This window comes from Oncorhynchus masou, chromosome 10 (assembly GCF_036934945.1).
Source record: "Oncorhynchus masou masou isolate Uvic2021 chromosome 10, UVic_Omas_1.1, whole genome shotgun sequence".
Taxonomy (NCBI): Eukaryota; Metazoa; Chordata; class Actinopteri; order Salmoniformes; family Salmonidae; genus Oncorhynchus; species Oncorhynchus masou.
Window position 1 is genome coordinate 9,126,087 of NC_088221.1, and position 288,358 is coordinate 9,414,444.

A 288,358-nucleotide genomic window follows, 5' to 3' on the forward strand; every position below is an offset into this window, starting at 1 on the left:
ACAACGCTAGACAGCTGTCCCTGAATGAGAACCATACCCGGCCAAAACATAGAAACACCAAATCATAGACAACGGAACATAGAAGCCCACCCCAAATCACACCCCAAATCACAAATAGAGACATTAAAAGGCTCTCTACGGTCAGGGCGTGACATATAGGCTACATTGAGGTTTTTCTTTAATTATTGTACGTTATCTGGTATTAGTGAGCAAGCCTAAACTCTAGGGCGTAACTGTATGCATGCCAAATAGCCTACAGCGCCTTCGGAAAGTATATATACCCCTTGACTTTTTTCACGTTTTGTTACATTACAGCCTTATTCTAAAATGTATTCAATAGTTTTTTCCCCTCATCAGTCTACACACAATACCCAATAATGACAAAGCAAAACAGGTTTGAAGACATTTTAGCTAACTTATTAATAATGAAAAACTGAAATAAGACATTTACATAAGCTTTCATACCCTTTATTCAGTACTTTGTTAAAGCACCATTGGCAGCGGTTACAGCCTCAATGACGCTACAAGCTTGGCACACCTGTATTAGGGGTGTTTCTCCCATTCTTCTCTGCAGATCCTCTTAAGCTCTGTCAGGATAGATGGGGAGCGTTGCTGCACAACTATTTTCAGGTCTCTCGAGAGATGTTCGATCGGGTTCAAGTCTGGGGTCTGGCTGGACCACTTGAACCCAAAGTCAATCCTACTTTGTCTTGGCTATGTGCTTAGGGTCGTTATCCTGTTGGAAGGTGAACCTTCCCCCCAGTCTGAGGTCTTGAGTGCTCTGGAGCAGGTTTTCATCAAGGATCTCTCTGTACTTTGCTCCGTTCATCTTTGCCTCGATCCTGACTAGTCTCCGAGTCCTTGCCGCTAAACAACATTCCCACAGCATGATGCTGCTGCTACTGTGCTTCACCGTAGGGATGGTGCCACGATTCCTCTAGACATAATGCTTGGCATTCAGGTCAAAGAGTTCAATCTTGGTTTCATCAGACCAGAAAGTCTTGTTACTCTTGGTCTGAGAGTCTTTAGGTGCCTTTTGGCAAACTCCACGCGGGCTGTCAAGTGCATTTTTCTGAGGAGTGGCTTCTGCCTGGCCACTCTACCAAAAGGCCTGATTGGTGGAGTGCTGCAAAGATGGTTGTCATTCTGGAAGGTAGGGATGCACGATATATCGGTGAACATTTTGGAAACAGACGATATTAGCTAAAAATGCCAACATCGGTATTGGCCAATGTCCGATGTGCAAAACCAATGTCAAAGCTGACGTGCATTCCTATATAACGTAGGTACATGATGTAATGACACGTTGGTAATAAAGTATAATTTGTTCGACCACAACTTCTGGTGTAGCTAGTTTTAGCTTGGTACCTAGCTAGCACCAATACAACCAGCCTGAAAACAATGACCAGTAGAAACTGCAGTCATTTTCATTATTCTTAGCAATGATTTAGGAATTCTTGTGATTAAATATTAGCTAGGTTGCCACTTGTTGTTCGCTTATTGAAATTGAACTTTAGTTCATGAAAATAAATAGCCAGCCAACTACTTAACCCTGTTCCCAAAGCTAATGTTATAAGCAGCCAGCTAGCTTCATTCGGCTAGTGAGGCTCGACCGGACTTGCTTATGTGTTGTGAAGCTAGTCACAATAAGGATTAGGCACAATAGTGGAATTTGCAATTTGCCTTCAAAATAATAGCATGTCGTTGAGTGATGCAAAATAATAAAAATAGTAGAATTATGCCATACTTTTATTTTGAAGGCTAACCGCAAAGTCCGCTATTGTGGCTAATCCTAGCTTCACATAGATGTGTCAGACCACCATTAATCAAATAAAACCTGTCTTATAAATTAGGGTTATTTTAGATGATGACACCTAGCTATATAGTTAGCTAGCTATTACCTATACCTACTGAAACAGTCTTTTGCTATGTGGTTTGGGGAAGAACATTGTTTGCATCCATGAGCTAGCTAGCTTTTTTTATGACCAGCACTGTAGGTCGCGAGACAACTTCACCAGCATCAAAGCATACATATCGATGAATCGTTGTGACATGAAATACAAGTGATAGTGTAATCAATGTGTAACAACTACGTAGTCATATTGAGGTCGTTATTTGTCAACAAATGTATTTGCCACGTCAAATAGTGTTATCTACTGGTCAATGTTTTTCTTTTTTGACACACAAAGACCCAACAAGCATTCCATAGCAAAGACCAAAACGGCATTCCATAGAAATCCTGGTTGAGAATGAAACGACTGAACAAATGAACAACGAAGTAGCACAGCAAGTAAGTGAAAGAAATAGGTTTTGATAATGTTTTACTGGTAATGGGGACATACGTAAATACCAACAAAATAACTTTTTGGTCAGTGTGTTGTGTTTGTATGTGGTTAACCTTTATTTAACTAGGCAAATCAGTTAAGAAGAAATTCTTATTTACAATGACGGCCTACCCCGGCCAAACCCGGACAACGCTGGGCCAATTGTGCGCCGCCCTATGCGACTTCCAATCACGGCCGGATGTGATACAGCCTGGATTCGAACCAGGGACTGTAGTGCCGCCTCTTGCACTGAGATGCCATACCTTAGACCGCTGCGTCCATGTGTTGCATCCAACTATTTAACTGTACTAGAATGCTTAAAAGGCCACAAAAATGTTAAATATCGGTATTAGTTGTTTTTTTTGTCAAGGAAAATATTGGATACCGATATCAGCCAAAAATGTCATATCGGTGCATCACTACTGGAAGTTTCTCCCATCTTCACAGAGGAACTATAGAGCTCTTTGAGAGTGACCATCCAGATCTGGGTCACCTCCCTGACCAAGGCCCTTCTCCCCTGATTGCTCAGTTTGGCTGGGCGACCAACTCTAAGAAGAGTCTTGGTGGTTCCAAACTTCTTACGTTTAAGAATGATGGAGGCAACTGTGTCCTTAGGGATCTTCAATGCTGCAGAAATGTTTTGTTACCCTTCCCCAGGTCTGTGCCTCGTCACAATCCTGTCTCAACGCTCTAAGGACAATTGCTTCGACCTCCTGACTTGGTTTTTGCTCTGACATGCACTGTCAACTGTGGGACCATATATAGACTGGTGTGTGCCTTTCAAGAATCATGTCCAATCAACTGAATTTACCACAGGTGGACTCCAGTCAAGTTGTAGAAATATCTCAATAATGATCAATGGAAAAAAAATGCCCCTGAGCTCAATTTCGAGTCTCATAGCAAAGGGTCTAAATACTCATGTAAATAACGTATTTCAGTTTTTTAACCTCTTACACCTATGGTGGCGCTATTTCATTTTTGGAAGAAAAACGTTCCCGTTTTAAACAAGATATTTTGTCACAAAAAGATGCTCGACTATGCATATAATTGCTACTGTTCGAAAGAAAACACTCTGACGTGTCCAGAAATACAAATATCTTCTCTGTGCGTGCCCTTTAACGTGAGCTTCAGGCAAAACCAAGATGACTTGGCATCCAGGAAATGACAAGGATTTTTGAGGCTCTGTCTTTCATGATCTCCTTATATGGCTGTGAACGCAAGAGGAATGAGTCTGCCCTTTCTGTCGTTTCCCCAAGGTGTCTGCAGCATTGTGACGTATTTGTAGGCAGATCATTGGAAGATTGACCATAAGAGACCACATTTACCACGTGTCCGCCCGGTGTCCTGCGCCGAAATTGGTGCGCAAAAGTCACCTGCCAGTATTTTTCCATGGGGCACAGAGAGAGAAGCAAGCTTCCACGAACTGCATGTCAATGAAGAGATATGTGAAAAAACACCTTGAGGATTGATTCCAAACAACGTTTGCCATGTTTCGGTCGATATTATGTAGTTAATCCGAAAAAGTTTCACGTTGTAGGTGACTGCATTTTCGGTTCGTTTCGGTAGCCAGGCGCAATGTAGAAAACGGAACGATTTCTCCTACACACAGACGCTTTCAGGAAACACTGCGCATCTGGTATGTGGCTGGGAGTCTCCTCATTGAAAACATCAGAAGCTCTTCAAAGGTAAATTATTTTATTTATTTGGTTATCTGGCTTTTGTGAAAATGTTGCGTGCTACATGCTACACAAAATGCTATGCTAGCTTAGCATACTCTTACACAAATTAGTCAATTTCTATGGTTCAAAAGCATATTTTGAAAATCTGAGATGACAGTGTTGTTAAGAAAAGGCTAAGCTTGAGAGCAAACGCATTATTTTAATTTTATTTGCGATTTTCAGAAATCGTTAACGTTGCGTTATGCTAATGAGCCTGAGGCTTAGTCACAATCCCGGATCCGGGATGGGGAGTTTCAAGAGGTTAATAACCCTGTAAAACAGTCTAAATCCTGTTTTCGCTTTGTCATTATAGGGTATTGTATGTAGATTGCTGTGGAAAATGATTTATTTAATCAATTTTAGAATAAGGCTGTTACGTAACAAAATGTGGAAACAGTCAAGGGGTCTGAGTACTTTCCCGAATGCACTGTACATGCCAATACCAAATGCTTTTGGGAATGGGTAGAAAAGTTTCCAACCATGGATGCAAAAAGGACAATGTAGGAATTGAAATCAACAAGAGCACAGCTGCGAAATAGAGAGTTTAAAATAGAAAAGGGAAGGCCAGATAAGTGGTGTTTGGGAAAGATTTGGTGGTGGTAAAAGAGGATGATAGCAGTGCCAGCTATTTTGGGCTATGTGTGATGATTATTAGGCGCTATACAAATTCGACAGTCACAAGATGGAGACTTCAAATAGGCCTATGGCCATAGCCGTGGGGAGTAGGAGTGCTGAGCAATGTGCAGAAGAAATATCAGTTTGTGCAGAGAAGCACAGATTGATCTTTCTACAGTTTTATCCCTTAGTTAACACAGTCGATGTTTCCCTTTACTTTGGGAACTGTGATCGAATCAACACAATAAAAGCCACTTTCAATGCAACATACCATAACAAAACGAACAATGCAAGAGATTTTATTGTAGGCAGAACACATCTGAGTAGGATTCTATTGCATTGACAAGCAGGACTATGCCCCTACTCTACACAGACCGGTGTGGCAAAACAAATCAGAGCTGCAGTAGGCCTAAATGCAGGCCTATATACCATTGCCACATATGTAGGCCTATATACCATTGCCACATATGGATCTGTGTCTTTCACCTTGAACTGGAGTGTGTTTACAGCATGAGCGGTAAGTGAGTACTGTAGATGCACTTGTTTTAAGATCAAAGTTGCAATGTGTCACAAGTGCACAATTGTTCATATCCTTTGCTAGTTAGTGAGTTATTAGTGTGTACACTAATATGTACAATTCTGTACAATTCTAGACACCTTTAAAAAGTGAGTAGGGTAAAGTGCATGTTTTGTCTTAAAGGGGCAGTGTTGTATTTTGAGACAGGCTTGAATGAACTAAGTAGCTAATTGGAAGAGGTTAGCATTATTTGTCTAATTTTCTGTAATAATGGTATGGGAATAATAATGCATTTTATTTTGTAAAGTGGCTTCTTTACAGTGGATAAACCGGTTAACTTCAAGCCCTGCATGTATTTCTTTCAAAAGTCTCATGTTATGTAGGCCTACATGGAACACCACACCACCGCTATTGTAGGCTGAATGATAGAACAGCTATTTCCATTTTAAAATGTAATGGGATATATTTTCTACATTGTTTTTGTTGGTAGGCCATTTGTCTGTCTACATTATGATCAAATAGCCACAGTTAGGGATGGGTACCGAAACCCACTATTAAACGGGCCCCAGGGATAAGTATCGATTAGCTCCGACATTACCGGTTCTGCTTTCTGTAATGGAGAACTTAAGAAAATATATTTCCTATTTATTATTGCTACATAAACGTTATCTTGCACATTTTATCCCACCAACCATTTCTAATTTGCAATAAGATTAAGACATTCGTCTGTGATGCATTTTCGCTATTCACAATCCAGAAGAGAGCTCTCTCTCGCGCGGAGTCTGTGTCTCTCACACACTACAGCACACACACACACACACACACACACACACACACACAAGAAAGACCCTGCTCTTAATATGTGACGATGGTGGAGAGTACTAAACATTCAAAAGTGTGGTTACACTTCACCAGTCGATGCTGACAATGCTCGTAGCCACAAGTGCAACAAGTATTTTGCTTGTAAGGGCAGAAACAAGAGCAATCTGTTCAAACATCTATCGACAGTGCATTCTGTACAGGCAGAGAAATGCACAGTATCGACTGCCTAGCTCGTAGTTCATCTCTCGTTGCCCAATCTACGTTAGGTATGTATGCTAGCAGCCTGGAGCCCACACGCGGAGTTAACTCAATTATGCAAACATGGGTTCATGATCAAAAGGAACCATTAGCCAGCTGATTGTTTAGTCATGTGTGCATTCATAAACTCAATCACCCATTTAAAGATTTTGCTACTTTTTTGTTAAAGTTGCAGCTACAATGAACCAACCCACTCCTCCCTCCAATGCTGCTGGTCGAAACCAAAGACAAGCCCAAAGCCCCTTCACGCTGGCAGCTAGTGGGAGGATGACTGAGGAGAGGGTGAATGAGTGCCACCTAACCGTGACCAAGTTCATAGTGAAAGGCCTACACCCCTATGCAACAGTGGCTTTAGGTAAGGGCTTTCGGTAACAGTCTGTCAGTATAAATTGAGTTGTATTAATTTTTAGGATATAGTAGTATTAAAGGGTTGTATGTTAGTCCCATCACTCCACAATACAATACAATACACAACAACACAATAATTCAATAATGATAATTCAACAGATGAAAACAATTTTAAAAAATTACTGTAGGGAGATGAGCAAGACACTCAACCCCAAATATACCCCTCCCTCCAGGAGTTACCTCTGTGACAGATTAATTCCTACCTGGTATGGTGTAGAAAAGGCCAGTGTGATCACCGAGCTGAAGGACGTGCCAAAGCTGGCAATCACATCAGACGGGTGGACCAGCCTCTATCAGGATCCCTATCTCTCTGTTACAGTGCACTACACACGACAGGGCAGGGGAAACAGAAGGTCCTCCACACCAGGGCAGTGTACAAATCGCAAACTGGCAAAGTAGTGACAGAGGAGATCTCAAACATTCTGGAAGAGTTTCAAATAGGGACGAGCAAGATTGTAGCTGTGACTTGATAATGCTGGCAATATGGATGTTGCCATCAAGAGCCTACACATCCTAAAAGTAGGAAGCTTTGCACACACAGCGCAGAAAATCAAAAAAATGACTTACACTGATAAATGGGCAGCACAAATCAGAGCAGTGGTCGTGTGGAGATCCTCGATGTCCAAAACAGTCTTGAAGGAAAAGCAGCAGCTCCTTGGTAAGAAGCCAGTTCAATCTATTAAAGTATTATTCAATATTCAAGTGTGCAGTAAATAAATGTACGTCGTTTTTTGTTGTTTGTTCAGGCCTATCGCAACAATCACTCATCATTGATGTCAAGACCAGATGGATCTCGCTCTATCTAACGATAGAGAGATTCATGGAGCAGTATCCAGTGATCCAAGCAGAAGCCTTGGACCCACAACTGCGAAAAGCAATGACCAAGGACAACCTGGATCATCTGAAGGACGAAGACTTCCATAAGGCTGAGGAGTTTGTCCAGCTCATGAGAATCCTCTTTACATCCACACTGTGTGTGTCAGGTGAAAAGAATGCCACCTGTGGACAGATCATACCTATTCTCCAAAAACTCTGGAAGAGCTCTTCACTGTGAAGCATGAAGATATGATGTTTGTGAAGCTACCTTTGTGCTCAAGCTTCCTCCACCCCTAGCGAGAGGGTATTTTCGACTGCAGGGAACACAATAAGACAGGAAAGGTCCCGACTTCTGCCAGAGAAGGCAAATATGTTGATCTTTCTCCAGAAGAACTGCTAAGAACTGTTAGTCCTTTTGCAGCCTACCTGCATGCTCTCCCATGTTGCTCTATACTACTGTATTTTCTTTTGCTGGAAAATATTGTTTACATCACAACATTAAAGTCTAAAAGTCCATAATAGTGATTTGTTCAAAACATTGCTGTTTCTTTTGCTGTAAATAGTTGTTTCTTTGATTTATTTTACATTTGTAAAGATTTTCCTCCTCTTCTGAGGAGGTGTAGCAAGGATCGGACCAAGATGCGGCGTGGTAAGTGTCCATGTTTCTAATATGAAAAAACTCAACATGAACACTAATACAAAAACAATAAACGTGAACAAAACCGAAACAGTACCGTGTGGTGAACAAACACAGACACGGAAACAAACACCCACAAATAAACAGTGAAACCCACACTACCTAAGTATGATTCTCAATCAGAGACAACTAACGACACCTGCCTCTGATTGAGAACCATACTAGGCAGAAACATAGAAATCCCAAAATCATTAATATTCCAAACACATCAAATATGATGAACTGTAATCTATCAGAAACTTGTTTGGTCGTTTTCACAGCTTTCTATAGTTCCTTACAACCGGTAAAACTGATGTCATTTGGAAAATTTGCAAAGAAAATCTTTCCCCTTTGTTTAGTTATTGTTTTTTCTCCTTGGTCCTAAGCGTCTTTGCTCCACGAAAACTTTAGCGATGTCAACTAGATTGAGTCATTAATTCTATCGATTTTAATATGACCTCGTTCTGGTGAACAAGAGTTTATTTAGCCTTCTACGGCAACATATAATGACAGAAGAGAAGTTGCATGTATCTAATTATAGACAAGTTGACTAACAAATAGCATAACATGTCGGAAATGAGGTAAAAAAATTATCCTGCACCCCCTGTCAAAAAATTGTTCCACTGTCTCTGACTGTAGCCTACATTTTCTATAGGCCTATTAGCAGGATAGGGTCGGAGGATGCCTCAGATGCTGATGTAGAGAAGCAGGTACAGGGAGTCGAACATTTAATAGGAACAGACAGGGAACAAGATAGAAACAGCATCAGCACACAGGTATACAAGGACATATTAACATTAGTGCTGAAGTGGGGAACAAAGCGAGGGAACATACAGTAGAGAAGGTAATGACAGCGGTGATTGAGTCCAGGTGAGTCCAAAAATCACTGATGCGTGTGACGGGGGAAGGCAGGTGTGCGTAATGATGGTGGCAGGAGTGCGTAATGCGGGGGAGCCTGGCGCCCTCGAGTGCCAGGGGGTAAGAGCGGGAGCAGGCATGACAATCACATATAGTCGGGCAGTTGAGGATAGGTTTTTAGCAAACAGCTGACCCGCGCAACACTAGTGTGGGTAGCATGAAATGGCTTATTGATTGGCTGGGTGCCAAGTGATTTAAAATGCAACAGAAGAGAAAGATTAACAACATCGGACGCTGTGACAAAATGGTCGCGCCCCCACCTTTCTGAAAGTATATAAACTGTACATTTACTGCAGATCTATCGGCAGCGACAGGCTAACTGGTGAAATAATTGTTGCTTGGACTTAGTGAGATGTTTGGGAGTATATGGGGCTTTGTATGTTACAATATGTAAGTGTATGCATTGGGCTTCTCAGTGCATGGAGAGATCATGAAGTGAGCAGCCATTGGATCGCATGCCTTGATAAGGTCTTCATGCCTCAGCAACCATGATCCATTTGTGATTCTATCTGGCACAGGGCAGTGGACTATGAATACTGCATGTACAATATGTACTGCATGGTACTATCCAGATTGTCTTTAGATCTGGGAGATAGAACATTTGACTGATGGATATTAACCCCATATTCTTTAACTTGGGAATGAGTTCAAATTGAATGTTTTTACCTTTTAAAATCACTTTGTGCTATCCACATGAATTTTAGCAGAATATTGGTGGGCCTCATGCCTGAAGACACCTCACCTAGCTAGAAACGTTCACATTACCAACATTTTGCAACAAACTTCCTAAGGATATCGGGATGTACAAACATGACATGTGTGGGGAATATCGTGTTGTGTAAGAGCAGCTCTACCCCCCCCCCCCCAGGGCCCCAAAGGTGAAGGTCAAACAGAGGTTCCACATGTGGACCTTTGACAATTTGATTGTCATACATGACTCAGATTGCATCAGAGCTGCAGTGAGGGCATTGTAACATACAACATACAAATATTACAACCAAATGGACCTAAAAATGTATATTGATCTTCTTGTTTGGCCATGAGTGAACTCTTTTTTTTATTTTTGTAAGCCAGCTAAAATATATGTACAAATGTATTTGTTGAAGGTGAATTGAGCCATTGTAAGCCAGACTTGGGTTAGTATGGCACTCTCCATCCCTTAGGTTCTTTCCCAGCCTTGCTTAGTGCAATTTCTTGTCAGTTGTAAGGAAAATGATTTAATGGGTATGTGTACAGTGGGTATGTACAGAATGCTTTGATGTAACGTCAGGAAAAAAAGTCCAAGGTAACTGGGGACTAAAATATGCTTCTAGGGCTTATTCCTCAATGTTGCAGAGCAAGCAAAACATTTTGTCCAAGCATCATGTTAGATATATCCAGCTCATGAACCTTGGTGCACACGTACATTAAGAATGTACACACACCCATACCAACACAATCATAGGTCATAGGCACATAGAATAGAATTTCAAGATAGAATTTTACATAGTTACACAGATTCATACACACACACACAGTGACTGCTTTGCTAGTGTCTGTGCATGTTTTATTGTGTCTCTTGCGTTGAGCTTAAAATATTTTCTCATGTATGAAGCAGAGCTCAATGCAAGATGATTCAGGCATTCATTTTTTTAACAAAGGAAAGTTCTTCAGTACATGGTGAAAGCAAACCAATGTCACTATGCTTCATGCATTAAAACATCTTCTGAGATACTGTAGGAGTGGGTGGCAGACTGTGGGAGTGACGGTCCGTTAAGGACTTTACTTTTCTCCTTGCTCAGCCCACATGGGAATGTTGGTGTTCATGGACTCTGTAACCATTGGGTAAGACCTTTCTTTCATAGTCTTCATCTCCAGCACCACCACAACATCAAAATGTGAGAAGATGCTGCCTTTCTGGGTTTTGTCATAAAAAAAGATAGAGGAAGATAAGTGTTTCCAATGACATCATAGGTGTGCATCGTGTGATTTTGACCAATTGTGAGGAGGCATTGCCTACTAATTGCCTACTAATTAGTTGATGATGTTATTGGAAAGACTTACCTTTCTCTCTATTTTTTTTTACAAAACATTTTCACATACAATGTATGTTAAAATGTTGAGGGGGTGCTAGAGATGATGAATATACAGTTGAACAGATCTTCAAAGTATGCTCAGGTGTGCACTCATAGATGATTAGATAGTGTTTGCCATTAAAGTTTGATAGAGCGAACTTGTGCACCACTCGGCTCAAATGCATTGGTTTGCTGTATAAACTGTGTCTTCAGAAATCAGGTGTCTCGATAATGGACAATTCAATGTCCCTAGAAAACCAGCTGTATGGGACGCTTTCGGTCCCGCTTTAAATTATGTTTAGCTTATAAAGGTTTCTTAAAGCCTTCATAATGCTTCATAAGAACTAAATAAATGTGATACAAAAGGGTTCATAAATCATAAATTTGTGGCATAATAACCAAAGTCAAATGTGGCATAATCCACTATGTCAAATATGATATAAACATGTGCGTTATAAAGGATTCTGAAGGATGGCACACGCTCTAAAGTGAAGTCAGGTTAGTCACATTACAACTAATCTTGTTCTCAGACACTTCTGCCCAAATGCACGGACACATCGCCAGGGCAATGAATTGCAATGTCCGTACTGTGAGACGCATAAGACAGCGCTACAGGGAGACAGGACGAACAACAGATCGTCCTCGCAGTGGCAGACCATGTGTAACAACAATTGCACAGGATCAGTACATCTGAACATCACACCTGCGGGACAGGTACAGGATGGCAACAACATCTGCCCAAGTTACACCAGGAAGGCACAATCCCTCCTTCAGTGCTCAGACTTTCCGCAATAGGCTGAGAGAGGCTGGACTGAGGGCTCGTAGGCCTGTAGCAAGGCAGGTGCTCACCAGACCACTGGCAACAACTTTGCCTATGTGCACAAACCCACCGTCGCTGGAACAGACAGGACTTGAAAAAGTGCTCTTCACTGACAAGTCGGGGTTTTGTCTCACAAAGGGTGATGGTCAGATTTGCGTTTATCGTCGAAGGAATGACCCTTACACCGATGCCTGTACTATGGAGCGGAGGTGGAGGGTTCGTCATGGTCTGGGGCGGTGTGTCACAGCATCATCGGACTGAGCTTGTTGTCATTGCAGGCAATCTCATCGCTGTGCGTTACAGGTACGACATCCTCCTCCCTCATGTGGTACTCTACCTGCAGGCTCATCCTGACAAGACCCTTCAGCATGACGATGCCACCAGCCTTACTGCTCGTTTTGTGCATGATTTCCTGCATGACAGGAATGTCAGTGTTCTGCCATGTCCAGCGAAGAGCCCGGATCTCAATGCCATTGACCACGTATTGGATCGGAGGGTGAGAGCTAGGGCCATTCCCACCAGAAATGTCCAGGAACTCGCAGGTGCCTTGGTGGAAGAGTGGGGTAATATCTCAGACATTCTTCTGGAAGCATGTTAAATGTTGCTCAGTACACAAACACACACACACAACAATGTAATGAGCCATATCTTGCAGTGCTGAGGTTAGTCAGGTCTTTGACACGTTCAACCACTCCCCCACTGAAAGATCAGCCACAAAATGTTGGGAAAGGGAAAGGGGAATACCAAGTCAGTTGTACAACTGAATGCATTCAACTGAAATGTGTCATCCGCATTCAAGCCAACACCTCTGAATCAGAGAGGTGCGGGGGGCTGCCTTAATGGCACCATTGTCACAGGTTGTAATCAAGCCCTGGTCTCCAACATGGGAACATAAGAGGAATACCAATACTTTGTTTGAAGTGAGACAACTTTTATCATGCATTAACACATCCATAAAGATTCTGGTCATTCATAACACATCCATAAAGAGACTATATCGCATGATGCTGTACTTACTTTAAAGTCAGACTCTTTTGGTAATTTATAACACATACTAAAGGTTTAAACACAAATGTATTAACTGTTCAGGAATTATCACTAACTAAATCAAATAATCATTACAGATCTTTATACCATACATTTCCTTTTTTTTTAACAATGCACATACTGTACATTAAGTTTAAAATTGCCCAACAATGCAATTACATTGAAAGTTTCACAGAGCTGTGAACAGTGTAGCTTGCTCCTGAGCTGGTGGACGAATGGTTCTTGCCTCTCTGCCTGCTGGAGGTACTGCATGTTGGTGCCACCTTAAAGTAATGACAAAGAAAGTTAGCAGGTCTGTTAGGAAATGCCATTGCCATGTCATTGGATAAGGGCCTTTCTGTGCTTTGGGGAGATGGGAAACTATTCAATTCATATTATTATATTCCTCTTTCATTTACAAATCTCATGACATGACTACGTGAAGTGGCTGTATCTAGGGGGATTTTTATTTGTTGTGAAGTCACACATTATTTGAAATAACAATTGAGGTAGCTATGTAATCTAAATCAACACTACTACAAACATATATTTAAATTACAATAAATAAAGGTTAACTTATTTACTTTTCACTGTCCAGTGGCACCACAAGTGGGCATTTGATTCGCAAACTCATCACTTGTGCACTTACTGCGCTATAGAAACACAGCTAACCAAACAACAGTGCAGGGCATGCACACTGAATTAAATGGCAAATACACCAAAAAATCAAAGTTTCTTAGATTTGTCCCTGACTTCAAAAGTTGACCCCTGATGGTTTAAGCATTGTTGTGAACACAGACAATCCAATTTGATTGTTTTTCAATTAGAAAAGTGTGGAAAAACTGTGGGAAAACCAGACATTTTGGGAGGGAAATCCAAAAGCTGGTGGAGAATTCAGAAGTTTTTTGGGGAAGTCCGAATCCTGGAAAAACAAAACCGAGAAAACCGAATTAGTTAGACAAAAAATATTAACGGATTTTAAAAGGCCCGACCATGATTGCACTTCAGCGTGTGTGTCATTCTGCAGCGTAGCATTTCGGGGAAAGTTTAGTACCGGTTCGATATTAGCTAAGAACCCAAGAGTGAAAGAGTTTGATCCATCCTAGAAATGTTTTACTGTAATATAATATTATGTATACAATTTATACATTTTACCAGACGCTTTTATCCAAAGTGACTTAGTCGTTCATACATTTTAATGTATGGGTGGTCCTGGGAATAGAACCTACCATCCTGGTGTAGCAATTCTCTGTCAAGATGCATGACAAGGTTATAAATGCTTTGTGAAGCCTTTATTAAGCGGTGCTTATGCCAGCCTTTATAAAACACAGGTTTATGTCATATTTGACATAGTGGGTTATGTGACATTTGACATTGGTGGTTATGGCACACAGTTATCCCATATTTATGAAAACTTTATAGTAGGGGTGCACAATATATCGGTAAATGTATCAGAATCGGCCGATATTAGCTAAAAATGCCAACATCGGTATTGGCCTAATGTCTAGTTTAACGCCGATGTTAAAAACTGATGTCAAAGCTACCGTGCATACCCATATTTTTATTTATTTATTATTATTTCACTTTATTTAACCAGGTTGTCACGTCTAATCAAGGTGGGTGGAATCAGGCGCAGAGAGCAGATAGCGATATGAAAGTTTTATTCTCCGGTGAACAAGAAACACGGTCAACCCAATACACACAGGGTGAATAATCCAACACAGGATAAAAGACGAACCGGAGAATAAGAACACAAGATACACCGACAGACATAGATGACAAATAAACAATCCCGCACAAAACAAAGGCGGGACAACCTATATTATATACAGACACTAATTAACTAAACAACACACAGGTGAAACCGATCAGACAAAACCAACAGATACACGAAAAGGGATCGGTAGTGGCTAGTAGGACGGTGACGACGACCGCCGAGCACCGCCTGAACGGGCAGGAGAGCCAACCTCGGCGGAAGTCGTGACAGTACCCCCCCCTGACGCGCGGCTCCCGCAGCGCGCCGCCACCGTCCTCGAGGACGACCCGGAGGACGAGGTGCTGGGCGATCCGGGTGGAGGCGGTGGAATTCTATAAGGAGAGAAGGGTCCAAAATGTCCCTCACCGGAATCCAGCATCTCTCCTCCGGGCCGTACCCCTCCCAGTCCACGAGGTACTGTAGGCCCCCCACCCGGCGTCTCGAATCCAGAATGCCTCGAACTGTATACGCCGGGGACCCCTCAATGTCCAGAGGGGGCGGAGGGACCTCAGGCACCTCACCTTTTTGCAGGGGACCAGCCACCACCGGCCTGAGGAGAGACACATGAAACGAGGGGTTAATACGGTAATACCTAGGAAGTTGTAACCTATAACACACCTCGTTTATTCTCCTCAGGACTTTGAACGGCCCCACACACTGCGGCCCCAGCTTCCGACAGGGCAGGCGGAGGGACAGGTTTCGGGTCGAGAGCCAGACCCTGTCCCCCGGTGCAAACATGGGGGTCTCACTGCGGTGCTGGTCAGCGCTCCTCTTCTGCCATTCTCCCGCTAACCATAATGAGTCCTGAACGGCTTTCCAGGTGTCCTTGGAGCGCTGTACCCATTCCTCCACCGCAGGAGCCTCGGTCTGACTCTGATGCCATGGAGCCAGGACCGGCTGGTAACCTAACACACACTCAAAAGGAGACAAGTTAGTAGAGGAGTGGCGTAAGGAGTTCTTGGCTAGATCGGCCCATGGAACATACCTTGCCCACTCAACAGGCCGGTCCCGACAATAGGACCGCAGAAACCTGCCCACATCCTGGTTTACGCGCTCCACCTGCCCATTACTCTCGGGGTGAAGTGAATTGGGGACCCCGATCAGAGACGATGTCCTCAGGCACCCCATAGTGCCGGAAGACATGGGTAAACAAAGCCACAGCCGTCTGCAGGGCCGTAGGGAGACCGGGCAACGGAATGAGACGACAGGACTTAGAAAACCGATCCACAACGACCAGGATCGTAGTACTTCCCTGGGATGGGGGAAGGTCGGTAAGAAAGTCCGCCGATAAGTGTGTCCACGGCCGTTGTGGAACGGGGAGGGGTTGTAATTTCCCTCTAGGCAGGTGCCGAGGAGCCTTGCTCTGAGCACACACTGAGCAGGAGGAGACATAAAATCTCACGTCTTTAGCCAGTGTGGGCCACCAGTATCTCCCTCTCAGACTCTGCACTGTCCACTTGATACCAGGATGACCCGAGGAGGGAAGAGTATGAGCCCACCGAATCAGCTTGTCCCGGACCACCCTCGGCACGTACTTGGTCCCTACTGGACAGTTAGGAGGAGCCGGCTCTGACCGTGAGGCCCTCTATATCTCAGCGTCCACCTCCCATACCACCGGTGCCATGAGACATGACGGTGGAATGATGGGAGTTGGCTCAACTGACCGTTCCTCGGTATCATAGAGGCGATTCAGTGCATCAGCTTTGGTGTTTTGGGAGCCTGGCCGATATGTGAGGGTAAACTGGAACCTGGTAGAAAACATGGCCCATCTAGCCTGACGTGGATTTAGTCTCTTAGCTGCCCAGATGTACTCGAGATTACGATGGTCAGTCCAAATGAGAAAAGGGTATTTAGCCCCCTCAAGCCAATGTCTCCACACCTTCAGAGCCTTGACTACAGCTAACAACTCCCGGTCCCCCACATCATAGTTTCGCTCCGCTGGGCTGAGCTTGCTCGAAAAGAAAGCACACGGGCGGAGCTTGGATGGCACGCCCGAGCGTTGGGACAGCACGGCTCCAACCCCAGCCTCGGACGCATCCACCTCCACTATGAACGCTAAAGAGGGGTCCGGATGCGCCAACACGGGCGCATTGGTGAACAGCTCCTTCAGACGACTGAAAGCTCTGCCCGCCTCTGCTGACCAGCGCAAGCGCACCGGTCCTACCTTCAGCAGTGAGGTGATGGGAGCAGCCACCTGACCAAAATCCTGGATAAACCTCCGGTAGTAATTGGCAAACCCTAAAAATCGCTGCACTTCTTTCACCGTGTTCGGAGTCGGCCAATTACGCACGGCTGTAACGCGATCATCCTCCATCACCACCCCGGAGGTGGAAATACAATAGCCCAGGAAGGAAACGGACTGTTTGAAAAACTCACATTTCTCCGCCTTGCAATACAGGTCATGCTCCAGTAGTCGCCCAAGTACCTTACACACCAGAGACACATGCTCCGCGCGTGTGGCAGAATAGATCAAGATGTCATCAATGTACACTACCACTCCCTGACCGAGCAGGTCTCGGAGAATCTCATCTACGAAGGATTGGAAAACGGCTGGAGCATTCTTCAACCCGTATGTCATGACGCAGTACTCATAATGACCAGAAGTAGTACTAAATGCGGTTTTCCACTCATCTCCTCCCCGGATACGTACCAGATTACACGCGCTCCTCAGGTCCAGTTTTGTGAAGAAGCGCGCCCCGTGAAATGATTCCATTGCCGTAGCGATGAGAGGTAGTGGGTAACTAAACCCTACTGTGATGGAATTTAGACCTCTATAATCAATACATGGACGCAGACCTCCATCCTTCTTCTTCACAAAAAAGAAGCTTGAGGAGACGGGTGATATGGAGGGCTGAATGTACCCCTGTCCCAGCGATTCAGAAACATGTGTTTCCATCGCAACTGTCTCCTCCTGGGACAATGGATACACGTGACTCCTAGGAAGTGCAGCGTTTTCCAGAAGGTTTATCGCGCAGTCCTCTTGATGATGAGGTGGTAATTGGGTCGCCTTCCCATTACTGAAGGCGACCAAATCGGCATATTCAGAGGGAATGCGCACGGTGGAAACTTGGTCTGGACTCTCCACCGTAGTCGCACCAACGGCAACTCCTATACACCTACCTGAACACTCCTCTGACCACCCCTTAAGAGCCCCCTGTCGCCAGGAAATCACCGGGTTGTGTTGAGCTAACCAGAGAACCCCCAACACCACAGGTGAATCTATAAGGAACAGGCTAATCTGCTCCTTATGATCACCCTGCGTTACCATGTCCAGCAGCACCGTAGCCTCCCTAATTACTCCTGACCCTAATGGTCAGCTATCTAAGGAGTGCACGGGGAAAGGTTGATCTAACGACACCAGGGGAATCCCTAGCCTTAACGCAAGTCCACGATCCATAAAATTCCCAGCTGCGCCTGAATCGACTAGCGCCTTATGCTGTAGAGAGGGGGAAAACCCAGGGAAAGAAATCAATACAAACACATGACCTACAGGAAGCTCTGAATGAGTTTGGTGCTTACTCACCTGGGGTGATCGAGCAGTGTTCCGCCTGTCCTCCCGACTCCTAGACGAGAGCCTCCAGCACCGGTCGGACGTGTGCCCTCGTCGACCACAACTGGAGGACACTCCTCCTCCGGTTCCCCTCAAAGCCGTACCTCCTAATTCCATAGGGATAGGAACAGGGGGGCTGGGGATTGGAAACGACAGGACCTGATCCGAACGCCCGTGAGCAGTCTGCAGGTTGTCGAGACGGATAGCCAGATCGATAAGTCCATCCAGTGTGAATGTGGTGTCCCGACATGCCAGCTCCCTGCGGACGTCCTCCCTGAGACTACATCTAAAATGATCAATTAAGGCCCTGTCGTTCCATCCTGCTCCTGCTGCCAAAGTCCTAAACTCTAGGGCAAAATCCTGTACGCTCCTCATCTCCTGACGCAGGTGGAACAGCCGTTCACCCGCCGCCCGACCCTCAGAAACAGGAGGTGCTGGAGAAGCGGTTGCTAGAGATGAGGTGGGGAGGCCACTCCTCTCCCATCGATCCATTCTCTCCATCATTTGGTCCATAGCAGAACTAATCCGGTGAAGCACGCTGGTATGATGGAGGACCCTCTCTTCCATCGATGGAAGAGGAGACGCTGCTGCTCCTGCTGATTCCATGTCTGGTGCGGGATTCTGTCACGTCTAATCAAGGTGGGTGGAATCTGGCGCAGAGAGCAGATAGTGATATGAAAGTTTTATTCTCCGGTGAAACATGGTCAACCCAATACACACAGGGTGAATAATCCAACACAGGATAAAAGACGAACCGGAGAATAAGAACACAAGATACACCGACAGACATAGATGACAAGTAAACAATCCCGCACAAAACAAAGGCGGGACAACCTACATTATATACAGACACTAATAAACTAAACAACACACAGGTGAAATCAATCAGACAAAACCAACAGATACACGAAAAGGGATCGTTAGTGGCTAGTAGGACGGTGACGACGACCGCCGAGCACCGCCTGAACGGGCAGGAGAGCCAACCTCGGCGGAAGTCGTGACACAGGTAGGATAGTTGAGAACAAGTTCTCATTTACAACTGCGACCTGGCCAAGATAAAGCAAACCAGTGTGACAAAAACAACAACACAGAGTTACACATGGAATAAACAAACATACAGTCAAAGTCAATATGGGGCGGCAGGGTAGCCTAGTGGTTAGAGCGTTGGACTAGTAACCGGAAAGTTGTGAGTTCAAACCTCTGAGCTGACAAGGTACATATCTGTCGTTCTGCCCCTGAACAGGCAGTTAACCCACTGTTCCCAGGCCGTCATTGAAAATAAGAATGTGTTCTTAACTGACTTGCCTGGTTAAATAAAGGTAAAATTTAAAAAAAAAAATTAAATATACAGTGTGTGCAAATGAGGTAGGATAAGGGGGGTGAGGCAATAAATAAGCCAAAGTGGCGAAATTATTACAGTATGGCAAAATAAACACTGGGGTGATAGATGTGCTGAAGATGAGTGTGCAAGTAGCGGTACTGGGGTGCAAAGGAGCAAAATAAGGAGCAAAATAAATAACAATATGGTGATGAGGTAGTTTTATGGGCTATTTACAGATTGGCTATGTACAGGTGCAGTGATCTGTGAGCTGCTCTGACAGCTGGTGAGGGAGAAATGTGTCTCCAGCTTCAATGATTTTTACAGTTCCTTCCAGTCATTGGCAGCAGAGAAAACTGTAAGGAAAGGTGGGCGAAGGAGGAATTGGCTTTGGGGGGGACCTGTGAAATATAGCTGCTGGAGCGCGTGCTGCGGGTGGGTGCTGCTATGGTGACCAGTGAGCTGAGATAAGGTGGGGCTTTACCTAGTAGCGACTTATAGATGACCTGGAGCCAGTGGGTTTGGCGACAAGTATGAAGCGAGTGCCAGTCAACGAGAGCATAAAGGTCTCCATGGTGGGTATTATATGGGGCTTGGTGACAAAACAGATGGCACTGTGAAAGACTGCATCCAATTTGTTGAGTAGAGTGTTGGAGGCTATTTTGTAAATTACATCGCCGAAGTCAAGGATCAGTAGGATGGTCAGTTTTACGAGGGTATGTTTAGCATCGAGTGAAGGACACTTTGTTGCGAAATAGGAAGCCAATTCTAGATTTAATTTTGGATTGGAGATGCTTATAACATAAGTTGACACAATGACGCCATGTAAAATTTTGCGCTACACGTGCAACACAGCATTCCTAACCTAGCCCAATGTCTGCTGTGTGGATCAAGCAGTCAAGCAGTCAACAAGCCGAGCAGTCATTTAGGTAGTATCACATTTTCATTTCACTTCATTACAGTACAACGGTTTGATTTGCTTGATCGTAGCTAGCTAGCTACATAGCCGTCTTTGTATCTAAGACAATTGTGTAGTCTAGAGCGATTTTCTAGGTTAGCTAGCCAGCTATTGTCGTTCTTTTAACGTAACGTAACGTAATCAACACTGCTAGCTAGCCAGCTAGCCCCCGAATAGCAGCACTGTAGAAACTATTACACTCGACGGAACGACTTGATTAGTGTAGTGTCAACAACGCAGCCACTGCCAGCTAGCCTACTCCAGCAGTACTGTATCATTTCAATCATTTTAGTCAATAAGATTCTTGCTACGTAAGCTTAACTTTCTGAACATTCGAGACGTGTAGTCCACTTGTCATTCCAATCTCCTTTGCATTAGCGTAGCCTCTTCTGTAGCCTGTCAACTATGTGTCTATCTATCCCTGTTCTCTCCTCTCTGCACAGACCATACAAACGCTCCACACCGCGTGGCCGCGGCCACCCTAATCTGGTGGTCCCAGCGCGCACGACCCACGTGGAGTTCCAGGTCTCCGGTAGCCTCTGGAACTGCCGATCTGCGGCCAACAAGGCAGAGTTCATCTCAGCCTATGCCTCCCTCCAGTCCCTCGACTTCTTGGCACTGACGGAAACATGGATCACCACAGATAACACTGCTACTCCCACTGCTCTCTCTTCGTCCGCCCACGTGTTCTCGCACAACCCGAGAGCTTCTGGTCAGCGGGGTGGTGGCACCGGGATCCTCATCTCTCCCAAGTGGTCATTCTCTCTTTCTCCCCTTACCCATCTGTCTATCGCCTCCTTTGAATTCCATGCTGTCACAGTTACCAGCCCTTTCAAGCTTAACATCCTTATCATTTATCGCCCTCCAGGTTCCCTCGGAGAGTTCATCAATGAGCTTGATGCCTTGATAAGCTCCTTTCCTGAGGACGGCTCACCTCTCACAGGACTGGGCGACTTTAACCTCCCCACGTCTACCTTTGACTCATTCCTCTCTGCCTCCTTCTTTCCACTCCTCTCCTCTTTTGACCTCACCCTCTCACCTTCCCCCTACTCACAAGGCAGGCAATACGCTCGACCTCATCTTTACTAGATGCTGTTCTTCCACTAACCACATTGCAACTCCCCTCCAAGTCTCCGACCACTACCTTGTATCCTTTTCCCTCTCGCTCTCATCCAACACTTCCCACACTGCCCCTACTCGGATGGTATCGCGCCGTCCCAACCTTCGCTCTCTCTCCCCCGCTACTCTCTCCTTTTCCATCCTATCATCTCTTCCCTCTGCTCAAACCTTCTCCAACCTATCTCCTGATTCTGCCTCCTCAACCCTCCTCTCTTCCCTTTCTGCATCCTTTGACTCTCTATGTCCCCTATCCTTCAGGCCGGCTCGGTCCTCCCCTCCCGCTCCGTGGCTCGACGACTCATTGCGAGCTCACAGAACAGTGCTCCGGGCAGCCGAGCGGAAATGGAGGAAAACTCGCCTCCCTGCGGACCTGGCATCCTTTCACTCCCTCCTCTCTACATTTTCCTCCTCTGTCTCTGCTGCTAAAGCCACTTTCTACCACTCTAAATTCCAAGCATCTGCCTCTAACCCTAGGAAGCTCTTTGCCACCTTCTCCTCCCTCCTGAATCCTCCTCCCCCTCCCCCTCCTCCCTCTCTGCAGATGACTTCGTCAACCATTTTGAAAAGAAGGTCGACGACATCCGATCCTCGTTTGCTAAGTCAAACGACACCGCTGGTTCTGCTCACACTGCCCTACCCTGTGCTCTGACCTCTTTCTCCCCTCTCTCTCCAGATGAAATCTCGCTTCTTGTGACGGCCGGCCGCCCAACAACCTGCCCGCTTGACCCTATCCCCTCCTCTCTTCTCCAGACCATTTCCGGAGACCTTCTCCCTTACCTCACCTCGCTCATCAACTCATCCCTGACCGCTGGCTACGTCCCTTCCGTCTTCAAGAGAGCGAGAGTTGCACCCCTTCTGAAAAAACCTACACTCGATCCCTCCGATGTCAACAACTACAGACCAGTATCCCTTCTTTCTTTTCTCTCCAAAACTCTTGAACGTGCCGTCCTTGGCCAGCTCTCCCGCTATCTCTCTCAGAATGACCTTCTTGATCCAAATCAGTCAGGTTTCAAGACTAGTCATTCAACTGAGACTGCTCTTCTCTGTATCACGGAGGCGCTCCGCACTGCTAAAGCTAACTCTCTCTCCTCTGCTCTCATCCTTCTAGACCTATCGGCTGCCTTCGATACTGTGAACCATCAGATCCTCCTCTCCACCCTCTCCGAGTTGGGCATCTCCGGCGCGGCCCACGCTTGGATTGCGTCCTACCTGACAGGTCGCTCCTACCAGGTGGCGTGGCGAGAATCTGTCTCCTCGCCACGCGCTCTCACCACTGGTGTCCCCCAGGGCTCTGTTCTAGGCCCTCTCCTATTCTCGCTATACACCAAGTCACTTGGCTCTGTCATAACCTCACATGTTCTCTCCTATCATTGCTATGCAGACGACACACAATTAATCTTCTCCTTTCCCCCTTCTGATGACCAGGTGGCGAATCGCATCTCTGCATGTCTGGCAGACATATCAGTGTGGATGACGGATCACCACCTCAAGCTGAACCTCGGCAAGACGGAGCTGCTCTTCCTCCCGGGGAAGGACTGCCCGTTCCATGATCTCGCCATCACGGTTGACAACTCCATTGTGTCCTCCTCCCAGAGCGCTAAGAACCTTGGCGTGATCCTGGACAACACCCTGTTGTTCTCAACTAACATCATGGCGGTGGCCCGTTCCTGTAGGTTCATGCTCTACAACATCCGCAGAGTACGACCCTGCCTCACACAGGAAGCGGCGCAGGTCCTAATCCAGGCACTTGTCATCTCCCGTCTGGATTACTGCAACTCGCTGTTGGCTGGGCTCCCTGCCTGTGCCATTAAACCCCTACAACTCATCCAGAACGCCGCAGCCCGTCTGGTGTTCAACCTTCCCAAGTTCTCTCACGTCACCCCGCTCCTCCGCTCTCTCCACTGGCTTCCAGTTGAAGCTCGCATCCGCTACAAGACCATGGTGCTTGCCTACGGAGCTGTGAGGGGAACGGCACCGCAGTACCTCCAGGCTCTGATCAGGCCCTACACCCAAACAAGGGCACTGCGTTCATCCACCTCTGGCCTGCTCGCCTCCCTACCACTGAGGAAGTACAGTTCCCGCTCAGCCCAGTCAAAACTGTTCGCTGCTCTGGCCCCCCAATGGTGGAACAAACTCCCTCACGACGCCAGGACAGCGGAGTCAATCACCACCTTCCGGAGACACCTGAAACCCCACCTCTTCAAGGAATACCTAGGATAGGATAAAGTAATCCTTCTCACCCCCCTTAAATGATTTAGATGCACTATTGTAAAGTGGCTGTTCCACTGGATGTCAGAAGGTGAATTCACCAATTTGTAAGTCGCTCTGGATAAGAGCGTCTGCTAAATGACTTAAATGTAAATGTAAATGTAAATGAAAGAGTAAGAACATTTCAGCGAGACAACTGAAAGACGAAATCCATTAAAGCCAAGATAATGGAATTCATTGCCCTTGGCAACCAACTGTAGGGATGGCGCCAGGTTTCCTTCAGACGTGATGCTTGGCATTCAGGTCAAAGAGTTCAATCTTGATTTTATCAGACCAGAAAATTTTGTTACTCTTGGTCTGAGAGTCTTTAGGTGCCTTTTGGCAAACTCCAAGCGAGCTGTCAAGTGCCTTTTACTGAGGGAGTGGCTTCCACCTGGCCACTCTACCATAAAGGCCTGATTGGTGGAGTGCACGTAAAGTGGAGTGCACGTTTGACGGCACGTAAAATTTTGTGCTACACGTGCAACACAGCATTCATAACCTAGCCCACAATGTCTGCTGTGTGGATCGAGCAGTCATTTGAAAGAGTAAGAATGTTTCAGTGAGACAACTCAAAATGTGAAATACATTAAAGCCAAGATAATGGAATTCACTGCCCTTGAAAATCAACCATTCTCTGTCATGGGTGATATTGACTTTCACCGACTGGTCAAGCACCGGTACACACTACCAAGTGTTCTATTTTTCAGATGTTGCCCTCCCGGAGTTACTCAGTAATAGTGTCACATTAGCTTCAAGACATACATAGTATCAAACGCCATTGGGGTATTTGCGTGTCAAAAAAGATACAGTATCACTGTACAAAATTCTGCAAACTAGCAAACACCGGCCACGAACAATGTGTTTACAATACCGCATTGACTGCAACTTCTGGAGAAGCTCGCTTTAGCTTGGTACCTAGCTAACACCAATACAACCAGCCTGAAATCAATGACCAGTAGAAACTGCAGTCATTTTCATTATCCTTAGCAATGATTTAGGAATCCTCGTTTTTTTTTTTTTTTTTTACCTTTATTTTACTAGGCAAGTCAGTTAAGAACAAATTATTATTTTCAATGACAGCCTAGGAACAGTGGGTTAACTGCCTGTTCAGGGGCAGAACGACAGATTTTCTACCTTGTCAGCTTGGGGATTTGAACTTGCAACCTTGCGGTTACTAGTCCAATGCTCTAACCACTAGGCTACACTGCCGCTTGTTGTTCGCTTATTGAAATTGAACTTCAGTTCATGAAAATAAATAGCTAGCCAGCTACTTAACCCTGTTTCCCAAAGCTAATGTTATAAGCAGCCAGCTAGCTTCATCTGGCTAGTAAGGCTCGACCGGACCGGGTTATGTGTTGTGAAGCTAGCCACAATAAGGATTAGGCACACAATAGTGGAATTTGCAGTTTGCCTTCAAAATAAAAGTCTGTCATTGACGGTGAGGCAAATGAATACAAATAGCAGTATTATGCCATACTTTTATTTTGAAGGCTATCCACAAAGTCCACTATTGTGGCTAATCCTGGCTTCACATAGATGTGTCCGATCACCATTAATCAACTAAGAACTGTCTTATACATTTTTTTTAGATGACACATAGATTATGTCGTTTTGCTATGTTGTTTGGGGAAGAACATTGTTTGCATCCATGAGCCAGCTATCTTTTTTTATGACCAACTCTGTAGGTGCGCAGACAACTTTTAGCAAATAGCATATGTATTGTTGAATCGTTGCGACATATGAAATAGGAGTGATAGTGTAATCAATGTGTAATAACTACTTAATAAATTAAATTATAATGTGACGTGCAGTCATATTCAGGTCCTAATTGGTCAATAAGCTTATTTGACAAGTAAAATAGTATTATCTACTGGTCAATGTTTTATTTTTTGACGCGCAAAGACCCAAATGGCATTACATAGCAAAGCCCCAAACGGCGTTCCATAGAAATCCTGGTTGAGAATGAAACGACTGAACAAATGAACAACGAAACAGTACAGCAAGAAAGTGAAAGAAATAGGTTTTGATTAAGTTTTACTGGTAATTGGGACATAGGTAAATGCCAACAAATTAACGTTCAGTGTGTGTGTGTGTGTGTGTGTGTGTGTGTGTGTGTGTGTGTCTGTGTACCCTTTATTTAACTAGGCAAGTCCGTTAAGATCAAATTCTTATTTACAGTGATGGCCCAGACGACGCTGGGCCAATTGTGCGCTGCCCTATGGGACTCCAAATCACTGTCGGATGTGATACAGCCTAGATTCGAACCAGGGACTGTATTGACGCCTCTTGCACTAAGATGCAGTGCCTTAGTCCGCTGCGTCCATGTGCGTGTGTGTTAGCTATTAAACTGTACTAGAATGCTTAAAAGGCCGCAAAAATGTTTGTATCGGTTATCGGTATCTGTATCAGGGTTTTTTTGGCAAGGAAAATATCGAATATCAGTATTGGCCAAAAATGTCATATCGCTGCTTAACTACTTTATAGCACATGACATATGGTTATAGATAATTTGTGACATGGTTATGTAGTGTTTATGAAGGCTTTATTAAGCCTTTACAAGCTGCACATCATTTAAAGTGGGACCAGTCTTTATATGAACATGTACAGTGCCTTCGAATGTATTCAGACCCCTTGACTTTTTCCACATTTTGTTACGTTACAGCCTTATTCCAAAATTGATTAAATAAATGAATTTCCACAGCAATCTACAGACAATACCCCATAAATGACAAAGCAAAAACAGGTTAAGATTTTTTTGCTAATGTATTAAACCTAAAAAACAGAAATCCCTTTTTTACAAGTATTCAGACCCTTTGCAATGAGACTCGGAATTCAGCTCAGGTGCATCCTGTTTCCATTGAGTATCCTTGAGATGTTTCTACAACTGGATGGGAGTCCACCTGTGGTAATTCAATTGATTAGACATGTTTTGGAAAGGCTCACACCTGGCTATTTAAGGTCCTACGGTTTACAGTGCATGTCAGAGCAAAAACCAAACCATGAGGTCAAAGGAATTGTCCGTAGAACTCAGAGACAAAATTGTGTCGAGGCACAGATCTGGGGAATGGCACCAAAACATTTCTGCTGATGATCAAATGTCCAAATAAACCAAGGCTCACCAATCTTGGTCTGGGAGATAAGCAGGGTTCTCCAGCTTTTTAGAGCTTTATGAGTGCTGGGCAGAACTCAACAGACAGAACCATAAAACACCATGTGGGCCAAGGTACAAGCATCCACATGCAGTAGGACCCTCGGGACTAAATTCCTAGGCCCTAAGAGTAAGCAGTGAGCCTCCATTCTCCACAGCAGGCACATGGCGACGCCTACACACACAAAACCAAAGTGTGCCATTATCAACGTTCCCAGAACTGAGGCTGAGGCGGAGACATTTAGCAAGGTGTCAAAGTCACTGGAGTCCTCCATCAAACACAGACTATGAGGATAAAGGCTCTGTCAGAAACACTGACAGTTGTAATATTTCACGAGCCCCTGGAAGCTATTCCTTCTCCAAAACGCAGACATATAAAAAAAAATCTGTGCTGTATGAATATATATTTTGGGGGTTTTGCCTTAGCAGTTGTTGTCATTGTCGTGGGGTATTATTCTAAAGTTAAGACCGCAATCTTCTTTCATGCAGGCTTTGAGCTCTCCTCTTCTTGGAGAAGCCTTGATAGACATGAGAAGGCAAAAAATATACAAATACACCACAAATGTGTTATTCTCTGATTCATACAGTATAAAGGACTCAGGGGTTACATCAGGCAATGTTATTTCTTTGCTGCTTAAACATTTCTCAACAAATTATATCAGCCTTCTTTGTGCTTTGAGAAGATCCTAGATTGTTTCTATGGAGTTTGTGGATTAAATAAATCCAGAAGCCAATTGAAAGCAGTGTCTTGGAGGGGCGACAGTGTCACCTATAAGGTCATTGATCATTTTTAAACGATGTCACAGATGCCACATTTTCTGTTCCTGTCACTGTCCTCACTTTTGACCCATTGACCCTATGGGAGGTGGGTCAATGTTGTTTCTGGGCTCTGTGATTGGAGCAGCCAGGACATTCGTTCTTTAATAATTTAATTAACTCGACTCAAATCAAACTTCATTTGTCATATGCGCTGAATACAACACGTATAGACCTTACCGTGAAATGCTTACTTATATAAGCCCTTTACCAACAGTGTAGTTCAAGAAAGAGTTAAGAAATTATTTACCAAATAAACTGAAGTTAAAAACAATGAAAAGGTAACAATAAATAACAATAACGAGGCTACATACAGGGGGTACCGGTACTGAGTCAATGTGCAGGGGTACAGGTTAGTTGAGGTAATTTGTACATGTAGGTAGGGGTGTGGTGACTATGCATAGATAATAAACAGTGAGTAGCAGCAGTGCACAACACAAATGGAAGGGGGGTGTCAATGTAAATAGTCTGGTGGCCATTTAATTGTCCAGCCATCTTATGGCTTGCCGTGCGGTACCAGAGAAAACAGTCTATGACTTAGGTGACTGGAGTCTTTTACAATTTTTTTGGGATTTCCTCTGATACCGCCTAGTATATAGGTACTGGATGGCAGGAAGCTTGGCCCCAGTGATGTACTGGGCCACACACACTACCCTCTGTAGCGTCTGACGGTCAGATGCTGAGCTGTTGTCATACCAGGCGGTGATGCAACCATTAACATTAACAAAAAGACCTTGGTGTCCACATCACCAACAAACTATCATGGTCCTAACACACCAAGACAGTCATGAAGAGGGCACAACAACACCTTTTCCCCCTCAGAAAAGATTTGGCATGGGGTCCCAGATCCTCAAAAAGTTCTACAGCTGCACAATCGAGAGCATCCTGATGCTCTTTCTTTCATCAAAATGCAATATAAGGTATTTGTACCCCCAATCCGTAATTTAACCATTTCATGTTGATTACTGTGACCCGTTTCAGGAAACTAGGCGTATGTCGCGGGTCACTGCTTCACAGGAGAGACATTTAGGCGGGTTTTTTTGATAACAAACTTGTATGCAATGTGTAAATATGAATAAATTGTTAATTTACGAGCCTAGTTGGTTTAGCCAAAGAAGAAGTCAGCAACCTTGGCTGAGATAATGAGTGGGCTGGACATGGTGAGTGATGAGTTTGGATTTGTCTGCCATATAGCACGCTTTTGTCTATTTGAGCTGGTCAGTATGTCTAGGTAATCCTGTCTCACATGGCTTTTTTTATGTATCGTGTGTTAAAACTGCATAAGTGTTGCTTTCCCCTTTCTGGAGGACTGAGTTTTGAAATCAGTGGAATTCGAGTATGATAGCTTCCGGATTACATCTTCAAACTAAGGGAAACCATGGCATCCGACAGGAGACACGTCCAACCATGAATGATGCATATGGGTAAGATAGTCTGGCTATCTACATTATCAGATATTAAATGTTTCTAATTTCTAAACATGTTTCTAACCTGGTTGGTTAGCTACCTGCAGATCCATGCAGGGTAGTAACGTCATGAGTTGTGATTATGGTTCATTGTTTACCTAGCTAGCTAGCTACATGTCTTAACAAAATACTCCACTATGCAAGTAAACATTTTGGGTGCGTTCGTAAATTCAGTCTGGCCATCTACTCCGATTTCAGAGCACTCTCGTCTGAGTGTGCCAGTGAGTGTAGAATAGCTGATGAAATTACGAATGTTCCACACCCATTAAATATGGTTGGTGTCAGTAAACATCAGTAAACTCATTGACCAGAGCGTCCGCTGTGCGCTCTAATCTCGAAACGCTCTGAATTTAGAGCGGACAATCTGACAGCACAGTTGCAGTCACCAACGCTCTGGATAACATAACAGCCTTAGATATCTAGTGCTTGAATGCTGTTGTTAGTACATTCGGATCAACCCTTAAAGAGATGGGTGGGGCTAAATCTTAAAAGAGGGTGTGAACGATGCTTTCCCATTGTTCCTCAACTGTAGAGTATGATATACCATTTTGTAGCTCTGAGTCTCTACTTTCAACCAATGTAAATAACACAATTTCCAATTTTGCCACGAGACATGAGGTTTGAGCCAGTTGGACACATATTAAGTTTCACACATATTCAACTGGGCAGCTTGTTGTGAGATATGTAGGGCCATACCATGTTCCCAACAATGAGTCCTGGTTTGTATTCATTAGTGCACAGCATAGCAAAACTTTTTGCATCATAGCAAAATGTTTTGCAACTGACCCTGAAAACAAGCCTTTTTGTCAGACAAATTCAGGCAGCCCCTCCCATTTTCTGTCTGTTTACTTCTGTTTGGGTCCTAGTGAATACATCCCTGTTGATATGCCGTCCTTCAGGCTGTGTCCTTAATGATGTCACATATCCAAAGATATTGGCTATCCATTCCACAAGGGCTTTGAGTATAACCAACCTTGTGAGAAAGATAGATACATCAGTTATGTTGTGCGGTTGTACTCAGGGATACAAGGACATATAGTCTTTTCCACTCTCAGTTGATTGAGAGGTGGTGATTGACAATACTGGAGATACTTTAATTACGAGTGACATCACTGACTGGAATGCCCTGTCCACCTGAAATCTCATTTGAAATACACGCGCGCACACACACACACACACACACACACACACACACACACACACACACACACACACACACACACACACACACACGGTACAGCAGCAGCAAACAACTGTTGCCAGAGCTAGCTAGGGGCTCGCCTATACCCTTTATTACTGCTGCATTTCAAAGATACATGAATTAAAGAGAAACGCTTGTTGAACCCAGCCTATGTTAACCCTCCATTTTGTTGGGGGAGGTGTACATGACACACATAGCGTTTCCCTGACAGATGGTAAAGGGCAGGCGGCTGCCACACTGTCAGCCTCTTAACTTTTCATTTGGAAAGAGTGGCACGGTAATGAAGGCCATCCAGGACAAAGCCTGACCTTATTTATGACAACGCAGTCGACACCTCTGAAAGCCTGTTGATGTTGATAAGGTGCCTTTGGCTAGGAGTGGGGATTGATGTGTGTGTTTGTGTGTTTGGGGGGGGCAGTGTGCAGGTGGTGTGTGTGCAGACATGCATATGTGTAAGGACAGTGTTAGAACTACATACACTATGCCCATGATCCTCCTTCTTAGCTTAACGTATGAATTAGTAGATTACTAATAGGTGATTTAGTATTTTAGAAGGCAATTTCCATGGACTGACTCATAGACTAGCTCATACATTCTCCATGGCACATCTCTTTAAAATGCAGAGCAACAGAGGACATAAAGGACATTGTACACATCATGATATTATAAAAACACTCCCCATATAGCTTGCAAAGAGAATTACATTAATTCAATCCCATCTCCTCTGCTGTGTGTCCTAAAGATAAATATCTTGGGGAAAACAAATCATTGATCTTCCCAAGAGCAAAGAGGAGAGCTCGTTCTTTAAGCATTTGCTCTGAGCAATGGTGTGTGTTTTCCCTGTAGACGAAAAGCCCATCCACAAGTGTATGCTTCATTAAGTGTCTGAGAGCCTAGCTTGTATACACAGCGCCTCTGACAGATACACCCCGCCGCAATCATAGGAGTGTGCATGTGTGTGTGTGAGAGAGACAGACAGACAGACAGACAGATTAGAAATGTCAAGAGGTACACTCTTGTATGATAACAAGAGGAGTCGTACCACCAGAGCAAAGTCACCTTCATCAGGATTGCCTGTTCATTGTGCATGCAGAAAGCACATCTTTGCTATCATCTGTACTGTCTGAAGAATTAGAGCTGAGCAATTCCACTGTTACATAGTGATGCTGAGACTTAGATTTTTCTAATGATTGCAAAGTTACAATTGCACAAGGATTACTTTTAACAATTTCCACTGAAATTGTTTTACTTGAAGAACCTTGTAGATGCAAAGTTTGGTAAAAGAATGACAGCACAAACAACGCAAACCGTCATTCTGTTACCAAACTTTGCATGTGAACTGTGTTTCAAGTACTGTAAATGTGTTTGTGTCAAATCTTCCGTGGAAAATGTTAAAGTAGTCATTGTGCATAGAGTTGTAAGGTTTGTATAAATTTGCAATAATTGTTTTTTGTTTGACATGCATGTACATTTTAAAATGAATCTCAGCATCTGATTCTCAGCATCACTCTGTTATAATGGAATTTGTCAGCTACAAAGGGAAAGGAGTTGATTTGAGGAAAGCTCTTCTCATACGAGTGTTAGTTTGAAAACATGCATAATTCGTTTTCAGTTGCTTGTAGACAACTTCAGAAACTATCCCACCACTTTACAAAACACGAGGATATTGAATGACATTTTCTGCAGGTAGTGAATTGTTCTTTCCTCAATAAGGCGTCTTTGTGTTTTCGATAGGGCCTCAGACATTCAAATTTCAGGCCTCCGACTGAAATTGAACAACAATATGAAAAAAAAAATGTTTGTTTAGATGATTTTCTTTACTGAAAGAATTTGGAAGCATGCCCAAAGATATCTTCATGAATTATGTTTTGAAGTACACTTAGCAACAAATGTTGTGCTGTTGTTTTGTTTCTGAAAAAGATCATTGACCATGGAGTCAATGACAGAACTAGCCATCCCCTTATTTACAGTGAACTCAAAGTATTCAGATCCTTTGACTTTTTCCACGTTTTGTTACATTACAGCCTTATTCTAAAATGTATTAAATAAATTAAATCCTCATCAATCTACACACAATAACCCATAACGACAGTGAAAACAGTTTTTTTTTTAGCAAATGTATAAAATAACTAAAACAGAAAAACTTATTTACATACATTACCAGTCAAAAGTTTGAACACAATAACTCATTCCAGGGTTTTTCTTTATTTTTAACATTTTTATTTTTAAAAAATACATCAAAACTATGAAATAACACATATGGACTCATGTAGTAACCAAAAAAAGTGTTCAAAATATATTTTATATTTGAGATTCTTCAAAGAGCCACCCTTTGCCTTGATGACAGCTTTGGGCACTTGGCATTCTCTCATCCAGCTTCATGAGGTAGCCACCTGGAATGCATTTTAATTAACAGGTGTGCCTTGTTCATTTGTGGAATTCCATTCCTTAATGCGTTTTAGCCAATCAGTTGTGTTGTGACCAGTGGCGATTTTAAGCATGTAAATCTTGGTGGGATGCATGCCAGCAAAGCCACTACACAACACTAAACAATACATTAATTGCACTATAACGGTGACAAACAGTGCCCAAAAACGGTTAGGGCCTACATAAGTTCCAACAGCAGTCCCAACACCTTACCACTGCTACACCTGGCTATCAGGCAATGAAACAGTTCATTCAGCTTCATTTACGGTCTTTTAAAAAACATAGCTGATATGGCTGACTTGCTTGAACAAATGTGGATTCTACTGACAATTGAGATGTACAAACTATGGCACAAGGGGACGACAAGCGGATAAGAGGCAATTCGATTAAGATGTTAATGAGTGAGCTAGGACGGATGAGGTCAATAAAACTATTTGTTCAGCACTTCTGAAATGTACAGCGTCAGAATTCAGAACATGGGCCATTCTTACAGTGTTCTCCCTATACACCAAGTCAGAACCGTAGGATAAATAAAGGGGGCACATAAAGCAGACAATGAAAGCTCTTACAATATTCAATGATTACATTTCTCAAAAACAGGTTATAGACTACATGTGCACCACCAAGTCAGAGCAGTAGGTGGAATTAAGAGGTGTAGAAAGTACCCATGTGCCTCAACCTAATAATTTATTCTAACAGCTTACTGCACAAAATACACTTAGTATTGCTTTCATTGCTATAGTATACATATCTCCATGGCATATTACGTAATTTAAGCAGCAGCATACAATACATTTTTTGTTGTGCTGTGCTCACCTGAACAGGAATTTTGTTATGAAAGTCTGTCATTCTCTGGAAACAAGAGAGAGAGAGAGAGAGAGAGAGAGAGAGAGAGAGAGAGAAGGCTGGATAATGATGATGTCAGTGATTGTCACGGCTTTCGTTGTGGGAAGGAGGAGCGGACCAAAATGCAGCGTAGTTGTGATTCATTTTATTTAATAAGGAAACTATACACGATTAAACTAACAAAAAATCACAAACGTACGAAAACCAAAAACAGCACTATCTGGTGCAAAACACAGAGACAGGAACAATCACCCACAAATACACAGTGAAACCCAGGCTACCTAAATATGGTTCCCAATCAGAGACAATGACTAACACCTGCCTCTCATTGAGAACCATATCAGGCCAGACATAGAAATAGACAAACAAGACATCCAACATAGAATGCCCACTCAGATCACACCCTGACCAACCAAAACATAGAAACATACAAATAAACTATGGTCAGGGTGTGACAGTGATCTTCAGGTTGTAGCTCTAGAAAGAGGTCCTACTTCTGAATTTATAATTCCAAGTTGTATGAAAGTTCAAAACGTTTCTCCCGAGTTCCCAGTTGTCTTGAACTAACTAAAGTCAGATTTGCAGATCTGATTTAAAACTTGTTATGGCTGGGGGCAGTATTGAGTAGCTTGGATGAATAAGGTGCCCGAGTAAACTGTCTGCTACTCAGTAGATTTGGATAGAAAACACTCTGAATGATGTCTGTGAGTATTACAGAACTCATATGACAGGCAAAAACCTAAGAAAAAATCCAACCAGGGAGTGGGAAATCTGAGGTTTGTAATTTTTCAACTCATTCCCTAACGAATGCACAGTGTCTATGGGGTCAAATTGCACTTCCTAAGGCTTCCACTAGATGTCAGCAGTCTTTAGAACCTTGTTTGATGCTTCTACTGTGATTTGGGGGCGAATGAGAGGGGAATGAGTCAGAAGTCTGCCAGAGAACCACGAGCTGGCCACACGCGTTCACTTGAGAGTTAGTTTGAGTTCCATTTCTACAGACAAAGGAGTTCTCCGGTTGGAACATTATTGAAGATTTATGTTAAAAACATCCAAAAGATTGATTCTATACATCGTTTGACATGTTTCTATACGGACTGTAATGGAAATTTTTGACTTTTCATCTGCACATAGTGATCGCGCGTCATGAATTTGGATTACTGGGCTAAACGCGTGAATAAAAAGGAGGTATTTGTACATAAATGATTGACATTATCAAACAAATCAAACATTTATTGTGGAACTGGGATTCCTGGGACTGCATTCTGATGAAGATCGTGAAAGGTAAGTGAATATTTATAATGCTATTTCTGACTTCTGTTGACTCCACAACATGGCGGATATCTGTTTGGGTTGTTTTTGTCTCTGAGCGCTGTGCTAAGATTATAGCATGGTGTGCTTTATCGGTAAAGCTTTTTTGAAATCTGACACAGCGGTTGCATTAACCTCTAGCGAGTCGAGCAATCCCGTATCCGGGAGCGTAATCTTAGCCTCAAGCTCATTAGCATAACGCAATCCAAAAATTAAAAGAGCGCCCCCTATATCGAAGAAGTTAAGGAGAAGTGTATCTATAATTTTGTGCATAATTTTTGTATCTTTTATCAATGTTTATTCTGAGTATTTCTGTAAATTGATGTGGCTCTCTGCAAAATCACTGGATGTTTTGGAACTACTGAATGTAATGCGCCAATGTAAACTGAGATTTTTTTTTATCAAATAAAATATACATGTATTGTGTAACATGAAGTCCTATGAGTGTCATCTGACGAAGATCATCAAAGGTTAGTGATTCATTTATCTCTATTTCTGCTTTTTGTGAAGGCTCTCTTTGGCTGGAAAATGGCTGTATTTATCTGTGACTTGGCTCTGACCTAACATAATCGTTTGGTTTGCTTTCGTCGTAAAGCCTTTTTGAAATCGGACACTGTGGTGGGATTAACAAGAAGTGTATCTTTAAAATGGTATAAAATACTTCTATGTTTGAGGAATTGTAATTATGGAAATTCTGTTGTTTTGAATTTGGCGCCCTGTACTTTCACTGGCTGTTGTCATATCGATCCCGTTAGCAGGATCTCAACCCAAAGAGGTTTTAACCTGTTGAGTGTAGGGGGCAGTATTTTGATGTTTTATTTTTTATTTTGATCTATTTTAATGAACTCTGAAGCATTTATTTGTGCTGCAATTTCGGAGGCTGCTAACTCTAATGAACTTGTCCTCTGCAGCAGAGGTAACTCTGGGTCTTCCTGTCATGTGGCGGTCTTCATGAGAGCCAGTTTCGTCACAGCGCTGGATGGTTTTTGCAACTGGAAGAAACTTTGAAAGTTCTTGAAATTTTCCAGATTTACTGACCTTCATGTCTTAAAGTAATGATGGGCTGTCATTTCTCTTTGCTTATTTGAGGTATTGTTGCCAAAATCTGGATTTGGGCTTTTACCAAATAGGGCTATCATCTTCTGTATACCACCCTTACCTTGTCACAACCAATGGCGACCCGTCATTCAGGGCAGGGGTGGCAGGGCCCGACACTTTTTGGTATTTCCTGTTTTGCATGTTATTTTGTGAAATCTGCCATTTCCAGTTACAATAGTCATTTACAACATTAACAATGTCTACACTGTATTTCGGATCAATTTGATGTTATTTTAGTGTACAAAAAATGTATGTGCTTTTCTTTAAAAAATAAGGACATTTCTAAGTGACCCCAAACCTTTGAACGGTAGTGTACATCTGATGTCAAGAAACGTGATTGATATTCAAATGGACATGACACTGCAAAATCTAAGTTTGTAAGATATTTTCATACATCAAAAGTGGTCTACTGTTGAGATAAATCCACATCGCAGGTGATCTGTTTTGTAAATTGAGCTATGTACCACAATACAAAATACATGGAAAATATGAGTATAATATAATATTTCCAGATATGCAATGACCTTTTCCAATCATTTGAAATGAAAGCATATTGCTGGAAATGCACAACCAATGTTGTGGGACGTGGATTCTTATTTACATTTAAGATCATGCATCATCATGCATCAGCAGAACTATTGTCTTTGGTGGCATAGTTAAGCTGATTATTCAAAGTGATTTTCGAGGAAGAACGAATGCCAAGGAGAAACACATCAACTCTTCTGTTCAATGAATCATTCCGATTTTATAGGAAAACCTTCCATCTGCAAATGGCAACCCTCAAGACCGGGCAACACTGCAGCAGAAATAAAGAGAGCCCGAGACTCGCTTGAAACCAATCCAGACCTCTATTATAGATTCATTGGCTGAATTGAGTGTAAATGTAGAGGCCCTACGATAGGCTAAAAGAGAGGGTTGAGCAAAGCATTTTTAGTCTATGTACACCAGAATATCTGTATATAGAGTAGCCTACAAGTGAGAATGATTATATGTTACAGTATGCAATGTATTATAATATATGTAGTTGTCATATTTGGCTAAATCTTTTTTTCAGGATGGTTTCTCCTCTGTCGAAAGCTCTGATGAAGCCGATACTTTGCAAGTGCAGAGCTTCTTTCCTTTAAATTACATTGGAGCATTTCTGAAGCAACCCTCATACTGAATTGTATTGATCTGTTTCTCTGTCTTCAAATAAAAACCAAATGTATTTGTCACTTGCAGGTTTAGACCTTACTGTGAAATGCTTACTTACAAGCCCCTAACCAAAATATATATATATATATATATATATATATATATATATATATATATAATATGTAAATAAAAAAGTTACACAACAAAATAACAATATACAGGTGGTACCGGTACTGAGTCAATGTGTGGGGGTACAAGTTAGTCGAGGTAATTTGTACATGTAGGTAGGGGTAAAGTGACTATGCATAGATAATAAACAGCGAGTAGCAGCACCCAGACTATGCGAATTGTCTGGGTGGCCATTTGATTAATTGTTCATCAGTCTCACAATTTGGGGGTAGAAACTGTTAAGGAGCCTTTTGAACCTAGACTGGACGCTCTGGTACCACTTGCCATTCAGTAGCAGAAATAACAGTCTATGACCTGGGTGTCTTGAGTCTTTGAAAATGTCTTGGGCCTATATAGTATATAGGTCCTGGATGGCAGGAATCTTGGTGATGTACTGGGCTGTACGCACTACCCTCTGCGATACCAGGCGGTGATGCAACCGGTTAGGATGCTCTCGATGGGGCAGCTGTAGAACTTTTTGAGGATCTGGGGACACATACCAAATATTTTCAGTCTCCTGAGAGGGAAAAAGTGTTGTCTTGCGCTGTTCATGACTTTATTGGTGTATTTGGACCATGATACAGTGCCTTGCGAAAGTATTCGCCCCCCTTGAACTTTGCGACCTTTTGCCACATTTCAGGCTTCAAACATAAAGATATAAAACTGTATTTTTTTGTGAAGAATCAACAACAAATGGGACACAATCATGAAGTGGCACGACATTTATTGGATATTTCAAACTTTTTTAACAAATCAAAAACTGAAAAACTGGGTGTGCAAAATTATTCAGCCCCTTTACTTTCAGTGCAGCAAACTCAGTTTGCGTAACTGGGCAGCTCACGGCTGGGTATCCCTTTGTAGTCCGTAAAGGTTTGCAAGTTCTGACAGTTTTCAAGCCCTGCCACTTCCGACGAGCATCAGAGTCAGTGTAGTAGGATTTGATCTTAATCCTTTATTGAAACTTTGCCTGTTTGATGGTTCGTCTGAGGAGATAGCGGGATTTCTTTTAAGTGTCCGAATTATTGTCCCGCTCCTTGAAAGTGGCACTCCCTCAGCTCCCACTCCCCCGGCTCCCACTCCCCCACCCCTCGTCAATCAAATGACAACAATCTCAGTAGGAAGTCCCTCTCAGTCTGGCTTCCTGTGGTGTTACTGAGGTATACATATCTCTACCCCCAAGCTCTATCACATGAGTATCAGTCAGATATGGTTGCTGGGTTCACTCTTACCATTTCCTTTCCCCCTATAGGGCCACTTATTCACTCATCCTAACGCCACTCCCGCCAGTATTGCTCGTCCATCAGCCCTTCAACACAAATGAACGATGTGCTTCACCCCTCCAGCAGACATCGGTGGGCCTGTCTCTCCTCCCAAAGCTAGGTGTATTTATTAAATGTCAAGCACCCAAATCACTCTCCGTTTGCTGATCGAGAGCTCTTCAAGTGAGGTACAGGGAGCACCAGAGCTAGGCCGTGGATGGATGAGTGCCTCGTACACAGCCTGTAATTTAGATTTCATTATGATAGCGGCACAGGTACAGTAGAGGTCAGAGGGAGTGGATGGGAGGAAGGAGGACGGGGGAAGGAGGGGATAGAGCCATGATGGCTCACCCAGGAGAGTGTGTAGAGCATTGGGAATGAACAAGTGGAGGGTGGGTGGTAGTGGAAGTGTATTGCCAGGCTATGGAGATGGAGGCTTGGACAGTTAGTAAAGAATGTGGTTTGCATGTTAAGGAGGCCTTTCAGTACAAGGAAGAATTCTTGGAGGTGTTGATGTGTTGTTGGAAGGTGTTGATGGGTGGTTGGAAGGAGACCTGTCCCCACACTGTAATTGAAAACTGTAATGTATACAGTAATTTGGGGTATTATCAACAGTAAAATACTCTGAAACACTTTACTGCAGCATACTGTAAGTTATGGTGCATTGTGGTTATAGTGGCCCATCAACTTAAAATCTATAGGGGACAGATTGGAGTGGCAGCAAATCTTAAACCTTAATGATGCACTATGCAGAAATCGCTCCTCCATTTCCTGGTTGTAAAAATGGTAACAAAGTTTGTGTGACATAACAAGCAGGTATAGTGTAGAGCAAGGCTCTCCAACCCGGGTTCCTGGAGAGCTACTGTCCTGTAGGTTTTCGCTCAAACCCTAATATACAGCACCAGATTTTAATGATTAGCTGGTTGATAAGTTGAATAAGGTTAGTTACAATTGGGGTTGAGGAACAGGGTTGGAGAGCCCTGGTGTAGGGAATCAATTGCACCATCTAAACCGGTGCAATTTTTTTTTCCAAAACCAAAAATATTGTATTTTCAGCTGTTTGAAGCTGGTGTACAAAACTGAAAGTGGAAGACGTCAAAACAAAACGTCAGAATTTGGCTCCCAAATGGCTCTTTGTTCAAAATGCTTAAAAATCGACCTCGAACCATGAACAAAATGTCAACCCCAAAAGGTAGGCTACCACTATGTCAGATGATGAAATACACATTGAAATACATTTTTACATGGTCAAATTATTAGATGACCTGCAAAAAAAGTATACTTTTTTTTTGCACTACAAAAATATGTGTGGACCAGATTGACCTTCTCTCCCCACTATTTATTGTTTCTGCAGTAAGGATCCACTCTCTTTTTAAATAACTATTTTGTAATGTATCTGCAGAAAAACTTTGTTTTGAGGTTAAAGTAGTAGTAACAGTATGCAAATCAGAGAGCCAAATTAAGGGCTCTTTCACCAATGTGATTTGGTTCCTGACATTTACCTAAAATATTTGTTCAAAAAGATCCGTTCATTTGCAAATGACCCATCAAAAATATAAAACACCCAATATGAAAGTAATTCATTCATTCATTCTGATTACGGTAGCATTTTATTTTTTACAGAGTAATGCAGTACATTTTACGGTATTGTACTGTGTGTCATTACACAGGACTTGCTTTCATACTGTATATATTACAGTAGGTGTACTGTAATATGAAATACAGAATTTTACTTGCCACTGAGCAAGTCCCTGTCAAATTCACAGCTACCCCTTTACAATTTAGGAACGGGGTGGATGGATATTGATAGTTATTGATGTGAAACACAGAGGGGAATGGGTGATATGAACGATGTGCCATTGGAGGTGGGTGTTTTCAACCATTTAATTGAAAGTGGTATGAAAGGTTATCTTGGCTTGCTAACTTGAAAGATGATGAATGTTGAACAGTTAGTTCAAGCATTATAGGTTAGAGATAAGGAAACGTATTCTTCAATATAACAACAATTATGGAAGCAATACATGCTGTAGAACATATTGAACCATAATTATTGTTTTTTCTTTTCTACATTGAAAGCTGTTACTGTTCACTGTTGACAGTACATTTAAAAAGGAAACAGCCTTTATGTTATGGATGTATGAATGCTCTTACGTAGCTGCCACATTGTTTCTACCGCCTGTGTGGTCTAAAAGCTTATTTCATTTTCTTGAGTTGTAGATCGCTGTTCTCTGGTCCATATGCCAGGCTTATTCGCAGATGCAAATTTTAATCTGAAAAAGTCTAGATGTCAACTCCTTTAGCCATTCCTTGATTAGATGCTGTTTCACGACTGAACTGTTGCCTTATCAGCCAAAGTGTCTTATTATTAATAGGTTTCAACAAGCTAAATGACCAAAAATGATTGAAGACCCAGTGCAGTTAAAAAGTGTGAGTTCCTGTGTTTCATATACAGTACCAGTCAAAAGTTTGGACACACCTATTGATTCAAGTGTTTTTCTATATTTGTACTATTTCCTACATTGTATAAAAGTAGTGAAGACATCAAAACTATGGAATAACACATATGGAATAATGTAGTAACCAAAAAAGTGTTGAACAAATCAAAATATATTTTATATTTGAGATTCTTCACAGTAGCCACCGTTTAACTTGATGACAGCTTTGCACACTCTTGGCATTCTCTCAAACAGCTTCATGAGGTAGTCACCTGGAATGCATTTCAATTAAAAGGTATGTCTTGTTAAAAGCTAAATTGTTGAATTTATTTCCTTCTTAATGTTGCAGCCAATCAGTTGTGTTGTGACAAGGTATACATAAGATAGCCCTATTTGGTAAAAGACCAAGTCCATATTATGGCAAGAACAGCTCAAATAAGCAAAAAGAGTCCATCATTACTTCAAGACATGAAGGTCAGTCAAATTTCAAGAACTTTCCATGTTTCTTCACGTGTAGTCGCAAAAACCATCAAGCGCTGTGATGACGCTCATGAGTACCGCCACAGGAAAGGAAGACCCAGAGTTACCTCTGCTGCAGAGGATAAGTTCCTTAGAGTTAGCAGCCTCAGAAATTGCAGCCCAAAGAAATGTTTCACAAAGTTCAAGTAACAGACACATCTCAACATCAACTGTTCAGAGGAGACTGCGTGAATCAGGCCAACATGGTTGAATTGCTGGAAAGAAACCACTACTAAAGGACACCCATATACAGTAGTTAAATTTAAAAATATATATAATAATAAGAAGAGACTTGCTTGGGACAAGAAACATGAGCAATGGAAATTAGACCGTTGGAAATATTTGGCTGATGTTTGGTTCCAACCGCTGTGTCTTTGTGAGACGCAGAGTAGATGAACGGATGATGGGTAGTTCCCACTGTGAATCATTGAAGAGGAGGCGTGATGTTGTGGGGGTGCTTTGCTGGTGACACTGTCTGTGATTTATTTACAATTCAAGGCACTCTTAACCAACATGGCAACCACAGAATCCTGCAGTGATATGCCACTCCATCTGGTTTGCACTTAGTGGGACTATCATTTGTTTTTCAACAGTACGTTTGTTTATCCAATGTGTAATTCTTTGTTGTTTGTGTTGCACTGCTTTACTCTATCTTAGCCAGGTCGCAGATGTTTATTTATTTATTTCACCTTTATTTAACCAGGTAGGCAAGTTGAGAACAAATTCTCATTTACAATTGCGACCTGGCCAAGATAAAGCAAAGCAGTTCGACACATACAACGACACAGAGTTACACATGGAGTAAAACAATCATACAGTCAATAATACAGTATAAACAAGTCTATATACGATGTGAGCAAATGAGGTGAGATAAGGGAGGTAAAGGCAAAAAAAGGCCATGGTGGCAAAGTAAATACAATATGGCAAGTAAAACACTGGAATGGCAGATTTGCAATGGAAGAATGTGCAAAGTAGAAATAAAAATAATGGGGTGCAAAGGAGCAAAATAAATAAATAAATTAAATACAGTAGGGAAAGAGGAAGTTGTTTGGGCTAAATTATAGGTGGGCTATGTACAGGTGCAGTAATCTGTGAGCTGCTCTGACAGTTGGTGCTTAAAGCTAGTGAGGGAGATAAGTGTTTCCAGTTTTAGAGATTTTTGTAGTTCGTTCCAGTCATTGGCAGCAGAGAACTGGAAGGAGAGGCGGCCAAAGAAAGAATTGGTTTTGGGGGTGACCAGTGACATATAACTGCTGGAGCGTGTGCTACAGGTGGGAGATGCTATGGTGACCAGCGAGCTGAGATAAGGGGGGACTTTACCTCGCAGGGTCTTTTAGGTGACATGGAGCCAGTGGGTTTGGCGACGAGTATGAAGCGAAGGCCAGCCAACGAGAGCGTACAGGTCGCAATGGTGGGTAGTATATGGGGCTTTGGTGACAAAACGGATTGCACTGTGATAGACTGCATCCAATTTGTTGAGTAGGGTATTGGAGGCTATTTTGTAAATGACATCGTCAAAGTCGAGGATTGGTAGGATGGTCAGTTTAACAAGGGTATGTTTGGCAGCATGAGTGAAGGATGCTTTGTTGCGAAATAGGAAGCCAATTCAAGATTTAACTTTGGATTGGAGATGTTTGATATGGGTCTGGAAGGAGAGTTTACAGTCTAACCAGACACCTAAGTATTTGTAGTTGTCCACGTATTCTAAGTCAGAGCCGTCCAGAGTAGTGATGTTGGACAGGCGGGTAGGTGCAGGTAGCGATCGGTTGAAGAGCATGCATTTAGTTTTACTTGTATTTACGAGCAATTGGAGGCCCCGGAAGGAGAGTTGTATGGCATTGAAGCTTGCCTGGAGGGTTGTTAACACAGTGTCCAAAGAAGGGCCAGAAGTATACAGAATGGTGTGGTCTGCGTAGAGGTGGATCAGAGACTCGTCAGCAGCAAGAGCGACCTCATTGATGTATACAGAGAAGAGAGTCGGTCCAAGAATTGAACCCTTTGGCACCCCCATAGAGACTGCCAGAGGTCCGGACAGCAGACCTTCCGATTTGACACACTGAACTCTATCAGAGAAGTAGTTGGTGAACCAGGCGAGGCAATCATTTGAGAAACCAAGGCTGTCGAGTCTATCGATGAGGATGTGGTGATTGACAGAGTCGAAAGCCTTGGCCAGATCAATGAATACGGCTGCACAGTAATGCTTCTTATCGATGGCGGTTAAGATATCGTTTAGGACTTTGAGCGTGGCTGGGGTGCACCCATGACCAGCTCTGAAACCAGATTGCATAGCAGAGAAGGAATGGTGAAATTCGAAATGGTCGGTAATCTGTTTGTTGACTTGGCTTTCGAAGTTTGGGTCAAGAGTGTCCCCCCCTTTGAAGAGGGGGATGACCTAAGCTGCTTTCCAATCTTTGGGAATCTCAGACGACACAAAAGAGAGGTTGAACGGGCTAGTAATAGGGGTGGCAACAATTTTGGCAGATAATTTTAGAAAGAAAGGGTCCAGATTGTCTAGCCCGGCTGATTTGTAGGGTCCAACTTTTGCAGCTCTTTCAGAACATCAGCTGAACGGATTTGGGAGAAGGAGAAATGGGGAAGGCTTGGGCGAGTTGCTGTGGGAGGTGCAGTGCTGTTGACCGGGGTAGGAGTAGCCAGGTGGAAAGCATTGCCAGCCGTAGAAAAATGCTTATTGAAATTCTCAATTATGGTGGATTTATCAGTGGTGACAGTGTTTCCTATCTTCAGTGCAGTGGGCAGCTGGGAGGAGGTGTTCTTATTCTCCATGGACTTTACAGTGTCCCAGAACTTTTTTGAGTTAATGTTGCAGGAAGCAAATTTCTGCTTGAAAAAGCTAGCCTTGGCTTTTCTAACTGCCTGTGTATAATGGTTTCTAGCTTCCCTGAACAGCTGCATATCACGGGGGCTGTTCGATTCTAATGCAAAATGCCATAGGATGTTTTTGTGTTGGTTAAGGGCAGTCAGGTCTGGGGAGAACCAAGGGCTTTATCTGCCCCTGGTTCTAAATTTCTTGAACGGGGCATGTTTATTTAAGATGGTTAGGAAGGCATTTAAAAAAATATCCAGTTATCCTCTACTGATGGGATGAGATCAATATCCTTCCAGGATACCCCGGCCAGGTCGATTAGAAAGGCCTGCTCGCTGAAGTGTTTCAGGGAGCGTTTTACGGTGATGAGTGGAGGTCGTTTGACCGCTGAAACATTACGGATGCAGGCAATGAGGCAGTGATCGCTGAGATCTTGGTTGAAGACAGCAGAGGTGTATTTAGAGGGCAAGTTGGTTAGGATGATATCTATGAGGGTGCCCGTGTTTAAGGATTTGGGGAGGTACCTGGTAAGTTCATTGAGAATTTGTGTGAGATTGAGGGCATCAAGTTTAGATTGTAGGATGGCTGGGGTGTTAAGCATGTTCCAGTTTAGGTCGCCTAGCAGCACAAGCTCTGAAGATAGATGGGGGGCAATCAGTTCACATATGGTGTCCAGAGCACAGCTGGAGGCAGAGGGTGGTCTATAGCAGGCGGCAACGGTGAGATACTTGTTTTTAGAGAGGTGGATTTTTAAAAGTAGAAGTTCAAATTGTTTGGGTACAGACCTGGATTGTAGGACAGAACTCTGCAGGCTATATTTGCAGTAGATTGCAACACCGCCCCCTTTGGCAGTTCTATCTTGTCTGAAAATGTTGTAGTTTGGAATTAAAATTTCAGAATTTTTGGTGGTCTTCCTAAGCCAGGATTCAGACACAGCTAGATCATCCGGGATGGCAGAGTGTGCTAAAGCAGTGAATAGAACAAACTTAGGGAGGAGGCTTCTAATGTTAACATGCATGAAACCAAGGCTATTACGGTTACAGAAGTCGTCAAAAGAGAGCGCCTGGGGAATAGGAGTGGAGCTAGGCACTGCAGGGCCTGGATTCACCTCTACATCACCAGAGGAACAGAGGAGGAGTATAATAAGGGTGCGGCTAAAAGCAATAAGAATTGGTCGTCTAGAACGTCTGGAACAGAGAGTAAAAGGAGGATTCTGGGGGCGATAAAATAGCATCAAGATATAATGTACAGACAAAGGTATGGTAGGATGTGAATACAGTGGAGGTAAACCTAGGTATTGAGAGATGAAGAGAGAGATATTGTCTCTAGAAACATCATTGAAACCAGGAGATGTCATTGCATGTGTGGGTGGTGGAACTAATAGGTTGGATAAGGTATAGTGAGCAGGACTAGAGGCTCTACAGTGGAATAAGCCAATAAACACTAACCAGAACAGCAATGGACAAGGCATATTGACATTAAGGAGAGGCATGCTTAGTCGAGTGATCAAAAGGGTCCGGTGAGTGGAGAGGTTGGTTGGGGGTCACAGCGATTTAGACAGCTAGCCAGGCCATCGGTAGCAAGATAGCATAGGATGGAGGTCTGTTATTAGCCACCTCTTGCGTTCCTTAGCCACCTCTTGCATTCCATCAGTAGATTAGTGGGGTTCCGTGTGGTAGAGGGGATTAATCCAAATCACACAACAACAACAAAAATAAAAACAATAGATATAGTTATAGAGGCCCAAGAAGAAAAAAATTTAAAAATAATAATAATAAATAAATAAATTGTCCGATTGTCTATTCAGATAGCAGCCGATAAGACAGCTAACGGTTAGCAGGCGGCAGATGGGCGTTCAGGTAACGTCGCGACGGAGGAGCCAGACGGATAACTCCTTCGGGTAGATAACGTCAGTAGTCCAGTTGTGAAGGCCCGGTGGGGCTCCGCGTAGGCAGCAAAACGGGTCCGGATAGGTGACTGCAGCCCGGGAGTGATTGATGGAACTCTTCAGCTGGCTAGCTTCGGAATAATTGATGTTTGCTCCGGAATCGACGACAGCCGATAGTCACACGGATAGCAGCTAGCTAGCTGTGAGATACAGGTATGAATGTCCAGAGTTAGCGGTTGAAATCCAGGGACATGGAGAGAAAATTTGGTCCGGTATGTTCCGTTCTGAGCCGCGCTGCGCTGCGCCGTACAAAACTGCCGATAGATTTTCGAGCTAAAGGATAGCTGATGACCACAAATCGTGGTTAGCTGACTACTAACGATTTGCCAGTAAAGAAGCTAACTAGCTTCTGAACTAGCTTCTGAACTAGCTTCTGATTAGCTTCTGATTTGCTTCTGGATTAGCTTCTGGCTAGCTCCTGGCTAGCTCCTGGCTAGTTTCTGGCTAGCTTCTTGGAGTTTCTGGCTAGCTTCTTGGAGGATTACAGATTTGAGGTAAACAATACTTTTTTATAAATATAAATTGGTGAGGCGGGTTGCATGAGAGTGTTTTGAAGATGAGTTCATGGAAAATTACAAAAATGTATGTGAAAAAAGTTGTAAATATATATATATACGGGACACGACAAGACGAGGACAAAAGATATTTGAACTGCTATGCCATCTTGGATGAATGATGTAAATGAGAACTTGTTCTCAACTATCCTACCTGGTTAAATAAAGGTGAAATAAAATTATATAAAAACAGGACAATGATCCAACACACCTCCAGGCTGTGTAAGGGCTATTTGACCATGAAGGAGAGTGATGGAGTGCTGCATCAGATTACCTGGCCTCCACAATCACATGAGATTGAGATGATTTGGGATGAGTTGGACCGCAGAGTGAAGGAAAAGCAGCCACAGTTGCTCAGCATATTTGGGAACTACTTCAAGACTGTTGGAAAAATACTCCAGGTGAAGCTGGTTAAGAAAATACCAAGAGTGTAAAAATCTGTCATCAAGGCAAAGGGTGGCTACTTTGAAGAATCTAATATATAAAATGTGTCCAAACTTTTGACTGTCACTGTATATTTCCACAATATGAGGTTGGAATAATACGGTGAAATTGTGAAAATGATGATGCCTTTTTAGTGTAAGAGCTGTTTGAAAAGATTGCATGAAAGTGCAGCCTGTTTTGGTGGGATGCAGTTTTGGCCTGCCTGGTGACATCACCAGGTGGTAAATTAGTTAACCCTTTAGAATTCCAGAATGCTGCTGTAGAATTTTCAAGATGAAGCTCATTTTCTCACACATTTCAAACAGACATAGCTATAAAAAAAGAGAACAAATAACAAGTAAACTTACAGTGCATTCGGAAAGTAACATTTTGCTACATTACAGCCTTATTCTAAAATGGATTTAAAAAAAAACATTTTTCCTCATCAATCCACACACAATACCCTGTAATGACGAAGTGATAACAGATAACACGATGGGACAAGAACATCCATGCCGGCCAAACCCTCCCCTAACCCGGACGATCCTGGGCATATTGTGCGCCACCTCATGGGTCTCCCGGTCGCGGCCCTCTAGTGGCACAGCAATGCCTTAGACCATTGCACAACTCGGGAGGTCGCGTCCATCATTCTTAAATGGAAGAAGTTTGTAACCACCAAGACTCTTCCTAGAGCTAGCTGCCTGGCCAAACTTAGCAATCTGGGGAGAAGGGCCTTGGTCAGGGAGGTTACCAAGAACCCTATGGTCACTCTGACAGAGTTCCAGAGTTCCTCTTTGGAGATGTGAGAACCTTCTAGAAGAAGAACCATCTCTACAACACTCCATGGAAGAGTGGCCAGACTAAAGCCACTCCTCAGTAAAAGGCATGTGTCAGAAAGAACGGAACAAAGTACAGAGAGATCCTTGATGAAAACCTTCTCCAGAGCTCTAAGGACCCCAGACTTGGGTGTAGTTTCACCTTCCATCAGGACAATGGCCTTAAGCACACAGCCAAGACAACGCAGGAGTGGCTTCGGTGACGATTCTCTGAATGTCCTTGAGTGGCCCAGCCAGAGCCCGGAGTTGAAGCAGCGCTCCCCATTCAACCTGACAGAGCTTGAGAGGATCTTCACAGAAGAATGGGAGAAACTCCCCAAATACAGTTGCTGTAAACGCTGCAAAAAGTGCTTCAACAAAGTACTGAGTAAAGGTTCTGAATACTTATATAAATGCAATATTTCTGTTTTTTGGCATAATTTTTTTGCAAACATTTAAAAAAAAAATGTTTTTGCTTCGTCATTATGGGGTATTGTGTGTAGATTGATGGATTACCAAAGACAAAAATGTCAAAGGGTCTGAATACTTTCCGAATGCACTTTATGTTTTGTTTGATAGTGCTTGGTAGTTTAAATTTTTATTTGTCTATTGTAACTGTCGTGTCTTTGGCTATGCCGGATTAAGTGATATGGCATGCTATTCTATAAAATAATTTCTCCGTTATTAATATCACCTGATTGAGCTATTCATGTAAATGTAATTAACTAGAAAGTCTGGCACCACAAAATAATATTTATAGAGCTGTTATCTTCCGAATAAACTCTTAAACTCTTAAAGACCTAGTAACATTTTACATCGATAGCAGTCAATATCAATCGTCACCTTTATTCAGTCTCATCTGAAAGTTGTAAATTCTTAGTTATCTGCATGAACCCTGGCTAACAATTTGAATCAGCAATACAAAATTGGGTTTAATTATTTATTTACTAAATACCTAACTAATCACACAGAATTACATAGACATAATTAAATCATAACTTGATTACAAATTATGTCATAAAGGAAAACGTCCCTCGCGGGCGAAACAGATATGACAGCTTGTTACACAAAAGAAAAGGGGCTGGGTTGTGTGAAGGAGCGGGGAAGACTGAGGAACAAAGGGAAGAAGCTGGGCTATCGTAAATACAGTATCTTATGCATTCTAAAATACCGCTCATTTGGAAAATGAAAATGCAATAAATATTTACTCTGAGCTGCGCTTCGGTAGGTTGGTGGTAGATCGAAGGCCGTGTTGCCCAACAGAGTCCTTTGAAGAATGTCTCTGGTGGTCAATTGGATACGTTGTAGTAAAGTCGTTGTGTGGTAGGCGGGATACTCTGTCTGTTCCTTTCTAACCTGCGTTTGCAGCTGCGGTTGCTAACTCAATGGCTAGGAGGTATCACTTCTGTAGTGAATAAGAGTTCAAAGTTCATACCATTCGCAACCGAAGCTCACGCTGATGTTGGCTTCGTTCTGTAGTTATTATCTGAACCATTCTGACATAGGACCGTCGTCCTACATCCCCGGAACAGGAAGTTCTATTGTCGTCAAGGGCTTATATAGGACGGGAGAACAGGGCGTGTTTGAAAAGTTTTATAGCCCATGTCCCTTCACAGGGCGGGCCACTGATTTGAGCAGCCCTATCTTATGAAAACCCACATCTCACATTTTAGAAGCTAAAATCACATTTCATCCCATCACAAATAATTTCATATTCAAACATTTAAATTGAACAACAATTCCATGTGAATCTGATAACTCTGATGTGTAGACTTTCCACTGTAGAGTTTATGTCATTTTATCATTGATGAGAATGTCTCAGATCACAACCGAACTGACATCAATTGTTCGCATTACCAGAATATAGTTAATTTCCCCCAACCTACTGATGTTCCCAGAATCTCTATGTTAACCAAGGGTTTTGCAAATGTAACCTCATTAGGGTAGAGAGAAATGGAAAAAGGGGGGGAAAGAGGTATTTATGACTGTCATAAACCTACACCCCAGGTCAACGTCATGACATAACTGTAAAGCTGCATTCCCTGTCCTTAAACATGCCACTGTGAAACCTAGTAAAAATCCCCATGTTGTGAGGACACAACTTTTTTCTTTTCTATTCTAGGATGTGTAACTGTAAGGTACTGTATTTTACCTGTCCTTTCTTCACTGTTGCTTCTTCACTTTCAAGTATGGCTGTGACCTTTGTGATTGAACAATTAAGCATTTCTATGATTTATTTGATATTACTGGTTAACAATTAATGTTGAACTAATAGTAAGACAATTATGTTCTACTAATGCTATGTCTTTATGGTCTCCACTCCCTGCAGCTAATCTGGGTGTATGGGACACTAGGGATAGCTAGAGCTCAATTGATTTACAGCCGGCACTCCTTAGACAATATGTGATGTGTGTGACCCAAGATAGAGAGAGCCTGGAAGAGTTTAGAGCAATCTCTTATTGTTCTAATCATCCTGGCATCTAGGAAACTAAGCTGGGTTCAGGTTAAAAGGGCACTGCGTTTATATGACCACAGGATGAACCCAGGATGGCTTGTGGTGCCCCCCGATAAGCATGGGAGGGGTGGAACCAGCCCTGAATAATCATTTTTAGGTCTCCTATATAAGATCTCTGTTTTATCATTATCAGTTATGCTGCTCGGTCCAACAGTCAAGAGTGTTGGGTTGACTTGTCTCATTATTGCAATAATTAATCGATATTAAATAAAGATGATTGTTTGAAGAAATGACAAAGTCTCTCTCAGTATGAATTTCCACGACACCTTATAGCCTGGTTAAAGCAGATTGAATGCTGTACACACAATTTATTCACTTCACATTTCATGCCCAAACCTTAACTCTATATAACTAGTCCAGCGTTCAGTCTGGTTAACCAGGCTAATGACTTTAGGTCTCCCTGAAGCTGTAGCTGCTTTTGGCTGTGGTCGAACAGTAGCAGGATTCATTTTCTCCTCCTTCCTCTCCATGTTCATCCAGAGTATATTTGTAAACACAACTCTCATCTGAGTCCATTTGTATCTTTACTTATGCCTTTTGTATCCCCTTCAAGGTCCAACATAGTATTTTTCTGAAGAAAACTGACAGCCGAATAACCAACAAGGGCCCATAAGTTTTAAGACAATATGAGGAACAAATGGCTTGATACAGTATAATGCCTCTTTCGGTATATCTCCTCTACGTACCTCTACCTGCCCTGAAAGACATCTACAGGGAGGAGAGATAGCATCTAGTGTGTAGTTCAAAGGATTCATCCCTGCCCTGCAGTTGAGTTGACTGCTACACCAACTTGGGTTTCCTAAACACTCTAAGTAATGTGGCCAGTTAGAGCTTTCCTCTCCCCTCCTCCTTCTCTCCTCCCACGTTCTGTCCCCCACCACCCAAAGCCTCTTATCAGTCCCCTCAGACCTACTCTGATCCCCTCATCTTTTGCTCACTCTATCCAATATGCCTTCTCTCTGGAACTTTATTTCTCTGGTTCTCTATTAAATTAAATCAAATTGTATTTGTCACATACACATGGTTAGCAGATGTGGATGCGAGTGTAGCGAAATGCTTGTGCATAGTTTCCTAAGAATGCGAAGCGAGGTGGCCATCTCTGTCGGCGCCGGATGTAGTTAAATTTGTCATGTCTGTTTGTGCTCATTCACTCTCAAGTTGCATTACCAACCACTGTATAACGGTACTCTAGTATCTTATGGAGGTAAATGTGATCTCTTTAAAATACTAAGAGTACTCCAAAGGAGGATTGCAGAAAATAAGTTGCAGGAAGTAGTTAATTTGGAGCTACTCAACCTGATACAGGTGTCATTGTCTTGTCCTTGGATGATAGCCTACAGAATGTCACTGAACAGACTGGTAGACAACAAGGGTCATTTGATTGTGATTGATAGTCTGTTGTGGCATTGATCCTCTGGCAGGTAACGGGTTAATATTTGATTAGAAAAGCTAGCCTGGAGGCCCTGTCTCTGGTAACATTGATCTTTACTGATCCAATCTGCTATTTCCCATTCATTATCCGAGGTAGAAAGTGGACCAGTCTGAAATTGCTCCCTTTGCACTACTTTTGGACTCTGGACAAAAGTATTGAGTGCACTATGTAGTGAAGCCACTTTAAATGGCATTTTAGGGGTTATTTAATGATTTTGTTGTGTGTCCTTCTGTGGTTTGGTTAAGAATAACCTCATCCTCAACTCCAACACAGGCAATGGTCACCACATATCTCTGTTTTCTCCATATTCCGGGTTAAAGGTTTAAGACGGCTTTACACAGCGCACACTCCCTTGGCTATTGTGTGTTTTTCATAAAACATCACTTCAGTGTCAAAGAGTGCTCAAAGCCCCTCAAACCCATCCTTTCAACTTAAGCCAAACACCGCTGCTTCCCCTCTCTCCAGCCTCGTGGCTCTGACTGAAGAGTCAGGTTTTTAAAATGAGGAACATTGAGCATAGTTGTGCTAGCCCATGCAGTATGAATATGGAGATTCTGTAGAGTGGCTGCCTTGATCTGAGAAACATTGTTGAAACAGAGCTATGCACTTTTCAAATACCTAGGAGCCCTATTGATATAGAATTATGTTTCCTCTGTAAATATGCATACATCATGCATAATTTGTCTTCATTACACCAGATCTGCATATTTACATTGTATTCATAATGGTGTGTGGTTTAGGAGTCTAGAACTCCCAATTGAATTATGGATACTTAAAGGGAAGATGTTTTATATTTCATCACAGCCAAGTAGAAGCATTGTATGACACTCTCTAAACAGTCCTTCTGGTTGATGGCATAGCGTAGGATAATGATCCCTAAGTGGGTTTGACCCCAGTGTCACCTGCTGTCTCTACACTCTTATAAAACATCTTTCCAAAAGGGTTCTTCTGCTGTCCCCATAAGATAACCCTTTTTGTATCCAAGTAGAACCCTTTTTGTATTCAAGCAGAACCCCTTTTGTATCCAAGTGGAACCCCTTTTGTATCCAAGTAGAACCCTTTTTGGTTCCAAGTAGAACCCTTTTTAGTTCCATGTGGAACCGTATGTAGAAAGGGTTCTACATGGACCCAAAAAGGGTTCACCTGGACCTTAAAAAGGGATATTCAAAGGGTTCTCCTATGTGGACACCTGGAGAACAATTTAGATACCACCTTTTCTTCTGAGAGTGGAGCTAGGTTACTCATCAAGCAAAAATAGTTCACCAAACCACTAGTCTCCCAATGCCAGCCTTCCAAAAGGTTGTTCATCAAAGCTTGTTTAATCAACTATAAGAAGTCTGGCAAACTTTATGCTTGGATTGAGCTGAGAATGTCACCGGAGGAGATGGCCGCCATTTTACAGGCTCCTAACCAATTGTGCTATTGTATGTGTTTTTTCGCATTATTTGTAACTTATTTTGTACATAATGTTTCTGCCACTATCTCTTATGACCTAAAAGAGCTTCTGGATATCAGGAAAGTTATTATAGATTTTTTATTTAATGAGTTTACTTCAGACACCGGACAAGGTCCAAATCCCCGTCCTTTGCATGAAGAAGAGACAGAGATATCAGGGACGTAGGTCGGTGTGCTTTGTAAGAATCCGACGGCGAGTGGGTAATCCACCTCTACCATCAATCCTATTAGCCAACTTGCAATCATTGGATAATAAACTGGATGAGCTCCGATCAAGACTACCCTACCAACGGGACATTAAAAACTGTAATATCTTATGTTTCACTGAGTTGTGGCTGAGTGACGACATGGAAAACATACAGCTGGCTGGGTTTTCCGTGCATCGGCAAGATAGACCAGCCGCCGGCGGTAAAGACAAGGGGTGGCAGTCTGTGTCTATTTGTCAATAACAGCTGGTGCACAAAATCTAATATTAAAGAAGTCTTGAGGTTTTGCTTGCCTTATCTAATGATAAGCTGTAGACCACACTATTTACCAAGAGTGTTTTCATCAATATTTTTTTGTAGCTGTCTATTATGTAGCTGTCTATTATACCACCATAAACTGATGCTGGCAGTAAGACCGCACTCAACGAGCTGTATATTGCCATAAGCAAACAAGAAAATGCTCATCTAGAAGCAGCGCTCCTAGGGGCCGGGGACTTTAATGCAGGGAAACAAATCAGTTTCACCTCATTTCTACCAGCATGTTACATGTGCGACCAGAGGGGGAAAAAACTATATACCACCTTTGCTCCACACACAGAGACGCGTACAAAGCTATCCTTCACCTTCCATTTGGCAAATCTGACCATAACTCTATCCTCTTGATTCGTGCTTACAAGAAAAAACTAAAGCAGGAGTACCAGTGACTCGCGTCAATACAGAAGTGGTCAAACGACGCAGATGCTAAGCTACAGGACTGTTTTGCTAGCACAGAGTAGAATATGTTCTGGGATTTTTCCGATGGCATTGAGGAGTACACCACACAGTCACTGGCTTCTTCAATAAGTGCATCGATGAAGTCATCCCCACAGTAACCAGACATACACACCACAACCAGAAGCCATGGATTACAGGCAACACTGAGCTAAATGGTAGAGCTGCCATTTTCAAGGAGCGGGACTCTAACCTGGACACAAGTAAGAAATCCCGCTGTGTCCTCCAACGAACAATCAAACAGGCAAAGTGTCAATACAGGATGAAGATTGAATCCTACTACACAGGCTCCGGCGCTCAACTGATGTGGCAGGGCTTGCAAATTATTATGGACTACAAAGGGAAGCATAACCACGAGCTGCCCAGTGACACCAGCCTACCAGACAAACTAAATTACTTCTATGTGTGCTTCAAGGCAAGCAACGCTGAAGCATGCATGAGAGCACCAGCTGTTCCAGATGACTGTGTGATCACGCTCTCCGTAGCCGATTGAGTAAAACCTTTTAAACAGGTCAACATTCACAAGGCCGCAGGGCCAGACGGATTACCAGGATGTGTACTCCTAGCAATTCTGATCAAATGACATTTTCAACCTGTCCCTGACTGAGTCTGTAATAAGAACATGTTTCAAGCAGACCCCCATAGTCCCTGTGCCCATGAACACCAAGGTAACATGCCTAAATGACTACCAACTCATAGCACTCACGTCTGCAGCCATGAGGGACTTTGAAAGGCTGGTCATGGCTCACATCAACATCATTATCCCAGAAACCCTAGACCCACTCCAATTTGCATACTGCCCCAACAGATCCACAGATGATGCAATCTCTATTGCACTCGTCATTTCCCTTTCCCACCTGGACAAAAAGAACACCTACGTGAGAATTCTATTCATTGACTAAAACTCAGCAGTCAACATCATAGTGCCCTCAAAGCTCATCAATAGATGACCCTGGGACTAAACACCTCCCTCTGCAACTGGATCCTGGGCTTACTGACGGGCCGCACCCAGGTGGTAAGGGTTGTTAACAACACATCTGCCACGCTGATCCTCAACACAGGGACCCCTCAGGGGAGCATGCTCAGTCCCCTCCTGTACTCCCTGTTCACCCATGACTGCATGGCCAAGCACGACTACAACACCATCATTACATTGCCGACGACACAACAGTGATCACCGACAACAATGAGACAGCCTATAGGGAGGAGGTCAGAGACCAGGCAGTGTGGTGCAAGGATAACAACCTTTCCCTGAAATATTGTACTTTTTACTACATACCTTTTCTCTGACAACCTTGTTACATTTTGAAGGCTTAGCAGGACAGGAAAATTGTCAAATTCATGCCCTTATCAATTGAACACATGGTCATCCCTACTGCCTCTGGCGGACTCACTAAACGCTAATACATATTTTGTAAATCATGTCTGTGTTGGAATGTGGCCCTGGCTATACATACATTTTAAAAACAAGAAGGAGATGATTGTGGACAACAGGAAAAGGAAGGCCGAGCACACCCCCATTCTCATCGACGGGACTGTAGTGGAGCAGGTTGAGACCTTCAAGTTCATTGGTGTCCACATCACCAGCAAACTATCATGGTTCAAACACACCATGACAGTTGTGAAGAGGGCACGACAATCCAGGACCTCTATACCAGGCGGTGTCAGAGGAAGGCCCTAAAAAAGGCCAAAGACTCCGGTCACCCTAGTCATAGACTGTTCTCTCTGCTACTGCACGACAGCGGTACCGGAGCGCCAAGTCTAGGTCCAAAAGGTTTCTTAATGGCATCTACCCACAAGCCATAAGACTCCGTAACAGCTAATCAAATAGCTACCCGGACTATTTGCATTGACCCCCCCACCCCCATTTTTACGCTGCTGCTACTCTCTGTTTATTATCTATGCACAGTCACTTTAACACATGTACATATTACCTCAATTACCTCGACTAACCTTTGCCCCCTTACATTTACTCTGTACGGTTACGCCCTGTACATAGCCTTGTTACTGTTATTTTAATGTGAATTTAATTATTTGTTGTTTCCTTCATTATTTATTTACTTACTGATAACTTATTTATACTTTCTTGACTTTTTATTTATTTTTAAACTGCATTGTTGGTTAAGGGCTTGTAAGTAAGCATTTTACTGTCTTGTATTCGGCACATGTGACAAATACCATTTTATTTTATTTGATTTTGAGATTGAATGGGAACGGTGGCATTCAGCACTTGCATTTTAATTAGCTCTGAGTATAAAAATGTTTTCCTTGTAGTTCATTCCATCTAGACTCTACCAAACTCCACCTACATGAGACTACTTTCTGACAACCTCCCCGGGCTTTCAAACTGAGCATAAGAAGCCTGGGCCTTCGAGGCTACCTAACCACCTTTGTAATACCAAATACATTGTAAAGGTAGATTTAAATACATTGAGTCGATCGCGACTGCTCTGAATTTTCCCAACATGGGTCAACTAGCAATTTTGACTGGTACAATTAATGATCCAGATGGCGCACGCAAATGTAGATTGATTTCAAGACGGGCGGTCAAGGAATCCTGATTCAGCATTGGAATCGGTATAAATGGCATCTGACTTGCAGCCAGACCTCTTCAAACTTGAATTCACATATAAGCGATGGTAGATAATAGACCCGCGTCAGACCAATGTCAATGCACCCATAAGAGTCTAAGCCCTGTCTAATAAGCCAGGGGAGGGGGATGGGTTGTACTAAGCTATATGGAATTGATTTAATAAGGTCATACCAAGAATCATTTTGCTATTTGATTTTGAATTGTAAGACCCCATGAAGTATTACAAAAAAATATTTAACATTTTGGGGGGGAAAATATTTTTTTGGGCTCACTGCTATTAGTCCATAGAAACGCAATTAATAACAGATTCACTACATGGAACAACTAATAGTCCCCCCCCCAAAATAAAGTTTGTTCTGAAGTGTCTGTCTATAACTGAGAGATATAAGAAAGATCAGGATTATTATTATTATTACATGTATTTAGCTCCTTTGTTTGGCACTAAAAAGTCTCCATATACTCCCATTCATTTTTAAAAACTGGTACCTTCAGAGGAGTTTGAGGCCTGTGGGCATCCTAGAGCTAAACAGAGTCTCAACTTTCCACAGAGGAGTCATATTAGTGTGTAGCCCAAACTGTTAGGACGCTACAGACAGAAGTTGGCAGATCAGCTGTACAGGCTTGTGGGGTTCGTAGCTTTGTAAGCCAAACCGTTCGGACGCTACAGACGATTTTGTGAGAAGAATGATTTTTGGGATGTCTCATGGTCTGACTAGTTCTGTCACCTTTCACAGCAGATGCGGAAGTGCGACATAGGCGGATGTGGTGGATTGAGATGCAGCCAATGCAAAATAAACAAGATGCTAATTTGATTTCCGCGGGGGGCAGACATCAAACTTAAGGGGTATTAATACCACATAATACCAAACATATAGTAACAGCCTACAACATGTTGATATACCAAAGTTTCATGAATACATTTGTGGTTATTTTTGTAATGCATTTGTTATCTGGAATGACTCCTGATGGTTTCGTTCCTATCCTTGAAATTAAAAAATATTAATTTAGTTTGACAATTCTGAAGCAGCCACAATACAAGCCAGCACAGCCGGCCAAGAGAAGTAAATAAATTACCTAGATTATAAATAAATGACATAGCATTATCAGCAGTGGGGAGTTTCATCATAAAATAATAATAACTGTGGTACATCGAAACTGAATCAATAGATAGATAATAACAGAGAAATGCACACTGTATTTTGCAACACTTTAGGAGATTTGTTGGGACGAGGTAATTCAACTCAGTGTGGTGCAAGCTCTTAACTTGGTGATTTTGTAAATGATAAAATACTATCAAGACAGGACAACCTTGTGTGCAGAAAGGAAAAAATACTAATACATTTTGAGCCAACGGTGTCATATCGTTTGATGTGTGTGTGATTTGCCTCCAGGCGGTTAACAAAGGCATATATCAACATGGTAAATTAAAATTTCATCAGCTGCCTTCTTCCAGTCCCCAAACTACAGAGGTTAGTATTGTCTTTTCAATACACGGACAAATATACATTTTTTCATGAAGTGTCTCCAATTTAAAATGTTTGGAGAAATTATGCACACATTCACTCAGCAGTCCGATGAAAGAACTACTGCTGGTCATTTGATGCGTCTGATGTTTTTGTGCACAGAGCGAAACCTTTGAAAAACTAATTGCAGAGCAAAACGGCCATTTTGATGTCAAAATCCGTGATAGCAGGATGCTCAAATTGGTGTCGATTTTCAAATGTACCCTGCAACAGGAAATGATGTTGTTCCACGGTGTCTTTAGCTGAATGTCATGTCACTATGGCAAAATGTGCACAAAGAGCTGTGGACTGATGTAAATTAATGGAAATATATGCCGCAATTGTACATAAGGAATCATACTTGTCAAATGTCACTTTATTACAGTTTTTTTAAGTATTGAAATAAAAACGTAAAGTTATAAGTGAAAATGTGTTTGTTTCATTTATAGAGCTTGTGACTTCTTTGAATACCTAATGCTAGCTGTTCAAAAGTGAAATCAGGTAGTACAATGTGAAGTGTTGTTGCTTGAAAAACATCTCTCCTTTAATAAAGTCCAGATAAATCAGATATCATGGCCCGCTGTGTCTCTGTGAAGTCAGAACTCAGGCGCAAACCCTTCAATCAAATCCAATTGTATTTAACTACAAACTCACCAGTTCAAAGCCCTTGAGAATAAAGTAAACACAAAAAAATGAAGTGTAGGTAAGAACATCAGGTTGAGCCAATAACAGTACAGTACTTATTTAACAGAGATCATTACATGACTGTGTTAATAATATTGATAATACATGGTTGTGACTTTAACTACCTTCAGAAAATATTAATATCTCTTGATTTGTTCCATATTTTGTTGTGTTACAACCTGAATTCCAAATGGATTAAATAGATGTTTTTCTCACTCATCTACACACAATACCCCATAATGTCAACGTGAAAGCATATTTTTAGAAATGTTTGCAAATGTATTGAAAATTAAATACAGAAATATCAAATTTACATGCAGTACCAGTAGAATAATAGTGAAGACATCGGAACTGTGAAATAAAACAAATTGGATCATGTAGTAACCCAAAAAAGTGTTAAACAAATCAACATGTATTTTATATTTGAGATTCTTCAAAGTAGCCACCCTTTGCCTTGATGACAGCTTTGCACACTTAGCAGAATGACAGATTTTACATTGTCAGCTCGGGATTCAATCCAGCTTTTGGTTACTGGCCCAACGCTCTAACCACTGGGTACCTGCAGAGTAAGCCTGTGTGAAACACAGACCTTACTTTAAGTGTTTCTAAAAATCTAATCCCTATAGGAAAAATGAATGGTGGAAAAACAATTGGAACCATCTCCCTGTTTGACCTCTTGGTTTAATGGGTATTATGAAACCTCCATTGTGGGGCTCTATTGTGCGTAGATGGGTGAAAAAATATATATATTTAATACATTTTAAATGGAGGCTGTAACACAACAAAATGTGGAATAAGCCATGGGGTATGAATACTTAAGGCACTGAAGACTAAAAGCTATGACATCATCATACACCACTGGGCGATTTCCTGTTTACCTGCTTACATACAACAACAACATTTATGTCTGCCAAGACTGTCACTATTGTCTGTCCCCAATGTTGGCATGACTCATGGGAAGGCATACATTGGGGAGAGCCAACCGTGGCAATCTGGACAGATATGCATTTTGTTCTTGATATCTGTAAGCGGGAAGTAGCCCCACTGTGTATGATGAAATTGTATCACTCTGTCTACCTTAAAACACTGCACATGAGATGTCTGGCACAGCAGAGAAAATATGAATAAGCAATACATGTATATCACAAACCAAACTTCACTGTTTGTGAGTGTGAATTGGAAGGTCTTGAGGCCTACTACAAAAAACATCTAATGGTATTCGTTATTACTACAAATCCAAAGTGATGAGTACAACTGGGCTGGTCTTTCAAATCCAAAGTTCGCATAGTTTGGTCGTGAGAGTTGAATCAGCAGTCCAGAAACATGGAGTTCCTGAATGTGTGTACTAAATTGCCCCATTGTCAAAAAACAGCAGTCACCTCAGCAAAACCTGTCACGCCTTGGTCTTAGTATTTTGTGTCAGGATTTGGCCAGGGTTGTTCCGGGTTTTGGTCACTAGATGCCCCCATTGTGCTTTTTGACCTTGTGTTTTTTCCCTTGTTCCCCATTATTATTTGCACCTTTGCCTCGTTTCCCCTGATTGTATTTAAACCCTTAGTTTCCCTCAGTTCTGGGCTCTGTGTTTGTATGTTAGCACCCAGCCCTAGTGTTCTGTGTATTCTTGTCGATTCCGGTGGATGCTCTTGTGGAATTCTGTTTTTGTTTTCGAGTATCTCTTGAGGCTTTTTTGTGCTATTCCTACCACCTTTTGGATTTGCCATTTTTTGTATTGAAGGACTTCTCCTTTTTACTTTATTAAATACACCGTCTTAAGTACTGCTGTGTCTGCCTCATCTTCTGGGTTCTGCTGACTATTCGTGGCTCAGTTGGTTAAGTGACTGTTTCTCACTCCGGAGACCCAGGTTCGTAACCGGGTCCTGACAGAAACACAGAGCCAAAAATGAACCCAGAGGCAGCCAGTTCCCAGGACCCTTTTGCCATGCTGTCCCACCACCAGGAGACTGTCCAACGCCACGAAGCCGCCCTGGTTCAGCAAGAGGCCTTAATGGCTAGACATTGTCATCTTCTGTCGGAGATGCTGACTTCCATTAAGCAAATATCTGATCGTCTTACCCCGGCAACAGTTCCCGTCCCAGTACCTCAGATTCACGTACCCATGGCAGTTAACCCCCTGGCTGAACCTCGTCTTCCACCTCCCCAACGGTTCTCAGGTGATCCAAGTGCTTGTAAAGGGTTTCTCACCCAATGTTCTCTCTCCTTTGAGCTACAACCCTCGTCGTTTCCCACAGACCGGTCTAAGATCGCTTATATCATCACCCTGCTGTCGGAAAAAGCCCTGGCCTGGGCTACTGCTGTGTGGGATGCCCATAGTTCCTGCTGTGCCAGCTACTCTGCCTTTGCTGAGGAATTCAAACGAGTGTTTCAAGGCCCAAGCAGTGGTTCTGACTCAGCCAAACAGCTCCTGACTCTCCACCAAGGTTGGCGCAGCGTGACGGACTATGCCATCCAGTTCCGCACGGTGGCAGCAGCAAGTGGCTGGAACAACGAGGCGCTCACGGTGTGCTTTCTGAAAGGCCTTTCCGACACTATCCAAGATGAACTGGCCACTCGGGAACCACCGGACAATCTCGAGTCCCTGATCAAGTTGGCCTCACGCATTGACCAGCGTCTGAGAGAGAGAGAACTCAACCGTAGACCTCTAGCCCCTATCAGTCCCAGCTCCGAGTCCCCACCTTTATCCTCGCTGGCTCCATCGGAACCCATGCAGATTGGACGCATCTCCCAGGCTGAGAGAGACCGCCGGATGAGGGAGCGACGCTGTCTATATTGCGGCAAACCGGGCCATTTCCGTTCCACGTGTCCCGGGCTCCAGGGAAACGCTCTGTCCCGTACAGACCGGGGGAACTGTAACGGGAAACATAACCTCCTCCCATCCGTCCAACTCCCGTCTGCTCATTCCAGTCACCCTCTCCTGGGACAACCACAAGCTTCACCTTCAAGCCTTGGTAGACTCTGGAGCCGCAGGTAACTTCATGGATGGTGTCTGGGCGAAGGAGAATGGCGTTCCCTCTGAACCTCTAAGTGAACCCATGAGGGTCACTACATTGGATGGAAGCCCTTTGGGATCTGGACTTGTCACTCATGTCACTACCTCCTTGCGACTTTCAGTTTCACAACACCAGGAATTGATGAACTTTCATTTGATCTCCTGTTCCGAGTTCCCTCTCGTCCTTGGATACCCCTTTCTTCACAGCCATAACCCTCACATTGACTGGTCTGTGGGCACTATCAAGCAGTGGGGTCCTACGTGCCAAGCAACTTGTATTTTCCAGAATTCCCCGAGTTCTACTCCCGAGTCTTTAGAATCCATCGACCTGACCCGAGTTCCCGAGTGTTACCATGACCTCAAACTGGTGTTTAGCAAACAGAGGGCCACCATGCTACCACCCCATAGACCTTACGATTGCCCCATTGACCTGTTTCCGGGCACTTGCCCCCAGGGGTCGGATCTTTTCCCTATCTCCACCCGAACGAGCTGCTATGGATACCTACATCAAGGACGCTCTGGAAGCAGGCCTCATGCGTCCATCCACCTCCCCGGCGGGAGCAGGGTTTTTCTTTGTGGCCAAGAAAGACGGTGGATTATGTCCTTGCATCGACTACCGGGGACTCAATGCCATAACCGTCCGTAACCGTTACCCGCTACCCCTTATGGCCACAGCCTTCGAGCTGCTCCAGGAAGCAGTTGTTTTCACTAAGCTTGACCTGCGGAACGCATACCATCTTGTGCGGATCAGACCTGGTGACGAGTGGAAGACCGCTTTCAACACGCCTACTGGTCACTATGAATACTTGGTGATGTTCGGCCTGACCAACGCCCCAGCGGTGTTCCAAGCGCTCATAAACGATGTGCTTAGGGATATGCTTAACATATTTGTGTTCGTTTACTTGGATGACATCCTCATCTTTTCGAGCTCCCTTCAAGAACACACTAAGCATGTCAGACAAGTACTCAAACGCCTCCTGGACAGCCATCTGTACGTTAAGCCGGAAAAATGTGAATTCCATTCATCCCGAGTACAATTCCTGGGATTTGTAGTGGAACCCGGTCGAGTCCAAATGGACACCAGGAAGGTAGGGGCGGTAGCGGATTGGCCCACCCCCAAATCCGTTAAGGAAGTTCAGCGTTTCCTGGGCTTCACAAACTTTTACCGCAAGTTCATCAAGAACTTCAGCTTGGTGGCAGCCCCTCTCTCAGCTTTAACCAAGGGTGGCAATGCAAGGTTTTTGTGGGGAAGAGAAACTGAGACGGCCTTCCAAGGACTCAAGCAGCGCGTTCTCTCTGCTCCCATCCTGATACTACCGACTACGGATGAACCATTTGTGGTGGAGGTAGACGCATCAGAGGTTGGTGTTGGAGCTGTCCTGTCTCAGAGGGTTGAAGACAAGAAGCTTCATCCGTGCGCTTTCTTCTCACACCGGCTTACCCCGACTGAGAGGAACTACGATGTGGGGGATCGTGAACTCCTAGCGGTTAAGATGGCATTGAAGGAATGGAGACACTGGCTCGAGGGGGCTTCTCACCCGTTTCAAGTGCTTACGGACCACAAAAATCTGGAGTATATCCAGCAGGCGACGCGGTTGAACTCTAGACAAGCTAGATGGTCTCTTTTCTTCAATCGATTCCAGTTTATCCTCACCTATCGGCCCGGGTCAAAGAATCTCAAACCGGATGCCCTGTCCCGAGTCTACGCTCCTGCCATTCGAGATGACACGGACATGCCTGTCCTTCCTGCTGCTAATATTGTGGCTCCGATCTCGTGGCAAGTTGAGGATACCGTGAGACGTGCTCAAGCTAGCGAACCGGACCCGAAAGGAGGTCCTGCCAATCGGTTGTTTGTCCCCAAGGCAGTGAGGACTCAGGTCCTTCTGTGGGGGCACTCCTCTCGCCTCACCTGTCATCCGGGCGTAGGTCGCACCTTGGAGTTCATCCAGCGTAAGTTCTGGTGGCCTACCATAAGAGAAGACGTTGCCATTTTCGTCAATGCCTGTCCCATGTGCTGCCAGGGCAAATCTTCTCACCTCCGCCCTCAAGGACTCCTTCACCCTTTACCTGTTCCCCACAGACCCTGGTCCCATATCTCATTGGACATTATTACTGGACTTCCTCCATCCCATGGCAATACTACTATCCTAGTCATAATCGACAGGTTTTCAAAGGCGGCCAGGTTCGTCCCTCTGACTAAGTTACCTTCTGCCAAGGAAACGGCTGAGTTGGGAATTAATCATGTGTTCCGAGTCTTCGGCATTCCTCAAGATATGGTTTTTGACAGAGGTCCCCAGTTCGCCTCAAGGTTTTGGAAGGCCTTCTGCCAACTCATGGGGGCTTCTGCCAGTCTATCTTCAGGGTACCATCCGGAGTCCAACGGCCAAACAGAGAGGATGAATCAAGAGCTGGAAACCACCCTCCGATGTATGACTCGTGACAACCCGTCCACATGGTCATCCTTTATTGTTTGGGCCGAATACGCGCACAACACCTTGCGCTCCTCCTCCACTGGTATGTCCCCGCACGAGTGTCAGTTTGGTTATGCTCCTCCATTGTTCCCGGACCAGGAGGCAGAAGTCAGAGTGCCTTCAGCCTTGAAGTTCGTCAGACGCTGTCGGCTTATGTGGAGGAAGACCCGTCTTAATCTTATGCGTTCCTCACAGAGGTACCAACAACAAGCCAACAGACGTCGCCGTCCCGGGCCTACCCTGCGCCCCGGCCAGAGAGTCTGGCTCTCCACAAGAGACTTACCTCTACGGGTGGAGTCTCGCAACCTGTCCCAAAAATACATCGGTCCCTTCAAGGTTGCCAGGAGAGTTAACCCAGTTTCTTATTGCCTACACTTACCCAGATCCCTTAAGATTAATCCCACATTTCACATTTCATTGTTAAAACCTGTTGTTTTTTCTCCCCTTGTCCCGGCAGACAGACCTCCCCCTCCGCCTCGTGTCATTGGAGGCCAGCCGGCTTATACCGTCCATCGGATACTGGATTCCCGCCGGGTGCAGCGGTCCTGGCAGTATCTGGTGGACTGGGAAGGCTACGGTCCCGGGAGCGCTCCTGGGTTCCTGCCAAAGACATCCTGGACCCTGACCTCATTCGTCAGTTCAGGGCCCTCCACCCTGAGAGAGCTGGTAGGAACGTCAGGAGCCGTTCCTAGGGGGGATTCTGTCAGGATTTGGCCAGGGTTGTTCCGGGTTTTGGTCACTAGATGCCCCCATTGTGCTTTTTGACCTTATGTTTTTTCCCTTGTTCCCCATTATTATTTGCACCTGTGCCTCGTTTACCCTGATTGTATTTAAACCCTTAGTTTCCCTCAGTTCTGGGCTCTGTGTTTGTATGTTAGCACCCAGCCCTAGTGTTCTGTGTATTCTTGTCGATTCCGGTGGATGCTCTTGTGGAATTCTGTTTTTGTTTTCGAGTATCTCTTGAGGCTTTTTTGTGCTATTCCTACCACCTTTTGGATTTGCCATTTTTTGTATTGAAGGACTTCTCCTTTTTACTTTATTAAATACACCGTCTTAAGTACTGCTGTGTCTGCCTCATCTTCTGGGTTCTGCTGACTATTCGTGGCTCAGTTGGTTAAGTGACTGTTTCTCACTCCGGAGACCCAGGTTCGTAACCGGGTCCTGACAATTTTGTGTTTTAGTTTATTAGTTAGTCAGACCAGGGTGTGACATGGGTTTATGTTGTATTGTAGTTTCATATTGGGGTTTGTTGTAGTTGGGATTGTAGCTGATTAGGGGTGTGTGTGTTTAATAGGTTTGGCTGCCTGAGGCGGTTCTCAATCAGAGTCAGGTGATTCTCGTTGTCTCTGATTGGGAACCGTATTTAGGTAGCCTGGTTTTCGCTTTGCATTTCGTGGGTGATTGTTCCTGTCTCTGTGTAGTGTGCACCAGTCAGGCTGTAATAGGTTTCACGTTCTGTTTGTTGTTTTTGTATTTATTTAGTTATTTGTGTATAGTTCGTTCGTTTGTCTTTCTAATAAACATGAGTAACCTACACGCTGCATTTCGGTCCGACTCTCCTTCAACAAAAGAAGAACGCCGTTACAAAACCTCAGAAAAAAAAAACTTCCCCAGGGCTCTCTTTCTCCCCTCGTCTCCTCAAGCTCTTCTCAAGTCTAAAAGGGGAGTTCACAGTACAACCATATTTCCCACTTTTAAACACTTGTGTGCAGACGCACATACACACACGCTCAACCCCTCCTCAAAGTCAGCACAGTGATTTCACCACACAACCAACCCATTCCACACTAAACTAGCTGCTGAATTGAATCAAGAGGGGTCTCAAATACCTACCATAGGAAAACGTGAATTCAAAATACTTTCAACTTTAGAAATCCATATACTACTGTACTTTGGTATCACTTCAGTTCGAGGTTCTCTTATGGACAATTTCACGGTAACAGAATTACGCTTTGACTCAGTTTAAAGATATTTAAGAGTTTTCTTACAAAAAACTGCAGGAGATTTTACTATAATTCTCTTACCAAACTTTGCATCTGCACGGTTCTTCCAGTAAATGTGGTTTTGTGAAATGTTCTGTGTAAATTGTTCAAAGGAGTCCTTGTGCATAGAGTTTTATAGTTTGTTAAACTTTGAAATTAATGTTTTTGCTTGGCATACATTTCAAAATGTAATTCTGTTTTCGTGGAATTGCCCCACAGCAATTAATGGAATGGCATGTCTTGTTTGCGTGTCTCATTTGCATTATCTTCCATTACAGTATCTGTTATTGTAATGTTCAATTATTCCAGTCATTCATTGTGCAAATGTTATGGCTATGTAGATTTGTTGTTTTAGGAATTATGTCTCTGGTATAGTTAACTAGTGTATAGTACCTCTAATCGTACCTCAACCAGACCCCAACAAGAACCTGCAAATAGTATTCAAGTTTGAAAATAGGGCTTGACAATACACTTTCAAAAAACATGAATTGACCTATTAGGCTATATTTTAGCTGTGACCAGGTAAGAATATAAAATCCCTGATAGCTAAAAATGTAGTAAAATTTAACATTGTTCATATTTGCATGCAATTTCTAACACACATCTTCCATTTTAAGCTCTGACTGTTTTCCCATTCATATGTGACTTGTTTCAGGAAACTAGGTGTATGTCGCAGGTCACTACATCTCATGAGAGCCATTTTAACATGATCTTTTTTGTTTCATCAAAAAGTATTTTTTGGGCATAAATGCCCTCTGGAACATGTGAACTTTCATGTGCCTTAATAACAAACTGTTATGCCATCTGTAAATACAATTGTGAAGTTACGAGCCAAGTTGGTTTGATTGGCTGAGATAATGAGTGGGCTAGACATGCCAAGAGATGAGTTCGGATTGGACTGCCATATAGCATAACATGAGCTGGTTGGTATGTGTAGGTAATTTCTGTCTAACACTGCTTTAAAAAAATATGTATATTGCCTAGTTGAACTGCATACATGTTGCTCCCCACTTTATGGAGCACCGAGTTTTGAAATCAGTGGAATTAGAGTAAACAACTGTCTCTGGGTTACATCTTCAAACAAAGGGCAAACATGGCATCCGTGACCGGGAGAAACATCCAACCATGGTGTATAAAGGGTAAGATAGTCTAGCTAGCTACATTTTCAGATATTACACGTTTCTAATTTTGACAGACGTTTTCATTTAAAGTTAAAATGTACTGTTAGCTAGCAAGCTAATGTTATCTGGCTGGGTCGCTAGCTAACGTTACATGTATGATCTTATTATTCGTATCTCAGAACCATTTGCTTCACTAGTTATCGCCTAATGTTAGCTTGCTAACATTGCACCGGGTTTGGTTCACTACCTGCAGAATCATGCAGGGTAGTAACGTCATGAGTTGGGATTAAAACAAGAAGCTCCCGCGCTGAGGTCTGTTCAACGCTGGTCCGACCAATCTGATTCCACGCTCCAAGACTGCTTCCATCACGTGGACTGGGATATGTTTCGTATTGCGTCAAACAACAACATTGACGAGTAAGCTGATTCGGCGAGCGAGTTCATTAGAACGTGCGTTGAAGATGTCATTCCCATAGCAACGATTAAAACATTCCCAAACCAGAAACCGTGGATTGATGGCAGCATTCGCGTGAAACAGAAAGCGCGAACCACTGCTTTTAATCAGGGCAAGGTGACCGGAAACATGACCGAATACAAACAGTGTAGCTATTCCCTCCGCAAGGCAATCAAACAAGCTAAGCGTCAGTATAGAGACAAAGTAGAATCGCAATTCAACGGCTCAGACACAAGAGGTATGTGGCAGGGTCTACAGTCAATCACAGATTACAAAAAGAAAACCAGCCCAGTCACGGACCAGGATGTCTTGCTCCCAAGCAGACTAAATCACTTTTTTGCCTGCTTTGAGGACAATACAGTGCCACTGACACGGCCCGCAACCAAAACATGCGGACTCTCCTTCACTGCAGCCGAGGTGAGTAAAACATTTAAACGTGTTAACCCTCGCAAGGCTGCAGGCCCAGACGGCATCCCCAGCCGCGCCCTCAGAGCATGTGCAGACCATCTGGCTGGTGTGTTTACGGACATATTCAATCAATCCTTATCCCAGTCTGCTGTTCCCACATGCTTTAAGAGGGCCATCATTGTTCCTGTTCCCAAGAAAGCTAAGGTAACTGAGCTAAACGACTACCGCCCCGTAGCACTCACTTCCAAATTGGACCCACTCCAATTTGCTTACCGCACAAATAGGTCCACAGACGATGCAATCTCAACCACACTGCACACTGCCCTAACCCATCTGGACAAGAAGTATACCTATGTGAGAATGCTGTTCATCGACAACAGCTCAGCATTTAACACCATAGTACCCTCCAAACTCATCATCAAGCTCGAGACCCTGGGTCTCGACCCCGCCCTGTGCAACTGGGCACTGGACTTCCTGACGGGCCGCCCTCAGGTGGTGAGGGTAGGTAACAACATCTCCACCCCGCTGATCCTCAACACTGGGGCCCCACAAGGGTGCGTTTTGAGCCCTCTCCTGTACTCCCTTTTCACCCACGACTGCGTGGCCATGCACGCCTCCAACTCAATCATCAAGTTTGCAGACGACACAACAGTGGTAGGCTTGATTACCAACAAAGATGAGATGGCCTACAGGGAGGAGGTGAGGGCCCTCGGAGTGTGGTGTCAGGAAAATAACCTCACACTCAACGTCAACAAAACTAAGGAGATGATTGTGGACATCAGGAAACAGCAGAGGGAACACCCCCCTATCCACATCGATGGGACAGTAGTGGAGAGGGTAGTAAGTTTTAAGTTCCTCGGCGTACACATCACAGACAAACTGAATTGGTCCACCCACACAGACAGCATCGTGAAGAAGGCGCAACAGCATCTCTTCAACCTCAGGAGGCTGAAGAAATTTGGCTCGTCACCAAAAGCACTCACAAACTTCTACAGATGCACAATCGAGAGCATCCTGTCGGGCTGTATCACCGCCTGGTACGGCAACTGTTCCGCCCACAACCGTAAGGCTCTCCAGAGGGTAGTGAGGTCTGCACAACGCATCACCGGAGGCAAACTACCTGCTCTCCAGGACACCTACACCACCTGATGTCACAGGAAGGCCATAAATATCATCAAGGACAACAACCACCCGAGCCACTGCCTGTTCACCCCGCTATCATCCAGAAGGCGAGGTCAGTACAGGTGCATCAAAACTGGGACCGAGAGACTGAAAAACAGCTTCTATCTCAAGGCCATCAGACTGTTAAACAGCCACCACTAACATTGAGTGGCTGCTGCCAACACACTGACTCAACTCCAGCCACTTTAATAATGGGAATCGATGGGAATTGATGTCAAATATATCACTAGCCACTTTAAACAATGTAATAATTGGTTATTACTGCATTGTCGGAACTAGAAGCACAGGCATTTCGCTACACTTGCATTAACATCTGTAAGGGAATACCCCCTGAAATGGACAAAAATGAATGGGAAACCATTGGCATAGTACAAACCATGTACACGATGGACAATACCACCCAAATCGGCGTTGATTCATGCAAAATGTTTTGCAAATGCCATATGGCAATTGCCAGTTGTAACACTTCAAAAATCCAACAGGTGGCGTGTGCGCTCCACCGTGGTTTTTCATATAGGAAATGGACCCCAAGTCAACATCCAAAAGCCAAATTTTGAAAAAATGAATTTTTTGTCAAAAACTTATCACCCCTTAAAAAAGTGCTTTCTGGACCGTTTTTCGTAATTCTTCGCTTTTTTTGTCAATTACACATGTGTAAGAACTGTATGAATATACTTTTGTCCAATTTTATTTTCATTATTTTTTTTTTTTTTTACTTGCGCATTATTGCATATGTTTTCTCCATTTGCAATATGATTTCATAGGAAGTCAGAAGTCAAAAGTCAATAATTGCAAAATTTCATAAAAAACTTCACACACCCCTAAAAAAGTGCTTTCTGGACCGTTTTTCGAAATTCTTTAGAATTTTGTGTCAATTACACATGTATAAGAACTGTATCAACATACTTTAGTCATATTTTATTATCATATTTTTTTTTTTACTTGTGCATAAGGCATATGTTTTGTGGGGGCCAAATGTCATAAGAAATTTGACATGCTCAAAAATCCTGCAGAAATGCAAAATTGACTGGCCTGATGAACTCGGGATGGCCGGGCAGTGATTGTTGTTCCTTTCAATCACTCGTGGTGTTGATTTCATCATGTCCATTTGTTGATGTTTTCTCACTCTTGCAAGTCACTGTGCATTTGCAATATGGTTAACTGGGCATTCACTATCACGAATTTGTCATGCTATAAAAATCGTGCAGGAATGCCAAATTGACTGGCCCGATGAACTCGGGATGCCTGGGCAGTGATTCTGGTACCTCTCCATCTCTCGTTAGGGTTGATTTCAGAATGTCACTTTTGGTGATGGTACCTCACTGTTAAAACATATTGCAAATGTTTTCTCACTTTTGCAAAGTCACTGAAAATCGTGCAGGAATGCAAAATTGACTGTCCCGATGAACTCGGGATGGCTGGGCAGTGATTCTGGTACCTCTTCATCGCTCGTTAGGGTTGATTTCAGAATGTCCATTTGTTGATGTTTTCTCACTCTTGCAAAGTCACTGTGCATTTGCAATATGGTTAACTGGGCATTCACCATCACGAATTTGTCATGCTATAAAAATCGTGCAGGAATGCCAAATTGACTGGCCCGATGAACTCGGGATGGCTGGGCAGTGATTCTGGTACTTCTCCATCGCTCGTTAGGGTTGATTTCAGAATGTCACTTTTGGTGATGCTACCTCACTGTTGAAACATATTGCAAATGTTTTCTCACTTTTGCAAAGTCACTGTGCATTTGCAATATGGTTAACTGGGCATTCACCATCATGAATTTGTCATGCTATAAAAATCGTGCAGGAATACCAAATTGACTGGCCCGATGACCTCGGGATGGCTGGGCAGTGATTCTGGTACCTCCCCATCGCTCGTTAGGGTTGATTTCAGAATGTCACTTTTGGTGATGGTACCTCACCATTTAAACATATTGCAAATGGACAAGAGTCACCAGCAAGAGTCACCAGCAAGTCACCGTCCTTCAGTCAATTTGATATCATTCTGACACCAAACTGATACAAACTGACACCAAACCCACTTTTCCCAACTCGTTTAGGTGCCAAGTATCACATACTTCAGAGCTGGCCCAAAATTCACAACGCCTGGCGGACACCTGGTAAATGTGGTCTCTTATGGTCAATCTTCCAATGATCTGCCTACAAATACGTCACAATGCTGCAGACACCTTGGGGAAACGACAGAAAGGGCAGGCTCATTCCTCTCGCATTCACAGCCATATAGCCATATAAGGAGACAATGGAAAACAGAGCCTCAAAAATCCTTGTCATTTCCTGGATGCCATCTCATCTTGGTTTTGCCTGAAGCTCACGTTCTAGGGCACGCACAGAGAATATCTTGGTATTTCTGGACACGTCAGAGTTTTTTCTTTCGAATGGTATCAATTATATGCATAGTCGAGCATCTTTTTGTGACAAAATATCTTGTTTAAAACGGGAACGTTTTTCATCCAAAAATGAAATAGCGCCCCCATAGATGTAAGAGGTTAATCACATATATGAAGTTTTGGAAAGATCTGATTTTTTTAACCCCTCGAAACAGCCCATGAGACACCAATTATGGCACTTCCGGTTGGCACAGGAAGCTATAACTCAACACATATCCTCATTGGGGTATGCTTTTACAGAATCCTGAGTTTTAAGTCTTTACCATAAAAACTGACTGATTTACACAGGGTTGAATGCACTATGTCTATCAAACTGCAGGCAGGTTATGGGTATACACTTTTAGGGCGATTTTAAGCACTTCCGGTTGGTCCAGGAAGCTTAGAATCGACACAGGTAGACCTTATAGTGTCCTGATGGACTGGTACCAAAGACAGGTTCATAATCCATTCATAACCCATATAGGCTCCAGGTTGAGTTTAGGGGAGCAGGCAATGTATTCCTATGGGGAGAGAAGTCAATGCAAACTGTTTTTATGTAAACACCTTCTTTTATCTGTGAAGGGTTAATGCCACACGGTCAAGGTTAGGCTTGCACAGATTGGGAGGACTTTAGGAACAGTCCTGTGTTTGAATTGTCCTTCTAAACCTAACGGTTCCACCGCTGTCACCAAAATCAAATGACATTGTGGTGCAGGCTTCATTTTGGGCCTATTTTTCTCATGGTCGCTGCGCTCAGACCGAGCGAGCTACGGTCAAGTGGGGCGCCTCGTTGGACTCGGCACAGTCTGGACACTATGGTGATGCCATTTTTTGTGTTGATTTCAGAATGCCATTTTGGTGATGGTCCCTCTCCGCTTAAACATATTGCAAGTTAACAAAAGTCAACTAGCAAGTCAGTGTCCATCAGTCAATTAGATGTCATTCTGACACCAAACTGATACCAATTGACACCAAACCCACTTTTTCCAACTCATTTAAAAGCCAACTATCACATATGTCAGAGCAGGCCCATAATTCACAGCGCCTTTAGTTTAAAACATAATAAAAACGTAAAACACATAGTTACGTTCTAGCTGCGGGTCCAGTTCGGACATTATGTGTAGTCCTATGTGAGGCAACCCCGAATCCCGAGTTTCGGCTCGATAGGTCATTTGGTGTCCGAGTAAAACCCTAATTGGTGCTGAAAATCCACTTTTTTCCATGCCTTGCTATGGGGTCCTTGAATGAGCTATCGGACAGAAACATTGGGGTCCGTGTCTATGGGCCGAGCCGGTTTCAATGCACCTAGTCGTGTGTCTCTGAGACTTTTCTAAATGTCGCCATTTTAGTAATGGTCAAAATGAATTGAAGTCATTGCAAATGTACGAGGCTGTTTCTCGGTCCGAGAACCTTCTAGAGTCACCTAACTCACCGCGCACTATCGCCCTGAGGTCTAGAACAGGTTTCTAAAGTTTCGGAACTCTAGGTCTGACGGTTCTTTTTTACCTCGGACAAAGCTAACTATTGGAGGCAGTGTCAGTCTCTACGCACCCCAATACGTCCCTCCATCCAAGTTGTGTATCTGTGTGATTTAGTTTTCCTTTTAATTTTTATGGGGAAAATGACTGATTTACAGTTCATGGGGGTTGCCTAATCACACATATGAAGTTTTGGACAGATCTGATTTTTTAACCCTTCCAAACAGCCACTGAGACACCAATTATGGCATTTCCGGTTGGCACAGGAAGCTATAAGTCAACACATATCCTCATTGGGTTATTATTTTACAGAATCCTGAGTTTTAAGTCTTTACGTTAAGAATTGACTGATTTACACAGGGTTCAATGCACTATGTCCATCAAATTGCAGGCAGGGTATGGATATACACTTTTAGGATGATTTTAAGCACTTCCGGTTGGTCCAGGAAGCTTAGAATCGACACAGGTAGACCTTATAGTGTCCTGATGGACTGGTACCAAAGACAGGTTCATAATCCATTCATAACCCATATAGGCTCCAGGTTGAGTTTAGGGGAGCAGGCAATGTATTCCTATGGGGAGAGAAGTCAATGCAAACTGTTTTTATGTAAACACCTTCTTTTATCTGTGAAGGGTTAATGCCACACGGTCAAGGTTAGGCTTGCACAGATTGGGAGGACTTTAGGAACAGTCCTGTGTTTGAATTGTCCTTCTAAACCTAACGGTTCCACCGCTGTCACCAAAATCAAATGACATTGTGGTGCAGGCTTCATTTTGGGCCTATTTTTCTCATGGTCGCTGCGCTCAGACCGAGCGAGCTACGGTCAAGTGGGGCGCCTCGTTGGACTCGGCACAGTCTGGACACTATGGTGATGCCATTTTTTGTGTTGATTTCAGAATGCCATTTTGGTGATGGTCCCTCTCCGCTTAAACATATTGCAAGTTAACAAAAGTCAACTAGCAAGTCAGTGTCCATCAGTCAATTAGATGTCATTCTGACACCAAACTGATACCAATTGACACCAAACCCACTTTTTCCAACTCATTTAAAAGCCAACTATCACATATGTCAGAGCAGGCCCATAATTCACAGCGCCTTTAGTTTAAAACATAATAAAAACGTAAAACACATAGTTACGTTCTAGCTGCGGGTCCAGTTCGGACATTATGTGTAGTCCTATGTGAGGCAACCCCGAATCCCGAGTTTCGGCTCGATAGGTCATTTGGTGTCCGAGTAAAACCCTAATTGGTGCTGAAAATCCACTTTTTCCATGCCTTGCTATGGGGTCCTTGAATGAGCTATCGGACAGAAACATTGGGGTCCGTGTCTATGGGCCGAGCCGGTTTCAATGCACCTAGTCGTGTGTCTCTGAGACTTTTCTAAATGTCGCCATTTTAGTAATGGTCAAAATGAATTGAAGTCATTGCAAATGTACGAGGCTGTTTCTCGGTCCGAGAACCTTCTAGAGTCACCTAACTCACCGCGCACTATCGCCCTGAGGTCTAGAACAGGTTTCTAAAGTTTCGGAACTCTAGGTCTGACGGTTCTTTTTTACCTCGGACAAAGCTAACTATTGGAGGCAGTGTCAGTCTCTACGCACCCCAATACGTCCCTCCATCCAAGTTGTGTATCTGTGTGATTTAGTTTTCCTTTTAATTTTTATGGGGAAAATGACTGATTTACAGTTCATGGGGGTTGCCTAATCACACATATGAAGTTTTGGACAGATCTGATTTTTTTAACCCTTCCAAACAGCCACTGAGACACCAATTATGGCATTTCCGGTTGGCACAGGAAGCTATAAGTCAACACATATCCTCATTGGGTTATTATTTTACAGAATCCTGAGTTTTAAGTCTTTACGTTAAGAATTGACTGATTTACACAGGGTTCAATGCACTATGTCCATCAAATTGCAGGCAGGGTATGGATATACACTTTTAGGATGATTTTAAGCACTTCCGGTTGGTCCAGGAAGCCTAGAATCGACACAGGTAGACCTCATAGTGTCTTGATGGACTGTCATCAAAGACAGGTTCATAAGGCATTCATAACCCACATAGGCCTCAGGTTGAATTTAGAGGAGCAGGCAATGTATTCCTATGGGGAGAGAAGTCAATGCAAACTGTTTGATGTAAACACCTTCTTTTAACTGTGAAGGGTTAATGCCACATGGTCAAGGTTAGGCTTGCACAGATCGGGAGGACCTTAGGAACATTCCTGTGTTTGAATTGTCCATCTAAACCTAACGGTTCCGCCGCTGTCACCCAAAATCAAATGACGTTGTGGTGCAGGCTTACTTTTGGGCCTACTTTTCTAATGCTCGCTGCGCTTAGACCGAGCGAGCTACGGTCAAGCGGGATATCTCGTTGAACTCGGCACGGCCTTGGGATTATGTTTATGCCATTGCCTGCTCTCTGTGTCTTTAAACACCGCGCTTTGTCACTCCATCCTTGCTGTGTGTGTGTGTGAGAGCTTTTCTTTGACATCTGTTGGAAGAAATGACTGATTTTACAGTTCAGGAGGGTTGCTTAATCACACATATGAAGTTTTGAAAAGATCTGACCTTTTTAACCCTTGGATACAGCCACTATGACACCATTTAAGGCACTTCCTGTGGGCACAGGAAGATATAAATAAACTCATATCCTCATTGGGGTATGCCTTTACAGAATCCTGAGTTTTAAGTCTTTACGTTAAGAAGTTAGTTATTTACGGAGCGTTTAGTGAGTGTGTGTTATTTCAGAAAATCATAGAAAATCACAGAAATCTCGCAGAGCTCCGCAGCACACTTTAAAAATATTCGTATGAACACCCTGCAACTGGATCTGTAACTGTTGAAAAACACCTATATTTGAACATCACAAATCTGTCATTGTACGATTTCTCTTAAATGACGATAGATAAATGGCTGATTTTTTTGTTATTGACACCGGAGGCTCCTTGACTTTGACGTGAAGTGAAAAAATAATTTCTCTATTTTCATTTTGGACCTTAGATCCCAGAAAAATGGCCATAACTCAAAAACCGTTGAGGCCTAGACGCCATCTTGTTCGGGCCAACTGCCCATTATGCCAAACCTATGCTCACCAAGTTTCGGCTTCGAAATATTTTCAGTTTTCGAGATAAGGCCCGTCGTGATTCGTGATGTTTTGTCAAATTGCAATATGATTGCTTATGCCCTCTTGTGGGATTTTCCGGGATAGCGGAAAAATGACCAAAATTTGATTATTTTATAAAACGAAAACCGAATGTCCGACAAAGTTCATTTGATGACTTCCCATTAGGTCTGGCCCTGCCGCTCGGCCCGACGCCGTCCCCGAATTTAACAAATGTTTTCGGACGTCAAGTAAGGGACGGTACATTTGCAAAATGGACTTTCTCACTAACCATACAGAAAATGTCGAAATGTTCCCTTAAGGTATGTTAACCATGTGTATGTGACAAATAAATTTGATTTTATTTGATTTATGATTCATTGATTACCTTGCAAGCTAGCGAGCTAGCCACATGTCTTAACAAAAGGCTCCACTATGCATGGAACCATTTCGGTTGCATTTGTAAATTCAGTTTGGCCATCTACTCCGATTTCAGAGCACTCTCATTTAGTGTGCCAGAGCGCAGAATAACTGATGAGTTTACGAACGCTCATCCCCCGTTGAATATGGCCGGTGTCAGTAAACGTCAGCAAAAAAAGTGTAATTAAATTGTTGCCAGCAGCACAGTTACAGTCACCAACACTCTGGATAACATGAAAACAGCCTAACCAGCTCTGCAAGTGCGAGTAAAATGGTCAAAGTTTGGGTGGGGGCCCTCAGAATTTGTCATCCTGAGGGTCCCAGAGATAAAATGTAGTGTAGTTTTGTTTGATAAAATCAAGTTTTATATTCAAATGTATACTGCTGTCTCTGGCTCCACACCCACCCCGCCCGGCAATCTAGATATCTGAATGTTAGTGTCTTTTCTGTAGGGAAGCTAATGAACCATCATGTATGACATTCCTGGGAGTGTGTAAACACACATTGTTTTTCTACCATAGCATTTGTGTGTGTTCTCTATAGTTATGTACTTGAAAATGTATTAAGTTACCAATTTGGCACATTTAGGCAAACTCATGAAGGACACCTGGCAGACAAAGTATTGTGTAGTGATGTAATTCTTCAATGGATAAGTCTGAAACTTTGCACACACACTGCTGTCATCTTGTAGACAACATCTAAATTACACCTAGAATCCAACATCACTATCTGGCCTTTCTCTTGCATTACAAAGAGGATGTAACAAAACATTATTTTGTTATTTTACCATATCTAATGTGTTATATTCTCCTACATTCAATTCACATTTCCACAAACTTCAGTGTTTCCTTTCAAATAGCTTGCCAGCCCCGGTCTGCTAACTGCTAGCTTGTTTAGCCCCGGCCTACTAACTGTTAGCTTGTTAGCATCGGCCTGCTAACTGTCTGAATCACCGTGTCCCCAGTCAGCCCAACCACTCACTGAACCCATATGTTCACTACGCATGCCTCTCTCTAATATCAATATGCCTCGTTCATTACTGTCCTGATTAGTCATTACTGTCTTATTTCACTGTAGAGCTCTAGCCCTGCTCAATTTGCCTTAACCAATCATGTTGTTCCACCTCCTACATATGCGATGACATCACCTGGTTTAAACGTCTCTAGAGACTATTTCTCTCTCATAATTTCTCAATGCCTACATCCAATGTACTCACATCCTACCTTACCTTTGTCTGTACACTATGCCTTGAATCTATGCTATCGTGCCCAGAAACCTGCTCCTTTTACTCTCTGTTCCGAACGTGCTAGATGGCCAGTTTCATATAGCATTTAGCCATACCCTTATCCTACTTCTCCTCTGTTCCTCTGGTGATGTAGAGGTTAATTCAGGTCCTGCAGTGCCTAGCTCCACTCCCACTCCCCAGGTGCTCTCATTTGTTGACTTCTGTAACCGTAAAAGCCTTGGTTTCATGCATGTTAACATTAGAAGCTTACTCCCTAAGTTTGTTTTACTCACTGAGAGACATTACTGTGCAGCCGTATTCATCGACCTGGCCAAGGCTTTCGACTCTGTCAATCACCACATTCTTATTCGCAGACTCGACAGCCTTGGTTTCTCAAATGATTTCCTCGCCTGGTTTACCAACTACTTCTCTGATAGAGTTCAGTGTGTCATGGGGGTGCCACAGGGTTAAATCCTCGGGCCGACTCTCTTCTCTGTATATATCAACGATGTCGCTCTTTCTGCTGGTGATTCTCTGATACACCTCTACTCAGACGACACCATTCTGTATACTTCTAGCCCTTCTTTGGACACTGACATCTTTGGGATAGGGGGCAGCATTTTAACTTTTGGATGAATAGCGTGCCCAATTTCAACTTCCTGCTACTCATGCCAAGAATATAAGATATGCATATTATTAGTAGATTTTGATAGAAAACACTCTGAAGTTTCTAAAACAGTTTGAATCATATCTGTGAGTATAACAGAACTTATGTAGCAGGCAAAACCCTGAGGTTTAGCCATTCAGATTTATTTTTTCTAGGTCTCTGTTCAGTGATTTCTCGTTGGCAAACAATATTTCTTAGGAACTGGTTTTCAGTACCTACCGCTTCCACTGGATGTCACCAGTCGTTGGAATTTGGTTGAGGTTATTCATTTGTGCAATGAAGTACGGCCATCTAGGAACTGGGTAGCACTGTTGAGAGTGCGCAAGACATGAAAAGTAGCATGGTTGTTGTCTTCCTGTATTGAACACAGATAGACCCGTCTACAATTTGATCGATTATTAACGTTTAAAAATACCTAAAGTTGTATTACAAAAGTAGTTATATTTAGTAGTAATATTTTGGCAAAGTTTATAGGCAACTTTTGAAATATTTTTTAGTCACGTTGCTCATTTTGGAAGCTGTTTTTTTCTGGCTCAAACACGCTTTATAAATTGACATTTGGATATATATGGACGGAATTAATCGAACAAAAGGACCAACTGTGATGTTTATGGGACATATTGGAGTGCCAACAAAAGAAGCTCCTCAAAGGTAATGCATGTTTTATATTTTATTTCTGCGTTTTGTGTAGCGCCTGCAGGGTTGAAATATGCTACCCTCTTTGTTGACTGTTGTGCAATCATCAGATAAGAGCTTCTTATGCTTTCCCCCGAAAAGCCTTTTTAAAATCTGACATGTTGGCTGGATTCACAACGAGTGTAGCTTTAATTGTGTATCTTACATGTGTGATTTAATGAAGTTAGATTTTTATATCATTTTTTGAATATGCTGCGCTGCATTTTCCCTGTTTTTTTGCCCAAGTGGGACGCAACCGTCCCCAAAACCATAAGAAGTGAACTAACCTGCAGACGAGCTTCAATGTACAACTCTCCTTCCGTGGCCTCCAACTGCTCTTAAACGCAAGTAAAACTAAATGCATGCTATTCAACCGATCCCTGCACGCACCTGCCCGCCCGTCCAGCATCACTATTCTGGACAGCTCTGACTTAGAATACGTGGACAACTACAAATACCTAGGTGTCTGGTTAGATTGCAAACTCTCCTTCCAGACTCACATTAAGAATCTCCAATCCAAAATTAAATCTAGAGTCGGCTTTCTATTCCGCAACAAAGCCCCCTTCACACACGCCACCAAACTTACCCAAGTAAAACTGACTATCCTACCGATCCTCAACTTCGGCGATGTCATCTACAAAATAGCTTCCAATACTCTACTCAGCAAACTGTATGCAGTTTATCACAGTGCCATCCGTTTTGTTACTAAAGCACATTATTACCACCCACCACTGCGACCTGTATGTAAGTCGGCTGGCCCTCGCTTCATATTCATCGCCAGACCCACTGGCTCCAGGTCATCTACAAGTCCATGCTAGGTAAAGCTCCGCCTTATCTCAGTTCACTGGTCACGATGGCAACACCCACCCGTAGCACACGCTCCAGCAGGTGTATCTCACTGACCATCCCTAAAGCCAACACCTCATTTGGCCGCCTTTCCTTCCAGTTCTCTGCTGCCTGTGACTGGAACGAATTACAAAATCGCTGAAGTTGGAGACTTTTATCTCCCTCACCAACTTTAATTAAACATTTGCTATCTGAGCAGCTAACCGATCGCTGCAGCTGTACATAGTCCATTGGTAAATAGCCCACCCAATTTACCTACCTCATCCCCATACTGTTTTTATTTATTTACTTTTCTGCTCTTTTGCACACCAGTATCTCTACCTGCACATGACAATCTGATTATTTATCACTCCAGTGTTAATCTGCAAAATTGTAATCATTCGCCTCCGTCCTCATGCAGTTTGCACACAATGTATATAGACTCTTTTTTTTCTTTTTTTCTACTGTGTTATTAATATATCCCATTTAGCAGACGCTTTTGTCCAAAGCGACTTACAAGTCGGCTGGGGCCACTACTTTTACATATGGGTGGCCCCAGCGGGAATCGAACCCACGACGCTTGGCGTTGCAAGCGCCATGCTCTACCGACTGAGCCACACAGGACCCATTGACTTGTTTATTGCTTACTCCATGTGTAACTCTGTGTTGTTGGCTGTTCACACTGCTATGCTTTATCTTGGCCAGGTTGCAGTTGTAAATGAGAACTTGTTCTCAACTAGCCTACCTGGTTAAATAAAGGTGAAATAAAATAAAAATAAAAATCTCACTGGTCAACCCCAAAGCCAATTCCTCCTTTGGTCGTCTTTCCTTCCAGTTCTCTGCTGCCAATGACTGGAACAAATTACAAAAATCTCTGAAGCTGGAGACTCATATCTCCCTCACTAGCTTTAAGCACCAGCTGTCAGAGCAGCTCACAGATCACTGCACCTGTACATAGCCCATCTGTAAACAGCCCATCTATCTACCTACCCCATCCCCATACTGTATTTATTTATTTATTTTGCTCCTTTGCAATGTAGCTGAAATCCAAGTATCAACCCCTTAATGAGGGCACATTTTCAAGACAAGACATGTTCAGTTATATAAACAAACAATACCTTGTGGTGTCTCATGTAGTCATTGGGGCCCAGTGTTTTGTAAACCACACTGCTCTCTCCCTCTGAAATGAAACAACTGTTTCATACTGTAGGCCTGTATTACAGTGGCTTGAAAAAGTATTCACCCCCTTGGCATTTTTCTATTTTGTTGCCATTTGATTTGCACAACAAGCCTACCACTTTGAAGATGAAAAATATGTTTTATGGTGAAACATACAAGAAATAAGACAACAAACAGAAAAATGGAGTGTGCATAACTATTCACCCCCCACCAAAGTCAATACTTTGTAGAGCCACCTTTTGCAGCAGTTATAGCTGCAGGTCTCTTGAGGTATGACTCTATAAGCTTGGCACATCTAGCCACTGGATGTTTTGCCCATTCTTCAAGGCAAAACTGCTCAAGCTCCTTCAAGTTGGATGGGTTCTGTTGGTGTCCAGCAATCTTTAAGTCATACAACATATTCTCAATTGGATTGAGGTCTGGGCTTTGACTAGGCCATTCCAAGACATTTAAATGTTTCCCCTTAAACCACTCGGTGGTTGCTTTAGCAGTATGCTTAGGGTCATTGACCTGCTGGAAGGTGAACCTCCATCCCAGCCTCAAATCTCTGGAAAACTGACACAGGTTTCCTCAAGAATTTCCATGTATTTAGCGACATCCTTCAATTCTGACCAGTTTCCCAGTCCTTTCCGATGAAAAACATCCCCAAAGTATGATGCTGGCACCCCCATGCTTCACTGTGGGGATGAGATTCTCGGGGTGATGAGAGGTGTTGGGTTTGCGCCGGACATAGCATTTTCCTCGATGGCCAAAAAACTAATTTTAAGTTTCATCTGGCCAGAGTACCTTCCTCTACATGTTTGGGGAGTCTCGCACATGCCTTTTGGCGAACATCAAAAATGTTTGTGAACACCAAACGTGTTTCTTTAAAAGCAATGGCTTTGTTTCTGGCCACTTCCGTAAAGCCCTGCTCTGTGAAGTGTACGGCTTAAAGTGGTCCTATGGACAAATACTCCAATCTCCACTGTGGAGCTTTGCAGCTCCTTCGGGGTTATCTTTGGTCTCTTTGTTGCCTCTCTGATTAATGCCCTCCTTGCCTGGTCCATGAGTTTTGGTGGGCGGCCCTCTCTTGGCAGGTTTGTTGTGGTGCCATATTCTTTCCAGTTTTTAATAATGGATTAAATGGTGCTCCGTAGGATGTTCAAAGTTTCGGATATTTTTTTTATAACGCAACCCTGATCTGTACTTCTCCACAACTTTGTCCCTGACCTGTTTGGAGAGCTCCTTGGTTTTCATGATGCCGCTAGCTTGGCGGTGCCCCTTGCTTAGTGGTGTTGCAGACTCTGGGGCCTTTCAGAACAGGTGTATATATACTGAGATCATGTGACAGATCATGTGACACTTAGATTGCACACAGTTGGACTTTCTTTAACTAATTATGTGACTTCTGATGGTAATTGGTTGCACCAGATCATATTTAGGGGCTTCATAGTAAAGGGGGTGAATACATATGCACGCACCACTTTTCCTGTTATTTTTTCAGAATTTTTTGAAACAAATATTTTTTTTTTTTCACTTCACCAATTTGGACTATTTTGTGTATGTCCATTACATGAAATCCAAATAAAATCCATTCAAATTACAGGTTGCAATGCAACAAAATAGGAAAAATACCAAGGGGGATGAATACTTTTGCAGGGCACAGTATATTCTTCTATAGTCAATTAATTAATTATCCACCAGTCAATAAATCTGAATGGCAGTGTTGCCAGTGAACTCACTCTGTGGATGATGACTTGGGCAGTGTGAGAGATTAGCGATCCCCATTTAATGAGAATGAGCTGTCCAAATTGGTGGAGGAGGGGGATGAAGGGGTGTTAGCTGGGGGTTATAGGAGGAAGTGGGGAACGGACTAAACTGAGGGTTTCGGAAATTAGATAAGCTGACCTCAGCTAAATCCCTAACCGGAGTTATTGCAGTTATTAAATCAAATCACATGGTTTACCTGCTCAGTGTCTTCTCTCAGTTCAGAAGGAACCATGATTTAAGAGCGATACCGACTAAATAATAAACACTGTCTATAGTGGAAGTATCAAATAGCAAAATAACATTTTGGAGTGATTCTTTAAACCATAAAACTGCTTAATGACTGTAAAACTCTGCGTGCCTTTTAACACACACACACACACACACACGCACACACAAAGGTTCTACTCCACATACCTACTGTAACTGTTGTTAGTGAAATGTTAATTGCCAAATATCTTCCCATTCTTTGCAAATCCACACCTGTGTGATTTTAGTGAGCAACAGGGATAGTGAGCCAGAAAGAAAGGGGAGAAACTTCACAACTCACAAAGGGAAGTGTCTGTTGAATTAGGACATTTTTCCACATTTAAATAATAAAGCTTATGATTCTTCCATTCTCTTAAAGTTGGGGTATCATTTCACTTCCAGTATTTAAGTAACAGCTTCTTTAATATAAGTGAGGAAAATTATATTGTTCAACCCATTGGATATCTCATCATTCTCCCATAAACCATGTCTTGAAGTATTCAAATAGACGGGTTAAAATGATAGATTTTGATGGGGACATTTTTTATTATGTTTCAAAGTACATTTGTCTAGGACTACCAAGATTCGCATTGTGTGACCTTGCAGTAAAAGGTTATTAACTAGCACCTAGTGCAAAGTTAGTTAATGGTTAGCTGTCACGTTCTGACCTTAGTTCCTTTGTTATGTCTTTGTTTAGTATGGTCAGGGCGTGAGTTGGGTGCGATGTCTATGTTAGGTTTTCTATGATTTTCTATTTTTGTGTTTGGTCTGGTATGGTTCTCAATCAGAGGCAGCTTTCAATCGTTGTCCCTGATTGAGAACCATATTTAGGGAGCCTGTTTTCTATTGTGTTTTGTGGGTGGTTGTTTTCTGTCTTTGTGTGTCTGCACCAGATAGAACTGTTTCGGTTGTTTTCGTTGTTATTTTGTTATTCAGTGTTCAGTTTTCATTAAATAATATGAACATGTAACACGCTGCGCATTGGTCCTCACCTTCTTTCCAATACAGCCGTTACATTAGCATTCCACACTAACCTCATAAAATATATTGGGGAAAAATACATATTTTTGGCGTGTCTAATATATGCACATGAAAATACAAATAATGTGCAAACAACAAGCTAAAAAAAAATCTAATTTAAAATAAAATAATTTTGGCCAACATTTTGTCTCATACACTTACTTACAAAACTATCCAGCTTGCCTTCATAAACACAGCAATGCAAATGGGCATGCAGCACATCAGTTATACTGTGATGTTCTCCATGGGTATAATCTGTATTCGGGACCAATATGTAATAATATGAAATCACGTTGCTGCGACATGTTGAGGAGGTAGGAAGATGACCAAATGCGATGGTTATGATATTACCTTCAGATTACGTTGCCACAATGTTGTAGGAAGGTAATTATATGACATTACCAATAATTACCAATCCATTACGGTCGTGGTTATGTAACTTGTTTGCTAGGAAGAGCTGCTTCTCATCAAACATATTCCACCATATTACATCAGTCAGAAAAAATGTAATTGTATTTGTCACATGCTTCATAAACAACATGTGTAAACTAACAGTGAAATGCTTACTTACGGGCCCTTCCCAACAATGGCAAGGACCATACCAAGCGGTGATACAGCCAGTCAAGATGCTCTCAATGGTGCAGCTGTAGAACCTTTTGAAATTCTGAGGGCCCATGCCGATTGTTTTCAGCCAATGGTCATTGGTCAACTTTTTTGACAGGGTGGTATCAGTAAAAGCAGGATCTGGCTTGTTAATTTTGACAGCGCGGGGTTCAGGACTTCAGCACCATGGACAGAATGCGCTCAGTAGCTGAAGAGGGTTCATGATTCAAATGGATAAATATTAACCAACCAATAGCTAGCTATATGCCATAATGTAGCCTATGGTGCTTGACTTGGACTGGAGCTGTCCAGAGCCCCTTACTGGCACATCACATTTTGGGAGAAGTATGTACCTGCTCCTCTACAAAACAAAGTAGCTTATCTCTGGCCGAGATTCACACACCAAGCCAAAAAATGTTGATCAAAGCAGAATATAGGTGGTATCTGCATTGAATACTAATGGAGAGTGGCCATTCATTTCCTGATTCCACTTTGTTCAAGTTTATTTGCCTCGAGTCTGTGAATCTATACGTGACAGTAGGCTGGTCAATATTGTGCAGATCTAAAATGAGCCAACCTGAATGCACATGATGCACTTTTCCATGTTGTCAAATGAGGGTTTGTTTGTAAGGTCATGGAAATGAGTTTGATAATTTTTGTTAATGTAATTCATGAAGGCACACTTTTAAATATTATCAACCACTTAAAAATCTACATATCAGCCATTATCGGAATGACCCTTAAGTGTGTGTCTGTGTATGCTGTGTGTAAGAGTGAGAGTGGGCTGTTGCCTGAGGGGACAGCGCGACATTTCAGCAGCAGGAACACAATAATGACAGACAACAGACTAACTAGATAGCCAATTCAAAACATAACTTGTAGCAGTTATCCCGCTTGTAACAATAGCTAACTAAGCATTAATGTCGTTGTCGCCTTTCCACTGGCACTGTAGGAAACCTAAATAAATCTGCACCGCTGGAAAACTGGGATTCCCCTCTATTGAATAGAACCCATGTAATTACAACAATGTTTGAACATTTCTAATAATGGACTTACTGACAAATAACTATGCTCTATAGATCGCCCCTGAAACATGTTAGCCTTATATATAAACATGTCTAGTTAGATACCTTGCTTTGAAGTATCCTACCTTATGCATGTGATCCCTGGTTCATTGAATGAGTAAATCATTGCCAACCATCCTCCAAGACAGCTACTGGGTGTGCAGGCTTTTGTTCAAGCCCTGTCTAACCTCATTGTAGCCTAAACATCAGCTGCTCAGTGGGACCTTGATAGGCAGACTTGGGTGTTCCAGGGCTCGGATCAAAGGCCAAGCCTGCACACCCAGGAGTTCTCCAGATGGAGGATTGAACACATGTTGATGTGACTAACGGTGCAGTTCTACTTTGTGGGGGGTTAAATGTCTAAATAGGATCAGACACAGCAGCCTTCCAGTCTCAATAATGCTTACTTTTTCGTGAGGTTATAATAAGTCATGACAATTTGATTAAAAGTCATGGAGAAGTCATCAAACATGTGTATGAATCCTTAACAGAGAATAAGCAGAGGTTTATATAGCATGTCATTTGTGAATGTCGGCGAACATAATATAATAGACTATCGTGGAAAAAGACAGCTCCTGCACTTCTTTTATCCCATGTCAAGCACGGAGCATACCATCATCAACTGTACACACATCACGGGAAAACGAGAAGGATGTACAAGCTAATGCTTCGGCTATTAACGTTCTGAAATAGCAAAATATATGTAAATAATTTGCTCATTTGAGCTCTTTGGGTCGTCAGTCAATTTATATTATGTTAAACACGTAATCACCCCCACCCATTTTTACAGTGGGAACGCATCGGCATCAGATCACTCCGTTGCCCCATCCTCTCCCCCCTCCCAGTTCCTCACCACAGCCTCACCCTGGATCATACAGACTAGACGAGGACCGAGCAGTCAAGATCCCCTCGTTAGTCGCTTGCAGACTGATAGAGGTGTATAGGCAGCCAGTATATTTTCTGTGTTTAGGCTACTTAATTCTGACGACTAAATATTTTGCCCTCTCTTGAACATAATGTGGAGAGACAAGTGTTCTCGGCAGATATTCGAAGACCTAGCATAATTCATTCGTGACGGACCTCATTGCTGCATGCCTCCTGTTTAAGATTCTGCCGTTTTGACTAATCCACGGGACAGTGGGATCCAACTACAGAGCATCTTTAGGATTCACAGCGAGTTGAGTCCAAGTTCTATTACCAGCAGTTTACCATGACAGCCACTAAGGAGGCGGCGCAGCCGAATCAGAGACAGAAGCCACCGCCAAAGGATGATGAGGAGGTGGGCTTGCCAGTCTATCTATTTGCCAGGATCGGTGGTTAGGCTATTGAAGAGTTAATGAGCTATTTCTATTTTATTATCATGTGTTCTCCATCAGTGTTACACAACTATGTGTCAAACCTATTTACTTTGTCTATTCTACAAGGTCAGTTCGGCTATATAATTACATAGTGTCCAAAATGTGATGAAGCAAATTAATGCCAGTTCTTGTGTGTGGCAGAGTGTGAGAAATAGGGGTCATTTGACATCTGAATAGGCCTACTATCTATATTTTAGAACATGGTATATTCAGAAATATATTTCGTATTCTACAGGAGGGGAGTGAAGGGATGTCTTTCACTTAGATTGTGGTTTAACTGTTGTCTGTTAGATAGCCGGTGGCTTATTTACCCTCTAGCTTTCTGTCCATGCGTTTATTTACCCTCTAGCTTTCTGTCCATGCGCTCCCAATCGTGCGAGAATATTAAAAGACATTAAGCACTTGTGCTGAATATATCGCTATTGTATACATTAGTGGCTCTCTATGAAGAGTTTGTCAGCGGTAATGCCCGAGAGTAATGAGTGCTCTCGTGGGAATCGTGAAACTTGCACTGCCAGAGAAAGATAGAGAGGGAGACCGCGCCGCTTGCGTGCTCGGCTCCGGCAAGATTGTGATTCAGCGGTTGCCTCCTGTCAGCTCGGTCAGTGCTATCCGGGATCCGTGGGACGTCCCCACCCTAACCTAAACCTACAATTATCCTAACCCTTACCATAAGCATAACCTTTACCGAACCCTAACAATTTTCTGTATTTTGGGCATGTAAACCACTATTATCCAGGAACTAGGCCTGACGATGATTATTGTCAGTATGTTCATGCAGTACAGATATTTCTCAGAGCTCATGTTCTAGTCTGCAATGTTTTTGTTCGGCATCTGCAATGTTTCTAGTTAAACATTTAAACGGGTGACATCAGTGTCTGGAGGAATTGTTGGAGCGTTGCAACTTAACAACTAGCGGCTGGTCGGTGCATCAACTCTAATGACTGATATTGCTTCCCTAAATGTTTAAATAACCCCCATGTGCAGTGTGGCACCCGGGAAAAAGATCTTCCAGACCATTGCAATCCATCTGCTGTGATGTGGGTGGTCTCAAACTGTATATTTTATTGTCTGTGGCCACCAGAATGTCAATTGTAAATGTCAGTTTTTGGTGTCACTTGTGGGGTCTTAAGAGTTTATTAAGCACCATGGACAGCACCCACAAATACTGTACCACTTCAGGAATATATGGCAGCCCCTGTACCTCTCTGTTTCGGAGGGGTTGGGTTGAATGCGGAAGACACATTTCAGTTGAATTCATTCAGTTGTACAACTGGCTAGGTATCCCCTTTACCTTTCCCTTTCCCTTCAAATCTAAGTCTCCAAAGCAATGCTCTTGCTGAGCAATGCTCAATGCTGAGCAATGCTCAATGCTCTCTACTCTTGTGCTTATGATGTAGCTTGTATGTTCTTGTGATGAAGGACACACTGCAGTCTGAACAGAAACTCAACCACATTGTAATACTTACCAACATCCTTTATCATATCTCTGAAATGCTGTTTTGCTCTAACCTTGAAAACTTCTGCTTCGATTGAAGGATGTTGTGTCAGGGGTAGCATTTTATTTACAGAGTTCAAATAGCATTTAATATGAGATGAGATTTTGATTGGGCCTGCCTGGAGTGACAGTTGGACATGGAGAGTTTGAACTTTTGTGATGATTTAATTGGTTCCATTGCACCAGGCATGCTCAATCAAGAACCCCCTGCTTGAACCCAGGTCTGAGTAATTCATTCATGACAAACATGCAGTTAGCTATATGTCACAGGAATGTAGTGACACGCAATGCCACATAGGCTATTTATGTCAGAGACTTTATGAGGCTCTCACTGACTGCGCCTGACTCGCTGACAGCCCTAGCAGATCAACCATCCACAACATTTAATTAGTGCATTGAGAGATATACACATAGGGAAGATGCAAATATTTTTTTTTATAATCTAGTTCCAATTCATTGTCAACTTTCCCTTTTCCCTTTTTCGTGTAATCATAACTGTTGCATGGGGATGGAGAATCCTTTGATAAAGTGTAAAAAAATAAAAATAATAATGATATTTATAAGCCACAACAATCATATACATTTGTTTAGGCTCTGTAGTCCAGCATTTTGGATTTGAAATGATACAATGACAAAGAAGTTAAAGTGGAAACTGTCAGCTATAATTTAAGGACATTTTTGTGTGAACCGTTTCGAAATTACAGCACTTTTTGTACATAGTCCCCGCATTTTAGGAGACCAAAAGTAAGGTAACAAGGTCAGATTGCACCTCTAACAGTTGGGGCAATGGCATGCATACAGATTAATATAGCACGTTTTTACAACCACGGGACTAGAGAGGATAGGACAGGAGAGCGGAGTAGAGGAGGGTGGAGGATAAGGAGCGGAGAGTTGGACAGAGGAAAGGAGAGAGGGGAGGAGAAGAATGTGAAGTGGAGAGGAGCGGAGCGGGATACTGCCAAATGGTTTTCAACATAGCCATTGAGACAAGGCTGCCAACGGACCTGGGGAGATGCTACATTTCAAACAACATAATGTAGTTTACATGTAGTTAACACAGCCTCTCAAAGAAATCCACAATGATTGTGAAAGCAGGCCTCAGTTGTTCTTTATCCAATTATCAAAAAATGGAAGTACTAACGTAACAAGCCATTGACAAAGAAATCATTGTATGGTATGTTTACGCTGGGATCATTATCATTTGGTAACATGGATAAGCCCTATTTATAGATGAATCTTAACCATGCTCCCCGATTTAGATTTGGCAAATAAACACACTTTTGGCATATGTTCTTAATATTTTCCTGTGGGAATAAAAGGGAATATGAGGGAGTCCGTAGAGAGTTCGGTCTAACCTCTGATTAGAGGCGGAGAGCAGGCCGAAAAAGCCCTGTTTGTCTGTGTGTTTGTTTCGGTGTCAGTGTGTTGGGTCTGTGTTTTGTGTCTGTGTGCCTGGTGAATAAACAGAACGTCTCCATTACCCTAATCCACTCAAAGGCTGTTTTTCAAGATTAACCACATCACAAGATCACTGGCTTCAGATAGAGGAAGATGGGGTTGTCTTGTGTGTCTATGGCCCTATGTCCTCTCAGATATCCAAAGGTGCATAGGGTGCATGGATGGGTTTGGAATTGGGGCTTTGTTTTTCAGTAGTATTCAATGGGTCAATCAATACATGTACATGTTGTTGTTTAGATGGGTGTTGTTGTAGAGACATGGTTGTCTACTAATAATTAAATTACTTTTTTTGTGTTCAGATGGTTTTCTGTTGGTGTGCCTAAAGGTTAAACCTATTTTAAAACATGTTGTTGTGTACATACGGGTCAGGTTTGTGTCCTCTCTTGACATGAGTGCAAATGCCTAAAGATGTGCCTTGTATTACTGTAGCTTAGTATGGGGGGGATATGTACCTTTTTCTCCCAACAATCTACATGAATCTCAATGACAAATTTGACATTTTAGATAGATATGTACACCTCTAACTTATAAGGTCATACTTTACAACCTTAAAGTTAGTCATTGGCACAGTAATTTTTTGCCTACTTACCGAGCTACAGTGAATTTAAAATAATTGCTTAGAGAGAGGTTGAAAATAAGAACCAAACTCCTGGAGCAGCAGACCGGGCTGAGGAACAAAAAGAGTAAATCAGTTGCATGAGCAGCCCTCTCAATCCAACTCCCACTGGCTTTGTCCTTCACTCTTGCTCCTCCGTTCTCCTTTAATTCGCCCCTCGCCGGTAATTTTATAGCTCAGTGGCTGCTGGATGCCCCAATGTCACCTATGTCTCCAAAAAAAAAATACGTAAAGTGAGAGACTCTTTAAGTGCAGAGCCTGTGAGTTTGACTGTGCGTGTGACGACAATCTCCACTCAGACACATTCAGTTGTGTCTCAATGAGCTTACCCTGTGGATGGCTCCCCCATTACGATTTTCTTTTTCAATTTGATTTCCCTAGAATAGATGAAATACCTTTTTTTATTGGAAGGAAAGAGCTCAATTCTTATCCACGCTCTGAGCATAATTTGACTACGAATGTAGTCAGCTGTGTCTAATTGGCTTCAGTTAAATTTGATTGCAGGAGAGAAAAAGGCTTTAGCACATACCGTGTAATTTCAACCAAATCACATTTTAATTTGCGGTTGTGGATAATTCATTCAGATAGTAAAAGCTGATTAATATAATTACTCTATTGTCCTGCATACGCTTCTGCGGAGGTGGTCTGGGCTAATATTCAGACATTATATGGTCTAATACAGATGATTGCATCCTGTGAATGGCTATGTCCCAATTTGACTCGATGTCGCTAGAACACATTCTCTGTCCTATGCACGTCATTGACTCAGTCCGTCTTTTTACCAACACCAATATCGATATCAAAATACACAAAAAACTATACAAGGAGGAATTGTTTTGAAATGAAATCATTGAGGGCTCGTATCTATTTTATATATTGTTTGCTTTATAAACAATAAACAGCAATTGGCATAGGAGATAAGAGAGAGAAGGAGTAGACATTCATAACAGATAATATGAACGCCATTGAGTGCAAACGTGTCATAGATTTTATTCCGGACTAGACACTTGACTTCAGCGCTAGACAATGGCTATCACATGAAGCATCAAACATTGGTCATTAGAGCTCCGATAAACAAACAAGGAACCAAATAGGGCACCTATTAATTTGTGAATAGCACAGCTGGAACTCTCCATATCTACTGTGCTCAGCCACTCACATGAAAGAAAAACAGACTCGTAGATTGAGCTGTCTAAATATTGAGTATTTAGTTCCATCAGGGCCCACTCATGTTTCCCTGTGTGTGTCATGGGCATGCTGGGTAGTGTAGTTTATACATTAGAGCCCCACTGTGGAGTACAGACAAGAATTCCAAAGTGGGTGAATGGCCTGTGGAGGTGATCAATGTCCATTTTCAGAGTAGCTTCAACTTTAACCTCTGTCAAATCTTGCACTTCGTACAAAGCTGCTGTGGATCGAATGTCTTGGTCGCTTATTGGAACGTGTTGTCTGTTCTTTGGTCCAAAAAATTGTTCTGTTTATCCACTTCTCTTTGAGGATTTAACTGTTAATAGAATTTGTAAGGCATAGACTTGCATTGAGCAGGGTTATGTGATCTTGTGGCCAGTCATGTATGGACACCCAAGGTGTATATCACAGTAAATATGTGACAGAGTAATGTTGTGCTGTATGTTGTGTGGTGGTTTGCGCTGTGTTGTGATCATTGGTAAATGTTCAATTATCAGGGTACAGGTGGGTCTTGGGTACAGATGGATCAGATGCATGTCATTACAGAAATAACTAACACTTTCACAGCTTAAGGTGTTGTACTGTCTACTTTGAAGAATAAACACTCTACAAAGAATTACATATAGTTGAGCCATACTCTTCCAACTGTCATAGTTCTATAGACAAATCAGGAATCAGTAAACATTGAATTGGCTTTAGCAGATACTTTTGGTACATACAGTGACTTCAGAAAGTATTTACACCTCTTTACTTATTCCATATTTTGTTGTGTTTACAGCAGGGCTGCCAACTTTTGAAGAATGCTTAGAGTGAGATTTGCTATGTCAATTTCATTGCCCACTGGCACAACCCCTAGATGGGAAATGTTACTGTTTAAGGCTAATTTCCTACAATTCCATGCATTTTGACATGGCTTAGGCATATGACCAGGGTGGAAATAAAAAAAATTAAAACCACAGGTCACGTGTATTCAGAATGCTTTGAACATTAAATGAACATTAACAATTTGGCAATTTCGTGACATCGAGATTTTCTTTTAGATTGCAGTCTCCTTGTCCATAGACTGCTTTCAAGGTAAAAACACAAACATTTTGTAATTTGGTGGACTATCTCTTTAAAATAGGTCTGGAAGAAAATCCTGCTTGCTCTCCAAGAGTGTTGGCCTCCCTGAAGTGTTGGGTGTTTGAAAATGTTCTTGTTATAACAATTAATTTCTCAATATCAAAATTCAGTTGGTTTATGCCTACTAGTTGAAGATCCTTGTCATCATCTTGCTCTACATAGACAAAATGTGATGTTTTTATGAGTTGTGAGTTCCCCTATCATCTCTGCCTAGCATGTGTACAGTACTAACACTTATTTTGATTCCTGGAGTATTTAATATCCAATGTTTATTCAAGACTGTCCATGAATGGCTGCAAAATTACATAGCCTCATGTAACTCATTTTCAAAGACAAGTAGGTATATCCGATTTCAAATATGTGATTAACTGGCAAATTGGGAAGAAGTGGAAAAATAAAATAAGTGTAGTAACAATAGTGTTCTTGCTGACAAGCAAATATTTACCACATATTAAACAGGGTGGTTGGTAGCCAAGTGGTAAGAGCGTTGGACTCATAACCAAAGGTTGCAAGATCAAATCCCTGAGCTAACAAGGTAAAAATAACTGTCGTTCTGCTCCTGAAAAAGGCCCTCTTTGAAAATAAGAATTTTTCTTAACTGATTTGCCTAGGTAAATACAATTTTAGCCCATTGTTAAAGAATGAGAATTGTTCCACTGATCAGACTGAAACATACCGTAGGTCTATCTACTGCCTTTTCGCTGTCATAGCCTAAACGGCAATCACCAAACGAAGGAACTAATGCAAGTGTGGATTAAATCCACTTTAGTACATGCTGCCAAAAGGCATTCTGCAATAGGGACGGGAGTAACCTCTACCTCGTTTTGTTGACAACATTGTACATAAAACAGCGCTACCATGCTACTGTTTTTAGAGGTTTATAAACTCAGCAGAGAATGTTCTCTCTCTCCATTCAGCTCCACTCTAATTTTGAGGGGCGTTTCTTTAAAACATGCATCAAATCCCCTTGATCCCTTACATATGCTTCAATGTGCCACTGTTCACAGTGCTGTGGCAAGACAGGACAATGATAAAGGTTCAGCTCGTGAAGTTAAATTGCAGGTGCAGATGCTCCGATTTTAAAATGGTTTGGAGCAGTTGAAAAGTTAACGCGCTGACTATACAATAGACTAATTAGACAAATATAAGCAGTGCTTTTCAATGCGTGAGATATGAGGTGTGCAGTGAGAATGTGAGGTCAAATACATCTGTCTCATGACCAATACGTGAGAGTTGGCAGCTCTGTTACAGCCTGAATTTAAAATGGATTATGTTGATATTTTGTGTCAATGATCTACACACAATACCACATAATGTCAAAGTGGAATTTTGTTAGTAGAACATTTCTGAAATGAGTAAAAAGAAAATGTCATCAGTCAGTAAGTGTTCAACACCTTTGTTATGGCAAGCCTAAACAAGTTAAGGAGTAAAAATGTGCTGAACAAATCGCATAATAAGTTGCATGGACTCACTCCATATTCAATAATAATGGTTAACATGATTTTTGAATGACTACCCCATCTCTGTAACCCACATATACAATTATCTGTAAGGTCCCTCAACCAAGTAATACATTTCAAGCACAGATTCAACCACAAAGACCAGGTAGGTTTTTCAATGCCTTTCAAAGAAAGGCAGTGATAGGTTGATTGGTACAAAAAAAAACAGACAGTGAAAATCCCTTTGAGCAGGGAAAAGTTATTAATTATGCTTTGCATGGTGTATCAATACACCCAGTCGCTACAAAGATACAGGCGTTTTTCCCAACTCAGTTGCCGGAGAGGAAGAAACTGCTCAGGGATTTCACCATGAGGCCAATGGTGATTTTAAAACAGTTACAGAGTTTAATGGTTGTGATATGAGAAACTGAGGATGTATCAACAACATTGTAGTTACTCCACAATACTAACCTGAATGACATAGTGAGAAGAAGAAAGCTAGAATAAAAAATGCATCCTGTTTGCAACAAGGCACCTAAGTAATACTGCAAAATAATGTACCAAAGAAATTCACTTTTTGTCCTGAATACAAAGCGTTATTGTCACGCCTTGGTCTTAGTATTTTGTGTTTTAGTTTATTAGTTAGTCAGACCAGGGTGTGACATGGGGTTATTATGTATTGTATTTTCGTATTGGGGTTTGTAGTGTTTGGGATTGTAGTTGATTAGGGGTGTGTGTGTGTGTTAAATAGGTTGGCTGCCTGAGGCGGTTCTCAATCAGAGTCAGGTGATTCTCGTTGTCGCTGATTGGGAACCGTATTTAGGTAGCCTGGTTTTCGCCTTGTATTTCGTGGGTGATTGTTCCTGTCTCTGTGTAGTGTGCACCAGTCAGGCTGTAATAGGTTTCACGTTCCGTTTGTTGTTTTGTATTATTTAGTTGTTCATGTATAGTTCGTTCGTTTGTCTTCACTAATAAACATGAGTAACCTACACGCTGCATTTCGGTCCGACTCTCTTTCAACTAAAGAAGAACGCCGTTACAGTTATGTATTTTCACACATGGTGGTGGCTGCATGTTATGGTTACGCTTGTCATCGGCAAGAACAAGGGAGTTTTTAGGATAAAAATAAATGGAATACAGCTATAAGCACAGAAAAAAATCCTAGAGGATACCCTGGTTCAGTCTGCTTTCCAACAGACACTGGGAAAGTTTGTCACCTTTCAGCAGGACAATAACCTAAAACACAAGACCAAATCTACACTGGAGTTGCTTACCAAGACGAATGGCTTAGTTAGAGTTTTTATTTAAATCGGCTTGAAAATCTAGGGTAATAATTGAAAATGGCTGTTTAGCAATGATCAACAATCTACTTGACAGAGCTTGAGTAATTTGTAAAATAATAATCCAGGTGTGAAAGCTCTTAAAGACTAACACAAAAAGACTCACAGCTGTAATCACAGCAAAATGTGCTTCTACAAAGTATTGACTCAGGGGTATGAATACTTATGTAAATGAGGTATTTCTGTTAATAATTTGCCCAAAAAATGCTAAAATGTCTAAAAACTTGTTTTCACTTTTTCATGATGGAATATTGTGTATAGATGGGTGAGAGGTAAAAAAACAATTTAATCGGTTTTGAATTCAGGCTGTAACACAACAAAATGTGGAATAAATCAAGGAGTATGAATACTTTCTGAAGGCACTGTATAATGCAAAAATAAGCAAGTTGGCCATTGTTATCTTTCCGTGACATTTTGGGTTCTGTCTTAATGTCTTACGAAAGTTATTATCCCCTCCTTATGACTGTTTTATGAAGGCATCATGACTGGTTGCTTCAGGTAAAAGTGTGAACCAAATCCCAAGTCCCTTAGCCAAACAAACATTGACATTTCATATTTGATTGGTGTGATTAAAGCATGTAGAGCATGTAGAGTCTACAAAGCATATATAGTCTATAATGATAAAGGGTATAGGATATGTGTGATGATTTCTTCAGATATGTTCAGCATGCTCTTGGGTAGATTTGGTCCTTAGGCATGCTCAGACCAGCACAGATACAAAAACGCAAAACAGCTCGACATTGACTAGAATTTTAACGTACACTAATGCAACAGACTGTATACCAATGTAGCGGCCGATTATGAATCTGGAATAAGTAATTGAATGCGTTCCTACAAATCAGTTTGATACCCTCTTTGATTAGAGCGGTATGTAAATCATTTGAATTATGGATTTGAATGCACTATGGCTACATCCCAAATGGACCTTATTACCTATGTAGTACACTCCTTTTGACCAGGACCCATAGGGCTCTGGTCAAATGTAGTGTACTAGGGGAAATGGTGCCATTTGGGATACAGCTTAGGAAACCAGCATTATTACCACATTGGAGAGATGTATTGCCGTTGTATCGTGTGGTACAGATATGGAATTCAGAGTATTTTAAACAGTTGTTTACCACAGTTTTGATAGAACCATAACCAACCCCCTAAGGTCTAAGGGCCCGGGACTCGGTTTCTACTAAGCTAACATATGGAATTGTTTTAAGATTTCAAGGGCAATTTAGCTATTTAAAAAAAAAAATTAGGACCCCTGTAAGTATATAAAAGTGTTGTTTTCATTATTTGATGAAATGCATTGAATAACATATTCATACATGGCTAGAGAGTTTGGAAAAAATATATAAAGGAAGTTTGCTTTGAAGTGTCTGTCCTATATCTAAGAGATATAAGAAAGATCACAAAATAATATATTTATTTTTTTATCCATATTTAACCGCTTTTGTAGGCACTAAAGTACTTCCATATACACTGAGTGTCCAAAACATTAGGAGCACCTGCTTTTTCCATGACATAGACTCCAGGACATAGACTCTATGATCCTTTATTGATGTCATCTGTTAGAAGACAGGTTAAAGAAGGATTTTATGCCTTGAGACAATTGAGACATGGATTGTGTAAGTGTGCCAAGTGAACGGGCAAGACAAAAGGTTTAAGTGCCTTTGAATAGGGTATTGTAGTAGGTGCCAGGGGCACAGGTTTGAGTGTATCAAAAACTGCAACGCTGCTGGGTTTTTCACTCTCAACAGTTTCCTGTGTGTATCAAGAATAGTCTACTACCCAAAGGACATCCTGACAATTTGACAAAATGAGTCAACATGGGCCAGCATCCCTGTGGAATGCTTTTGACACTTTGTTGACTCCATTGCCCTGATGAATTGAGGCTGTTCTAAGGGGAAAAGGGGTTGCAACTCAATTTTAGGAAGATGTTCCTAATGTTTTGTACACTCATTGTATACTTCCATTCATTTTTTTAACTGATACCGGGCTACCTTCAGATTAGTCTTGTGAGGCTTGTGGGCGTCCAAGTGTAAAATGGAGAACACCATCGAATTCGTGAGTCTCAACATATTAATTTGTAGCCCAAATTAAAAAGACAGATTTTCGGGATATCCTGGTTTCACAAACACTGCTGTAGCTGTGGTGGATTGAGATGCAGCCCAAAAGCTTGTGACCTTTTTGGTACGTCAGAACAGTGGCATGTATTCATGGATGCCAAGGGAAACCAGGCTTCCTCAAACATTGGTCCAATAAAAACATACAAATTCTAGAACAATTTATCTTTAGTCAATCTGTGTTTTCATAATTTTCCTTAATTTGGTAAGTGTCTGAATCTATCTCATCAGATATGTCCTCAGAGCGAGCGAAACAGCACCCCTCTGTCCAGTATGTGGAGCCCATGCATCTGAGGCTGTTTGGACAAAAAGAGTATGACATGTTTCCACTGTAGCATTAATTAATGCCAGTGAGCATTTTGCCAATCAGCGTTGAGCTGAGCTCAACTGTGGTAAGTCCCGGCCAGTTTAGATTTGGCCTCACACAAATCAAATCACATCAAAAGCAAAAGACTTGCCTGTTCCTGGTCTGCTTGTGTTGTCCTGCAGTAGCTAGCTAGCTCGATCTGTAATTTCCTAAATTGTGGATTCAGATATGGATTTGGACTTGTGGGTAGCCGAGCGATTAGAGAGTTGGGCTTGCAACCAAAAGGTCGCTGGTTCAAAGAGCCGACAAGGTGAAACATTTGTCAATGTGCTCTCGAGCAAGGTATTTAAAGGAAAATTCCACACAAAACCATTAGTTCATTGTTGACATAGTTCCAAAATGTTTTGCTTGTCAGCACTCAAGTTTTCAAGATATGTAACTTTCAAAATACAGAAATCATACCAATCATACCGAAATCACACCAAATTAGTTTTGGAGTTTTCCTTTAATCCTAATGCACCTATCAGGTGTACAGAATGTGACAATAAAATATATATATTTTTAACTTAATTGTCCATGGAGGCCAATGATTATAACAACAATTCTGATGTAACCATAAATTCATACGTTTTGCCACTGGCCTGAGACGATTGAAGTAACCTAGATGTAGTAGGCTCACATTAACTAGCTAGCTAACTTAGCTGGTTCATTGTTGCTCTAAGCTAGCAAGCATTTTAGCCATGTAGCCTAGGCTAGGACAACAAAAACTAAAAGCTTGTACTATTGTGTGACGGAGTCATAGACCATTTTGCCAACATGAAAGAGAGGAGGATGACATTGCTGTTCAACTAGTCTACAGGTAAACACAAACAGAAATCAGTACCATGGAGAGCAATATTTAGCAACGTTTTCACTGTATTACACTAAGCATATATAGCCTAGTTGATTTGATGATGTTTAAGTTGAAATCATGCTCTAATAATAGAGGAAGTGCTCCTGTTTTCTTTGTGATGACTTGCGCTAACTCTTCAGGGTTCTAAAATCAGTAGTTGTTTAGTAAGCTATCAGCCTGGTCTCATAGACTAGAATCAACATACTAAAAGAAAATCCATATGTTACGTTTGGTATGGGTACAGAAGACAGAAGGTTACTTAAGGCAAAAACAAAAGAAGGGTGCTTGGTCAGGGTGGATGAATGGGCGTGAAGGTTGCATGTTTGAATCAACTTTACCATTTTAGCTAATTAGCAACTTTGAAACTACTTACTATGTTAGCTAACCCTAACATTAACCCTTTAACCGAACTCCTAACCATAATCCTAGCCTAGCTAACGTAAGCTAACTAGCTAACGTTAACGTTAGCCACCTTGCTATTGTTTGCCACAACAAATTGGAATTCGTAACATGTTACACTGTACGTATTGAAAATTCGTGCCGTTATATGAATTGTAATTCGTAACGTATCATACGAAATGGATGATGGAAATCCACAAATTAATACATACCATACCAAACTTTAACTTATTGACACTACCCATCCCTTAAGTGGGATAATTGTCATTAGCAACCGCTGAATAGCATAGCGTCACAGTCAAATAATATGACTAAAAATATTCATATTCATGAAATCACAAGTGCAATATTGCAAAACACAGCTTAGCCTTTTGTTAATCCACCTGTCGTCTCAGATTTAGAAATTATGCTTTACAGCGAAAGCAATCCAAGCGTTTGTGTAAGTTTATCGATCGCATGACCAGACATTAAGTACACTTAGTATCAGGCCCTGGCGGAGCGCCGAGAAGACGATCAAACTTGACTATCTAGAGGAAGTAAAAGTCGTAACAAGGTTTCCGTAGGTGAACCTGCGGAAGGATCATTTTTGGTCACGAAAATCAGAAAAGCAATCAAATTAATCTTTTACCTTTGATGATCTTCGGATGTTTTCACTCACGAGACTCCCAGTTACACAACAAATGTTCCTTTTGTTCCTTAAAGATTATTTTTGTATCCAAAATACCTCAGTTTGTTTGTCGCGTTATGTTTAGAAATCCACAGGAAAGAGCGATTACGACAATGCAGATGAAAATTCAAAATAATATCCATAATGTCCACAGAAACATGTCAAACGTTTTTTATAATCAATCCTCAGGTTGTTTTTAAAATATATATCCAATAATATATCAACCGGGAGTGTAGGTTAGGGGGAATAGGACAGGGGGAAACAATGGCCGCTTTACTCTGTTGCGCAAAACTCACTCTAAGAGCCCCCACCTATCCACTTACGCAATGTGATCTTTCTCGCTCAGTTTTCAAAATAAAAGCCTGAAACTATGTCTAAAGACTGGTGACACCTTAGGGAAGCCACAGAAAAAGGAATATGGTTGATATCCCTTTAAATGGTGGATAGGCATGCATAGGAACAGAATAAATAAATAAGAGGCACTTCCTGATTGGATTTTGCTCAGGTTTTCACCTGCAATATCAGTTCTGTTATTCTCACAGACAATATTTTGACAGTTTTGGAAACTTTAGAGTGTTTTCTATCCTAATCTGACAATTATATGCATATTCTAGTTTCTGGGGCTGAGAAATAGGAAGTTTCAAATGGGTACGTTTTATAGCCAAAAATGAAAATACTGCCCCCTACACGCAAAAGGTTAACAGATGGTCTATTTGATGTGTTCTGGATTTTAGTTTACTATGTTACGTCTACCCTTGAGTCCAGGTTGCAGATGTCAGAAACATGAGATTGCTTGACCATGCTGTAGGTCAGGGGTCTGCATCAGGCTGATCATACTGAGCCAAAACCGTCTCGTGAGTGATTTTCTTTTGTCCCACCAACGTTTCTTTATTTTGACAATTTTCTACATTGTAGAATAATAGTGAAGACATCAAAACTATGAAATAACACATATGGAATCATGTAGTAAAACAAAAAAGTGTTGAATCGCTGCAACAACAAACAAATGTGATTTTCTGGATTTTTTCCCTCATTTTGTCTGTCATAGTTGAAGTGTACCTATGATGAAAATTACTGGCCTCTCTCATATTTTTAAGTGGGAGAACTTGCACAATTGGTGGCTAACTAAATACTTTTTTGCCCCACTGTATGTCTTCACTCTTCTACAATTAATATGGATGCTACCATGATTACAGACATTCCTGAATGATTCATGAATAATGATGAGTGAGAAAGTTACAGATGCTTAAATATCATAACCTCCCCCCAAATAAAATGCTAACTTACCCTTTTATTGTGATGGTGAGAAGTTGGCATGTCTTGGAGGTATCATGCAGTATTTGTGCATCTGTAACTTTCTCACTCATCATATTCACGATTAATTCAGGACTATCCGTTATCATGGTAGCTTCCACAGTAATGCAGAAGTGTTTAGAAACACATTATATTCTTATTTACAACAGAAGTGACTCCAAAATGACAAAATACATTATTTACCATTTATTTTGATTGGACAAAATTTTTTCTGAAACAACCAAAACAAACAGCAAATATACCCAACATGTTTGTGGAGTCACAAGCTTGATAATAATTGCATGCTAGGAATATGGGACCAAATACTAAACTTTTGACTACTTTAAATCACATAAGTGAATTTATCCCAACACTTTTGGTCCCCTAAAATGGTGGACTACGTACAAAAAGTGCTGTAATTTCTAAACAGTTCACACAATAAGGATGAAAATACCCTAAAATTGAAGCGGAGAGTCTGCACTTTAACCTCATAGTCATTGTATACAGAACCAACTCTACCAAAAATGTGTCACTCTCCCAATACCTGTAACTAAAAGGGATATTTTATGTGTACCTACAAAACATCTCAACCCTAACTCCCCATAGACATGTGCTTCTTCTCCCTTGAGTTTCTTCTCTGAGACATAGATAAATGAAGGCCCTGGATGCATTCCAAATGGCACCCTATGCCTACACATTGCACTACTTTTGACCTATAGGCCGTGGTGAAAAGTAGTGCACTATAAAGAGAATAGGGTGCCTTTTGGAACACAGCCTTTGTCTGATTGCTTATTGCCAGAGCTGTCAGATATTTATTTATGGTTTTCAGTGTCTCCCTGCAACACAGACTTCACACTCCGATGTGGAGTAACATAGCACATTTGGAAGATGAATGACATTCTATGACAGAAAATCAAAGGGCAAAAAAATTGGCTTCTGAAAAATGGTGCCATATTAGTTTTATGACTCTGTTGTTTTATTTGGACTGTAAATCGAAACGGAAACTCTGTCTAGACTGGTGAAAGTAAAGAAAGTTAGACTTTCTAGATGGCAACATGCTTGTTTGGTTGGGCTCTACTGTTTAGCAGTCCTTTGCCTATAGGCCGTTGCCTGTGGATATGTCTGTGTATTTTATTTTACCTTTATTTAACTAGGCAAGTTATTTACCATGACGGCCTATCCCGGCCAAACCCTAACACGGATGGTGCCGCCCTATGGCACTCCCAATCACGGCCGGTTGTGATACAGCCTGGAATCGAAACAGGGTCTGTCGTGACACCTCTAGCACTGAGATGCAATGCCTTAGACCGCTGCGCCACTCGGGAGCAATGTGTACAGTAGGTGTGATAACAATTTACTTGAAGTGTTATTTATGACACATCCATAATAGGGTCATAAGCATATTGTAAAGTGGCATAACTCTTTAAGTAAAGGCATGTGTCACTGAATGTGTGTTTGGGAAACTGTGATTCCAATGACTTCAGCTATGAAGCTCTGAATGTCTTCAGCTGTGAAGCTCTGAATACGGTATATGAGCTGCAGTAGAACGGTCATGGGGGATGTCTCCCCACTCTGTGTGTGTGTGTGTGTGGGGATGTGTGAAACACACCCAGGCATTTTTTTTAATTTTCCTGGAGGCTAGAAATTTGTCAGGGCCCTGCCACGGTTTCCTAATCCCCATAATGGTAATGGAGAGACACGTCGGGCCAGAACTCTCATGACTCTATCTTTGCTCATAATTGAGTTAATAAATTAAGGATGATGATTCCAAAACTGCTAAGTAGGAAATTGTAGAAAGAGAAAGAGAAAAGCTCATGCATGGAGGGCTTTGACAATTTAGAGCTGCTGTCAACATTCAAGGACAAGGCATCCTTTTTTGTGGAATTAATGAAATGAGCGTCAGCCTAACCTCTGATAATAGATCAGCCTCCTGGGCCCTTTGGGGGTCGTAATTGATACAACACTTTGGTCCCAGAACGAAGGGGTGCCCCCTGGCATGCAAATATGGACAGCCAAAAACTGCACTCTCCATAGCTGTTGGAGAGATGCTTGAGCATTTGAAAATTTTCCAGAGCAGGAGAAATATGATGGTTTAGTTTACAATTACCCCGTGAAACCTCCAAGATACACATTTAATAAATAGACACTGAACACCTCCTCTGGAAGATGGAGCAGAAATGTCTAAAAATCATTTTGATACAGCGACCTGGGTCTAACTGGCCATTTTTCTACTTCACCCCATCTAGCCAATCACATCTTAGAAGTTGGTCGGCGGCCAGTAATCCCCTCCCTGTACCTGCAGGGTTTTGTGGGCAATTGAAGCCAGGAAAGCTAGTGGTTTTGGATGATGTGGAGAGAGGGTCTTAATGTTGCTACCTTATCAGAACTAGCAGATGTGGATGGAGGAGAGCCTTTTTAAGACCACTGAGGCAGAACTCTGACAGTGCCACAGCCTCTTACCCCACCAGTGCATGGCTATTAACTTAGGCGGCCATCTTGACCCGATGACCAGTGTCCTTTCTCCATGTTAACCTGTGAAATTGTTAAATGCAAACAGTGTTTGTGTTTCTGTCTTGTCGAATAGAGGTAATGACACACACTGATACTGTACAGCTGGTAAAAGGCTGCTTTTTGTGCCAGGGAGTTGCTACAGTAGTCGGGGGTCATGAAGTTGGAGTGTGAGAGAGAGACTCCGAGAAAGGATTTAATGCAGTGGAGAACAACTACCCCCTCTCATTGAAGGAAATTCAAGGCAGACCGTGGTACTGCAGGCATTGTTAACTGAAAACAGGATCCCTCATTATTGTGAATGGAAAAAATGGCAATCCTCATGGTTAATTTTTTGATCAAATAAAAACATGTTTTGAAGAAATTCATGGTACCAATTATTTTATTCTTATACAACAGATGTATGTCCTTGAACCAATTATTAAAAAATTTCACACAGAACGATAATAACGATAATTTAGCCTGCAGTACCCGGGTCGGCATTCAACTAGAGTTAATCAATGAGAGGGGGCAGCACTGAGCTAGCCAGCAACATCACTTCCTGGTGTCGTTCAAACTGCGCATGTTATGGGGTTTTCTTGCGTGGGCAAAAGTCTGTCCTCCATCCTTTCTCCTCCGTGACCCGTAAACCACTAAGTGGTTGAGTGGTTGAGGAGTGTGTCAGTTTGTTAGTAGGCAAACGGAAGAGTGTCCTTCCCTCCTAAAAAAATGTAGTCCAATTTTATTTATCACATGCTTCATAGAGACAACAGGTGTAGACAGAGTGAAATGTTTACTTACGGGTACATTTCCCACAATGCAGAGTAAAGATAAGATACAAATTAGGAATAAATACACAGTGAATAACATAAAAAGAATGAGCAAAAATAACATGGCTTTATATAGGGATTACCAGTACTGAGTTGATGTGCAGGGGTACGAGGTAATTAAGGTAGGTAAACAGGATAGATAATAGACAGTAGCAGCAGCATATGTGGTGAGTGTGAAAGCGTGTATGGTGTCAGTATGCATGTGTGTGCATATCATGTGTGTGTGGGTGTGTGTGTGAGTTAAATAAAGTTTCAAACATTTTTTTAAAGTATTTGTGCGTTGAAGTGTCAGTGTATGTATGTGTGAGTGTGTGGGTAGAGTCCAGTGGGTGTGCAAAGTATGTGCAAGAGAGTTAGTGCAAAGAAGGGTCAATGCAGGTAGTTCAGGTAGCCATTTGATTACATTTTAGCTGTCTTGTTTAGAAGTCTTATGGCTTAGGGGTTGAAGATGTTCAGGGTACTGTTGGTGCATTGGTACCACTTGCCGTGAAGTAGCAGAGAGAACAGTCTGTGGATTGAGTGGATGGAGTCTTTGACAATTTTTTGGGCCTTCTTCTGACACCGCCTGGTATAGAGGTCCTGGATGGCAGGGAGCTCGGCCCCAGTGATGTGCTGGGCCGTTCACATTAACCTCTGTAGCGCCTTGAGGTCGGATTCCAAACACTTGTTTAAACCAAGCGATGATGAAGCCAGTTATGCCGCTCTTGATGGTGCAGCTGTATAATTTTGAGGATCTGAGGGCCCATGTCAAATCTTTTCATCCTCCTGGGAGGCAGGAGGTGAGAGGAGGCAGGAAGTGAGAAATCTAATTGATTAAAGGCCAGCGTCTCCATTAGACGCCATCTTAGCCGACATAATTTTGCTTCAATGCGCTATTGAGTCATCACATAGGAATGAATGGTGTCACGTGATCGATGACTAAAACCATTATTGTTATTTTATTGTGTTACTTTTTATTATTTTTTACTTTAGTTTATTTGGAATATTTTCTTAACTCTTTCTTGAACTGCACTCTGTTGGTTAAGGGCTTGTAAGTAAGCATTCACGGTAAGGTCTACACATGTTGTATTCAGCGTATGTGACAAATCAAGTTTGATTTATTTGATATATTTGATATATACAGTCATTGGTTTCATGAAAACAATTCAACCATGCAAATTCCCCTCTTGAAATGCAAATTATGAAGTATTAACTTGCATTTTTCATAAAGTCTCTTCATGCCATTTACTCTGAGGTCCTCCATGCGACTTATAAACCCCTCCCTACCTCAGAGTTGAATTTAAACACAAAATGCCATAATGTTGCTCGTGTTATTCATTGAGCCCCACCACACAGCTTAGATTAAGCCCTATCATGCAGCTCATTTTGAGCCTCGCAATGGAGCTGGTTATCAATGCAGCTCAAGGTGACATGCTGAAACATCGTGGCTAGCACATTGACTATTCATTCAGCTGAATGAGTAACTTTTGTGACTGTATTATTTACTACTTTATGTTATTCTAATATTACAGATTTATAATCTAAATTTGATCATCCTGTTGTTGCAGGAAATGCAAACTTGTGGTGTGTACAAGGTTTAAAAAGTCTTCTAAAGTTGGTTATTTCCACTTCAGAATTTCTAATTTGATTTGCCCTAACTTAAAATGTATCAACCCATGCAAAAATGGCAATTCATTATTTCCACACAATAATTCACAATTTCTGTTGCGGCAAGCTTATTTTCCTGCTTTGAGAAACTGGTCAAATTGAGATCCTTCACCTGTACCTAGTGCATGAGTAAACATTTACTCTGCTGTCATTGACATGGTCATATTGTGACACAAGGACCAGCACCTAATCCTAACACACTGTGCTGTTTTAGTATTGTGTTTTTCTTCTTAGGCTGTTTACATCGTATCGTAGGGATCAACCCATGCTAACTCATGCTGATTCCTATTGTGTCCCTGCTTCAAAATGGATGTGTATGGCATGCAAGATGTCTGTGATCTGGGAATTGGATTTGGCTTTCAATTTGACATTCCAGCAATTTTACGTTATGGGTATGTTTATTGTAAGCTCCTACATAACACTTTGACTCAACATAGAAGAACTCATGTATTGACAATCTGTGGTCTTGAAAATAGTTTGTGTGGATGGAAGCAAGAAAATAGAGCTAGGAAGAAAATGTGCTCAAATCTATAACATTTATGTGGGGTTGTTATCCTTTTGTGTGTTTATCCCTGTGTTTTGTGGTTCTGTGTGTCTAGGTATGTCTACTTTTAGCTGAACATTGGTATTTTCCAAAGATGTTGAAAGGTATTTTCCAGAATGCTCTTTTGACAACTGTTGCTCTCTCTCTCTTTCTCCCCATTCTCCCTCTCTCCCTAACTCTCTGTTTCTCTACAGGACCTTGGTGCGGGAGCTCCACCTGACAGGAACTGGAAAGGAATTGCTATTGCTCTGCTGGTTATTTTGGGGGTCTGCTCTCTTATCACCATGTCTGTCATCCTCCTCACCCCAGGTACGGTATTGGGCATAGATCATAAGTACACTACACCTTGTATATTGACTCAGTTTCAGTACTCAGCTGTTCATCAACATCCTCAATTTGCTGCAATTAAGAACAGTTTATGCTGAGTGACGTATTCAGAAATCTTTGGAATGACTCACAGATGAACAGAGACCACATTGTCCCCTGGTGCTCCAGACAATTTAAAACCCCTTGAGTATCTGATGGGCTAGCTATCTATTGCATTTGGCTGCCACATAATTTACAAACCGAAGTGCTTTGTAGTTATCCAGCCCGGGCCAACATGGCTGACATTCAAAATCATTTGGCCCTACTCTCTCTGCACAATTAGCATCTGTCCTTGTCAACAGTAGTTTACAAATGGCTTAACAACATCCTCTGATTAATGGCTTAACATTTTACAGTTAAAACAGGTTTACGAAAGCTATTTATTAGACATTGTTAATGTTGTAAATTATTATTGTAGCTGGAATATCTACATAGGCCCGTTATCAGCAACCATCACTCCTGTGTTCCAATGGTTGTGTTAGCTAATCCAAGTGAATCATTTTAAAAGGCGAATTGATCATTGGAAAACCCTTTTGCAATTATGTTAGCACAGCTGAAAACTGTTGTGCTCATTAATGAAGCAATAAAACTGGACTTCTTTAGACAAGTTGAGTATCTGGAGCATCAGCATTTGTGGGTTCGATTACAGGCTCAAAATGGCCCGAAGCAAATAACTTTCTTCTGAAACTTGTCAGTCTATTCTTGTTCTGAGAAATTAAGGCTATTCCATGCGAGAAATTGCCATGAAACTGAAGATCTCGTACAACACTGTGTACTACTCCCTTCACAGAACAGCGCAAACTGGCTCTAACTAGAATAGAAAAAGGAGTGGGAGGCCCCGGTGCATAACTGAGCAAGAGGGCAAGTACATTAGTACAAGTACATGTCTAGTTTGACAGGTGCCTCACAAGTCCTCAACTGGCAGCTTCATTAAATAGTACCCGCAAAAAACAGTAGTCTCAACGTCAACAGTGAAGAGGCGACTGTGATGCTGGTCTTCTAGGCAGAGTTCCTCTGTCCAGTGTGTGTTCTTTTGCCCATCTTAATCTTTTCTTTTTATTAGCCAAATTAATATTAGCAAAATGATTTATTAGCTAAATGAATATACTATAAGGGAAACACTGATCATTTCACTGATTTCTCTCTTTCTCTCCCTCACCCCTCCAACCTTCCCTCTCTCTCTGTTAAATGTTTGGCTCCCTCTTCATCTGAATTTTAAAGGTTTCTCAAAGTGTCTGCCTCTAGAGCAGGTGAAGCCGTCCAAGTGCATCCAATCTTCTGATAAGATTTTATCCTGACTTATTTTATTCATAAAGGCTAAAGTAAGCATCACACTCAAGAGTCCCAACAGCTTTAAAAACTGCCCTAGATTAAAGTCCCTGTTTCCAGACCACTCCACATCTCTATATTAATCTGACTGTCATTTTTCTGACTAAAGCACAGACCTAAGACATTATTAACAGCTGGATGCACCATGTATAGTTACTCTTATACAGCTATATGCTGTATACATAACACACTATAAACATAGATCTAGAATCAGATTAACTTACCCACCAATGCTGACCTTGACCAGGAGCAACAACATAATGCTGACCTTAGATCAGTGTCTAAAAGCAACCTCTTCACAGAATATGTCTGGGATAGCTTCTAGGTCAAGAGCAAGGAGTCTTGACTTTGATTGGAGACTGACTTGATGACCCTAAATTCTGGGTCACCCCAAGTTCTCGAAAATGTCTTTCAGTTCCTCAGAAAGACTGATGCAGCAAGCTTCACAAATTCAAAAAAGAAGCAATACTTACACCCCTTTTCCTTTAGTATCATATGCCTGATTGCTATTATTTGCTCCTTCTGTGAGAGAATAAACAATGCTGGAAACTTCAAAATTGATAATGATAAAATAATGATTTGATCATTATTGTCACGGCCGTCTTCCTGGAAATGACTGGACCAAAGCGTGATGAGCGCACATTTCTCTTTATTTGAAATTAATGTCCCCAACAAACCAAGGACCCCACCGTGAAGTTTAATTTGGGCAATCATGCCACTAACAAAGTCTACCCACAAATGCGAAAAGCAACAAGGCTGCCTAAGTATGATTCCCAATCAGAGACAACGATAGACAGCTGCCTCTGATTGAGAACCCCACCCGGCCAAACACAAAGAAATAGAAAACATAGAAATAAAGAAACTAGAATGCCCACCCTTGTCACACCCTGGCCTAACCAAAATAGAGAATAAAAGCCTCTCTATGGCCAGGGCGTGACAATTATTGAGTTCCCAGTGATGATAGTTTGTAATTAATAAAAACATTTTGTGATTTTTTTTAAAAAGCGGACAGCCAAGCTGGCAGTGATACCAAACTCACAGTGGAAGATCTGTTCAAGCCTGAGTTTGTTGCCCACGACCCAGAGGCCAAATGGATCAACGGTAAGTGCCAACATGTACACCACAATTCTGCCATAGCTGTTGGATGATGGACAATATTGATGGAACATGGTTGCAATGTTTTGGTGAGCAGAATGTTGTGTGACATGTTGCATGTCCTTACTTCTTTAAACAAGGTGGCGTAGATTGGCAATGAAGTCTCACTGTTGGGAGTTTATTGTTGTTGGTCATGTGAATATTTAGTTATTTAAGCTTTTTGTAACTGAACACAAATAGCTGTGGCAGGGTCTAGGGAAAGTATGTGGAGATTATGCCTGCGTCTTTATTTAAAAAATTAGGCTTCATTGATAGTTTCTCACTTTGGTTTCATTGTTCCCAAAATAACGTAAACAATTATATGTATATAGTATATACTGTATATGTGGTATGAGTAAGAATGCTTAAAAACACCTAGAAATAAATAGCACACTTACACAAAAATAAACACTACCTCAAAATTATGTTAGACATTAACACGATCTTGATGTACTGAAAGTCTGCAGTTGGTTGTGCAAAGCGAAAACAAAGGGCTGAGTTGGTTCGACAACAAAAGGATGAATGATCCCTCACCTGCCTTCAACCTTTTTTAAAGTAACTGCCTAGTGTTTCCAGATTTCTATGAAATATGACCTATAGTTACTTGCAATTTGAGTGAAATAGTTTCCCCCCCCCAAAAAAAAGTTTGTTAAAAATCAGCTTTTCTGTTGGAATGGTGTGGGTGTACCCCAACAACAGAATGGTGTGGGTGTATACCAGTCATTAAAAATATTCACGCAAGTAGACCGCTGATTGTCCAGCTCAGCCTCCTTTAGACCGCTGATTGGCCAGCTACTTTAAATGTGGCACATTTATATAATTCATTGTCAAACAAAACCAGGCTTGCATGTCTCATATCCCAGCCTTTGTGTATACCAGCAACTGATTATGCAAATTCAGATACTGAATTTGTACTGTCTTTTCTATCCCTCTGGTACATATTTACATTGTATTGATTCTTTATCTGCTGGATGGGGCTTGTATGTTAAAGTAAGAGCCTGGAAGAGCAGATCTCTGAATAAAGCGTGTTAACAAGTGAAGCAAAAGTGAATCTGATTATGGTTGTGTTGTACAGACAAGATAACGATCACATTGAGATAATGGGACGCCGACTCCTTAAGATGCTCCGGAGAACCAACTTACAATCTGTTTTTCTTTCCTGCTTTCCCGATGCCATTTGGGCTGTTTGTTTCCGATTCCTCTCTGCCCTTAAGTGCTTGACTTCGATCACATGCGGGGCGGCAGAGTAGCCTAGTGGTTAGAGCATTGGACTAATAACTGAAAGGTTGCAAGTTCAAATCCCTGAGCTGACAAGGTACAAATCTGTCATTCTGCCCCAGCAGTTAACCCACTGTTCCTAGGCCGTCATTGATAATAAGAAATTGTTCTTAACTGACTTGCCAAGTAAAATAAAGGTAAAATAAAAAACATGCACCCAATTGGCCACAGGGAAGAAGCAAGGCCTTTCTGTCCATCAATATTTTATCACCTCAGTGAAATTTCTCCACTATCTCCGCACCACCATCTCATTCACAGAGCTGACCTCAGGCTAGAGATAGAGAGAGATAACATTGTGTCAAACCAGTCAGAAAACCAGGTTTATGAGTACGGCTTTGAGAATAAATGGGACAAAATGGACCCCAGACAAATAGGATGAGATAACAAATAGACAGTGAGTGTAACATGGGAGACCTGAAATTGATTATGGTGTGGCTTTGTAGGTTTTAAGATGATCCAGATGAGAGAGAAGCTTTAGATCACTGATGGGCAGCTCCAGTCCTCAGGGGCCTGATTTGTGTTACACTTTTCCCCCCAGCCCTAAAGCTAACACAGCTGATTAATAAACTAATTGCATTCTAAACTGAAGACCATAATTAGTTGAATATTGGAGTCAGGTGTGTGAGGTGGGGCTGGGTCAAAAGTGTGACACCAACGACTGGAGTTGCCCACCTCTGCTTTAAATAGTTTAGATTGGAATCTATACTGTATGTGGTATTGCAAATGTAGATGTGCAAGGTTATATTAAAACTAGGGCTGATGAAGGTAATATGTTAATACAGTTAATGTTAGATATCTTAAACAGCGTACATTTTTTACACATTTAATTGCATCTCCATTCCATCACTCAAAAGTCTGTGTTTCCGCACTGACCCTTTTAAGAATAACACACAATGCGCTCTGTCTGTGGGTTGTCACTTGTTACCCCAGCCACAAAATTGTCTATATCGTAAGAATTCATGAATACTAAAATTGTCTTTTTGGTCTTAATTTAAGGTTAGGGTTAGGTATAAGGTTAGTAGTGTGGTTAGGGTTAAGGTTAAGTTTAAAATCAGATTTCAAGAAGATCATTTGTAGAGATAGGCAGGGTTTAGCCTTAATTTTGCTGGGGGAGGAGAGAGAGAAATGGGAGATGGGAGAATTAGAGGGAGCATACTTAAGATCACACAGGACACCAGATAAGACAGGAGAATTACACCAGATATGACTGAGTGACTCTAGCCCCCTAACACATAGACTATTGCAACATAGATACTGGAGACTGAGACGGGGGGGGGGGGTTGGGGGACACTGTGGTCCAGTCCAAAGTTATCCTGTCGATCCAAGATGGCGTAGCAGTCAGACGTCTTGTCGAGTCGTGTCCCTTGTATATATCGTTTTTTAAACATATTTTTACATATTTTTACATATTTTTCTTCGCATATCTTTTAAAACATTTTGCTAAACCTCAACATCTAAATACTCTCCTGCAACCTGCCTCACCCAATGTAGCATGGATCTGCTTTTTTTCTAAAGTATTTATATTTACTTCGGATCCGGAACCGCTCAACTGAAGCTAGCCAGCTAACTACCAGCTATGAGTCAGCAAACCATTGCTAGCGGTCATCAGCTAACCGGTCATCAGCTAACCTTTAGCTCGGAAAGCTCTCGCCAGTTCAAACGACGCGACTCTAACCAGAGCATAACGGACCTATTATTTTTATTATTTTTATCCCCGGATTCCCACCGCAAACGAAACATTCTCATCTGGATCTTCACAACTAGCTAACTAGCTAACTGCAACCCCGGATGATTACTCCTGGCTAGCGTTTCCATCCACTTAGCTTGAAGCTAGCCCAGCCAGAGCTCCTGTGCTACCACCGAAGCATACTCCTGGGCTACAATATCCAGACCCAAGACCGGTCTATCAATGTCACCGCATGAAGAGGCATAAACAGACTTAACCCCATCGCGACGTCCCCCAAAGGCTAACTTTCTAGCCCTTGCTATCTGCTTGCTTGCTAATTCGGCCTTGTATCTGCTAGCTTGTTTCAGCCCCTGTCTGCTAACTGCTAGCTTGTTTAGCCCCGGCCTACTAACTGTTAGCTTGTTAGCACAGGCCTGCTAACTGTCTGAATCGCCGCGTCCCCAGCCAGCCCAACCACTCACTGGACCCATATTTACTTTCAATCTCTTTTCGATATTTAATTTGATTATACCTCTCGGTAACCTGCCTCACCCAATGTGATACGGAATCGCTATTATTTTTAATTTTTAGAACACATTCAAGAACCTCCAGAAGCTAACCAGCTAACTAGCTACAAGCTATTTAGTCATTGTTAGTCACTGCTAGCGGCTTTTACCTTCTGCACAGCCAGCCAGTTTTTTTTAACCTGGATAATACTCGCCAGTCTAGCTTCCCTGCCCCATCCACCGCTGCCCTCTGGACACTGATCACTTGGCTACATAGCTGATGCATGCTGGACTGTCCATTAATCACGGTACTCCATTCTGCTTGTTTATGTTTTATCTGTCGGCCCCAGCCGCACTCAGGCTCTGTGTGTAGTTAATCCGACCCACCCTGCCTAGTCAACGCCATTTTACCTGCTGTTGTTGTGCTAGCTGATTAGCTGTTGTCTCACCTACTGTTTTAGCTAGCTCTCCCAATTCAACACCTGTGATAACTGTAAGCCTCGCTGTATGTCTCTCTCAAATGTCAATATGCCTTGTATACTGTTGTTCAGGTTAGTTATCATTGTTTTAGTTTACAATGGAGCCCCTAGTTCCACTCTTCATACCCCTGATACCCCCTTTGTCCCACCTCCCACACATGCGGTGACCTCACCCACTACAACCAGCATGTCCAGAGATACAACCTCTCTCATCATCACCCAGTGCCTGGGCTTACCTCCGCTGTACCCGCACCCCACCATACCCCTGTCTGCGCATTATGCCCTGAATATATTCTACCATGCCCAGAAATCTGCTCCTTTTATTCTTTGTCCCCAACGCTCTAGGCGACCAGTTTTGATAGCCTTTAGCCGCACCCTCATTACTACTCCTCCTCTGTTCTGCGGGTGATGTGGAGGTAAACCCAGTCCCTGCATGTCCCCAGGCACCCTCATTTGTTGACTTCTATGATCGAAAAAGCCTTGGTTTCATGCATGTCAACATCAGAAGCCTCCTCCCTAAGTTTGTTTTACTCACTGCTTTAGCACACTCTGCTAACCCTGATGTCCTTGCCGTGTCTGAATCCTGGCTCAGGAAGGCCACCAAAAATTCTGAGATTTCCATACCCAACTATAACATTTTCCGTCAAGATAGAACTGCCAAAGGGGGAGGAGTTGCAGTCTACTGCAGAGATAGCCTGCAAAGTAATGTCATACTTTCCAGGTCCATACCCAAACAGTTCGAACTACTAAATTACTCTCTCTAGAAATAAGTCTCTCACTGTTGCCGCCTGCTACCGACCCAACCTCAGCTCCCAGCTGTGCCCTGGACACCACTTGTGAATTGATCGCCCCCCATCTAGCTTCAGAGTTTGTTCTGTTAGGTGACCTAAACTGGGATATGCTTAACACCCCAGCAGTCCTACAATCTAAGCTAGATGCCCTCAATCTCACACAAATCATCAAGGGTCCCACCAGGTACAAGCCTAAATCTGTAAACAAGGGCACCCTCATAGACGTCATCCTGACCAACTGGCCCTCCAAATACACCTCTGCCGTCTTCAACCAGGATCTCAGCGATCACTGCCTCATTGCCTGTATCCGCTACGGAGCCACAGTCAAACGACCACCCCTCATCACTGTCAAACGCTCCCTAAAACACTTCTGTGAGCAGGCCTTTCTAATCGACCTGGCCCGGGTATCCTGGAAGGACATTGACCTCATCCCGTCAGTTGAGGATGCCTGGTCATTCTTTAAAAGTAACTTCCTCACCTTTTTAGATAAGCATGCTCCGTTCAAAAAATGCAGAACTAAGAAGAGATATAGCCCTTGGTTCACTCCAGACCTGACTGCCCTCGACCAGCACAAAAACATCCTGTGGCGGACTGCAATAGCATCGAATAGTCCCCGCGATATGCAACTGTTCAGGGAAGTCAGGAACCAATACACGCAGTCAGTCAGGAAAGCTAAGGCCAGCTTCTTCAGGCAGAAATTTGCATCCTGTAGCTCCAACTCCAAAAAGTTCTGCGACACTGTGAAGTCCATGGAGAGCACCTTGAACAAGAGCACCTCCTCCCAGCTGCCCACTGCACTGAGGCTAGGTAACACGGTCACCACCGATAAATCCATGATTATCGAAAACTTCAACAAGCATTTCTCAACGGCTGGCCATGCCTTCCGCCTGGCTACTCCAACCTCGGCCAACAGCCCCCCCCCGTAGCTACCCACCCAAGCCTCTCCAGGTTCTCCTTTACCCAAATCCAGATAGCAGATGTTCTGAAAGAGCTGCAAAACCTGGACACATACAAATCAGCTGGGCTTGACAATCTGGACCCTCTATTTCTGAAACTATCCGCCGCCATTGTCGCAACCCCTATTACCAGCCTGTTCAACCTTTCTTTCATATCGTCTGAGATCCCCAAGGATTGGAAGGCTGCCGCAGTCATCCCCCTCTTCAAAGGGGGAGACACCCTGGACCCAAACTGTTACAGACCTATATCCATCCTGCCCTGCCTATCTAAGGTCTTTGAAAGCCAAGTCAACAAACAGGTCACTGACCATCTCGAATCACACCGTACCTTCTCCGCTGTGCAATCTGGTTTCCGAGCCGGTCACGGGTGCACCTCAGCCACGCTCAAGGTACTAAACAATATCATAACGGCCATCGATAAAAGACAGTACTGTGCAGCCATCTTCATCGACCTTGCCAAGGCTTTCGACTCTGTCAATCACCATATTCTTATCGGCAGACTCAGTAGCCTCGGTTTTTCTGTTGACTGCCTTGCCTGGTTCACCAACTACTTTGCAGACAGAGTTCAGTGTGTCAAATCGGAGGGCATGCTGTCCGGTCCTCTGGTAGTCTCTATGGGGGTGCCACAGGGTTCAATTCTCGGGCCGACTCTTTTCACTGTATATATCAATGATGTTGCTCTTGCTGCGGGCGATTCCCTGATCCAGCTCTACGCAGACGACACCATTCTATATACTTCCGGCCCGTCCTTGGACACTGTGCTATCTAACCTCCAAACGAGCTTCAATGCCATACAACACTCCTTCCGTGGCCTCCAACTGCTCTTAAACGCTAGTAAAACCAAATGCATGCTTTTCAACCGTTCGCTGCCTGCACCCGCATGCCTGTCTAGTATCACCACCCTGGATGGTTCCGACCTTGAATATGTGGACATGTATAAGTACCTAGGTGTCTGGCTAGACTGTAAACTCTCCTTCCAGACTCATATCAAACATCTCCAATCGAAAATCAAATCTAGAGTCGGTTTTCTATTCCGCAACAAAACCTCCTTCACCCACGCCGCCAAACTTACCCTAGTAAAACTGACTATCCTACCGATCCTTGACTTCGGCGAAGTCATCTGCAAAATAGCTTCCAACACTCTACTCAGCAAACTGGATGCAGTTTATCACAGTGCCATCCGTTTTGTCACTAAAGCACCTTAAACCACCCACCACTGCGACCTGTATGCTCTAGTCGGCTTGCCCTCGCTACATATTCGTCGCCAGACCCACTGGTTCCAGGTCATCTACAAGTCCATGCTATGTAAAGCTCCACCTTATCTCAGTTCACTGGTCACGATGGCAACACCCACTCGTAGCACGCGCTCCAGCAGGTGTATCTCACTGATCATCCCTAAAGCCAACACCTCATTTGGCCGCCTTTCGTTCCAGTTCTCTGCTGCCTGTGACTGGAACAAATTGCAAAAATTGCTGAAGTTGGAGACTTTTATCTCCCTCATCAACTTCAAACATCTGCTATCTGAGCAGCTAACCGATCGCTGCAGCTGTACATAGTCTATCGGTAAATAGCCCACCCAATTTTACCTACCTCATCCCCATACTGTTTTTATTTATTTACTTTTCTGCTCTTTTGCACACCAATATCTCTACCTGTACATGACCATCTGATAATTTATCACTCCAGTGTTAATCTGCAAAATTGTAATTATTTGCCTACCTCCTTATGCCTTTTGCACACAATGTATATAGACTCTCTTTTTTTTCTACTGTGTTATTGACTTGTTTATTGTTTACTCCATGTGTAACTCTGTGTTGTCTGTTCACACTGCTATGCTTTATCTTGGCCAGGTCGCAGTTGCAAATGAGAACTTGTTCTCAACTAGCCTACCTGGTTAAATAAAGGTGAAATAAAATAAATAAATAAAATTAAATCACCGGACACAGCCAACCAGGCAGGATATAGCCCCACCACTTTTCCAAAGCACAGCCCCCACGCCACTAAAGGGACCAACACACTAACTTACTACCCTGAGAGAAGGCTGAGTATAGCCCATGAAGATCTCCCCCACCGTACGAGCCCGAGAAGAGTGCGAGCAACAAGTGACTCAACCCCTTTAATAGGACAGATGCAAAGAATCCCAGTGGAGAGAGGGGAGCTAGCCAGGCAGACTGTCTACCAATTGGATAGCACAAATTGGGGAGAAAAAGGGGTAAACATTTTTTTGCAACAAGTAGTATTTGGAACTCAATAGGAGAAAGAGCTGCCTCCAGCTGTTTACTTAGAAATTCTAGGAACAATAAGGAGGCTTGCGTCTTGTGACAGTAGCGTATGTGTAGGTATGTACGGCAGGACCAAATTGCCGAGATAGGTAGTAGCTAGTCCATGTAGTACTTTTTAGGTTAGCAATAAAACCTAGATGACCTTGGCTGTGCTGTGTGCTCTCGTCTCAGTAGCTCGTAGCTGCTGTAAAGTTGAACTTTCTCTCTTGTAGTGCTTAAACGCTCACACCGGTAGAAATACGAGCTAAAAGACGATGACCAGAGCTTACCTACAGTATGATGTTGCACAACGATTTATGTCAATAAGTCATTGTTTAGTTGTTCGGGCTTGAAGTGACAAATCCGAAACTGCCCACTTTTTATCAGCTTATGTTTTGTTTAAGGCTGAGTTTTATTTAAATGTTACCACCCATCAGCATTGCATTTTTTATTAATCATAAACTGCCTTTGCTGTACCACAGCTGAAGCCTGGCAGCAGCCTGCCAGCAGCCTACTAAAAGTTGCACCATGTCAATTACAATGTATAAAAATGCATATCAGCTATCTTTTAATCGGGTGTCCTTTAAACATTCTCTATGCTCGCAGTTTTGAGCAACAATTTTTGAAGGAAAATATACAGTTAGTTCAACCATAAACACATTCCCAGGTGTTGTTTTATATAACAACAAAAACTTAATTTGCACTTAAGTTATGCTAACTACCCAGCTAACCAGACAATAATGTTTATAATGGTATGGTTGGATTCAAGTCTAATTTCCCACAATGATTTTAATCCGAACAGGACAATCGTTAAGCTACTGTTTATCTTGTAGTTCTCAGATCAACTATTTAGGAAAATTATCCAAATTTGTGTAACAGTTTGTGACTAGTTAATGTTTAAGAACATGGATAAGTAGGCTAGATCTAACAACTGTATGATATTATACATGAACTCAGACCTGGCTGATCTGTTGGTATTGTCTTAGAATATTTCCTGAACAAAAATATAAATGCAACAATTTCAAGGTACAGTTCATATAAGAAAATCAGTCAATTGAAATAAATCCATTCGGCCCTCATCTAGGGATTTCACATGAGCAGGGGTGCATGGGCGGCCCACCCACTGGGAAGCCAGGCCCAGTCAATCAGAAAGAGTTTTATTACAGACAGAATTACTATTTCGTTTCATTAGCTGTCCGGATGGCTGGTCTCAGACGATCCCGCAGGTGAAGAAGTCGGATGTCCTTTGTTTACACGTAGACTGCAGTTTTTAGTCCGGTTGGACGTACTGCTAAATTCTCTAAAATGACGTTGGAGGCAGCTTATGATAGGAAAGTGAACATTAAATTCTCTGGCAACAACTCTGGTGGACATTCCTACAGTTATAGTGTGCCAATTCCTCACACTCTCAAAACTTGAGACATCTGTAGCATTGTGTTGTGTGACAAAACTGCACATTTTAAAGTGGCCTTTTTTTGTCCCCAGCACAAGGCACTATATATTTATATATATATATATATATATAGTATATATTCAATCACCGATCTTCAATATACTTTGTATCCCTCATTTACTCAAGTGTTTCCTTGAGCATGCTGTTTAATCAACTTCTTGATATGCCACACATGTGAGGTGGATGGATTATCTTGGCAAAGGAGAAATGCTCATTAACAGCTATGTAAACAAATTTGTGCAAATTTTTTTTTTGAAATAAGTGTATGGAAAATATCTGGGATCTTTTGATTATCTTGTCAAAGGAAAAATGGAAAATTTCTGGCATCTTTTATTTCAGCTCATGAAACATAGGACCAACACTTTACATGTTGGGTTTATATTTTTGTTCAGTATAGTTTAGTTAGAGTTTTCTTCCCCTTTAATAAAACTATATTATACCTGCAACCCAATGTGATTTTATATCTTTAATTTGGGTAAAATTTGAATAACAATTTGAATAAAAATAATGCCAAAATTAGAGAGAAATACACTTCTGGGATATGGGACCAACACTTTACATGTTGCGTTTATATTTTTGTTCAATATAGATTGCAAATGGTGAATATGTGGGATGTATGAAATGGTTGATAGTATAATCAATGGCAAAGTGTAAATCAAATCAAAGCCTTGATTGATGCTTCCTTTCCTGAGTCCATGAGGCTAAAGATTCCTGTGACAGAGATTAAATACTGCTGCAATGGATGAATGATACAAATTGATGCTAAGGACAGATGATTGGTTAGATGGAAGGGATAGTGTAGGAGCATAGATGATAAGTGGAATCAGTTCAGTTCCTTTAGTACATTTTACTATTTATTTACAAATTCCTATTCTTCAACGTCTTTACTAACAGGATTTATCCCTCACCAACTGAATTCTTGCCTTTTATCCCATATCTGTGGTTCTTCCAGCCCTCCGAGTGGCAAGTTAGAGTGCCACAAGTCTGAACTGCAGTAACCTAAAAGGATACACAATATGTAAATTGGTGCAGAAGGCCAGGGAGGGTTGACCAATCCAGTTCAAGGTTTTTCTTCATATCCCCAATTAATTCCACAGTCAAAACATGCTCTACCAGCCAGTTGAGAAAACAGTTAAAGGGTTATTATTAGGGTGTTCGGCCTCCACAAGCCAGAACAGCTTCAATGCTCCTTGGGAAAGATTCTACGAGTGCCTGGAACTCGATTGGAGGGATATGACACCCTTCTTTCACAAGAAATTCCATTATTTGGTGTTTTGTTGATGGTGGTGGAAAATGCTGTCTCAGGAGTCCCTCCAGAATCTCTCATAAGTGTTCAATTGGGTTGAGACCTGGTGACTGACACACACCCTTTAAACCTCAGATGCTCCTTTGTCCTTCCTTCAAAGTCACTGAGCTCTCCTATTCTAGCCACGGCAGCAACTGAGCATTTTTATACATGACCCTAATGTTATGGGATGTTAATTGCTTAATTAACTCAGGAATTACACCTGTGTGGAATCACCGATCTTCAATATACTTTGTATCCCTCATTTACTCAAGTGTTTCCTTGATTTTGGCAGTTATCCTGTATCTACACAGCGAACATGTAACTTTCCTACATTAGTTAACATTCCATAATGCCGATACGAATCTCCCTCTCTCTCTCTCTCTCTCTCTCTAGTTGAAGGAAATTACCATTTATGCATCATTGCATGTTGATAATTTGTTATTCCGTGTGACCAGTTAATAAACATTACAGGAAGACAACTGGCAAAAGTATGCATATGTGTGAAGTGTGACATAGAATGTGTACCCCAGCTGTTGTTTTCTGTGTGTGAATTCCTCTTTGTGTGTGTGTGTCACAGTCATCCACGGTCATGCAATGCTCTCTCTTTGTCAGTCTCTATCAGTATTAGCACAGTCTTCCCTTGAGGGCTGAACATCCTCAAGCTGCTAGTGACAATCTGGTGAGAAGAGTATGTCACATCAGCTTGCATCTTGTAGTTCAGTAACATAACACATGAATTACCAGTTGGCTCCATTACCCTCTCACGTCCTATCCTTCACTCACCTTACTAGTCAGTTCAGTAATCAGTCAGTTCTTTTACATCCTACATCTACCAGTCAACTCTGTGACATGTTATTTCTGTTACTCCCTCGCATCCAGTCAACTCTCTTATTAAGCCACATACCAAGGTTGTTTTGGAGGAAATGAAAACCCGCAAAATGTTGGTAGATTTTGTCATTAGCAGGTAAGAATGGCCAGTGGTCACACAGAGCATTTGGGGTTGGTTAAATTGACAAGAAAGGCCACTGCAAAAATATCAGTTTCTCTGGTTTTACTATTTATAGGTATCTGTTTGGGTAAAATTAGCATTTTTGTTTTATTCTATAAACTATAAACTATTTAGAGCATTTATTTTCAGAAAATGACAACTGGTCAAAATAACAAAATAGATGCAGTGTTTTCAGACCTCAAATAATGCAAAGAAAATAAGTTCATATTAATTATTAAACAACACAATGCTAATGTTTTAACGTAGGAAGAGTTCAGAGATTAATATTTGGTGGAATAACCCTGATTTTCAATCACAGCTTTCATGCGTCTTGGCACGCTCTCCACCAGTCTTTCACATTGAAAGCAGCTCAGCTTTGTTTGATGGCTTGTGATCCATCTTCCTCTTGATTAAAATCAAGAGATTTTCAATGGGGCTCAGGTCTGGAGATTGGGCTGGCCATGACAGGGTCTTAATCTGATGGTCCTCTATCCACACCTTGATTTACCTGGCTGTGTGGCATGGAGCATTTTCCTGCTGGAAAAACTAATCCTCAGAGTTGGGGAACATTGTCAGAGCAGACGGAAGCAAGTTTTCTTCCAGGACAACCTTGTACGTGGCTTGATTCATGCGTCCTTTCACAAAGACAAATCTGCCAGATTCCAGCTTTGCTGAGGCACCCCCAGATCATCACCGATCCTCCACCAAATTTCACAGTGGGTGCGAGACACTGTGGCTTGTAGGCCTATCCAGGTCTCACACCCACTGTGAAATTTGGTGGAGCATCGGTGATTTCTGAACTCTTCCTAAGTTAATAAAACATTAGTATTGTGTTGTTTAAAAATGAATATGAACTTATTTTCTTTGCATTATTCGAGGTCTGACAATACTGAATATATTTTGTTATTTTGACCAGTTGTCATTTTCTGCAAATAAATGCTCTAAATTACAATATTTTTATTTGGAATTTGGGAGAAATGTTGTCAGTAGTTTATAGAATAAAACAAAAATGTTCATTTTACTCAAACACATACCTAGAAATAGTAAAACCAGAGAAACTGATCGTTTTGCAGTGGTCTCTTCATTTTTTCCAGAGCTGTAAATTGTTTTGTTTTCACACTAGATTGTTTTTCAGTTTGCTGTAACTGTTTGCTGCTTGGAAGACATTACTTGCCCAGTTAAATAAAGGTTAAATAAAAAATAAAAAAAATAAAAAAAGGAAAATATCACAGTCTGAGATTTCTTTCATCACAGATAAGTGAGTGGCCAAGTTACCATGGTAATGGCCTGTCCCTTAAAGGGGCAGCTGAACATTTGTGTCTCACCTAATGATTTAGCATGGATGACTTCTAAAAAAAATATATATATTATCATTAAAACACTCAAATAATGTAATTGTTCTCCTAGATTTATTTGTGTGCTTCGACATTTCTGGCTTGCGCCATCGTGCGTGTGTTGATTTTGTCTATCCCCACCAGACACGTTCATGACACGCAGGTTAAAATACGAAAACCAACTGTGAACCAACTATATTAATTTTGAGAGATCTAGGGGTCTGAAGATGTGGGGGTTTTATGACCCCTCACGCCCTTGGTAAATCTCAGGCCACAGACAAATTCCTTTGTCCTGTTACTATGAAGAACCAACCTCAGAACAATGGTTTCCGTCAGCCACAATGGTAGTCATGTCGATAGATGGAATATGAAAATGTATGTAATTTTTGTTTTGTTATTAAAGGTTAATAGATGACGTTATTACAAAAACATTGTAACGTGAAGAGTTTTCCTAGTAAATGTTGATGTTTATACATTGTACGTTGTGTGGAAAATGTCAAATCAAAGGGAATGTTTTGGTAAAGATAAAATTTGAAGTTAGTTGTCTAAAATTGGATTTGAGAAAAACCTAGACCTTGCTCTTAACTTGGTACACCCAGAGAATTGCCCTAAAGGCGATTACGCCCACTTTTGACACGAGGGTATAAAACATGTGAGTAAAGAATTTACAGATAAGTCTATGTGACCCAAGCTGCAGCCAAGGTCTAAAAAGTCTATGAACCCAGAACGCAAGACAAGTTTGAAGACAAATCTATATTTTTCTACCCAAGCTACGGATGAGTAGCTGTGTCCAAGCGGGTGAATTCAAGCCGGACCCCCTAGCATCCAATCCCAGCGAATCGTGGTATCTAAACGGTTTCATTCCTATGCTGTGATCTTTGAGCTACAGAGCTGTCAGTCCTCAGAAAATCCCTTCCAGAGCAAGGGTGAGGGAACAGACTCCTAAGCCAAAAGGACGCTGACATCGTGAGGACGACCAGAAAGGTGCGCCGGAGAAGTGCGTCATCGAACAGCCTGAATGGTCCCCTGAACGGTCCACGCAGAGAATCCTCTGAGATCTTCCCCACGTAATTACATCATTATATTCTGACCCATAAGAGCGGCAGTTTGGGGCAAGGCTAGGGTTAGAATAGCATAGCTGACAAATTCACCCAAATATATATTTCTCTTGTGTACTTTCTTTTTTCCCTCTCTCTCTTTGAAATCCCCATTTTTGGTGACACGTGCCATAGTATGTTGGCCCGTTATACTAAGTTCTAATCAATAGACTATACTGTGTTTTGTCTATGTGTGTCTTTTATTATCATTTTAGCTTTCCAGTAAATAAATATTCAACTAAGATTGATGTGGTACGAACTCATCGGTGAGACCCGGGTCCGTGCAGATTCACGGACTATACGACGTTCAGAACGAGATTTGTAGAGGTAACTGGTTAATTAGCGGCTGTTGTAAAATCGATATTCTGATATTCTTTGAGTTCATTTGGGAAATAGAAACTAGAAACGTTTAACAGTCGTCACATTAACTAATACAACGTCAAGACAACGTCAAGACATGTACAGTGGGGCAAAAAAGTATTTAGTCAGCCACTAATTGTGCAAGTTCTCCCACTTAAAAAGATGAGAGAGGCCTGTAATTTTCATCATAGGCACACTTCAACTATGACAGACAAAATGAGAAAAAAAATCCAGAAAATCACATTGTAGGATTTTTAAAGAATTTATTTGCAAATTATGGTGGAAAATAAGTATTTGGTCTATAACAAAAGTTTATCTCAATATTTTGTTATATACCCTTTTTTTGGCAATGACAGAGGTCAAACATTTTCTGTAAATCTTCACAAGGTTTTCACACACTGTTGCTGGTATTTTGGACCATTCCTCCATGCAGATCCCCTCTAGAGCAGTATTGTTTTGGGGCTGTTGTTGGGCAACACGGACTTTTAACTCCCTCCAAAGATTTTCTATGGGGTTGAGCTCTGGAGACTGGCTAGGCCACTCCAGGACCTTGAAATGCGTCTTACGAAGCCACTCCTTCGTTGCCCGGGCGGTGTGTTTGGTATCATTGTCATGCTGAAAGACCCAGCCACGTTTCAATGCCTTTGCTGATGGAATGAGGTTTTCACTCAACATCTCACGATACATGGCCCCATTCATTCTTTCCTTTACACGGATCAGTCGTCCTGGTCCCTTTGCATAAAAACAGCCCAAAAGCATGATGTTTCCACCCCCATGCTTCACAGTAGGTATGGTGTTCTATTTTATCTACCCGCCACACTGCCTGGTGGACCGAAAAGTGAATTTCCCATCCTGTCTGTAACATGTCAATTCTGTTCCTCCCTCACATCCAGTCAACTCTGTTACTCTGTATCATGTCAGTTTGCCAATCCCTCATATCCAGTCAATTCTGTTACTCTGTACCAAGTCGGTTCTGTTACTTCCTCTTATGCAGTCAACCCTGCTACTCTGTAACATGTCAGTTCTGTTACTTCCTCTTATCCAGTCAACTCTGTTACTCTGTAACATGTCAGTTCTGTTACTTCCTCATATCCAGTCAACTCTGTTACTCTGTAACATGTCAGTTTGCTCCTCCCTCACATCCAGTCAACTCTGTTGCTCTGTACCATGTCAGTTCTATTACTTCCTCTCTTCCAGTCATTTCTTATAGGCATACAATCATTCCCATTATTTTGCTTACACCATTAGTCTGTTCCATGTGTTTATATCCTTTTTTGTTATACTGTATTTGTATTGTACAATTCGTAAGGCTATTATATGTAGAAAAGTTGTTGAAAACGACATTAGAATGACCGTAATCTCGTTTCCAGACATGAGTTTCCGCCCAAATGCGTGAAGAGTCTGGTAGACCAAACATCAAACTTGGCCTTTCTTAGCAAATACAGAAAGTCCTGGAAAAACTCCCGGTGCATAGGCATTGGAATAATCTACCAAACAATCCTTTCCCACCACACCTTCCTCCTTGCCTCCCAGTCATGTTATTTGCTCAAATTAAAGGACAAATACTTTATTCAGAACAGTTCTGAACTGCGTGTGTCACACTCACTGCCCAGCCGTCTGCTTCATCTAGGATCCCCTCACAGTAACCTTTAACCGCACCTAGATTCTCTAATTTACCTGATTAGCTCTGTAATTAAGTCAATTAAGTCACTATATTCATCTGCCCCTTGCCATTAAGAAGCCAGAGGTAAAGAATGGCCGCAATCTTGTCAGCTGCCAATGATCAGTAGAGCAGGATGCAAAGAACAGATCAGAAACAAGTAAAAAGGTACCAAGGCGTCCCTTTTATAGTGTTTTTCATCTTGCATGCTTCTGCAGCATCGTTCTCTGGGGTTAATGAGAAATCCCATGCTTCGGTGCCTGCCATTAATTAACGTTTGAGAATCCCCAAGCGGCGCTGTAGGGCATAATAGTAAGGGAGAATGTGCCAGGCTTGTGTGTGTTTGCGTGTGTGTGTATGCATATGTGTGTATGTGTGTGTGCGGAGGGCGTTAAAATTGCATAATTTAGCGCTTAAGCAGCTCCAGCAGTGCAGGCAGCCAGCCACAGCTGGATGGAGGGAGGGGAAAAAAGGAGAAACAAGGGAATGGGTGTAATATCCTTACACCTCTCTCATCCTTCCCACATAGACAAATATTCTGTTTTGAAATGCTGCCTCATTTGTGCAACATCCTCCAATGTCAGTCACCTGTGGTGTAAGGGCCTCTATAAAATGTTTGTATTTGCTATTATTCTCCCTCTATTGCAAGGTTACTGTGACACCAATCAATTCCAGCAAGTGTGGGCACACCCATTATCCCTATTCTGAACAGTGAGGGAGAATGATTACAACTGTAAAACGATAGACTAAAAAAATATCGTTGTCAGTCTATTTTTCACATCACTGACTTTTCCTCTGACATTGTTCCTAGTTTTACAGGAGTTGTAAGTTGTACGGTATCCCATGATGTGTCAATTTGTTCACCATGATCAGAGTCAGAGGAAAAGTCTGGAAATCTGTGTTATTTCCAAGTTTGTGTGTTTTTACCGATTAAGTTGGGTAGAAAATACCTTTTGATTTGGAATTCCCAACAGACCTGCCAAAAAATACAAAGAGAGAAAGCTTGTCAGTAATTGTCTGTAAGAAAGATAAACACAGACAATGAGTATGAAAGAAATAGGAAGACAGATATACTTCCAGAGATGCGAGAGAGTTATAAAGAGTATAGTATAGAGTTTAGAGAAATTCATTTTCTACAAACTGTGATGTGGAAACAGTGGGGTCTCCAAAACAGAAGCAGAGCGTGAGATTAAGATAGGGGAAAAGTGAGACATCTCTCTTGGTCTCTGATGAGGAGAACCATTCCAGTCCCGTGGTGTTCCTCACACCCATATGTGGCAGGTGGGAATGACTGCCTCGATCTCCTGTTGATTCTATTTATCGGAATCGGTAATCTCCTGTCGATACTGGCCAGACATTGGGTCTCCAGCCCAGTTGATTCCCATTGATTTCCCAATTCCATAACAGGGAATAGTGGCAACATTCCCCCTCCCACTTGGTTTGCATGGAACCACAACCCTCCACTCACACCTAAGGTAGCCTTGTAAAGGTATCCTTGTAATACACAGTAATACACTGTCCAATCCTGTGTTATGTAACTGACCAGTGTGTGATACTCTGTATTTATCATACCTGTGTTAAGTCACACTGTTTTGAGAAGGAGGACAAATGTAGTTGCTGGCAGGCGGGCCCTTACCGATGGGTGAGCAATCGGAGAAGGCCATTTAATGGCATCCTGACGAGTCTAGGTATTGATTTGCTCTCACCTGGTGGTGTGAGTGAGGGAGGGCCAATGAGAGCCGACAGAGATGTATTAGATAAGTGTTGTGCGGCTGGCAAGGCTCAGTAGTAGGCCGGCACAGGCCACTGCTCAGTGAGAAGTTTGGAACTCAACTTTATGACAGCACATAGGACTTTCACTTTAAAGCAGGCCAGTTTTAACTTCTTAAATAACACTTACATCGTGTGGATCCTCTGACCTTCATATCACCTAGACCCACTCTCCTGTCCAGGACCTTTACAACTGTCTGCTGAATGCAAAGACCCCTGCCTTTCCTCAGCATTGATCACGTCAAACAAAATCAAAACCATGAGACGCCCACACGGACTGGGATATGTTCCGGGTTGCCTCTGAGAATATCATTGACGTACACACTGACACGGTGACGGAGTTCATCAGGAAGTGCACAGGGGATGTTTTTCCCACTGTGACTATTCAAACCTTCCTAAACCAAACCCGTGGATAGATGGGAGCATTTGCGCAAAACTGAAAGCACAAACCACTGCATTTAACCACAGCAAGGTGACTGGGAATATGGTTGAATGCAATTGCAGACAGAAGTTGACAACAGGAACATAGCACACATGTTTCTGAGTAAGTTCTGCAAAATAGAAAAGGGTCCAAGTTGTTTTATTATGTCTGCAGTCATATATCTTAGTGATGTCACTGCCTACGTCATTACCTTCTACTCTTGAGACCAATCCCATGCCTACACAGCTATAGAAACAAGAGCTTCAGTGTTATCTAAAGGCTCAGCAGTAAATATCCAATCCCAAAGTTGATTTATAGTGGAATGTCTGACTAGTCTCTTATCTCTTTCACTCCCCTGCAGAGTTCTGTGTCTCTGTATCTCTTTTATCTTTGACACATCTCTCAGAACATTTTTTATAAGAAGCAGAGACAAGAAAAGTACTGTGGAACAATATTAAACCTTATAATGTATATTGTATATATTGTTAATCTGTAGTCTTATAACCCTTCCCCTTCTATTAATACAACATACGCATAATCAATTCTTATAATACATCAAACATTCGGTACAGCCCCTATCATGACCCCAAGGTGAACCCAACAGATGCTTCTCCTTCTCTGCCACAGATTCCATAGTTGCCCTCAGTTTGAAGATGTAATCTGGCAACAGGTGTTTTATACAACATCCTTCTGTGTGTTTGCTTTTCCACTCCGTCAGCATATTTGCAATCAAACACCAGGATTTTCTCCATCTCCTTAGCTATCATACTCTGAGTCCACTGATTTCAAAATGTGGTCCTCCAGAAAGTGGAGAACAAAACTTATGTAGATTAGCTAAACATACTGAGCATCTCATGTTATAGACAGAAGTGTGCTACATTACAGACCAATCCGAACTCATCAAATACAATTTGATTTGAATAGAAGTTGAGCAAAGCTACTTAGACAAAACATTGGTGCATACATTTCCCCTGTTGCACTAAGACAGAAAAGTCATGCAAATTGCAAGTGGATTTTTCTGGGTCCCTGGGCCTCCTATGGAGTGTGAACTTTTGTTTTGTAGTTGAATAGATGAAGTGTGCCAGCAAAACAATGAACTTGCTACTGAAACCCCTCTCAGGAATACTAAAAGCAACCAAATTAGTATAATTACAGTTGAAAATGTATGTCTAAATGTATAAATTGTCGAATGAATTCCCTTGTCAAGGGTGCACTTTTCACCGCAAGTAGTTTTCTCACTTTTGTAATTGCCTAATGGACCTTGGGAACTTGCTATTGCTGTAACAAAGAATAATTTGCAATAACCGGTTTACAGTTCAATAACACTTAGCCTCTCTAATTATTTTACATTTATTTAACCAGGCAAGTCAGTTAAGAACAAATTCTTATTTTCAATGACGGCCTAGGAACAGTGGGTTAACTGCCTGTTCAGGGGCAGAACAACAACCTTCCGGTTACTAGTCCAACGCTCTAACCACTAGGCTACCCTGCCGCCCATAATCATACTAGTCATTGAAGTGACCACTCACTCTTCCTGCATTGGCCTAACCCTAAGGCCTAAACGGTAGCAAACATTTTATTTGACATTCTTAAAACATTCTTTGATCTTACTAATGTTTCCTTGTGTTTTTTATGGAAAGTTTCCTTAATGTTCTGAGAACATGACTTTAAATAGATCCATGAGGAAATGTATAGAAAACATTATGCTGATGTACTGAAATTCTGACAGAAGAATGTTGTTTCTTAACCTTGATAGGTTTGTCGAGGGGCTACACCAGAAGTTAATGGGTAACTTGGAATGTACTAAGTGTAGGGAAAACAATCACATGTGGCAGGCATTGATAAGGGGAGAGAGCCATGGATTAGTGATGAAGGGGGTCAAGGTCAGGTTAGGTCACATTAAGGGAGAAGGAAAAGTTTATGGCCCGTAATCACTTAGTTTCCTACCTAGCAATAAAGATAAAACATTTTGCGAGATGGAGGAGAATCCACCAAAATTGGGGTACATATACACCGCTATTGTAAACATGTTATTGTCGATTCAGCTGTTCGATCCTTTGGGGAGAATAAACTTGGTTTAAGCTTTCATTGTGTCCGTCGAGTTCTTACTCTGATAATTGAAACCTAACAACATTCTCGGTAAAATTTGAGAACATTACTTTGAGCGCTAGCTGGGTATCCTGCACCATTCCCAGAATCTTGTGGGAAGTTTTTATGCAAAATAACCAAAGGACAACCACGATCTCACCAAGCTCTAAGAAACATATGGTTCTCAGAACATTATGTGCTAGTTGGGCTGTGCCTCTGGGTTGTACCCTGACTTCACCCCTCTAAAAATACTGCCTTTTTCTCCTTTCACTTCTTCCTTCCCATGGGATGTGTCACCATAGTGACCGTGTTAATCTAACCTTTTGAGCTTTCACATTTGATCAATCAGAATTTGTTTGTGAAGGTGTCACACGCGTATTTAGCGTTCTTTTTGGCTATGATTACTCTATGTTCTAGAAAATTCAGTCATTGCATATGTCAAGTTGCCAACAGTTACTAATCTCTCCATCAATATTTGTTTTTCCAAAGCATGCCACTAAAGGTCTTTTCTATGCTAAACTATATAGAGTAGCAATAGACTAGTTCAGGGTTCATTTATGCAGCAAATGATAAACAAAACATTTTTTTCATCCATCTAATTTTATTTTCAGGTGTTCATCCATCCGATCATTTTTCAAGTTCATCCAAAGACTAAGGTTGAATCCAAATCAAACTCTTCTACGTGCATCATATACTGTAAGTCACGTCCCCGCCACAGTCCCCTGCATCCCTCGGGCACCAGGGCAATGCATTGTGGGATGACACTCCTATCCGCTCTTTCACCCCACCATAGGCCTGTGACATTCCACTTCATTATGTACTGAGAACATCTAATGTGGACATTTGACTCCTCAATATGGAAACAAGACCTTGTGACCATGAGGGGATAATGCGCTAGGAATTAAATAAGTTTGTTTTAATTATAGAACAGGGAAAAGATGGCTCTCTTTCATTAGTTCATCTTTATAGATAGTTCACTTGGTCTCCTCCATGACAACCAACGGCAAGCTGATTTACAAGCCTCAATATGTTGCCATGGCAACTAAATGGACATCAGAGGGATATGAAGACGCAGGACCTTTTCTGGTCTTGGGTTTCATTTATTTTTCAGAGTGCTGTTGGAGCTAGTCAATTTTGGAAGAATCTTGTACTTTTACCTACTTGACACTCAGGCCTATTATCATATTTCAAATCGGTGCTGAGTCACAGGTTTGCTTGAAAGGTTGAACATTATTTTCTAATTTAAAAGGACTCTTGAAAGTCAGTCACTGACTGTAGCTTGAGGTATGAGTGTGATAAAGCTAGTCAATTTACAGACGTTTTTCTACTTATGCCTCTTGGGCTCCAAGAGTTTAATCGTGAAAGAAAAAAACTGCCACTTTCAATATACCAAGACTGGCCCTTAAGCATTTTAAGATGAAATGTATTCAATTTGGATCATGCAACGAATCTTTTGAAATATAGTCATTCCTGACAGACGCCTAAAAAAATACAGTGCTCTGTTTGTAATGTTTTTAATATGTTTGTTTCTGCAGCAAGTGGAAATGATAGCTTCAAATAGATTGTGAATTGCATCAACATGGCATCTGGTGCATGGGGACAATATATCGAATACAAAATATTTTCAGCCATTTCAAAGTAATTGACTTGTGCATTCTCACATTGTTGGAGGTGTGCTTACTTATTAACTAGACTTATTCACTTGTAGAATAATATTGAAGACATCATATGGAATCATGTAGTAACCAAAAATAGGGTTAAACAAATCAAAATATATTTGAGATGTTGCTAATAGCCATCCTTTGCCTTGATGACAGACTTACACACTTTTGGCATTCTCTCAACCAGCTTCATGAGGTAGTCACCTGAAATGCATTTCAATTAACAGGTGTGCCTTCTTATAAGTTAAGAGTGCGCAAAGCTGTCATCAAGGCAAAGGGTGGTTACTTTGATTCCATATGAGTTATTTCATAGTTTTGATGTCTTCACAATTTTTCTACAATGTAGAAAATAGTAAAAATAATTTAAAAACCTTGAATGAGTAGGTGTTCTAAAACTTTTGACCGGTAATGTATTTGAAATCAGGCTGTAACACAACAAAATGTGGAATAAGTCAAGGGATATGAATACTTTCTGAAGGCCCCATTTGTCCATATGGATATACTTTTGAATAGTGAATAAGTCTAGTCTAGGTGTGCCCAAACGTTTGACTGGTGCCTTATATATATATAATATATATATAATATATATACAGTGCCTTGCGAAAGTATTCGGCCCCCTTGAACTTAGCGACCTTTTGCCACATTTCAGGCTTCAAACATAAATATATAAAACTGTATTTTTTGTGAAGAATCAACAACAAGTGGGACACAATCATGAAGTGGAACAACATTTATTGGATATTTCAAACTTTTTTAACAAATCAAAAACTGAAAAATTGGGCGTGCAAAATTATTCAGCCCCCTTAAGTTAATACTTTGTAGCGCCACCTTTTGCTGCGATTACAGCTGTAAGTCACTTGGGGTATGTCTCTATCAGTTTTGCACATCGAGAGGCTGAAATTTTTTCCCATTCCTCCTTGCAAAACAGCTCGAGCTCAGTGAGGTTGGATGGAGAGCATTTGTAAACAGCAGTTTTCAGTTCTTTCTACAGATTCTCGATTGGATTCAGGTCTGGACTTTGACTTGGCCATTCTAACACCTGGATATGTTTATTTTTGAACCATTCCATTGTAGATTTTGCTTTATGTTTTGGATCATTGTCTTGTTGGAAGACAAATCTCCGTCCCAGTCTCAGGTCTTTTGCAGACTCCATCAGGTTTTCTTCCAGAATGGTCCTGTATTTGGCTCCATCCATCTTCCCATCAATTTTAACCATCTTCCCTGTCCCTGCTGAAGAAAAGCAGGCCCAAACCATGATGCTGCCACCACCATGTTTGACAGTGGGTATGGTGTGTTCAGGGTGATGAGCTGTGTTGCTTTTACGCCAAACATAACGTTTTGCATTGTTGCCAAAATGTTCAATTTTGGCACCTTCTTCCAGATGTCTGGTGTGTCTCCCAGGTGGCTTGTGGCAAACTTTAAACAACACTTTTTATGGATATCTTTAAGAAATGGCTTTCTTCTTGCCACTCTTCCATAAAGGCCAGATTTGTGCAATATGCGACTGATTGTTGTCCTATGGACAGAGTCTCCCACCTCAGCTGTAGATCTCTGCAGTTCATCCAGAGTGATCATGGGCCTCTTGGCTGCATCTCTGATCAATCTTCTCCTTGTATGAGCTGAAAGTTTAGAGGGACGTTCAGGTCTTGGTAGATTTGCAGTGGTCTGATACTCCTTTCATTTCAATATTAACGCTTGCACAGTGCTCCTTGGGATGTTTAAAGCTTGGGAAATCTTTTTGTATCCAAATCCGGCTTTAAACTTCTTCACAACAGTATCTCGGACCTGCCTGGTGTGTTCCTTGTTCTTCATGATGCTCTCTGCGCTTTTAACGGACCTCTGAGACTAACACAGTGCAGGTGCATTTATACGGAGACTTGATTACACACAGGTGGATTGTATTTATCATCATTAGTCATTTAGGTCAACATTACACAATACATGTATGTTTTGTCAACAACAATTTTTCAGTTTTTGATTTGTTAAAAAAGTTTGAAATATCCAATAAATGTCATTCCACTTCATGATTGTGTCCCACTTGTTGTTGATTCTTCACAAAAAAATACAGTTTTATATCTTTATGTTTGAAGCCTGAAATATGGCAAAAGGTCGCAAAGTTCAAGGTGGCCGAATACTTTCGCAAGGCGCTGTATATATATGCTAAAATGAGAACAGTATAACAACTAGCACCTTGTACCTTTGACAGCACAGCCATGCCAACATCACACAGAAACACGGCACCTTGTGTATTATTGCTCATCTTTATAACTTCATACTTTATGACAAGCATGAATAAGAAACTGTTAGTTACTCCTACGAGGCTTCTGTTTAACCACAACTTTGCAGTTTCATTTTTAATTTGAGATGGAGTGATACAATGTTTTAGTTGTGACTGTTTACTTTGTGTTTAATTAGAGCAGTCTGTTTCAGTTGATCCCTTTGCAGCCTGAGCAGAATGTTCTGTTTATTGCTGGATCATGACCTCTGTGTCCATTATTGAGTATAATTTGTTGGTGTAAAACCATATATGAGAACATGATACATATTTTGAAACCTAGAAACAGCCCTTTCAAATGATATGACATACAATAGCGCCTGTTAGGTTCTGAAGAAACTAAATGAAAAACTCACAGACGACTACTGGGTCATACAGCTGCAAAAGACAAAGCATGATTACACAAGCACATATATTTAGAACTTCTTACTGTTTGGTTCTAATTCTAAGAGTAAACACTCAACGGACACTATGAAAGCTCATACCAAGTTTATTCTTCCCAGGGGGTCAATACAGCTGTATTAGACAAAGACATGTTGGTGGTACATGTACCCCACTTTGGGGGGAGTCTCTTCCTTCTCGCTAAACATTGTATCTTTATTGCTAGGCAGGACACTAAGTGATATGGGTAATACATTTTTCTTCTCCCCTAATGTGACTTGACCTGTCCTCAACCCCCTTCATCACTAATCCATGGCTCTCTCCCCTTATCAATGCCTGCCATATGGGATTGCTTTCCCTACTCAATTCATTCTAAACTTAATTGCACCCATCATATACTTCTAGTGTAGCCCCTCGGCTATGACACCCCTCAGGTCTCTATTATAACTAATGATTAATAACATTTAATGATCTGAAATCCAAACCTATCACTACTCGGTGGAGTTGACTCCTTACACATCTAGACAGCCAATACATCTCTGTTGCTAGGCGGGAACGTAATGGTTTCCTCTCACTGTTGTAGTCATGGCTAGGGCTGTGTTGGTCACGAAATTTCTTCAGCCGGTGATTGTCAAGCAAATAACTGTCGGTCTCACAGTAATTGACTGTTATTTAACATAAACACATGTAACATCTCCTGAATTCCACACATAACTTACAAGCCATTTTAAAGAGTATAATAAATACATGCAATATAGCCTACACCTTCTCAATAAATCAATTATTTATTTTAGACAGGTCTAAAGATGCATGATATGAAGAAAATGTAGTCTTTTTCAGAAGAAAAAAATAGCATACTCTGAGTTGTCCTTATGTTAGGTCCTGATGTGGACCTAACATAAGGACTAACAGCCAAATGGCTGTGGCCTACACTCGTTAATTTAGCAGACAAGATTTGCTTATAATTCCGTGGAATTATTTTATATTATTTTATAGTATGAAAAATACAATTGAACAAAGCTGAATAAAATCGAAATATTTTCTCCAAACGATTTGAGGGAGTGAGCACGTGGCTATTCTGTGTTGAGCGGTTAACAAATAAACAGGTAAAACTCCTATATGCTTAATTTAGAGTTATTAATGTAACTTTAGTTGTTCTACAAACGTTGGGCTATATGTTGACATTTTTTATACATTGTAAGGCTGCATGATGACACTAATGATGATTTGAAAAAAGTTGCTTGAAATGCATGCGCTCTGCTTTGTTTTTTTTTACATGGGTTGTACACACTCCAATAGTCTCTCATTCACAATTTGACAAGCCCTTGATAATGCCTTGAATTTCACAATGGCATCCACTTTGTGACTGTAACGCACCCTAAACAAATGCGGCTGTAGTGCTGCATTGTGCTCTTCTCCCTGAAGGTGCTGCACAATCTGAAGCGTCTCTCACTCACATGGCTCTCCTTTCCTCCATCATGTGATCGGGTCTTTCTCACAGCCCACAAGTTAAGACAGACACATCAGGGATGCAACGGCTCCGTCCTTATCCAATTCCAAGGTGCATATTGGAGATATTGGAAGAACTGTCCACATTTATTATTCATCAGTTAACAAGATGAGTAGACTTAACAAACAGCAAAAGCACTAGCCTATGTCAATCTACTATCACCCATAGTACAAAAGTCAACCTATTCTGTGCGAGAAATAAATATTCCAAACATAGTCTGGGACAGTTGTGGGATGCGATAGATCACAAATTAATACAACCCGTAACATCAAACAACCTTTTTTATATGCAATGTGGCTGACGCAACAGATCAGAATGTTTAGCTTAACCAACATTCCTCTGAAAAGGCAGCACGCGAAATTCACACATTAACCTCTCTAGGGTATGTGGGACGCTATAGCGTCCCATCTGGCCAACATCCAGTGAGATTGCAGAGCGCCAAATTCAAATACAGAAATACTCATTATAAAAAAATCAGAAAACAAAACATATTTTACATAGGTTTAAAGATTAACTTCTTGTGAATCCAACCATGGTGTCAGATTTTAAAAATGCTTTACGGCAAAAACATACCTTACGATTATTTGAGAACATAGCCCAGTTGACAAATTATTACAAACCGTAACCAGCCAGAAATAGAGATAAAATTAATCCCTTACCTTTGATGATCTTCATATGGTTGCACTCAGAAGACATTCATTTACTCAATAAATGTTCCTTTTGTTCGATAAAGTCTCTTTATATCCAAAAACCTCAGTTTTGTTCGGCGTATTCTTCAGTAATCCACAGGCTCAAACGTAGTCAAAACAGGCAGATGGTATCCGTAAAGTTGTAATTGTATCCGTAAAGTTCATAGAAACATGTCAAACAATGTTTATATTCAATCTTCAGGTCGTTTTTAGCCTAAATGATCTATAATATTTCAACTGGACAATAGCGTCGTCAATATAAAAGGTAAACAAGAAATGCACTCTCTCGGGATTGCGCATGAAAAAGCTCTGTGACACGTCATGGTCCACTCATTCAGACTGGTCTTACTCCCTCATTTCTAAGAATACAAGCCTGAAACAATTTCTAAAGACTGTTAACATCTAGTGGAAGGCATAGGAACTGCAAATTGAGTCCTAAATCAATGGATACTGTAATGGCATTGAATAGAAAACTACAAAACCAACAAAAAAAATACTTCCTGAATGGAGTTTTTCTCTCCAAATCAGTCCTGTTATACTCACAGACACTATTTTAACAGTTTTGGAAACTTTAGAGTGTTTTCTATCCATATCTACCAGTTATATGCATATCATATCTTCTGGGCCCGAGTAACAGGCTGTTTAATTTGGGCATGCTTTTCATCCAAAATTCCTACCCTAGAGAAGTTAACAAGTCCAATACAGCAAATGAAAGATAAACTTCTTGTTAATCTACCCATCGTGTCCGACTTCAAAAATGCTTTACAGTGAAAGCACAACATATGATTAAGTTAGATCACCGCCAAGTCAAAAAAACACACAGACATTTTTCCAGCCAAAGATAGGAGTCACAAAAAGCAGAAATATAGATAAAATGAATCACAAAAACAAGAAATGAATTCTAATAATTTAACTTTGAATAACTTCGGATGTTTTCAATGAGGAGACTCTCAGTTAGATAGCAAATGTTCAGTTTTTCCCCCAAAATTATTTGTGTAGGAGAAATCGCTCCGTTTTGTTCATCACGTTTGGCTAAGAAAAAACCCAGAAAATTCAGTCATTACAACTTTTTTCCAAATTAACTCCATAATATCGACAGAAACATGGCAAACGTTGTTTAGCTTCTTGCGTCGAGCAATCCCGGATCCGGGATCCTATTTATAGCCTCAAGCTCATTAGCATAATGCAACGTTAACTATTCATGAAAATCGCACAACACTGTCATCTCAGATTTTTAAAATATGCTTTTCAACCATAGCAAAACAAGCATTTGTGTAAGAGTATTGATAGCTAGCGTAGCATTTAGCATAGTATTTAGCAGGCAACATTTTCACAAAAACCAGAAAAGCATTCAAATAAAATAATTTACCTTTGAAGAACTTCAATGAGGAGACTCTCAGTTAGCCTCTTGATGCTATGGGGGCGCTATTTCATTTTTGGATGAAAAACGTTCCCGTTTTAAACAAGATATTTTGTCACAAAAAGATGCTCGACTATGCATATAATTGATAGCTTTCGAAAGAAAACACTCTGACGTGTCCAGAACTACCAAGATATTTTCTGTGCGTGCCCTAGAACGTGAGCTTCAGGCAAAACCAAGATGAGACGGCATCCAGGAAATGAGCAGGATTTTTGGACACCTGGTAAATGTCGTCTCTGATGGTCAATCTTCCAATGATATGCCTACAAATACATCACAATGCTGCAGACACCTTGGGGAAACGACAGAAAGTGTAGGCTCATTCCTGGCGCATTCACAGCCATATAAGGAGACATTGGAACACAGCGCCTTCAAAATCTGGGCCATTGCCTGTTTGAAATTTCATCTTGGTTTTGCCTGTAGCATCAGTTCTGTGGCACTCACAGATAACATCTTTGCAGTTTTGGAAATGTCAGTGTTTTCTTTCCAAAGTTGTCAATTATATGCATAGTCGAGCATTTTTTCATTACAAAATATCTTGTTTAAAACGGGAACGTTTTTTTTATCCAAAAATTAAAAGAGCGCCCCCTATATCGAAGAAGTTAATGCAACTCCTGTGTCAGATTTTTTTAAAAAACTTACGGAAAAAGTATAATCTGAGAACGGCGCTCAGAGCCCAATCCAGCCAGAGAAACACCTGCCATTTTGGAGTCAACAGAAGTTAGAAATAACACAATAAATATTCACTTACCTTTGATGATCTTCATCAGAAGGCACTCCCAGGAATCCCAGTTCGACAATAAATGACTGATTTTTTCCATAACGTCCATAATTTGTGTTCAAATAGCCACTTGTTGTTAGCGTGCTCAGCCCAGTAATCCATCTTCATGAGGCGGGAGCACTTTGTCCAGACAAAAACTCGAAAAGTTCCGTTACAGGTTGTAGAAACAAACAAGTCAAACAATGTATGGAATCAATCTTCAGCATGTTTTTAACATAAAACATGAATAATGTTCCAACCGGAGAATTCCTATGTCTGAAGAAAAGCACTGGAACGAGAGCAAACTCTGTCGGGAGCGCGCATCACTTGCCTGAGACACTCTGCCAGACCACTGACTCAAACAGGTCTCATGAGCCCCACCTTTATAGTAGAATCCTCAAACCAGTTTCTAAAGGCGGTTGACGTCTAGTGAAAGCCGTAGGAAGTGCAACATAACCAATATCCCACTGTATCTTCAATAGGGGCTTAGTTGAAAAACTACAAACCTCAGATATCCCACTTCCTGGTTGGATTTTTCTCAGGTTTTCATCTGCCATATGAGTTCTGTTATACTCACAGACATCATTCACATCATGCAACTCCAGAGTGTTTTCTATCCAATACTAATGATAATATGCATATATTAGCATCTGGGACAGAGTAGGAGGCAGTTCACTCTGGGCACGCTATTCATCCAAAAGTGAAAATGCTGCCCCCTATCCCAAAAAGGTTAAAATATTGATAAACTATTAGGCTATTTCTTCACATTATAAGCGCAGCAATACGCACATTGTAGTAGGCTATAAGTGTGAGTGTTCCATTAGCAGAAAACACCATTATCAAAAGTGACTGCAAATGTAATTATGCAACGAAGCAAAGTATAAAGAGATCCTTGATGAAAACGCTTAGCGCTTAGGACCTCTGACTGGGGAAAAGTTTCACCTTCTAACAGGACAACGACCCTAAGCACACAGCCAATTCAACGCAGTAGTGGCTTCGGCACAAGTCTCTGAATGTCCTTGAGTGGCCCAGCCAGAGCCCGGACTTGAACCCGATCTAACATCTCTGCATTGACCTCAAAATAGCTGTGCAGCGACGCTCCGCATCCAACCTGACAGAGTGTAAGAGGCTCTGCAGAGAAGAATGGGAGAAACTCCCCAAATACGGGTGTGCCAAGCTTGTAGCATCATACCCAAGACGACTCAAGGCTGTAAACCCTAACGTGCTTCAACAAAGTGCTGAGTAAATGGTCTATGTACTTATGTAAATGTAATATTTCAGGGGTTTTTTTTAAACTGTTTTTTGCTTTGTCATTATGGGGTATCGTGTGTAGATTGATGAGGGAATAAACAATTCAATCAATTTTAGAATAAGGCTGTAGCGTAACAAAATGTGGAAAAAGTCAATAAGTCTGAATGCTTTTCGAATGCACTGTATGGCAGTACATAAACTAAATCCAGCTCACTTATTTTGCCAGCTAGAAAGAAATAGCCATAAATTCATTCAAAAAAGGAAGAGGCTCGCCAGCTCGATAGCTGCAAGCAGAATTGCAACCAACATTATTCAGAGCTACAAATACAGACTTGATGAATTTATATACCAGTATGGGCAAAATTCTGAAAAAGTCAGAGGTAGGTTTCTATTGGTGTTCCTAGTTTGTCTGTAACATCAGAGAAAAAGGGAAATAGTTGCTGTTAATAAGGGCTAATCTTTGGCATTTTGTAATAATTTACAGTATTTTTATTCAAGTGGTGTTGCGCTTGTTTCGGCCTGCACATGCTCTCACTCTACAGTGGCTCTTGCGCTAACCAGCCTGTGAGTCAGTTAAATTAGACAAGCTAACTGAAAACTGAAGATAAACAACACATTTTAAACTTTATCATCAAGGTTTGGTGAATTATAAGCATTTAATATGAAACACAAAGCAGAGTGTAATGTAATAATTGTTCTTATTTCTTGATAATGTTTTAATAGTTTAATTAATTTATAAACGTCTGTTAGCATAGAAGCTAATGTTGGCTAAAGTTAACTTCAGTCAAGCTAGCCTGACGTAGTCATGGCAACAGGACCAACAAATGTTCCCACAGTGTAAACAAATGAAAACTAGCTGTTTTTAGGGATATTTTGAGAATTACATGATGAAAATGTATCTATGAGATAAGATGATAATTCATACATTTTTACAAAACATTTTTTTAGTATGTTGGTTATTTAGTTTTGTATAAGAGTAGCCAAGTCAGTTGAATGAGAGAGAGCCAACTGAAAACTTTATTTAAGAGAGAAGCATGAGATAATCTAAGATAATATTCAAGGTTTCATTGTGCTCACCATACCCTAAATAATTCCCAAGGTTTAAGATGGTACACTACACTACTAGACCAGGTGTATTGGGGTTTTTCAATATGACCTAACAGTGTAAGAGGATACTAGGCCTATGCTTTGCCATTGCAGAGTGAGTAGTAAATGTTGCATTACCATAAGTTAATTAGTTTGGTCAATTTATCTGAAAAACTGTGTTTCACTACATGCTGCTAGCACAAAACCATGGTATTTTTTCATTGTACTACCGTGATTAATTTTGTACTATGGAGGCTAGTACAATGAAACAAAAATATTTAAAAAACGGTCACTACCATAGCAAGAAAATACCATGGTACTGGCACAAATTTCATGGTATTTTCTTGCCATGGGAGTACAATGAGAAAAATACAATGGTACTATCATGTATTTGCACCAGTACCATGGTATTGTCCTGCCATGGTAGTGACCAACAAAACATGATATTACCATGACATTTGTTTTTATTGTACTACCATGGGTACATTTTTTGGATCACCACCTCAAGCTGAACCTCGGCAAGACGGAGCTGCTCTTCCTCCCGGGGAAGGACTGCCCGTTCCATGATCTCGCCATCACGGTTGACAACTCCATTGTGTCCTCCTCCCAGAGCGCTAAGAACCTTGGCGTGATCCTGGACAACACCCTGTCGTTCTCAACTAACATCAAGGCGGTGGCCCGTTCCTGTAGGTTCATGCTCTACAACATCCGCAGAGTACGACCCTGCCTCACACAGGAAGCGGCGCAGGTCCTAATCCAGGCACTTGTCATCTCCCGTCTGGATTACTGCAACTCGCTGTTGGCTGGGCTCCCTGCCTGTGCCATTAAACCCCTACAACTCATCCAGAACGCCGCAGCCCGTCTGGTGTTCAACCTTCCCAAGTTCTCTCACGTCACCCCGCTCCTCCGCTCTCTCCACTGGCTTCCAGTTGAAGCTCGCATCCGCTACAAGACCATGGTGCTTGCCTACGGAGCTGTGAGGGGAACGGCACCGCAGTACCTCCAGGCTCTGATCAGGCCCTACACCCAAACATGGGCACTGCGTTCATCCACCTCTGGCCTGCTCACCTCCCTACCACTGAGGAAGTACAGTTCCCGCTCAGCCCAGTCAAAACTGTTCGCTGCTCTGGCCCCCCAATGGTGGAACAAACTCCCTCACGACGCCAGGACAGCGGAGTCAATCACCACCTTCCGGAGACACCTGAAACCCCACCTCTTTAAGGAATACCTAGGATAGGATAAAGTAATCCTTCTCACCCCCCCCCTTAAATGATTTAGATGCACTATTGTAAAGTGGCTGTTCCACTGGATGTCATAAGGTGAATTCACCAATTTGTAAGTCGCTCTGGATAAGAGCGTCTGCCAAATGACTTAAATGTAATGTAAATGTATATCGAATCAAAGTTTAGTTGTTGAACAGGATACAGCATGTGTAAATGGTACCGTGAAATGCTTCCTTGTACATTCCCATAGTAGAAATGTTTTAAATAACAAGTGTCAATTAATAAACTAAAGAAAATATAGTACACTACATGTATGTACATAATGACAATGTCAATAACAATAACACTGATACTGGTGATAGATAGTTATATGCATACAATCAGGGGTAAAGGAATAAAAAATAAATAGTAGCAGCAACGTATGGTGGGTATGGCCGAAATCATCCCCAGACACAGCTGGCTAAGTTGATGGGTCATGTAATAATCTGGCAAAGTGGAGTCTTTTGTTTAGATATGTAACGTCGGCTAGCTAGCAAAACAATGAACCATAATCCCAACCCATACGGAATAGCAATACAAATGGATTGTCATAGCTGCCCACCATGCATGAAATTATGTATTATGAATCTGCAGGTAGCTAAAGCTAACCAACTAGGTTCAGTGATGGGTAGCTATAAAATGGCTTTCTGAAATTAACAATATTACTACACAGATCGTACATGTAGCTAGATAGCCAGCCAGCTAACATTAGCTAGCTAGCTATGTAGAAAGCAGCATTAGGCTTTAAGCTTGCAATGAAAATGATTTTCTGACAAAATGTTAAACTTATAATATCTGAAAATGTAGCTTGACTCTTACTCGTGTATATGACTGAATACTTCACGGCAGACTGTAATCATTTTCACTAAGTTAAAAGTCCTCTTGTTTGTGTTGTTTGTAGAGCTTGCATGTGCCATTGTGTCAAGTCAGTCTGGTTCACACTGACAGTATTCAATGCCTTAAGAATCATCAGATCTTTCTCCCTGTCTGCCATGAATGCCATGGTTGCTCCTACTTTGAAGATGCATCTGGAGACAGGTGTTTTATGCAACAGTCTTCGGTTCTGTTTCTCCGCATTTGCAATAAAACTTCACACTCCGATTCCACGGGGCATTCCACTGATTTAAAAACTCTGTCAACTTCTTCTTGTGACAACACTGTTGATCTCTGTTTCTTCCCTTTTACTTTTACGAGACTGAAATAGAATTGCTAGTGTCAGATAGATTATTTGGCTTGATCAGTTGTGGCCTGTGTCGTGTATTTGGCTATGTGTGTCGTGTATTTGGCTATGTGATATGACATGCTATTCTATAAAATCCTTTCTCCGTAATTAATATTACCTGATTAAGCTAATCATGTAAATGTAATTAACTAGAGTCGGGGCACCACAAAATAATATTTATAGGCTGTTATCTTCTGAATAAAGTCTTAAAGATCTAGTCATATTTTACATCAATAGCAGTCAATATTAATCGTCACCTTAATTCAGTCTCATCTGAAAGTTGTAAATTCTTGGTTATCTTCACAAACCCTGGCTAACAAATTGAATCAGCAATACAACATTGGGTTTAATTATGTATTTACTAAATACCTAACTAATCACACAGAATTACATATACAAAGAATGAATCATACCTTGATTACAAACTACGTCATAAAGGAAAACGTCCCTGGCGGGCGGAACAGATATGACAGCTGGTTACACAAAAGAAAGGGGCTGTGTTTGAGTGAAAGAGTGGGAGGACTGAGGGACAAAGGGAGAAGCTGTGCTATCGTAAATACAGTATCTTATGCATTCTAAATTACCGCCCATTTGGAAAAGGAAATGCCATAAATATTTACTCTGAGCTGCGCTTCTGTAGGTTGGTGGTAGATGGAAGGCCGTGTTGCCAAACCAAGTCCTTTGTCCTTTGAAGAATGTCTCTGGTAGTCAATTGGATACGTTGTAATAACGTCGCTGTGTGGTAGCCGGGATACTCTGCTGTGGCTAACTCAATGGATAGGAGGTATCACTTCTGTAGTTCAATGTTCATACCATTCGCAACCAAAGCTCACGCTGAGGTTGGCTTAGTTCTATAGTTGACATGTTAGTCCTTTTAATGCAGAGGCTGCAGACCTCATGTACTCTGAACAGGTTATATTTTCGTCAAGGCTTTATATAGTGGAGCGAGAAGGGTGTGTCTGAAAAGTTTTATAACCCATGTCTCTTCACAGGGGCGGGCGACTGATTGAGCAGAGCCCTAACCTTATGAAAACCCAAATCTCTCATTTGGAAGCTAAAATGACATTTCATCTCTTCACCAACAATTTTATATTCAAACATTTAAATTGAACAACAATTCCATGTGAATCCGATAACTCTGATGTGTAGACTTTCCACTGTAGAGTTTATGTCATCCTATCATCGATGAGAATGTCTCAGATGACAACCGAACTGACATCATATTCATTAAGTACCACCGCACATGTTCAATTGGTTCGATTACCAGAATATAGTTAATTTCCCCCCACCTTCTGATGTTCCCAGAATCTCTATGTTAACCAAGGGGTTTTCAAATGTCACATCAGTAGGGTAGAGAGAGGAAAAAGGGGGGAAGAGGTATTTATGACTGTCATAAACCTAACCCCAGGCCAACGTCATGACACCTGACAAGTAAAAATAAAAACATACATACAAAGAGAGGACCATTAGGAAAAGTAATTTTGCTTTAGCAATGGCAGATATACTTCAAATGAGTAAGCAACACTCACCAATAAGCCATTCTTCCTCAACACCTCCCCGTGTAGCTGTATAAGCCAACATTGCTGTTCTGCAGAATGATCGAGTCATGCGTTCCACCTGGCCACCACATTCAGCAGTATCTTTTGCATATCACATAGCCCGCACATAAAGAGTGAAAGCCTTTTCTCTTCACATCCATTAGCTGAAATCATTATCAGATGGTGATTTTATGGCGATGTGGGTGCCGTCTATTGCCCATTCATATTTGGGAACCTATTTATGGCATCATGGCAAAGAAACCCCTCTTGACTTCACCCTATTCTGCGATGGCTTATGGAAATGGTTTATGTTACTGCTTGTTTTGCTGATGACTGCATCCAAAACATTGACTCATCGAGAGCTGTGAGATGCCGATCTGCAAGCTCCCTCTGAAAAGTGCCCGTTGTCAAAAACTTGTGTGGATATCACTTGAATGTGCACCGAAATGGAATGCGTTTGCCTTGTATGTCTTAAAACCTCGCAAAAATCCTTTAAGATTGGTTTTGGGAAACAGTATCTGATGAGCCAATCTGTACTTTCTGCAGAAAAAGTCTCACCTGTCTTTAAAAACACGTTCTAAGCAAAGTTCAGCATGTACCACATCTTCAAACAGTGCAAGATCAGCCATCTCTCATTCTATTTCACATTATCTCAGTCTTTTATAGTATTTCAATAAAGGTTTCACTTTCTCATTTAACAAATTACTGGATATGGATTATTTTCATAAAAAATACTCTGATGTGGTCAAATTATATAGCATGTCAAGATATGTTGCATGAATTCACAATGGAAACACTAGCATGCTAGCAGATACCCATAGACTTCCAGTTATCATGATCTCGTGAAACTTCCTCTAACTTCCGTCATGCTGGACACAGAGACATGGTATCCACAAGTTCATCTGACACTGGGAAGTAGATAAATGGCCTTGCCAAAATCCTGATGGATCCCTTTAACAGGGTGAGAGCTAAGTAGCATAGATCCATGATCCTACATAACTCATTGCCAGGAGTAAAACATAGTAAACAAACTCAATGGTAATATAGTAACGGTGATAAATCACCAAAATATTCCACAACAGACTATTGATGTTGTAATTTAATATTTCATATCCACTGTCTGTGGATAACCTGGTTCTCCACCGGAGCATGGGACTCCAGTCTGCATATAGCCACACCACTATAACACCCAGTCCTCCACAACCAATGGAGTATGTTTTCCAATCTCCAACACTCATTAGAGGGGTTGAATGTATTCAGTTGTGCAACTGACTAGGTATCCCCCTTTCCCTAAATGTGTCAACAGAGTAGGGTTAATGAATAGTGTTCTTTGTAGCTAATTCAGATGTTATTCAATGATCAAGATCCATGTATAACATTGATGAAATACACTGTGTACAAAACATTGCTGCTCTTTCCATGACATAGACCGGTCCTAAACTCGGTCCTCGGGACCCCAGGGAGTGTGCATTTAGTTTTTTGCCCTAACACTAGTCAGCTGATTAAAATGATCAAAGCTTGATTATTCGATTATTATTTGAATCAGCTTCGTAGTGCTAGGGTAAATACCAAAACGTGCACCCCTTGGGGTCCTGAGGACCGAGTTTGGGAAACTCTGACATAGACTGACCAGTTGAATGCAGGTGAAAGCTATGATCCCTTGATGAAGTCACCTGTTAAATCCACTTCAATCAGTGTAAATTAAGGGGAGGAAACCGGTTAAATAAGGATTTTTAAGCCGAGAGACATAAATTGTGTATTTGTGCCATTCAAAGTGTGAATGGGCAAGACATCATTTTTATGTGCCTTTGAACTGAGAATGGTAGTACGTGGCATGTGCACCGGTTTGAGTGTGTCAAGAACTGCAACGCTACTGTGTTATTCATGCTCAACAATTTCCTGTGTGTGTATAAAGAATGGTCCACCACCCAAAGGACATCCAGCCAACTTGACACAATTGTGGGAAGCATTGGAGTCAACAAGCATCCCTGTGGAATGCTTTTGTTCTGTGGGGAAAAGGGGTACAACTCAATATTAGGAAGGTGTTCCAAATGTTTTCTACACTCAGTGTATATGCATGGTTTATTTAGCCTACGGTGTGGTGCAAGATGGTGTAACTTCAGAAACACATATCATGGGTCCTGATGAAAAAGGGTTATAAGTTGCATGTATCATCTTGGCCATCTGTCTTTGTCAGCTGTGATATATTCATGTGTTGATTTATGGGGGCGCTAATTGCTCAGGATATCCAAAGTTAGATTCACTGTGGCGACTGCAGCAGGCTCATTCGTAGTCTTTGACACTCACAGTAATCAATTAACTCCTTTGATATTACATTTATTCAATAGCAGAAGCATATGATACTGCAAGTTACAAATGAGCTATTTCTACAGAACACTGATGACTAGTGCAGTGTCTTCTCCACATCGTGTCACATGCCTATTCATAAAACATGTGGTGCGCACTGTAGCGAGTACTGCGGACTCAGGCACTTACAAGTTTAATCTTTGCCAAGTTAGCTTCAAGCTTGACCGGGTCTGACTTTTTGGAGAACCTTAGGGACCAGCACTACATTGTTCATCTGTTACATAACCTTTGATTAAATAAAGCAGTTGTGTGTTGCATATTTCATTGTGCAGTGTTTCTGCCTTGGACATGAGCCTCTGCAATCGCAGTACATTTAGCAACCATTACCTTTGTATCCCAATCTGCAAAATGCCAATTCAATCATCAATGCTTTCACTTATAGGTCTAGAGAAAGTCAGATGGTTGTGTTCTTGATCTGATTTAGCACTGTGGCTAGTGTACTTTTACAGGGTTTTGGTTGTACTTTTAACACTTAATGTTCGTGTGACACAAGAAAGACAGATTCATGGGCACAATGCCAACGTGGATGAGTAAGTATTGTGTAAATCCAGTGGAATTCAGGCACTTTTTGTCAGCACCCGTTTTGATCTTAACGACACCTTACATACATTATTTGCCCATTGTAGAAGTGCTCAGAAAGTGACGTTTTTGACCTGAATGGCATAACATTCAAGCAATAAAGGTGCTCAAAGTTGACCCATTTTGTATACCCTATCATACCATGAGACATCCATGTCTTTATCACTGGAAAAGATCAACAGTTGAGAATTGTTTAATTTAAAAGCTTTCAAACAGGTTTGTCAAACTATTAAATAATTTAATGGATTTTTTTGAAAAAAAAAGAAAAAATCTTTAATGTCAATTATCTAATAACATGTAAACTTCTTTTCACATATGTTGTAGCTTACCCAGCAAACCGGAAATATTCCCAGAACATTAGCTAAGATTTCCAATAAGTTGTAGTTAGGGTTTTATTTTAACACTAGGATGATAGAATGTTTTTGAAAACAAAATTATTTTTTTGTTTTAGATTAAATAGGATTGGAATGTTCTCCTAACATTCACTAAAATATGCTCAACATCTGTAACAACCACCAGAGAACATTCCCCAAAAGTTCTCATTCGGTTTCCAGGTATAATTTACCAGTAATGTTTTACCAGCAAAACTAAAATGTTTATATTTAGTGTGTTCTTTAAAGGTTCCCAGAATGTTTCATTATGTTGTAGCAACAGTCTCGTGAGAACATTGTGGGGACATCACAAAATATATTTTCACAAAACACAAAAACTGTCCAGTTGTGCGGTTGATTGGTATTGGTATTTTATAAGGATCTCAATTAGCTGTTGTGAAAGTAGCAGCTGCTCTTTCCATGATTCTAAATGTTTATTTTATGTTGCAAAAACAGTCACCTAATTGTGCAAGAATGTTCCCAAAACACTAAAACTGCCCAGTTGTGCTGACATTCAGATAATGTCTGTATCAGTGTGCATAAAACATTCCTTTGATGTTGCAAGAATGTTGACAGTATAGCCTTTTGGAGTTCTTTAAAGGTTCCCAGAACATTTAATTAGGTTGTGGGAACAGTGTGGGTACATTAGAGATAGGTTGCCAAAACATAAAATATGTTTAGTTGTAATGACATTCATACAGGCTAGGCTGCGCAGAACATTTCTACATTTACATTTACATTTAAGTCATTTAGCAGACGCTCTTATCCAGAGCGACTTACAAATTGGTGAATTCACCTTCTGACATCCAGTGGAACAGCCACTTTACAATAGTGCATCTAAATCATTAAGGGGGGGGGTGGTGAGAAGGATTACTTATCCTATCCTAGGTATTCCTTGAAGAGGTGGGGTTTCAGGTGTCTCCGGAAGGTGGTGATTGACTCCGCTGTCCTGGCGTCGTGAGGGAGTTTGTTCCACCATTGGGGGGCCAGAGCAGCGAACAGTTTTTACTGGGCTGAGCGGGAACTGTACTTCCTCAATGGTAGGGAGGCGAGCAGGCCAGAGGTGGATGAACGCAGTGCCCTTGCTTGGGTGTAGGGCCTGATCAGAGTCTGGAGGTACTGCGGTGCCGTTCCCCTCACAGCTCCGTAGGCAAGCACCATGGTCTTGTAGCGGATGCGAGCTTCAACTGGAAGCCAGTGGAGAGAGCGGAGGAGCGGGGTGACGTGAGAGAACTTGGGAAGGTTGAACACCAGACGGGCTGCGGCGTTCTGGATGAGTTGTAGGGGTTTAATGGCACAGGCAGGGAGCCCAGCCAACAGCGAGTTGCAGTAATCCAGACGGGAGATGACAAGTGCCTGGATTAGGACCTGCGCTGCTTCCTGTGTGAGGCAGGGTCGTACTCTGCGGATGTTGTAGAGCATGAACCTACAGGAACGGGCCACCGCCATGATGTTGGTTGAGAACGACAGGGTGTTGTCCAGGATCACGCCAAGGTTCTTAGCGCTCTGGGAGGAGGACACAATGGAGTTGTCAACCGTGATGGCGAGATCATGGAACGGGCAGTCCTTCCCCGGGAGGAAGAGCAGCTCCGTCTTGCCGAGGTTCAGCTTGAGGTGGTGATCCGTCATCCACACTGATATGTCTGCCAGACATGCAGAGATGCGATTCGCCACCTGGTCATCAGAAGGGGAAAGGAGAAGATTAATTGTGTGTCGTCTGCATAGCAATGATAGGAGAGACCATGTGAGGTTATGACAGAGCCAAGTGACTTGGTGTATAGCGAGAATAGGAGAGGGCCTAGAACAGAGCCCTGGGGGACACCAGTGGTGAGCGCGTGGCGAGGAGACAGATTCTCGCCACGCCACCTGGTAGGAGCGACCTGTCAGGTAGGACGCAATCCAAGCGTGGGCCGCGCCGGAGATGCCCAACTCGGAGAGGGTGGAGAGGAGGATCTGATGGTTCACAGTATCGAAGGCAGCCGATAGGTCTAGAAGGATGAGAGCAGAGGAGAGAGAGTTAGCTTTAGCAGTGCGGAGCGCCTCCGTGATGCAGAGAAGAGCAGTCTCAGTTGAATGACTAGTCTTGAAACCTGACTGATTTGGATCAAGAAGGTCATTCTGAGAGAGATAGCGGGAGAGCTGGCCAAGGACGGCACGTTCAAGAGTTTTGGAGAGAAAAGAAAGAAGGGATACTGGTCTGTAGTTGTTGACATCGGAGGGATCGAGTGTAGGTTTTTTCAGAAGGGGTGCAACTCTCGCTCTCTTGAAGACGGAAGGGACGTAGCCAGCGGTCAGGGATGAGTTGATGAGCGAGGTGAGGTAAGGGAGAAGGTCCCCGGAAATGGTCTGGAGGAGAGAGGAGGGGATAGGGTCGAGCGGGCAGGTTGTTGGGCGGCCGGCCGTCACAAGAAGCGAGATTTCATCTGGAGAGAGAGGGGAGAAAGAGGTCAGAGCACAGGGTAGGGCAGTGTGAGCAGAACCAGCGGTGTCGTTTGACTTAGCAAACGAGGATCGGATGGCGTCGACCTTCTTTTCAAAATGGTTGATGAAGTCATCTGCAGAGAGGGAGGAGGGGGGGGGAGGGGGAGGAGGATTCAGGAGGGAGGGGAAGGTGGCAAAGAGCTTCCTAGGGTTAGAGGCAGATGCTTGGAATTTAGAGTGGTAGAAAGTGGCTTTAGCAGCAGAGACAGAGGAGGAAAATGTAGAGAGGAGGGAGTGAAAGGATGCCAGGTCCGCAGGGAGGCGAGTTTTCCTCCATTTCCGCTCGGCTGCCCGGAGCTCTGTTCTGTGAGCTCGCAATGAGTCATCGAGCCACGGAGCGGGAGGGGAGGACCGAGCCGGCCTGGAGGATAGGGGACATAGAGAGTCAAAGGATGCAGAAAGGGAGAGAGGAGGGTTGAGGAGGCAGAGTCAGGAGAAAGGTTGGAGAAGGTATGAGCAGAGGGAAGAGATGATAGGATGGAAGAGGAAAGAGTAGCGGGGGAGAGAGAGCGAAGGTTGGGACGGCGCGATACCATCCGAGTAGGGGCAGTGTGGGAAGTGTTGGATGAGAGCGAGAGGGAAAAGGATACAAGGTAGTGGTCGGAGACTTGGAGGGGAGTTGCAGTGAGGTTAGTGGAAGAACAGCATCTAGTAAAGATGAGGTCGAGCGTATTGCCTGCCTTGTGAGTAGGGGGAAGGTGAGAGGGTGAGGTCAAAAGAGGAGAGGAGTGGAAAGAAGGAGGCAGAGAGGAATGAGTCAAAGGTAGACGTGGGGAGGTTAAAGTCGCCCAGGACTGTGAGAGGTGAGCCGTCCTCAGGAAAGGAGCTTATCAAGGCATCAAGCTCATTGATGAACTCTCCGAGGGAACCTGGAGGGCGATAAATGATAAGAATGTTAAGCTTGAAAGGGCTGGTAACTGTGACAGCATGGAATTCAAAGGAGGCGATAGATAGATGGGTAAGGGGAGAGAGAGAGAATGACCACTTGGGAGAGATGAGGATCCCGGTGCCACCACCCCGCTGACCAGAAGCTCTCGGGGTGTGCGAGAACACGTGGGCGGACGAAGAGAGAGCAGTAGGAGTAGCAGTGTTATCTGTGGTGATCCATGTTTCCGTCAGTGCCAGGAAGTCGAGGGACCGGAGGGAGGCATAGGCTGAGATGAACTCTGCCTTGTTGGCCGCAGATCGGCAGTTCCAGAGGCTACCGGAGACCAGGAACTCCACGTGGGTCGTGCGCGCTGGGACCACCAGATTAGGGTGGCCGCGGCCACGCGGTGTGGAGCGTTTGTATGGTCTGTGCAGAGAGGAGAGAACAGTGATAGATAGACACATAGTTAACAGGGTACAGAAGAGGCTACGCTAATGCAAAGGAGATTGGAATGACAAGTGGACTACACGTCTCGAATGTTCAGAAAGTTAAGCTTACGTAGCAAGAATCTTATTGACTAAAAAGATTGAAATGATACAGTACTGCTGGAGTAGGCTAGCTGGTAGTGGCTGCGATGTTGATTGCGTTCCGTTACTTTAAAAGAACGACAATAGCTGGCTGGCTAACCTAGAAAATCGCTCTAGGCTACACAATTGTCTTAGATACAAAGACGGCTATGTAGCTAGCTAGCTACGATCAAACAAAACAAACCGTTGTACTGTAATAGTTACTACAGTGCTGCTATTCGCGGGCTAGCTGGCTAGCTACGTTAGAAGAACGACAATAGCTGGCCAGCTAACCTAGAAAATCGCTCTAGGCTACACAATTGTCTTAGATACAAAGACGGCTATGTAGCTAGCTAGCTACGATCAAACAAAACAAACCGTTGTACTGTAATAGTTACTACAGTGCTGCTATTCGGGGGCTAGCTGGCTAGCTACGTTAGAAGAACGACAATAGCTGGCCAGCTAACCTAGAAAATTGCTCTAGACTACACAATTGTCTTAGATACAAAGACGGCTATGTAGCTGGCTAGCTACGATCAAACAAATCAAACCGTTGTACTGTAATGAAGTGAAATGAAAATGTGATACTACCTGTGGAGCGACGCGGAATGTTGACCGGGTAGTTGGAGTTCAATTCAGTAGAGGTTGGCTAGCTGTTGGCTAGCTAGCTAGCAGCATTTCCTACGTTAAGGACGACAAATAGCTGGCTAGCTAACCTCGGTAAATTAAGATAATCACTCTAAGTCTACACACTCTAAAACTGCACAATTATCTTGGATACGAAGACAACTATGTAGCTAGCTGACACTACGCTAATCGAGTCGTTCAGTTGAGTGTAATAGTTTCTACAGTGCTAGTGGACAGTGGATGTTAGCTAGCTGCTTAGCTAGCTGCTGGGCAGATACGTTAGGACGACGAAATACGATAATTATGCAATTGTCGTTGATACAAAGACGGCTATGTAGCTGGCTAAGAAGAAATTGCTAAGATTAGACAAATCAAACCGTTGTACTATAACGAAATGTAATGAAAAGTTATACTACCTGCGGACCGAAGTGTAGATGCGACCGCTCGCTCCAACCGGAACCGGAACTTCTATAATGTTGTAAGAATGAATGTTGACATTACACCTTGTCTAAGTTATGGGAGTTGTCTGGGATGTTGCAAAAATATTCTTCTGATATTCACATACTTTAGGTTGCGCATAACATTCTCACATTGTTGCACAATGTTCCACAATTTACAAATTAGTCCGTATAAGAATATTTGTTTTAGGTTTAACATACCATTCCATCGGTGTTCACACAATATACATTTTTACCTTGTCTTGAAGTTCCTCAGAACATTTCAAGAACATTTAGAAAATGTTATATTTAAGCTATAACATTAACACAACATTCTCAGCATTTTCATTTAATTCATAGGACATTTGAACTGTATTTACATGCTGACCAAACTGCTCGCGCATGTTGATTTTGTCCCCCCACACCAGACACAATCAGGACACACAGGTTGAAATATCAAAACAAACTCTGAACCAATTATATTAAATTGGGGACAGGTTGAATAGCATTAAACATGTATGGAAATTTAGCTAGCTAGTTTGCTGTTGCTAGCTAATTTGTCCCGGGATATAAACATTGGGTTATTATTTTACCTGAAATGCACAAGGTCCTCTACTCCGACAATTAATGAACTGATAAAACGGTGAACCGGATTTGTTTCTTGTCATCTCTTCTCCTTTCTTCAGGCTTCTTTTTCTTCTTTGGGCGTTATATGGCGGTTGGCAACCAACTTTATGGTGTATTACTACAACCGACTGTAGTGTGGACGTCAGTTCATTTTTCAAATCACCCACGTGGGTATATGCTCCTAAAAACCAATGTCGAGATTTGAGAGGCAGGACTTGCAGCGAATGGAGCGTCACAAATAGAATCAAATTCTATTTTAGCGCCAGGCCACGTAGACGCTCGCTACCGCACGTGAGCAGTGTGGGTGCAATGATTGAATAACATGTATGTGTAAATTTATTTTGTAGCACTTTCGCACATATGACGAGTCCGGTCTGGTCAGTTAGTGAGTCATATTAAGATAACCATTATACACTTCATAAGTTGACAATCTGGACATTATTTCAGACATAGGACATTTGAACAGTTTAATCATACAAACACAACCATATTTTTTACACTTACACATTTTTGTTCCCAATCCAGTGCTTTTGTCCTTTGCGCCACCAGGGAAGCTCTCGTACAGATTCTTTTTTGAGTGTATAGCCATGCGGGTATGGTCAATCAGGAATTCCATGCTTCCTTTTTAGCCTTCTTAGACAACTAACCCAGGGAAATACTGATAACTAGGTTATTTACTATCTCTACACCCATGCTCTTTATATGCTGCATACTTCTGGGCCCATATTTACAAGGTATCCAAGACTAATGAGTGCTCATCTAGGATCACTTTTGCTTTTCACATCATGAATAATAAGACAGGGGTCGGACCATGTCAAGCATCTCAAAAACAGGAGGTTGGTGGCTCCTTAATTGGGGAGGACAGGCTGGAGCGGAATTATTGGAACAGTATCAAATATATCAAACACATGGTTTGATGCCATTCTAGTTGCCCCGTTCCAGCTTAAATGAGTGCATTTAAAAAAAAAATTAACATAATGTTTGATTTTTTGAAGTTTAAATTATGCATTTCTGACTGGATTTATAAATCTGGACAAAATAAAGACATTCTTAATTTAGTAGAATACATCCATGTGATAGCTGTGACCTTCAATCAGAACAGAAATTCTAAGTTGTTGAAATGTTCCCATCATTTTCATATGCTGTGTACTTGTAACAAAGAATTTTATGATATAGCTCTTTGCTATTGCACTTTTTTGGGGGGTCCATTTTAATTGAAAACAATCACAGTAAGGTACTTAATTATTACCTAGAAATGATTTGACATTGAGATAAAACGGCTGCATTGGACCTTTAAGGCCAGACGCTACACCCTCATATGGACTTATTTTCCTTAATCATATCACAATCCACTTTTACCAGTTGAATGTAGACACAAATATAATATTTTTTTTGTATAAAAAAATTCAGAAATACTAAAATATGAAAAATATGTCATCAGCACCCTGGGAGTTGTTGTTGCTTAATAAGAGTCTATTGATGCACCTGTACCTACAGTACGTCAACCTAAGAAACATAATAAAAAATCAACATCAAACTATGTCAGTTTAAGCTAGAGATATCAGTTCCTTTGATTGAGCTAAATCTCAATCCACCACATCCCCTATGGCGGCCTTCCGCATCTGCGATGGAAGGTGGCTGAACTACAGCAGCCTTTGTCAGCCCATGAGATATCCCCCCAAAAACGATATAGATCATACAATTCCAAAACGAATATCTAAATTATCCATGGTATGACCATCTTAAAGTAATTCCATATGTTATCTTAGCACCCCCTCCCCCCCAACAGTTTTGACTAGAGATTAACTGCCTTGCTCAAGGGCAGAACGGCAGATTTTTCCACCTTGCCAGCTCAGGGATTCAAACCAGCAGCAATTCAATTACTGGCCCAACACGCTTAACCACAAGGCCACCTGCCGCACCAGCATATGAAGTGTAAAAAATATGGTTGTACTTGTATGATTAAATGCTGTTCGAAATATCTTTTGAATTATATTAAAATGCATGTGTCTCTGTATCAGCTACAATAACACAGGAGACTGCTGAGGGGAGTACAGCTCATAATAATGTCTGGAATGGAGTAAATGGATTGATATCAAACACATTGAAACCATGTGTTTGATGTGTTCAATACCATTCCATCAATTCCGTTCCAGCCATTGCTATGAGTCTGTCATCCCCAATTAAGGTGTCATCCCCACTGGTCATCTGTTTACAATACCATCCTCAAATTTAAATTGCCATTAAATCTGGAGAGAAACATAATGGGGATGTATTCCAATCTGCTTTCTTATTCGTTAAGGAGCTATACATTTGTATGCTGAAAATATTGTTGTACTATTAGATAAAACTTAAATATACCATTTTCAAAATATACTTGAAATGTTCTGAAGACCTCCAAGAGAAGGTCAAATGTATTTTGAGTGAACATCAATAGAATAGTATGTTAAACCTAAAACACATGCTATGAACGTAATAATAACAGACGTATTTGTAAATATTGGAACATTGTGCAACCTACTATATGTGAATATCACAAGAATATTCTTGCAACATACCAGACAACTCCCATAACTTAATTAAATGTTCTGGGAACCTTAAAAGAACTTAGACCAGGTGGTCTGTCAACATTCTTACAACATTATAGAAATGTCCTGTGCAACCTAACTTAAACAGTTTATGAATGTTTTGTGCAGACTGATGTAAACATTATCTGAATGTCTGGACAGTTTTTGTGCTTTGGCTAAATGTTTGTGTCCCCACAATGTTCCCACCAGACTGTTCCCACAACCTAATGAAACATTCTGAGAACCTTTAAGGAACAGACAAAATGTGTACTGGGAACATTCTTCTAACATTAGGTAAATGTTTTGCAGCCTAAAAGAACATTTTTGACAATCTTCCGCACCACTGGACAGTTTTTACATTTTGGAAACATATATTTTGTTATGTCCCTAAAATTTTCCCACCAGATGTCGTGGAAATTCTAATCAATAATGAGGAGAGACAAGGTCAATCACGAATCAGGATATTACTTTATTCAAAATGTATTAATAAGGAAAGCATAAATTGCTTCTATAATGATGATGCTGGTCACTTTCAAGTGTTGTGACGAGTAGCTCTGACATATGAAGAATACAAATATATTTTATAGAAAAGATACACCCTTTTAGTCTTCATGACAAACAACAGACGTATGGAATGGGTCACAAGGTTGAACTTGATATATGAGAAAGGGGTATCCCGCAGCAGATAGCATTTGCTTTGAAGACTGTTCTTATTTTTCAGTCTGGCCCCTAAGACGAGGCTCCTATCTTGTTCCTGGTACTTCATAGCACAGAAACACCAATTCATTATATGGCATAAATCAGTTGTCAACTCCAGATACTCCCATCTCAAGCAAAACCCCTTCTTGATCACACGCCTGGACAAGCTCACTGAGAGAAGTGAGCCTCTAGGTCATATACTACCCCAGGATAGGTGCAACATCAGAGATGACATACAATGGTTTCCCCCAAGGCCGAAGGAGGGAGTGACTGGCACACAGACATTGTGGAGTAATTGGTTCTCCATTAATCGCGCCATCCCTTCACATGGTTTAGAATAGGTAAAGACACATTCACATATGAAGACAATGTTCACTCCTGTCCTCCTCTCTTTCTGATACTCTGCATAGCACAAGAGACATGTGAAAGGCAAGCCTGACCTCTCCCCTCTATGGGCCCGAGGTGACTGAGCCACAGCTGAGGGACGAAGTGCAACTACCAACACCAGAGTCCGAAGGGATACATTCTAATAGCAATCATATCATATACGCATATTATATAGATGATCTATGTTACCTAACTAGTTATGATTCTTCTGCCACACAGACTGTTCCCACATCTAATGAAACATTCTTGGAACCTTTTAAAGAACAGATTAAATGCGTTCTAGGAACGTTCTTGTAACATCAGGCAAATGTTTTATACGACATTCTATAATTATTAGCCGACTGGACAGTTTTTGTGTTATGAGAATCTAACGAATGTTCCGAGAACTTTCACCAATTTTGGTTTGCTAGATAGACTCTATTTCACAACATCTGAGGTTTTTGTGTTGTACCCGCCATTGGTTGAGACACAACATGCTCTTGAATACAGGGTGGGTGTCATTTCAATCATAGAAATAGCTTGGACCTATCCCTTCAGACCACTGCAATTTAGCTAATACACCATTGAAATTTTAATTGAATTACAATTTTTACTTCTAATTATTACCACAAAGATGACCACCAGTCCATCCACCGTCGAATGTCAACTTAAATGATCATGTCTATTCTAGTATCTATATTTCTACGATTTCAATAGGTTTCCTATGGTGTATTGACAGTGTAATTTAAAACAACAGATATTCCCATATTCAAGTCAACATTCTCTGATGTGTGGACCTCCAACCATCTTTTTGGTATCACTTGAAATGTTTTATTTATATTTTATCACATTTATCAGCCAAAACATGATTGTAGTCATGAGCAAGCTGTGTCTCAACCTATGGTGGGCACAACACAAAAACATTAGATTCTGTAAAATAGGGTCTAAGCTTCAACATGTGCGAATATGAAACAAATCTGAGTTTGTGTTTTTTGATAATTGAGGCTAGAGGGAGAAAAAAAAGTGAATTTATATTATAAAATGTATTGTTTTTGAAATTATAAAATAGTTTGACAACCCTGTATGTAAGCTTCTAAATTATATACATCTCAACTGTTTATCTTTTCCTGTGATGAAGACATGGCTGTTACAGTAGGTCCAAAAAGTCACTTCTGAACACTTCTCCAATAGGCGAATATGGATGGGAGGTTTCGTTCAAATCAAAAGTGGTGCTGTCAGAAAGTGATTGAAATCAAATGGATATACCCTATTATTTGTCAGGTTTGACTATCAGACATAACTTCTGTTTCACTGGTATTGTTCTACAAAGTAGGACGGAAGGACTGACACATGCCATCAAAAATGATCATTAGGAATTTCATGTTAGTATGTTATATCAGAATCTATTGTCAATATCAAATACCTTGATATTTCACAGACTGCCCTAGGAGGAAACCAATTCTGCATTGTCAATCATCTGTCGTCTGGTGTTTGTTCATGTACGTACTGTATGTGTGTGTGTGTTCAGTTTGCCTGGGTTACAGCGGCAGATGCCACAGACAGAACTCAAGAACGCAATCAAACCAACGGTTTAAGAAAAAATGATTTGCTCAGTATGTCCCCTCAATCACATCTATTTTTACAAGGAACTTGTTCTTATACCCTTCTTTCCATTAGAATCTGACTCATAATGACTCCACTCCCCATGGCCATTATCATTAACTGTTTCCTGGCTGCTTGAAGGAGGAAGAAGAAGGAATCTGATTCATTAATATGATAGGCCATGCAAATTCGTTTCTTGGTAAACAGATTAGTGTGACTCATGCAGAAATTACCTGGGATCTAATCAACGGTGCATTGTCAACAAGCACATAGCGCGTGACCTTCTCACCTCATTTAACACCTGATCTACTGATCAAAAGGCACATCTCATTAGGTGGTCCAGGTACAGTATGTCATGACATGACATAGCACAAGTGGACCTTTCCTCTTTTTGTTCTCTATTGCTTTTCTATTGTTCCTCAAGCAAGGGGGGAGGCCGATGATATCACAAGTTCCCATCAGATCAAATCCTTGAATGCCCTACTCCTTGAAGTTTGCAGTTGTGTCTAAAAAACAATAGCTAGTCTTTAAACGCAATTTATTATTGAGCCGACATCTACAGCATTTACAGTGAATGTGATCTCTGCCAACGTTAGGAAAATTTACTTTAAAAGGTGCATTGTAGGGAGGCAATAACGCATGTTTTATAGACCATTTCGGTCACACGTGTTGCGTGTTGTCTATAACTATGGGCAGGTCATCACTCTAGGAAAGTGATCCAGACTTTGGTAACGCCAGTATAGGGATCACTCCGACAAAGGCATTGATTTGCAGTATAAGTAGCTAATTAGGTCTTTATTGGGTATTATTAGCCTTTCATTAGGCATAAATGGCTGGTAATACAAATTAGCTACACACTTCATATACGCAAATAAGTTCGTAATATGTGATCCCTATTTTGAAGTGTTGACAACACTTTCCATGAATCATCCCTCTTATGGGCTAGGCTGCATGTCAATGCCATGTCATAGAAGTCTGTTATGAAAGTCACAATTATAGGACTGAGGAGTATTCAGTCTATAAAAACGGAAAGAGGAATGTAATTGAGTTAAATTAAAAACTTGAGAGGAGGGACACTGCAGTCCTGACAGAGTCTGGTTGTGTGTTCCACAGCTGCGGTGTACTGTTGTCCAGCGAAAAGCCTGAAAGGTCTGTCTCATGGTTTTGAGTTTAGTTTAGTTTGCAGGGGGCTGCTGCAGGCAGATGGAGATGGAGCTTGAGGACAGGCTACAGTGGGAGGGCAGGGTAACTACAAGCCCAACCCTAAGCTGGGGATTTTCAGACTGGTAAAAGGGCCCGAGTTATTCATTATTTAACATGTTACAGAAGTAGTACATTACTTATGCATTAGAGTCTTCGTTTGTACTTTTCATTGTGGAACGTTCCATTATTTAAGTAGACAAGCACGGAAAAAGGCCTATCGATGGCTCGTAATGTTTTAAAGATCATCCTCTCACCCCTATCTCAATTAAACCTCAAATGGAAAGTTACCCAAACCCCTACAGTAACATAGTTGCCATAAAGTCGAAGTTTTGTAGTGCTACTTCACACATTATAAGTGTCTCCAAATTTAGGCTCAGAACCAGAGTTTTTGATTTCAATGAGAGATGATTTTTTACATTTGCGATGCATGCAGCGGCCTAGGTGACCGCAGTTCTTTGGAACACCAGGATTATTCCTGAGGGTCCGCAGTGCTGTCCAAACTCATGGTCGGCATCTGTTTGGGGTTAGACACTCTTTTGCAAGGACAAATCTGTAAAGGTTAAGCATTTGGGGTGGGGTTTCTACCAAGCCACATATGGAATTGTTTTAAGATGGCCATGCCATGGATCATTTAGCTATTTTATTTAGAATTGTAGGACCCTTTCAGGTATAAAAACATCTATGTAAAAATATGTATTCATAAAATGTTGAATTTGGCCTTTATTACTACAGCCCATAGAAACACATTGAATAACACTTTCATAAATGGCAAAAAAGACCGTCACAAAATAAATCTTAAGGAATAGGGTTTTGAAGTGTTTGTCCTATATCTCGGAGATATAAGAATGTAAAGTACATATTTGTAAACATATTTAACCCCTTGTTTTGTTGTTACAAATCTGCCTCCATACTTCCATTCATTTGTATGGGTTACCTTCAGACTAGTCCTGTGAATCATGTGTGGTTCGTAGAGAACACCATACAACTGAATGGAAGTCATCATGTTAGGAAAGTCTCATATTAGTTTGTAGTCCAAACGGTTCAGACACTACAGACAGAAGTTGGCACATCTGCGTTACTAACTTCAGATGAGTCCCGTGACACTTGTGGAGGTCGTAGAGAAAAAAGGAGAACATCTTTGTGTTCGTGAGTCCAAACAGTTCGGACGCTACAGGCGTTCTCTTGAGAAGACCGGATGTCTCATTGTCTGACAAACACCGCTGTAACTCGGCCACCTTCGATCGCAGATGTGGAAGGCCGATACAGGCAGATATCTCTAGCGTAAACTGACAGATTTTGATGGAGATTTTTTTTGATGTGGAATAATTATAAAGCTACTTCATTGCCATGCCTGACTCTAAATGAGCTCACAACAGGCACAAACATGTCCCTCACGCAGACACAGAAACCTGCACAAAAATAAAGAACTTGAAACACTGTACTATTTATTAACACTTTCTCTGTTTTGAAACAAAACATAAAGCTGCCGCTTTCAAGGTGCGGGACTCTAACCCGGAAGCTTACAAGAAATCCTGCTATGCCCTGCGACGAACCATCAAACAGGCAAAGGGTCAGTACAGCGCTAAGATTGAATCATACTACACCGGCTCCGATGCTCGTCTTATGTGGCAGGGCTTGCAAAATTTTTCAGACTACAAAAGGAAGCACAGCCGCGAGCTGCCCAGTGACATGAGCCTACCAGACAAGCTAAATCACATCTATGCTCGCTTCGAGGCAAGCAACACTGAGGCATTCATGAGAGCATCAGCTGTTCCAGGCGACTGAGTGATCACGCTCTCCGTAGCTGACGTGAGTAAGACGTTTGAACAGGTCAACATACACAAGACTGCGGGGCCAGTTGAATTACCAGGACGCGTGCTCCGGGCATGTGCTGACCAACTGGCAGGTGTCTTCCCTGACATTTTCAACATGTCCCTGATTGAGTCTGTAATACCATGTTTCAAGCAGACCACCATAGTCAATGTGCCCAAGAACACAAAGGAAACCTGCCTAAATGACTACAGACCCGAAGCACTCACGTCCGTAGCCATGAAGTGATTTGAAAGGTTGGTATTCTTATTTATTTTTATTTCACCTTTATTTAACCAGGTAGGCTAGCTGAGAACAAGTTCTCATTTGCAACTGCACCCTGGCCAAGATAAAGCATAGCAGTGTGAACAGACAACACATGGAGTAAACAATTAACAAGTCAATAACACAGTAGAAAAAAAGAGAGTCTATATACATTGTGTGCAAAAGGCATGAGGAGGTAGGCGAATAATTACAATTTTGCAGATTAACACTGGAGTGATAAATGATCAGATGGTCATGTACAGGTAGAGATATTGGTGTGCAAAAGAGCAGAAAAGTGAATAATATAAACAGTATGGCGATGAGGTAGGTCAAATTGGGTGGGCTATTTACCGATAGACTATGTACAGCTGCAGCGATCGGTTAGCTGCTCAGATAGCAGATGTTTGAAGTTGGTGAGGGAGATAAAAGTCTCCAACTTCTGCAATTTTTGCAATTCGTTCCAGTCACAGGCAGCAGAGAACTGGAAAAGGAGGAAAGGCGGCCAAATGAGGTGTTGGCTTTAGGGATGATCAGTGAGGTACACCTGCTGGAGCGCGTGCTACGGGTGGGTGTTGCCATCGTGAGCAGTGAACTGAGATAAGGCGGAGCTTTACCTAGCATGGACTTGTAGATGACCTGGAGCCAGTAGGTCTGGCGACGAATGGGTTAGGATTGGTTAGGCCAGTGTGATTGCGATTGCGTCATCTGTGGACCTATTGGGACGGTAAGCAAATTGGAGTGGGTCTAGGGTGTCAGGTAGGGTGGAGGTGATATGGTCCTTAATAAGTCACTCAAAGCACTTCATGATGACGAAGTGAGTGCTTGGGGGCGGTAGTCATTTAGCTCAGTTACCTTAGCTTTCTTGGGAACAGAAACAATGGTGGCCCTCTTGAAGCATGTGGGAACAGCAGACTGGGATAAGGATTGATTGAATATGTCCGTAAACACACCTGCCAGCTGGTCTGCGCATGCTTTGAGGACGCGGCCGGAGACGCCGTCTGGGCCTGCAGCCTTGCGAGGGTTAACACGTTTAAATGTTTTTCTCACATTAGCTATTACATTAGCTATTACACAAAATGTAACATCAGGGGGGGGGGGGGGGGTCAGGTGTGCTGGGTGGTGGGTTGGGGGTGTGCCCCCTCTGGGTCCCCAGTGCCAGGGTTGGGGGATGCTGTCGTATGCCAGGTATTGTTTGAGCTGCTAGTAGAAAACAGCAATCTATCCAGCATTCTTAATGTCAGCAGTGTTGTTGTAATTTCCTTCTTAATATGTGTGCGGGGGATGGGGACTGGGGATATTGTATCATTGTCAATGTCTCTTATGTTCTCAAACATGAAAACGTACAAATAAAGTAATAACATATTTAGATTCCCCAACTTTTCCTGTTTTATACAACCTGGAGCTTGGTGCACGGTTCACGACAACTGGACAGCACAGTTCATCATAGTTCCATCATCAGTAAGGATTCATATATTTATATAACTATTTTTCAAACAATTGTACACTTTTCTGCCCTACCAATATTTCATGGATTTTAAACAACTGAATATGTCAACTTTCAGGATGAATCAAACCTCTTTTCAATTCACCAATAGGCCTATATCTCGTGCGTAAAGGCTCTCCAAACCTGATTTTTTTATGAAGTAGGTAGATTCATAAATACTTTCCTAACCATAAATACTCTACAAGATCACAATATTTATTAATCTATTAAAATTAGACAAATATGCATATTTTGATGGCTTTCTTCATGTACCCTAATACTCAGAACCTGTTCTCTCTATATACCCTACTCTAGTCTGTCAAGAAATGGTACACTGTATTTAAAGGGATGGCTTTAGATAAACGTATAGTGCGCATTAGGGAGCAACACCCAAAGAGTTTGTTAGGCACCTGCATACGGTAAGTCTGAATACCAAATTCTGAGAAGTGCTTAAATTAAAACACAGAACAAAGGAAAATATTTCCCTAAGTCTGAATCAGCCCTCTTACTCAAACTCTGATAATAAAATTTATACACTAGGTTGTTCATTTTGTCATTTGGTTTCTTATTGTCCTTATGGGTCCAAAGTATTTAACACGCTTGATGAAGATGCGCAAAAATTACTGTATGAAATAATAATTTAAATACTGAGCTATATTATACGCAAAAAATATTGGGAAATGTATTATTTTATACTAATACAATTGATCAGAGAACGTTTTTTTCCTCAAAAAGGTAGGGATATGCATGATTGACACCCCTGTTTTTAATAACGACCCTTCCTCCGTACAGAATCCTTCCAGATCCTTGATATCCTTCGTCTGCGCTCAAACCACAGGTTTTCAATGGGGTTTCAAGTCCGGAGAATGAGATGGCCATTGCAAAATGTTGATTTTATGGCCAATTAAGAATTTCTTTGAGGATTTTGATGTGTGTTTGGGGTTATTGTCTTGCTGGAAGATCCACATGCAGAAAGGTTTGGCAGAGGCAGAAAGGTTTTTGGCTAATATATCCTGTCCTGGTACTGGGTAAAATTCATGAAGCCATTGACAGTCAACAAGGGCCTTAGGACCAGTGGAAGCAAAATAGCCCCATAACATCAAAGATCCACACCATATTTTACAGTAGATATGGGGTTATTTCTGCTTATGCATTCTCATTTCGATGCCAAATCCACCACTGATGTGCGTGGCCAAATAGCTCTATTTTCATGTCATCTGACCAAAGCACCGGTTCCAACCCCATACATACATTTTTATTAGTATGAAATAATATAATTTGAGCATACAATATAGCTCAGTATTTGTATTATTTATTTTATACAGTCCTTTTTGCTTACCTTTATCAAGGTTGTCAATCATTTCAGACCCCACTGTATATGGTCGTGGTAAACACAAATATTTCGACCAGTGGTCTGAGGCATCAGTTTTCTTGTTTTAGATGATGACATTTATGTCTGTGATATGCTCACAGAGGTTATGACAGGAACAAAATATGGGACGGGATTGGGCCGTGAGGGCCCCATCAACCATCAATCAAACCCATGGTAACGACAGCATGGCAACAGGGACCTGATTGGCTGTGAATGAGAAAATTGTTGACAGACAAATGAAACTCTGCTGAGAGGCGGGTATAGGTGATCAGCTCCCACTGTAGGAATCCAATATCTGCCGGGGTTGCCAGGTCTGCTGGTGTTGCCTTGTCAGTTGCATAACCCCCAAATAACCTTTTGACAGAGATGAATAACTTCATTATGTGATATCTGTCTGAGCTTGTTTCCACACAGAATGCTATGGATTGTCTTCCATCTTTGTTTTGTTTGCATTTGATCGTAACTCATGTATGAATTAGTGATTAGCAATGCATGCTATCATTTGCTCAATGTGTGTGTGTGTGTGTGTGTGTGTGTGTGTGTGTGTCTGCCATTTGCAGTACCGCTGGATGATATTTCAGGGTCATGTCTGCATATGACATCACATAGCAGATAATACTGTGGCATTCAACAACAAGAACACAGGACAAAATACAAGCTACATACAAGTATTCACACACCTTGACTTTTCCACGTTTGGTTGTGTTACAAAGTGGGTTTAAAACTGTTTTAATTGGACATTTTTGGTCAACTATCCACACAAAATACATGATTTTTTATTTTTTTATTAGATAAATACATGTTAGATTCACATTTGGCAGCAATTACGGCTGTGAGACTTTCTGGGTAAGTCTATAAGGTTTCCACACCTGGATTGTGCAACATTTGCCCATTATTGTTAAAAGAAATATTCAAGCTCTGTCAATTTGGTTGTTGATCATTGCTAGACAATCATTTTCAGGTCTTGCCACAGATTTTCTGAACAGATTTATGTCAAAACTGTAACTTGGCCACTCAGGAACTTTCACTGTCTTCTTGGTAAGCAACTCCAGTGTAGATCTGTCCCTGTGTTTTAGATCATTGTCCTTATATCATCCATGCTCAAAGGGATATTGAATGTCAGCTTTTTTTTAACCATCTACCAAGTGATGCCCTTCTTTGCGAGGCATTGGAAAAACTGCCTGGTCTTAGTGGTTGAATCTGTGTCGGAAATGTACTGCTCAACTGAGGCACCTTACTAAACAGGAGTTTGGTGGCACCTTAATTGGGGGAACGGGCTTGTGGTGAAGAGTGGAGTGAGTGGAATGGTATCAATAAATGGTTTCCAGGTGTTTGATGCCATTTCATTTTCTCCATTCCAGCCATTATTTATCAGCCGTTCTCCCCTCAGGAGCCTTCTGCTATTCCACAACAAAATGTGTAAAAAGTAAAAAGGGTGTGAATAGTTTCTGATGGCACTGTGTGTGAAAAGCATATCCCATCAATAGAGAACATACAGATTTTTGTATAAAAAAAAATGTAACTTAATAAGGTGACTAATTGTTTCTATGCACCATGAAATTATTATTTGGCTACATATATGGTGATCACAGTGCAGTCACACGCTTACGTGTATGAATGGAGTCAGTGCCGTCATGTCAGTATTGTTATTTGATTTTCCAGAGACAATGAGGTGACAGTGTACTGGACATTCTGTCTTTGCTATGCTGAAGAAAAGCAAGGAAATTGGGATAGAATGGAGACTTTTATTGTCAAAAGTTTGGCTACAAAGCCTTATTCAAGGTACAGTTCTGATTTTGACAGCCATCCAGCCTTGCATTCAAATGGCAACAAAGGCCTTGCAATTTCTTCTTAGTAGAAAAATCGACAGAGGAATTGTTTCAGAAAGACATGTTTTTTCTTATTTGTCTCTCCTTTCATAGACTCAGAAGTGATCTACAGGAATCGCGATGGCCATGTAATCAAGTTTAACATCCTCACCAATGAGACTGAAATTGTACTGACAAACACAACATTTGTAAGTGAAAACCCTTTACCATCGGAACATGCATGCACACAGACTTACTCAAACATATACCCTGCCACTCAAAGTGACATGTTAGCAAACGGATATACCCACTTAAAAATGCTCTCCCTCTCTTTTCCCCTTCTTTGTCTTGTAGGTCAATTTCAATGTTGCAAAGTACTCCGTTTCCCCGGACTTGAAATATGTGCTCTTTGCCTATGATGTTAAACAGGTAAACTGTATTATCTTTTTATTTTAATGCTCTTAATCCCCCCACACTCCATTTGAATCTCTCTCTCTCTCTCTCTCTCTCTCTCTCTCTCTCTCTCTCTCTCTCTCTCTCTCTGTCTCTCACACATTCTATAGCGCACTATTAAATATTACAATAAACTCAATCTTAAAGGCATGCATACTACACCAGTGTTTCCCAACTCCTGTCCAACAACACACATGTTTGTTGTAGCCACAGAAAACTGATTCAACTCATTGAGGGCTTAATGATTAGTTGACAAGTTGAATCAGGTGTACTTGTCCCCCAAAAAATGTGTGCTGTTGTGGGTACTCGAGGACTATGGTGTATTCATTACAGAAACCTTTTACCGTTCAGAACCAAATGGAAGCAAACAGAGCTAAACAAGAGTTTCTATTGGACAAATTCAGGTAGGTCCGTTTTAGGTTAGTTCCGTTTGCTTCTGTCTAAGAAATGTTTTACAACAGAATTAGCAGTATAAATACACCCCTGTAGTTGGCAAACCTGTGCATGTGCCCTGTGTTGTCCCTTTCTTTTGACGTGTAATGTTATGTTGTATTTCATAGATAGACAAGCTCGGAATTGATTATGAAAGATATGTATAGAGGCTGTCATTTGTTCACCATTTATCACCATTTAATCTGTTCACAGTATATGTTTAGGCACTTACTGTATGAACACAATCTCTGGGCCCTTGGGAAATTGTTCAGTTGAACAAACAGGGCAATACCGGTATAGTATGTTGGAATGAAAAAAAGCACAGAATAACGTTGCGGCATTTGAACAAGTATGTCCACATCAACTGGTGTAGGTTGAAGTTATTGACAGAGTTTCCCCCTAGAAATCTCTGGAAGTCTCACCCTACAGTAGCTCTAAAATTACGCGCCTTTATCTCATTACTGAGGTATCCAAGAGCCGTTAAGCTTTATAAACACTCGTAATCTCTGTGTCAATCGTAACAATAGGATATGTTTTCTTTGCTGGTAAACATTTTGTAGTGCTCTTCAAGGTTTTAAATCCTCCAGGTCTATGTTGATCCAATGCATTGTATTTGCAATAATAATTAGAGAATAGCTTCAAGCTAATCAGGTTTGAGTAGGTCGTACCCAATGATATATATATATAAACCCTGGATTGCTGATGCTATGTGTTGGCCTTTGAGAGGCTTTGAAGCTACTGGTCGGCTATATTGGCACTCCCCAGAAGGAACAGTCCGACATAGGATTTAATGGAATCAAATAAGGACAAAATTACTGACATTGAAGTATTTTTGTGTTGTAGTGGGGATGGAAACATTAGTAATCTCCAAAGATTATTATTTAAGGAAAATGTTTTTCGATACTTATTCATTTTTTTAAATGTTTAGCTCACATAATATAATTTAAAAGTACGCAGTAACATGTCTGTAATAAAATACATGTCGCAAAAACGAATGTAGACATTAATAAATGTTTATAGCTTTTCTATAGCTTCCAAAATATTTTTTTACAATGGTGTAATGCATTAACCAAGATGGAGGCACCATGGCTTCAACACAGTGTCCCCTATCAGTCATAGAGTGTACATATAAATAATTGGTTGTACCTCACCAAACAAGAGTGTATAACCGGGATTTCCGTTTTTATTTGATTTATTTAACCTTTTTTTAACTAGGCAAGTCAGTTAAGAACAAATTGTTATTTACAATGACGGCCTACCAAAAGGCAAAAGACCTCCTGTGGGGACGGGGACTGGGATTCAATTATTATATATTTTTTCAAATAACATATAAATATAGGACAAAACACACATCACAACAAGAGAGACAACACTACATAAAGAGAGACCTAATACAACAACATAGCAAGGCAGCAACACATGACAACACAACATGGTAGCAACACAACATGGTAGCAGCACAAACCATGGTACAAACATTACTGGGCAGAGACAATTGCACAACGGGCAAGAAGGTAGAGACAACAATATGTCACACAAAGCAGCCACAGCTGTCAGTAAAAGTATCCATGATTGAGACTTCGAATGAAATGATTAAGATAAAACTGTGCAGTTTGAGTGCCTGTTGCAGTTCGTTCCAGTCACTAGCTGCAGCGAACTGAAAAGACGAGCGACCCAGGGATGTGTATGCTTTGGGGGACCTTTTAACAGAATAGGGTTGGCAGAACGGGTGTTGTATGTGGAGGATGAGGGATGCAGTAGATATCTCAGATAGGGGGGAGTGAGGCCTAAGAGGGTTTTATAAATAATGATCAACCAGTGGGTCTTGCGACAGGTATACAGAGATGACCAGTTTACAGAGGAGTATAGAGTGCAGTAATGTGTCCTATAAGGAGCATTGGTCTATGTGTCCTTTAAGGAGCATGGTCATCTGAATCAGGGTTAGTTTGGCAGTTGGGGTGAAAGAGGAGCGATTACGATATATGAAACCAAGTCTAGATTTTACTTTAGCCTGCAGCTTTGGTATGTGCTGAGAGAAGGACAGTGTACTATCTAGCCATACTCCCAAGTAATTGTATGAGGTGACTACCTCAAGATCTAAACCCTCAGAGGTAGTAATCACACCTGTGGGTCAAGGTGCATTCTTCTTGCCAAACCATATGACCCTTGTTTTGGACGTGTTCAGAACAAGGTTAATAAGGGTAGAGAAAGCTTATTGGACACTAAGAAAGCTTTGTGGTAGAGCATTTAACACAAAATCCGGGGAGGGGCCAGCTGAGTATAAGACTGTATCATCTGCATATAAACAGTTGAGAGACCTTCCTACTGCCTGAGCTATGTTGTTGATGTAAATTTGAGAAGAGCATTGGGCTTAGGATTGAGCCTTGGGCTACTCCCTTGGTGACAGGCAGTGGCTGAGATAGCAGATTTTCTGACTTTATACAATGCACTCTTTGAGAGAGGTAGTTAGCATACCAGGCCAAAGGCCCCTCAGAGACACCAATATTCCTTAGCCAGCCCACAAGAATGGAATGGTCTACCGTATCAAAAGCTTTGGCCAAGTCAATAAAAATAGCAGCACAAAATTGCTTAGAATCAAGAGCAATGGTCACATCATTGGGGACCTTTAAGTCTTTCTTTAATTCTGTGAAAAACACTTGCATCTTTTATCAATGTTTATTATGAGTATTTCTACAAAATCACCAGATGTTTTGGAATCAAAACATTACTGCACATAACGCCACAATGTAAACTGAGATTTTTGGATATAAATATGCACATTATCAAACAAAACATACATGTATGTGTAACATGATGTCCTATGAGTGTCATCTGATGAAGATCATCAAAGGTTAGTGATTAAATTTATCTATATTTCTGCTTTTTGTGACTCCTATCTTTGGCTGGAAAATGGCTGTGTGTTTTTGTGACTTGACTCTGACCTAATATAGTTAGATGTTGTCAGATGGTTTAGACCCTTTCTTCTTTAACCTCTTGAAACTCTGGGGGCGCAATTTCATTTTTGGATGAAAACCGTTCCCGTTTTAAACAAGATATTTTGTCACAAAAAGATGCTCAACTATGCATATAATTGATAGCTTTGGAAAGAAAGCACTCTGAATTTTCCAGAACTGCAAAGATATTGTCTGTGAGTGCCCTAGAACAGGAGCTACAGGCAAAACCAAGATGAAACGGCAACCAGGAAATGAGCAGGATTTTTGAGGCTCTGTTTTCCATTGTCTCCTTATATGACTGAGAATGCGAGAGGAATGAGCCTGCCCTATCTATCGTTTCCCCAAGGTGTCTGCAGCATTGTGACGTATTTGTAGGCATATCATTGGAAGATTGACCATAAGAGACTACATTTTCCAGGTGTCCGCCCGGTGTCCTCCGTCAAAATTGGTGCGTCATTTTCAGCTGCTGGTATTTTTCCATGGGATTCTGAGGGGAAAGCAGGCTTCCACGAATGGCATATCAATGAAGAGATATGTGAAAAAACACCTTGAGGATTGATTCTAAACAACGTTTGCCATGTTTCGGTCGATATTATGGAGTTAATTCAGAAAAAGTTTGACGTTTTGGTGACTGAATTTTCGGTTCGTTTTGGTAGCCAAATGTGATGTACAAAACGGAGCGAATTCTCCTACACAAAGATTCTTTCAGGAAAAACTGAACATTTGCTATGTAACTGAGAGGCTCCTCATTGAAAACATCCGAAGTTCTTCAAAGGTAAATGATTTTATTTATTTGGTTATCTGGTTTTTGTGAAAATGTTGCGTGCTAAATGCTAAGCAAAATGCTAAGCTAGCTTGCAATACTCTTACACAAATGCTTGATTTGCTATGGTTCAAAAGCATATTTTGAAAATCTGAGATGACAGTGTTGTTAAGAAAAGGCTAAGCTTGAGAGCAGGCATATTATTTTCATTTCATTTGCGATTTTCAGAAATCGTTAACATTGCGTTATGCTAATGAGCCTGAAAATACTTCCCCCTATCCCCAACAAGTTAAGGTTACAGTGACACGCCCATAACCTGAGCGGAAACCAGATTGCATACCAGAGAGAATTCTATTGACATCAAGAAAGCCAATCAGTTGATTATTAGCAAGTTTTTACAACACTTTTGATAAACACGGCAAAATAGAAATAGGCCTAATAACTGTTAGGATCAGCTTGATCTCCCCTTTAAATGAAGGACGAACTGTGGCTGCCTTCCAAGCAATGGGAACCTCCCCAGAAAGGAGAAACAAGTTAAAAAGGTCAGAGATAGGCTTGGCGATGATAGGGGCAGCAACCTTAACAGTTTTCCAGAACATCTTGGGGTTAGACCCACAGAGAGAGAACTGCTTCTTAAAATAACTAACTTTGGCTTTCCAGATAGCCTGATGTCTCATTTGCCTGAACAACAGCCAGTCAGCCTAAGTATGTGTGTGCCGAGCATTTCGCCAAATTTTTGAGGTGGAGTAACTCTGCAAGATTTAATTCTCATTTTCTTCTAATTTTCTTCATGGGGTGTGTTTGTTAACAATATCACTGTAATGATCAAAAAAGAAGGTCCAAGCATCTTCGACAGAGGGGATCAAGCTGATTCTATACCATTTTACAGAGGCCAGTTTATGAAGGAAAGGCTTGCTCATTAAAGTTTTTTAGCAAGCCTCTATGACAAATCAGGACAGGTTGTTTCACTGAGAAGCCATTAAGAACACAGGCTGTAAAACAGTGATCACTAAGGTCATTACAGAAGACACCAGACTGATATCTATCAGGATTATTTGTGAGGATAACACCAAGAAGAGTAGCCTTTTCTGGGTGTTTGAAGTCATACCTTGTGGGGTTGGTAATAATCTGAGAAAGATTTCGGGAGTCAAATTGTTTTAGGACTTGGTCAGGTTTAAGTATGTTCCAGTTTTGGTCACCTAGCAGGACAAATTCAGACTTGGTGTAAGGGCCCAGGAGAGAGCTTAGGGCAGGTAGGTTACAGGCTGTTGCTGATGGAGGATGATAGCACCCAGCAACAGTCAACAAAGAGCTATTTGAAAGTTGAATACTTAAAACCAGCAAATCAAATTGTTTGGGGACAGACTTGGTGGAGATAACTACTGCACTTAAGGTGATGCTTGGTAAAGATTGCCACTCCCCCACCTTTGGAAGATCTGACTTGCCAAAAAAGGTTATAACCAGAAAGGTTAACATCAGTATTCAAAACACTATTCCTTAACCACGTCTCAGTAATGACCAACACATTTGGATTGGAGCTCTGAACCCATACTTTCAATTGATCCTTTTAGGTAATAACCTTCTCGGGTTAACGTGCAGAAAACCCAGGCTTTTACGGGAGCAGAAATCAGTGAAGCAGATTTTTTAATTTTTTTTTTATTTCACCTTTATTTAACCAGGTAGGCTAGTTGAGAACAAGTTCTCATTTGCAACTGCGACCTGGCCAAGATAAAGAAGAAGATATCAAAGCACAAGTCAGAATTGGGGCTAGCAACCGTAGATGGGCCAGGGTGTACATGCACATTTCCAGATATCATCAACAGTAATACTATCAAGGTACGGCATAGTACAGGGAGAGCTCTGCAATGCTGATTTATGACATCTGAATGTTCATCAGATGGCAACAAGATCATATTGTGTACAGTAATTTCATCAGGTAACATGAATACAAAGCTGGCGAGCGGTGTTAAGAATGGAATGGGAGGCAAAAAGTCTGTGTAACCAATAGAGAGTCAGAGTCGAGAGTTTACCCATGGAGTATAATAATGAAGTCCATTGTTTACTTGACATGACAATCGCTCTGTGAGGAAATTGTGTTGTATTTCATTTGATGACAGATCTCAATCAAATAGACCAAGGATATTTGAAGGATAAAACATTGTGTAACATTGATGAAGTAGCATTTATATTCAGTGGCTCGCCGCCTTCAAATGAGGCTGAATATGTACATTAGGTCCTACCTCGCCTATCCCCTCAAGGCTGATTACTGAACAAATGAGCCTGGCGGGAATCACAAAGGAAGATGAAGGAGAGACAGAATCTTTTAGAGCTATCTCATCAGGACTATACGGGGGTCACGGTAACCGAAATAGCCCAATGTTGTGTGATTTAGCAGGCCAAAAGCAGCACCTGGGGCCCTAAGCACCGTTTTCACCATATCCGTATTCCCTCCCACTCTAAATGGGACTAGATTGGGTCTGGCAGACCCCTGAGACTGGATGGTCGTCACAGCACTGGCACCTTGAAGGCCCATGCTATTATAGTTAATCTGATGGGTCCAATGTGCTGTAAGGGTCCAGAATTGCTACGGTAACCTGAGGGCCAAATACTGACTGCTGTCAGGGTTGCACTGATTCTGTCATTCACACTGGGCCAACATTGTGCACAAAATATGTAAGGTAGCAAAATATTATACGGCATCGGTAGCTTCAGGGACCATTTTGCTTTGATACTCGTAGGGGTGCAGCCTGCTCTTACGTTCATTGCACAGGCACCTCTAGAGCGGCTTACAGCATAAAATAATTCCCACCCTCGAGTGTTCTATTGATCTCCCCCTACTCTCCTCCCCTTTTGCTGACAAATGAATCGATCCCAGTGGGGCTGGAGACACAAATAAACTTGTTTTGGGGTGAGAGTGCTAAGAAAGCTGGCTCATTGGCTCTCTGCTATGTTGGTGCTAGAATGTGCTAGAATTTGCTTAAGTTTCTTCACTGTATTTGGTTAAGGCACCTCTGTAACCAACAGCCAGTTGAGCAAAGTTTTTCCTTAAATGTGGTCATGTTCAAATAAGGGCAGTAAACTAGGCCTTTAGTTTCTAAATGCAAGTAAGTCACCTGTTTTTAGACACATGATTAAATAAAACAATCATTCCCATTTGTATTCAACTGTCCTACTGTATGTAACACAGTTATTAACAGCCTTAAACATGTTATTACTATGTAATAAACTCTTTTCACACGTACAAGCATCCAAATACTATTTTCATTTCAAATACTATTTTGTAACATTTATTTACCCAGAGGGTGAAAGCAGCCATTGGAAACCTTGGCATGCATTTCTCCGTTAGCTGGTCCAGTGGACTCTTCTCTGAGGCTGTATAGAAGAGCGCCTAAAGCTGTCTGAACCAGTCTAGATATTTAATCATGTGTTTTAATCTGTGGGCCCCTGCTCCCAGGCACGTGCCACACACTGCCAGAGATTAGGGGATCTCTGGGATAATATATAGAACCATGATCCTCCACACCTCTCCCATAAATCAAGAGAATCCATGTTTTCATTTCATTCAATCCGATTTGCATACGTAATATCAGGGGAGGGGGGAGGAGGGAGCGGGCAAGTCACCTTGGCAGTGGAAGAGGAGCAAGGAAAAGAGGGAGGGAAGGATGGGAAGGATGGTCAGTGTGTGCCGTCATTAATACAATATGGTCTTTTCATTGGTTTGGGCAGATAAGTTTCCCTCTGTGTGGATTTATATTAAACTTTTGCAGTGTTAATGGTGTTTGATAAAACTGCCCTGTGCAGACCACTCGTATTCAACATTGAGTTCCAGCAAAAGTTTTAGTGCAGTAGGAGTTGAAAATGTCAACCTACTTGTCTTTGATTAAATCATCATACTGAACACAAAGGTCATTGTGCCAGCTCTTGAAAAGATGTAGTGAGGGAAACAATGTGAAACATTTCGAAATTATCCTCTAACTGTACACCTGATACTGGAACTGATATTAGCCATTTTATCATCATATACAGAGTAGGACATTTTATCAAACCTCGAGATGACGAGCAGCTCAGAGAGAGTGAATTCCACCCTGCAGCAAAGATATCTGCGCAATTAGGTTCTTAAAATGTTCTTAAAACACTTTCTCAGACACTCAAAGTAGTATCTGACAGGCAGTTTAAACTTTTTTGCCAAAGGTCAAAGTGTGTTTGGAAGTAAACATCTAACTGGAGGGAGTCAATAGGGTTCAAATAAAAATCACAGAGTCCATTCCTCTTCTTGTGCCTTCCCAGGGAACAAGAGTCTGGTTTTGCTGTGGATATTTCACAAAAAGCTCATTACCTCTAGTTCCAAATGATTACCTTGAATTTGTTTTAAATCAAATCAAATTTTATTTGTCACATACACATGGTTAACAAATGTTATTGCGAGTGGAGCGAAATGCTTGTGCTGTGACGGTTTTCATGCGGTGAAAGAGAGTCGGACCAAAATGCAGCGTGCAGATTGCGATCCATGTTTAATGAACAAAACGTAACACGAATCTAAATACAAACACTACAAAACAAAGAACGTAACGAAAACCAAAACAGCCTATACTAGTGTAAACTAACACAGATACAGGAACAAGGACACTAAGGACAATCACCCACTAAACACACAAAGAATATGGCTGCCTAAATATGGTTCCCAATCAGAGACAACGATAACCACCTGACTCTGATTGAGAACCGCCTCAGGCAGCCATAGACTAACGCTAGACATCCCACAAAACCCCAAGACAAAAACACACCACAATAACCCATGTCACACCCTGGCCTGACCGAATAAATGAAGAATAAACATAATATATTTCAACCAGGGCGTGACATGTGCTTCTAGTTCTGACAATGCAGTAATAACCAATGAGTAATCTAACCTAACAATTTCACAACAGCTACCTTATACACACAAGTGTAAAGGGATGAAGAATATGTACATAAAGATATATGAATGAGTGATAGTACCGAGTACAATATATACATATGAGATGAGTCATGTAGGTTATGTAAACATTATATTAAGTGGCATTGTTTAAAGTGGCTAGTGATACATTTTTTTTACATGTATGGCAGCAGCCACTTAATGTTAGTGGTGGCTGTTTAACAGTTTGATGGCCTTGAGATAGAAGCTGTTTTTCAGTCTCTCGGTCCCTGCTTTGATGCACCTGTACTGACCTTGCCTTCTTGAAAGTAGTGGGGTGAACAGGCAGTGGCTCGGGTGGTTGTTGTCCTTGATGATCTTTATGGCCTTCCTTTGACATTGGGTGGTGTTGTTGTCCTGGAGGGCAGGTAGTTTGCCCCCTGTGATGCGTTGTGCAGACCTCACTACCCTATGGAGAGCCTTGCGGTTGTGGGAGGAGCAGCTGCCGTACCAGGCGGTGATACAGCCCGACAGGATGCTCTCGATCTGAGGGGGGGGAGATGTTGTTACCTACCCTCATCATCTGGGGGTGGCCCGTCAGGAAGTCCAGGACCCAGTTGCACAGGGCGGGGTCGAGACCCAGGCTCTCGAGCTTGATGACGAGTTTGGAAGGTACTATGGTGTTAAATGCTGAGCTGTTGTCGATGAACAGCATTCAAACATAGGTATTCCTGTTGTCCAGATGGGATAGGGCCGTGTGCAGTGTGGTTGCATCGTCTGTGGACCTATTGGGGCGGTAATTAAATTGGAGTGGGTCTAGGGTGTCATGTAGAGCGGAGGTGATATGGTCCTTGACTAGTCTCTCAAAGCACTTCATGATGACGGAAGTGAGTGCTACGGGGCGGTAGTCGTTTAGCTCAGTTACCTTAGCTTTCTTGGGAACAGGAACAATGGTGGCCCTCTTGAAGCATGTGAGAACAGCAGACTGGGATAAAGATTGATTGAATGCGAGGGTTAACACGTTTAAATGTTTTACTCACGTAGGCTGCAGCGAACGAGAGTTCGCAGGTTTTTGGTTGCGGGCTGTGTCAGTGGCACTGTATTGTCCTCAAAGCGAGCAAATACGTTGTTTAGTCTGTCTGGGAGCAAGACATCCTGGTCCGCGACGGGGCTGTTTTTATTTTGTAATCCTTGATTGACTTTAGAACCTGCCACATACCTCTTGTATCTGAGCCGTTGAATTGCGACTCTACTTTGTCTCTATACTGACGCTTAGCTTGTTTGATTGCCTTGCGGAGGGAATAGCTACACTGTTTGTATTCGGTCATGTTCCAGGTCACCTTGCCCTGGTTAAAAGCAGTGGTTCGCGCTTTCAGTTTCGCGCGAATGCTGCCATCAATCCACGGTTTCTGGTTGGTGAATGTTTTAACTTCTTGCGTCGAGCAATCCCGTATCCGGGAGCGTAATCATAGCCTCAAGCTCATTACCATAACGCAACGTTAACTATTCATGAAAATCGCAAATGAAATGAAAGAAATATATTCACTCACAAGCTTAGCCTTTCGTTAACAACACTGTCATCTCAGATTTTCAAAATATGCTTTTCAACCATAGCTACACAAGCATTTGTGTAAGAGTATTGATAGCTAGCATAGCATTAGACTAGCATTCAGCAGGCAACATTTTCACAAAAACAAGAAAAGCATTCAAATAAAATCATTTACCTTTGAAGAACTTTGGATGTTTTCAATGAGGAGACTCTCAGTTAGATAGCAAATGTTCAGTTTTTCCCCCCAAAATTATTTGTGTAGGAGAAATCGCTCCGTTTTGTTCATCACGTTTGGCTAAGAAAAACCACCGAAAATTCAGTCATTACAACTTTTTCCCAAATTAACTCCATAATATCGACAGAAACATGGCAAACGTTGTTTAGAATCAATCCTCAAGGTGTTTTTCTCATATCTATTCGATGATAAATCATTCGTGGCAGTTGGGTTTCTCCTCTGAAGCAAATGGTAAAATGCACGCAGCTGGAGATTACGCAATAATTTCTACGGAGGACACCAAGCGGGCACCTGGTAAATGTAGTCTCTTATGGTCAATCTTCCAATGATAGGCCTACAAATACGTCACAATGCTGCAGACACCTTGGGGAAACGACAGAAAGTGTAGGCTCATTCCTGGCGCATTCACAGCCATATAAGGAGACATTGGAACACAGCGCCTTCAAAATCTGGGCCATTTCCTGTTTGAAATTTCATCTTGCTTTCGCCTGTAGCATCAGTTCTGTGGCACTCACAGATAATATCTTTGCAGTGTTTTCTTTCCAAAGCTGTCAATTATATGCATAGTCAAGCATCTTTTCGTGACAAAATATCTTGTTTAAAACGGGAACGTTTTTTTATCCAAAAATTAAAAGAGCGCCCCTATATCGAAGAAGTTAATAGTTGCTGTGGGTTCGACATCGCCAAATCACTTGCTAATGAACTCGCTCAGTGTATCAGCGTATTCGTCAATGTTGTTGTTTGACGCAATGCGGAACATATCCCAATCCACGTGATCGAAGCAATCTTGAAGCGTGGAATCAGATTGGTCGGACCAGCGTTGAACAGACCTGAGAGCGGGAGCTTCCTGTTTAGTTTCTGTCTATAGGCTGGAAGCAACAAAATGGAGTCGTGGTCAGCTTCTCTGAAAGGAGGGCGGGGGAGGGCCTTATATGCGTCGCGGAATTTAGAATAACATTGATCCAGGGTTTTGCCAGCCCTGGTAGCACAATCAATATGCTGATAGAATTTAGGGAGTCTTGTTTTCAGGTTAGCCTTGTTAAAATCCCCAGCTACAATGAATGCAGCCTCAGGATATGTGGTTTCCAGTTTACATAGAGTCAAATAAAATTTGTTCAGGGCCATCGATGTGTCTGCTTGGTGGGGAATATATGCGGTTGTGATTATAATCAAAGACAATTCTCTTGGTAGATAATGCGGTCAATATTTGATTGTGAGGAATTCTATGTCAGGTGAACAGAAGGACTTGAGTTCCTGTATGTTGTTATGATCACACCACGTAATCATAAAGCATACCCGCCCCTCTTCTTACCAGAAAGATGTTTGTTTCTGTCGGCGCGATGCGTGAAGAAACCAGCTGGCTGTACCGACTCCGATAGCGTGTCTCGAGTGAGCCATGTTTCCGTGAAGCAAAGAACGTTACAGACTCTGATGTCTCTCTGGAATGCTACCCTTGCTCGGGTTTCATCAATCTTGTTGTCAAGAGACTGGACATTGGCGAGTAGTATGCTCTAGAGCGGTGCGCGATGTGCCCTGACCAGAAGACAGTTTCGTCTGCCCCTTTTACGGCGTCGTTGTATTGGTTCGTCGGCTGGGATTCGATCCATTGTCCCGGGTGGTGGGCAAAACACAGGATCCGCTTCGGGAAAGTCGTATTCCTGGTCGTAATGATGGTGAGTTGACGTTGCTCTTATATCCAGTAGTTCCTCCCGACTGTATGTAATAATACCTAAGATTACCTGGGGTACCAATGTAATAAATAACACATAAAAAAAAAAATACTGCATAGTTTCCTAGGAACGCGAAGCGAGGCGGCCATCTCTGTCGGTGCATGAAGTTGCGGCGCATCTAAACGCATGGGCGTTTTAGTTCCTAGCCAGGGATGTGTTTTCACAGAGCTTTAACCCTTACCTGCGTCTCTGTTGCTTAGCAGCTTATAGCAACTGAGGTAGATGAGACATATTTTGTCAAAGCCATCGGAGGTGCACTCTCCACCTCCCTCCCTTTCTGAGATCACTCATCTTGGCTTGTCAACACTATTTCTGGTGCTCATCAATCTAGCGCTATCACATCTTTGCCACCACCTTCGGGCCTTTCCGCCGTCCTCATGCGCTATGCATAATTCACTGTGGCAAAGTGCATCCTTTTCAAATGAAGAAGCACTTGTTAATTTGAGCTATCCATCCTCGGCTGTGGCATCCCTGTTTTTAGACTCCTGTCTGCTCAAACAGATATATCAAACACTTGAGTCTGAATCAGGTGTGTCTATCCCTCTTTTTCTTTCTTTCTTTCTCTCTCTTACTCTCTTTTCCCCGTCTACAGTCTGAATTATACTATCATGTCAGGCACAGCTTCTCGAGGGGAATCCAGACAGATTTACAAACACCCTAGTCAGAACCATTTGGATGCTCTCTCTCTCCCCCTCCCTCCTGCCTTTCTCTCTGTGTCTTTCATACTCCCGGGCTTTCAGACCTAAAGTCATGGGGGTTGCATGATCGGTTTCTCAGATGGAATTAAAATGTCTCATCTCCCAGCTGTCAACCATGCAAATTGCATTGTCCCCAGAATCTATCTGTGAAAACAGCTACCGGTCTATTCTGTTTGATGCCTTTCTCTGCCTGTTTTTATGATGTTGTTATCAGCCAAGCTGCCTCCATCGTAAATATTTCATGCAGTAATCTCCTCTTTCTTTTCTCTCTTTTGTTCCAGGTTTTCCGGCATTCATACATGGCCTCATATAGCGTTTACAACGTCCACACAAGGTATGTTTTGCTTGCTTGTTTACCATTAACTTTGTTGGGGTCTTGATGTGTTTGTTTACTTGTCAAGACTATCTTTTCTCAGGCAGTTTATCTCAGGCATTAACTACATTTCAATTATGATGATAAAACAATATTGTGAAATTAGCTTTTAAAGTTTTAAATGTTAATTTGAATATAAGCAGTCCAAGTTTTCAAATGTTAATTTGAAAGGCAGGCAGTCCAAGTCTAGTAGGCTGAGAGGTGTTGAGCACTGTCCTTCAAACAAAATCTGTCAGCTGCTCTAAGCAGCAGTGTTACTGTTACTTAATGTTGTTTTTCAGAGAGGTATGGGAGCTGGATCCTCCAGAGGTGCTGAATTCTATTCTGCAGTATGCTGCGTGGGGAGTACAGGGCCAGCAACTGGTAAGTCAAAGACAAGTGGTCTGTGACCACAAGTAGGCCATTCGTCCATTCAATCCTCTTATATCTCCCATGTTACCATTCATAATGTGATTTTTCCTGTGCCGGCGATTAAAGTCACAACCCTTTATCACATTGCTTTTGAATATTACTCCCAATTAGGAAGTTAGCATTTTTTTGGCGTAATGGCTAAAGTATCAGGTTGATAGTCGCTGGACACAGGTTTGAGTCCTGGTCAGGGCTCCCCTCCAAATTTGCAATATTCTGCATTTACCCACCCCAATGTTGAAGGTAACTGACTATAGTCATTACTTAGGCTTATGTCAGCTACTTTTGGGTACAGCTTGTATAAACTTAAAAGAAGTTGCTTTAACAAGTGTTGGCTGTGGCCTTAAAAATACAGTACCAGGTGATTACCTCATGAAGCTGGTTGAGAGAATGCCAAGAGTGTGCAAAGCTGTCATCAAGGCAAAGGATGGCTACATTGAAGAATCTAAAATCTAAAGTCAATTTAGATTTGTTTCACACTTTTTTGTTAATTACATGATTCCATATGTGTTATTTCATAGTTTTGATGTCTTCACTATAATTCTAGAATGTGGAAAATTGTATAAATAAAGAAAAGCCCTTGAATGAGTAAGTGTGCCCAAACGTTTGACTGATACTGTATGTGCAAAGGATTAGGAGCGGTTGGTATGCCAAGGATCAACAGTTTTTATACATCTCTTTATTCTGTATTTTCAAAATTATGTTCTTTATTGGTTTGGCCTTCGGGATGATTTTCTTTCCTCTTCCTCATGTAATTGCTTTGTTTAACTTAATTGTTCTCCTATTTAATCCCCGCATGGAGTGCATTCTGAACTTTTAATTAGAATGTGTTTTGATTATGTTGCTGTTGAAAGTGAATCATGCTTCTCATTAAAGACGCAACAATGGACTATGTCATATTCACAATATCTCAGACAATGGAATAATCTATGTTTTGATATACTCTGGCAGCTCCCTTGTTGTATGCTATTGCCTTGCTGTCATATACAAATGGCGCCGACAGAGATGGTCGCCTCGGAAAGTATGCAGTATTTTATTTTTTCATGTATTATTTCTTACATTGTTACCGCAGGAAATCTTGTCTTATGGGGCGGCAGGGTAGCCTAGTGGTTAGAGCATTGGACTAGTAACCGGAAGGTTGCAAGTTCAAATCCCCGTGCTGACAAAGTTACAAATCTGTCATTCAGACCCTGAACAGGCAGTTAACCCACTGTTCCTAGGCTGTCATTGAAAATAAGAATTTGTTCTTAACTGACTTGCCTAGTAAAATAAAGGTAAAATAAAAAACAAACATTATTATATACAGCAGGGAAGAACTATTGGATATAAGAGCAACTTACCAACATTACTACATTTACATTTAAGTCATTTGGCAGACGCTCTTATCCAGACCAGGAATACGACTTTCCTGAAGCAGATACTCTGTTCGGACCACCACCCAGGAAAATGGATCTAATCCCAGTAGCCGACCCAAAACAACAGCGCCGCAGAGGAAGCAGCCTCCTGGTCAGGCTCCGTAGACATGCACATTGCTTACCGCTCCCGAGTATACTACTTGCCAATGTCCAGTCTCTTGACAACAAGGTAGGCGAAATTCAAGCAAGGGTTGCCTTCCAAAGAGACATCAGAGATTGTAACATTCTCTGTTTCACGGAAACATGGCTCTCTCGGGATATGTTGTCGGAATCGGTTCAGTCACCTGGCTTCTCCATGCATCACGCAGACAGAGATGAACACCTCTCTGGGAATAGGAGGATCCGGAGTGTGTGCTTCATGATGGTGTAATCATAACAACATACAGGAACTCAAGTCCTTCTGCCTACCCGGCCTAGAATTCCTTGCAATCAAATGCCGGCCATTTTACCTACCGAGAGAATTATTGTCAGTTATAATCACAGCAGTGTACATTTCCCCTCAAGCGAACAACAAGATGGCCCTCACGAAACTTCACTGGAGTCTATGTAAACTGGAAACGTGTCACGGTCGTTACAATGAGTGGACCAAGATCCAGCGTGGTATGGTTCCATCCTCTTTATTTTGAAGTGAAACTCAAAGAAAACAATAAATGCAAAACGAAACGTGAAGCTGCTATGGTGCTCACAGGCAACTATACATAGTCAAGATCCCACAAAGCACAATGAGGAAATGGCTACCTAAATGATAAACAGCTGCCTCTGATTGGGAACCATACCAGGCCAACATAGATATATATATTCACCTAGATTACCCAACCTTAGTCACACCCCGACCTAACCAATATAGAGAATAAAAAGCGCTCTATGGTCAGGGCGTGACAGTGCCTCCCTCCAAAGGTGCGGACTCCGGCCGATAGGGAAGGGTCTGGGTGGGCCTCTACTGTTGGGGGCTGCTCCGGTGCAGGGCGAAGTACCCACTCCGCTCGCGGATACGTCCTTCCGCCGATCTTTGCCGGAACAGTAGGTCATTGCTGGGGACTCCGGAACGTGGACCATTGCAGGAGGCTCTGGACTGCCGACCGTCGCTGGGGACTCTGGACTGCAGACCGTCGCTGGAGACTCTGGACTGCAGACCGTCTCAGGAGGTTCCGGACTGCGGAGGCTGCATTTATTGTAGCTGGGGATTTTACCAAAGCAAATTTGAGAACAAGGCTACCTAAATTCTATCAGCATATTGATTGCATGACACGCATGGCTAATACTCCCAACCACTGTTACTCTTACTTCCGTGATGCATACAAAGCCCTCCCCCGCCCTCCCTTTGGCAAATCCAATCACGACGCCATTTTGCTCTTACCATCTTATAGGCAGAAACTCAAACAAGATTAACCAGTGACGAGAACCATTCAACGCTGGACTGATCAATCGGAAGCCACGCTTCAAGATTGTTTTGATCACGCGGACTGGAATATGTTCCGGTCAGCCTCAGAGAACAACATTGATCTATACGCTGACTTGGTGAGTGCGTTTATAAAGAAGTGTATTGGAGATGTTGTACCCACTGTGACTAGTAAAACCTACCCTAACCAGAAACCTGAATGGATGGCAGCATTTGCGCAAAACTGAAAGCACGATCCACCACATTTAACCATGGAAAGAGGTCTGGAAATATGGCTGAATATAAACAGTGTAGTTATTCCCTCCTCAAGGCAATCAAACAAGCGAAATGCTGGTACAGGGAAAAGGTGGAGTTGTAATTCAACGGCTCAGGCACAAAACCTATGTGGCAGGGTCTACAGGAAATCACAAACTACAAAAAGAGCCACTTCACGGACACAGCTGTCACGCTTCCAGACAAACTAAACACCTTCTTTGCCCGCTTTTAGGATAATACAGTGCCACCATCGCTGCTCACTTACAAAGACTGCACCCACCCTCCTTCTCCATAGCTGACATGAGTAAAACATTTAAACGTGTTAACCCTCACAAGGCTGCTGGCCCAGATGGCATCACTAGCCGCGTCCTCAGAGCATGCTCAGACCAGCTGGCTGGTATGTTTACAGACATATTCAATCGCTCCCTATCCCTGTCAGTTGTCCCCTCATGCTTCAAGATGGCTACCATTGTTCCTGTACACAAGAAGGCAAAGATTAACTGATCTAAACGACTACCGCCTCGTAGCACTCACTTCCGTCATCATGAAGCGCTTTGAGAGGCTCATCAAGGATCACATCACTGCCACCTTAACGGCCACCCTAGACCCACTTCAGCTTGCATACCGCCCCAACAGGTCCACAGATGATGCAAACACCGTCCCTCCACCCACTGCTCTCCCCATCTGGACAAAAATAATACTTATGTCAGAATACTGTTCATTGACAACAACTCAGCATTCAACATCATATTACCCTCCAAGTTCATCATCAAGCTAGAGGCCCTGGGTCTCAACCACGCCCTGTGCAACTGGGTCTTGGACTTTCTGACGGACCTCCAACCAACATCTCCACTTCGCTGACCCTCAATGCTGGGGCCCCACAAGGGTGTGTGCTCAGCCCTCTCCAATACTCCCTGTTCACCCACGACTGCGTGGCCATGCATGCCTCCAACTCAATCATCAAGTTTGCAGACGACACAACAGTAGTGGGCTTGATCATCAACAGCGACGAGAGAGCCTACAGGGAGGAGGTGGTGTCAGGAAAACAATCTCTCACTCAACGTCAACAAAACAAAGGAGATGATCGTGGACTTCAGGAAAGAGCCGAGGGAGCACCCCCCCTACCCACACCAAAGGGACAGCAGCGGACAAGGTGGAAAGTGTTATGTTCCTGGGCGTGCACATCACAGACAAACTGAAATGGTCCACCCACACAGACAGTGTGGTGAAGAAGGCGCAACAGTGAATCAAACCTGGGAGTTTGAAAAGAGATTGAAAAACAGCTTCTATCTCAAGGCCATCAGACTGCGAAACTGCAAACACTAACTTGAGAGGATGCTGCCTACATTGAGACCCCATCACTGGACACTTTAATAAATGGATCACTAGTCACTTTAAACAATGCCACTTTAATTAATGCCACTTAAATAATGTTTACATATCTTACATTACTCATATCACGTTTATATACAGTATTTTATACCATCTATTGCACCTTGCCTATAACCGCTCGGCCATCGCTCATCCATATACTACATGTACATATTCTCATTCACCCCTTTAGATTTGTGTGTTAGGTAGTTGTTAGGGAATTGTTAGATTACTTGTTAGATATTACTGCACTGTCAGAACTAGAAGCACAAGCATTTTGCTACACTCGCATTAACATCTGCTTACCATGTGTATGTGACCAATACAATTTGATTTGATTTGATATTTCTCTTTCTTACATGGAAATGTATGTTTGAGTGAATTACATGTGAGGCCAGAATGTATAGATAATAGCCACTCAACCTCTTGTCTTGGGTTAGAAGGTGCTGGTTTTTAAGTATTTTCATGTTGTAAAGGTGAATGTCTGGCCCTTTTTGGCAATTCACTTCTAGTGGACATTCAAACATGTTGACAGCTTTCAGTCAGATGATTGGAAAGATGATATTTGATAAACGATAACAATCAGTAGTGAAATGCCAAGTACACCTGAAATAACCTATACTAATTTGACATTCAGGATGCCATTTAAATGTAGACCATCTCCATTTCCTCCAAGCCTGACTATTTATGTAACATCTGCTCATTTTGTAGTACTTTGTAGTGAAGCTCCGGAGCAGGATTAACCACATTGCCCCATCACCTCTGGAAGGCTTCTTTTAAGCTTTTACATATGGCTGCTCAGACACAGTTCTGATGGTCTCACGTCTCAACATTTAGATACAGCAGTGCGCCCACTTCTGACACAAAATACTATGAAATTGGGCCATGTTTGATTCAAACCTAGTACTATTCATTTGGATAGTGGGCGCACTGCTGTATCTAAATGTTTTTATTGAAGCTTTATTTAACTAAGCAAGTCAGTTAAGAACAAAGTCAGATATACAATGACAGCCTACCAGGAAACAGTGGGTTTACTGCCTTGTTCTGGGGCAGAATGACAGATTTTTACCTTGTTAGCTTGAGGATTCAATCCAGCAACCATTCGGTTACTGGCCCAACGAACGCTCTAACCACTAGGCCACCTGCCGCCCATAAAGTGCCAAGAAGGTTAATGTATTTTTCCGATATCATGGGGAAACTAATGGCAGGATCATTATGGTATCCCCAAAAAATGTGATACAATAAAGCAGTTTTTCAAACCAAGACCCCAGAACCCTATTAGTCTAATCCAGGGGCAAGTGGCATCCAAAATGTATCTGAACTAAAACGGGAGGCCAGCCTTTCTGAAATGTTGGAAACAGCATAATCAGGTTGATTTGGAATGCTTAATGACCCTTGCATTGTCTTACTTGTGTAACCCCGGTTCTCTGAGTGAGGTGTTGCACATATGGGGACACACCCTTCGAGACGGGCGTAATCGAGGAAGTTCCAATCACACAACATCTTTTGTTGACAGACAGGAGGCATGATGGATAGTGGGGAACCCCACTTCTTATAAGGCACCACAATCCCACCCTGTACTGATTATGAAGCATATGTTTTCTTCCTTACACATAGCGAGAAGGGAAACGCGGTGAGATACAGTACCTCATTCATAATATCAGAGTAACGGGGTTACTCAAGTAACTGTAAGTTCTCTTTCAAATACTTGTTTCGGTATCTCACATATGGGGAAAGACTCATCCCTCAGATGCCCCAAACTAAGGGACATATGCGTAGAGCAGGTGGTAGCTTTTATGTCTAGCCCAACTCCGTCCAAACAGATGGGAAAACTCAAAAATGGATCCAAACTTAAGCCCTTAAACAGATGGGAATTGGTCTATATGGAAAGGGCTAAATTGAAGTGTTTCTTACAGAATAAATATGGAAATACATAACCTCGGCACGCCACAGGTCTAACTGGTGTTTCCAAGTGGCCATACACCTCTCCAAAGTGTGCATAGTTCCTAAGCAATTTCAATGACTCAAACAAGAGTCTTCAACTATAATATGCTTTTTTTTTGCTCTCTTAGCTGTGCCATTGAGGAACTAGTGCAAGCACATTTTTTTGTTGTTTTGTGTGGAACACAGCCCTGCATGCCCGCCTTTACACAATTAATGTTGTTTACGCAATCCAAAACGGTCCATTATAAATCACAATCTGGGTCAGGTAGACATAATTTGAAAGCTTGTTCTATTACCAACGTGACTTGCTAAATTATAAAATACGATCTTACCGTATTAGACTTTTACAATGCAATTCAGAGAACAGATCATAATTTTGGTTAATATAGATTGGAGTCAGATGCGTGGTCTGCGGCAAATTCTCTTCACAATATAACAAACTGGCTCATTCTGTTCAGGACAGCCCAGAGTATGATGCCATGTCATCTTGTAACTAACTCTACATCGAAACGTAGTGATCATAATATCAAAGTAGTATTTATTATAGTCCTCAACATCTCATCTTTTAAAAATCTAAACAAATCCTATTTTATTTGTCACATGCGTCGAATACAACAGGTGTAGTCATTACCGTGAAATGCTTACTTATGAGCCCCTCTGCAACAAAGCTGATTTGTAAAAAATTAAGTAAGAAAAATAAACAAACAGATAATCGAGTCCGAATTTACAGCATTTCCCTCACTCAGACAACAAAAACAATTGCAAAAATTGCCCAATTAGAGGGATGGGTGAAACTTCTTGTCATGCGTGGTGCTCAACTTCAGAACAACTGTCAATCAGAACCCATACAGAGCTGAAGTGGAGACCCTAAAACAGATTTTTTGAAAGACATCTCGTAGTAGAGCTGCAAAGGTGTGGCTCTCCACTTTCTGGAGGTCCGAGTTTTGAAATCAGTAGAATGCATGGTTGAATTAGAGTATGATAGCTAAGGAGATCGAGAAAATTCTGCCGTTTGATTGCAAATATGCAGACAGAGTTGAAAAGAGAACACACATAAGAAGGTTGTGGTATAAAACACCTGTTTCCGGATTACATATTCAAACTAAGGCAAACATGGCATCCGTGACAGAGAGGGAGAAGCGTCCAATCAATCAAATTTATTTTTAAAGCGCTTTTTACATCAGCTGATGTCACAAAGTGCTTTACAGAAACCCAGCCTAAAACCCCAAACAGCAAGCAATGCAGGTGTAGAAGCACGGTGGCTAGGAAAAACTCCCTAGAAAAGCCAGAACCGAGGAAGAAACCTGGAGAGGAACCAATCTATGAGGAGTGGCCAGTCCTCTTCTGGCTGTGCCGGGTGGAGATTATAACAGAACATGGCCAAGATCTTAAAATGTTCATAGATGACCAGCAGGGTCAAATAATAATAATCACAGTGGTTGTCGAGGGTGAAACAGGTCAACACCTCAGGAGTAAATGTCAGTTGGCTTTTCATAGCTGATCATTCAGAGTATCACTACCACTCCTGCTGTCTCTAGAGAGTTGAAAACAGCAGGTCTGGGACAGGTAACACATCCGGTGAACAGGTCAGGGTTCCATAGCCGCAGGCAGTTGAAACTGGAGCAGCAGCATGACCAGGTGGACTGGGGACAGCAAGTAATCATCAGGCCAGGTAGTCAATCCATGTATATGGGTAAGATAGTCTAGCTAGCTGTATTTTCAGATATTACACAATTCTAATTTAGTCAGAAAATTGTTTTCATTTCAAGTTAAAGTGTACTGTTAGCTAGTTGGCTCGCTAGCTAATGTTACGTGTATGATCTGTGTTGTGATATTATTCATATCACAGAGCCATTTGCATTGCTAGTTATAGCCTAATGTTAGTTAGCTAGCTAACATTGAACTTGGTTTGTTAGTTACCTGCAGATTCATGCAGAGTAGAAACGTTATGTGTTGGGATAATGGTTCATTGTTTAGCTAGCCAGCTAATGTTACCTGTCTAAACGAAGACTCCACTATGCAAGAAACCATTTCAATAGAATGTTCATGATGACACTGCGACATCTGTCAATAGACATAGCTGGCAAATTTTCTCTGGCTATCTACTATGATTTCAGCGCACTCGTCTGAGTGTGCCAGAGTGCAGAATAACTGACGAATTTGTGAACGCTTAACACCTGTTGAATATGGCCAGTGTCAGTAAAACGTTGCCAAAAAAAGCGCAATTAAATTGTTGCTAGCAGCACAGTTGCAGTCACCAACCCTCTGGATAACATCAAAACAGCCTAACCAGCTCTGCTAGGGCAAGTAAAATGGTCAGAGTGAGCTGTTATCTCATTTGTGTCTGGAAGTAGCTAGCATGCTAGCCAACATTAGCCAGTTAGCTTAGGGTGCTTGACTGCTGTTAGGTCAGAATGCTCAGATCAACCCTAATCCTCGGATTTACGAACAGACAATATGACAACGCTTTGAGTTTCCGAATGCCCAGAGCGTACTCTGAGCATTCTGACATTCCAGATTGAATTTACGAACACACCCGTAATATAAACCAGCCTTTCGTCTTGAAATTCTTTGGTTGTTTAGTACATGGACTCACATGTGAATCCTTAAAGAGCTGGGTGGCTAAAGCGTAAAAGGGTGTGAACGATGCTGAATGGGTGTAGGCAAAGAAGAGCATTTTCTCAAAAGTGAGGTTGTTTATCAACTATTTTTTTTATACTATTTTCTCGCTCTGTCTACTTTTATCCAATGTAAAAATAAAAATAAAATTTGGGCCTCCCGAGTGTGGCAGCAGGTTAAGGCACTGCATCGAAGTGCTAGAGGTGTCACTACAGATTTGGGTTTGATCCTGGTCTGTGTCGCATACGCCGCAACCGGGAGACCCATGAGGTGGCACACAATTGGCCCAGAGTCGTCTGGTTTAGGGGAGGGTTTGGCCGGCAGGGATGTCTGTCCCATCGCGCTCAAGCAACTCCTTGTGGCGGCCGGTTGCATGCACGCTAACGTCGATCGCCAGCTGTACGGTGTTTCCTTCTACATATTGGAGCAGCTGGCTTTCCGGGTTAAGCGAGCAGTGTGTCAAGAAGCAGTGTGGCTTGGCAGGGTCGTGTTTCAGAGGAGCCATGGCTTTCGACCTTTGCCTCTCCCAAGACTGTACGAGAGTTGCAGCGATGGGACAAGACTGTAACTACCAATTGGACTTTGGGGTACAAATTACCAAAAATAAATACAAATATAAACAACATTTCAAATTTTGCTACATTGCTACATACTTTGTCACAGGGGGGAAAAGTGGATGCCTAACTTTGGCTGAACAGCTGCTAAAATAAACAAGACCGACAGGGCCCGAGATAGTCTTGGAGGTCAAGCGTGAGTAACGCACCCCTTCCCTAGAGCAATGGAGGGAACTGCTGTCACGGATGTCGTCTGGAGATAGAGAGGAGGACCAAGATGCGGCGTTGTAAGTGTTCATCATTTTAATGGGAACAACTGAACACTACAAAACAACAAAGTGACAACAGTGACACTAATGAACAATCGTGTTGACACAAACACTACACATAGACAATCACCCACCATGACAAAACAGGCTACGTAAATATGGTTACCAATCAGAGACAACGACTAACACCTGCCTCTGATTGAGAACCATATCAGGCCAAACACAGAAACAGACAAACTAGACATCCAACATAGAATGCCCACTCAGATCACACCCTGACCAAACAAAACATAGAAACATACAAAGCAAACTATGGTCAGGGCTTGACAACTGCCAACCGGTATAGCAAGAAGTTATCTTTTGGAACAGTCCATAATGATTTGTTTCAGAACGATTTGTTTCAGAATCTCTTGAACACACTTAACTGTAGCAGTGCGTGTTTGGAAGGGGGCCCCGGATTGTCTATGGACGAGTGGTCGGGCTGTAGTCAAAGAATTCCCTCCTACACTGGCCAAATCAGAGAGACAGTGTGTATGAATGGGGATGGAGTATCTCCATTTGTGCGTCAATGGCTGGTTGTGAGAGATAGGAGACAACGCTCATGTACAGCTATATCTACTGAAAACAGAAGGGAGGGTGCCTGCTACATCTAACATTCTGGGGGAAGAAAGCAATCTTCCAGCCAACAGTGCAACCCAGAAGCATAAAAGCGGCACAACTGGTCTCGTGACTTCCTATTCTTAGAGCAGGACAGCTATATCTGGTCAGCTTTGGCCCCTCTCCTGTGAACCAAATGCAGAGTACAACAGAACGGGACAGTGAGGTGCAATGGAAGTTCCTTTGGGAAGAGAGGAAGTAGCATTTCCAACATACTGAATGGTCCCTAGCTCAATAGCACAGTCCTCTAGCAATAGAGCTGAGTCGCCGTAGGCCACTAAAACCGAATTTGCAGATATTACGTTGCAGGTAGCTGGCTGAAGACTGTTGTCCCCAAGCGACTATACCCACCATGCGTGACAGATCTCCACCAACTTGGTGGGGCGCCTTTCAGGCGCTGAGACTCTCATTCGCCGAGGCAACCGTGCCCTCTGGCGGCGTGCCAAAGAGTCTTTGGCAAGGCGCCTGGATGCAACATGGAAAAATTATTATAAGGAGGAAAGATGCTGAGAGCACTGAACGGGAATGGTGCTTGAGGGCAACTGATGTTCTGTCATCCTGCTCCTGTCTGAATCATACTGTCTTCTGGTCCTGGCTGGAACCTAAAGGTGTCGGGGGAGAGCCTTGATAGGGAGGGCACTCGGGGGAGAAGTGCAACTTCCACACCTACTGCTGTCAGCGGGTTGGAACGATGAGCTGCTGCACAGGGGATAGGTTAGGAAAACGAAGGAGTGTCTCTCTAGTACCACAAGTTGGGGAGAGAAGGATATGCTAAACTAGAGAGAGGTTAGGGCAGGAAGCCACCAGTGCTGTGTGCTGCCCCTCTCATTAGCTAGGGGGCTAGGACTGCTTACCTCCAGGTCTGCACTAATTCTGACAGTAGGCTCCATAGCCAGGGCTGTAAAACCCAGGCTGGAAAAGGGATGCCCCAGGAAAATTTGGCCTCATCAAGCCTGACCATGAGGTAGGGACGTCATTAGCCGGAGAGTTGCTCTACAGGCTAAAACTCTCCCAGAGAGTCAGCCTAGCCAGTGAGGGCACTGGTAAGCTAGACGAGGGGATAAGTAATGCTACGAAGTACAGGTATAAGAAGCTAGCGAATAAAGCTATCTCTAAGTGTAACTTAGTAAGAAAATATATCCTGTTTTATTTGTAAAGTTCATCAAAAGTATTGAATTCATGCTTTTGAGTTAATATTTTGATATGTCTTATAGTTTAATTTATTCATATTGACATGTTTCATCTACAGTTGCATTAAGCTCAACGCTGGGGTCGCTGTTGAGTAAGTTTGAGGATTGAATGTCGCATATGGTGATGTGAATAACTTACTCCTTAGCCTGATGTGTCCCCACTTGCACCAGCAAATAGCTGGCTTTTCGAGTGGTGCCGACTGGTAAAACACTTGAGGGTGGTTATGTGTGCTAGCAAGGCAGAAGTCCTGGGTTTGAGCATCAGGGAGCCAAATTAGGATGAAGTAGTAATCACTAAGCAAGCTGCGTAATGTCCTTTACAGTGGTACCTAGTGACTTGGATCTACAGTTGCACCTTTACAGTGGTACCTAGTGACTTGGATCTACAGTTGCACCTTTACAGTGGTACAATGTGACTTGGATCTACAGTTGCACTGGGGTCAGAGTTGTTTTGTTTTTTCACTTGGTCCCCACACCCCCTCAATGGTCCAGCTGCTCCCCCTATGGTCAATCCCCACTCCAATGGACATTTTATTTATTAATCACTGCTACAGTTGTTGTATATAGTGCTATTTTATTTCTATTGATGTTTTTTTAATACCAATTTCATTATTTTATTTCACTTAGCCCTGCATGTTGGAGCTTGGACCATCAGCTGTTCACTGTAGAGAGAGCTTGTGATTTCCGTAAGGTAGAAAACAATAATGACTAGAGGATGGGATCGTAGCACCTTATAAGGAGTGGGGTTCCCCATTATTCGCCATGCTTCCTGTCTGTATATGGCAGATGTGTAATTGGATCTTCCCTGTGGTCCAGCCTTGAAGGGAATGTCCCCATATGTGAGATTCTGAAACGAGTATTTGAAAGAGAAACTCCAGTTCATTTTCAAATGGAAATCAGCCAAATTAGATGATTGATTCCAACATACAGCCTTTTGTCAACATCTAACAGGCTTAAGTATATTAGTGGCTTCTTGTCTACATTTGGAACATTCTGTGTGGTTGATTTGGGCATAAATCAAACTCACCTCCATTAGAGGGCCATTACTGGTGATGAGGGGTGAGAGGCAGACAGATGTGCAGGCATGCGGGACTCTCGAGTGGCATACGCTGCATCATTAGCCATAAGTGTATCTTATGAATAGATGATACTGCTAGTACACATATCTTCGATACCCATACGGGAAAAAAATACAATAATAATGTATTTGAAAAACATGTATTTAATACATTTTAAATACATTCCAACATATATTTAAAATGTGTATATATATACTGTAAATGTTTGTAAAATGTACACTGAGTGTTCAAAATATTAGGAACACCTGCTCTATCCATGTCAAAATCAAATCAAATGTTATTTGTCACGTTCCCCAAATACAACAGGTGAATACCTTACAGTGAAATGCTTACTTACAGGCTCTAACCAATAGCGCACAAAATGTAGTAGGTGAACAATAGGTAAGTAAAGAAATAAAACAACAGCAAAAAACTGTTGTAAATAACAGTAGCAAGGCTTTATACAGACACTTGTTAGTCAGACTGATTGAGGTAGTAAGTGTATGTAAATATGGTTAAAGTGACTATGCATATATGATAAACAGAGAGTAGCATCAGCGTAAAAGAGGGGTTGGGGGGAGGCGCAAAATGATAATAGTCTGTGTAGCCATTTGATTACCTGTTCAGGAGTCTTATGGTTTGGGGGTAAAAACTGTTGAGAAGCCTTTTTGTCCTAGACACTCCGGTACTGCTTGAACATGCAGTATTAGAGAGAACAGTCTATGACTGGGGTGGCTGAGGTCTTTGACAAAATGTAGGGCCTTCCTCTGACACTGCCCGTTGTAGAGTACCTGGATGGCAGGCAGCTTAGCCCCAGTGATGTACTGGGCCGGACGTGCTACCCTCTGTAGTGCCTTGCGGTCGGAGGCCGAGCAATTGCCGTAGCAGGCAGTGATGCAACCGGTCAGGATGCTCTCGATGTTGCAGCTGTAAAACCTTTTGAGGATCTCAGGACCCATGCCACATATTTTTAGTTTCCTGAGGGGGAATAGGCTTTGTCGTTCCCTCTTCACGACTGTCTTGGTGTGTTTGGACCTTTCTAGTTTGTTGTTGATGTGGACACCAAGGAACTTGATGCTCTCAACCTGCTCCACTACAGTACCGTCGATGAGAATGGGGGCGTGCTCGGTCCTCCTTTTCCTGTAGTCCACAATCATCTCCCTAGTCTTGGTTATGTTGAGGGATAGGTTGTTAATTCTGGCACCACCCAGCTAGGTCTCTGACCTCCCTATGGGCTGTCTCGTCATTGTCGGTGATCAGGCCTTCCACTGTTGTGTTGTCTGCAAACGTAATGATGATATTGGAGTCGTGCCTGGCCATGCAGTCGTGGGTGAACAGGGAGTACAGAAGGGGACTGAGCACGCACCCCTGGGGAGCTCCAGTGTCGAGGATCAGTGTTGCAGACGTGTTGCTACTTACCCTCACCACCTGGGGGGCGGCCCGTCAGGAAGTCCAGGATCCAGTTGCAGTGGAATGTGTTTAGTCCCAGGATCCTTAGTTTAGTGATGAGCTTTGAGGGTACTATGGTGTTGAACGTTGAGCTGTAGTCAATGAACAGCATTCTCACATAAGTGTTCCTTTTGTCCAGGTGGGAAAGGGCAGTGTGGAGTGCAATAGAGATCATCTGCGTCATCTGTGGATCTGTTTGGGCGGTATGGGCGGTAAATTGGAGTGGGTCTAGAGTTTCTGGGATAATGGTGATGATGTGAGCCATTACCAGCCTTTCAAAGCACTTCAGGGCTATAGACGTGCTACGGGTCTGTAGTCATTTTGGCAGGTTGCCTTTGTTTTCTCATGGTCTGAGCGTCTTTCAGTGCCTTTTGGTAAACTCCAAACTGGTTTTCATGTTCCTTTTTAAGGAGTGGCTTCTGTCTGGCCACTCTAACATAAAGGCCTGATTGGTGGAGTGCTGCAGAGATGGTTGTCCTTCTGGAAGGTTCTCCCATCTCCACAGAGGAACTCTGGAGCTTTGTCAGAGTGACCACCCAGTTCTTTGTCACCTCCCTGACCAAGGCTTCCCCCCCCCCCCCCCCCCTCCCCCGATTGCTCAGTTTGCCCGGGTGGAATGATGGAGGCCACTGTGTTCTTGGGGACCTTCAATGCTGCAGAAATGTTTTGGAACCCTTCTCCAGATATGCCTCGACACAATCCTGTCTCGGAGCTCTACGTACATCATGGCTTGGTATTTGCACTGACATGCGCTGTCAACTGTGGGACCTTATGAATTCATTTACAGGTGTGTGCATTTCCAAATAATGTCCAATCGATTGAATGTACCACAGGTAGACTGCAATTAAGTTGTAGAAACATCTCAAGGATGAGCAAAGGTAACATGATGCGTCTGAGATCAATTCCAAGTATCATAGCAAAGGGTCTGGATATTTATGTAAGTAAGGTATTACTGTTTTTATTTTTTATACATTTGCAAACATTTCATTATGGGGTATTGTGTGTAAAGATTGATGAAGAAAAAATACATATTTAATCAATTTTAGAATGCGGCTGTAACTTAACAAAATGTAAAAAAAGTCAAGGGGTCTGAATACTTTCCAAATCCACTGTATATGGAGACCCCCTACCCCGGCTTAGACAGGGCTTAGAGTCTTATGGGTTATAAAATCTTGTTATATTAATTAAATGAAGTACCCTTTTATATAGACCACATGGAGAATCCAATAAATCTGATTTTCCAGATGAATGATGACTTGCTGAAGTACCCCCACATTTTTGCATGTCCCTCATTTAAGGGTTTAAGGATTGAAGGGTTTAAGCCTGTTATGTGAACGGAAATTTTGTTTTAATATGGCTGAAACTATTCCTATATTTTTATAAAGAAACACTAATCTAATTGTCAAATCTGTTACCCACAGATAGGCTAGAAATGTTTTACCAAATAGATGTTTAATTTGCTCATCTTGCATTCATTTGCCCCTCCCTGTTGCACACAACAAGCTTCCATTCCCCAGTCACGGGATTTATGGCTGATTTAAGAAGAAATCATCAACCCTGTTACTTTATTTGGCACCTTTTGAGCCTATATATGCTATGCCCGGTTAAAATAAAATAGGGAGGGCCTTGAAGAGTAGACTAGTACCCTAATATCCACAGAAAGCTGAAGAGTTGTATAATAGTGGACTGGTCCAACTACTTTTTAGATCTTTTTTTCTATATAAATCTTGGGTATGAAATACAAAAGTATATACATTTTTCATGTGAATAAATAAAGCTTTGAATCCCCTCCATATTGTTTCAAACAGAGGGTTCAGTACATGACAGATTATTTGTCTGATATGGTTCAAATTTATTATGAAGTTATGAGTAAATGTTAAGAACTGTAGTTCCGTGTTTTCATGGTATTCATATCGACAAACAATACATCAATTGATTTAGGATGACCTGGAGCTTCATTTGGTATAAACTGTGTCGAAATCAGATGAACACACGAATTGATAATTTACTTATTGAAATGTTGCTTACAGGAGGCCATTATGTTTTCACTAATGTGGAAGTCAGTCTTTCAGGGATTGACATACAGTGAGCCAACGAAAAGTGAGCATGAGAAGGCTTATGTCTGCATACACAATGCTAGGTACTCAACATCACAATTTAAATGATATTACTGGCAAAGTTGTTTTATATTACTGGTGGCCCAAAAAATGATACGGATACTCAGTTCGTGCACAGAACTGACACAGTAGGTTTGTGTGGGTCAGCAACATCATCCTTGAAGTGAAGGGTTTTGCTGCTGGGCTGATCTGTGAACACAAACTCAAGCCCCAAACAAAAAGTAATCTATATAGAAATGTTACGATTGCGGTTCCTTGCAACCAAACCTGTTATAACCAAATTTCCTAACAGACGCCTCGTAGTTTCAAACGCACTCCTCTCCTCTGCTGTGGTTGAAGGACAACTCAGCTTTTAGTGAAGCAGATGGTACATTGATGTGGAAACTGTTCAAACTGTTCAAGTCATTGCTGTTAAAAGCAGCTCTTTTTGCTGAATCCTATCCTACACACACTACTGAAGCGATTTAGGCAAGTTGCCTTTGCTTAATGTCTTTGATATAACAGCGGGGCCTGCAGAGCTTGAGATGGGGTCAGCTCAGCTCCAGGACCAAGTGACTACATAACAGTGCTTTATGTAAGTCTGGCTGATGCAGACAGCTGGCTGGCTGAGAAACGTTGAATGGTTCTGGGAAAAGTAGTCATCTGAGGCTGAGGAATTGGGTGCTAATTTCAACACTGCTCTATGTAACACAGGTCCTTTAGGTTGATGGAATCGGTCATTAGGTTTCTGCTGTTTCTCTGGACAAGGGTGAATCCAGGCCACTTCAACCGTATCCAATCAGGGAATAAGATCTGAATGGAAAATGTGTTATTATTTCCCCCTTTCATGAATTTCAATATGTCTGCTAAATTGAGTGGGTTGAAACAGATTTTACCGTAGGCCTTGTATTTGTGTTTTAATATACTGTACATTACCATAGAAGTCCCTGGGTTCAAAACATACATTTTGTCAAACACTGATGTTTCATTGAGTTTCACAGTGCAGGCCTGTAGAGGTCATACCAAGGTCAAATGTTAAATGTGATAGGTCAGTAATGACTTTCCTGTTCTCATTGTGTGTCCTTGTGTCCACAGATCTACATATTTGAGAACAATATTTACTACCAATCAGATGTGAAGAGCAACTCCCTCAGACTGACATCGTCTGGAAAGGAAGGGGTCATTTTCAATGGGATCGCTGACTGGCTGTACGAGGGTAGGTGGGTCGTTCCACGAATAGAATACATTTTGCACCCCTTTGATATTTGAAGTAATATAGACCACACAGAAAATGTTATCAGCTTTTTATATGAATAAAAAGACTTGCTAAAGTGCCAACATTCAGCATTTTGGCATGTCCCTCTGTACCCTCTGTGACCTCTATGAAGATTTTAACCCACTTAACCCCAAAATATATAAATGTTTTCACCATCCTCTGCAGTTGTGATGTACTGCAAAATTCTCAAAAACGATGTTGGAGGCGGCTTATGGTAGAGAAGTTAACATTACATTTTCTGGCAACATCTGTGGTGGAAATTCCTGCGGTCAGCATGCCAATTACATGTTCCCTCAAAACTTGAGACATCCGTGGTATATTGTTGTGGGAAAAACTGTGCATTTTAGAGTGGCCTTATATTGTCTCCAGCACAAGGTGCACTTGTGCAAAGATCATGCTGTTTAATCAGATTCTTGATATGCCACACCTGTCAGGTGGATGGATTATCTTGGCAAAGGAAAAATGCTTGCTAACAGGGATGTAAACAAATGTATGAGAGAAATAAGCTTGTTGTGCGTATGTAGTGGTGTAAAGTACTTAAGTACAAATACTTTAAAGTACTATTTAAATAGTTTTGGGGGGTATCTGTACTTTACTTTACTATTCATATTTTTAACTACTTTTACTTTTACTTCACTACATTGCTAAAGAAAATAATGCTGTTTTTTACTCCATACATTTTACCTGACTCCCAAAAGTAATCGTTAGATGTTGAATGCTTAGCAGCACAGAAAAATGGACCAATTCACGCACTTATCAAGACAACACAAATGCATCTATTGTAAATTATGTCTGAGTGTTGGAGTGTGCCCCTGGTTATCCATACATTTAAAAAAAAACAAGAAAATGGTGCTGTCTGCTCTGCTTAATAGAATTGAATTTAAAATTATTTCTACTTTTACTTTTGATACTTAAGTATATTTTAGCAATTACATTTACTTTTGATACTTAGGAATATTTAGAAGCAAATACTTTTAGACTTTTACTCAAGCAGCATTTTGCTGGGTGACTTTTACTTTTACTGGAGTAACTCTCTATTATTATACTTTTACTCAAGTATTACAATTGGGTACTTTTTCAGCCACTGTGCGCATGGAACATTTCTTGGATCTTTTATTTCAGCTCATGCAACATGGGACCAACACTTTACATGTTGCGTTTATATTTTTGTTCAGTTTAACTCAAGATATTTGTGACTGAATAACACAGTTCAGTGATTTTCAACAATTCTAACATGCCTCATCGTTTTCCTGATGATATCAAATTAGTCAAACACAGTCGGGGAGTCAAACCGCATTTTTTTAAACAAAATTTCCATTTCCCTTCAGCTACATAGTAGGTGGATGAATGAAATACTAAATTAGTACCGAATGCCAGTTTATGCAAAACAATGATTAATTATAAATGTGATGAAATAGCAGATTTGAAAACGGAAGAGCTAATTAAGTTTAGGAGAAAGACAGCCCATTACGTTACTCAGGAGAAATGAAACTTTACACAGTTTAAGAAAGCATTTTAGCAAGCATTTACTTTAACTGTGCAATTGTGTATAATTTTTGTTAATTTTTCCATCTGTACCTTTGTGAAGAATTATCATTGTAATGATTTACTGTGTGGGCATTTTTGCCTTGATATGGACATTCAGGGCCATATTAACTAAGCGTGTGCACTCAGCAATGAATAGGGAGGCAGGGTAGCCTAGTGGTTAGAGCGTTGGACTAGTAACCGGAAGGTTGCAAGTTCAAACCCCCGAGCTGACTAGGTACAAATCTGTCGTTCTGCCCCTGAACAGGCAGTTAACCCACTGTTCCTAGGCCGTCATTGAAAATAAGAATTTGTTCTTTAACTGACTTGCCTGGTTAAATAAAGGTTAAAAAAACACCAAAAGGCAAGCCAAAACATGACACTATTAATTTACAGTACAGTTTACCATTATTTCTCTTGATCTTTATTTGACCTTTTTGTTATTTCACCACTCTGGGGCACTCTGTTCACAACATTGACACAAGCAAAGCACTCGCCCACACAACGCCATCGGCCCAGTACAGTTGTAAACAGGATTCATCCTTGAAGAGCACACTTCTCCAGCATGCCATTAACCATTGAAGGTGAGCTTTTTCCCACTGAAGTCGGTTAAACTACATAAAGGTCAAGACCCTTGTGAGGATGACGAGCATGGATGACGAGCATGCAGATGAGCTTCCCTGAGACGGTTTCTGATAGGTTGTGCAGAAATTCTTTAGTTGTGCAAACCCACAGTTTCATCAGCTGTTCAGGTGTCTGGTCTCAGACAATCCCACAGATAAAGAAGCCGGATGTGGAGGTCCTGGGCTGGCATGGATACATGTGATATGCGGTTTTGAGGCCGGTTGGACGTACTGCCAAATTCTCTAAAATTACATTGGATGCGGTTTATGGTAGAGAAATTATCATTCAATTACCGGGCAACAGCTCTGGTGGACAATACTGCAGTCACCATGCCAATTGCACCCTCACTCAAAACTTGAGTCATCTGTGGCATTTTGTTACGTGTCAATTATGTTGCCACAGACCGTTAACTGCACTCGAACATCATGCTTGAGTTGTCGCAATACTTTAGTGCTCTCTATTTTTTTTTAGCACACTATCGACATATGGCCTTCTCACATGGAACAGTACAGATGAAACTTCAGGAAAGATGATTATATTAACTATTATCTCAAGGTGTTTCACACTAAACTTCCATATGCAGCGTTAACCGTGAATGAAGTCTCTGCGGATGAGGGAATATTGCCTTTAAATTACTCTATAACGTGGATCTTACGCAATACTTCAGTGATATGGATTGAATCAGGCCCTACATACTACATGGCCATTTTGTTGGAGAATACAGTGCCTTATGAATGTATTCACACCCCTCAACTTTGTCTGCATTTTGTTGAGTTACAGTCTGAATTTAAAATGGATTAAACTGAGATTTTTTTACACACAATACCCCATAATGTAAAAATGGAATTATGTTTTTCAATGTTTACTAATTCATTAAAAGTGAAAGCTGAAATGTCTTGAGTCAATAAGTATTCACCCCTTTGATATGGGTAACCTAAAAAAAATTAGTGTGTAAAAATGTGCTTAACAAGTCACATAATAAGTTGCTTGAACTCACTGTGTGCAATAATTGTGCTAAACATGATTTTTGAATCACTATCTCATCACTGTACTGCACACATACAAATATCTGTAAGGTCCCTCAGTCGAGCAGTGACCAGGGAGGTTTTCCAATGGCTCGCAAAAGAAGGGCAACTATGGGTAGATGGGTAAAAAAACGCAGACATCGACTAGCCCTTTGATCATGGTTATTGGAGCAAGTTATGGAGCAAGTTATTAATTACACTTTGGATTGTGTTGAAGGAAACTGCTCAGGGATTTCACCTTAAGGCCAATGGTATCTTTAAAACAGTTAGTGTTTAATGGCTGTGATAAGAGAAAACTGACGATGGATCAACAACATTGTAGTTAATCCACAATACTAACCTACCAGTCGAGCCAAATAGCCGATGTGAGCAAGACCTTTAAACAGGAACAAGACCTTTAAACAATATTCACAAGCCCGGGGGACCAGACGGATTACCAGGACGTGTACTCAGAGCATGCATGGACCAACTGGCAAGTGTCTTCACTGACATTTCCAACCTCTACCTGACCGAGTCTGTAATACCTACATGTTTCAAGCAGACCACCATAGTTCCTGTGCCCAAGAAAGTGAAGTTAACCTGCCAAATTGACTACCGCCCAGTAGCTTACACATCGGTAGCCATGAAGTGCTTTGAAAGGCTTGTCATGGCTCACATCAACACCATCTTCGCGGAAACCCGAGACCCAATCGAATTTGCAAACGGCCCCAACAGATCCACAGATGACGCATTCTAAATCTCTCCACACTGCCCTTTCCCACCTGGACAAAAGGAACACCTACTACTATGTGAGAATGCTGTTCATTGACTACAGCTCAGCGTTCAACACCATAGTGCCTACAAGGCTCATCACTAAGCTAAACTAAACGCCTCCCTCTTCAACTGGATTCTGGACTTCCTGATGGGCCACCCCCAGGTGGTGAGGGTAGGCAACAACACATCTGCCATGCTGATCCTCATCACAGGGGCCCCTCAGGGGTCCGTGCTTAGTCCCCTCCTGTCCTAACTGTTTACCCACGACTGCGTGGCCAAGCACGACTCCAACACCATCATTAACTTTGCTGATGACAACATCACTGACAACGATGGGACAGACTATAGGGAGGAGGTCAGAGGCCTGGCAGTGTAGTGGTGCTACAGAGGGTAGCACGTACGGCCCAGTACATCACTGGGGCCAAGCTTCATGCCATCCAGGACCTATATACTCGGCGGTGTCAGAGGAAGGCCCAAAAAATTGTCATGGTCTCCGGTCACCCAAGTCATAGACTGTTCTCTCTGCTACCACGCGATGCCGGAGCGCCAAATCTAGGTCCAAAAGGCGCCTTAACAGCTTCTACCCTCAAGCCATAAAACTGCTGAACAATTAATCATATGGCCACCCGGACTATTTACATTGACCCCCCTTTGTTTCTACACTGCTGCTACTCGATGTGTATTATCTATGCATAGTCACTTTACCCCTACCGTCATGTACAAATGACCTCGACTAACCTGTACTCCCACACATTGACTTGGTACCAGTACATAGTATATAGCCCAGGTATTTTATTGTGTTACTTTTTATTTTATAATTTACTTTAGTTTATTTAGTAAATATTTTATTGACTCTTATTTCTTGAACTGCATTGTTGGTGAAGGGCTTGTAGTAAGCATTTCACCTGTTGTATTCAGTGCATGTGGAAAATAACATTTGATTTGATAATTGACAGAATGAAAAGAAGGAAGCCTGTACAGAATCAAATATTCCAAAGCATGCATCCTGTTTGCAACAAGGCACTTAAGTAACACTGCAAAATTAATTAAGTTAAGTCTTTGTCCTGAATAGAAAGTATTATGTTTGGGGCAAATACAACACATTAGTACCACTCTTCATATTTTCAAACATAGTGGTGGCTGCATCATGCTATGGGTATGCTGATAATCGCTTAGGACTGGGGAGTTTTTCAGGATGAAGAAGAAACATAATAGACCTAGTCTATTAATAGCAGAGGCAAAATCCTAGAGGATAACCTGTTTCAGTCTGCTTTCCACCAGACAATGGGAGATTAATTCACCTTTCAGCGGGACAATAACCTAAAGCGCAAGGCCAAATCTACACTGGAGTTGCTTACCAAGAAGACAGTGAATGTTTCTGAGTGGCTGAGCTAAAGTTTTGACTTAAATCTGCTTAAACATCTACAGCAAGACCTGATAATGGTTAATGGTTGTCTAGCAATGATCAACAATCAATTTGACAGTTTTGAAAAGAATAATGACAAGAATTTTGAAAAGAATAATGGGTAAATGTTGCACAATCCAGGAGTGGAACACTCTTAGATACTTACCCAGAAAGACTCACAGCTGTAATCGCTGCCAAAGGTGCTTCTACAAATTATTGACTCAGGGGTGTAAATGCTTATGTAAATTTGATATTTCTGTACCTAAAAACAAAAGGCAAACATTTCTAAAAACATGTTTTCACTTTGTCATTATTGTGTGTGTAGATGGGTGAGAAAAAAAATGTATTGAATCCATTTTGAATTCAGGCTATAACAAGTCAAGGGGTATGAATACTTTCTGTATTTAATTTTCTCGAGATCTGCAATATATTTCTTATATATTCCTTGTGTCTCTTTACAGAGGAGATTCTCCAGTCACATATAGCACACTGGTGGTCACCGGATGGAGAGAGGTTGGCCTTCCTGGTCCTCAATGACACTCTGGTGCCCAATATGGCCCTTCCACGCTTCACTGGCGCTTCATACCCCAAAGGAAAGCAATACCCCTACCCTAAGGTAATCCTGAGATGATGTAGAAGTACATTGTCTGCTGCCACCCACCTATCTAGCTTCGATTGGTGGAATGAAACAAATTAACAAAATAACTCTGAGTACTCTGCGATTACAGTAAGATTAAAAAAATAAAAAATAAAAAAACATACTTTTTTTTCACCTTGTTGAGAACAAGTTCTCTGTTACAACTGCGATCTGGCCAAGATAGAGCAAAGCAGTGTGACACAAACAACACAGAATTACACATGGGATAAACAAATGTCCAGTCAGTTACACAATATAAAAGTCTATATACAGTGTGTGCAAATGTAGTAAGATTAGGGAAGTAAGGCAATAAATAGGAATAGTGGCGAAATAATTACATTTAGCATTAACAATGGAGATGATGATGTGCAGAAGATGAATGTGCAAATAGAGATAATTGGGTGCAAAGGAGAAAAAAGAAAAACAATATGGGGATGAGGTAGTTGGGTGGGCTATTTACAGATGGTCTATGTTATATATCTCTAGTCATTCAATCAAAACCAAATTAACATTCCTCTTGAGCTTTTAGAAATCACAATTAGATACACTACCAGTCCAAGGTTTTAGAACACCTACTCATTCAAGGGTTTTACTTGAATGATAGTGAAGTCATCAAAACTATTAAATAACACATGGAATCATGTAGTAACCAAAAATGTGTTAAATAAATAAAAATATATTTTATATTTGAGATACTTCAAATAGCCACTCTTTGCCTTGATGACAGCTTTGCACACTCTTGGAATTCTCTCAACCAGCTTCACCTGGAATGCTTATTCAACAGTCTTGAAGGAGTTCCCACATATGCTGAGAACTTGTTAGCTGCTTTTCCTTCAATCTGTGGTCCGACTAATCCCAAACCATCTCAATTGGGTTGAGGTCAGGTGATTGTGGAGACCAGGTCATCTGATGTAGCACTCAATCACTCTCCTTCTTGGTCAAATATCCCTTACACAGCCTGGAGGTGTGTTGGGTCATTGTCCTGTTGAAAAACAAATGATAGTCCCACTAAGCACAAACCAGATGGAATGGCGTATCGTTGCAGAATGCTGTGGTAACCAGGCTGGTTAAGTTTGCCTTGAATTCTAAATAAATCACAGACAGTGTCACCAGCAAAGCAGCCCCACACCATGACACCTCCTCCATGTTTTGCGGTGGGAAATACCCTTGCGGAGATCATCCGTACACCAACACCGCGTCTCACAAAGACATGACAGTTGGAACCAAAAATCTCTAATTTGTACTCCAGACCAAAGGACAGATTTCCACCTGTCTAATGTCCATTGCTCGTGTTTCTTTGCCCAAGTCAGTCTCTTTTTATTATTGGTGTCCTTTAATAGTGGATGTTGATGGTGAGATGTGTCTGTAACTTCAACTCTGTGAATCATTTATTTGAGCTGCAATTTCTGAGGCTGGTAAGTCTAATGAACTTATCCTAATGAACTCTGGGTCTTCCATTCCTGTGGTAGTCCTCATGAGAGCCAGTTTCATCTTAGCGCTTGATGGTTTTTGGACTGCACATGAAGAAACTTTCGAAGTTATTGAAATGTTCCGTAATTGACTGACCTTCATGTCTTAAAGCAATGATAGACTGTCATTTCTATTTGCTTATTTTACCAAATAGGTCTACCTTCTGTATTACACCCCCCCCCCCTCACACACACACACACATTTTGCACAACACAACTGATTGGCTCAAACGCATTAAGGAGGAAAGAAATTCCACAAATTAACTAAGAAGGCACATCTGTTAATTGAAATGCATTCCAGGTGACTACTTCATGAAGCTGGTTGAGAAAATGCATATGTTTGAACTCCTTCAAGACTGTTGAAAATGCATTTCAGGTGAAGCTGGTTGAGAGAATTCCAAGAGTGTGCAAATCTGTCATCAAGGAAACGGGTGGCTACTTGGAAGAATGTCAAATGTAAAATATATTTTGATTTCTTTAACACTTTTTTGGTTACTGCATGATTCCTTATGTGTTATTTCATAGTGTTGATGTCCTCACTATTATTCTACAGTGTAGAAAATAGTAAAAATGAATAAAAACCCTTGAATGAGTAGGTGTTCTAAAACTTTTGATCGGTAGTATAAATGTACTTTAATTTAATTTACAGTTTAAAACAGCAAATCCATTACCGTATCACTATAATTCTAAACTTCGATTTCACCTAACAACGGGAACTCATGGTCACCATCCTGATTGAATAAAACCCACAGCATGTCTAACTTCAAGGTACAGGAAGATCCATCCAAACAGTGTCCCTTTCCTGCAGCAATTAAGACTGAAACTCCCCACCAGATGTCTGTTGTTCCCCCAGTCCTGGGTGCGTACCAATGTACACCCTTTTCCCTACATAATTCACTCCTTTGACCAGGGGCCTATGGTACTAGTAATGTACTATGAAAGGAATAGGGTACCAATAGGGACAGAAACCCTGTGTCCTCTGTTTCTACATTGATAAATAGATAACTGAGGATACATAAATGATCCCTCTTCCTGCTTTTTGTCAGCCTCTTGCAACACAGCACTGTGGTCCAGTGTGAGGCCAATCCGGCCATGTGTTCTTGGCCCAAGGTTAAACTAGAAGCGTCAGAATCCATACCGCGGGTGAGAACCAGTAGAGCTTGGCATATGGCATTTAGGGTTGAGTGCCAACAGTGAATATGACACTGAATGTAGAAAAAGCACTGGTAAAGCATTGGTACTATATTAGGGAAGATTAGCATTAGAAAAGGTCAATACAATACTGTGTTGTAGCAGTGCCTATAAGAGGACTATTCATTCTCTATGGGGGCTTATACAGGCTTTGGTTCATATCTTCATGCATTGTTCAAGGCCAACCTTTGTGATTCTTATTCAGGTTTAAACATGGTTAGGCTAAATCCAGGGCTGCGTGTAAATGAGGTGATAAACAGCATGACTAAGGTTATCTCATTTTCTTTCATAACCATTAACATTTGTTTCACCGTTAGATAAAACGAGTTGATATTATGCGTTGTATTGTGTAAAGCCATAGCTATTATCCATTGTTAGGGCATGTGATCAATGATTCTAATGTGTTACTATTATCATCATCTCTATTGTTTCAGAATGTTTTGAAGTTGATGTTTTTATGTTGGTAGCACATATACAGTATAATATTGCTCTACATAACTACAATGTAATTATGCAATTGTTTGTTTCGGCGATATGGTGATTGCCTTCGTGTGGTGTTTTTAATCTGTGATTCATAATGTTTTATGGTGCTACAATATCTAAAGGACTGATTCTGTTTTCAGGCTGGCCAACCCAACCCCACAGTGAAGTTATACGTGGTGAATCTGTACGGGCCGACACACACACAGGAGCTCACACCACCAGACAGCCTCAAACTAAGGTGTGATTTACTGCCTGGAATAATGAAAACACATATTGGAGAGTTCGCTATTTGGAGGGACTAGGTCATGGTACATGTTGCAGATGATAACAACTTCTGTCCGTTCTCTCTCGTAGGGAGCACTATGTGGCAATGGTCCATGTTTCAGACAATAACAACTGTGGTTGTTCTCTCTCGTAAGGAGCACTATATGGCCATGGTCCATGTTTCAGACAATAATCACTGTGGTTGTTCTCTCTAATAAGGAGCACTATGTGGTCATGGTCCATGTTTCAGACAATAACTACTGTGGTTGTTCTCTCTCGTATGGAGCACTATATGGCCATGGTCCATGTTTCAGACAATAATCACTGTGGTTGTTCTCTCTAATAAGGAGCACCATGTGGTCATGGTCCATGTTTCAGACAATAACCACTGTGGTTGTTCTCTCTAATAAGGAGCACTATGTGGTCATGGTCCATGTTTCAGACAATAACCACTGTGGTTGTTCTCTCTCGTAGGGAGCACTATGTCGCCATGGTCAGTTGGATCAGTAAAACCAAGACGACGGTCAGGTGGATGAACCGTGCCCAGAATGTGTCCATCCTGACCGTGTGTGAGACCACCACGGGGGCCTGTGTTAAGGTGAGAGGCATGCTGGGTAGGGGGTGGTGGGCTTGGTAATGTTGAGACTAGGTCACACTCACCCTGGGGGGGGGGGGTCATTCTGTTATTGTGTCAGTGGGAGGACAGAGCAGACAATGCATTGACTTTATTACTGTTATGCTACCAAAGGGAGAGATACCATTGACTCGAATGCCTCATCTGATAGTGCTGTATCAGCTGTTGTGCTTTTTTGTGTGCTTTTTACTATGTCTGCTGAAGGACACTTGTGGAGGGGTGCACTTTTTCTGTTTTGTTTATCCACCACTTTGAATACAAATATTATCTTGTGGCATTTATCAGATTAACACACACTATTCATAGTCATATTAATTATTTTATTACTTTCAACTGGGAAGCCTTTATTAAATGATCATCTCAGCAAACTGTTTTCATTAAGTAAAGACTTATTCTTCACACTATTTGTTTTGATGGCAATGATTGCACAGTGTTATTATAAGCTATGTCTGGAAAAGGGCAGAGCTGCGGTCCCCCGTGGGGAAAACATGGGAGTCTATTGGACACGGTCCAGCTCGACTGTCCCAGGGTCAGGCCCCACAGACGGCTGGACCACAAACAAACAGACGCTCCAGCCAAGAAGCGGCTCCGCCTGGGCGCAGACTCAATTTCTCTGCCAATGCTTTTGTCCTTGTCTCCAATGGGTTTTTATTTAAAGAGCACAGATTCCGGATTTCCCCAGTTGGCATTTTAACCCTAAAAGCACCAACAGGGGGTCAAAAAAATGTCATTATTTCTAAACCTTTTTAGAAGGTTTCGGTCAAGCAACTTGTTACCAACAACAAAAAACTACATCTATCTAGATGCTTGTGTTAAAATGGAGGAATGAAACATAACCAGTCTTTTTATACTAGCGATGTGTGGTAGTATGAAAATTTGGGGCACAGCAGCCACTATAATAAAAATTCTATATATATAGAATTTTGATTATAGTGGCTGCTATGCCCCAAATGTTCATATATATATATATATATATGTGTATATATATATATGTGTATATAAATAAATATTTAACTTTCAGTCAATTTCTCTACACCAGTTGAGAGTCTCATCGTTCAGATACAATTGGAATTGAGTTGATCGCCCATAGCATTCCAAAATTAGAGCTAAAAGTCTGATGCCACCATATGGTCTAAATCGGCCATATCGGGGGACTGTAACGTTCTGGGTGTAGTGGGTGAGAAGTCAGGTGCAGGAAGCAGAGAGTTCAGGGTAGTGCTAATTTAATGCACAAAACGGCGAGCATAAGCCAACCCCACGAAAACACAGGGCGTACAACAAAACAAACACCCCAAACATGGGGACTTAAACTGTCCAGCAAAATCCACGAAATGGGAACCGCGTAACCCACAGACGTGCACACAAGGTACACAAAACAATCCCGCACAAAGAGCAGGTGGGCTGACTGGCTAATAAAGCCCAACTAATCAGCAAATACACAACAGGTGTAACCAATAAACAGACAAGGAGGGGTAGGAAAGAATCAGTGGTAGCTAGTAGGCCGGTGACGACGACCGCCGAGCGCCACCCAAACGGGAAGGGGAGCCACCTTCGGTAGGAGTCGTGACAGGGACACTTTAGGTACTACCAGTATCTCAGATTTGCCACTTTCTCAGCCTCTGAGTATTACAGGAAAAAAAACACTGAATAAATAACAGACAAATGTTCATAATTAGAATCTATGGGTGAAATTGATCAAAATATCTTTTAGAAAATGTAAACATTTATAAATGTATTTTTATTTTGGGAAATTAAAAACAATTTACTTGTGTTACAAAAGGTTAATAAAATAAAAAGTGTTAGAGTTTGACAAAGTGTTTCATTAATTTTTTTGAAAAGAAAAACAAAACACTTTTGGAACTTTTAGGTGTTGAAATATGTTGATGCTTTTAGAGTTAAAGTATTGGGGAAGAAAGGGAATTGAGTGATTTTGAGGGACTTAGGGCTGTCTTTGTGGGATGCTTAATTCCAACCAGGTTCCACGGCTATTCAGGTTTGCTGAAGTGGGTTGGGATGTAGTAATATGGGACATATTATAAATCGGGACATAATATTAACTGTTAACATTTTGGCCTTTCTATTTCAGAGGCATGAGGAGGTCTCAGAGCTCTGGCTTTCAAAGCAGGTAAAAAATATTTACTTTTGTCAGTAATGGCCAAACTTCCATTCAATCTTATTCAATAGATATTTGTTGTGCACTCATAGTAGTAAATGGCCTAAGTTGCCATTACTCTTTTACCGATGTAGGATCTTAAAATTGATTACTCTTTTGTTGCTGAGAATTGCAAACTTTTAGTGTATTTGAGTTTTAAAAAGGCTTCTAAAGTTTATAATTTCACTTGGAAATGTCAGACTTGATTTGCCCTAACAGAAAATGTATCAATCCCTACAAATATGACTATTAATTATAATCCTCATAATAATTCATATTTCCAGGATTATTTTCCTGCTGTAGTAAACTGGTTTAAATTAATGTATTTTACACAATCTCTGTGATCATGTAATGATGTCATAACACCCTAAACTAAAAATGTTTGCTGTTTTTGTTTCGGCAGAACCAGGAACCAGTGTTCTCCAGGGATGGCAGCATATTCTTCCTGACAGTGCCCGTCAAGCAAGGCGGGCGTGGAGAGTTCCATCACATCGCCATGTTCACCACACAGGTACTAGGGTCACGTCACCATAGTTACATCACTGATGAGGGTCACTCATGTCACCATGGTTACCACTCAAAGGGTTCTGTTACCATAGTTTCCACCGGGGTGAGAGTAATATCTCCATGGTTACAGCACAAGTGAGGGTAGGGTCACTACTGTGTGCCCATAGTGGTGAGCATCATCTCTCAATGGCCACTGTACTTTTTTGCAAATATATTATGTGATAACTCAATAAAAGTGGCTTCAACCACATCAAATTGCAATCCTTGCTAGTGACCAGTACTTAGGACGTATGATGATGATGATGATGATCTTGATGAGGATGATGTGATGACTCTGAAAACAGGAATTAAATAGATATTTGACGAGATGTTTCTCGTCTCCTTCCTTGCTCCAGTTCAGAGCAGATCAAAACGAGGTCCGCCATCTAACATCAGGAAACTGGGAAGTAACTAAGATCCTGGCCTATGATGAGAGCAACGACAACATGTGAGTGTCTCTTCTGAACTGTGCATAATAAATCAATATTGAGGATTCAGGTATTTAGTACGTACACAATTATTTGGACAGTGACACTTTGTTTTGGCTCTGTACTCCAGCACTTTGGATTTGAAATGATGCAATGACTATGATTAAAGTGCAGACTGTCCGCTTTAATTTGAGGCTATTTTCATTCATATCGGGTGAACTGTTTAGAAATTACAGAACTCTTTGTACACAGTCCCATTTAAGGGAACCAAAAGTATTTGGGCACATTTACTTATGTGTTTTAAAGTAGTCAAAAGTATGGTATTTTTGTGCCCATATTCCTAACATGCAATGATTACACATTGTAAACTTTCATTCATAGTCTAGGTTGGAGCAAACTCATGATGGGTATATGGAAAATTTGAGGATCATGTAGTTGCCTAACTCTATCGATGTTAAATTGAACTGGGTGAATGGACTATTAATGACAGTCATCCAACATGCTGTAATAGAAATAAGGCCATGCTCATGAAAAACAATTGTCCTCCCTTATCATAAATGGCACTGACCTCCACTGTTTTGAATACTTGCACATTAATGTGGATGCTACCATGATTACGGATAATCCTTGAATGATACGTGAATAATAATGAGTGAGAAAGGTACAGTGGCACAAAGATCATATACCCCCACGAAATGCTAACCTCTCACCATTAACAATAAAAAGGGAAGCTTAGCATTTTTTGGGGGGTATGACATTTATGCCTCTAACTTTTTAAATCATCATGATGATTTTGCGGGGAACACTTTGCTTCCTGAAAGTCCAATATCTTGAAAACTTGACTGCTGACTTGCAAAACATTTTGGGAATGTATCGTCAGTGGACTAATGAAACCTCATATTCATTGTATAATTTCAAATCCGAAGTGCTGGAGTACAGAGACAAAACAACACTACATTTATTGATAACACATTTTTTGGATAGTCCATCTGTAGATGCACTACAGACTATCTTCAGACTCTTACCCTTACCCTTACCCTCTTACTCTTAACCCTTACCCTAACCCTTATTCTAAACTTACCCTAACCCTTATTCTAAACCTAACAGTATATCTGGCAAGTAGTTGCTTATCAAAATATAGTATGACCATCTGTAGAGCATCTACAGATGGACTATCCAAGTGTGACCAATGTGTCACTGTCAAAATATTTTTGGACCTCACTATATATGAGTCTTATATGGATAGGTGACAGACAGTTGAGCATCTGCAGCCATGTTGAGTCCCATATGTAATAATTCCTGCATTGACTATAACATGACATTAATCATAATTCAACACATTCCTCATCAGTTCTTGACACAAAGGTATCTCATACATATGCAACAGCTCGTCTGGTCAACTGATCACATTATGTGCATGTATGGAATGATGAATGAATGCTGTAGAGGAGTTGACGACAGCACAAACCGAAAACATCATTGTTATCACAGTGAACTTGATTGTATGTTAAGGGGGGCTTTGTGTCATTACTCTTGTAAGAGTTGTGGTGTCAGGTACATTCCGAATCAAAATCTCAGACCAATGTAACTGCAAATCATAGACAGCACACCATAGTGCATTTGTGGGAAAAGGAGGTTTAAGAATTGACATTGCATTTTGCATCATAAAACATAGAACATTGAGTGTGAAACTGTATAGTACCTGTATAGCATGTTATTGTAGCTTGATAGGCAAGTGTTTTCTCCTCTCAACTTGACACTAATAAACCTCATGCGTATTGCCTCAAGACTGAGTGTCATTTGCATATGAAGTACACAGACAAATGCTGCTTATTTGAAAGTATCAGGTTTATTTCTCATCTAAATATGACATGTTGCAGACACAAAGCTGAGCTTGAGAGTGTATTTATGGCACAACCTTGTTAGAGAAGGCCACCGGATTTCTTTGAGACTCAATTAACTTGTTTGTTTCTTCTATACAGATATTTTCTCAGCACTGAAGGCTCACCGCGAAGAAGACAGCTTTTCAGGTGACTCATTTAGCAACCTGTCCTGAATCTTGCTTTTGACAGCTCCCCTTTGATTTACAGTCCCTCTCATATTCTGTCATTTTTCTTTTAGCGACGAACATGTCATAACAACAGTAAACATCTGAGGTTGTGTGCTTACAGAAATGTAGAGACACTCTCATGTAAGATCGTGTACACTGGATGATACTTGTTTTATAAAGAGTATGGAGGTTGCACAAGCACATTAGGTTATGATAATTACATTTTTCAACAAACCTTTTCTAAATTCAGCTGCTCTTTTGATAAGGGAGAATCATCTTAATTACATTTAAAATGCTTTCAGGTGAACCAATGACTTGAAGCTCCCAACCTCAACATTGCTTGTCTCCTCATTTATGTAGAGTGTAAATATCATGTGCCAACTGCAAACACCACAGGTGCTAGATACTCTATAGTCCTGTTCTTTAGGGTTTGCAGTGGATGTTAAAACGGTCGCCTAATCTTCCGTCTTCCCCTTCCTTTCAGTGTGAAGACTGTCGGGTTGTTCCCTCGACACTGTCTGACGTGTGAGCTAAATAAGGCGCACTGTCTGTTCTTTAATGCTGAGATAAGCCCCAATGATAAGCATATCATCCTCCACTGTAAAGGTAAGCTAGCCGAGCTAAATGATGAGTTAGCTAAATCCTAACTCGGTGCATTGGATTCCACTCTTTACCACCAAGATAGCACTAGCAGGCCAATGCAAAGTAAACATGTCATTACACTGTAAAGTCTTATCCAGCTTACCTAAATAACTAACTCAGACAGTCCATTGTAAAGTAGTGCTCCATAGCGCCAAGACAGCACTAACAGGCTAAAGCAAACGTCATTTTGCACTTTAAATGTTAGTCAGCTAAGCTAAATTCTAACACAAGCAGTGCATCATTCTGAAGGCTAATATTGATCTACATGCTAGCACCCCTCATCTGTCTTTGTTGAAGTTAGATAAATATTGATAGAGCTTAGGAAACTAAAGCATCAACCTTCTTTGAGAGGTAATTTAAAGACATTAGTGACCAACATCAACCAACCATTCATTATTTGAAACGGTGAAGTTATGCCAGCTAGGCCATTTGTTAAACCCAACCAATGCATCATCCGCTTAGACTTAGATTCAGGATCAGAGATACAGTACATATAAGATAAATTATTAGATCCAGCAAAAGTACATAAATTCCTCTAACTGCTCACTGTTTCCCTGTAAGGTATATCACATGCTATCAGAGAATAGCCAATCCAACAAACACCAATGTGATAGTAGGATAGTAATGCTAAAAGCAAACATAACCGGCTCCTAAACATACACTGAAGATATATGTTAGAGACACAAACAGAATGTGATTTTATACCAGGGATATACACTACTGTTCAAAAGTTTGGGGTCACCTGGAAATGTCCTTTTTTCTCCATTAAAATAACATCAAATTGATCCGAAATACAGTGTAGCCATTATTAATGTTGTAAATGACTATTGCAGCTGGAAACAGCCGATTGTCTATGGAATATCTACATAGGCGTACAGAGGCTCATTATCAGCAACCATCACTCCTGTGTTCCAATGGCACGTTGTGTTAGCTAATCCAAGTTTATCATTTTAAATGCTAATATATCATTAGAAAACCCTTTTGCAATTATGTTAGCACAGCTGAAAACTGTTGTTCTGATTTAAAAAGCAATAAAACTGGCCTTCTTTAGATTAGTTGAGTATCTGGAGCATCAGCATTTGTGGGTTCGTTTACAGGCTCTAAATAGCCAGAAACAATTAACTTTATTCTGAAACTCTACAGTCTGTTCTTGTTCTGAGAAATGAAGGCTATTCCATTGTGAGAAATTACCAAGAAACTGAAGATCTCGTACAACGCTGTGTACTACTCCCTTCACAGAACAGCGCAAACTGGCTATAAGAAAGGGGAGCGGCAGGACCCGGTGACCAATTAAGCAAGAGATCAAGTACATTAGAGTGTCTAGTTTGAGAAACAGACACCTCACAAGTCCTCAACTGGCAGCTTCATTAAATAGTACCTGCAAAACACCAGTCTCAATGTCAACAGTGAAGAGGTGACTCCGGGATGCTGGCCTTCTAGGCAGAGTTGCAAAGAAAAAGCCATATCTCAGACTAGCCAATAAAATAAAATATTAAGATGGGAAAAAGAATACAGACACTGGACAGAGTAAGATTGGAAAAAAGTGTTATGGACAGACAAATCTAAGTTTGAGGTGTTCAGATTACAAAGAAGATCTTTCGTGAGATGAAGAAAAATTAAAAGAGGCGTACAGAGGCCCATTATGACCCAAAGCACAGCTCCAAACTATGCAATAACTATTTAGGGAAGAAGCAGTCAGCTGGTATTCTGTCTATAATGGAGTGGCCAGCACAGTCACCGAATCTCAACCCTATTGAGCTGTTGTGGGAGCAGCTTGACCGTATGGTAAGGAATAAGTGCCCATCAAGCCAATCCAATTTATGGGAGGTGCTTCAGGAAACATGGGGTGAAATCTCTTCAGATTATCTCAAAAAATTGACAACTAGAATGCCAAAGGTCTGCAAGACTGTCATTGCTGAAAATGGAGGATTCTTTCACGAAAGCAAAATTTGAAGGACACAATTATTCTTTTAATTAAAAATAATTATGTATAACCTTTTCAACTATTTTCTAAAGGGTTCAGGTCTGGAGACTGGCTAGGCCACTCCAGGACCTTGAGATGCTTCTTACGGAGCCACTCATTGGTTGCCCTGGCTGTGTGTTTCGGGTCATTGTCATGCTGCAAGACCCAGCCACGACCCATCTTCAATACTCTAACTGAGGGAAGGAGGTTGTTGGCCAAGATCTTGCGATACATGGACCCATCCATCCTCCCCTGTTCTTGGGGTTGTACTCATCCTTCTTCTTCCTTCAAACATGGCGAGTGGAGTTTAGACCAAAAAGCTCTATTTTTGTCTCATCAGACCTCATGACCTCCCATTCCTCCTCTAGATCATCCAGATGGTCATAGACAGACTTCAGATGGGCCTGGACATGCGTTGGCTTGAGCAGGGGGACCTTGCGTGCGCTGCAGGATTTTAATCCATGACGGTGTAGTGTGTTACTAATGGTTTTCTTTGAGACTGTGGTCCCAGCTCTCTTCAGGTCATTGACCAGGTCCTGCCATTTAATTCTGGACTGATCCCTCACCTTCCTCATGGTCATTGACGCCCCACGAGGTGAGATCTTGCATGGAGCCCCAGACCGAGGGTGATTGACCGTCATCTTGAACTTCTTCCATTTTCTAATAATTGCTCCAACAGTTGTTGCCTTCTCACCAAGCTGCTTGCCTATTGTCCTGTAGCCCATCCCAGCCTTGTGCAGGTCTACAATTTTATCCCTGATGTCTTTACACAGCTCCCTGGTCTTGGCCATTGTGGAGTGGTTGGAGTCTTTTTGATTGAGTGTGTGCACAGGTGTCTTTTATACAGGTAATGAGTTCAAACAGGTGCAGTTAATACAGGTAATGAGGAGGGATTCTTAAAGAAAAACTAACAGGTCTGTGAGAGCCGGAATTCTAACTGGTTGGTAGGTGATCAAATACTTATGTCATGCAATAAAATGCAAATTAATTTCTTAAAATTCATACAATGTGATGTTCTGTATTTTTGTTTTAGATTCCGTCTCTCACAGTTGAAGTGTACCTATCGTAAAAATTATAGACCTCTACATGCTTTGTAAGTAGGGAAACCTGCAAAATAGGCAGTGTATCAAATACTTGTTCTCCCCACTGTACACACACACACACACACACAAGACACACAAGACAATCACATTATAATAACAACAGGCACTAAAAAGACTATCCCTGGCATTTCATTCTCCGCCACCTACTTTAATCTTACCACTCACTTTAAAGACATGTTACTATTTAGCCATTTTTTTTCAGTGAGAACTTGAAACTACCTATGGAGGTTATAAGTTTGAAATTCTTTGGAAGATTATTCAGCATTAGCCCAGTATAAAAACGTTTCTTTCCCTGTACCAGTTCAAAATCTAAAAGGAACTAAGTCAGTTTCACTCTTTCTAGTTGAATAGTTATGGTTATCCCTTACTAAGTTAAAGTAGTTACATAAGTATCTGGGGACCATACAGTGGACAATCGTATGTACAAGACACCATTTTCAAAGTAGGAATAGTCAAGATGTGTAAGTGCTGGAAGTTTAAGAATAATCCTGACTAATTTGTTCTGAGATGTCTGCAATAAAAAATGTTATATCTTGGGGGCACTATTGTACCTGGAAGAGCATGCATTAGTCGAAGTGGCACTGAACAATATCCCCTGCCAATGTCCCCATTTGCGTTCTTATCCCGATATTTGGAGGTTCTAGCCAGGGAACCTAATTTTATGGATCAGTTTGGCGATAACATTTTCTGCCATGCTCTCCCCTGTCAGATGGTTATCTAGCACACATCCAAGATACTTAACAGAGTATTTTGCTGTGACTACTATGTTACCTACTACCACCTTAAAATCTGGGGATTTCCTCAGTTTCACTTTAGACCTGAACAAGATTGACTGACAGCTTTTTTTCATATAGCCATTTAATGACATTCAGAAGTTCAGCACTGAGGGCTTTCTCAACCACATTTTTGTCTTTGTGGGTAACCAACAGTGCAGAAAAGGTCACATGTACAGGCAGATTTCAGATAATTTATATACAATAGAAATAAAAGTGGACCCAGCACACTCCCTTGGGGTACCCCGCAGTTCAAGATTTTGGGTTTAGACAGGGTCCCATCCACATCCACCATCTGTTTTCTTCCTTGCAGGTAAGAGCTGACCTATTTTACTGCTAAGTTGTTAAAGCCCATGGCTCTTAGTTTGATTAACAGAATCTCATGATCCACTGTATCAAACCCCTTTTTGAGATCTAACATAACCATACCACAAAATTTCCCCCTGTCTACTTCCTTATGTGGTCAGTCAGATATAGTAGGCAGGTGTCAGTGGAATGGAATAATGAACTTCCTGTCTGCAATATCATATACAGTGCCTTTCAAAAGTATTCATCCCCCTTGGCGTTTTTCCTATTTTACTGCATTACAACCTGTAATTTAAATAGATTTTTATTTGGATTTCATGTAATGTAGATACACAAAATAATAAAATTTGGTGAAGTGAAAAGAAAAAAATAACTTGTTTAAAAAAATTCAAAAAAATGTAAAACGGAAAAGTGGTGCATTCATATGTATTCACCCCCTTTGCTATGAAGCCCCTAAATAAGATCTTGTGCAACCAATTACTTTCAGAAGTCACATATTTAGTTAGATTGCACACAAGTGGACTTTATTTAAGTGTCACATGATCGCGGTATATATACACCTGTTCTGAAAGGCCCCAGAGTCTGCAACACCACTTAGCAAGGAGCTCTCCAAACAGGTCAGGAACAAAGTAGTGGAGAAGTGCAGATCAGGGTTGGGTTATAAAAAAATATCCCAAACTTTGAACATCCTACGGAGCACCATTAAAACCATTATTAAAAAATGGAAAGAATATGGCACCACAACAAACCTGCCAAGAGAGGGCCGCCCACCAAAACTCACAAACCAGGAAAGGAGGGCATTATAATCAGAGAGGCAACAAAGATACCAAAGATAACCCTGAAGGAGCTGCAAATCTCCACAGCGGAGATTGGAGTATCTTTCCATAGGACAACTTTAAGCCGTATACTCCACAGAGCCGGGCTTTACAGAAGAGTGTCCAGAAAAAAGTCATTGGTTAAAGAAAAGAATAAGCAGACACGTTTGGTGTTCGCCATAAGGGATGTGGGAGACTCCCCAAATATATGGAAGAAGGTACTCTGGTCAGATGAGACTAAAATTGAGCTTTTTGGCCATCAAGAAAAACGCTATGTCTGGCGCAAACTGAACACCTCCCATCACCCCAGAACAGCATCCCAGCATCCAGTGAATCATGGTGGTGGCAGCATCATGCTGTGGGGATGTTTTTCATTGGCAGGAACTGGGAAACTGTTCGGAATTCAAGAAATGATGGATGGCACTAAATACAGGAATATTCTTGAGGGAAATCTGTTTCAGTCTTCCTGAGATTTGAGACTGGGACGGAGGTTCACCTTCCAGCAGGACAATGACACTAAGCATACTGCTAAAGCAACACTCGAGTGGTTTTAAGGGGAAACATTTAAATGTCTTGGAATGGCCTAGTCAAAGCCCAGACCTCAATCCAATTGAGAATATGTGGTATGACTTAAATATTGCTGTACACCAGCGGAACCCATCCAACTTGAAGGAGCTGGAGCAGGTTTGCCTTGAAGAATGGGCAAAAATCCAAGTGGCTAGATGTGCCAAGCTTATAGAGACATACCCCAAGAGACTTTGCAGCTGTAATTGCTGCAAAAGGGGGGGTGAATAGTTATGCACGCTCAAGTTTCTCTTTTTTTTGTCTTGTTTCTTGTTTGCAAATATTTTGTATCTTCAAAGTGGTAGGCATGTTATGCAAATCAAATGATACAACCCCCCCTCAAATCAATTTTAATTCCAAGTTGTATGGCAGCAAAATAGGAAAAATACCAAGGGGATGAATACTTTCGCAAGTCACTGTAGCTTTGAAATCGTGTCATTATGTACTTTTGAGGAAAATAAGTTTTTCGACAGATACACTTTGAGAAGGGATTGCATGACAATTAGCTTAGCAATAGCGTGATGCAGCATGACAACGTGAACACGGTTGGTCGACAGTCTGCTGGGACGGGCATTATCCTATTTCCTTTCTATAATATCTCTGGCAACGGCACCATGCAATGCACCCTGGACTAAAAAGGGAGACAAATAGGAAAAATGTGCATTTCTCGAGGTAGGAATATCTAAAAAATAAAATAATGCCCAATGGCTCATTCGAGAGAACATCCTCCTGACCTATGACATATGACAATGTATTTTGACATTTATGATAGATATTTCCGCAATCTAAAATCCTATTCCTATTAACTTCCAGTGTAGCGAGAGGGACTTTATCACAGTGCTACGTCATACCTGCCGGATTTCTGCCTGCTTGAACTCCAATAACTCAGATACACATGAAAACATGGAATGACACAGGAAATCAATAGAACATCACTCAGGGATGCACATCAACAATATAACATTACAAAATGGGTGAACCTTTCCTTTAAAAGGCCAGAGACACATCATTACCAGGGGGAGTTCTTGCAATTTGTGCTGGGAATTATCAAATTTTTGAGTGTAGATTAAATAATCTTGTTGTGATGAAGAGTCTAATATGAATTAATATGAAAATGAACTCCAGGGACACCTGCACCTTGAGTTGCACCCAATTCGTTGGGGAATGGGCTCTACAAGGTGTCGAAGGAGTTCCAGGGGTGCTGGCCCTGTTGTGTCTAACGCTTCCCACAGTTGTGTCAAATTGGCTGGATGTAGTTTAGGTAGTGGACCATTCTTGACACATTGGAAACTGTTGAGTGTGAAAAACCCAGCAGCTTTGCAGTTCTTGACACACCCTGACCAGTACAGCTGGCACCTACTACCATACCTCTTTAAAAGGCACTTAAATATTTTGTATTGCTCATTCACCCTATGAATGGCACACATACACAATCTATGTATCAATTGTCTCAAGGCTTAAAAATCCTTTGACATTTCTCCTCCTCTTCATTTACACTTCAATAAGGGATCATAGAGTAGCTTTCACCTGGATTCACCTGGTCAGTCTGTGTCATGGAAAGAGCAATGTTTTGTTAACTCTGTGTCTAGTTCCAATTTAATCAACCATTTTCTGTCATTGGCCCTGTGAGTCACAACCCATTTGACAGATGTCAGGAGTTTGCCTTTGGCAATCTGTCATTATTGAACATTTAGTGTAGAGAGACTATCAAACAATTCAAAATAAAATTAGCCTCTCTATTGTGTATAATTGCTTTACGTGCTGTTATCGTGCCATGCACAGTGCATTAAAGAGAGTTTATTGCCACTGTGGTTGTTTATTGTTTAGGTTTGTTTTAACCACATGTATTCGTAATGTATGCTTGGGTGCGTTTGTCTTGTGCACCATGAGTTAATGGGCAAAATGTACCATCCTGTTTTTGAGCAATAAACACAATGCAGTTAGCATGTCATCTGAGGATAAGGCTAAATTCAGTAAAAACCAGGCAGCTTGTCATGACCACTCTCCTCAACAAGCGTATTAAAGCTAGTTAATTCCCTCCATTAAACGCAACGGATATCATTACCATTGTCGAGCAGGTAGAAATGCTATAACAGCAGCCCTTTTCCTTTGCTGAGTTTGCAATATCCTTGAGAGCCATTGCTCCTCGAATGATTTAATGCTGCATTGTTGTGAATTATCTTATTATCTTTTCTAACAAAAACAACAACCATGTAAGACATGATAAAACTCGCTTTAGGGGTGAAAATGAAACTATGCTTCCTCTTCATTGATCTGTGTTGGGCTTTAAAAGCCTCATATGTTTACCATTCCTGGTAATAGTGTGTGGTTGTAAAATCACCATTACCCCGGTTACTATTATTCAAACGGAAGGGCTAGCCTGAGTGAACAGTGATTTGTGGAGGGTTGGGGTATCCCCTGAGGTATCCGCTTGATCTTATTAACCTCAGATTGGGTGTCTTCCAATGGGCGCTGAATATAATTGACTTAATCTGAAAGGCCTGGTTTATTAGAGGCAGTTTGAATTACCTTTAACTACTGAGTGTAATAGGTAAAGAAGTGGAGGTAAATTTGGTTACATTGGTTGTGACAGCAGCTAGGGGATTGGAAAGGCTGCTGCCATTGTATTTGTGACTATGCTACCCTGCTTGAGACATGCTATTTTTTTTTATCTCTTTATGTACAAATAGGATGCATTTGTATGTCTTACTCCTCTAACGTGTATTGCTTGGGGAAACTGGTATTTTGTGACTCAAGCTTAAGTTGTCGACTCAAGTCACACCAAATTGTAAATCTTCAGCCATTCAAAGGATTTGAGGATACTGATTTCAAATCTTTTAATCCTTTTTTTCCCCCGCAGGTCCCGGAGCACCTACTGTGATCTTACACAGCCTCAATAATGCCAGTAAGAAGTCAACTTAATCTCTCTTTTTTTTTGTAATAGTATTTTTATTGGAATTTCACAGTTTTCACCCAAATTAAGAGATACAACAACAGAGACGAGGCACACAGAACAAAAACAAATCACCATCATTGCCTCTCTCAATACATACATTTTAAACCAACTTACAAACAGAAATGAAACAAAAAAGCTCAGTTTAAACCAAGAGGTTAGGTTGCACACTTGGAACGTACAGTGTAGTTCTAAAATACATAGATCCCCGCCATTCTAAGTGAATCCTTGCAGCATAATAGCTGATACATCAGGTTCTAGGTAATTTAGATAAGGTTTCCATACTTTGTAGAACTGGTCTGTTTTAGAATGCAATGTACATGTCAGATATTCCAGAGGCACCCATTCAAATAGTATCTTATGCCAATCTTTAATAGAAGGGACCTTATTACTAATCCACTGTAAAATTATGTTTTTCCTCGCTGCGAAGGTAAGGATGTTGTAAAGCCTCCTTTTACCCACAGAAGTAACATGCCTACTAGGGAGACCTAACAATAAAGAAACTGGGTCCAGCTCTAGATCAACCCCTAGGATCTTTTCAATTTCTTGCAGAACACCAGACCAGTATCTTTGTATTTTGGTACATGACCATAAACAATGTGTTAGGGTGCCTGTATCAGTTTTGCATTTAAAACACTGAGGGGAAGAGGAAGTGGGGCTAAAAGCATATCTGCGATATGGGGATATATGCAATCTGTGTATTATTCTTAATTGGATTGCTCTAGTACGGTTACATATAGATATTGTTTTTGCATATCTCCAAATGTCCTCCCACGTCTCTTCGTCAATAGTAACAGACAATTCTTTCTCCCACACTTGTTTCACCCTCTGTGTGTTGACAGCAGAAAAGGACCTTAAAGTATCATAAAACAGACTTACAGACATTTTCCTTTGTGGGAGAAAAAGCATTTTTTCAATGACAGACATATCAGGGTTACCAATTAAGGTGGTGCTCTTCAGAATATAATGTCTTACTTGTAGGAAGCGGAAAAAGTCCTGCTTTGGGAGTCAATATTTCTCGACCATCTGCTCAAATGACAACAAAATCTTATCAGCAAATAAGTCATTTAGCCTGCGTATGCCCTTATTAAGCCATAAGTTAAAACCAGCATCCAGCAATCCTGGACTGAAATCTGGGTTATTAAGAATTGGGGTAAGAGCAGAGGTTAGTTTGGACCTTCCCAGGAAGCGTTGAACTGACCTCCATACTTTGAGTGTGTTAAGTGTAACGGGATTATTGCAGTGATCTTTTATAGACTTAAAACTTCTGAAGAATAAAAGATCCTGTAAGGGGTATTTTGAAAGAGAAGTCTCAATGTCTAACCAAATAGAGGAGTCATCATTTGTGATCCAGTCAGAAATATAACAAAGGTGGGCACACCATTGATAGAACCTGATATTGAGCAGGTCCAAGCCGCCCATAGAACTTGGCAGCTGCAATATTGCCATCTTAAGTCTTGGCTTGCGTTTACTCCATATAAAGGAACTTAGCCATCCATTTACATCCTTTATTACTGTATTGGAGAGTAATACTGGGATCATTTGGATTGGGTAAAGTAGCCTAGGTAAGATGTTCATTTTCAAAAGGGATATTCTACCCAACCAAGAAACCGGGAGAGAGTTCCAGCGCTCCAGATCCTGTCTTATTGTATCAAACAAGGGAACAAAAAATTGGCTTTGTACATTAGCTGGAATTTTGGAGTTACAAATATCCCCAGATACATGAAACCTGAGGGAGACCATTTAAAAGGGAAGGGGGGAGAAGTATTAGGTACCGAGTGTAGGCTACCAAGTGGCATAGCCTCTGACTTAGTAAGGTTAATCTTATAGCCTGAGAATTCGCTGAATAATTCAATAATATTAATAAGAGATGTAATTGAAGTCTCGGGACTAGAGATGAATATCAGGACATCATCAGCATACAAGCTTATTTTATGGTGAACATCACCAATGAGCAGCCCATCTCTCTTAACTGATAGGTATGTCATAAACTGCTCAAAGGAGTTAGCGAGACAACTTAGAACGTTGGCATTTTGCCAGAACCAACAAGTGTAAAAAAAAAAATAATAACAAAAAAAAAGCTATTGCTCACTTTGTTCAAATATTGAAGAATTGCTGTTGAAAAATACCAGCCCCCCTCTCACTGGTACCCTTGTTGACTCTGAACTAGCAATGCGAATCGACCCCTTGCTGTCTTAATTTCCTTATTTTCATTTACACCATCCATGTCTGGATATCTGTCATTGTTTTGTCTTGAACGTTAACAGCTGCAGTGGAAAAAATGCAATCAATTTGCCCAGGGTTATTTGGACAAACCTTCCAATCCACAGCTGAGAACTTCAGGGCCTTGGCAGTTTCATAATGAGACGTCTATTGATTTGGGGTTTCTATTGAAAATACTGGATGAATTATTTTTTTCCAGTTTCCTCTCAGATGGCTGAAATGAAGGATAAAATAGGCATTCATTGTGTAGTTCAATGTGGAGAAAATGGCAGGGGGGCTTCTTTTAAAAACAACCATTGACAAGCAGTTGGTAAATATGAGATATCTTTGGCGAAAGGAAAACTTTCTGCATGCCAGTGAGTCTGCTATTTGCTCTGCCAGCTGTGGCAAGATCAATAGCACACCTACTCAATCGTATACAGCAGACACTGATTAAGTTACAGTGGTCAAACTCAGATACAGGCAGCACCGATCAGGCTACATTAGTTCCTTATTTCCTCATCTTATTCTGAGTTAGAAAATACAATGCATCTGGTTGTATGCACCATTCAAAGGCTTGTTGTAAGGGCTAAACAATTGGCACCTGGTTGGTTATCAAGGACACTGTTCAACTCCCCACTAGAATTATCATTAAAAAGTGTGCGGGAAATCCTTGAAAGCTGTAAAGTTTATTTTTATTTCATTTCAGGCTTGAATGAGAAGTCTTTATGCGTTATATAAGTCTAATATAATTCCACTTGCATCTCGCTAGAATAAGTGGCCCACATTGTGAACATATCTAAAACTAATGCAACCTTTTCCCCCTATTAGATTACTACATCCTTGAGAACAACTCTCTACTAAAGGCCGCTTTAAAGGTCAAGAGGATTCAGATGACGGATTTCAGAATAATCCAGATGGAACATTTTGGTATGACCGATCATTTTGGCTAATGACACATTTTTTTTCTGTCAGTTTCTCTAATCTATTATTCTAAGGTTGTTGCTAATGGCTACTTTCTCTGCTCAGATCTGCCTTTGAAGATCTCTTACCCACCGGACTTTTCTGAATCGCGTCACTATGGCTTGCTATTGATAGTGTACGTATCGCCATCAGTATCTGTGCTTACTGTTGTTGAATTAATCTGTTTGAAGTGTTTTTATCTATGTATTCCCATCTATTATGATTGATATGAACCCCATCGCGTGAGAGTCAGACTGTCGTTACAGTGCTCATAGTGTCAACACTATTTCATTCTAACAATTATATTTATTCTTTCAGCGATGGCTCCCCCGGTGGCCAGGCGGTGAGCGACCGTTTCGTCCTGGACTGGGACTCAGTTCTGGTCAGCTCGGATAACGTCATAGTGGCTCGTCTGGATGGCAGAGGGAGTGGCTTCCTGGGCCAGAGGGTTCTACATGAAGTCCACCGGCGTTTGGGAACCGTAGAGGTGCAGGATCAAATCACAGCTGTGGAGTATGTATTAGTTTTATCCCATTAAATGTAATTTGGTTTTAACTCTAGCTATATCAATAAGTAATTAGCCTTAGAATACATGCTAATTCAACAATCTGCTCACGTTTTCCATTTAGCTGTCAAACAATCTTAAAACATTTTGGGGAAGTGAATTCATATTGCTGTTGTCTATGAGTGACAATCATGCTTTGTAACTTATTTCAGATACATGTTGACATTCCCGTACATTGATCGGACACGGATAGGAGTATTTGGGAGGGTAAGAATCTATTGACAGAATCTATCATACTTCTAATAGGCATCTGATTTTGAAAATCTGTAGACCAATTTTATGGAAACGTTGCAGAAATGCTCCATTGGGCTTCAATGGTAGGAAAATTGTGTGCTAAGAAAACTGAAATTCTATAAAAATTACAACATGATGGAATATATTGTTTTATGGTATATGGAGTACATCTGAAATTAAGTCAAATGTTGTCTGGAATAGCACAATATGACTGACATTTTTCATTTTATAAAAGTACAGACTCAGAGTTTAAATTGTATATCTAACACTCTAGTTGGGGTAAACATGGGAAAGGTATGCTTCTTTTAAATTTGATAAACTTGTTATCCCACTTTGATGAGAAGTAGGAGAAAAATGACCTTGAATGATTTTCACACTTTCTAGAGAGCTATTCTTTGTTTATAACCATTCAGCATCATTCACACCCTCTTGAAACTTAGCCCCACCCCATCTCTTTAAGAATTCACATGTAAAGGTATGAGTGAGCATGGCATTGTCCTCCAGAAAGTAGTCTCTCTATTATCTCCCTCCGTTGTCTCAGCCAATCATGTATCCTGCCTTTCTCCCTACATTGCTCAGTGCTTCTCCTTGACTAAACGAGACTCATCATTTCTTTATTTAATTCATATTTACAGATACCATACACATTTTTAATTAAGGCATATGACATTTTCAAACAGCCCTACCGTGAAGTAGAAAATAGCGTCAAACTCATGCATATTAAAATGTATGTATTTTGCTATCAAAAACTGTCAGGACCCGGTTACGAACCTGGGTCTCCGGAGTGAGAAACAGTCACTTAACCAACTGAGCCACGAATAGTCAGCTGAACCCAGAAGATGAGGCAGACACAGCAGTACTTAAGACGGTGTATTTAATAAAGTAAAAAGTCCTTCTAATACAAAAATGGCAAATCCAAAAGGTGGAAGGTAAAGCACAAAAAATGAACAAAAACAAAAAAAACAGAATTCCACAAGAGCGTCACCCGGAATCGACAAGAGCACACAGAACACTAGGGCTGGGTGCTAACATACAAACACAGAGCACAGAACTGAGGGAAACAAAGGGTTTAAATATAATCAGACCCGGAATCGACAAGAGCACACAGAACACAAGGGCTGGGTGCTAACATACAAACACAGAGCACAGAACTGAGGGAAACAAAGGGTTTAAATATAATCAGGGGAAACGAGGCACAGGTGCAAATAATAATGGGGATCAAGGGAAAAAACATAAGGTCAAAAAGCACAATGGGGGCATCTACTGAAAAAACCCGGAACAACCCTGGCCAAATCCTGACAAAAAACATCTTTTTTTTCAAAGGATAAACTATTTGGTGGGGTTTCTATGTGTGGAGAACATCTAATTTTTGGTTCTCCTTTCTGGGTTCACTTGGAGAGAAATAACCTATCTTAATTCTTTACCATTATATGAATGGTCGTCAATGGCAGTATTCTGACCGAGTAAAGTATTCGGACCACTTTAAAAAAAATATACATTCTTGTTCTTTGATGTGTAGAGGGAACATCAAAGTTACTCCTGATGTATTTGTTTGTCCAGGGAAATAATCTCCTGATGTATTTGAAAGGGAAATAATCTCTCTTACTTGTCTGTCAACATATGAAAGTGGCCCTATATCTCTGTGTTGCAACATTTTAAGCCCAATGATGTGTTTTTGCAACAGTTACAAAATTACCTCATGCTCTGGCTCAGAATGTTTGATTAAAAAAAATGTTTATATACATAATCACCACATCTTAGAGAAGACAGTAAGCAATTTTTCAAGTCATGTACTTGCATGGGTGGCTACCAACATATGCATTGTGTAGTGGACCAGTGTGGTCTTAAATAAGTGGACATGCTTCTAATGTTTCAGGGGCTACTGATGCCACAATAATAATACTGACACAAAACAAATGCTACTAAGATACATTTAGGTCTAAGGAGATGCACTATGTAGTGTTAACATAATTTTTTTGTTGATGACCTGTACATTTTATGACCTGTAGGTCATTGTTTATGACCTGTAGACAGAGTTACATTTTTGCAACCATCGGTCTCATAGGGTTAATGACTTTAGGAGAAACGTACTCAACTTGTCAGGACCAAATTTCACATTATTTGTTCGCAGTTTCCCAGGATTTAAAACTTGACACGTTTTTTAAAATTTTGTTTAAAAAAAATATAGTTTTTTGATTGATTTCAAAATGATAAAGCGGTCCCGATTCTGTGTATTGTACGGAAACTGCATTTTGTGTTTACTTGTTTGTATCTTGTTGTTTTGATTGTTTTCCAGGGTTATGGTGCCTATATTACATTAATGATGCTCAAATCAACCGACAGCCTGTTCAAATGTTCAGTAGCAATGTCCCCCGTCACGGACTGGAAACTATATGGTGAGTAGAAGCTTGGAAATTCCAATGTCCGTTCCATTGACGGATTCCAGATATTACACTTCGCAAGGATGGATAGAGGGGTAGGAAAGGAAAGGAGAGGTGACTGAAGTGTTGACACCTAAGTCGGGTATCCTCTTCACTTGGGGCACCGTTTATATAGAGTATGTGATTCGCCTCACACAGGGCACCATTTATGTAGGAGATTGTCCTATTTTGTAAAACATTCCTCAATAAGGAATTGGATACTGTTCAAATTGTACATTAATATGATACATTGCAACACATGAGCCACACAGAGAGACCAAATGACTGAAGATTGAAACATAGAGATCCCAGTATCTTCAATGGCTGTGTGAAGTTGCTGGATATTGGCGGGAACTGGAACACGCTGTCGTACACGTTGATGCAGAGCATCCCAAACATGCTTAATGGGTGACATGTCTGGTGAGTATGCAGGCCATGGAAGAACTGGAAAATGTTTTGCTTCCAGGAATTGGGTACAGATCCTTGCGACATGAGGCTTTGCATTATCATGCTGAAACATGAGGTATTGGCGGCGGATGAATGGCACGACAATGGGCCTCAGCATCTCGACATGATATTTCTGTGCATTCAAATTGCCATCGATAAAATGCAATTGTGTTCATTGTCCGTTGCTTATGCCTACCCATACCATAGTCCCACCTCCAATGTGGACATCAGCAAACCGCTTGCCCACACAACACCATACACGCTTGCCTGCCATCTGCCCGGTACAGTTGAAACTGGGATTCATCCATGAAGAGCACACATCTCCAGTATGCCAGTGGCCATCGAAGTTGAGCATTTGCCCACTGAAATCAGTTACGATGCCGTACTGCAGTCAGGTCAAGACCCTGGTGAGTACGACAAGCACGCAGATGAGCTTCCTCATCCTCAGAAGTTTCCTGACAGTTTGTGCAGAAATTCTTTGTTTTAGCATACCCACAGTTCCATCAGCTGTCTGGGTGGCTGGTCTCAGACGATCCCGCAGGTGAAGAAGCCGGATGTGAAGGTCCTGGGCTGGCATGGTTACATGTGGTCTGTGGTTGTGAGGCCGGTCAGATGTACTGCCAAATTCTCTAAAACGACATTGGAGGTGGCTTATGGTAAAGAAATGAACATTCCGTTCTCTGTCAACAGCTCTGGTGCCCACTCTCTCAAAACATGAGACAACTGTGGGGTTGTGTGACAAAACTGCACATTGTCCCCAGCACAAGGTGTAATTATCATGTTGTTTAAGTAGCGTCTTGATGTGTCACACCTCTCAGGTGGATGGATTATCTTGGCAATGGAGAAATGCTCACTAACAGGAATGTAAACATCTGTGTGCACAAAATTGAGAGAAATAAGCTTTTTCTGCGTATGGAAAATGTATGGGATATTTTCATGGGACCAACACTTTACATGTTGGTTTATAGTTTTGTTCAATGTAGTTTGGATGCAGAATGACAGAGATCACATTTTGTATAGCATTAGCAAAAGTACCACTTAGATGCACCTGAAACACTGAAGCTCTGTCTGTACCTGCCACCCTGTTTGGAATGTATCACTTTCTATTAAACAGCATCAGCGTTTTCCGAGAGGTACCTTGGCATGCCATTACGGGACGACAGCAGATATCAGGTGCGTTTGCTTACCGCCTCCCTGCACTTGTATGCCGTCAATCTTGTTTAGCTCTTTGAAAGCCGTCTCGCCATATCGTTGCTGACATGCTTGCGGTTAAGCTCCTGCAGTTACTGAGTGTCGCTACCATCAGAATTTTTTCCCTTTTCTTTTTTTGATGCTTCCAGAGCGCAGAGACTTTGTCACTCATCTCCACGGTAACTGTGGCGCATTAACTTGTTAGATCGCACTGCGTTCATGTTTTGACGAGCTGCTGAAAGGGGACGTCTGGCTTTCCCAGACACCCCCGTGGTGTGGATCTGCCGCTATGTCAAACAGCTGGTTCAGTTACACTGATGAGAGAGACGGAACTGCAGCAGGTAAAATCCTGAGAACTGCTGTTCCACTGACATGACGTCTAGACCAAATAAATAAACTTGGTATACAGACAAAAAGGCAATGCTTATGAAGGTTAAAAGATGTTCCATCTTCCTACTGTCATGGCTTAGAATTTAACTTTGTATACATGTGTTATTGTAATGTACAATGGATTGATCGTTGATTATTTTATGCCTGATATCAATTAATTCAATTACAGTGCCTGTCAGATAAATCAAGCTGTTTATTTATGATTGACTGCATTTGCACACTAAGCTAACTTAAATGCAGATTGTGCACTCTCAATCTAACTTATATAGCAGTCACAACCATTAGGCATTTTTGTTATAACATTATACATAGGAAGCTCAGCTTCCCCTAAAGTAAAATTGCCAAAATAAAATAGCCTAATTAGCCTACTCCTGTCTATACAGAAATATATAAAATCATTTAAAATAGGCTACTACCACAGAAAGCATGATTTGGCCACACAGGCTGTGGATTGAAAAAAAAAGCTGTGGATTGTTTAAAACCGCATTGCCTATTTTAAGTCTGAAGGGCCCGGGCAGCGTGTGAGGCAAATAGCCTACTATATAGATGATTGTTGAGTTGCGACTGTCCGTGAAAAGTAGAGGCCCAGCCAGGCGTATTGCAATATTTCCAAATACAATCGCAGAAAAACATAGTTTGGAAAGCAAATGGCCTTTGCTGCAAAGAGAAGACAATGGAAAAACTGTAATCTGTCTTTTCATGATCAAAATATTCAACTTAATTGAGTGAACATTATAGCCTTTGTAATCTTATTGGCACCATGCAGAGGAGAGCATTGGCCATATCCGCAGTGAGTGCGCATATTCACTCTTTATCATTGTTGGGTCAGTTCCACTTGAAAGTTTGTTTTTGGACAATTATTTCCTCCTCCTGTTTAGATGGACATCATATTATATTTGTGTCTCCCCTTTTCGTAGGCCTATTATATGGATCAGACAATGTTGTTTTTATTGATCTGTTTGTCAGTGTCAGCAGAGTAGGCTACCCTGTCATTTTTATTGTATTAAAAAAGATTCTGTTTATATCTCCAGTCATATAGCAGAATTCATTCCTGTGCAAAAAAAGAAGAAGCATATCTCATATAGCCTATAGCCTAGGCCTATTCTATGCCACCACGAGCTCAGCCATACATTGAACAGTCTCTTTTGCGACCAGTTATTGAGTTATATTATTAGCCTAAATTATGACTATCCAATCTGCCACATTAGGAATAGTAGGCTATCTTACATAAGTCTGCAAATGCCATGATGCATGGAATGCTTTATTATAAAGTTGCATTGTTATGGTGACAATTAGCTTCCCCAAACTAGAAACTTACTTACTGCCAATGACAGTATCTATACAGCAGGAATAAAGTACCGTCTGCCCCATTCCACTCCATACACTCCTCTCACTAGGAATTCCTCTTGACCTTCCCTTCTAACAATATGCCAGCAAACTGTTTTTATGATTCTTTAACACTTCTATGGATGGCTCTATTGCAGTTCTCCAGTGTGTTGCAGAACGTCCAGTCACTGAGGGAACAGACTCTGATGCTTGTCCACGGCACAGCAGATGGTGAGTGACTAACTAAGAGAAACCACGAAAAAAGACCTCCGCATTGATCTGGAGTCAGTTTTGTAGCTGTTGTGTTATTCCTGACTTTGTATGACCAATCTGCAGTGTGCTTCTTGCCAGACGGCACATGAAACAGCAATAACCTGACAAAAACTGCCACAACTGAAGAATGACTGATTTATGAAATATGAGTTATTTAAATAATATATTGGACATAGAATACATGAAACAGAGTCAAGAATTGGGCCATTTCATGGTACAGAGAATGGATTACCCACAAGAAATCTCAAATGTTTCAAGTTAGACCAATTTATATAAGGTAATTTCTTCTCCACCCTGTCATGTTTTATGTTCAAATGTGATCTTGCCTCTCTTCCCTGTGATGATTCAAGCAGAATTCTGCTGACATATTTTCATCTGCCTTTCAGCCAATGTTCACTTTCAGCATACTGCTGAGCTCATCAGGAACCTTGTGAAAGTTGGAGCAAACTACTCAATGCAGGTATGGAGAAAGTATTGCACACTTTACTGTAGTAAACAGGTACTGTGTAGTGTGCAGGTACACTAGATACATGAAGCCATAAGCCTACTCAAGCTATGGTTGCTTTGAATGTACACTAGCAAAAACAAAACTATGCAGTACCCTACATTATGTACAGTATGTTACTGTATGTAGTACCATAACCATACAGTACCACCAGCTACTGTGATGAAAAGAAAGTAATTACACACAGTCATACAGTGGTGGTATAAAGAAATAGAAGTAAAAGCTTTTCACCAATGCTGCTTTGCACATGTTGTGTTCATGTTGTACTCATATTGCCTTACCTCCTTACTTCATTTGCAAACACTGTATACTGTTTTTTCTATTGTGTTATTGACTGTGTTTGTTTATCCCATATGTGTAACTCTGTGTTGTTGTTTTTGTCGCACTGCTTTTCTTTATCTTGGCCAGGTCGCAGTTGTAAATGAGAACTTGTTTTCAACTGGCCAACCTGGTTAAATAAAGGTGAAATAAAAAAATGAATAACAAATGTTGTGTTTATGTCGTGGTGTTCTAGCTCTATCCAGATGAGGGTCATTTCCTGTCCCAGCGGAGTCGGCAGCACCTCTTCGCGTCGCTCACCAACTTCTACAGGGAGTGTCTCAGGGAAGAGATCCTACCACTGCCCGATGATGATGAGGAGGAGGAAGAAGAGTAGGAGTTATGATGTGTTGGGAACCTTCGGCAGGACTTTGGCAGGACTTCCTCTCTGTAAACATTTGCTGAAGCCTGCACTAAAGGCTGGTGGCTTTTGGACCAAGTGTTAAGACAGAGATGGACAGTGAGAGTTGCTGATGCTTCTAGTGTGTGTGTGTGTGTGTGTGTGTGTGTGTGTGTGTGTGTGTGTGTGTGTGTGTGTGTGTGTGTGTGTGTGTGTGCGTGTGTGTACATTAGATCGTTTGTGTTAGTTTGAGAAAGAGAGTTTGATAGTGCTTGTGCGTGTGTCTGCGTGTGTACGTTTGTGTGTGCATGTGTTTTCATTCAGAGAACTTCCAAGGACACCTGTCAAAGACAATGGAGACGGGCATTGTCGGGACAACAAGCTGGAACTCTCACTAATCCAAAATGCCACTTCGATCACTTTCGGCAAAGCACATAGCAAACTGCCTACATCATCGATGGCGGCCATTAGTGTTGCAACATCCACACTTGCAAGTGCATGGTTCTTTTCCCCTTGCAGCTTCACTAGTTTTGTTAGTCTTGTAGTAGTCATTGGGAAGAGACAAACACAGATGAAGTACCCTTTTCAATTCCTCACCCTCAATATTATTTGTTCTTGTTGCACAAGGAAATGCTCCACTGCTCTTCAGAGACATACTGTAGGCAATGCAAGTTCACCATCACTGTGACGTTGTCCTCGAATAAGTGTAATTCCTGCTGAATGCTCTCTCATTGTCAACCCCCACTGAAAAGAACAGTCCTTTGGGCACACTTAAACAATGGTCTTATGTAGACATGTCCAATGCCTTATGAAGTGCTACATAAGACCATAAAACCATGTACTGGCATTCATAGCCATTCATTATTAGCAGCTTAATTTACCAACCTGTGTCAGCTCAGTCCTTTGAGACGCAATATGACATAGTGCAGTCTCATAGACAGTTAATATCAGTTATAAGGTCAGGTCATAAACCAGTTATAACTCCAGTGAGTAGAGAGTGGTCACAAAGGCCATAAAATGACATTGTGTAGGCCTAAGTAAGGGGTTTGCATGTCTACAGCAGTGTGTACATACATATATTTTTTAGATATGTCAGATCTCGTGGATAGGTTAGTCTATGGGAATGGAATGATTTGACCTGTATGTCTTGTACATTTTCCAGTTGATTTTGGTTTCGGTTTATTTTTCTTCCAAGGGTAGATTTTGTAATGCTTGTTAATTTTGCTGTTTCTAAAGGGAGGGGGGATGTGGGTGTTTCGGGTCATTGTGATTGTCCTCTAGTGATGATTATGAATAAAAAAGCACAGAAAAACAAATATATTACCATTAGGTATTTTGCACAAATTACATCCAACCACAATGTTTTCTGTATTGATTGACAAACTAACGAATGATCCAGTCAATTACATACAATCGGTTTGTTGACCTTGGACTCACCTTTGTGCCTAGACTGTTTGAGTTGGTCATGGTCTGAAGACAAATTCAATAAGGGCCTTGAGGCAGTTGGCCTACAGATATCTGACATTGGATGCGTCTCAATCCACCTCATCTGCCGATGTTGCACTTCAGCATCTACATTACGTTGCTTTCTCCTGGGTAGATACATGATAATTACAAGTATATCCTATGTAACTGCATTGTCCTTACATTACACTTGATTCAGTATAGCCTTTGAGCCAGGTCATAACATAGAAATACTTTACATTAAGTGGCTTTCTCCTGGGTAGATACATGATAATTACAAGTATATCCTATGTAACTGCATTGTCCTTACATTACACTTGATTCAGTATAGCCTTTGAGCCAGGTCATAACATAGAAATACTTTACATTAAGTGGCTTTCTCCTGGGTAGATACATGATAATTACAAGTATATCCTATGTAACTGCATTGTTCTTACATTACACTTGATTCAGTATAGCCTTTGAGACAGGTCATAACATAGAAATAAACACATTGAAAGTGACCTGGAGTTAATAGCAGGGTGTGCCTTTGTTACAATTGTTGTTACCAGGTCCTAGCCTATATATCGATCCTGGTATTACATGTGGTTTCAATGGGAGTGGCACATTTTGGTTTGACTTTCAAAAGTATAATTACAAAACATTAGTTACATAGTGGACCAAGAGAATGTACAGTAACATCAGTAGTTGCACATGCGGAATAACCTTCAGCAAGTGAATATGTAATAACACATTCCTTGTTCCAATTGTGTAATAACTGATTCCACAAACAACCCTATTAACATGTAATGTTAAGTAAAACCTATGTAACTACTATGTTAAGCTATTACTATGTTAGTTACATAGTAATAAGGGCCACATAATATAAGGCGTTACCCGGCAATATTGAAGGTTTTTTCTTGTTTTTCAAGCGAGGGTTTTTTAAGGGAGTATGCTAGGCACAGATGTTCATTTTGCCTAGACGAGTTCTGCTAGGAGCAAACCGAACCTAGTATGCGGGCGCCTTCAGTTGGATCTACGCCAGGAGTGAGCATCTCTGGTCCTAGAGGGCTACAGAGTGTGTGTGTGTGTGTGTGTGTGTGTGTGTGTGTGTGTGTGTGTGTGTGTGTGTGTGTGTGTGTGTGTGTGTGTGTGTGTGTGTGTGTGTGTGTGTGAGAGAAGAGAGAGAAATATGGAGAGATATATTGCATAAACCAGGGCTAGTAGAAAACGTGTGACAAGGCACAGCACTTTTCAATCACTTTTCAACCACTTTTGATTTAATTGAATAACATATATGGACACAAAGTGTTAAAAAGATGGTCAAAGTGCTGTTCTTTAGACCGATTTGCCTCATGATTTGCAATCTCGCACACAATTTCTGTGTCCTTCACGTCGGGGTGCTGCTGCAGGCAGTTTGCATGTCTTGACTATGATAATCTGATGATTAACAGAAATCGCATGTCGCGTGGGCCGGGCACAGCGCAAAAAGCTCAAGGCACACTCTCCACTTTCCTCCGGTATTTGTTTAGTAACACACAACACAACTTTCTCGATAGACACAAGCAAAAACTCTTACATACTGTAAATGTAGAAGCCTATACACCTCAACTTTACAGTAGCTACCTGACAGCAGTACTACATCTGCACCTGTCGACAACACAAGTTGTTCTGCTTCCTTCCACGAGCACATCCAATGCATCAGTAATTCTAAATTTGTTCTTAGGCCAGCTATCATGGACACTGACAGTTGTGAATCTGATGCAGCCGAAGAGCTACTGCCCCCTTACCCGGGAAAGCACCAAACAACAGACAGGCACATTGGACCATCGAAGAAGCCATCAAATATGACGAGAACGGCATTGATTTGGGCTTCACTTATATTGGGAGTAGTAGCTTTCCTCAGCCACAGTGTGTTATATGTGCAAAAGTACTATCTCACAACTCAATGAAACCTTCACTCTTGCGCAGACATTTAGAAACAAAGTATGCCAATTTTAAAATGAAGCCACAAGAGTTTTTTGAGCGGCAATTAAGACGACTTTCGAGTAGTAAGACATATAAAAGTAATAGATACCATTAATAAGAGTGTTTTATATGGTGAGTTACCGAGCTAGGACAGGCAAGCCCCATACTATTGTGGAGGACTTAATTTTTCCTGCTGCCACAGATATGGCTGGGAAGATTCTGGGGGAAAAGGCCCAAAAAACTGTACAGACAATTCCTTCATCAAACAACACTGCTTCACAACGCATTAGTGACATGGCAGGAGATGTTTTGAAACAATTACTTCTTCGCACACAAGCCAGGGAATTCTATGCGTTACAGCTGGATGAGTCAACAGACATGGCGGGCCTAGCACAGCTCCTGGTATATGTCCGTTACGTTTATGGGGGGTCAAGTAAGGAAGACATCCTCTTCCTCAATCCACTCGAAACCAGGACAACAGGAGAGAATATTTTTAAAGTCTCGGATAGCTTTGTGACATCAAATGGACTTTGGTGGTCAAGATATGTTGGTATCTGTACTGATGGCGCAAAACCATGACAGGGAGACTGAGGCGGTAAAGCGCATGTAAGCAGTTGCTCCCGACTCCACTAATAATCTTGCTGCCAAAGATCCTGACAGCTTGAAAGACGTTTTGGACACTACAGTGAAAATTGTTAACTTTGTTTAAGCAAAGCCACTGAACTCTCGTTCTGCGCTATGCAATGATATGGGCAGTGACCATGTAACGTTTTTACAACATACAGAAGTGCACTGGTTATCAAGGGGCAAAGTATTAACACGTTTTTTGAATTGAGAGACGAGCTTAAAGCTTTCTTTATACTGACCATCATTTTCACTTGTCTGACCGCTTGCATGACGACGGCTTTCTCACACGCCTGGCATATCTGGGTGATGTTTTTTCTCACCTGAATGATCTGAATCTATGATTACAGGGACTCTCCGCAACTCTATTGAATGCGGGGGACAAAATTGAGGCAATGATAAAGAAGGTGGAGCTCTTCTCTGTGCATTAAGGACAACACACAGGTCTTTCCATCATTGTATGATTTGTTGTGTGCAAATGAACTCAAGCTTACGGACAACGTCAAATGTGATACAGCGAAGCACCTGAGTGGGTTGGGTGTGCAATTATGCAGGTACTTTCCCAAAAAGCGGATGACACAAACAACTGGATTCGTTATCCCTTCCATGCCCTACCTCCAGCCCACTTGCCGATATCTGAACAAGAGAGCCACATTGAAATTGCAACAAGCTGTTCTTTGAAAATTTAATTTAATCAGAAGCCACTGCCAGATTTCTGGATTGGAATGAGCTCAGATTATCCTGCCCTGGCAAATCGCGCTGTTAAGACACTGATGCCCTATGCAACCACGTACCTATATGAGAGTGGATTCTCAGACCTCACAAGCATGAAAACTAAATACAGGCACAGACTGTGTGTGGAAAATGATTTGACTGAGACTCTCTCCAATATAACACAACATTTCAGAGTTATGTGCATCCTTTCAAGCACACCCTTCTCATTAACCTGAGTTATTCACAATTTTCAATTAACAAATAAAGTTTTATATGTAAGATGGCTAAATAAAGAGCATAATTATTGATTATTATGATTTGTGCCCTGGTCCTATAAGAGCTCTTTGTCACTTCCCATGAGCCGGGTTGTGACAAAAACTCACACTCATTCTTATATTTAATAAATGTATTGTATAGTGTGTGTGTGGCAGGCTGACAATGATGGCAAAAAAAACATTTGAGAGTGCGCTGACCCTGGTGCTAGAGGGGTACGCAGCTGGAGGTTGAATGTTTAAAGGAGTACGGGACTATAAAAAAGTTTGTGAACCACTGCTGTATTGCATGGAAACAAGAAAGATGTTCAGTCTGATCAACTGTAGGCTACTAACAACAACAGCTGCTTAGTCTATCCTACTATTGCACCCTGTCCCTCTGGCCAGGGTAAACAAAGCGGTAATGTTGTGTGTGTATTCATAGCCCATTTTGTTTGTGAGAATGTGAATGGGATCAAATTTGGTTTATATTCAGACTTGGGCTGACTAGAGTATGTATACTTTTTCAATCCCAAAATTATTAACTGGAATTACTCAATAAACACAATCGCTGACATAGACTGTGAATACATTTTTAATTAGGACTACAGTTGCATAGGGCAGGACTACACATTGGAAACCTGCGTAAAGAAAGCTCAGCCCTGTGAGTTTTATGGTCCAATCATGTTGCTTTCTCTGTGTCTGTGTATAGGAAACCCCCATAGTCCTTCTTAAATATATATATATGTACTGCAGGTTTCTGTAGTTTGACAGGGTTTTCATCCTCCAGGACTTTTTCCAGGACTTATGACCATATGACCTGATTAGAAAAACTCTGCTCCCATCATAACCTGTTCGCTGCTCTGGCCCCCCAATGGTGGAACAAACTCCCTCACGACGCCAGGACAGCGGAGTCAATCACCACCTTCCGGAGACACCTGAAACCCCACCTCTTCAAGGAATACCTAGGATAGGATAAGTAATCCTTCTCACCCCCCCTTAATGATTTAGATGCACTATTGTAAAGTGGCTGTTCCACTGGATGTCAGAAGGTGAATTCACCAATTTGTAAGTCGCTCTGGATAAGAGCGTCTGCTAAATGACTTAAATGTAAATGTAAATAACCCATACAACAGACTAATCCCGTCATACCGTATAAGGTCCGGAGTATTACCTGGTTAGGTTACCAGATCAGGAATAACTAAGGATCCTAGATATTTTTTTTCTCACACCACAATGGGACCTGTGAGGCCACCTCTGGCATAAAAAGATCTTGATATCTCATTGAAAAACACCATCCAACAGGAGTGAATTACATTTAGCAGCACATGCAGTGATATTCAGTGCTTTGTGGTGTCTGATTGACGTATTTTGTGGAATGTTGTGGCACCTCATAGTAGTTTGAAGTATTTTTCAGTTGATCAGTTGATGTTTTTCCCAAGAATGGTGTTTCTCTACTGTATAGTTGTCACGGACCCCTCCGGAACTGTCATTACACACACCTGGTCCCCATTCCCATTGATTAGTAATTGTATAAGTGTGCCCTTTGTTCACCACTGTCCTGTCAATTATTGTTACAATGTCAGTTGGTCGTGTGAGTACCTGTGCTGTGATGTTCTGGCTTTCCTGACACTTGTATTGTGCAGATGATTACGGGTTTCGTCCCGTGTGGTATCATTGTGCACCCGTGTATTATTTCAAGATACTCCTCGCTCTTTTGTTTGGGTTTCAACCCTGTGTTTTGTATACGTCTTTGTTTGGTCTTCATTCTCGTGCCTTTCCATGGGGAGCTGTAAATTGGGTATAAATTAAAAAAACTATTACGCAATCCTGCGCCTTTCTCCCGATCCCCTATACCAGCGTGACAATAGTTTCTTAGAAACAAACACATTGGGGTGCAAGGTAGCCAGATTCCAGATGTAATAGACTCATTTTATTGTACATTTGGACCTGGTGTATGGGACCGTTTGTGTGTAATTCATTTGATGCAGGTATTAATATACATCAGATATTCCCAAACATTTTCAAACAGTCCATTTATATTTTCCAACGGGGCTATACGTTTGGGTGAGTTTTTTTTCTTGCCTGAGTAGCCTCGTTTCACTTCCAAAAATAAAATTAAACCATCTAGTGTTCAGTGAAACAACACAATGTCAAATACAAGTAGCACAGTCAAATAATTAACATCCACTCACATTAACCATTACCCTCTTATGGGAATTCCAATAACGGTCCGTATGTAGCCAAACGTAGCTGCTGCTCATGTTGGTATCTATACTGATGGTGCAAAAGCCATGACAGGGAGACATAGTGGAGTGGCAATGCGCATGCAAGCAGTTGCTCCCAATGCCACTTGAGTACGTAGCATCCACCGAGAGAATCTTGCTGCCAAAGGAATGCCTGACAGCTTGAAAGACACATTTTGGACACTACAGTGAAAATGGTTAACTTTGTTAACTTCTTGATACTACCCTTCCCGTATCCGGGATCGTGAATACAGCCTCAGGCTCATTAGCATAACGCAACGTTAACGATTTCTGAAAATCGCAAAATGAAATGAAAATAATATGCCTGCTCTCAAGCTTAGCCTTTTCTTAACAACACTGTCATCTCAGATTTTCAAAATATGCTTTTGAACCACAGCAAATCAAGCATTTGTGTAAGAGTATTGCAAGCTAGCTTAGCATTTTGCGTAGCATTTAGCACGCAACATTTTCACAAAAACCAGATAACCAAATAAATAAAATTATTTACCTTTGAAGAACTTCGGATGTTTTCAATGAGGAGACTCTCAGTTACATAGCAAATGTTCAGTTTTTCCTGAAAGAATCTTTGTGTAGGACAAATCGCTCCGTTTTGTACATCACATTTGGCTACCGAAACGAACCGAAAATTCAGTCACCAAAACGTCAAACTTTTTCCAAATTAACTCCATAATATCGACCGAAACATGGCAAACGTTGTTTAGAATCAATCCTCAAGGTGTTTTTTCACATATCTCTTCATTGATATGCCGTTCGTGGAAGCTTGCTTTCGTCTCAGAATCCCATGGAAAAATACCAGCAGCTGAAAATGACGCACCAATTTCGACGGAGGACACCGGGCGGACACCTGGCAAATGTAGTCTCTTATGGTCAATCTTCCAATGATATGCCTACAAATACGTCACAATGCTGCAGACACCTTGGGGAAACGATAGATAGGGCAGGCTCATTCCTGTTGCATTCACAGCCATATAAGGAGACAATGGAAAACAGAGCCTCAAAAATCCTGCTCATTTCCTGGTCATCTTGGTTTTGCCTGTAGCTCCTGTTCTGGGGCACTCACAGACAATATCTTTGCAGTTCTGGAAACTTCAGAGTGTTTTCTTTCCAAAGCTATCAATTATATGCATAGTCGAGCATCTTTTCGTGACAAAATATCTTGTTTAAAACAGGAACGTTTTTCATCCAAAAATGAAATAGCGCCCCCAGAGTTTCAAGCAAGACCCCTGAACTCTCGTGTATGTTCTGCACTATGCAATGATATGGAGCAGCGACCACTTTACAATTTTACAACATACAGAATTGCACTGGTTATCAAGGTGCAAAGTATTGGCACATTTTTTTTATGAGAGATGAGCTTAAAGATTTCTTTACTGACCATCATTTTCACTCATCTGACAGCTTGCATGATGACGAGTTTCTGGCCTGTCTGGATGATGTTTTTTCTCGCCTGAATGATCTGAATCTAGGTTTACAGGGACTCTCTGCAGCAATATTCAATGTACGGGACAAAATTGAGGCTATGATTAAGAAGTTGGAGTTATTCTCTGTCTACATTAACAAGTACAACACATAGGTCTTTCATCATTGTATGATTTTTTTTGTGTGCAAATGAACTCAAGCTTACGGGCAATGTCAAATGCGATATAGCGAAGCACCTGAGTGATTTCGGTGCGCAATTACTTTCCCAAAACGGATGACACTTTTTTTTATTGTACCTTTATTTAACCAGGCAAGTCAGTTAAGAACAGACTCTTATTTTCAATGACAGCCTAGGAACAGTGGGTTAACTGCCTGTTCAGGGGCGGAACGACAGATTTGTATCTTGTCAGCTCAGGAGTTTGAACATACAACCTTCCGGTTACTAGTCCAACGCTTTAACCACTAGGCTACCCTGCTGCCCCAAACACAAACAACTGGATTCATTATCCCTTTCATGCCCTGCCTCCAGTCCACTTACCAATATCTGAACAAGAGATCCTCATCGAAATGTGAACATGTAATTTAATCAGAAGCCACTGCCCGATTTCTGGATTAGAATACGCTCAGAGTATCCTGACTTGAAAATCGTGCTGTTATTGTATAGTGTGTGTTGCAGACTTACAATGATAGAGAAAAAAAAAACATTTGAGAGTGCGCTGACCCTAGTGCTAGAGGGGGTACGCAGGTTGAACGTTTGAAGGGGTACAGGACTATAAAAAGTTTGGGAACCACTGATATACATGACCAACAATTAGTAAAGCTGCACCATAATAAGATTAGAATTGTACACAATTCATTCAGGGATATACATGTTGATCAAAAGTTGTGTGTTTTGTATAGGATTCATAAATTTAGGCCGGGATTTAGGGCTGGATTCAATCGGTATCACTGAAGTAACGACGGAGGAGTCACGTTATAGTTCGATTGAAAATTAAAGGCAATGTGCCCGCATTCGCCGAGACTGCATTTAAGGTAAACGCTACGTGTCGGCTAAATCGGAAGTTACCTTAACATTTTACTGCGGCTCTTCACGTTACAGATTGAATCCAGCCCTAAGGTTTACAATGAATGTTATTTCTGCAAGCGACGGGGAAATAGCCTTTAACAGGCACATTTTTGGCTCTGTTGTGTACTGCCCTATAAATCCTGGCCCTACTGTCCACCCTGACCCTTTATTTATATTATTTGAAAGCCATATATCTTTTCAATTCTTCCCATACTCTTCAAACAAAATATAATCATAACTTCTACTATATAAGAGACATGGCTGTCAAGCAAGTGGTACTGCTAAGTAACTAAAGAAATTGACATTTGATAGGATCTTTTATGTGTACTTCAGTATAACATGGACCTTTGTGGACTGAATGACTGAGGTCAGGTGGAGTGGTGTCAGTATCTGACTTGAGTGTCTGATGACTAATGAAATGGTTGCCAGATGACAACACAAAAGCTAGATTAGGATTGCAAAATGTGTAACTTTCCCCAAATTCTCAGGATTTCCATTTTGGATTCTCTGCTTATTCCCTCCTGATTCTAGGAACCTTCCAACCAGGTTCTCGAAAACCTGGGTATTTTGGGATAGTAACAGGAATTTTTGCAAACCTGTCTGTGATCACAGACAAATAAATATCCAGAGGCAAAAGTCACAGACAGGAATCTAAAGAATTATCTTATTGCTTCATCATTTAATTGCTTCCTGGATGTACCTGTTGTAATGGCTTTCTTTAGGTGAAAGAGAGTCAGACCAAAATGCAGCGTGGCTATTTAGATTCATGTTTTAATGAAACAAAACAAACACGAATCAATACAAAAACGTAACGTGAAAACCGAAACAGCCTAAACTGGTGTAAACTAACACAGGAACAAGGACAATCACCCACGAAACACACTAAGAATTTGGCTGCCTAAATATGGTTCCCAATCAGAGACAACGATAAACACCTGCCTCTGATTGAGAAACACTTCAGACAGCCATAGACTTTGCTAGAAAACCCCACTAAGCCACAATCCCAATACCTACGAAAAAGCCCAAGACAAAACACACCACATATCAAAACCCATGTCACACCCTGGCCTGACCAAATAAAGAAAGAAAACACAAAATACTAAGACCAGGTCGTGACACCTGTTCTACCATTGTGCTGTCATACAGGTCATGCTCATCTAGTTGTAGGCCTATCCCAGACTTTGTGCATCCTATAGGTTATTAACTGGTGAAGAGTGATCAGAATGAATCTTTGTCATACTGTATATAAATCATATTCATCAATTAATTTATGTTACAATGAGTTCAATCATGCCATTAACCAATTAACCATTCTAAACATTATTCTGTTTTCATAACACTTAATTAAAATGGAAATTACATGCATGGATATCAAGTTATGATTCCACCCTACAATGCCATCATTATTAATGATCTGTAATTCTTTTCTATTGTGGAAATATGATTGAGTTTGCTTGTGCAATTTCAATTTTTTTGTTTCGTTGTGATGACTGGAATTAGGTAAAGGCCCCTGTACTAGGAAATGAAAGGAGGTATATACAATAGAGGCTCAGTTGGTAAAGTAGCAACGGTCATCAAAATTGTGAAAAGGTTTAAAAAACAAATCTAATAAATGCAACAGTTGGACAATAGATGATGTTTTTCAGTTATTGACTGAATTATAGCTCATACAATTGTTTACTGGCACGGATAAATAATGAATGGAGTTCGTTTTTTCTTAGAACGCACTTATATATACACTGACTGTACAAAACATTAAGCAAAACTTCCTAATATTGAGTTGCACACTCTTTTGCCCTCAGAACAGCCTCAATTCGTCGGGGAAAGGACGACAAAGTGTCAAAAGCGCTCCACATGGATGCTTGCCCATGACAACTCCAAAGCTTCCCAAAGTTGTGTCAAGTTGGCTGGATGTTCTTTGGTGGTGGACCATTCTTAATACACACGGGACACTGATGAGCATGAAAAACCCAGCAGCGTTGCAATTCTTGACACACTCAAACCGGTGCGCCTGGCACCTACTACCATACTCCGTTCAAAAGGCATTTACATGCTTTGTCTTGCCCATCCACCCTCTGAATGGTACACATACGCAATCCATGTCTCAAGGTTTTAAAACCCTTCTTTAATTTGTCTCCTCTCCATCTACACTGATTTAAGTTGATTTAATAGGTGACATCAATAAAGGATCATATCTTTCACCTGGATTCACCTGGTCTGTCTGTTATGGAAAGAGAAGGTGTTTGGTATACTTTCAGGTATTTTATATTTTGTTTTCAAATGAAGAAAATTGTATATGGCTCATTTATATAAATACACTGGGTGTATTTGCATATATGAAGACATTAACATAAAGGGGTGGGCAAAAACGTCTTCTGTCTATGCCTAACTGCACTCACCTCAACTATCTAGACTGCCTCATTACTTACTGTTGTTGTGTGTCAATAGCAGGAAAACCCTCTAATTAAAAATCAACAAGCTTGGCTTTAGATTACACATACTTATCTATACATACATCACATTGCTTGCGAGATCAGACAATACCACTATAATGCAAGTTCATTTTTGGAAGTTGCTTTCATTTCAGCACATCTAATACACTATATATGCAAAAGTATGTAGAAACTGCTTCAAATGAGTGGATTTCAGCCACAGCCGTTGCTGACAGGTGTACAAAATCGAGCACAGCCATGTAATCTCCATAGACAAGTGTCGTGTCTTTGGCTATGCCGGATTAAGTGATATGGCATGCTATTCTGTAAAATAATTTCTCCGTAATTGATATCACCTGATTGAGCTAATCATGTAAATGTAATTAACTAGAGAGTCGGGCATCACGAAAGAATATTTATAGAGCTGTTTTCTTCTGAATAAACTCTTAAAGACCTAGTAATATTTTACATCCATAGCAGTCAATATCAATCGTCACCTCAATTCAGTCTCATCTGAAAGTTGTAAATTCCTTTATCTGCACGAACCCTGGCTAACAAGTTGAATCAGCAATACAAAATTGGATTTCATTATTTATTTACTAAATACCTAACTAATCACACAGAATTACACATACACATAATTAAATCATAACTTGATTACAAATTACGTCATAAAGGAAAACGTCCATAGTGGGTGTCATGCCCTGGTCTTAGTATTTTGTGTTTTCTTTATCTATTTAGTGAGGCCAGGGTGTGACATGGGTTTTTGTATGTGGTGCGTTTTGTCTTGGTTTTTTTCACATGTATTGGGATGGTAGCTTAGTGGGTTGTTCTAGGTGAATCTATGGCTGTCTGAAGTGGTTCTCAATCAGAGGCAGATGTTGATCATTGTCTCTGATTGGGAACCATATTTCGGCAGCCATATTCGATGAGTGTTTCGTGGGTGATGGTCCGTATGTCCTTTTCCGGTGTTAGTTTACACCAGTATAGGCTGTTTTCAGTTTTCTTGTTACGTTTGTTGTTTTTTGTATTTTTATTTGTGTTTACTTTTGTTTATTAAACATGGATCGCAATCTACACGCCGCATTTTGGTCCGACTCTCCTTCGCACAAAGAAAACCGTAACAGCGGGTGGAACAGATATGACAGCTTGTTACACAAAGGAAAAGGGGCTGGGTTGAGTGAAAGAGCGGGAGACTGAGGAACAAAGGAGATGCTGTGCTATCGTAAATACAGTATCTTATGCATTCTAAATTACCGCCCATTTGGAAAAGGAAAATGCAATAAATATTTACTCTGAGCTGCGCTTCAGTAGGTTGGTGTTGCCAAACCGAGTCCTCTGTCCTTTGAAGAATGTCTCTGGTGGTCAATTGGATAAGTTGTAGTAACATTGTTGTGTGATAGACGGAATACTCTGTCTGTTCCTTCCTAACCTGCGTTTGCAGCTGCGGTTGCTAACTCAACGGCTAGGAGGTATCACTTCTGTAGTAAGAGTTCAAAGTTCATACCATTCGCAACCAAAGCTCACGCTGATGTTGGCTTTGTTCTGTAGTTATTATCTGAACCATTCTGACATAGGACCGTCATCCTCACATCATCGGAACAGGAAGTTATGTTGTCGTCAAGGGCTTATATAGGAAGGGAGAGGGGGGCGTGTTTGAAAAGTTTTATAGCCCATGTCCCTTCACAGGGCGGGCCACTGATTGAGCAGCCCTATCTTATGAAAATCCAAATCTCTCATTTTAGAAGCTAAAATCATATTTCATCCCATCACAAATAATTTAAAATTCAAACATTTAAATTGAACAACAATTCCATGTGAATCTGATAACTCTGATGTGTAGACTTTCCACTGTAGATTTTGTCACCTTATCATTGATGAGAATGTCTCAGATGACAACCGAACTGACATCATATTCATGAAGTACCACCGCATATGTTCAATTGTTCTGATTACCAGAATATAGTTAATTTTCCCCCACCTACTGTTGTTCCCAAAATCTCTATGTTAACCAAGGGTTGTGCAAATGTAACCTCAGTAGGGTAGAGAGAGGAAAAAGGGGGGGAGAGGTATTTATGACTGTCATAAACCTACCCCCCAACCAATGTCATGACACAAGCGTTGGCAGTAGAATGGTCTTCCTGAAGAGCTGAAGAGCTCAGTGACTTTCAAAGTGGCACCATCATAGGTTCATAGTCAGTTCGTCAAATTGCCCCGGGCAATGGTAAGTGATGTTATTGTGAAGTGGAAACTACTAGGAGCAACAACGGCTCAGCCTCGAAGTGGTAGGCCACACAAGCTCACAGAATGGGACCGCCGAGTGCTGAAGCGCGTAAAAATTGTCTGTCGGCGGTTGCAACGCTCACTACCAAGTTCGAAACTGCCTCTGGAAGTAACACCAGCACAAAACTGTTTGTCTGGAGCTTCATGAAATGGGATTCGATGGCCGTGCAACCCCAGACAAACTTAAGATCATCATGCGCAATGCCAAGCGTTGGCAGGAGTGGTGTAAAGTTTGCCGCCATTGCACTCTGAGCAATGGAAACACGTTCTCTGGAGTGATGAATCACGCTTCACCATCTGATAGTCTGACGGACGAATCTGGGTTTGGCAAATGCCAGGACAACGCTTCCTGTCCCAATGCATAGTGCCAACTGTAAAGTTTGGTGGATGAGGAATAATGTTCCGGGGCTGTTTTTCATGGTTCGGGCTAGGCCTCTTAATTTTCCTTCACTGGAACTTTAACGTTACAGCATTCAATGACATTTTAGACAATTCTGTCCTTCCAACTTTGCGGCAACAGTTTGTGGGGAGGCCCTTTCCTGTTTCTGTCCATACAGAAATGGTTTGCTGAGATTGTTGTGGAAGAACTTGACTGGCCTGAACAAAGCCCTGACCTCAACTCCATCGAACACCTTTGGGATGAATTGGATTACCGACTACATGTTAGGCCTAATTGCCCAACATCAGTGCCCAACCTCACTAATGCTCTTGTGGCTGAATGGAAGCAAGTCTTCCCAGAATATTGGAGGATGTTATAGCAGCAAAGGGGGGGTACCAACTGCACATTAATGCTCATGATTTTAGAATGAGATGTTTGACGACAGGTGTCCACTTACTTTTGGTCATGTAGTGTATGATAACATTTCAACTGTTGCAAGTTATAACTTTTTTAAATTACACAAAAAAACATAAAGACAATGTATCCATTTGAGCCCATTTCAGGCATAACCGGGGTGTGTTTGACAGAACTTTCCATGGTCGTAACGTTAACGGGAAAAAACGTCAGGCACAAGAAAGAGAGTGAAAGAGAGTGTTGCAGGCTAAAGCAATAAATCCAGGGAGAAGTGAAAAGTGGATTTTTTTCACCACTCAAAAACAGGAAATTAATGACTGAAAAAGACAGATCCTCAGGTTGGAGGGGCATGCATGTTGCTAGGTAAAGCATGGCACTTTGAACATTGGTTTGTAGTTTCGATTCCTACTAGGGCCACCCATACCAAAATATATGCATGATCTACTGTAAATTGCTTTGGATAAAGCGCCTGCTAAATGGCATATACAGTGCCTTGCGAAAGTATTCGGCCCCCTTGAACTTTGCAACCTTTTGCCACATTTCAGGCTTCAAACATAAAGTATTAACTTAAGGGGGCTGAATAATTTTGCACGCCCAATTTTTCAGTTTTTGATTTGTTAAAAAAGTTTGAAATATCCAATAAATGTCGTTCCACTTCATGATTGTGTCCCACTTGTTGTTGATTCTTCACCAAAAAATACAGTTTTATATCTTTATGTTTGAAGCCTGAAATGTGGCAAAAGGTCGCAAAGTTCAAGGGGGCCGAATACTTTCGCAATGCACTGTATTATGAAAGTTGAATAGGTATCTAGGTATCAAATGCCAGTAGATCACAGAGGTCTGAAAATAACTATATTCTTCAAAAGAGAAAATAAATACATATCTTTATTTCACACTCTTAAACAGTATTATTAGACAACATACAGTGGGGCAAAAAAGTATTTAGTCAGCGAACAGTTGTGCAAGTTCTCGCACTTAAAAAGATGAGAGGCCTGTCATTTTCATCATAGGTACACTTCAACTATGACAGACAAAATGAGGAAAAAAAATCTAGAAAATCACATTGTAGGATTTTTAATGAATTTATTTGCAAATTATGGTGGAAAATAAGTATTTGGTCAATAAGAAAAGTTTATCTCAATACCCTTTGTTGGCAATGACAGAGGTCAAATGTTTTCTGTAAGTCTTCACAAGATTTTCACACACTGTTGCTGGTATTTTGGCCCATTCCTCCATGCAGATCTCATCTAGAGCAGTGATGTTTTGGGGCTGTTGCTGGGCAACATGGACTTTCAACTCCCTCCAAAGATTTTCTATGGGTTGAGGGGGAGACTGGCTAAGCCACTCCAGGACCTTGAAATGCTTCTTACGAAGCCACTCCTTCGTTGCCCGGGCGATGTGTTTGGGATCATTGTCATGCTGAAAGACCCAGCCATGTTTCATCTTCACTGCCCTTGCTGATGGAATGAGGTTTTCACTCAAAATCTCACGATACATGGCCCCATTCATTCTTTCCTTTACACGGATCAGTCATCCTGGACCATTTGCATAAAAACAGCCCCAAAGCATGATATTTCCACCCCCATGCTTCACAGTAGGTATGGTGTTCTTTGGCCTGCAACTCAGCATTCTTTGTCCTCCAAACACGACGAGTTCAGTTTTTAATAAAAAGTTATATTTTGGATTCATCTGACCATATGACATTCTCCCAATCTTCTTCTGGATCATCCTTTCTAGCAAACTTCAGACGGGCCTGGACATGTACTGGCGCGGCAGGGTAGCCTAGTGGTTAGAGCATTGGACTAGTAACTGAAAGGTTGCAAGTTCGAATCCTTGAGCTGACAAGGTACAAGTCTGTCGTTCCTGAACAGGCAGTTAACCCACTGTTCCTAGGCTGTCATTGAAAATAAGAATTTGTTCTTAACTGACTTGCCTAGTAAAATAAAGGTAAAATAAATAAAAAAGCAGGGGGACATGTCAGGCACTGCAGAATTTGGGTCCCTGGCGGTGTTACTGATGAAAGGCTTTGTTACTTTGGTCCCAGCTCTCTGCAGGTCATTCACTAGGTGTGTTCTGGGATTGTTGCTCACCGTTCTTGTGATCATTTTGACCCCACGGGGTGAGATCTTGCGTGGAGCCCCAGATCGAGGGAGATTATCAGTGGTCTTGTATGTCTTGTATGTCTTCCATTTCCTAATAATTGCTCCCACAGATGATTTCTTGAAACCAAGCTGCTTACCTATTGCAGATTCAGTCTTCCCAGCCTGGTGCAGGTCTACAATTTTGTTTCTGGTGTCCTTTGACAGCTCTTTGGTCTTAGCCATAGTGGAGTTTGGAGTGTGACTGTTTGAGGTTGTGGATAGGTGTCTTTTATACTGATATCAATTTCAAACGGCAGGGTAGCCTAGTGGTTAGAGCGTTGGACTAGTAATTGAAAGGTTGCAAGTTCAAATCCCCGAGCTGACAAGGTACAAATCTTTTGTTCTGCCCCTGAACAGGCAGTTAACCCACTGTTCCTAGGCTGTCAATGAAAATAAGAATTTGTTCTTCACTGACTTGCCTAGTAAAATAAATTTAAAAAACAGGTGCCATTAATACAGGTAATGAGTGGAGGAGAGAGGAGCCTCTCAAAGAAGAAGTTACAGGTCTGTGAGAGCCAGAAATCTTGCTTGTTTGTAGGTGACCAAATACTTATTTTCCACCATAATTTGCAAATAAATTCATTAATAAATCCAAAAATGTAATTTTCTGGATTTTTTTTCTAATTTTGTCTGTCATAGTTGAAGTGTACCTATGATTAAAATTTCAGGCCTCTCATCTTTTTAAGTGGGAGAACTTGCACAATTGGTGGCTGACTAAATACTTTTTTGCCCCACTGTACCTCCCATACAAAGAACTAATCCAAACAAATTTAATCTAATCCCTTATAATTTCAAAATGTTTATTTTGGGGATTTGTGTATATTGTTCAGATTACTACACTGTTGGAGCAAGAAGCATAAGCATTTCGCTGTACCTGTGCTAACATCAGCAAAATATATGTACGCGACCAATACAATTGTATTTATTCTCATTTCACCATGGTACTGAAACGCTAGCATGCTACAGTATGCTTTTGATATTGGGAGCACACTGGTAGACCTTAATAACAAATCAAATCAAATGTATTTATATAGCCCTTCGTACATCAGCTGATATCTCGAAGTGCTGTACAGAAACCCAGCCTAAAACCCCAAAGAGCAAGCAATGCAGGTGTTGAAGCACATTGGTTCGGAAAAACTCTCTAGAAAGGCCAAAACCTAGGAAGAAACCTTTATAGGAACCAGGCTATGAGGGGTGGGCAGTCCTCTTCTGGCCGTGCCGGGTGGAGATTAGAACAGAACATGGCCAAGATGTTCAAATGTTCATAAATTACCAGCATGGTCAAATAATAGGTTTGGGACAGGTAGCACATCCGGTGAACAGGTCAGGATTCCATAGCCACAGGCAGAACAGTTGAACCTGGAGCAGCAGCACGGCCAGGTGGACTGGGGACAGCAAGGAGTCATCATGCCAGGTAGTCCTGGAGGCATGGTCCTACGGCTCAGGTCCTCCGAGAGAGAGAAAGAAAGAGAGAAAGAGATAATTAGAGAGAGAGCATACTTAAGTTCACACAGGACACCGGATAAGACAGGAGAAGTACTCCAGATATAACAAACTGACACTAGCCCCCCAACACATAAACTACTACAGCATAAATACTGGAGGCTGAGACAGGAGGGGTCAGGAGACACTGTGGCCCCATCCGATGATACCCCCAGACAGGGCCAAACAGGAAGGATATAACCCCACCCACTTTGCCAAAGCACAGCAAGGGCTGTTCTTTGCTCCAGAGCCTTTCCGTTCACCTTCACATTCCTGGGCCAGACGACACTCAATCATATGACCCACTGAAGAGATGAGTCTTCAGTAAAGACTTAAAGGTTGAGACCGAGTTTGCGTCTCTCACATGGGTAAGCAGACCATTCCATAAAAATTGAGCTCTGTACGAGAAAGCCCTGCTTCCAGCTGTTTGCTTAGAAATTCTAAGGACAATTAGGAGGCCTGCATCTTGTGACCGTAGCGTACGTGTAGGTATGTACGGCAGGACCAATTCAGAGAGATCGGTAGGAGCAAGTCCATGTAATGCTTTGTAGGTTAGCAGTAAAACCTTGAAATCAGCCCTTGCCTTGACAGGAAGCCAGTGTACGGAGGCTAGTACTGGAGTAATATGATCAAATGTTTGGTTCTAGTCAGGATTCTAGCAGCCGTATTTAGCACTAACTGAAGTGTATTTTGTGCTTTATCCAGGTAGCCGGAAAGTAGAGCATTGCAGTAGTCTAACCTAGAAGAAACAAAAGCATGGATTAATTTTTCTGCATCAGTTTTGGACAGAAAGTTTTTGATTTTTGCAATGTTACGTAGATGGAAAAAAGCTGTCCTTGAAACACTTGTTTGTCAAAAGAGAGATCAGGGTCCAGAGTAACGCCGAGGTCCTTCACAGTTTAATTTGAGACGACTGTACAACCATTAAGAGTAATTGTCAGATTCAACAGAAGATCTCTTTGTTTCTTGGGACCTAGAACAAGCATCTCTGTTTTGTCCGAGTTTAAAAGTAGAAAGTTAAAAGTAGAAATAACACCCTAAGTGTTCCTAGATACACTGTTGTTTGATCATAGCATTACGAAAAATTACACATCACTGTACATGAAAAATCCATCTTCAATCTCATCGAGGTCTCTCATCACCCTTCATAGAGCGCAGCAACATTGTCCGACCCCTCTCTCCTCCATCATCTCACTGTATCTCACCACTTCTCACTGGTGGCTCCTCAGACAAGCAGGTTTGTTTCCAGGAGCAACATGTGCTAAAAAACATAGTTATGGTCATGCTCGTCGTCCTCAGACGCAGGAGGAGCTTCAGGGATTTCCTCTAGGAAGCATTCCCTGAAGAAGGCCATGACAGAGTTCAGCATGTACTCTCGACTCTTCACAGAGTCAATGTTGTGGCCTTCGTCTGGGAAGATCTAGGGAATAAATAAATAATTGTTCATTATGGTTATATTGAATTCTATAGCAGAGCAGCTTTACTAGGGTGTTAGGTGATGCAATAAAGAATGGACACGATGCGAGAACATACATTTTAAAATGCATTAAACTTCAATAATGTGGTCATCAAAACACATAAATCCTTTGAAAACATGTGGCAGTTATGATATGTGATATGAGCCCAAATGTAAAGCAAATCTATGGGATAGCTCTTTTTGTGAAACCTGCGAAATCGGTGCGTTTATATTGGCTCTTGGCTATAGGTATTCCTTAACCTACCAGAGTAAGATCAATGTGAGATTGTATTGCCAAGAAGTATGGGAAAGTCCTGAGAGTGTTTCATGATCATCTGACATCTCTTGAATAAAATATTAGGTAAAACGTTATTCCTTCGCTTCCGTCATTCGGATGTTTTCAGAGACACAAACAAAACCTAACAGGTTACAAAGTAGACCTTTGTAGTTACGTTTTGATGTATAGGTTGTCAGGGATTGGTCCAAATTCACATTTCACCACCCCCATTTCCATGACGAGTGCTAGCTTGATAGCTGTGTGCGAGTGCCTGATGCCGTTCACTGAGGCAACGAGCTTGGTGAGAGGCAGCCCTGCGTGGGGTTGGCTGTATTGTGCACCAGCGGCAAATTTTGTGATTGATGTTTTTATTCTTTTAAGTATATACTAATAGAATTCAGTGGCTAAAACCCTACAATTGATTCAAAAAAACATAGCTAAAAACCAGTGAATTGAAAATGTGTCCCATTTGGCTCACACCTTCTCTACTGTGCCTAGGCAAATTATTTGCTGCAGTTTATCCTCCCATCACCAGAGTAACTCATCAACACCAAAAATAACATGACAATGTAACCCAATTGTCACGCCCTGGTCTATATTTATTATGTTATCTTCATTTATTGAGTCAGGCCAGGGTGTGACATGGGTTTATTTGTAGTGTGTTTCGTCTTGGGGTTGTGTTGGGGTGTATAGATTCGTCTATGGCTGCCTGAGGCGGTTCTCAATCCGAGTCAGGTGATTATCGTTGTCTCTGATTGGGAACCATATTTAGGTAGCCTGAGTTTCACTGTGTGTTTGTGGGTGATTGTTCCTGTCTCTGTGTTTGTTGCACCAGTCAGGGCTGTTTCGGTTTTTGACGTTTGTTGTTTTGTATTGTTCGTGTTTCGTCAATATTAAAGATGTATCGAACGAATCACGTTGCATTTTGGTCCGATCCTTATTCCACCTCTTCGTCAGAGAAGGAGGTAGAAGAAAGCCGTTACAGAATCACCCACCACAAACGGACCAAGCAACGTGTCAACGGGCAGGAGCCACAGGAGAAGCAACAAAGGCAGCAACAGCGATCACAGGACTTTTGGAATTGGGAGGAGAAATTGTTCGGAGGACCCTGGAATCAGCCAGGAGAATATCGCCGCCCCAAAGAAGAACTGGAGGCGGCGAGAGCTGAGAGGCGCTGGTATGAGGAGGCAGCGTGGCGACGTGGATGGAAGCCCGAGAGTCAGCCCCAAAAATGTCTTGGGGGGGGGGGGGGGCTCAGGGAGAGTGTGGCAGAGTCAGACCTGAGCTCACTCTCCCTGTTTATCGTGAGGAGCCAAGGAGGAGACCAGAACCGGTGTTGGAGGTGAGCGAAGCAGAGACTGTGAAGGAGTTAATGGGGAAATTGGAGGAGAGAGAAATGAGGGAGTTGCTGTGTTGGTGCTTTTTGCATGGAATTCGCCCGACGGAACGTGTCAGGGATTTGATGGCACCTGGGTCAGCGCTCCATACTCGTCCTGAGGTGCGTGTTAGTCGGCTGGTGAAGTTGGTGCCAGCCTCACGCACCAGGCCTATTGTGCACATCCCTAGCCTTGCACGTCCTGTGCCAACACTGCTCTCAAGATCTCCAGTACGCCTTCACGGTCTACCCATCCTGTGCCACCTCCACACACCAGCCTTCCGGTGGCAGCTCCCCGCACCAGGATTCCTGTGCGTGTCCTCGGCCCAGTACCATCAGTGCCAGCACCACTCATCAGGCCTACAGTGCGCCTCGCCTCTCCTGCGCTGCCGGAGCCTCCCGCCTGTTCAGCGCTGTTGGAGCCTTCCTCCTCTCCTGCGCTGCCGGAGTCTCCCGCCTGTTTAGCGCTGCCAGAGCCTTCCGCCTCTACAGTGTTGCCGGAGCCTCCTGCCCGTTTAGCGCAGCCAGTCTGCATGGAGCAGCCAGAGCTGCCAGTCTGCATGGAGCAGCCAGAGCTGCCAGTCTGCATGGAGCAGCCAGAGCTGCCAGTCTGCATGGAGCAGCCAGAGCTGTCAGTCTGCATAGAGCTGCCAGTCTGCATGGAGCAGCCAGAGCTGCCAGTCTGCATGGAGCAGCCAGAGATGCCAGTCTGCATGGAGCAGCCAGAGCTGCCAGTCTGCATGGAGCAGCCAGAGCTGCAAGTCTGCATGGAGCAGCCAGAGTTGCCAGTCTGCATGGAGCAGCCAGAGCTGTCAGTCTGCATGGAGCTGCCAGTCTGCATGGAGCTGCCAGTCTGCAAGGAGCTGCCAGTCTGCAAGGAGTTGCCAGTCTGCAAGGAGCTGCCAGAGCTGTTAATCTGCATGGAGCAGCCAGAGCCGTCAGTCTGCCAGGATCCGCCAGTCAGCCAGACTCTTCCAGATCTGCCAGTCAGCCAGACTCTTCCAGATCTGCCAGTCAGCCAGACTCTTCCAGATCTGGCAGTCAACCAGACTCTTCCAGATCTGCCAGTCAGCCATTCTCTTCCAGATCTGCCAGTCAGCCATTCTCTTCCAGATCTGCCAGTCAGCCAGACTCTTCCAGATCTGCCAATCAGCAAGACTCTTCCAGATCTGCCAGTCAGCCAGACTCTTCCAGATCTGCCAGTCAGCCAGACTCTTCCAGATCTGCCAGTCAGCCAGACGCTTCCAGATCTGCCAGTCAGCCAGACGCTTCCAGATCTGCCAGTCAGCCAGACTCTTCCAGATCTGCCAGTCAGCCAGACTCTTCCAGATCTGCTAGTCAACCAGAATCTTCCAGATCTGCCAGTCATCCAGACTCTTCCAGATCTGCTCGTCAACCAGACGCTTCCAGATCTGCTAGTCAACCAGACTCTTCCAGATCTGCTAGTCAACCACACTCTTCCAGATCTGCTAGTCAAGCCAGGATCCAGCCAGGATCTGCCGGATTCAACTGCCTCGGCTTCCTCTCAGTGCTGGGCTTCCTCTCAGTGCTGGGCTTCCTCTGTCCCGAGCTGCCCCTCTGTCCCGAGCTGCCCCTCTGTCCCGAGCTGCCCCTCTGTCCCGAGCTGCCCTTCTGTCCCGAGCTGACCTTCTGTCCCGAGCTGCCCCTCTGTCCCGAGCTGCCCCTCAGTCTAGTGGGGTTCTGGGTGAGGACTACTAGGCCATGGTCGGCGGCGAGGGTGGACAATCCTAGGACGCGAGGAGAGGGGACTAAAACATTCATAGAGTGGGTTTCACGTCCCGAGCTGGAGCCGCCGCCATGGACAGGCGCCCACCCGGACCCTCCCTATTGTTTTGATGTGCGTCCGGGAGTCCGCACCTTAGGGGGGTTCTGTCACGCCCTGGTCTATATTTATTATGTTATCTTCATTTATTGAGTCAGTCCAGGGTGTGACATGGGTTTATTTGTAGTGTGTTTCGTCTTGGGGTTGTGTTGGGGTGTATAGATTTGTCTAGGGCTGCCTGAGGCGGTTCTCAATCAGAGTCAGGTGATTATCGTTGTCTCTGATTGGGAACCATATTTAGGTAGCCTGGGTTTCACTGTGTGTTTGTGGGTGATTGTTCCTGTCTCTGTGTTTGTTGCACCAGTCAGGGCTGTTTCGGTTTTTGACGTTTGTTGTTTTGTATTGTTCGTGTTTCGTCAATATTAAAGATGTATCGAACGAACCACGTTGCATTTTGGTCCAATCCTTATTCCACCTCTTCGTCAGAGAAGGTGGTAGAAGAAAGCCGTTACACCAACTCAAGTGTAAACCTACTTTAGAAGTAGGCTATGTTATTAGATTGGTAGCCTTCTGTGTTACAGTTCAGATTTAGTGAGAAGTGTGCATCTGTGTTAGGTTGTGTGTGTCTGTGCTAGGCTGGGTGTGTCTGTGCTAGGCTGGGTGTGTCGGTGCTAGGCTTGGTGTGTCGTTGCTAGGCTGGGTGTGTCGGTGCTAGGCTGGGTGTGTCGGTGCTAGGCTGGGTGTGTGTTACCTATGTGTGATGTGATGGGGGTACTGAGAAGTGTCTGTTAGGCTGGGTGTGTCTGTGTCAGGTTGTGTGTGTCTGTGTTAGGCTGGATGTGTCTGTGTTAGCTATGTGTGATGTGGTGGGGGTACTGAGAAGGGTGTCTGTGTTAGGCTGTGTGTGTCTGTGTTAGCTATGTTTGATGTGGTGGGGATACTGAGAAGGGTGTCTGTTAGGCTGTGTGTGTCTGTGTCTGTGTTAGGCTGGCTGTGTCTGTGTTAGCTATGTGTGATGTGGTGGGGGTACTGACAAGTGTGTCTGTGTTAGGCTGTGTGTGTGAGTGTGTGTATTAGGTATCACATTTTCATAAAGGTGTATTCTAATTTCATAAATTGTTTCAAATTGTTACAAACTCTCAGTTTTGCATAAAGCATGAAGATTTGTTAATAATATGACCTTTTATAATTGGGCATAAATTACTGTAATTATGTATTCCTAATTACTTGCATATTAAGTGCCCAATTTTCATAATATAGCATTTCAATGTAACAATTTTGTTTTTTATTTGAATTGTCTCTGTGTTCTACATCAACCCTGAAAATGTCAAAACAATATGACCACCCTAACTTGAGATATTGGACAGAACGTGTTGAATTGACTAGGGATTAACATTGACCTGTCCGCGAGCGACCCTTTTGACCTTTTCCGATAACTCGACAATACGATATCTCAGCAATGGTAAGTCCAATCCTCATTAAATAAAGTGTTGTGTTCATGAGAAGTTTCTCATGAACACAAAGTATAACACCAGAACCAACGTTTAATGTTGTCCCCTAACACCCTAGTGTTATTGAATTCTCCCTCTCCCAGTTACTTTTGAAAGGTAGGCCTTTTTTATATATCAGACAGATTTTCCTCAAGTCAGGTTTGGCACAACACAGCAGGTAATCATTTTCAAACTTGAAATGATAAATGATTAAACACCAAGGGAGGAGGCCAGCTTGAATTATAAATGTATCACTAAGGTATCCTTTCAAAATTACACTTGGTATATGAACGGAGAACATAACTGGTCACCTGCAGAGTGTAGTTAACATTTATATTGACAGCAGTTTCACCAGCTCTGCAGAATGCTGAAAATGAACAGTGGCTGAAAGAGAAATAGTAAGTGAATTGTTGGTGTCCTTGCACGACAAGCAATTTCATCCAACATTAGTATTGTAGGCAATTTTGCACAATGGAATTGTAACGTGTGCTGCTCAGTTCGATTTTGTTAGTGTCTGACATTCATACCATACACATTTCATAGACAATAGTCTGAAACATCTATCTTTGAATCACCACTTAGCCTAACAATCAGTTCTACTGAACACACTACTACAGTAAGCCCATTGTTTGTCCTACAAACTGTCTGACAGATTAAACACTCATTAGATGACTGATTGTCTCCCATCTTTTTTATTAATCTTACAAAGAGCTCCACATTGAAGTCCAACAATGGCTTGCAACCACTGTCCATAATAGCTACTAGAAGAACTAGAACTCACCATTTGCTGTTCCATGGATGATGAGAAACTTCAGATGACTTGTGCCTGTGATGTTAGTCAACAGTCTGGAGAGCTGTTAGAGACACAATGCCATTGTTATATAACTGAGAGAAACTGAAAGCATAAATAACAAGTACATTGAACAAAAATAAATGCAATTAATGCAAGAATGTAAAAGATTTTACTGAGTTACAGTTGATATGGTCACAGATACTGTATCTTAAAAATAAAGGTAGGAAAGTGGATCATAAAACCAAAAATCAGTATCTGGTGTGACCACCATTTGCCTCATGCAATGCAACACATCTCCTTCACATAGAGTTGATCAGGCTGTTGATTAAGGCCTGTGGCATGTTGTCCACTCCTCTTCAAGGGCTGTGCGAAGTTGCTGGATATTTGCGGGAATTGGAACAAGCTGTCGTACACATCGATCCAGAAGATCCCAAACGTGCTCAATGGTTGAAATGTTTGCATATGTAGGCCATGGAAGAACTGGAAAATATATAGCTTCCAGGAATTGTGTACAGATCATTGCAACATGGGGCTGTGCATTATCATGCTGAAACATGAGAGGATGCTGGCAGATGAATTGCACGGCAATGGGCATCAGTATCTCGTCATGGTATCTCTGTAAATTCCAATTGCCATCGATAAAATGCAAATGTGTTCCTTATCCAAAGCTTGTGTGACAAAACTGCACATTTTAGAGTGGCCTGTTATTGTCCCCAGCACAAGGTGCACATGTGTAATGATCATGCTGTTTAATCAGTTTATTGATATGTCACACCTGTCAGGTGGACGGATTATCTTGGCAAAGGAGAAATGCTCACTAACAGGGATGTAAACAAGAATTTTGTGCATATGGAAATATGCATTTTGTGCATATGGAACATTTCTGGGATCTTTTACTTCAGCTCATGAAACATGGGACAAACACTTTACATGTTGTGTTTATATTTTTGTTCACTGCTGTATTCTCAAAGATTTCACAGAGAAATGCATTCAAGCACAGATTGCTCTACTTTAACAGGGGTCTTGCCATGAGAGAAAAATCTATATACAGTGCCTTGCGAAAGTATTCGGCCCCCTTGAACTTTGCGACCTTTTGCCACATTTCAGGCTTCAAACATAAATATATAAAACTGTATTTTTTTGTGAAGAATCAACAACAAGTGGGACACAATCATGAAGTGGAACGACATTTATTGGATATTTCAAACTTTTTTAACAAATCAAAAACTGAAAAATTGGGTGTGCAAAATTATTCAGCCCCCTTAAGTTAATACTTTGTAGCGCCACCTTTTGCTGCGATTACAGCTGTAAGTCGCTTGGGGAATGTCTCTATCAGTTTTGCACATCGAGAGACTGACATTTTTTCCGCATTCCTCCTTGCAAAACAGCTCGAGCTCAGTGAGGTTGGATGGAGAGCATTTGTGAACAGCAGTTTTCAGTTCTTTCCACAGATTCTCGATTGGATTCAGGTCTGGACTTTGACTTGGCCATTCTAACACCTGGATATGTTTATTTTTGAACCATTCCATTGTAGATTTTGCTTTATGTTTTGGATCATTGTCTTGTTGGAAGACAAATCTCAGTCCCAGTCTCAGGTCTTTTGCAGACTCCATCAGGTTTTCTTCCAGAATGGTCCTGTATTTGGCTCCATCCATCTTCCCATCAATTTTAACCATCTTCCCTGTCCCTGCTGAAGAAAAGCAGGCCCAAACCATGATGCTGCCACCACCATGTTTGACAGTGGGTATGGTGTGTTCAGGGTGATGGGCTGTGTTGCTTTTACACCAAACATAACGTTTTGCATTGTTGCCAAAAAGTTCAATTTTGGTTTCATCTGACCAGAGCACCTTCTTCCACATGTTTGGTGTGTCTCCCAGGTGGCTTGTGGCAAACTTTAAACAACACTTTTATGGATATCTTTAAGAAATGGCTTTCTTCTTGCCACTCTTCCATAAAGGCCAGATTTGTGCAATATACGACTGATTGTTGTCCTATGGACAGAGTCTCCCACCTTAGCTGTAGATCTCTGCAGTTCATCCAGAGTGATCACGGGCCTCTTGGCTGCATCTCTGATCAGTCTTCTCCTTGTATGAGCTGAAAGTTTAGAGGGACGGCCAGGTCTTGGTAGATTTGCAGTGGTCTGATACTCCTTCCATTTCAATATTATCACTTGCACAGTGCTCCTTGGGATGTTTAAAGCTTGGGAAATCTTTTTGTATCCAAATCCGGCTTTAAACTTCTTCACAACAGTATCTCGGACCTGCCTGGTGTGTTCCTTGTTCTTCATGATGCTCTCTGCGCTTTTAACGGACCTCTGAGACTATCACAGTGCAGGTGCATTTATACGGAGACTTGATTACACACAGGTGGATTGTATTTATCATCATTAGTCATTTAGGTCAACATTGGATCATTCAGAGAACCTCACTGAACTTCTGGAGAGAGTTTGCTGCACTGAAAGTAAAGGGGCTGAATAATTTTGCACGCCCATTTTTTCAGTTTTTGATTTGTTAAAAAGGTTTGAAATATCCAATAAATGTCGTTCCACTTCATGATTGTGTCCCACTTGTTGTTGATTCTTCACAAAAAATATTTTATATGTTTGAAGCCTGAAATGTGGCAAAAGGTCGCAAAGTTCAAGGGGGCCGAATACTTTCGCAAAGCACTGTATATGAGGCTATTGCACTGTAACAGGTGTTTATTGGATCAGTTGCTATGTCAAGATTAAATTTAGAATTTTCTAAGTGCTTCCACCTTCACCACCTCTCAATATTCTTCATAAAGACCATGGAAAGTCAATCATACTTGGTATTTATGCTCATCCTTGACTGGGAATCCAAAGTATGGCTCAATGAAGGCCTAACCTTTAGAAAAACATCTTAACTCTTTGAAAAATGACAGGCAGGAAATATGAGATTGATACCATCAAGGAAATATCCAAAATGCAGTTGAAATGAAAAGTGAGAAAAAATATTCCAGTAATTGAATAGACAGAAATCAGGTATCTTTTTTCCTTATGATTACCTCTGCATTCCCTGTACTATCAAATGAGCTTTATGCCACTGTGTGATGAAGATAGTAGGAAACTCTAAAGTAGTAGGAAACACTATTTCCTCCCATATGGAGGACAAAGTGCCTGCCATATATCTATAGAGTAATAGTGCATGCTGGCCTAACCATTAACATGAATGGTATAGTCAACAACATACATCAGCCTTATTGGATGGGGCCGGACATTCCAAGTCAATGGATGATTGTCACATCTGCCTGCCCTATTTGACAGACCCTGATGTATTAAGTAAATGGCCATCAGCATAACTCCTCAGCCCTATTGAGCGGGACCTGACAATCTGTATTAAATGAATGGTCTCTGAAAGGATTTATCTTAGTCTGGTAAATTACCGTAGAGTCTCCAGTCTGTCACAGGAGCAACCGCAACCCCACACTTGAACATGGAGCCAGAGGAGAGAAGAAGAGAGCTCAGGAAAGTCCCCGTAAGCCTGGGGAAAACAGAAAAACATAATGGACATTGGTAGAAATCTATGTAAGTAAGAATACTAAAGACAACACCATTTGAAAGGTTATAGCAAACTATATATCTTCAAATATAATAAATTACACTTCTTTACCTTTCCATAAACTGCCACCTTGTTTTTATCTAATAAAATACCTAATAAAATATGAGGGTATAAGTCAAAGATTTCTGAAATGCAATTGAAACAGCTCTCCAAAAATCAATTGCTTTCTAAGTATCTACTAAGTCCCATGTGAAAGCTTTCAGATCATGCTCCAGTACATACTCTACGGCTGTGATCTGGTCCTGCACCGCCACAGTTCCCAAACGCTGATGGACTTCATGTAGAACCCTCTGGCCCAGGAACCTACTCCCCCTGCCATCCAGACGAGCCACAATCACGTTATCTGAGCTGACCAGTCCAGAACAAACTGGTCACTCACTGCATTGCTACCAGGTGCACACTGTCCCTGTGGAACACCATCAAAATTGGTCAAACTGAATTTACCAACAAGCTTTAAAATGAGTGACTTCCCTATGTGTTCAAATGATCCTTGGAATCTCGTATTTCCTAGTTGGTCTATTTGTAAACACAACATGAGTCTGTTGAAGTGTTTTTGAATGCTTCAACCACTGACACATCAGCTAGCTAACTAAGCTAGCTAATAACGAGTTAGCTAGATTGCTAACATTCACAATATGGTCAAACTAGCTACATTATTTACATTTTTAAGATTGTAAATGGCTTCATTTTATCAACCTGTTGTTGAAAAAGTGAAAGGTCAGTGCTGAAACATCATAAATTTGAAAGAAAAAAAAGTGTCCAACTTTGGAGCATCTTTTAAGTGGTCCATGTCGGAATGTCTGATTCCAGAATTTCCAACAGTACTTGAAGACACCATTCATTCCATATATCAGATAAAGAAATAAGAGCTTTTAGGAAATCACTATTTGGATAAGCACACTACACTTATTTTCTAAATCCCTGAAGAGATATAAGAAATGACAATAATCTTTATCTTGATTCCTCAATCTTCTCAGGAGAAATGTTGATGCGAAACTTTGGTTCCACTATTGCTCTCATACAATATTCAATCTGAAGCTAAGGATTGAAAAAGATAAGGGTTTAGGAAATGACATACAGTACACTCCAAGATAAGGATGCAGAATTGGTAGAGGGGAAGGATACGTACAGGATCAGCAGAAGTGGATGCTCAGTGGTCTCATCAAAATCTATTGGCAAGGTCAGCTCCAGACGGAACCCTGTAAAATAAATTCACAATTCCCTTACACCTCAGCGGTCCATATTATGCAGGCGATAAAAGTGCACATTGACTATGCTGAGAATCTAAACATATCATGTTTATTTCTACAATGAGAATCTTGAGAGAATCTTTATATATTAACCTGGTATGATTGCATGAAATCATGATTTGACAAATTACATATCACATACAGTAGCTCAACAAATGACCTAGCAACTGATTACATTGCAGACAGAAACACATCAAGACAGAAGAGGAAAATAGGGTGGAAAAACAGAGACAAAAGGCAAGTCTAGAAATTGAGGTACAGTCTCCATTCAGAAGCCTTAACAAAATGTAGCACATTGTGTCTAATTGCACACATGGACCAGAGCGAAGGAACCATATGGTGACCCTTCCCATTTAATTGGATCAGTAGATTGGCAAGCTTCTCATTCCAGAGCTGATTCACAATCACCTCACACAGCTGTGCACCTGTTCTATTAATTGTGTTTATCCCTGGCCATGTCTCACACTCTACAGCTAAAAGCCATACCTGTAGCACATGTCAACAGCTAACATATGTTACCTGTAACTGTGCCTTTATTCCATGATTCATGATGATGATAACAACTAACTATAACTTTGATTACGATGACAGTGGTGACGGGGATGATGATGACGATGCCCAAAGACTGGGGTTAAAGTTATCCGTTACTGCAACTGATTTCCGTCATATGGTTTCTGGAGAGGTTTGTTTTGACATCAGAGTAGGGAATGGAATTTTCCAGTGCTACTATTTTTGCCATGTAATGTTGTTGTTAGTATACCTATTTACCTAGTTGGCTTGTTGTTGTTTGTTCTGTGTGGGAAAAATATTCCTCTCGAAGCGCGTTAAAGTTGCGAGAGCAACTTGTTATGAAGAGGGGGAATCCTAGTTTTACATTGCTACCATATTTATTTCTCAACTTCAATTGTGCGTCTGGCATCATTTTACGAATTCAGTCTTACAAAGTCTTAAACCTAGGTTTAGAAACAGCTACGCAAAAGAGCTCTGAAAGGAGCAATGACATATTTTGTAATAGAAACAAATTAATACTTTTTTGTGTTAATAACAATAATTTATATATTCATATTTATAATAAAATATAATCATTTATAATAAAATCTCATTGGACACAACTTATTGTGTCCGATAGGGTAAATACATGAGGACAAACCCCATGCTTCAGCCTATCTAACTTGTATAGTCACTATGCTGCATCAGTTGGGCTACAGGTAATAATGATTGTTGCTCATAGCACATAATATAGACCAGGGATCATCAACTAAATTCAGACGATTTCTTTCTTGAGCGGATGATCAGAGGGCCGGAACGTAATTACAAATAATTTGTATAATTCAAATTGACCGCAAGAAGCCCAAACATATGTTTGACTAAAACATAATCATTTCAAACCGTACATTTGTATATGACCACGTGTCTCTCTATTATCTGTGAGAATACTTGGGAACAGATTTCTTAAATTAAAATCACTTGGAGACGATTTCCTGGTGTTTTTACGCCCAACAATGAAAATTCCAGTTGGGGAACCATCATATATACCATGCACAGGATATATGCATGGTCCAATATGTTAAAATAACTGGAGGTGGACAACTTCTGGAGGTGGACATATTTTAGATGGTGTCAGCATCATTTTAGTTTCATACATTTTGGAGAAGAATGTCCTTAAAAAGTCACCAGAACTGAGCTTCTCACTCCTCCACGGACCCCATATGCAAGGGGAATGAATTGGTTAAACTCGCAGTTTAATACATGTACAAAATGATCCTCTTTCCTTAAAAGAATGATGGTCATGACCTTCTTACATGAAACGGGAGGTTAACTTGGCCTCAGAAAATCGATCTGAGATCGACTTAAGTTTCAGTCTTTTGCTTTAACCTGATTATGAAGATGATGGTCAAGATGATAGAATGATCATGATAAAGGGATTGTCATACCAAAGTTGTTGATTTGTAGGGTTCTGATGTCTCTCGGAGGTATATTCCCATATAACAGCGCATCACTTAGTGCTGTGTTCTTCTCCAACATGTAATTATCTATTTACAGTGAAGGAACAATACATAAACAAATAATTGGATTAACCAGACACATCAAAAAACGATCTCTTAAAATTGTCACGAGAGAGTATTTATTATGTTTACATAGCTGCATAAACTCCTAATTGCATATCATGTTTTAATATATTTGCATTTATATGATGTACTATAATGTTCTGATATTCTAAAAACACATCTATGGTTGAAATTGAAACCCATATCACTGAAATGAGCAGCATAATCAAATCATATGATAGAACATGATCCTTTAATTAATCACATTACCTTATCTATGTTCATACACATTTTCCAAACACTCCCACTCACCCAATGCACACATCTGCTTTAAAGATGCATTTAAAGTCTGTACAAGCTCCACATCCAGCTTAATGAGGATCAAATTGCAAATTGAAACTGATTCAGCGATATACATTTGTTGTGGCCCCACAGAGGATATAATGATGCAACTTTAATGAGTGAATTAATCAACATCACTCATGCAATATGCCTGCAGAGAAGGAAGAGGTTGATCATTTATCTACTGCAGTATCCTAGTGTATGTCCCAAATGGCAGCCTATTCCTTATTTAGTGCACTATTTTTCACCAGGGCCCATAGAGCCATTTGGGATGCAGCCCTAAAACTTCACTGCTTGAGGCCCTTGTATACACTGGTGTTCATTTAAACTGATTTATCATGCTTTAATTGGTCCAAGTGAATATTTACTGTTGTATTGTATTGTCAGTGTTGAGCATTTGCAGTTGAATGGTGCGGCATTGTGGATCACGTACAGCGCCTTCAGAAAGTATTCACACCCCTTGACTTTTCCACATTTTGTTGTGTTACAGCCTGAATTTAAAATTAATTAAAAGTAGATGTTTTGTCACTGGCCTACACACTTTATCCCAATATGTCAAAGTGGAATGATGTTTTCCCAATTTTTCCTAAATTAATGAAAAATGAAAAGCTGAAATGTCTTAAATCAATAAGTATTCAACTGCTTTGTTTTTTGTTTTTTATTTATTTTACCTTTATCTAACCAAGTAGGCTAGTTGAGAACATGTTCTCATTTACAACTGTGACCTGGCCAAGATAAAGCAATGCAGTGCGACACAAACAACAACACAGAGTTACACGTGGAATAAACAAACAGACAGTCAATAATACAATAGAAAAAGTCTATATACAGTGTGTGCAAATGAGGTAGGATAATGGAGGTAAGGCCATAGTGGCAACATGCCATAGTGGCAAAATAATTACAATATAGCAATTAAACACTGTAGTGATAGATGTACAGAAGATGAGTGTGCAAGGGTGCAAAATAAATAACAGTATGGGGATGAGGTGCGGTGATCTGTGAGCTGCTCTGACAGCTGGTACTTAAAGCTAGTGAGGGAGATATGAGTTTCCAGCTTCAGTGATTTTTGCAGTTCGTTCCAGTCATTGGCAGCAGAGAACTGGAAGGAAAGGCGGCCGAACGAGGAATTGGCTTTGGGGGTGACCAGTGACATATACCTGCTGGAGCGCGTGCTACGGGTGGGTGCTACAATGGTGACCAGTGAGCTGAGATAAGGCAGGGCTTAACCTAGCAAAGACTTATAGATGACCTGGAGCCAGTGGGTTTGGCAACGAATATGAAGCGAGGGCCAGCCAATGAGAGCATACAGGTCGCAGTGGGGAGTATTATATGGGGCTTTGGTGACAAAATGGATGGCACTGTGATAGACTGCATCCAATTTGCTGAGTAGAGTGTTGGAAGCTATTTTGTAAATGACGTTGCCAAAGTCAAGGATCGGTAGGATAATCAGTTTTACGAGGGTATGTTTGGCAGCATGAGTGAAGGATGCTTTGATGCGAGATAGGAAGCTGATTCTAGATTTAATTTTGGATTGTAGATGCTTAATTTTGGATTGTAGATGCTTATTCTAACCAGATACCTAGGGATTTGTAGTTGTCCACATATTCTAAGTCAGAACTGTCCAGAGTAGTGAGTAGTGACGCGGGCAGGTGCGGGCAGAGATCGGTTGAATAGCATGCATTTAGTTTTACTTGCATAAACTCTGGGGGCAGTATTTAATTTTTGGATGAAAAACGTTCCCGTTTTAAACAAGATATTTTGTCACTAAAAGATGCTCGACTATGCATATAATTGACAGCTTTGGAAAGAAAACACTCTGACGTTTCCAAAACTGCAAAGATATTGTCTGTGAGTGCCACAGAACTGATGTTACAGGCGAAACCCAGATAAAAATCCAATCAGGAAGTGCCGCATTTTTTGAAACCGCCTCATGCCAATGACTCCTTATATGGCTGTGAATGAGCTACAAATGAGCTTACGTTTTCCACGCATTCCCCAAGGTGTTTACAGCATTGAGACATCTTTTTGAGGATTTCAAATGGAGAATGGCTGTAAGGAACCATATATAGCGAGTGGTCACATGGTGTCTCCCAGAGAAAATCGTAAAATAATCGTAAAATACTGAGGTAGCCATTTTTCCAATCGCTTCTTATGAGAAATCAATTGCCTCGACGGATATATTATCGAATACATATGTTAAAAACTCCTTGAGGACACGTTTGCCGTGTTTCTGTCGATATTATGGAGCAAATTTTGAAAAAAGTTTGGCGTTATAGTTGAAGTATTTTTCGGTCGATTTCTCAGCCAAGCAATGATGAACAAACGGGAGCTTTTTCGCCGACAAAAATATTATTTTTGGAAAAAAGGAACATTTGCTATCTAACTGGGAGTCTCCTGAGTGAAAGCATCTGAAGTTCTTCAAAGGTGAATGATTTAATTTGGTTGCTTTTCTTATTTTCGTGAAAATATTGCCTGCTGCCAGCAGAGCCTAGCATAGCATTATGCCATGATAAACTTACACAAATGCTTGTCTATCGTTGGCTGTAACGCATATTTTGAAAATCTGAGATGACAGTGTTGTTAACAAAAGGCTAAGCTTGTGTTTGAATATATTTATTTCATTTCATTTGCGATTTTCATGAACAGGAAAAGTTGCGTTATGCTAATGCGTTTGAGGCTATGATTACGCTCCAGGATACAGGTTTGCTAGTCACAAGAGCAGTTGGAGGCCATGGAAGGAGAGTTGTATGGCATTGAAGCTCGTCTGGAGGTTGGGTAACACAGTGTCCAAAGAAGAGCCAGAAGTATACAGAATGGTGTCGTCTGCGGAGAGGTGGATCAGAGAATCACCAGCAGCAAGAGCGACATCATTAATGTATACAGAGAAAAGAGTCGGCCGAGAATTGAATCCTGTGGCACCCCCATAGAGACTGCCAGAGGTCCGGACAACAGGCCTTCCGATTTGACACACTGAACTCTGTCTGAGAAGTAGTTGAGAAGCCTAAAAAAGTTCAAGAGTAAAAATGTGATCAACAAGTCACATAAGTTGCATGGACTCACTCTGTGTGCAATAATAGTGTTTATCAGTAATGACAATAATAAATGACAATAATAGTGTTTATTTGAATGACTGAGTCATACCCCACACATTAACTCAGCAAAAAAAGAAATGCCCCTTTATCAGGACCCTGTCTTTCAAAGATAATTTGTAAAGATTCAAAAAACTTCACAGATCTTCATTGTAAAGGGTTTAAACACTGTTTCCCATGCGTGTTCAATAAACTATATACAATCAATGAACATGCACCTGTGGAACGGTCGTTAAGACACAAACAGCTTATAGACGGTATGCAATTAAGGGCACAGTTATGAAAACTTAGGACACTAGAGGCCTTTCTACTGACCTCTGAAAAACACCAAAAGAAAGAGGGTCCCTGCTCATCTGCGTGAATGTGTCTTAGGCATGCTGCAAGGAGGCATGAGGACTGCAGATGTGGACAGGGCAATAAATGAACTTTCAGCTTGGCAAACCTAAAACACCAGGCCAAATCTACACTAAATGTACTTACCAAGAAAACAGTAAATGTTCCCGAGTTAGAGCTTTGACTTATATATACTTACAAATCTATGGCAAGACATGAAAATGGTTGTCTGGCAATGATCAACAACCAATTTGTCAGAATATTGGGCAAGTTTTGCACAATCCAGGTGTGGAGACTTACCCAGAAAAGTTTACAGCTGTAATCGCCGCCAAAGATGTTTCTACAAAGTATTGACTCCGGGTGTTAATTAGATATTTCTGTATTTTATTTTCAATAAATTAGCAAAAATCTCTAAAAACACGTTTTTACTTTGTCATTATGGGCTATTGTGCGTAGATAGGAGAGAGAAAAACATATTAAATACGTTTTGAATTCAAGCTGTAATAACAAAATGTGGAGTATGTGGGGTATGAAAACTTTCTGAAGGCACTGTGTGACATTTTTTCCAACCACTGACGCAAGGGGCAAGGGGCAACCGGGTGTATTCCTACTCACTATAAAAACCTCGACTTGCTGAAAAATGTCATTTTTTCCCTTCTTCTCACAGTTCTTAATTTCTTATGCAAGCAAGCAGCATACACCCAATGCCATGGTGAAGGTTGTTTGAATTGTTCACGTTCTTCTACTTACTGCGCATGTTATTCAGTTTGTAAATGGTAGTTCTGGGTATTCCAGGACCTGCAGAAAGGAGGCCAAGCACAAGACATTTCGTTCATGTAAGTATTTATAATAATTTGTTGAGATTGAACAGACTCTGATTAACTATATTGAACTATTACCTCTACAGTTAAGCAGGACATACTGACAGCCTGGGCTGAAGACTGCATCATAGTAGGAGCACTGTGGTTTGAACAGGGAGCAGGTCAAGCATTCACGTTGAAATGGATCCACCCTGATTGAAAAAAACAAAAGAAAATATTGACTTCTAAACAGATATTTGTCCAGAGTTGATATCTGTTGTAGTTTCTACTCTACAGTTTCTATTTGTAAACAGCTACTGAACTTATCGATTCCCCATGTGTTTTTCTGTTGCTCATTAAGAAAAACGAGATTTCAGTCTTGAGGGTGTGGTTCGATGTGGGTGTGTTACCGTATCTTGGCAGTTACTGTTGTTTTCGCTCCTGAGACACTGTAGCAGCAACATAGCCACTAGACTACCACTTCCTCAAGATAGTTTAGATATTTTCTTTATTTAACCGGTAGTTATACATTAACGTTACCAAGTCAAACTATCATAAATAAAGCACAAGCTAATAAATACAAATACAAGCTACACGCTGTTTATCAGGGCCCAAAAATCACTAGCTAGCTAGCTTGCTTAGCTCCATCTGTGTTTGTCAATGAAGCTAGCTGGTAGTATGTAACAGGCACATTATCTAGCAGACATGCTCGCTAAATCAGCTTATCAAGTCACTGGCAAGTCGGACATGTGTGCTTCAGCACCATTATGTTTTTACAACTGTCTCACTATCTATTACCAGAATGTGTTTCTGTCTGGCACGGTTTAATAGCAAATCATGTTACAAAACAGGTTGCTCATTGTGAATAGGTTTACAATATTAGCAGTTGGGATACAAGTAAGTCATCGTTTCAATTCCAATTTCAATTCCAATTTCACCCAAAACAGAGGCAGACTCAGTGCTTGACTTGGGCAGGAGGTCATAGTAAATACCGACACCTCACATTTTCTACTGCTTGAGTTCTCTTTCAAATACTAATTTCAATGTCTTACTCTGGAAAATTGCATCATAAGCTATTCTCTATCGTCAGCAAGACAATGTTGAAGAAGTGGAGCAGGTGGAGATCTTCAACTTCCTCGGTATGCACATCACTAAGGATATATTATGGACCAAACACATCCACACAGTCATGAAGAGGGCACGGCAATGCCTGTTCCCGCTCAGGAGGTTGAAAAGTTTTGACATGGGCCCTCAGATCCTCAAAAAGTTATACAGCTGCACCATTGAAAGCATCTTGACTTGCTGCACCACTTGGTATGGCAACTGCTTGGTATCTGACTGCAAGACGCTACAGAGGGTACTGCATACGCCACAGTACATCACTGGGGCCAGCTCCTTGCCATCCAGGACCTCTATACCAGGTGGTGTCAAAGGGAGACCCGAAAGACTCCAGCCACCCAAGTCATAGACTGTTCTCTCTGCTTTAGCAGGTTTTAGGAGGAGTCTCAAATGTACCTCCAATTCTACACCCCCAACTCCTTCCCCTCACTGTCTGACAATGTGGTGTCAGGGAAAGGCAAGGTAGGGGATGACAAGGATTCATCTCTTAGGTCTCCTCGACTTCGAGACCGAGATAGAGGTTGAAGATCCTGTTCTTCCCTACTCTCAAGCCCCGCTCCCAGGACAGGGAGGCTGCTCTCCCGTTTGGAGTATGGGCATCGAGTGGCCGACCTCCTTTGGGGGGTGGTCAGGATTCTGTCTGGACCTGTATGGGAGGGAAAAGAATCCCATTCTGTGTGGCTCCAGTTAAACAAATAATTCCTGCAGTCCCAGCTTGCCTTAAGGAGAGGAAAGGCTAGTTGGAAAAAACCCTTTCCAGCAGGATTATTGCTAGGGGCTCACTTAGCCAGGATTTTTTAAATTTATTTTACCTTTATTTAAGAACAGTTAAGAACAAGCAGTCCCAGCTTGCCTTAAGGAGAGGAAAGGCTAGTTGGAAAAAACCCTTTCCAGCAGGATTATTGCTAGGGGCTCACTTAGCCAGAATTTTTTAAATTTATTTTACTTTTATTTAAGAACAGTTAAGAACAAATTCTTATTTTCTATGACGGCCTAGGAACAGTGGGTTAACTGCCTGTTCAGGGGCAGAACAACAGATTTGTACCTTGTCAGCTCGGGGGTTTGAACTTGCAACCTTCCGGTTACTAGTCCAACGCTCTAACCACTAGGCTACCCTGCCACCCCATGCAGTACATTGAGGTATATGGGTTTTGCAACCCCCCCACAACCATCGAGTAACCCCACGAGTAATGTTGCTAACACTACCGCTACCTCTCTCCCTGGAATGATGGAGAGATTTACTGCCTCCATTTTCCAGAAAATGTATAAAACCTCAGACACTTGGGCACTTTAGTGAGGGCACTTTGCTTATATTATATATATTATATTATATTCATGAGCTTGCCTTGACTGACAACACTTTGAAATGCCCGTGTGGTTGTTGCCAGGTAAGAAGGTAAACAATGGGCCACATTGTTGATTTTTTTTTTTACCATTATAAGTCAGCTAAGAACAAATTAAGTGGGCTAACTGCCTTTTTCAGGGGCAGAACAACAGATTTTTACCTTGGGGATTCAATCCTGCAACCTTTAAGTTTAAGTTACTAGGACACCTGCCACCCCTGACAATGTGGTGTCAGGGAAGGTGAGGTCGGGGATGACAAGGTAAACTCTGGGCCACATGTCATTCCGAGCCTAAATAGTATGCCTCAACCCATTTTCTCTGTAAAATGTTCTCATGGTCAACAGAGCTGGTTATGGACTGTTGGATATCAGACAAACAGCAGCAATACACAATTGCATTTCTATTGTATTGTAACTAGTTACAGAATACAGTTCACTGATATACTTCTTTACAATAATTAGTCAAGCCTGACTCACCTTGGACATATGGGGATGTACAGTACATGAAAACAGCTTACAAGTGTACTGGACAATTTATTGGTGCCTCTGCATTAGCATCATCATATTTTCAGAATTGTATTTATTTTGTTCAGATTTACAAATAGGCCAGCATAGCTGAAATATTGATCAACATGAACACTCATGAGAAATAAGGTGACAAATATTGGCGACACATCATTTAACAAAAAAATAAATACATTTACAACCATAAGCCTAATATAGTCACCCGGCCACCCTACAGTGTGCAGGTCCCATTGATTCATAAAAGTTCTAACACTCATCTCCCGTCTGAATGCTTGAAAAAAATTATACAAAAGTAACTAAATGTGATATCATATCACATAAAAGTGAATTACTTAGGCTTTAGGAAATGTACCCCACTTCAAGCAGGCTTCAGTCACCCCTAAGATTGAAGCGGGAGAAAAATCCAGCTCAGGCCTCTCACCCTGGGCAGACATGGACAGCTCGCACAGCTTCCACCACATACGGTGCTGGATCAAGGGTAAGGTCGTGGAAGAGGAGATCCAGGTGCCTGTCTACGTAGCCTGTAATGTTTTTGAAAAGGGAAATGTTTGTTAAATGTGTAGTGAATTTAATTTCCTTTTACTTACTGTTCTGAGTTATGATATACAATATTGATGTCGTGATCTACTCGTACTACAATGTGTTTTCTTGTGATTTAAGTACCCCGCAGTTGCGGGCCCCATGGCATCACGTTGGTTCCTGGAGCTAACCATCCCAACTTCACAGCTGGGAGGTGGCAACAAGCTGGTTTTGTCAGTTGCCATCTATCATTGTGTTCTTCCCAGGCCCAGCAACATTTTGCATCTAAACTGTCTATTATGACTAAGCACCCACCACATTATAACAACTTCACGAGTGCATCTCCTTGTTACGCTACCAGGGGTGCCATCACCCAACACTCTCCCTTTTCTAAAGTTGACTCCTGCTGCTTGAGGGCAGTTCATCCCCAGGTTGTGTTTGGTTTCAAAGGGAGCAGGCTATCTTGGCTCACTACGAAAACTCCCTCAGCACAGAAGTTTTTTTGGGGGTGGGGGGGTGGGGGGGGGGGCAAGCCTACGGCAACTCAGCTCAATTGATGGAGACCCCTCTCTGAGGAAGTGGAACAGTGTAGTGTTGGCATGTGTGCCTGCCACTACGTCTTTGTCTTTCTTTCCGAGACTTTAACAATAACTCCATCTCGAGGCTCCATTCTACCTATACCCTTAACACTTACACAGCGCCAGTTAGAGAAAAGGAGGAGACATTATTTACCACAGGGTTGGGGGACAGTCCAAGAAGACTGAGCTAGGTTGTTAATAAAAAAAATAAAACATTTAAAAAATAATTCTACTTATATGCCCTGGACTCATTAGGAGGTATCTCTATTACTGGGACACACTCTCTGCACCCTCTGCAGCATTGTTGCACCCTGGGGTACACATGACACGCTAGCACTGGCTGTTTACAACCTCCAGGGCCTGCTCTTTGCATCTGTCCAGATTGATTCCCAGACTGTTAAAAGCGACAAGTATCTTCCTCTTTAAGATCTATGGCCAGGAAAGTGCTCGTTAGCATTACACAACCTGTGCCTAGCCCTGGCGGCTCTGTTTCCAACTACAAATGGTGGATTTCCCATCCTTGTTCCGGCGCCCCGTGGCACATTTCCAGGACCCCTTCAACTCATTTTTCGTTCTATGAAAATGCATTTTTTATTTTTTTATTTTTTTATTTCACCTTTGTTTAACCAGGCAGGCTAGTTGAGAACAAGTTCTCATTTGCAACTGCGACCTGGCCAAGATAAATCATAGCAGTGTGAACAGACAACACAGAGTTACACATGGAGTAAACAATAAACAAGTCAATAAAACAGTAGAAAAGAGTCTATATACATTGTGTGCAAAAGGCATAAGGAGGTAGGCAAATAATTACAATTTTGCAGATTAACACTGGAGTGATAAATGATCAGATGGTCATGTACAGGTAGAGATATTGGTGTGCAAAAGAGCAGAAAAGTAAATAAATAAAAACAGTATGGGGATGAGTTAGGTAAAATTGGGTGGGCTATTTACCGATAAGACTATGTACAGCTGAAGCAATCGGTTAGCTGCTCAGATAGCAGATGTTTGAAGTTGGTGAGGGAGATAAAAGTCTCCAACTTCAGCGATTTTTGCAATTCGTTCCAGTCACAGGCAGCAGAGAACTGGAATGAAAGGCGGCCAAATGAGGTGTTGGCTTTAGGGATGATCAGTGAGATACACCTGCTGGAGCGCGTGCTACGGGTGGGTGTTGCCATCGTGACCAGTGAACTGAGATTTACCTAGCATGGACTTGAAGATGACCTGGAACCAGTGGGTCTGGCGACGAATATGTAGCGAGGACCAGCCGACTAGAGCATACAAGTCACAGTGGTGGGTGGTATAAGGTGCTTTAGTAACAAAACGGATGGCACTGTGATAAACTGCATCCAGTTTGCTGAGTAGAGTGTTGGAAGCTATTTTGTAGATGACATCGCCGAAGTCGAGGATCGGTAGGATAGTCAGTTTTACTAGGGTAAGTTTGGCAGCGTGAGTAAAGGAGGTTTTGTTGCGGAATAGAAAGCCGACTCTAGATTTGATTTTCGATTGGAGATGTTTGATATGAGTCTGGAAGGATAGTTTACAGCCTAGCCAGACACCTAAGTACTTATAGATGTCCACATATTCAAGGTCGGAACCATCCAGGGTGGTGATACTAGTCAGGCGTGCGGGTGCAGGCAGCGAACGGTTGAAAAGCATGCATTTGGTTTTACTAGCGTTTAAGAGCAGTTGGAGGCCACAGAAGGAGTGTTGTAATGGCATTGAAGCTTGTTTGGAGGTTAGATAGCACAATGTCCAAGGACGGGCCGGAAGTATATAGAATGGTGTCGTTTGCGTAGAGGTGGATCAGGGAATCGCCTGCAGCAAGAGCAACATCATTGATATATACAGAGAAAAGAGTCGGCCCGAGAATTGAACCCTGTGGCACCCCCATAGAGACTGCCAGAGGACCGGACAGCATGCCCTCCGATTTGACACACTGCACTCTGTCTGCAAAGTAGTTGGTGAGCCAGGCAAGGCAGCCATCAGAAAAACCAAGGCTACTGAGTCTGCCGATAAGAATATGGTGATTGACAGAGTCGAAAGCCTTGGCAAGGTCGATGAAGATGGCTGCACAGTACTGTCTTTTATTGATGGCCGTTATGATATCGTTTATTACCTTGAGCGTGGCTGAGGTGCACCACCCGTGACCGGCTCAGAAACCAGATTGCACAGCGGAGAAGGTACGGTGTGATTCGAGATAGTCAGTGACCTGTTTGTTGACTTGGCTTTCAAAGACCTTAGATAGGCAGGGCAGGATGGATATAGGTCTGTAACAGTTTGGGTCCAGGGTGTCTCCCCCTTTGAAGAGGGGGATGACTGCAGCAGCTTTCCAATCCTTGGGGATCTCAGACGATATTAAGAGATGGTACAATTTAATTGTCACGAGAGCAAGTTTAGGGTTTACCCTATTGGCGCAATATGTAGGGTGTTTGCTTTTCACGTCAGAGACCCAGGTTCACTTCCAGCACCCTATGCTGGTTTTCCATATGCTTTGGTATACCCTTAGCATGGAGACGAGCTTCCCCACCAGTCAGGTGGATGCTAGCTGTCATCTCTGCCTCGACAGGCAACAACACTGAACAGAGAATTTCCACAATCTCTGTGTTGTATTGCTTAGGGAGGACGTATGGTATGTCGCTTATGCCCAGTCTCCTAGCGGTGGCCCTGTTCAGGGTTTGCTATGGGGCTCTACTGCAGGAAAATGTAATATACAGTGGGGTCCGAAATGATTAACAACCTTGATAAAGATGAGCAAAAATTACTGTATATAATAAATAATTCAAATACTGAGTTTTATTGAATGCACATATTATATTTTATACTAATATAATTGCTCAGAGAAAGAGATTGTGTTTAGGAAGTAATAATGTTTTTTCTCAAAATAGTAGTGGTCAAATATTTGACACCCCTCTTTGCAATACCTTTCAATACCTCACCTAGCAAGGATATTGACACTGAACCTGGGAGAGATCTTAGACCAGTCCTCCATGCTGAATCCTTCCTCGATATCCTTTGTCTACGCCCTCTTCAATTCCCACCATGGGTTTTTAATGGGTTTCAAGTCCAGAGACTGAGATGGCCATTGCAAAATCTTGATTTTGCAGCCAAATAACAATTTCTTTATGGATTTTGATGTGTGCTCGGGGTTACAGTCTTGCTGGAAGATCCACCTGCGGCTAAGTTTCAGCCTCCAGGCAGAGGCAAACAGGTTTTTGGCTAAAGTTCATGATGCCGTTGACATTAACAAGGGCCCCAGTACCAGTGAAGAAAAATAGCCCCACCACATTTCACAATAGGTATGAGTTTCTGTTCTGCGTATGCATTTTCATTTAGACGCCAAACCCACCACTGGTGTGCGTGGCCAAAGAGCTCTATTTTCATGTCATCCAACTGGTGCTTTGGTCAGATAACATGAAAATATAGTTCTTTGGCCATGCACACCAGTGGTGGGTTTTGTGTCGAAATGAGAATGCCTGAGCAGAAAATAACTCAATACGGCATCATGAACGTTACCCAGTACCAGGATATTTGAGCAAAAATCCGGTTGCGTCTACAGGCGGCTGAAACTTGGCCGCAAGTGTTCACCTCACCACTCGAGCTGTCTGTCTCCGACAGAGGTTGTGTGACTGGTACGTCCGTACTAAATCACTTATGATGCAATTCTCCGTAGTTACGCATCTCACTCATATTCTCAGAGAACCGGGGTTATGTAAGTATTATAGTGTTCCTGCACCTAATTATACAACGGGTGGGTCTAATCCTGAATGCTGATTGGCTAAAACCGCTTTCCAGCCATTCCAGACAGTTTCCAGTGGCCAAATCTATGACGTTAAAATGCTTATTTACTCTGTTCCATCTGACTGCACAATCCATTGTCTCATCAGCCCAGCCAGGCTATTTATGAAGTTGATCTCCTCCATAAAAAGCATCTACAAATGATCTCACATTTCGTTCACACTAAAATATAGTTTTCAACAGCGGAGATTTGTATAAACCTTGCTGTTGTCTCTCCGATATTTGCAACTTTGTTTCTACATTCAAATTCAATCTCCAGCTGTCGCATAGTAATGAAAGATTTAGGAGATGGGATGAGAAAAAAGACAGGCAGACAGCTTTTCTCAGCCAGTTGAAATCATGAATCAGCATAATTTTATGGATAAAAAGTGCATTCATAAAGTATTTAGACCCCTTGACTCTTTTCTTTTTTGAACCCTTGAGTAGGATACCGGCACAGACCAAGTCAGGGCACTGGGCAGGCTCGAGTGATCACTATCAAACACATCAGCAAGTGGCCACTCCATAAAGGGTTAAGGGGCCAAATGTTCTTTCAACATAACATTGGCAACATGTTTTCTTTAGGTTAACAGGTCTAAGCTGTACAGTTGAAGTCGAAGGTTTACATACACCTTAGCCAAATACATTCAAACTCAGTTCTTCTCAATTCCTGACATTTAATCCTAGTAAAAATTCCCTGTCTTAGATCATTTAGGATCACCACTTTATTTTAAGAATGTGAAATGTCAGAATAATAGTAGAGAGAATGATTGATTTCAGCTTTTATTTCTTTCATCACATTCCCAGTGGGTCAGACGTTTACATACACTCAATTAGTATTTGGTAGCTGTCATGCCCTGACCTGAGATATCTCTGTTTTCTTTATATTTTGGTTAGGTCAGGGTATGACTAAAGTGGATACGCTAGTTTTTGTATTGTCTAAGGGTTTTGTATTGCCTAGGGGTTTTGCATTGTCTAGGGTTTTTGTATGTCTATTGTTTTGTAGGTCTTGGTATTTGTATGTTTATGGTGGCCTGATGGTTCCCAATCAGAGGCAGCTGTTTATCATTGTCTCTGATTGGGAATCATATTTAGGTAGCCATTTCTCTTTTGGTGTTTGTGGGATCTTGTTCTATGTTTAGTTGCCTGTCTGCACTATTCATATTAGTTTCACGGTTCGTTTTGTTGTTTTGTTAGTTTGTTCAGTGTTCATTCTTTTAATAAATTAGAATGTACGCATACCACACTGCACGTTGGTTTCCTTCGTACAACGAACATGACAGTAGCATTGCTTTTAAATTGTTTAACATGGGTCAAACGTTTTGGGTAGCCTTCCACAAGCTTCCCACAATAAGTTGGGTGAATTTTGGCCCATTCCCCCTGACAAAGCTGGTGTAACTGAGTCAGGTTTCTCCTTGCTTACACATGCTTTTTCAGTTCTGCCCACAAATGTTCTATAGGTTTGAGGTCAGGGCTTTGTGATACCTGTACCTGGACTTCATTGTCCGTAAGCCATTTTGCCACAACTTTGAAAGTATGCTTGGGGTATTTGTCCATTTTGAAGACCCATTTGCGACCAAGCTTTAACTTCCTGACTGATGTCTTGAGATGTTGCTTCAATATATCCACATCATTTTTTACTATTTTGTGAAGTGCACCAGTCCCTCCTGCAGCAAATCACCCCCACAACATGATGCTTCCACCCCTGTGCTTCACGTATGGGATGGTGCTCACCATCATTACGACCAGGAATATGACTTTCCCGAAGTGGATCCTGTGTTTTGCCTTCCACCCTGGACAATGGATCGGATCCAAGCCGGCGAACCTAAACAACGTCGCCGTAAAAGGGGCAAACGAAGCTGTATTCTGGTCAGGCTCCGGAGATGGGCACATCGCGCACCACTCCCTAGCATACTACTCGCCAATGTCCAGTCTCTTGACAACAAGGTTAATATGAAATCCAAGCAAGGGTAGCATTCCAGAGAGACATCAGAGACTGTAACGTTCTTTGCTTCACGGAAACATTGCTCACTTGAGAGACGCTATCGGAGTCGGTGCAGCCAGCTGGTTTCTTCATGCATCGCGCCGACAGAAACAAGCATCTTTCTGGTAAGAAGAAGGACAGGGGGTATGCCTTATGATTAACGAGACGTGGTGGCCTGAACTAACTTTTTATTTGACTCTATGTAAACTGGAAACCCCATATCCTGAAGCTGCATTCATTGTAGCTGGGGATTTTAACAAGGCTAATCTGAAAACAAGACTCCTTAAATTCTATCAGCATATCGATTGTGCAACCAGGGCTGGTAAAACCCTGGATCATTGTTATTCTAACTTCCGCGATGCATATAAGGCCCTCCCCGCCCTCCTTTTGGAAAAGCTGACCACGGCTCCATTTTGTTACTTCCAGCCTACAGACAGAAACTAAAACAAGAAGCTCCTGCGCCCTGGTCTGTTCAACGCTAGTCGGACCAATCTGATTCCACGCTTCAAGACTGCTTCGATCACGTGGACAGGGCCCGACCCCAGTGATCTTTATGAAGAGGAGTTTGAGAAAGAAAGGCCGTGGCGCGGGCTGCATTCTGAGGAGTATGAGGCGATCGAATAAACCCCAATTCCCCTCAATTCTGCTTGCAAACATGCAATCTTTGGACAATATAATGGACAAGTTATTGGGAAGATTAAACTACCAACATGGACATTAAAAACGGCAACATCTAATGCTTCATCTAATGTATCAACATACAGCTGTCTGGCTATACGATGTACCGGCAGGATAGAACAGCGGCGTCTGGTAAGACAAGCGGCGGCAGTCTATGTATTTTTGTAAACAAAAGCTGGTGCATGATATCTAAGGAAGTCTCAAGCCATTGCTTGCCTCGGGTAGAGTTTCTCATTATAACCTGCAGACCGCATTACCTACCGAGAGAGTTCTCATCTATATTCTTTGTAGCTGTTTACATACCACCATAATCAGAGGCTGGCACCAAGATGGCATTAAATGAGCTGTATTCCGCCATAAGTAAACAAGAAAACGCTCACCCAGAGGCGGCGCTCCTAGCAGCCGGGGAATTTAATGCAGGGAAACTTAAATCAGTTTTACCTAATTTCTACCAGCATGTGCAACCAGAGGGAAAATAACTCTAGACCACCTATACTCCACACACAAAGACGCATACAAAGCTCTCCCCCACTCTCCATTTGAAAATCTGACCATAATTCTATCCTCCTGATTCCTGCTTACAAGCAAATATTTAAGCAGGAAGCACCAGTGACTAGGTCAATAAAAAAGTGGGCAGATGAAGCAGATGCTAAGCTACAGGACTGGTTTGCTACTACAGACTGGAATATGTTCCAGGATTCGTCCAATGGCATTGAGGAGTATACCACATCTGTCATTGGCTTCATCAATAAATACATCGATGACGTCGTCCCCACAGTGACCGTACGTACATAACCCAACCAGAGACCATGGATTACGGGCAGCATCCACACTGAGCCAAAGGCTAGAGGTGCCGCTTTCAAGGAGCGGGACTCTAACCCAGAAGCTTATAAGAAATCCTGCTATGCCCTCTGACATACAATCTAACAGACAAAGCATCAATACAGGACTAAGATTGAGCTCTGATGCTCGTCAGATGTGGCACGGCCTGCAAACCATTACAGACTACAAAGGGAAGCACAGCCGAGGGCTGCCCTGTGACACGAGCCTACCATATGAGCTAAACTACTTAATATAATATGCTTGCTTTGCGGCAAATAACACTAAAACATGCATGAGAGCACCAGCTGTACCAGACTGTGTGACCAGGCTCTCTGCAGCCGATGTGAGTAACACCTTTTAGACAGGTAAACATTCACAAGGCCGCTGGGCCAGATGGATTACCAGGACGTGTACTGCGGGATGCGCTGACCAACTAGAAAGTGTCTTCACTGACATTTTAAACCTCTCCCTGTCCAAGTCTGTAATAACAACATGTTATGTCAGCAGACCACCATAGTGCCTGTGCCCAAAAACACTAAGGTAACCTGCCTAAATGACTACCAACACGTAGCACTCACGTCTGTAGCCAGGAAGTGTTTTGAAAGGCTGGTCATGGCTCAGATCAACACTATCATCCCAGAAACCCTAGACCCACTCCAAGTTGTATACAGCCCCAACATATCCACATATGATGCAGTCTCTATTGCACTCCACACTGCCCTCTCCCACCTGGACAAAAGGAACACCTATTTGAGAATGCTATTAACCTCTTACATCTATGGGGGCGCTATTTCATTTTTGGATGAAAAACGTTCCCGTTTAAAACAAGATATTTTGTCACAAAAAGATGCTCGACTATGCATATAATTGATACCATTCGAAAGAAAACACTCTGACGTGTCCAGAAATACCAAGATATTCTCTGTGCGTGCCCTAGAACGTGAGCTTCAGGCAAAACCAAGATGAGATGGCATCCAGGAAATGACAAGGATTTTTGAGGCTCTGTTTTCCATTGTCTCCTTATATGGCTGTGAATGCGAGAGGAATGAGCCTGCCCTTTCTGTCGTTTCCCCAAAGTGTCTGCAGCATTGTGACGTATTTGTAGGCAGATCATTGGAAGATTGACCATAAGAGACCACATTTACCAGGTGTCCGCCCGGTGTCCTGCGCCGAAATTGGTGCGCAAAAGTCACCTGCCAGTATTTTTCCATGGGATACAGAGAGGAAAGCAAGCTTCCACGAACTGCATATCAATGAAGAGATATGTGAAAAAACACCTTGAGGATTGATTCCAAACAACGTTTGCCATGTTTCGGTCGATATTATGTAGTTAATCCGGAAAAAGTTTTACGTTGTAGGTGACTGAATTTTCGGTTCGTTTCGGTAGCCAGACGCAATGTAGAAAACGGAACGATTTCTCCTACACACAGACGCTTTCAGGAAAAACTGCGCATTTGGTATGTAACTGAGAGTCTCCTCATTGAAAACATCAGAAGCTCTTCAAAGGTAAATGATTTTATTTATTTGGTTATCTGTTTTTTGTGAAAATGTTGCGTGCTAAATGCTACTCAAAATGCTATGCTAGCTTTGCATACTCTTACACAAATTAGTCAATTTCTATGGTTCAAAAGCATATTTTGAAAATCTGAGATGACAGTGTTGTTAAGAAAAGGCTAAGCTTGAGAGCAGACACATTATTTTCATTTTATTTGCGATTTTCAGAAATCGTTAACGTTGCGTTATGCTAATGAGCCTGAGGCTTTAGTCACAAACCCGGATCCGGGATGGGGAGTTTCAAGAAGTTAATTGATCCTGGACTTCCTGACCGGCCACCCCCAGGTGGTAAGGGTAGGTAAACAACACATCCGCCGTGCTGATCCTCAACACAGGGGCCCTTCAGGGGTGCGTGCTCAGCCCCCTCCTGTACTCCCTGTTCACTCATGACTGCACGACCAGGCCTAAGAATACGCGATGCTGCAATCCCTGCCAAAGGTGCTTCAACAAAGTACGGAGTGAAGGAATACTTATGTAAATGTGATATTTCAGTGTTTTTAATTAGCAAAATGTCTAAAAACCTGTTTCAGCTTTGTCATTATGGGATATTGTGTGTAGATTGATGAAGAAAAAACAACAATTAACACAATTTTGGAATAAGTCTGTAACGTAACAAAATGTGGAAAAGGGCCTGAATACTTTCACTGTGAGAGGAGGTCTACCATACCATCCAGATGCTTACCCTGCTTATCTTTGGAATCAAGCTGTGTTCGTTTCTGCTGAGCTATCATCTCAACACATTTGAATACTCAACAGCTTCAATACTAATTTTCGTAGGTATGATTTACCTTAATAACATTGTGTAGTTGATAGTATCTCCTTTAACTTGTTTTACACAAGCTATGTGAAAGTAAACTCGGAGGTTGGTTTTATGTAGGCTACATTCAATGTAGTACATTGACATCTGATTTTCCCAAAGGACACTGTCATGTCAACGTATAGCTAGGTATACTATCATTGATTCATGATTGATCTTTAGAAGTAGTTGCCATTAGCCCTATAAATAGGATGCCAAATAGTAATAAGAATAATACGTTTACCTTTGGATATTGTCTTTTATAAATATGTTATTCATAATGTCCAGAGTGTACAAAACATTTAAAAACTGTTGAGCGTGAAAACCCAGCAACGTTGTAGTTCTTGACACAAACCCGGTGGACCTGGCACCTATTACAATACCCCATTCAAAGGTACTTAAATATTTTGTCTTGCCTATTCACTGTCTGAATGGCACACATACACAATGCATGTCTCAATTGTCAAGGCTTGAAAATCCTTTAACCTGTCTCCTCCCCTTTATCTACACTGGTTGAAGTGGATTTAATACGTGACATCAAAAAGGACCATAGCTTTCACCTGGATTCACCTGGTCAGTCTATGTCATGGAATGGTCAATGTTTTGTACACTGCATATGGATAAAACAATATCTAAATGTTTACTATATCAATATCATGAATTCCGTTTTGTAATTTACATTGCCACACTCGTGAAAAAGGCATCTTGTCGACCTGTTCGTGGCGTCATCTGACAGCTGCATCCGATTGACCTGATTGCCTTAGTATGGGTAGCCTACGATAATTAGCAGGGAGCACAACCAATTTCAAGCTAATCAAACCCTGTGGAGAAGGAAACAATCACTGAAGAGGTAAGACACAATCATTTTGTCACTTATAAATGAAAATGGAAATGGGGTGTTGTGTGAAGCTGGCATCTTGGGCTAATGAAAACAACCTCACCAGGGTTTCAGTAAGTAGTTTATTTGTAATTCTCAGAGAAGGGGGGGGGGTGTAATGTTCCACACACTATGCATACACCCAGAGAGCACACTATTGAGAAATGTAAGGGTAACTATGCATTTTGTGTTGAGCATGGTATAGTGAAGACTGGTAGAGCATCTAGATTTCAATGAGGATTTGAAAATCAAAGTTGGTGGTTCCTCTCTTCTAGCTGCCAACTTTGGCTTATTTTATGCAGCTTTACATCCCTTTGTTGTTGCCTTATTCGCTGGAGAGGCTAAGCCAGTGCCGATGGATGATTACCTGAGTGATGTCCTATTTGTGTTGAAGGTGATTCAGGTATCAATCTCACAAATGATCATTACCATGTCGCAATCAAAGCTTTTCTTTGATGCAACAG

At 41.7% G+C, this 288,358-nt stretch overlaps 1 protein-coding gene across 2 annotated transcripts; it reads left to right on the forward strand.

The window, feature by feature from the left end:
- The first annotated feature begins 87,625 nt into the window (after positions 1-87,625).
- LOC135547098 (inactive dipeptidyl peptidase 10-like) lies at positions 87,626-237,061 on the forward strand. 2 transcript variants are annotated; one of them, XM_064975769.1, is made up of 26 exons: positions 87,626-88,013; positions 108,128-108,242; positions 110,634-110,729; positions 168,424-168,518; positions 168,664-168,738; positions 182,299-182,351; positions 182,672-182,753; positions 200,170-200,290; positions 206,143-206,297; positions 209,602-209,699; positions 210,200-210,323; positions 212,446-212,484; positions 212,915-213,022; positions 213,414-213,505; positions 215,468-215,515; positions 216,020-216,141; positions 224,562-224,606; positions 227,688-227,786; positions 227,886-227,955; positions 228,138-228,332; positions 228,537-228,591; positions 230,915-231,014; positions 232,600-232,658; positions 234,551-234,623; positions 235,052-235,125; positions 235,685-237,061. In XM_064975769.1, the coding sequence occupies exons 1-26, from the start codon at positions 87,945-87,947 to the stop codon at positions 235,823-235,825; spliced, it is 2,403 nt and encodes an 800-aa protein (XP_064831841.1). In that variant the 5' UTR covers positions 87,626-87,944; the 3' UTR covers positions 235,826-237,061. The 2 variants fall into 2 exon arrangements, with proteins under 2 accessions (XP_064831841.1, XP_064831840.1); XM_064975768.1 differs by lacking the exons at positions 87,626-88,013; positions 108,128-108,242; positions 110,634-110,729; ... (2 more) ...; positions 182,299-182,351; positions 182,672-182,753 and having other exon boundaries at positions 200,178-200,294.
- The last annotated feature ends 51,297 nt before the right edge of the window (positions 237,062-288,358 follow it).

Excerpts from the sequence above, each read along its gene's own strand:
- LOC135547098 (XM_064975769.1), top strand. The coding sequence starts at position 87,945 with ATGACAGCCACTAAGGAGGCGGCGCAGCCGAATCAGAGACAGAAGCCA. Across the intron at positions 200,291-206,142 it reads CGCTGACTGGCTGTACGAGG|AGGAGATTCTCCAGTCACAT; the intron begins GTAGGTGGGTCG and ends GTCTCTTTACAG. Across the intron at positions 228,333-228,536 it reads GATCAAATCACAGCTGTGGA|ATACATGTTGACATTCCCGT; the intron begins GTATGTATTAGT and ends AACTTATTTCAG.